Raw genomic sequence first — 280,059 nt, forward strand, 5'->3', positions numbered from 1 at the left:
TCCTATTCCCACCTTATGACAGGTTCTCACCTTCCTAAAACACTACTTTGGCTTATAACCACAAATTTTTAAAACTACCCCAAGATACTGTGGTATGAGAAGGTGTGTGTGTGTGTGTGATTGCATATTAACATTTCTTCATATTTTTACTCCACAACAACAAAAATTTTGAGCACCTACTAAATGCCACATATCATTCCAGATGCTTGGGATGTAAGAAGACAAAAAACCAACCAACAAAAAAAAATTAATAACAAAAGAACAAAGATCTCTGACTTCATGAAGCTTTACTCTGGTGGGGAGGAGTTGGGGAGATTAACAATTAAAAACAAAAATACAATAAATAAAACATAGAATGCATTAAAAGGCAATAAGGGGGGACCATGAGAAAAACACATGAAACAAGATAACAGGACGGAGGGGGTCAGCCAGCTTGTGGGGAGCAGGGAGGTCAGCAGGCAGCTTGCTCCATGGAGTAGTCAATGTAGAACTCTCTGAAAGGGTATAGTTTCAACAAAGACCTGAAAGAGGTGAAGGTTTTGCCTAAGCAGGTATCTAGGGAAAGAAACTTTTAGGCAGACAACTGCGTAGATCAAAGAGACCCTGACATGCTTGGCATGTTACAGAAAGACAAAGAGATCATTTCGATGGAAGAAGATAAAGTTAAGAGAAAAACTGGAGCAAGTGACCTTGACTTTCTACTTCCTGATCACAAGGGTGTTTTCCAAACTTCTTTGTTTTTGTTTTAGTTGTTGATAGACCTTTATTTATTTACAAGTGGTGCTGAGAATAGAACCCATTGCCTCACTCATGCCAGGCAAGTGTGCTACTGCTGAGCCCCAGCCCCAGCCCCATTTCCAAGCTTTTATAAAACTCCAGTTAAAGAAAATTTAGTCCCCCTCCTTTTTGGGGGGCTATTGAGGATTAAACCCAGGGGTGCTTTACCACTGAGCTACATCCCCAGTTCTTTTATTTTTCATCTTGAGATAGGGTCTTGCCAAGTTCCTGAGAATGGCCTAGAACTTAAGATCCTCCTGCCTCAGCCTCCCGAGTTGCTAAGATTAAAGGTGTATGATACCAACCTCGAAAGATAATATATACTCTTTAAAGAAATGTATGCTGGGCTGGGGATGTGGCTCAAGCAGTAGTGCGCTCGCCTGGCATGTGTGCGCCCCGGGTTCGATCCTCAGCACCACATACAAATAAAGATGTTGTGTCCACCGAAAACTAAAAAATAAATATTAAAATTCTCTCTCTCCCTCTCTCTCTCTTAAAAAAAAAAAGAAATGAATGTATTGATGTGTAAATATGGACAAAAAGCATAGTTCAGTAAGAGTAGGTAACAAAAGAGTACTTACATATAGGATTCTTTTTTTTTTTTCTTTTTCTTTTTTTCTCTTTTTTTTTTTTTAAAGAGAGAGTGAGAGAGGGGGGAGGGAGGGAGAGAGAGAGAGAGAGAGAGAGAGAGAGAGAGAGAGAGAACTTTTAATATTTATTTTTTAGTTCTCAGTGGACACAACATCTTTGTTGGTATGTGGTGCTGAGGATCAAACCCGGGTCGCACGCATGCCAGGCGAGCGCGCTACCGCTTGAGCCACATCCCCAGCCCCAGGATTCTTTTAAACTTAAAAAAAAAGATGTATTGTCATTGCTTTCACTTTCTATTTCATAAACTTAAAATTTTGGGCAAAAATTCTATTCTTTAAATATCAATTTTGTATTGTGTAGGCTTGTGGAACGCGGGGAGTATGTCCCTGTGGCCATTTAGAAAGCAGCAGAGCACCCCTGTTGGTGAGAATGCCAGGGAATAAGCACTCAATCAATAGGATTAAAATTAACGCATGTTTAATTATTCCTGTTTCTTGTTGAATATAGGTTTTTAAAAATCTATTACAACAATGCCTACAAACTGGTGCCATTCTTTGGAAATTCATTGTAGTGATGTTTTCAGTTTAGATTTTCCCATTTGCAATTCAAGTGTATGAACAGCATGAGATTTAACCAACCAACTTGGCTTCTTATATTCCTCTTCTCCTTCAGAAATACAGCCCATTCTCTGGGGCTTCTGTGGGAATCTTTCTTCTCATTGAATTCTTCCAACTCATTACCCAGTTGGTTACATTTTGAAATATTTTCCATCATTTTTAGATCATTTGGTATCAGATTCTCTACCTGCTTCAGTCCCGGTCAACAACCACCATGAAGTTACTTCTGGGATTCCGGTCCAGAATCATGCGTATGTCTTAGATTCTCATTTCTCAGAACAGATTCCCAGATGTCCTGCAGGTGGAAAGTTCAGTCCCTGCTTCACCCTGGCTTTGATGAATGACCACACCAGTCCCTGGATCATCACAGAGCACCCTAGTGAGAACATCTGCCAGGGTTTTCTGCTGTAGTGCCACCCCCACCCTCTGGAGACAGATTAATGCAGTTTCATTTGGCACTGTTCTGCTATTTTCATTCTTCAAATCCTAAAAAAGCACATACACTTTGACCGTTCAATAGTCCAGAGTGCTGGAGCTGGGGCCTCACTGTACTTCACCTTCTTGACTAGTGACGCCTCCAAAACAGCGTGGCTGCAAGCCATGTCCCTGTGTCTTGGGTTTGAACAGCCAAGTTCAAACTCAAGTTGGCCACTTCACAGTGGGGTGAAGCATCTGCAGGAGGAACTCTCCCAGCCTCTTGCTTAACATGTCACTGTGTTCAATCTCCCCATTCGCAAAATCCAGACACTGCATCTTTTCCCATTTTTGATTCAAAATCAACCTATCTTCTCAAAAAACCTATCCCTTTTGTCCTGCTATTCCATTTTAAAAATTATTTTGCCATATTTAATTTGTACTTATTAAACACAATGGACATCACCACCATCAGAAAAGCATTCAGGTTGCCTTATCAGTATCACCTTTATATATAATCAGAGTGTCAGTAGTAATACTGCTGTTATTGGATTACTGATGACACAAAAAATTCCATCTCACCCAACCAGTGTTCCCATTCCTCCCATGGGTGACACAGGACCAACTAGTATTGCTTTGTGCCCTGGAAGCATCAGACACCAGTTATAAATGAAACTGACAATCTTTCCTTCTCACTTGGCAGAGGTCTTTTTCTGTCTTGAATAAAAGATCTCTTTGTCACCAATGATTCCCAGCAGTACTATTCTTGACCCCTGAGCTAAGACTCACACCTGTAGGACTTCCCTACCAGCTTGAACCCATTTTATCATCCTCTATCTACCCTTCAAGGCCTTGGAAGAGAGGGAGAAGGCAGGATGGAGTGCCAGTCAAGGGGATCGCTCTTCCCCTACTCCATTCCTGTCTCCTGTCCTGATTTCTGACCAGCTGTCGATCCTATCAGGGGTCCATAAAGCTGGGAGGACTCTGGCCCTAGAGAGGGGGGTAGGGGTTAGGCAAACAGGCCAGGGAGGCAGTTGGTTGAAATTTAACTACAATATTCTTGGTCTCTATTGTTTTGAGTGAGGCCCAATATTTCCACAGCAGGATTATAGGATCTGATTAACCACGTTAGACAACAATGCCAAGCTGGGATGGGCTTCCCCTTCCAGCTGCCAATATGAAAAAGTAAATACAACACCCAGATTTCAGAAGGGACTCCCAGCAGCCCCCATGCCCTACTTCCCTATTCTAACCTTGCTACTATTTTGGACCCCAAAGTGAAGAGGAGAGAGTGTGGCATTGCATGTTCCTTTAACTGCTGGCCCTTGGCCCAGCAGGACAAGTAATCCTGGCACAATCTTCCCAGGTGAGTCAAAGGCTGTGTGCTCCCCACACCCTGGAGTTCTTTCAATGCCTCTTCCGGGTTCCCCTGGTAGGCTGGTCCAGATTCTTAGGAATCCATGAGAGTTGGGTGCTTAGGGACCAGCACTTATTCAAAGGGGTCCAAGGGTGTGAATAGTGGCAAAAGATCTGTTGAGTTCCAGATAAGAAAACTGAGTGGGGGTGGGAATCACCAGCTCAGAAGAGTGAGCATTTGCTAGAATACTTTGGTGCTATCTAATGACATCCCAGGTGCCAGAGTACGGAAAGGAGACCCTAAAACTGAGGGGATGCATAAAGGATGACCATTGAGAAATTCTCAGGAGATGGAAAGTATACATAAAAGGGTTCTGGGATAAAAGACTGAGAGATGTATGACTTTCCAGCTCCTCAAATACAGAACTAATCCCCAGGGTCCCTGTCCCTAACACACAGATAGGCTACCTGGTACCTTCCTTGCTGGTACACTCCCATAGGGTGGGATCATCTGTGACCCTGGTCACAGATAAGGATCACAGAGGAGACAAGAAAGGGACCTAAAGCAATAGGGAGCCCTGGACAGGAATATCCTCTAGAAGCTTCCTAAGGGTTACAGCAATAGGGAAACACCCCTTTAAAGTGTGAGCTTTCTCCCTTTCCCACATTTTTCTCTGTATGTAAGGGCCCAGTATCACCCAGTACAATTTTATCAGCTCATACATGTATGAATGTTGGTAACAGTAATTAGTGACCATGGTTCTTGAGCACTGAGTTTGGTGGCTTCCTTGCAGTATGTTATTTACTCCTTTTGAACACTTTCTTCTTCAGGACAATTAGAAGACAGAAACTACTCCAGGGCAAAGTGTAGAAAAACATGTCTGGCACAATCTTCCTAGGTGAGTCAAAGTGTTTGAAAACTCAGCTAACACTACGTTGTACTATACTGGAATACCATCACAGTATATTTTCTGAGTTAAGTTAAAAACTTACTCTCTTCTCATGGAGTATAAGCTAATTAAAGAAGAAAAACAAAAAAAAAATCAAAAATGTGCCTGCTAATACATATTACTTTAATAGCACAACAGAGAGAGGTAAGCAAGACAGATCAGAGTGAGCTCACCACATGGGGGTTACTATGAGGATTTAGGCTTCCCTAAACTCTTTGGAGCAAATCTTCCCAGTTAAAAAAGTAGGAGAAAGTGAGGGACAAAATAGGAGAAGAAACTATCCTGGTGACACTGTCAGGAATGAGAAAGTGTTGCCCTACTCCTGCCACCATCTTTGCACAGAGTACACAAGGGCTCCTGGATATCTCCCAACAGAGCTGGACTAGGGAGAAGGGAAGGACTTAGGAAAGGAAGGCTTAAATGAACAGGAAGGAAAGCAAAGGAGTCCAAATGTACCAAAGGATAAAAGCAAGAAGCAGTAGGGTTGAGTATCAGAAGAGGTGGCATCTTTCCTTCCCCCAGTGTCCTGCAGCCAATCATGGTAGGTGCCCCATAGCAGGCTGATGGAAGGATCCTGGTCTGACTGGGATAGACTCTGCCATCCAGAGCACAGGAGCACAGATTTTACTCCCTGTTACCTTATGCCCTAGGAATTCTGGTTCCTCAGGTCTCAGGGGAAGATGGTGACTAGAAGCTTCCTTCCTCCATCTCAGTAACTTTACCATACCCTGGAACCCTGATCTGGGAGAAGAGAAAAGCGCTGGCAGGATTATACAGAACCCAATCTGGACTGTGCTTTTAAGGGTTGATGAGAAAGAAGCCCCATGAGGTATGAAATAAGGTGGAGCTACCCAGCTGGGGCACAGAGATGAGGATTTCTCCCCCAGAAAGGAGAATGCCAGTCCTAGCTGACTGCCCTGGGACTAGCCAGCAAGGCCAAGTAGACCCTGCAACCTAGGTGGCGCTATTTCTCTACTTTTTAGATCAAGTTGCTGCAGGAACTTCCTCGAGGTCCCAAGTCCTGCTCCTGGTTTGCTGGCTTGCTCGTGTAAACCACCTTATATTATTTTTTTTTCTAAAAATACTCCAAAGCAATTGAAAGAGTCCCTTCTCCCACCAGCCAGCCCTGGCCCCAGCCCCGGCCCCGGGGAGCGGGCGGGTAGGCGGGGAGGTGGGCCACTGCTTTATTAAACACAGGGAAAACTAATATTTACGGAATAAAATTTATGGAGCAGCCACGAGAATTCGACCCTTTTATGTGCATTTGGAGTGGGGGTTGGGCCAGGCTGGGGGCCTCAGGGAGGGGCCCAAGCCAGGAGGCAGGGCTGGAATACAGCCTGGCTGGGCCAATTTGTCAAAGCAGTGATTTCCTTGGAAGAATAATTCTCAACCACTACCCCTAGCTTGGGTAAGGGCCCTAGGGCAAGGATACCCAAGGCAAGGCCTCTAGCAGGGATGTTTCCCTGAGGATGCATTTAAGAAATGCCCTCAAGGAGGGAGCAACCTTTGAGAATGCAGGAGTAGTGGACAGGAAGGTTCTCAGGCATAAACTTACTTAACTTTTTAAAAAAGTCATGACATCTTATAAGAAATGAAGAAAGTTATACTCTAAGGATTTTTCTTACAATTTTAGGAAAGTCATAGGCCCTTTGTCCCCGTGATTAAAAATGCCTGCTTGAGACTTTGCTCTTAGGCAGAGAGATTTATCCAGAGTGAAAGAACTCCTATTTTTTTCCAAGCTTGCTGGGAAAGCCTCCCTTTTTTATGTGGTCTTATATCATGAAAACTCCAAAATCTGGCTATCTGATTTATGCTAAAAGGAAAGTAGAGAACAAGGTGACCCAGCTGATACGCTGTTTTTCACACAGGTTCCAAATTGCTTTGATGATAGTCATTACTGGTGGGCACGCACTGGGGTGCTATGGTCTGGAGGTAAAGAGAAGTTATCACTAGCAACTGGGATGCTTGGTGGCCCTCTCAAAAGCTGTTGGCAGGAAAAGACAAGGGCATGAGTTCTGGAGTGCTCAAAGCTTCCTGCCTTGAAGAACCCACATGGAGGGGAGCGTCCCTTGGAAGGAGGCAGGGTCGTAGGATAAAGGTGGGTACTATACAAATTGGAAGAAGACCCAACAGCACTCCTGGAAAAAGTGTTTCCAGAGCTGGGTGTGATCCCAGCAACTACACCTGTGATCCCAGCAACTTGGGAGACTGAAGCAGGAGGATCACAAGTTCAAGGATAGCCTTGGCAACTTAAGACTGTCTCAAAAAAGACTGGGAATCTAGCTCAGTGGTAGAGCCTCCTTGGGCTCAATCCTAGTACTGCAAAAAAAAAAAAAAAAAGAAGAAGAAAAACAAAAAGTGTCTTCAGTGTATCTGTAATAATGCTGTTAAGAATTCAGTAGTCCTAGTTCAAATTCTTTTTTTTTTTTTTAAAGAGAGAGAGAGAGAGAGAGAGAGAGAGAGAGAGAGAATTTTAATATTTATTTTTTAGTTCTCAGCGGACACAACATCTTTGTTTGTATGTGGTGCTGAGGATCGAACCCGGGCTGCAAGCATGCCAGGCGAGCACGCTACTGCTTGAGCCACATCCCCAGCCCCTAGTTCAAATTCTTGCTGTCACTTATTAGCTGCATGACCTTCGCTAAGTCACTCAATCACCTAAAGACTAAATTTCCGACTGAGTGAACAGTATCTTCCCCAGATGTTGTGAGGCTTCAATGTCAGGCACTTATTAGACAGACTACTTGATATATTTTAATGGCTTAATAAATGATAGCTGATGTTCTTATTATAATAACTAGTACTTTATTATTCTTTGAATGGTCCTCCTTCCGTGGGCTACATCAATGCAGAAACATTAACCCAGCTAGAGAGGAAACACAGACAAGGAGGCCAGCAAAAGTAAACACACCAGAAAAGGCCTCTGCATTCTCCCACCTGCTACTGCAGGGTTCCCAGTGAACATCTGAGTTCTACTGTGTGTGTGTGTGTGTGTGTGTGTGTGTTTCACTGGGGGAGGCACTGGAGATTGAACCCAGGGCCTTGTGCTTTCTAGGCAAGTGCTCTCCCCTGAGCTACATCTTCAATCCTTTTTACGTCTTATTTTGAGGCAGGGTCTCACTCAGTTGCCCAGGCAGGCCATGAACTGATGGTCCTTGAACTTATGATTCTCTTGCTTCAGTCTCTCAAGAAGCTGGGATTCCCAGTCTAAGGCTGACTTTCATTCCTCTGCCTTCAAGGTGAAGTTTAAGATAATGTTACAATTGAGAAAGACCTGGCAGAGAAGGTCAAGGGACTGTGCCAGTCCTGGGGTGTTCAAGAGGTAACTGTCTCAGACTCTGCCTGTTTCCTATGCCTTCACACTCTTTCCTGGTAGGAAAGTTCTACAGGCCAATTCTGTTGTCCTTGGGAACTCTTGGGTCACTTCCTATTCTCTGTTATCCTAGTTCTCTACTTAGTATGTTATCTAAAGTGGAGTGAAGAATGAAGAAGTCAAATTCATTTTTCTCCCACCCATGAGAACCTACCTTGGCCCTAGTGTTCAAAGTTCTTTGTAATTTCAACATTGCACTGTGGTTTAACCTGTTGTTTAGATCTTGTAAGCAGGCAGAAAACACATCCAATTGGCAAAGGAGAGCAGCAGCGTTTTTTTTTTTTGGGGGGGGGGTGCTAGGGATTGAACCCAGGGCTTTGTGCATGCTAGGCAAGCACTCTACCAACTGAGCTATTTCCCCAGCCCAGCAGTGTATCTTATCTTGTGCTTATTGGAAAGAATTCTGGAGATCAAAACCTCTGAAATGGAGTCTTACCTCAGACTACAACAGAGAAGCTAAAGATAAATTTGAAGGATTGGACTGAGGACACAGACTTCACTCAGAGAGGACAACAGGTGAGGTGAGGTGAGGTGGGTTGAGTTCCACGGATACATATCTCAAACATAAGGGATTGTGCTTTTAATTCTATGCTAAAGAGAGAAGTGGGTCTCTGGGGAGTATCTGGGACTGGCTAGGGACTCAGAAGAGGAATACATAGGCTTCCTGGATACACCGTTCCTTTTTGAAGACTTGCTCTATATCCTAAAGTCTAAAGAACCTCCACCAAAAGAGACTGGATCCCAGAGACTGGCTTCCACTGTACCAGGGAAGGCCAATGCTCCATGGGATGGCAATAAGCTTTTCTTGTTTAACAGTAACCCATTCAGGAAACATGTCGCCATGAGCTTAGTTCTCTTGCTCTGAGAGTGGACCTTTGATTGTAACTCTGTTTGAGAGAAACTGCCATGTGAGCTCCTTTCCATGTGATGTTTGGGAGTTGTTCTTCTGGTGCATCCTCAGCAGCTGAGCTCATGACTGGTTAACTAAAGAGGCCCCGTGGCTTCTTCCTCTTGACCTTTGACAGCTGAGTTCTCTGCATAGGGCCTGCAGTATCCTAGATAAAAAGGAACCCAAGTTAATAGAGGCTTTGAGACAGACCCACTGACATTGGAAAAGGGACTTTCTTCCTCTCCTGGCTCCTGGTTAGGATGAGGCCTCCTTGAAATGTCTGACATGGGTATTTTGAAATCTGCATCAGGCACTAAATGTGATATAAGACATGTTCTTTCTCCTCCAGGAACAACCTCACAGACCATTACCTAAAGTGGGTTAAGGTGAAAAGGAGTCAAGGTTCATCACTCAGCACAAGAATGGCAGAGAGGAGACAGCAAGGGAAGATGTGAAAGACAAGAACTCTCCATTATTTGGAAGTCTGCTCACAAATATCCCTTAATAATATAGAAACAGCATCAATGAGGCAGCAATTGTAAGGACCACTGATTCGAGGGCTACAGGGGCCAATTCCTTCAGTGCATGGAATGCCATCCAAGAAGCTACTTGCCACTCACCAGGGGCTCTTTTTCAAGCACTGAGAGGGCTGGTGCTGAAGAGACTGGCTGTTCTGGCTGACTTGGAAGCTGGTTATCAGTAGCTTGAAGGGAGGTGCTGCTTGAGGTATGAGCATCTCCTGAAACTAGAAGGATCAAGAAAGGATAGTGAGAAATGCCATCTTACTAGAAGGACATTAGCATTTACCAAACATTCAGATAAAGGCCAGAGTTTGGTACTATTGGTACAATTAACAGAGAAGTCACAATCCAATCCAGCTGATTTTCAGAAGATTCTGTTCTGTTTCTACAAAGATTTCTCAGGCCCACTCTCAGCAGGCAGGATAAGAGTTCTCCTAACACGAAAGAGCCAACTGTTCCTCTCTCTGTTACCTGATGTCTCTTACTAGGGAAACTAACCTTTCCACTGATTCTCTTGCTCACTCCTAAGCATCTATGCCAGTGCCACCTAAGAGAACTTTCTGCAGTGAGGGAAGTGTTCTGTATCTGCACTATCCAACTTGGTAGCCACATGTGGCTACTGAGCACTTGAAATGTAGCTAGAGCATAGGAGGAAATAAAATTTAATTTATTTTTAATTTTTTAATCATATATGGGCACACTATCTTTATTTTGTTTACTTATTTGTATGTAGTGCTGAGGATCAAACCCAGTTACTTACATGTGGGAGGCAAGTGCTCTGCCACTGAACCACAACCTCAGCCCCTATTTTTATTAATTAAAATTTAAAAAGCCACATGTAACTAGAGCTATCATACTGGGCAACACAAACTTTCACCCCAGCTCTAACCCTAGGCAGACCAGGTATGTCTGGGGCTACTCACCAGTGTCTTGATGCTTCTGTCCCATTTGGACCTCCTGTTTGGTGACTGCAACATACAGACTCTGCAGATGCATGACAAAGGGCCTGCCATTACCAACTCTGCATGCCTCTGGTAGCTTCTACAAGAGAGGAGACACTGTCACTGTATGGCCAGAGAAAAGGAATCTGACATCCAGATGACAGAACTCACATCAACCCTCCCTGAATGAATTTATATAAAATTGTTAGATCCAATACAGCATATCCATATCAAGCCTATTGATAACAATTCTTGGGAGACCTTCTCCTCTGAAAGGCAACTCTAGGCATTTATTTCCTCCATTCATTAGGTTTATTATGTTTTTCCATGAATATTCCAAAGATCTTTAGAATCTTTCTTCCAAAGGAATGACCTCTTAGCTGTTTTAGGAAATCACCTTCCTTAAGTTGTCTCTGAATTCTACAAATCACTATCTTACCTAAATTTACAACAAAACTTTCTACTCTAGAAAGAGAAAAAGGATTAAATCCAGGAGAAGGGAGAGGGAGCAAAATGGATTGACGAACTGAGAAATTAAGAAAAAATTATGGAGCCATGATGCCAGGTAGAGGAGATGGGAAACGAAGCCGGCATAGCTTTGGAGGGCTGCTTGCCGTTTTATATAATCTATGCACCCTCAGTGGGGGGAAATATTATTTTCATGGTCTGAATTGAATCCAGGGCCTCATACATGCCAGGCAAATACTTTATCACTGAAGTATATCTTAAGCCTGAAGACGAAAAAATTGTTTTTGAGGGATGAAAAAAAGTTACTCTTTTAAGGTATCTTACATAGGTATATATACGGTAGAATTACAGAGTTTTGGTATAACTGACATTATAATTTCCTGAGAGGGGGTTATTAGGGAAAAAATGTCTTACAAGGGAGGTGATAAAGAGGAAAAAAAAGTGGAGTAACACTGATATAAATATATTATCTTTACTTCTCTATGTAATGAACTAGGGATGTACATCCACAGCAAAATGCTTTGCCTAGTTCTAGTTTCATATACTAAGGTGAACTGAGTTAAAGTAATGGCTGAAGACTGAACAAAGTACAATATAAATGAGATGAAAGAGAATGGTATCCAGTGGTTCCAAATCTGGCTGCACTTCAGAATCTTGGAATGGGCCCAGAACTACTTCATCTGTCCCTATGTATGCCAATTGTCATGTTTCCGAGCCAAGGGAGCAGGTCCCTAAGAGCAGCCATGCCAGCGACCCACATGGGAACCAACCCAAGAATCCTTGACCCATGAGATTGGCCCATATCTCATGTCAAGACACCTTTTCTGTGCTATAAAGGCATTCATTTCTGAAAATCCCCTGTGGGAAAAGAATGGAAGAAGGGAAGTATGAGAAGCAGTGAACAGGTGCTGACCCATGGTCAGGACTGTAGTGATCTTTCCCAGAGTGGGGTGTAGCTAAAGAAATAGTACGCTCATTTCCATTCCAACCCTACCTCCATAAAGACTATCTCAGACTTGGACTTTCTTTCTTTCTTTTTATTGCAATGTAACATCAGGTTTCAGTAAGGCTTGGACTTTCACTGGAAACCACAGACAATGAATCAGTAGCCTTGGGTCTAAACTTTGCCTCTAGCAATAATCACACTATGAGTTGTCACACTAGACATCTTCAGCAGCATTCCTTGAGGAATGACCTGAAATGGGAGGAAAACTATCAGGGCTTGCCACCTCTGTCCCACCTCACTCTCCTTCTCAGGTTCAGCTCTCTCTCTAACCCCCAAGTCACTTCCTCCTCCAAAACAAGGTCCTCTATTCTATAGGCAGAGAGCCCTGGGAGTGGAGAGGCAAACAGCTGCTCTCCTGCCTCCAGTCTCTAGGCTCTCCATCACATTGCTCAAGAAGCCTAGCCTCTCTCAGGGCTGTTCATACACCGCTGGGTGGGCATATGCTGTCCATACAAATGGACTAGGCAGAATCTAGGGGTCCAGGGCCATTTCCTCCTGCCCTTTCTATAGAACTAATCAGACTCATAAAATTTCCAGGAATATCTTTACCCAGTTCATGTATTTAACCTTAAAATGAAATGCCAGAAGAAATAAAAAATGGCCATTCAAGCCAGTGCTGCCCTGGACCTAAGTTCAAATCTAGAACCTAACTTAGCCCTTCCTGTATCTCTTCTCTTCTCAGAGAGATCTGGTCCTTCAGTTGCTGCCAAAGGTTATCCCAACCAAGCATCTGTTCTAAGAAAAGTACTAGGAACAGAATATTACTATATTTGCTGAGTACTTACAACATGTTAGGGACTGTTCTAAGTAATTTAAATGTATTAACTCATTTTCATCTTTTCACTACTATTTTCCTAGCATCCAGAGCAACCTTGGAGTGGGGGGTGTCAATAACTATTTATGAATGAATGGGTCAATAACTATTTATGAATGAATGAATGACCCCATTTGGCTAAGTTGTGATTACAACTAGTAAGTGGTAGAGCAGGATTAGAATCCAGGCAGACTGGCTTCAGGGCACATATACAATCACTCCCCTATTTACTTCTCTTAACAGAAGGATTTTAGTCAAAATGGCAATCCAAGTTCTCCCAGGATCACAACTGGCAACCCTTCACATCACAGTTTATACCATCCCTAAGTTGACAAGAAAAAAAGTGAGCAGATAAAAAGGAGAGAGCTGGTCCAAACTAGAACTCTTGGGGGCTGGCAGGCCATACCCTGAAACCCACTGCAGCTACTCCCCAGCCTAACTAATTTCTTGATGTCATCTTAGAATGTGTCATGGAAAAGATCTGGGGAGGCCTGAGCTTGGGAATGAGAAACATTAGTTCCCAGGGCAGGACAATGGTGGGGGGCAAGGTGGGGCAGGCGGCAGAGATCAAAGGGACAATGCTGAAGTCAAGACTAAGCCAAGCAAACAGTGTCCCCTGTGGTAAGTATGACTGAGCCAGGAGCACGGTGTACCAGCCACAAGCGGGTCACTGCCCAGAGTGGGAGGGGAAGAAGAGTCAGGTTAGTCTACTGTGTAACCCATTCATTTGATTAAACCAGAGTCAATTTTAGCCAGCAAAAAAAAAAAAAAAAAAAGTCACTGGATTCTATGTGTGAGGCACTATAGGAGCAGGGGGAGAGGGAATGAATGCATCAGCTGGTCGTTGCTCAGAAAGGTTTGGGTCAATACAAGGATAAATAAGAGTCTGGCCTCTAAGAGCTCATGTTCGCACTCAGGAGATAGGCAGATATATGCTGCTTGGTCCGGTTTTTCAAATAATTTGCTGTAACAAACAAAGGGCAAGAGAAACCCAGGGAACAAAGTGATAAATTCTGACTGAGAGGCCTGCGAAAAGCTTCAGAGGTGGTGACATCAAGGTAAGCCTTGCAAAGTTAGACTGTGAGTGATGATAGAGGTGTGAAAAGATAGGACATGGATTAGTCTCCTGGAAATGCGACTAGAAGGCTGAGATTGCAAAGGACTTTGTTTTCTAAATTAAGGTTACACCAGGGAATTTCCTTTTATTTTGCAAAGTGACTTTCTCTACCACACAACTGTTTTGCTTAAGATTTTTGGCTCCAAAATAAGTGAAACTATAATGAGGAATCAGGAACTTCCTCAAGGTTTCCCTTTTTAGATTCTTGGCTACATTTGCTTAAACTCAGTACTTCTTCAATACTGACTTGTGGTATCATGACTTCTCAAAAGCCATAAGGGCTATATTCTGTGCACATCTCTATGATCTATTTTACTCTCCTGTCTCCAGCTCACAAGGACTTTGGCCACTGCTGTTCAGGCATATCAGAAACTTTTTAGGAAAACCAGAGTTATAGAAATCCTGCAGGGCACTTTATTTCCTCTTCTTGTCCCTACTGTAATCCATCTTCAACAAGTCAGTACAGAGGAGTCCCAATGACCACTTTCAACTAATCTGGGGGGGGGGTGGGTTCTGTCTCTCACCCCATGTCTTATCTCTTCTTTCCTCTGAGAATGTTTCAGAAAAGAAACATTTAGAATCCTGGCTAAGGAAAAGTTCAACATGATATACTGCTCACCTTATAAATATGGGTCTCAATCTGGGAACAGATTTAAGAGACCAAGGGCAAGGGAAAGCAAGTGACCACTGAGTAGGTAATTGGTTCTGGCACAGATCAAGGCCCTGGCACTGACAGTCACAGTATCATGACTTCCAGGGCAGGGCCCCAGACACATCGCTTCCCTAAAGGTAAGAAGTCCTCTCTTCCCTCTTGCAAATATGCTGGTCTGGATTCAAACATCCCTCCTTAGAGAGTCCACATATTACGGTATCATGGTAATATTAATTATTAGCTTCTCTTAGGATAGAAAACTCTTCTATGGTCTCAATTGCCAAAGGATTTGCCAAAATAAATAGAAAGGAATAAGAAAAACAATTTAGGAAAAGACTGTTCAAGAAACATGTCCTCCCCTCTGACAACTATTCAAATTCAACATACATGCACTGATCAACATACATGCACATAATAAATAAACACTGATTTATTATGGTGTTCAGGACTATGTGGAGACCAGAGGTATCATGTAGAGAACCAAAGATAAAAATCCCTGCAGGGAATTGAGGTTTGCATTCTAGAGGGGAGGTCAGCAAAAAACATACAGCTGATCAAAACTCACTCTCTGTCAGACTGTGATAGTGCCATGAGGAAAAAATAAATCAGTGAGGGCATTGTAGATTAGGGACAGGAATGTGACTCATTCATTCAATCATTCATTCATTCTGCAGTACTGGGAACTGAACCTAGGACTTTGTGCATGCAAGGCAACTGCTCTACCACTGAGTCACACTCCCCACACCCTGTAATACAATTTTTAATGGAGGTCAAGCCCTCACCAAGAGAGTGGCATTTCATAAAGACCTAAATGAAAATGAGAGAATAATCCATGAGACTGAGTCAAGTGACCAGATTTCTAGTGTGCTTGAGAAAGTTCCTGTTTATGCTTATTGTCTCCCAATTTAATTATAAATAAAGCTTTTTTTTTAATCTCTTAGAAGTTCCTCAATCTGAACAATAAATTAGGTGGTTATCCTGTCAGAGGAAGAGCATGGCAGGCATATGAAGGTGCATCTGTGTGTTTATTTAACATTGTGAGGTAATGTAGCATATTATCTTTTACTCTATAACACAGACGGGAGGCCATTAGTGCTGATGAGCAGAAGGGTGAAATGATCTGATTTACATTTCAAAAGGATGGCTCAGTGTAAAAGGGCAAGAAAGGCAGCAGGCGAACCTGGCAGGAGGCTGCTACAACAAGAAGGCAGCTGGGACCACAGTGGTAGCAGAGGAGGCAGTGAGGATGGTGAGATTCTGAATGGATCTTAAGGGATTGACAACATACCTTCAAGCTGATGGATTGAGTATAGGACAGGAGAGGAGTCAGGCACAGGTAGATAGTAAAAAGGGATAATCTAAAAACCTAAAACAAAATCCTTAAATCAAAGATAGTCTCATGGCCCTTCCACAACACAGACCCAGCTTCCTAGTGAAAGGGTGAGAGTCAGAAGGAAACCGAACCAATACTGGGAGAGAGCAAAGAGAAAGGAGAAGCAATATCCAGGAACTGGGAGAGAAATTCTTTGCAAAGAACCAAACAGCCAGGTACAGTGGCGCATGCCTGTAATCCCAGTGGCTTGGCAGGCTGAGGCAGGAGGATAGCGAGTTCAAAGCGAGCCTCAGCAAAGGCGAGGCACTAAGCAACTCAATGAGACCCTGTCTCTAAATAAAATACAAAATAGGGCTTGGGACTGGCTCAGTGGTCAAGCGCCCTTGAGTTCAATATCTAGTTACCCCGCCCACGCCAAAAAAAGAACCAAACAAACTTTAAGTTCTGGCTTTAGAGTCTCAAAAAAATGTGGATTTATAACTAAGGTCTTCTATCTGCTAGCTATGACACTTTGGGCAAGTTATATACGTAATGTCTTATTTTTTGAGAGAGGAGAGGAAAGAAAAGAGGGAGTGGGGAAGGAGGAAGGAGAAGACTGAGACTAATAAGAGGTACATCCCAAAGAGTATGTGAAAAGATTAAATGAGAGAGTGGGCTATGTATCCAGGAAAGAGATCGTCCTTCCCTTTGCAAGGCACACTGATACTTTTCTTGCTGGGCCCTAGTCCTGCACCAAGTTGGATCAAGAAATGCCCTAATGACTACATACATAGAAAAACCAGGGGGAGGTCCCAGTGTCAACTTTTCTCCACTGGCATCCCAAAGAATATGATCTTGGAACAATTTATGGACTAATACAGGCCCAGATCAGATTGGCAGTAAGGAAAAACCTACCTAGTAACTATCACCACTCGAGCTTACCCTCCATCTCCAGCAGAAACCAGCAAGGCTGCTGTATCAGAAGGCCTGGGTTTAAGTCCTGGTTTTGTCAGTTACCAGCTGTGTTACTAACCTTTTCTGGAATTTGTATGTGTGTTGGTGGTGCTGGGGATTGAGCCCAGAGCCTTGTGCATGCATTCTACCAACAAAGCTATATCCCCAGCTGTTACTAACTTATTTTAGGCCCTGTTATATCATCAGAGAAATGAAAGGACCAATACCTACTTTCATGACACTGAAAGTTTCATGAGACATTTGTTAAGGGTGCTGTTCAGTATATGTTATATCTCCTTACCTCCCCACATCAGCTCCTGTTGCTGATCTCCAAGATCTCCTTATTCTCCCACTTCCTTTTTTTTTGACCAGGGATTGAACCCAGGGGTGCTTAAACACTGAGTAACATTTCCAGATCCTTTTTGTATTTTATTTTGAGACAAGGTCTCTCTAAATTGCTTAGGGCCTCGTTAAGTTGCTGAGGCTTTCTTTGAACTCACAATCCTCCTGCCTCAGCCTCCTGAGTTGCTGGGATAGCAGGTGTGTGCCACTGAGCTCAGCTTATTCTCCCACTTCTTAGGACCTGCCCAAGAGGTCAAGGTTTCTCCTTCATTCTCTTCACCCTCCTATGGGGAGAGGGTCAATAGTAAAGAGTAAAGCTACAACTCTTTCCAAAGCACACAAAGCACAGACAGCTTGCTTTCCACAAATTTTCAGCAGAAGTATTCTATGTAGCCCAACTTATCCAACAGTGCTCAACCAGGGTCCTTTCTCACCACCATTTCCAGCTTCCTGCTGTAGCCTGAGGAATGGCTCTGCTGTGTTAGTCCCACTTGTAAATCATATGCACTCTGTAAGAGATATTTGGAGTGTTTGTTTGTTTTTGATGTGTGTAGGGGGTTGTTTTTATGTGTGGTACTGGGTGTAAAACCCATGGCCTTCCACATGCTAGGCAAGCACTCTTCCACTGAGCTACATCCTCAGCCCTTGGCTCTTTGAAAAATAGAAAAAATATAACCAGCAGATATATTCTACAAAGAGTTAATAGTCAAATGGTGTTTGATGGGATTAATCTCACAGTGTCCTCGGAGTCTGAGAGAAAAACATAAATAGGACAAAGGACAGTGATATGGCAGTGACAACTAGATTTTTAGAAGATAACACGCTTACTCTCCTTTCTCCTTACTCCGGTTTCCATAGCAGCTCATTGGATGAGCAATTTCTGAGTCTCAGGCAAGGTCCAACTATGAGGGGTCCCTCTGTTTTGTCCCTCTCAGAGTACCCCACTATCAGCTCACTGATAGAAACCTTGGTGATCTGGACGAGAACACAGCATCCTAAGCACACAAGCCATATGCCCTTGAAGGTCTGCATGAAACCCTTGAGACAGCTGACACTGCTCTGTGTTGGGTCTGACTTAGCTTTGTTTGGGTCTGTGCTTGCAATAAGGCCTTCCTGACCACTCTGGCCTGCCACCACTGACCTCCACAATTAGCCAGAGTTCCTGAGCATTCACTCAGAGCTGAGACAGAACAAAAAGAACAAAGAGAAGCCTGAATGTAATCTGTGTTTAGAGAACTTGCAAATTAACGGCAATTTAGGGACCTTGCAAATTAATTAAATGATGGCCCACCTTGCTCCCCCCACTCTAGAATAAAGTAGGAGAATGGAGGAAAGCTGAATTGCCCATGCAAGTGGGTGTGTCAACAAATCTAAGAAAGTCAACAATTCACTTTCTTTGTGGCCTCCCTTCAGAGTGAGATAATTTTGCTGTCCTGCTCTCTCTCATAAGGCTGGAAATAGAAGGTTAACTCAGGCAAAGAGTTCAAAATGGTCTGAATGCAGCCCAGGTTATTCAGATTTTTCTGGTTCAGTTTGAGGCCTAGCTAGCTCCCAAGATGTACAGCCAGAAGAGCGGGGAAAAGGGAAGATACTATAAAAGGAGTGGACCCAAACAGAAGGCTTAAATAATATTAAAAAATTACAATTTTTAAAAAATGTGGTGCTAGGGATTGAATCCAGGGCCTCACACATGTTAAGCAGGATCTCTACCACTAAGTTCACCCCTAGTCCCATGATTAACTGATTTTTTTAATGCTTTCTATGTGCTGGGTACTAGGCTAAGCATTTTAGTTCATTATCACAATTAACCTCCATAGTTATTCTATCCCCTAGGCACTAAAATCATCCTCATTTAAACCTGAGAAGACAAAGCTCAAAGAGTTAAGTAACTCCACCAAGGTCACAGCAGAATGAAAAAGTTGAAGACCCAGGAAGATGAATTCCAGAACCTACACTTGAACCACTGATTAGACTGCCTCTCAGAACCACCCCATGACATGTCCATTTCTCCTTCCTGCCACTAGGCTCATAAAGAGGTCAGTCCCTGTTGTGAGGTCTAATAGTACTCCAAAATAGCTCTCACCTCCGTTTGTACATCTCCAAATGGCCTAAGAGGCTGAGAGAGGGAAAAGACAAAACTGCTTCTGGAGAAGGGAAGACTTTCTTAACTCCTGTGTAGCCTCCAAGGGTACCAGAAAATCCAAAATGAATCTCTGGTACAGAGAAGCTCTAGACTCTGAATCTCCTTTTAAAAGAAGCACAGCCCCTCAGAGTCATTGCAGGAAGGCCCCTCAGCTCTGCCCCCAAAGAAAAATAATGGTGAAGGGAGTGGAAGTGGAGGTGGGGGCAGGGGCAGCTGCTCTCATAAGAGCCCTTTGTGGTGGCTGCCTCTGAAAGGAGGTTTTGCTAGACAAGGTGGAACTTCTCAAGGTGACAAGCAAATGGTACAGACTGAGCTGTGACCCTCGGCTCGCTCCATAACCACCCCCCTCCCCTTTGGAGGGCCAGAGCCCAAACTGTCCCCAGAGCCCCACCCAGCCCCAGCACAAACCATGGCTTTCTAGTCTGGAGAGCAGCTAATGAGCGGCAAGGGGCTCGCGGGACGAAAGTGGTTTCCTGGGGGGGATGAGTCTTCAGAACCCCTCAGAATGAGTCTCATTTCTTCTTTTCTTTGCTCCCACTCCTTCCCTCAGAACAAGCAGCTCCTGTCCCTGTGGCTCAGGGAGTGAACTCTGGCCAACCTAGCAAGGGGATAGCCAGTCTGAACATTAGTTTAGCACCTCTCTCAAATCCTGCCACCTTAACAGCCTTTCCCCAAATGGAAACGAAACAATGTGGTAGAATCAAAAAGAAAAAAAGCATCAGGTTTTTTTTTTTTTTGTTATACTGTTTTGCTTTTTGGTGCTGAGGATTGAACCCAGGGGCACTTAACAAGTAAACTATATCCCCCTTTTTTTTTTTTTTTTTTTTTAAATTTTGAGATGGGTCTCACTAAGTTGTCAGGGCCTTGCTAAGTTGCTGAAGTTAGCTTTGAACTTATGATCCTCTTGCCTCAGCCTTCAGAGTCGCTTGGATTATAGGTGTGTATCGCTGCACCTGGCCATGCATCAGGTTTAATGACAAAAAGAAAACTGCAGCTATGAGGCAGGCATTGTGGCTCTGAAGGCTCTCGTGGTTCCTCCCTGTGCTATCAGCTCTGTGCAGATTTCAATTTTTTCCTGGTTTAATGGAGAAGAGAGGACAGTCAGCTGGGCCTATAGGCACAGAGGTGATTTAGAGGACCTCCACACCAAGGAGATTCCCTTTCACTCCAGATTACACGCTTGACAGCTGGGAACACAGCCAATGGCAGGGTTCAAGGGCTCCCTTCCCCCAAGGCTTGCTGCCTGCTTTCTGTAGGGTGACACAGTGTCCTCTAGGCCCTGAGAAATCTTGCTCCATAGGGTGACATATCACTTCCCCAAACACAGACACATATATGCATGCATGCACAATAAGGACCTGATCTTTATGACTGTGGGTCAATAAAGAATTCTGAAAAGGATACAAACCATAAAGGAAAAAACTGATAAATTGGACTATGTTAGAATTAGAAAACTCTATTCATCAAAATCACACAATTAAGAGAGCAAAAGGTAACCTACAGTGTAGGAAAATACAAATAACCAATGAAAGGACTTACTTCCAAAATATATTTTTAAAAACTCTAAAAATCAAGAAGAAAAAGTCAGACATTGTGGCATATACCTGTAATCCCAGTTACTCCAGGGACTGAGGCCAGCCTCAACAATTTAATGAGACCCTGGCTCAAAAACAACAACAAAAAAAAGAAAAGAAAAGAAAGAAAGAAAGAAAAAAAAAGGGCTGGGGTGCCCTTTCAATACCCATTTCTGAAAAAAAGACAAAGAACATAAATAACCTAATAAAACACTGGCAAAAGGCTTTGCTGTATCTATATTACATCAATTACTTGAAAATGAGTCATTAAGAAAATTAAAACCACAATAGAATATCACTATACAGTCACCATAATAACTAAACAGAAAAAGCAAATAATATCAAATGTTGGAAAAGATGTGGTACAACCCAAACACTTCTATATTGCTTGTGTGAGTATAAATTGACATGTCACTCTGGAAAGTGGTCTGACAGTCTCTACTAAATCCAGAGATCACATATCTGTGACCCTGTCATTCCATTCATTATGCCCATTCCTACACAAATGGACAAACCATGAGATAGTCTACAGAAATGAAAATTAATAAATACTGCTACACACAGTGACATGGATAAATTTCATAAACATTTTGTTGAGTGCAAGAAGTCACACACAAAAGAATGTATTTCATATGATTCCATTTATATAAAATTCAAAAATAAGCAAAACTAATGATCTTATTAGAAGTCAGGATAGTGTTTACCCTTGGGATGTAGTAGGTACTGGGAGGGAATAGTTTGCTTCTGAGCACTGGAAATTTTTTAGTTCTTGGTTTGGATTACAAAACTATAGTGATTTTGCAATAATTCTTCAAACAGGACACTTATAATATGAGTATTTTCCTATAGTGTCTTGTATTTTGATTTTATAAGTCTATTAATAAAAGGACTGAGGATGTGGCTTAGGGGTAGAGCACTTGTCTACTATGGACATGGCCCTGGGTTCAATTCTCCAGCACTGCCTAAAAAGAAAAAAAATATATTAACAAAAGATAGCAGGGTATGATGGCATACTCCTGTAATCCCAGAGACTCAGGAGGTTGAGGTAGGAGAATCACAAGTTTGAAGCCAGCCCCTGTCTCAAAAAATAAAAAATAAAATAAATCACTATAGAAAACAGGCAGTTCCTCAAAAAGTTAAACTCAAAAGTTACTACATGACTCAGAAATACGACTCTTAAGTACATACCCAAGAGAAGTAAAATCATATATTCACACAAAAATGTGTACACATGGGCTGGGGGTGCAGCTCAATGGCAGAGCACTTGCCTAGCATATGTTAGGCCCTGAGTTTAATCCCCAGTACAGGAAAAAAAAGTGTATGCAAATGTTCATAGCAGCATTTTTCATAAAAGCCAAAAAAGTGGAGAGAACCCAAATGTCCATCAACAGATAAATGAATAAACAAAAATGCTGAATATCAAAATGGCATATTGTTCTGCCATGAAAAGGAATGAAGTACTGATATTTGCTTTAATAGCTGGAAAGCACAGTGCTATGTAAAAGAAGCCAGACATAGAAGACCATGTAATGTAGGATTCCATTTGTATGAAATACACAAAAAAGGCAAATCTATAGCAACAGAAGGTAGATTAGTGATTTCCACAGGCTAGGGAAAGATGTGAATGGAGAATGACTGCAAATGGGCACAGGGCTTCCTGTTAGGGTGTTGAAATGTTTTGGAATTAGATAAGTGGTTATTGTTGCACAGCCTCATAAATATATTAAAACCCCAGAATTGTATACTCTTGATGTATAGTTTTAATTGTACTTTATGGCATGTGGATTATAGCTCAAATTTTAAAAGGATTTTTTAAAAGTCTCTACTCTCCCATTTTCCTTTGCCTATTCTCCTCGCTGTTTGCTCTTAGGAATAGACCCTCAGGCTCTCAAAAGGCCTGAAAAGCTTTTAAAGGATCCTCAGCACCACATAATAATAAAAAATGAAGATGTTGTATCTACCTATAACTAAAAAATAAATATTTTTTTTTAAAAAAGCACTGTTTTGTGCTCACCTTAATCTCAGATACTTGGGAGCCTGAGGCAAGAGAATCACAAGTTCAAGGCCAGTCTCTGCAACTTAGTGAGACCCTGTCTCAAAATTAAATAAACAAACCAAAAAACAAATAAACAAACAAATAAATAAATACATAAACAAAAAGGGCTAGTGATATACCTCAGTGGTAAAGGACCCTTGGATTCAATCCCCAGTATCAAAAAATAAAAATAAAAGGACTGTTTATCTTGTCCATTCAGTGGAGCCTGCCCAGTGACTGAACAGCTGGAGTTAGCATGGAGTGGTGAAAGACCACAGCACCTAGAATCAGACAGACCTAATTTTGAAAATAAATCCACCACCTAACATATTTACTTTATGATCTTGGGCAAGTAACTTAATTTCTTTGGGCCTCAATTTTCTCACTATAAAGTGAAATAATTTCTCACTATATAGTGAAATAATTTCTATGCATGAAGGCTGTCACAAGGGATCAAATGAGATAATATAAGTAACATATTAATTCTACTCCCTTGAGAATCCCAAGCAATCTCAAGTATTTAAAGGCAACTGAGCTCTGCAGTTAAATGGCTAATTCTCAAATCCCCAGGTCTATTACTTCACATCTATAAGCCTTAGTTTCCCCAACTGTATAATGGGAATAATAGTACTACCTGCATAATGGAGTTATTATCAGGATTAATGAAATAATGCACACACTATCATGCCTGGCATATAGGAAGTACTCAATAAATATGAACTATTATTATTCATTCAATCATTAAACAAAATTGTCAAGTATGTCAGATAACATGTTGTGTCCTAAGGATAAAACAGTGTTCACTGCCCTCGAGGAGCTCATAGTCAGGCTAGTGAGTCAGACACATAAACAATCAATTGTTCTTCATGGCCAGCCATACACTACGGTCTTTGACTCCCAGTCAACAGCACCAGGTCTGAGGTGTTATGAGACGAAGCTGGATATGTAAACAACAGAGTGGGGTTGGGATGGCAGAGAAAAGACTAACTCTGATTTGACAGTAGACCCTTCTTTTCCCACAAATCTCCTACAAAAGTCTAGATGAGGGGGGGGGGATAGTAGAGGATAGGAAAGGTAGCAGAATACAACAGTCACTAGTATGGCATTATGTAAAAATGTGAATGTGTAACATATGTGATTCTGCAATCTGTATTTGGGGTAAAAATGGGAGTTCATAACTCACTTGAAACTAATGTTTGAAATATGATATGTCAAGAGCTTTGTAATGTTGTGAACAACCAATAAAAAAAAAAAGTCTAGATGAAAAGGCATTCAGACTTCCTCCTTGGCATTACTACTAACAATCCAGGGACTGAAGGGCATCTCTTTTATCTTTCTCTCTCTACTCTCCAAGTGGTGGGCTTCCTCCCATCTTTCAGGTCTCCATTTAAATGTTACTTCCTCTAGCCCAGACCATATGATCTGTAGTATTTGCTCTTATAGTGTTCTACTCTTTCTTCTCAAAACAATTATAACATTTTCAATTAATTATTTTTTTACTCACTTCCTATCTCCCCACTAGGCTGAATGTTCCTGGAGCCCAGGAACCATTGATCCAGCAAATATGTGCTGAGTATCTGTCATGTGGTAGGCCTTGAAGTAGGTGCTGGAATTCAGAATGGAGAGACATGGTCATAGCCCTCACGAAGCTTATAGCCAATATTCATGAGATAGCTTTGGGATGGACATTTATCCAGATCCTGGCTGAGGACCCTATTCTGATCAACCCAGACAGATATGAGCCCTTGGCTGCCCATCTCTTCCCAAGTCCAAAAAAAAAAAAAAAAAGGCAAGAAGTTGGAACTCTGCGGACTTCTCAGTTCCTCCTCCTGTTGCCCTGGAGGCCCATATTCTCAGCTCAGTGGGGTTTAAGCTAGGGCAAACAATGCACTCACAGCCATTTCTTCAAGTTCTTGCCTTATAAATCCATTCATATCAGCATTCTAAGGACACGTATGGTGGGTATCAGGCAAGGAACATACAGGCTGGGGATGAAAGTGGGGTATCAAGAAAGAGCCCCTTTAGTTCTGTAGAGATGAAATATATGAACCCGGAAGGGCTGACCCCTCAGCACCTTTTAACTTCAATGCCCTGAGATTCCCAGATGGTCATTTCCCATAGTTTGAGCTTCTCCATCTTCAAGTCTGACTTCATCCTAAGGCTGCTTCCTGCTAAGCCAACCTGAAGTCTGGGGATGATGAATTAGAATCTAGTAAATATATTCTGCTACCAACTCTCTGGAGATAGGCTAAGGGAACACTTTTCCAGGGCTGGGAGATAATAAAATTCCAAGAGTTATTGAAAAAGGCTGTTTCAAATTCTTTATTAAGTGAACAAGGGTGTATGTATGTATGTGTGTGTGTAAAATTAGTGAATAAATCCTTGCTTGCAGGAAATAATGTCCTGAAAGCAGAATCAGAGACAAAGTCTCAAGCCACAGAAATAAACACATTTATTCATTCAAGAAGCACTGACTTGGCACCTTCTCTAAGCCAAATTGTTCTAGGCACAAAGAAATACATGAATGATTATGAGTTCAGCAAACTATGTTCAGTTCTATGATACAGGTCTATATGTAGCCTGCTTTAAGAGAAGAATAGAAAGCAGACAGAATTCTTCATTCATATCAGAAATTTTCTAGCCTTTGACTCCCTGCTTTTAACTTGCACCAAAGGGGAACAGAAGCAATGCCATCAAGTAGTTCTGCAGAGTGAGATGAGTTAAAGACTTGAGTATAAAATCAGAGCATACTGAGTTAAGATGGGAGGGAAATCCATAGGAACCAGTCAATCAATATCCCTGTCCATACCACTACTGCCAATGACCTACTAGAATTAATAAAGTGACTAAGAAAGCTGGTGAGGAGACAGAGCATCATGTGGCAAGTGATGTTTTATAGGTATGAACTTGCCCCAGGAAAATGACATTCTCTGGCAATCTCTTCACTTGAATTCCTAACTCATCTTCAGGTTAGAAGAATGCATGTCCTCAGCATTAATCTCCCTTGCTTCTCTTTGAACAGGTACTAAACATGCTTGAGTCTACCAGAAGTGATTTGGGTTTCAAATCTTTTTCCAGATTTCAGAGTATTTGAATATATGGGATGGAACCCAAGTCTAAGCACAAAGTTCATTTATGTTTCATATATACCTGATGTGCATTGCCTGAAGACAACTTCAGGCAATATTTTTAGTGTGCCTCTGTGTTGGCTAGAACATGTAATATGAGGTCAAGTGTGGAATTTTCTAGATGTATATTGTGTCAGTGCTCAAAAAGTTTCGAGATTTTGGAGAATTTTGAATTTTCACATTAGAGAAGTTCAACCTTACATTAATGTTCTACCAGATTATAAATTCTTTATTTCAGAGTATTTATCCTCTTAATTCTGTAAAGCCTTTGCTGCTGATTTCCATAAACCTGCTGTAGAAGATACTAAGAATGTCAAATACCTCAGGGGAGGAAGAAAAGCTGTCCTACCTCTGCCTATATGGCAACACATGACAGAGTAGTTTATAGGGAGATAAATTAATCTCATAGAAGCCAGACAAATGGTACAGGATGAACAATCAATTATGAAGCCACGGTAATATCTAAATCACTATAGATCTTTAGGTTTAGGTAAAGCAAGGACAAGAGGATAAGAATAGCAAGGGCCAGATGAAGAAACCAAAGCTGTCAGAAATTTTCCACTTAGAAAATTCATATTAAGTAGATTTAAAAAATTTCATTAATGATGGAAAAACTATGGAGGATAAACTGTGCCTGAATACTTTCTTGTCACAAAAATAACTCAGGATGGTTGATGCCTAAATTCTCACTGGATAGATATAAATCTGGAGCCACTTCCGAGGAGAAGGGAACAGAATAACTCTCAGGATTCTCCAGCTGCTCTCTCTACTATGTTTAATCCCCCTAGGGGCAAACAGGAAAGGGACTGAATATTTAAAGATGCATTGAGTGTTGGGCATACAGTGTTTATTATTCTTATACCTTATATATGCTATGTCTTGTCTTTTGTATGTATTAAATACTTTAAAGCCAGGTGCAGTGTATGTGCCTATAGTCCCAACTTGTCAAAAGGTTGAAGCAGATGGAGCTCTTGAGCCCAGTCATTTAAGACAAGCCTGAGCAAGATTGCAAGACCCTGTCTTTAAAAAGTGAAAGAGGAAAAAGAAAAATGTAGGTTAAAAATATTTTAAAAGACAGTAAAAACCAAATCAATTCAAACATTCAAATAAAAAAATGAAACTGTTTAATACATCAGCAATGACTCCCAAAGTCTAGGTATTAAAAAGTCTGGTGAGGAACATAGTCTCTAGATTCATACCACTGCCTGGGACCACTGGACTCCAAGTTTAAAGACAGGCAAGGTTTCTGAGGAGCCTAAGGTTCTAGGAAAAAATATTTGGATACAAAGTCACTTTCCTGAAGATCCAGAAGACTGGCAGGTTATGAGGTAGGAAGCTGAAGTGACAGAAGGTCTGAGTTATCTGCCACCAGTTTAACTCAAAATACTCATTCTCAGCAGGGCACGTGCCTAACCTATGGCTGGGTTAGGAAGATACAACCTAAAATTGTTCAATGATGACCCTAACTCCAATGACCCCAACTCCAGTGCCTAGGGAAAATTAAACAGGTCTAACTAAGCATTAAAGAGATCCCAGAAAAAGAGTATAGGGAGAAATAAAGTGGAGGTTAAAACATATAGACATGTGTTGCTTAACCATAAGGACAATTTCTGAGAAATGTATCATTAGGTGAGTTCATCTTCTGTGAACATCATAGAGTATACTCACAAACTAAGATGGCTGCAATGTCACTAGGTGATATGATTTTATGGGACCATTGTTTATGTGGACCAATGCTGACTGAAATGTTATGCAGAGCTTGACTATACTTCAGTTCAGACCTCAGTTCAGGACAGTAGTGTGGTGGTACTATGGGAGAATTGTGGGTGGGTGCTGGGAGAAGGAGGCTGAAGAAAGAATATGAATCTGCAGAGGAGTCAAGACAAACCTGATTAGGAGGAAATTCTCTGAAAGAGATGTGATCAGGCTTAAGGCTAAGAGCGACTTCCTGGGACTTCTAGTTCTTTGGTTCAGAATTTTTGCATCCCTGTCCACACACCTGGCTACAGTCCAGGTATTCTCGAATGCCTAGATCACCTCTGATCTGGACAGTACATCTCACACTCTTCTGGATCCAGGTTTCACTGAGGAGGAGAGAATGCCCTGGTTACTTAATTTAGCATTTCCTAACTGATAAACTCTCCACTTCCTTTCAGGAAGCCATAGGCCTGTGGGTGTAGAATTCCCACTGAGTTTGCTAAACCCCCATCCTCAGGGTCACTACAGAGGCAAGAACAGGCAGCTCTGACACCAGGCTGACCCTAGGCAACAGAGCTGCTCCCCGAGGGTTCATCCCCAGGTGAGGGGCTGAAGGAAGGACCAAGTCTAGGCTCTAGTTACAGGGCATCTAGAACACCTGCTGATAATAAAACACTATCTGTCAAGGCTTTGGCCCTCCCACCCACCAAAAGAGAGGGAGAGGGTGGGAAGGAAAAGTTATGCCCTCTGATTTCTAACCCAGGGAATCCAGACCCACTCTACCCCAAAGGCCACTAGCCAGAGTAGAAGAGCACCTAAGGAAGCATGCAAGAAAAAGCTGCCCATGAGGTGTGAGCAACTGTGCCACACACCCTTTCAGAAAGGCAGGATGAGCAGCAGACATGGGAGAAAGGCAAAGGAACCGCTGCCAAATCAGCCATCTTCCCACTTCCATTGAGCCTATCTACTGAGGTATCTTTTGTATGATCTATGGGAGAATAAGGCAGGGAAGAGAATGAAAATAAAAGCCCATCTTGATAAAGAGACTGATGCAGAGTGTGCAGAGCCAAGATGCCAGTTCTTGTATTGAGGTGTGTATCTTTTACTGGTGATTGGTTATGTGCTCACCAGTAGTCCTTACTGTTGAACGATCTCGCCACCAGTTCTTGACATGTGTTTCTGGACGATATAAGTGCAGTATTTTACACGTAATGGTCACTTAACAGCTGTTCCCTCCCCACCTTGTGTCCCCTACAATCTAAACCTTAAATAATTAAACCCCTTAAACTCTTGCCAACTCCTTGTGCCCAGACCTGATCTGGTTCAAGAACACCCTTACCACAGGGATGAGATCTAACGCCCCATGGGGATGGCACTGTCTACAGCAGGGATTAGTTAGTTCCTTGACCAAATTCTTAATAATCTGGAATCTGATTCAGAGAGAAGGAGTATGAGCTGTATGATAAATGCAATCAGAGAGCTAATGGGCAGGTTTCAAGGTAGACAGGAAGTAAGAACATTTTCAATGTGGTAATGGGGATTAAAAGCCACGGCTACACACACACACACACATTAGGCTATATAGAAAATTCTAGTAGAATTTTTTAAAAAATATTTTAATTTTATTTATTTATTTTTTAGTTATTGGCGGACACAACATCTTTGTATGTGGTGCTGGGGATGTAGCTCAAGCGGTAGCGCGCTCGCCTGGCATGCGTGTGGCCCAGGTTCGATCCTCAGCACCGCTTGAGCCACATCCCCAGCCCTCTAGTAGAATTTTATAAGATTAATCAGAAGCAGAATATCTAAAGTAACCAGGTGAAAAAGAGTTTGTAATGACTGGGGAAAGATCCCACAGGTATAAGGTGCTATGGAGATTTATGAAATGACCACTCTATGGACTCAAGTTTTCATCCATGCTCCATAACCATGCCTAAAACTAGATGAGTAGTAATTCAACACAAACTGCTGCAGTCTGAATGTTAGAGTCTGTAAACAAGTCAGGATGGCGCCTGGCATTTTGCCAGAGAAATGTTAGAGTTCATAAACAAGTCTGTATGGTGCCTGGCAAAATGCCAGAGGGAGTGGTTTGAGAAGTAACAAAAGCGAGCTATTAAGTGTGGAGATTCCTTATTGGTTGACTGCTGTATCTAGTTTATGCTAATTAAGATAAGCTGTGCAAAATGTATAAATACCTCTGTTGTCCTACAATAAAAGGCTCCTATTCCTGCTGTATCAATGTACACAAGTTGTTCCTCACCCCCGTTATTTTGCTGCAGCCAGACTGCGGCAACAAACTTATTGAGGGCCTACTATGTTCCGGATACTGTTCTTGGCTGCTGAAACACAAAGTGAACAAAACATACTTAAATATCTTAAAATGTGGAACTTACATTTTAGTGGTGAAAGACCATCAATATTAAATTGTATATCAGAGGATGTTAAATGTTATAAAAAGAAAGAGTAGAGTAAGGTAAGGAATTGGGAATGCATAGATGGAAGGGAAGGGTGATACCTTTCAACTGGGTAGCCAGGGCAGGCTTCTTGATGAAATGATATTTGAGCAAAGGTTTGAAGGAGGTGGGGAATTAGCCCATGGACATGTGGTGGGTAAGCGTTGGAAGCAGAGGATCTAGCTAGTTAGTACAAAGACCTGAGGCAGGAGTGTGCCCATTGTGTTCGAAGACTAAAATGGCCAATGTGAAGAAAGGGGGAGAAAAATTGAAGGAGAAGAAGAAAGAGAGGTTATGATAGTCTGAAGAACTGGACCTTGTAAACCATTGTAAGGACTGTTTTTATTTGGAATAAAATGGAATCCACCATAGGATTCTGAGCAAATAAGTGAACTGACTTAGAGCTTTAAAGGATCACTATAGCTTCCATGCTGAGAAAAGACTACAGGAGGGGCTGGGGATGTGGCTCTAGTGGTAGCGTGCTCGCCTGGCATGCATGCAGCCCGGGTTCAATCCTCAGTACCACATACAAACAAAAATGTTGTGTCTGCCGAAAACTGAAAAATAAATATTGAAATTCATTCTCTCTCTCTCTCTCTCTCTTTAAATAAAAAAAAGAGAAGAAGAAAAGACTATAGGAGAGCAAGAGCAGAAGCTCAGAGACCAGTGAGGAGGCCACTACAGGGCAAGCAAGGGCAGGCCCAGTCTCCAGTGAGAACACTGCAGTTGTCTAAACAAGAAACACTAGTGGCTCAAATCAAGGTGCTGGAAGCAAAAGCAAAGTTTGTTTGTTTCTGTTTTTGGTACCAGGAATTGAACCCAGGGGCACTTAACTACTGAGCCACATATCCAGCCCTTTTTAATTTTTAATTTTGAGACAGGGTCTCGCTAAGTTGCTTAGAGCCTTGCTTAGTTGCCCAGGCTGGCCTTAAACTTGTGGTTCTCTTGCCTCAGCCTCCTGAGCCACTGGGATTACAGGCATGCACCACCACACCCAGCCAGAGTTTGTATTTTGAAGGAAAAGCCAACAAGAATCTCTTCATGGATTGGATGTGGGGTATGAGAGGAAGAAAAGACAAACATGACTCCAAGATTTTCCACCTGAGCAAATGGAAGGATGGAGTTGCCGTCAACTGACGAGAAGGTGATGAGAAGAGCAGGCTTGGTTTAAGTGTGGGGGATCAGGAGCTCAATTTGAGTACACTGAGTTTGACACATCTTTTGGATTGCCAAGTGGAATACTGTTTAAGCAGTCGATACACAATTCTGGGATCTGGGAGAAACAAGTGGGCTAGTAATGAAGGCATACGGTCTTTAAAGTTCTGAGAATGAACGTGATCACTAACATGTCAAATGCAGTCAGAGAACAGAAAGTCCCAGGGCTGACCCCTTGGAAGGGGCACAGAAGAAAAGAAATCAGCAAAGAAGGGTGTGAGAAAGCAACTGATAGAATAGAAAATAAGGTCAGGAAAGTATACAGCTCAGGTAGCCAAATAAAAAGATCATGCCAAGGAATGGGTAACCAGCTATATCAAATGCTGCTAGTAGTTGGGTGCAGTGGTACATACCTGTAATCCCAGTGACTCAGGAGGCTGAGGCAGGAGGACTGCAAGTTCAAAGTCAGACTCAGCAACTTAGTGAGGCCCTAAGCAACTCAGCAAGACCCTGTCTCAAATACAAAAAAGAGACAGGGATGTGGCTCAGTAGTTAAGTGCCTCTGGGTTCAATTCCCAGCACCCCACCCCCCAAATGCTGCCAGTAGACCAAATAAGATGAGAAAGTGAATTATTTATTGCATTTTGCAATGACAAAGTTGGTATAGCCTTTTCAAGAACAATTTCAATGGAGTAATAGGTGCCAAAACCCTGCTGAAATGGTTTTAAAACTAGAAGATAACACAATGAAAAGAGAGAGCTCTTATCAGGAGTTTTATAGCACTGGGCAGGGGTGTGAAGAAGTGGGGTGAAAACTAGTGGGCAAAGTGGGGTATCACAAGGAGGACTTTAAAAATGGAAACTCATGGAACATTTATATATATGATAAATCTATAGAGAACAAAAAGTTAGAGGAGAATTACTGGAGCAATTCCTTGATAGATGAGACGGAATATAATGCACAAATGGAAGGCCAGCTTTTAGTTAGGCAGGGCTAACTTATTATGCAAATAGGAGGAAGAGCAATGTCTGGGGTACCCATGTTTGCAAGAAGTAGAAGTAGTGCCAGGCACGGTGGAGCATGCCTACAATTCCAGCCACTCCAGAGGCTGAGGCAGGAGGATCTCAAGTTCAAAGCCAGGAACTGAGCAAGGCCTTAAGAAACTTAGTGAGACCCTGTCTCTAAATAAAATACAAAATAGGGTTGGGGATGTGGCTCAGTGGCTGAGTGCCCCAAGTTCAATCCTTGGTACGAAGGAAGGAAGGAAGGAAAGAAGGAAAGAGAAGTAGTGGTTTAAATCTGCAAAAGTTCATTTCTGACGGATTCTCCCCCCACCTCCCACCACCACCAGGAAAAATAGGAAGCAAAGTCACGGTGATGTGAGCTTGAGGAAAGAGACATGGGTTTGAAATTGTGATCTAGAATGACAGCAGAGTAACTAGATTAGGAAAATATAGTTTGTCTTATAGTATTAAGGATGCATTTGGGAGGCCAGGTCAAGAATTTAAATCAAAACTAGTCAGCAAAGTTGTAAATTTTGTTTGATTTGTTCTGGTTATACTTGGCTGCATAAGCAGGTATGGAGGAGGTGGAAAAGTAGAGTTTAACTCTACACAGCACAAGAGATGGGCAACAGAACCAGGAATCTAAACAAGGAAGGGATTATCATGATTGACCATGGAAGCTGGGTAAGGGAGGGAGATAGAACATCAAAGGAGTTAGGACAATGAAAAGGATGCTGCCATTATGGAATGGAGTTCTCTGTGATTAAACAAATGTCAGTCAAGGCAGAATAAGAGAGGGAAAAGACAGGAGGAGGAGTGCTCAGAGGAGGGTACACAGAGATTGTAGAAGAACTGCAATCACTGGTGATGACAAGGTCTAGAGCAGACTCTGGAGCTGGATTGCTCAACAGAGGCACTGCTGACATGTGGGGCTGGACAATTCTTTGTACTCCAGGGTGGTGAGTGGTGTCCCTGGACTCTACCCACAGAGTACCTCTCAAACAATGACAACCAAAAATGTCTCCAGATATTACCAAAGATGCTCTGGGGGCAAATCTTCCCTTGTTGAGAACTACTGCTATGAATACATCCAGGGAAGAGAGGGGATGAAACAGAGCAAGAGTCAAGACAATATGATAAGTACCAGAGAAAGTGGTGGTGAGTCAGGAGCTAAAGTCCTGACAACAAATATGAATGACTCAGTCAGTGCAGGACAGCAGCAATGAAGAGGGCTGGGTAATACGACCTGAAAACAGGAGATCCAAAGCTAGGGGAAGTGGGTACAGAAAGCAGCAAACAGAAACAGCCCTAATATTCAGTGGTAAGAGGACAATGAGAATGAACAGCCACCATGTGTGAGGGCCACATCAGGGGAAAGATGAGTTTCTGACCAGGAAGGAGAAACTAATACTCAGAGAAGAGACTGAAGATAGAAAAAGAGTTTGATGATAATGAACTATTAATTCCAGAAGACAGATGGAAGGGCTCAGGAATTGGGGAAGGGCAGGAAAAGAGACAGAAGGGGAAACTGTCAGATGTATTTCTCAAACTGAAAGGTGGGATACAGTGGGAGGTCCCCTGAGGAAGGAGTAGTATGGTTGAGGTAGATCTTTAAAATAAGAGACTGAAGCTTTCTGTTATTTTGGCAAGAAGATGAACATAAGGTAAGAATCTGCTGGGGATGTGATCATGCCACTAGGAATGACACCATAATTACCAACCCTAGACTACAACTTGTTTGGAATAAGTTGGTCATTTTCTAAGCTTCACCAGCTTTACTATTAGGAAGTCAATCAAAAAGATGTAAATTTATGCAGAGGTGAGAACAGGTTTTCAATATCCAGGAGGCATGGAAACCTTCAATAAAGTGACGATTATGTGAAGTTAGTACAGGTAGGCATAAAGCCCTAGGTATACTTCTTGTGGCCACTTAGGAAAGTGCCTTATTCAGAGAGGATCAGAAATTAGACTAATCTACAAGAGGCAGAGTGGCTCCAATGAAGAATGGAATATGACCAAGACTCCAGAGAACTGAGCTAGTGTTTACCTTGGAATCACTCTGCAGATTCCCAGAGGGACCAAGAATCCCACCAAGCCAGATAAGTGTGAGGAAAGGGGCCTGGGTAAGGTAAGCCAATTGAGTTAAGAAATGGAAATGGACTCTGCCAAGATAAGGAATTGGTGCAGGGTAAAATTAGTCATTTATATTTCTTCCTTTATGGGCATTTTAGAAAACTACAAAAAAATTACCAATTCAAATGTAAACACAATGGAAATAATGTAAACAAAACTAAAAGACCTCTTTTTTTTTTAACCTCCAACCAAATCCTCAGAGAAACCCCTTTGAACAACTCTATGTATATCCCATCATTATTTTTGCACAAACACACACATGCACAAGTGGTTTTCCCCTCAAATGGAATCATATTACACATATTCTCCTCTCCCCAGGACTGAAGACTGAACCCAGGGTTAAAACTACCACTGAACTACATTCCCAGCCCTTTTTATTTTTTATTTTGAGACAGGGTCTTGCTAAGATGCTCAGGCTGGCCTCAAACTCATGAATCTCTTGCCTCAGCCTCCAAAATAGTTGAGACTGCAGATGTGCTCACTGTGCCCAGCACTTTACATCTACTCTTATGCATCTTGCTTTTTTGGCACAACAGCATATCACAGCCATCTTTTCAAGGTATATACAGGTTTATTTCATTTTTTTAATGGCTTCATTGTATTATGTTATATGGATAAACCATAATTTATTCATTTTTCCATGACAATGGACATTTCTGTTTCTAATTTTCCCTATTCTAAACAATAAAGCTTTGAACATGCTTGTGCAGATGTCTTCACACATGAATAGTTCTACAGATTACCTTTCTACCTGCTCAATAAAAGGATATATCTGATATCCTTAAACAAATGCCCTCTGAAAAATGTACCAATTTACTTTCCCACCAAAAATGATCTAGAATACTAAATTCCCCATCCTCTTGCTAATGCTATAACAATCTTAGTGTTTGCCAACTGATAGAAGAGGATATTGTTCTTGGAACTTTAAAAAAAATTTAAATGGATACAACACTTTTTATATCTTTATTTTATTTATTCATTTTTATATGGTGCTAAGGATTGAACCCAGTGCCCCCCACATGCTAGCAAGAGCTCTATCACTGAGCCACATCCACAGCCCCAGTTCTTGGAACTTTTATTTGTTTATTTTATTTAAGTGGAGAACGCATCAGTTTAAGAAAAAGCGAAAACAGTTTCAAATTCATTTATATGCATAAACATTTAACCAGGAAGATACCATTTTCATTAAATAGAATGATTTCTAAATAGAAAGAAACCTGAGAATAAACAACATTATGCACAACTATTATTTCTGGATGCTTTTAATACACCAGAAACCAAGTATAATACTTGTTGAGCTCACACAGCCCTACAGAAAGCATTATTCCTATTTTACACAAAAAGAAACAAGACAAATTAAATAACTTTCTCAAAGTTAACACAAGTAGAGCCAAGTTGTGAACCTAAGTCATCTGACTCTGGAGCCTGCAATTAAACAAGTTAATTAACCTGCTTAATAGAGTAGTAATTGGTATAGTCAGGATTCAAACCCACAGGTGCCTAACTCTAAAGCACACCCATGTGAGGTGTTTGTTTATTTTATAGAATTTATGTTATCTATATTAATAATGTAATGATAATATTTGGAAGAATTTATTACTTCCCAACACTTTTTTTGGTTCTGGTTTTGATATTTGGGGTTCTGTTTTGCCTAGGGTTTTTTTTTTTTTTTTTTTTTTAAATATTGACATTGCCTTGGTTGAACTAAAGTCAGGGCCACTGCACTGCACCACTCCCTCAGCACCTGGGGTATGTGAATGGATCCCCTAAAGTTGTGCAGTTCACAACCTGCACATCTCACATGGGTGATCCTAAGACAGATGCAAACTGCCTAAAGGAAAAGGGAGGTTTCTGCCCACAACTAGACTGAAAGTTAAGAGTGTCCCCCTAGTGGTGAAAATAGTATTGACAGAGATCAAAACTTTCAGAACCCCAATAGCTGTTAAGGTGATTTGGGGAGATAAGAAAACCTTCACTACTGTTTTCATTACCCAGGTTGGTCCCTTACAAGAAATTAAAATATATATCAATACTACTCTTTGAGAATCAATGGTTTCCTGGGAAACAAATGGGAACAGAGGATAATAACTATACTCACAACTCAGGTCTCAAGAATAAGATGCCTGCACAGTAAATGAAGAGAGAACAACAACAACAACAACAACAAAATGATTATCACTACATGGGAGAAGATGGTAGGGAAGGGGGATATACAGAAATAGACTGAAGACTAGATAATCAGTCCTGGAAACTTCTCAGTAACCTTCCAAAATTCATTCCCCCAAGGGGGGGAAAACACTAGAAAATTAGGAAAACCTTGAATATGTTCTCAAGGGAGAAAATGATGCTAAAAGAAACCCAGATGTGGTGAATATAAAATGAATGGAATTTTGGACTCATTCCTACTGTCAGCCTCTCTTAGAATTGAGGCAAAGGCAATTGCAGACTTGGGAAGAAAGGCTTAACTTGACCAAATTAAAATGGACTAAAGCCACAAAAAGACCATGCGTAAAACAGAAACACACATCAATGAGAGCACAAGATAGGCTCTGAGAATCAGCACAGTGACTGAAAGAAACAGAGGTGATTCAACCAAGGTAAATATGATCACGGCTGAGTACTGATCACAGCTTGATTGAGAGGGGGATATTCTGGTTAATCATAGTTCTATTTAATATTTACCATTTGCTTCTCATATAGATTACCAACTCTCAAAGAATTAGAAAGTATGTTATGAAATAAAAATAACACTAAAATACAAAACCTCCCATAATCTTTCAAAAACATAGGGTGTTCATTTAAAAGTATCAATTGTCATGACTATCTAAGGTTTGTGCAGAATCTGGTCTCAGTTATTGGCTAAGAAGAAATATCTAGAAAGACAGATGGCACCAAGAAAGGAGGTAACAGTGCCCAGATAGGAAAGAGACTTGTTGTTCAAAGGATTTAGTATAGTACAAAGCAATGATACATGATAACAGCAATGAGATGGGGCAGATGCCACACTGATTTTTTCAACTTTCCACACTGCAAGCTTTCTAACAGCAAGACTTTTTTGGTTGTTGCTCTATCGCTGCCTTCAGAACAGTGAGCAGCATACAGTAGGCACTCCAAAATAGTTCCTTGAAGAAGAGGTAAGTGCTATTCTATTTAATGTGTCCTTTCCCCATTCTTTGAAAACTATTTCTTAAAATAAAGAATAAATGCTGTTCACTCTAATATTTTTTCTCATTCTCGAATTGGGAACTTCTCATCTTTCAGGCTCCAGCTCAAATTCCTTCTCTTCCTCAGTCGTCCCTCATCCCTTCCTGCCTCCTTCAAAAGGCCAGAATTAAACCTTTTTTCTTTTCTCCCACAGCATATTGCTTGGGCCTCTCATCTCATTCTGTGTTGAACTATACTTTGGTATTTACATGTCCAACTCTTCCAGGGTTGGCCTATGAGCTTCTTGAGGACAAGGTTCTCATTTTGGTTAGGACAGTTACCCCCATCTTCTAACATAATAGTGAATACTTAAAAATCTCCTAGGTTTAATAAAATAGAATTATATCCTTGGTGTCTAATAAAATGTCAGCATATACTAAGTAAATGTTTATTATGTGAATGAGCTGGAAGAAAGAAAATACCAACACAACCAAGTTGTCTCGAATCCCGGGCAGGGAGGCATGATGCCTTGAAGATAGAGAACTGTCTCTTTCTCTTGGCTGTGAGGAGACCTTGCCTGGTTCCTGTCCCCACTGTCGGGTACTTTGGCATCAAAACTATACAGATAAGTTTGAAGGAGTTTCAGAAAGAGCAGCATAACTGACTTGGAGTGAGGGAGGAAAGGATGAAAGAAAAGCGATTAGGAGCTCCTCTGAGGCAGATGGCCTAAGTGACCTCTGCGACTAGACATGACAACCTTCTGCTTACATCCAGAGAGTAAACACTCAAGAAGGGAGGAATTGTTTAGCCTGGTCCACAAGCTCAAAGCTGAAGGAAGGATGAAACCAAGGAGGAACATCAAAGTACTGTGACAGGAGAGCCAACTAAGAGACACACTGCCCTCCTTGGACTCTGAGAAAACAAGGCCACAAACATTTTCACAGATATCAACAAGTGTCATTATCCTCCTAGTCAGGCATAAAGGAGACCTGCAAGCACACAAACTATTAAAACTAGAATAATTGAAACCTAATGCAAAGTGTCTATGCTGGTACAGTCCTTTCCCATATGTACAATGTAGCCCCATCCCCAGAGTCATGGAAGCAGGGTTAAAAAACCCATTGGGTCTGAGTACATTCATTAGGAAAAGCATCTTCAAGTGGAGATGAGGAAAGAAAAAGGTGAATGAAAGACCAGCAAAACAGTGGAACTGGAACCATGTGCTGGACAACTGGGGAAATCTCTCAGGTGTCCTCATTTGCTATTTCCCATTTTATTCAAACAAAGACATCTCTCAAAATGGGGTTTTCTGGAAACATACTCATTTCTTCCCATTTCCCATTCCACTTCCTGCCTTGCAGTAGGTTCTAGTAGGCTTCAGTGGTGCTGCCAACACTGACAGTGAGTGCTATGTGTGATAGGGACATGGAAGACATGGTGTCCTGCTTCAGAGAATGGTATTCAGTATTCTATAAATAGGTATACAAACAGGTACAAACAGTAAGAAAACAACTGCCAAAAAACAAATGATACATGCAAGAGAAAAATAGGATAGACTACACATAACCACCGTGAAGGACAGGGGAGAGAAGACCACTGTTGATTGAGGGAGGGCTTCCTGGCAGGGAGGAGTTTCCTTCCTCAGGAGGAAAAATAGAAACTGATTGACTGAAATCAATTTATAGTTTACAAAAGGTAGAAGGAAGTGTAGGGTGTCTTCTCTCAAAAATGCTTCTTTGAAAGATGAATTAAACAGAAACCAGAGAACTTAATATGTCCAAGTGACAGATGAAATAATCGTGAGAAGTAGAATTCAAATCAAAGTATTCCAACTTCATATCTGGACAGATGGTGGAACAAATGCTGAGACAATAGAAATAGCCTTGTGAGAGAAGGTAAGCAGAGGGGCTTGGCTGAGAGAGAGGGACCAATTCACAGAAGAATGAGAAATCAGCCACCCAGTCTACTCCCAAATCTTAGTGGTTCCCTCTCTTCAGAAACACCCACCATACTTTAAATTAGGGGCCCTGCAGGATTTCTATTTTCCCACCCCAAATACTCTGCTCTGGGACCTACTCTCCTTCCAACCAGATGCCTGGCAGGTCCTAAAGGCCCTGGAAGCCAAGATTCACATATGGCAAAACTAACAGAAGAAGATACTCCACATATGAACTTCTGATTCGGCTCACAGCCCCACCCTCCTCCTTTACCCCCACCAACCCTGAGGAAACCAGATGTACAAATGGTTAACAGGAGAAAAAAAATCCCACCCAGACCACTTGAAACGCGGCTAGTCTGGCTGGGCTTCCAGTCTGCTCAGAGACTGCTTCATGACTGCTATTTATAGCCTCTGGGTGCCCAGCCCAGCTTCCAGGTCACTAATTGTGGCCCAGCCCTGCGCCAATCACCACACCTCCTCCCCTGCCCTGCAAAAGGGAACAAGAAGCAAATCTAGTTTTGTCCAGCTCAGGAAGAACAGCCAGAAGTGAGATCTGAATCCAAGACCCTGTGTTATAGCCTCACAGAATGTATCAAGACTGTCCAGAAGGGACTGCCTGCACTGGATATCTTGAAGTGCGGAGCTGTGTGCTCCTTCTATAGCAGGCTCCTGTCTTGAATTCTTTAAGTGCATTCAAAGTTAAATTCTGAGTTCAGTCTCACCAGGAAAATATTAGAGAGGGGATGTGCAGGTATTGGTTAGCAAGGGTACCAGTCAACAGCTCCCTAAAGAGCTTATCCCTTTAGTGTCTAAGTATCCATGGATTTATTTGTTTGCCTCCTCTTAGGATCTATCTATTAGATTATCTATTCATTTTTATACCCCTATTCCAGTTGTCTAAAAAAAGAAAAGTACTCAGGAAAAAGGCATGCTCAGAATTAAATGTCTCAAAAAGTTTTCCTAGCATCCACAGAATATATTTTAAACTCTAAACCTTCTGAGTTTCAGATAGAGGTATTGAATATGAGTTTTATGAGGTGCTGAAAATAAGTACCCCCAATTCCAAGATGTTATTATTTGAGTTGTATTCTATAATACTACTTTACTCCTAGAGATACAGATTACTAAAATGGGCAATGACCTTTTTTTGGCACTTGAGGCTTTATGAAGTTATCCTGAATGAAAAAAAAAAGTTTGTTTGTTTGTTTTTTTTTTAAATAAGGCATAGGAGTAAATGGCAAAAATCCCTGGCACAAAGATTCTCTGAGGCTTTTTCTCTAGTTCTGTGTCCATGTTACATACAGGTAACTACTACCAGGCCACATTCTCCTCTGTGAATTCTATATCTGAACCCTAGGTCCCATCTCAATTAAACCTGACCATTGTCAATGATGTTCATATTCAGAACAAAGGACTGGAACAAGAGAGTTAGAATAAGAGATATCCCCTTCCTTTCCCAGGGTCTTAACACCTAAATTATGGTTACCATTCTCTCAGACAGTGCAAGAAGCTCTCAACCCACTGTAGCCTTAAGACTACCCATGCTGCTTAAGACTACACATCCCAACATCAGTTTGCTCCTTCTCATTTAGGGGTTCATTTGGACCACTGGATGATATGGCAGGGATTCTAGTTATTGGAGCCAAAACTAGAATGTTGCTGTGCTATCTCATCATCACCCACAAATACCAATTCTCAGTCCCAAATGGTCCCAAATCTTTCCTCCCAAGACCACAAGGGGAAAAAAGTTTCCAAATTAAAAAACTAAAACTGGCAACAAAGGTGCCCCATGGCAGTAACCTTTAAAACTGGCCATTAAAGTTTATAAGTCAGACGGGCACCAATGTGAACGATCAAGAAGAGAAAAACAGCCCCCTCCCTTGGGGACCTGGAGCCACAGCCTTCCCCCTAAAGCCACAGAGCTGATGTCACAAGAAGCACTTGCAGCCATCAACGGGTCTCTGTATCCCAATTATAATCAGTCACAATGTAGGCCACCCCTGTGTGTCTGTCTGGCTGAGAAGAAAGGAAAGGGGAGGGGCAAGGAGGCATGGGTTGGGGTATATATGAGGTAAGGAAAGGTGGGAAAGGAAGAAAACAAATCTCCTAGCGGGAGGGCTACCTTCAATTCACAGGCCAGGAGGGAACAGGCCCTCTCAGATTCCCTAGGATAGTGGTTCTCAATTTTTTCCTGCCCAACACACACAAGAATGCCACAGATTCCCATCAGTAACTATGTTCATTATGCAGAGGCTCTGAACTAGCCTGATGTGGAGGAAACACAAATCAGAATTTTTTTGGTAAAGGTGTGAATAGTTTGGAAAGGTCTCCAAATCATTCTGACCATCTCCCCTGAGGGGTATTACCCCCTAGGAAGAACCATGAGTTTAGAGAGCCTACTTCTCCTTCCCTCCCTTCCTTCCTTCCATGTATTCAACAAATACGTTTGGAGAGCTTATATGTGCCAGTCATTGTTCTGGGGGTACTGGGGAGACAGCAATGAACACACAGACAAAAATCCCTGTCCTCAATGAGAATCCAGACCTCACAAGGGAGAAAAAGAACAGAATGAAAAAGCAAGACCTTTGGAATATGGATTGTGATAAATGCTAAAGAGAAAAACATCAGGGAAGGGGATAGAAAGCACTTGTGGGGTGGGAAATGGAGCTGAAATTTTAGATAGGGTAGCCAGGAAATCCTCAATTAGAAGGTAGTGTTTAAAAAAAAAAACTAAAAGAAGAGAAAGAATGAGCAATCCAGATATGTGGGGAAAGAACACTCTCAACAGAGGGAAGGAACAGTAAGTGCGAAGGTCCAAAGGTGGGGCACACGTTTAATACCACCGAACACAGCAGTGTAAGGAGCTGTGCTGGAACCCATATGCCATTAGTTATCACAGAGCTCCTTCTCCACCTCAGATCCTACGGCCCTAGCAGTTTGGGCTGACTGCCTGTTGAACTAAATGTCAGGACAGGTTCATACTAACAAGTAGAAAGAACTTAAACAGCTGGTAGATGGGGATATTGGTAGATAAGGTGAACTCAGTATTAAAGTATTTCACTTAAGTAGTTCAAAGTTTTGTTAAACAGAATCTCATCCATTCTTACAAAATCCTTGTACAGCAAGGATAAGTCATATCCCTTAATTATTAGACCAGTTAGGCAGGAGGATCATTTTTAAAATGATTTTAAAACTAGAGCTGGAACAGGATTTGTTCTTTATTCCCAGTTCAGTGATCTATTATTCATAAAATCATAGAACAAAATCTACAGATTATCTTATTCAATCCTTTCATCTTACTGAAGAGCAACTCCCAAAATTAGAATTCAGGCTTCCTGGATAAGGGGTTAACTCTCCTTAGAAAGCAAAACAGGAGGATGGTACAGCTTTTGAAAAAGGGGACTAGTTTTATCAAATCCTGAATTCTAGAAACTGTCCTGGAAGGAGAAGATATGGTGATGACATCAGGATCACAAAAGATTAAGCAGAGTCTTCTGTCCCCTGACTGCTAGAAAGTCTAGTTATCCCCCTGTGCTAGGCTGCTGCCCTTTATCTAGCTCCCCTTCAGCCCCAAATGTCCTTTGGTACACAGAGACTGCCGGAGCCAGTGGACTGCATGTTGTAAAGACCAGAACTAAGTCTGTAGCATGAATATAGACACACACACACACACACACACACACACACACACACACACACATACAGTCGGTGGGAAGGAAGGGAAAAGGAAAGCACACACAACACAACACATCAGGGCAGCTGCAGAAAACAACTGCTTGTTAAGTTAAAATTAAACTCTGCACAAATATTGACCTTTGGAGGGGACCGAAACTGGTCCCATATTTACCAGCTTTATAAATGGGACTGACCACAGCTGCCCCACGCGCTTGGCCAGCATTATGGCAGGATGGGGTGAGGCCACGCTTTGGGGGTGGGAGATGAATGAGAGGGGCAGGAGACATTTTAAACACTCTCTAAAATGTACTTACTACTGGTAGGTCAAAGTTCCCAAAAGCCTTAAAAGTGGAATTTCTAGGAAAGCAAATAAGGTAGTCTCTGAAAGTGGGGGGCCAGAGAAATAGGAAAAAGAAGGAAAAAGGAAGTGTCCAAAATTTTTTAAAAATGCTACGAAGAATGAGAAGCATAACCGAGATTGAAACAAAAGAACACTGGGAAGCTTATCCTTTTGAACCCTGGCCCTTGGTCAAACCAAGAGTCATAAGGTAGAAGACCAGGTGACCAATTTAAGCAACCTAATGGAACAATCTAACTGACCTGGTTTGAGTCTTGGCTCTGCTTCTTACTTGCTATGTAACCTAGGGGAAACTCAAGGACTTCCAGTTTCTTCATCTGTAAAATAGGGATATAATACAAAAATATTGCCCTAATTCATAAAGATCAGAACCAAAAAGAAAACAATGTAAGTGAAAGCACTTTGCCAACCATAAAGACCACACATATATGAATTATTATTAATTCTATCCCAGATAATTGTGCATCTTTATGCTCCAAATTGTAATCTCCTTATAGGCAAAGTCAGGGACTAGTGGGGAGAGCATGAGCTTGCCCTGAACTTGTTAAAGAGCACACCCCAAGCTTCCACTTACTGTAGAAAAGGGGAAGGCCAGCCTACTGAAAAAGGAGCTAGACTCAGAGCTAGACTCAAGGCTGCCAAAGGACCAGATATGAAAGCGAAGAAGGGACTCAGATACCATTTCCCTTCAAGATGAACTCTGGCAAGCTAAGGTTTTCCTGGAACAAACACCATCTGGGAAATAGTTCTGTTCCAAACCTCTGCTGCCTTCACCCTCTTTTATGCCCTCCTTCATGTTCATGACTTTCATGATTAATAATGATAAGAATAAAAAGTCTGGCCCCACCTCCATATAGTAGAGTATGACACACACCCCATCCCCATTGTGCCACAGAGAATCACAATTATGATAACATTTCAAATAAAAGTACATGAAGAGACTTTGTTAAAATTAGTTGTCCAGTGTTACAGAATGTTCCTGTGCTTGTATGTGGTTTATTGTTTATACTATACATCTTAAAACCATGGTAAACAAGCAACTGTCATTTATGCATATGGAAAAGGTGGTGACTAAGTTAAAGTCCTTTATCTCCTCAGTGTTAAACAAACACATGCTGCTAGTCTCTTTTGACTCTGTTTCACTCGTTCAATGTTTTACTTAATATATTACAGTTTATATTGTTGAACGTGTGTCACAAAATATAAACAATGTACAGCAGAACCATGTCAGCAATTCAGGAAGAATTTCCAACGCTGCAGTCTCTGTGGTCACAGGGCAGGAAGATGTTTTGCATTTGCTGCACCAAATACCTGCTAAAGCAGAGAGGCAAAACAAGGAGGGAAGGAAAGGGACAGACAAGGGGGAGGAGATGGGAAATTATACTCAGGTAGAGGAGCAGTTTAGATCCTGATCCAGAAACTTATCTTAAAATGTAATCATTATAGTTTCTATCACCTTTTTTTCTATGGCTTTGTCCTTCTTCCTAGGCCCCAGATAAGTGATAAGCCTCCAGGTTCAGCCACTCAGAGACTCTGGAGCCTCTGTTATGGAAAAGAGCCCTTCCTCACGCCACTTCCACCCTTCTCATGAGCAACTGGCTCCCTCTCTACAGGTCTTCCTTCTCTCTTCTATAAACTATGAAGAAATGAACTTAGCTGATCTTCTCTATGAGCCTAATAAGATTCCTTGCCGAATCTATCAGGCTATATAGCAAGAACTGGCATTTCAAGATATTCCAAACTTCCAGAAAAAGTAATATAAAACTCACCATAAGTAAGACTGTCACCAATTTAATACTCCAAAATAAAGTTCACCCCTTTATTCTCAGCACCAAAGCTAGGAGCAGCCCTTAAGAGAGCTCAGTAGACCTCCTCCCACAGCATTCTCATCCCAATAAAGTCAATGGCTAGGGCAAGTGGTTCTAGGCTAGAAGAATGAGGTAGGGTCTGATAAAAGCATCTTCAAGAGCAAAATATTCTTAATGAAAAGCTCAGGGCTGGCTGGGGATGTGGCTCAAGTGGTAGCATGCTCGCCAGGCATGCGTGCTGCCTGGGTTCGATCCTCAGGACCACATAAAACAAAGATGTTGTGTCCGCCGAAAACAAATAAATAAATAAATATTAAAACTATCTCTCTCTCTCTCTCTCTCTCTCTCTCTCTCTCTCTCTCTCTCTCTCTCAAAGCTCAGGGCTTTGATTAAGCTAAGTAAATGTCTGAAAAGAATGAAAAAGCCCACAATAAGACAAGTGATCATCATCGGACAAATAGATGTCATATATCCAAGGATGCTTTGCCTGTAAGAGGTCTCTTTTTTTTCAATATTAATTTTATTTGTTTATTTTTATGTGGTGCTAAGGATCGAGCCCAGGGCCTCACATGTGCTAGGCAAGCACTCTACCGCTGAGCCACAACCCAGCCCTGTAAGAGGTCTCTTGTCTCTGCAGCTCCATCTGTAAGAGCTTGCTGATCCTCTCCCAGACTGAATATGGGCTGCCTGAGTTCAATATAATTCAGCAAACTACCACCACTATAGGATTTCTAATTGAACACTGTTTGTTTTAATGATCTCCTCTTCTCTCCTGGCCAAGCTGGTAGATGGGTGTTTCAGAAAAGTCCCTAAGCAGATCATGTGCCAGGGCTGATTCTTACTTAGAATTTCTTGGTCTAACCAAGCAAAATGTCATTCCTGGGGCTTCAAACACTTTAATATTGAAGATGACTATAACATAGGCCTACAAAGGACTGTGCTCATACAGGCTTGAGAAGTATAAAATGGAAACCAGAGTCTTAGAAAAATGTTTGGATGTAACTCAACAATAAGGATAAAAATCTACAGAAACTAGATAGGGCCAGAAGAGTGAAGGCACAAAAAGAGGCCCACAGACCTGGAGGACATGTCTACACACAAGCACCCATTTATTTTATATCTGAGGCCCAGATGTTGCATAAGTTTCTAATTGTGTAAGAACTATGTCTGTAATCCAGAAATAACTAAATTTCCAGCATATTAGGAAGCACCCCTCCACTGTAATCTTTGAAGCCCCTAAAGAAGCAAATAAGGAAACACTGCTACTGGGTACTAGTAAGCACTACCGACTCACCAGCTCTAGGAAACAGAGACCCAACAGAGTCTTATTCAAGCCAAGGGAAAACGCTGTTAAAACATACAAAACTCCTTTGACTAATGCGAGAGGGGAAAAGAGCCTCTATAATTAACAGAAACTGTCACAGGCATTGGGGGCCTCCGATGTGTTCAACACAAACCACTTAAAAAGACCCGGTCTTCTAGGAGAAGGCTGGAGTTTGTGAGTGGAGCTCCAAGAGCTGGGGACAGCATGTCCAAAAGAATCCCACCATATTAAAAAGAGAGAGGAGAAAAAGGGAGTGGGGTGGGGGGAACTCAAACCTCAGCTTAATGTTTTTCCACCACTGGCACTAAAAAGCAAAAAAGAAGTCCAAATGCAACCAGTTTTCAATTAGGGCCTAATTAGAAAGAAAAGTGGCACTGCTATGACAGATCTGTGGGGGAAGAAATGTAGTCAATGACTTTCGTTTGGGCTGAGCCATCCACTTGAAAGCTGTAATGATTAGAGGGATAATTTATGGTGAGAGATGGTGGAGGAGAAGGGAGGAGGAGAAGAAGAGAGCCTGGGGCTGGCTGATTATGCAAGTCAAGGGCCAAACAAGATGGTCAAAAGCATGTATTGATCAACCACCATTTGCAAAGCATTATGGAGAGGGCTGCAAAGAGAAATAAAGATCACAACAGATATCACCCTGACCCAGACAGGCTTATAAACACTATCCCTGCAATAAGATGCACCACATAACAATCAGCCATTGTATACATATACACAAGTCTTCTGAGAAAATTTAACCTCAACTTCTTTTTATATACAAAGTCCACTCTGACAACTCACATGGCCTCTCTGCATTTTTCCAAGTTCTCTACTAATTTCCACACATGACACACAGATGCCTCCCAAGAAAAAGATGCTATCATCAAATATAATTCCTGAATGAAGTGATCTGGATTGCCCCAGCCCTCAAAAGAAGCCAAGTCAGGCCTATGCCCTCAGGCAGGCTGAGACACTACATCGAGAGGAACCTCAAAATGGCTAGAAGGACATTTTCTACTCCCTTTATGATCCCAAAGGATTTGGATCCATTTTCTATGTTAAACGCCATAATACCAGAGAATAAGCAGAAAGGAGGTGAGGATGGGCACCCTAATATAGGACTATAAGAAGGAATCAGCTGGTTCCACACAGTACTTGCAATCAACAAAGCAGTTTGATTGGTAGAGGAATGGAATGCTTTCTTCCCCTTGCTCTGGGGTACCTTCTCCCTTGTTGATTTAGTTCAGGCAACTTGGAGGAGGGACAGGAAGGGCTAGGGCAAACATGTCACAGCCTGTAGTGAATAGGGCCAACAGAAAGAAGAGGCAAAGAACAGAGCTAAGGGGAAAGGAAAAGAGGAGAGGCCTCTCTTCCCATCCCACAACCTGGGCTCCATCCAACACAAAGTTAATTCCTAACCTCGGCTTCACCACCCTGCCCACTACTTACATGATTTATCCCCCTATCTGCCTCCATCGCCTTTACAAGCCTCCCAGCCCTGCACACCATTATAAAAGCTGTCTGTGCTGCTAGCTCGACCTGGCCTGGCCCAGGCTCCTGCCACAGTAACCCTTCCCCACCCCTTCGTTTTACAAGCCTTCCGCCATCATGGAAATCTGAAATCCCACGAAAGAACAGTAAACATCTCAGGAGAAAGAAAATATCTAGGCAGGTCACTCTGGACAGCAAATTCACAAATAGACTGATGTGTCTAAGCCAGGGATGAAGGCTTCTAGGCAACAATAGCAAGCTACCTTCTTGCCTGAGCTCAGATGGACAATAACAAAGAGATGCACACAGAGATGTGTCAGTCCTTTATGGGGCACAGCCAAGCATCCTTTGTGCCCAGGAAATTCCCAGGCTCAAGAATCAACCAGCATGTCAGGGAAAATCACAGATAAACATGGATATTGAGTTTAGAGAACCACGTGGAAATATAAAATGTTAAATAATGGAAAGAGACTAAATATTATTCAGACCACAGACTAAGAAGCAGCTCTTCTTATGGTCTCCATAGGGAGGCGGCATGGTTTAGCAGAAAGAACATGGGCTTCAGGTTTGGCTAACTGGGTCTGAAAGCTGGCTTCATCATTTATTTATTAGCTAAGTGACCTTGGGCATCTTATATTTTCTGAATCTCTTTTGTCTTTGTACTATGTGAAGATATAAAGATTAACAATAAGATTTACAGCCAGAGTGCCTAGCACTCAAAAGGTACACAAAATAGTAGCTATTTTGATAAGCTGGGGGTTAACCATCTGAAAATAGAGGTGGAGTGGCAGGTCCTATTCCTTCCTTACGCAAATTCAGCCTCTTTCACAGGTTTTTCCTTTACTCTATGCAAACTTTCCTTTTGCAAACCAGATTCCACTATTTGATCTGGCCAGAGAATGAGCCAAAGGGAGTTCCTTAGGGAAGTATTCTTTCTTACTCTTGAGTAATCTGGTCCCTTCATCACTCTGAAGTCTTAAATCTAGTTCTGCTCCTGACCTTCCTCACTAGGGCCTCAATAGCTCCTCTAACTTCAGTGTAAAAAGTATTTTCTTTCCCTTCATGTGCCTCCCAAAACCTGCTAGCACCCACTGGGCTCCGGTCTCCCCAAATGTCCTATCACAATAGTGCCCAAGCCAAAGGTCAAGGGCAGACATTCCCCCAATTAGCTCGGTGGAGAAGGGACATGAGGGAATTCCTAAGGGACTCTCAGAGTGCTCTGCCAGCGAGGCTGAGTGTTCCCCGGAGCTCTGCTACTCACTTGGGAGTAAGCAGCGGGAGATGGAGGTGGAGGGCGGGGAGGGCAGGGAGAGAAGAGAGCCTTGATTCAGGGACAGAGTCCGCTACAGGCCGGGCTCCGCTGAGGTTTCTCGGGTGAAATAGGCCTCTGTGGTGGCTATGTCTGTAAATCGGATGGAAATGCCCATAAAGCCATATCAAACCCTGTGCAGAGAAGGACAGGGATATATATAGAACCAGGAACCAAGGGGGCCACAGGGAATTCAGGCGGACAGCTCCGCCCAGCCCTTAAACCCGCCCCGGGAAGGGGGAGGCCCAAGGAACAAGCTCCAGGAATGAAGGTTGGAGACAGCCCGGCGGGTTTGGAAGGGAGTGGGGAAGTTAGGGGCGTCAGGGACAATGCTGGAAGAGAGCTAATGACTAGGCTGTGGGAATCAATCAGGGTCAGGTTTGGAGTGGAGGTGCTGCTCCAGCTCCAGAATGCTGGGGAGCTTTATCTGTCCTGAGGTGACTGACAGCCTGCCTGGGATCCCACGGTCTTGACAGGGCTCTGTTTCCTTCTCAGAACCAAACAGCCTCTGATAAAACTTATTTCCCTATCTTCCTCATCCTCCCAACCAGCACCTCCACTTTAAATTAGTCCAGGGGCTGGTTACACCACTCCTCACTCCCTTAACTCATTCCCAGCTTGCCAGAGCAATGAGTTGGGGGCAGGTGAGGAGGTGTCCCTAAATAAGGGAAGTATCCCAATAGGACAACCTCTCAAAAGACAGATACAAACTCACAGAAAGGAAAATGCAGCTCACAGAATGAGCCAGAGCCTCAGAAACCATGGCATCTGGTTGAACCAGGCCCTGAAGGAGACAGTCCTACCAGGACAGAAAGTGACTGAGCTCATCTTCTGCTCTGATTTGCTAGGATCCCCCTCTCCACCAATCTTCTTGCCAAATTAGCATACTGAAGTCCACAGCTTGGTGTTGGGGCTAGAAGACCCTAAATGCACCACAATTTCTTACCTGAGCAACAGCCAGGGTAGCCATTCCTCCCATCCCCAATGCAAAAGAGAATCTTTTTCTCAGTCCCAGTTCTTTTCCCCAGCCAGCACAAGTGTGTCAATGTTTTGGCGCCACCTGCTGTCCTTTCCTGACCATTGAGGAGGCCAGATCCTTGAACTGGATGGACCTCAAGTTTACCTTCCTTAATTCAGCATAAGCTCTAAGGGAATGGAACCCAAAAGAAAAGAAACCACAATTTCTACCAAAGGGAACTTTCCTAGGGAGTGCTCTGGAGAAAACCAGTGTTCTATTCTTCTCCTGTTTCCCAGCTCTGATGTCTTAGAAACCAATTAGCGGGAGGGGGGATAGTAGAGGATAGGAAGGGCAGCAGAATACAACATACACTAGTATGGCAGTATGTAAAAAAGTGGATGTGTAACCGATGTGAATCTGCAATATGTATATGGGGTAAAAATGGGAGTTCATAATCCTCTTGAACCAAATGTATGAAATATGATATGTCAAGAGCTTTGTAATGTTTTGAACAACTAATAATTAAAAAAATATGTATGGGCAAAAAAAAAAAAAAGAAACCAATTAGCTAGAACTTTCTCACTGGGTTATTTCTAGTATTAAAACCATTAGTTTGAGAGATTCCTTCTCCTTGTGGATTTGAGAATAGTGAATACCCAACAAGAATTTCTCTAGTTAATAGAGTCCAAACAAGTTAACTTATTTCTAAAGCACACTGTTTGGTTTTCTTGGTTTTAGGTAGAAATTCTAATTTGTACCTAGATGACAATGATCTAGTGTTTGTCATCACAACATTGTAATGGAAGCAGTGTCACCCAACAACTGATGACTCAGATATTTTATACTGTTCTATAATTCTGATGGCCCTCACTCTGGGTAAACATTCTAACAAACATGTGATAAGTTTTTTTTTTTGATAAATCACCTCACAGATACAAATGCTTAGTTCATTCATTTACTAAGTATTTCTGTAGCACCTTCCATGGACCAGGCACATACTGAAGTAGTGAATAAGACAAACAACATTTGCTCTCATGGAGGCTACATTCTATTCTAGCATCCTTCACCTGACTCATTTAGGTAATGCAGCAATTCCTCACTCATCTTAAGAGCCCCTGATGAAGCAAAGATGAAGACAAAAATATAAACAAATTTCACAAAGAGACAAAATGAAGAAATATAAGAAGAAATGTAGAATGGGGGCAATGAATGAGTGTAGTATATAAGAATTATTCCTTCAAGCTAAGTTTTTCCCCTAAAGCCCATTCCTGGACCTAAATCTAGGACCTGCATGCCAGTTTCCAAGGCCAGCTCTCCTCAGCTCTCCAGAGTTACAGGACTTTAGTAGAAAACATGGAGAAGTGGCATTTGTTCAATACCTGGGACCAAAGGCTTCAATTATTTGCAAATATTTTCTCGAATGTCACCAAAGAAAACAGATGGGACCTCTATCAAATGTATTTCCATATTGTAGAAGAAATAAATTTCCACAGGCTGTTCTATGAGCCAGGAAAACAAAGTCAGCCTTCGAATCTTAAGGTAGCCATGCCCTCTCCTGATCTTACTCTCCAACTGTTCCCAAGTGGGACCATGCTACATTGGTGACCACAAAATCTTAAAGAATTATAAAAAAGAAGGTTCCAAAGTTTCTCTGATAACAGAAACTTTTTTTTTAGGCAGGTTAAAAAAATCCTTCCCTTTACTTCAACCCCATTCTTATTGTTACAATTCAAATTTATCCCTTCTTGAGCTATTTTGAATGAAATGCCAAAAAACTATTGACCATATTACATGTGCTAATTTTTCATGAGCTACCATCCAATCTATTGTCTGAATGAAATAATTTTCTTGCTTTGGGGTTTTTCTTTTTTTATTGTATGTCCATTCTTTTTATTATTGTTCTTATTTTCCTTTGGGCACTAAGTCCCCCATGCATCTTTCAAACAGAATACCAAAATTCTAAAAGCCCAACTAATGCTAAATACAATTGGTCTGGGATCCATATGCTATTTCTTTAATTATATAGTATCCAGACTATACCAAAGACTATCACAGTTGGGTGCCCTTACTAGTGAAATCTTTCAGGAAAGAGAGAAAGAGAGAGCGAGAGAGCAAGAGAGCGAGAGAGCGAGAGAGAGAGAGAGAGAGAGAGAGAGAGAGAGAGAGAGAGAGGTGGGGGGGAGCAGAAAGGAAGGAAGAAAGGCAGGCAGACAATATTTCCCACCTAAGGAATAGAAGTGTACTTTATAGGAAAGAAGTTCTATTAAACAAGGTCTGAGAATAGCTAAAGTATCTGACAAAGGTAGCAGCAACCACAGCTGATAAGCAGGGAGCCCGAGATATGGGCTCAATGACTTGCTGAGGATCACAAAAGAAGTCACAGAAACTTTTACTTCCTTTCCTTAGATTCCCCGACCTCAAAAGAACTGCCTGGGACTCTTTCACTAATTTCCCCACAGAGAATGAGTTCCTCATTTGCCCCTATTAGGCCCTGTGTGTTTTCTTTATGCGGCATTCTTCTTTGGATAGACACCTGTCTGGCTTCCTTTCTGAGCCACATGGAGGGCAAGGGTCATGTCAGGCATCTTTGTATCTCCAGCACTCAACAAGTACTTAAAAATGCTAGCTTCCTATCCTCTACTACCTGTGCAAGAATCTAACCCAATAAATGCTGGATAAGGACGACACATAACAGCAGACATCCAGCATGACTGCACTAAGCTGTCAGACCAGTTTGGGATATTGGCAAGAAAACTTTCTCTTGGCCCAGACGTTTACTCTTAAGGTTTCCCTCCTCCTCAAGAGACTCCAGGAAATAGGGTTAGTTTTAAAGTTCAAGAAACTCCAATCATCCCTGTTTTCTCCAGGCTGAGGGACTAAAGGAAGACTGCAGATACCTCATGAATATTGATGAGTCCCTGTGGTCACATGAATATTAACAACACCCTGTGGCTTTCGGGAATAGCAGCCCAGCTAGAAGGTCTAATATTAACCTTGGCTGGGCCCAAAAGGTAGGAAGACCATATGCCCATACATCCCCATGGGGAGTAACGAGTGGACAGCAGAGGCCAGTGTAGGGATCTGCTATTTTTTGGCCCCTATGCAAACATGGGCACGTGGGCAGTTAAGCAAAGACTAAACATTGTGCCCCATGTCCCTGGCACTGGGGGCTCTCTGTTGGATGCTACCAGGGCAGGAATCCTCAATTCTCAAGCCTTGCAAAAGTTGGGATGTACAAACAAATTCATGTGCAATTCCAAAAAACACCAGTAGGGCTCTACTGACCTAGTTCAATTGCTGTATCAGAAGAGCAAGAAGTCCAACCAGAATCAAATCATAACAGTGAATCAGGCAAAAAAAAAAAAAAAAAATTATACATATATATATATATTTTTGAAGGTCACATGTTAATAATAGTGAAAGATCTATAAACGGTGTAGTTTCTAGCCATGAGACTAGCAGACACAGGGAGTAATGACAGGTTTAAAAAGAAAGATGTTCTAGGGTTAAAGCAGTAAGAGATAGAAAGTACCAATTTCTATTTGTACCTATGGCTGCAGGTGTAGTTCCGTGATAGAGCTCTTGCCTGGCATGTGGGAGGCATGAGGCTTTGGGTTTGATCCTTAGCATCAAAATAGATAGACAGACAGACAGACAGACAGATAGATAGATAGAATGTATAATATATAAATAATATATATACAGATATATCTTTTAACATCTACAGACTTTAAACCCAAGAGACATCAGAAAGAATGATCACTATTATTTAAAAAAATAAAAAAAGTAGTACTGTGAATCAGAATCAACCAAAGAAATCCATATACCACTAGCCTTGAGTATAAGTTTAAAACCTACTTCTGTGCTATATGACAGTGCTGATAAAAGGAAAGGCAGGGTAAGGTTCCCATGCAGTGGTCAGAATTAATGCTAATAACGAGATTACTGCTATACTCACACACCAGGACAAACTACTCTTAAAATTAGAAAAGTGCCTCTTCATTCCTCTAACCCCATCCTACTTCAAGGCCTTGACCTTTTAGCTCGGCCTGAAAAGCTGATCCAGCCCCCTTCTTGCACACTCTGGAAGAACAGAGACGCCTGTGGACCTCGCCCAAGCTGAGGTGGTAAGAGGCCACACCTAGGAAGAGGGTGGGGGCTACTCACGGGAGCTGTGTTCTGTCACACAATTACCATATTATGTGGCTCTAATAAAAAGAAATACTTGAAGTTTTACTAGTGCCATATAATAAAGTATTTATAGAATCTGAGGGGGTGGGCATAGAATGGGGGAGGGTAAGAGGAAGAATCAGAATTGTTAGCAATAGCCTGGCAACAACTCCTGTATTGACCTTACAGGTAGACTGCAGAGCTTTCAGCCTGGGACAGCCTGCTACTCTTATTAGCCTGGTCCAAGGTGGCTTAAGTTCACTCCTCTACAATAGTATGTCTCTAATTTCTTCCTGGCTAAGCAAGAGTGAGATGAGAAACTTGGAGGAATAGGCAGGAGAAACTAGGAATGCAAGCAAAACAGTGGGCCTGAGCCTCCAAAGGCTGGGAAGCAGAGTAAAGGGGCATCCACTGAATGAGCAGAATGTCTGCTTTCAAAGGTTCCATTCTGGAGTTAAACTTCTAGCTCACACCATCCAGCACAGCTGACCGTTTCTAAATCTGCCAGGGTTTTCCATCGTTGCACAGCCCCTTCCACACACCTCTTACACTCTCCACTCACCACCCCACACCTACTCCAACCCACAGCACATGCCCATGGCCCCTCCCCACACACAGTCCCAGCCACAATGCACACACACAACACACTCTCTACAACACACTCCTTCCAAAGAGCATGGGACGCCCGCCTTTCCTGGGCATCATCCCAACAGTAGACATATGAGATAAAAACATTTTCTGCATCTACAACCCTCTTTAACATTTCAAATTTTTCTAGTACCAAAAAAATCTCCCCAAAGAGAAAGAGAGAAGTGAGGGCTGTGGCATTATTACAGAGGAGACTATAAACAGAACAAATATAGAGCTGCTTTATTACAAGGCAGTGTGGGGTTGGTGGCTGGCTGATTACAGGGACACTCCCCAGAACTCTCTGCAGTCCCAGACCTCAATAAAGGCAAGACTATGACTGTGTTCAACTGAGGGGCAACTGGATCCAGGGCACCCTAGAATCCCTTCAGATTCCAGTCCAGGATGTGATACCTGCCTTAGTTGAAGATAAGGAAGAAAGCAAACACAATCTAAGAATGACCTGCTTGGCAAAGAGCACCAGGCCATCTTCTCAAAGGCAAACAATTAATGTGCCTTGGGTTTCTTAAAATCAAAGGTTTCCAAATTTCATTCAGAAGAGAAAAAAAGTCTAGATAAATCAAGAACACATTGATAGATTTAAAACCTGTCTACATCGGGGACAGTGTAGAGAAAGGGGAAAGAATGGATTAGAAGACAGAAAGGGAAGTAACACAGTTTGAGTGACTAAAGCAACCCTTGTTACGCATAAAATCATAGAAGGAAAGAATGGGAAATCCACAAGTCCTCTCTCTCTTCTGGGCTCTGGGCACACGGCGTCCCTTCCTGGGTGACTCACAGTGGGATCACCTTCACCCCCTGCTTCATGTGGTGAGGCCCTCTTTATAGGGAGACACACCACGAGCCTTCTCCTCCTCCACGCCTGCGAGCCAGGGCCATTGCGTCACTGACCTCTACACATGCTCACTCCCTCCTCTTTCCAGCAGCCACCACACAAGGGATCTTGTCTTGTGGTCCCCGCAATCCTTTCATCTGGGCTCCAAACCCACTGTCACCTTGGCCCTGAATCACTCCCCAAGAGACACAGGGAAAACAGAACTGGACAAGAGTGTCTGGGTCTCGTATGGCTAGAATTTACTGATCCTTGCTGGTGAGAGAACCAGGGCCATGCTCTCTCTCCTCAGCCCAAAGAAAGGGCACAGGAATAATTTTGAACCTGGCTCTGTGGCCAGCCCTGCCTACAGACTAGGCTTCTAAATTGGGCGATACCCATTCACCATGGCTCCCAAGAGCTGAGGGACAAAAAGGACCAAGAGGTAGCCCTACATGTTCTAGCTCCTCTACCTTGCTTGTTGGATGGCTGATGAATTGTGAGAGGTACAAGAGAGTCAGCAAGAGACTCCCACCCCTCACCCCCGGTTCTGTCCTCATCCCTCTTGGCTAGTCTGTTCTCAGGGCAGCCCCAAGGAAAACATCAGGCTGCTGAAAATGTCAGTCCCTCTCAGATCTTTCTCCAGGACGGAGGATTCCCTCCAACTCTGTCTCAGCTCATTTCCATGTTGCGTGGTTCTAACAGTTTTCTTTGACCTTCTATGTGGGGATAATCCACCTTGGTGTTTGGCCATTTTTCTCTAATTTTAGAACCTGCATTTTAATGGCAGATTTAAGATGAGTTACAGGACTGTTTTCTTACTCCCTACATTTTCTTCATTCTCAAACACATTTTATTAGAACAGAGTCTCAAACACCGTGTGGGAGAGCGGGGAAAGCTCTGTACTAGAAAGTCAAAGACGAGGTTCTGGTTTCCACTACAATTACTTTTGGAATTCGGGATCAGTCAATTTCTTTGAGCCAATCTATCACATCTCCTCAGTCTTAAGTGGCCCTAAGGGGCTTAAAAAAAAAACAAAAAACAATAACTTTGTTCTTTATTTTTTTATCACTGTTATTGTTGTTGTTGTTAGGTACAAGGGATTGAACCCAGGGGCACTTTATACCACTGAGTCATATCCCCAGCCCTTCTTATATTTTATTTAGAGAGTCTCACTAAGTTGCTTAGAGCATAGCTAAGTTGCTGAGGCTGGCTTTGAACTCACGACTCTCCTGCCTCAGCCTCCTGAGCTGCTGGGATTACAGGTATGGCCACCATGCCTGTGTATTTTTGGTATTTTTTTCTGGGTAGACGGTCAATATAATTGTGTTGCCTTTTGCTCAATGAAGCCTGCCTACCTCACCAGGTAGCTATACAGTCCAATCAAATCATAAAGGCTAAAGTCCTCTGCAGAACACATAGCAGCACAAAACTATACTAAGTGCTTCCCGTGCAGGAAAAAAGTTGAACAACATACAATGTTCCTACTCTTGGGGAACTTGACATCTAAGGGGGGGTGGTACAGAAAAGTCAGTAATTATAGTACAGCATTGAGATAGCCTACAACTGAGCTTAGTAACACATGAGAAGGACAACTAAACTGAACTCAGAGTGTGTGTGTGTATGGGAGGGGTGGCCAAGTAGAAGCATGGGAAATAAAGTTGGAGATCTGAGTAGAGGTCGGATCATAAAGGGCCTTGATGGTTTGATTAGGGAGTTTAGACTTTATCCTAAGGGCAATAGGAAGCCACCCAACAGTTTTAAGCAAGGACATATGACCAAATTTACTTTGATCAGTAGTTTCCATCTGGTTTCCTTTCCTGATTGCAGATCTCTGGGGTTAGTGGAGCATTAGAAAAAAAGCAGAGGTTCAGGTTGGGCCTAGTTATTTTCTTCCTATTCTTTAACATTTTGGTTTACTTCTCTCTCTCTTTCTGTCCCCCACCCTATGCTCTCTCTCTCTCTCTGTCTACCCCCACCCGCCTCTCTCTCTGTCACAAGCACACACAACAGAAAACCTTTGATTATATGGCTCATCTTTCCAACCAGTTGTCCTATTGACCTAGGCTTTTAGCCTTTCTTGACTATTTCCCCATTATCACCACCCTCCAAATAGGGCTGTCAAGTAACCCTGCCAATAATCCACATTTCTAATCCAAGGTTCATTTCTTATCTCCCTCTTGAATTCCACAACTCTGCCAGTATTTACTTTTCTCCACCATCCTAGATCTCTCAACCTCTAGAAACAATTTGGTGGCCTCCTAACAGAAGATTAAGATAAAGCTGACCAAACATAATCAATCTGCATAAGAAAGACCCCAGAGGCCTAAAGATGTAGATCAATGGTAGAGCTGCTTGTTCATCATGCAAGTGGCCCTGGGTTCAAGCCTTAGCACTGGGGAGAAAATGAAAAAAAGGAAGACCTCATATCTAGATGATAATACAAACAAGAAAGTGAACTATATGAAAGCATCCACTCCTTTTCTTTTTTCCATGCCTCACTAAGTCTTCTAGGATGTAGTTTACGGTCTAGAATCAATACCCCACCGGAAAATCAGCATAGTCATTAACTTTACCTCTTGACCTCACACCATACCTTCTAATCACACAACCTTGGCATTGGGAAAGAAATCATATTTATTTTATTTTTCTGGAACCGGGGACAGAACCCAGGGATGCTCTACCACTAAGCTATATTCCCAGTCCCTTTTTTTGGTTTCTATTTGTTTGTTTATTTTTGATACCAGTGATTGAACTCAGGGGCACTCGACCACTGAGCCACATTCCCAGCCCTATTTTGTATTTTATTTAGACATAGGGTCTCACTGAGTTGCTTAGCACCTTGCTTTTGCTGAGGCTGGCTTTAAACTCGCCATTCTCCTGCCTCAGCCTTCTGAGCTGCCGAGATTACAGGCATGAGCCACCATGCCCAGCTGTTTTTATTTTTGCCAAGACTGACCTTGAACTTGCAATCCTCTTGCCTCAGCTTCCCAAGTTGCTACAATAACAGGCATATGCCACCACATCATGCTAGGGGAAGAAACTTTAGTCCAATTTTCCACCTCACTGTCAGTGCTCTTTAGTATGAGAATCAATGTTTCTTGCTGCCTGAAATCCCCTTAAGAATTCCTTTTTCTATTCATCCCCACTGAAGAGATTTAGGGTAAAACCACTAGATCTACTAGGGACTAGCTCAACTAGTTAGTTTTAAAGTTCTAGAACAATTCTTTTCAAAGTGCATCAGAAACCGGGCACTGTGACACATGCCTGTAACATCATCTGCTCAGGAGACTGAGGCAGGAGGATAGTAAGTTCAAAGTTGGTTTTGGCAAAAATAGCAAGGCCCCATCTCAAAAAACAAAAACAAAAAAGCCCACAGGCAAAGTATGCTCAAAGAACTGGTGCTGGTCCATGAACTCTTTGCAATGAGCCCATGATGACACACTTATAGAAACTGAGTGTAAGCATTTGAAAACTTAGTAACCTCGTATTGTCAGGACACCCAAAGTTCAGAGGACTCACCCCAATGAACAAGGTACAAAAACGTTTTATTGCTAAATGTATACTGTAAATCACCATGGTACATGCTGCACATTGGTTATACATAGTAAGATCGTGTGTCAGATACTTTGAAAAATACTGTTTCAGAAGATTTCCATGTGAAAAGAAACCAGTGGGTCCTGGGGTAGGCTAGCTCTTCTCTTTTCCCACTTCTGGGTTCAATGAAGAGTGAATGTGCTGCCTAAGGATGAGGAACAGGAAGCTGCTCCCGCTACTTCACTGGCTATATGGGGTGAAGAGGAGGGCAGGAGTTAGCGGCCAGGTTATCAGGCAGTAACAAACTCAGCATCCAAGCACGCGACTTCCAGCAATGCAAGGAGCTTCCTTTGTTTTGGGAAAACAAGAGCTGCAAGAAGCTTCTCCTTGACACGTTCTTGCCTGGCCTCGGGAGGAGCCCAACCACCCCTGACACACAAACAGGACAGTCTCAGCCAATGACAGACAAACCAGTACCCTGACCACAGCCCCTGTTTGCTTTTCCTTTTCCACCACTTCCTCAGTTGGAGGGCCACTGTGGGGCCATAAGTAGCTGCCAGCCTAGGTCACATTCAAAAACTTCACCCCCAGTGACCTAGTACTATCCATATAACTCTTCTACTGCTCTTCGAGCCTATATTCTCTCCCCAATATGGATTTTTGGTCTGAGGCCAAGGACTTCTGGATCCTACTCTGAAGTTGTATGTAAGGCTAAGCCTTAGAGTAGCACTCTGACAAAGACCATGGTATACTCTAGCAAACTAAACCCAAGATTAGCATCTATTCCAACACCCAAGAAGGACAATATTTGAGGTTTCACCAGAATATTCTAAACTTACATTTTTCTGTTACCCAAAGAATCACTTGATTACATTAAATCCTTATCTTCCAAAATCTAGTTATCACCACAACTAAAATATATAAAACAATGAACCTCTTCATGATGCAGAATGTCAAAACAGAACTTCCAAAGAGTTATCTAGGGAGCTTGGGACAAAAGATTAAAAAAAAAAAATACTATGACACCAGAACACTTACTCCTGAGGTACACAGTAAGAGTCTCAACCTAGACCAATGATTGTAGAACATTTTCTCCAAAAGCTCTGAGAAGCAGGGTTAGCACATCAAGAGCCTTGGAGACCAGCAAACCTTCCTCCCTCTCTGATTTATCAAGGAAGCTTACTTTTTACCCTGAGGGCCCAGGAACCCAAGTTTCTATGAAGACTCATTTGTCCAGTAAGGGGCGGGGGCGGGACTCCCCCCCACTCTGGGCCTCCTTCATGCCAAAGAAGGAGGAAACAGAATAAGCAAAATAAAATTCATAAAGCGAAGCAGTAATTATGGTGTGGTCAACAAGAGGCTGCTCCTCAGGCCCATCATTATGTGGCTAAATTTAACGCCCTGCGCGGCCAGGGGAGCTGTGCACCCAGGGCACGGTGTGTCCACACAGACGCCAGCTCCACCACCTTCACCCGCTTGACAGCCACCAGGGCTGCCAGAAAGCAGGTCACAATTTTTTTTATAGTCTGTTTACCAAGATGCTGTTTTTACTGCCGAGGTTTCTCTCATTTTATCTCTTTTTCCCTTTTCCCCAAACAGACTGGCCTGTATTTTCTGTCCCTTTTTTTTTCTTTCTCCCTCTCTCAGTACTATTTTCAGAACTCTAATTTTATATGGTATGTCCCTTTTTTTTTTTTTTTTGGTAAATATTTGCCATAACTAAGCCAGGCACATCCAGTTTAAAAGGCTCCATCCCACAAAACATGAGGCCTTTAATGATATGCATCTCATTAGCTTGCCCCATGAAAGGGGGTATAGAAAAAAAAAGCAACTTACAGACTCTCCCACTTTTTATATCTAGAAAAACCTATATTTATATATAAGGACAAGCTAAAACCCGGCATTCTGAGCCCCAATACAAGGCTAGTACAATGGTCATTTGATTGAAGCGTCTAGGCCCTAGAAGTAGTTCAGGAAAGATGGGCTCTCAGTCTGTTTGTCATTACTGGTCCATACAGGTGATTCTGAACAGGTCAGTGCAGGAAGATCCTCAGACTCTGAGGTACTAGGGCTTTCTAGATGAGGCAAACAAACTCTGGGGAATCCTCTCTTCTAAATTTCCCAAAATGGCATGGAGAGTTCTCTCTTTCTCTGGCCAATAAAATTAAAGAAAGGAAACTGTGAGTTAAGAGAGTGCTCAGAGATCACCTCCAAGTTGGAACCTCTACACCTACATACAACCCAAAGGGCTTCTCCAGGCAGGCAAAGCCCCAACACTGAAGGCAGGATTTCCTACTATATGTGTTAAGTTCGATGAAAGGAGGTCTGGAGTCAAATCTGCTTAGTGCACTGAACAAAGGGCACAGCATCCAGTAAGCAAACTCCAAATACTTGCTGTGATGCTTTTAAGCCCATATTAATACTCTCAGATGTGTTAGGGGAGCTCTAGCACATAGTGCCTTCAATAAGAAATATAGGGAGAGGGGCTATGGTTGTGGCTCAGTGGTAGAGCGCGCGCCTAGCATATGCAAAGCCTTGGGTTCAATCCTCAGCACCACATAAAAATAAAATAAAGATATTGTGTCCAACTACAACTAAAAAAAATCTTTGAAAAAAAAAAAAAGAAAGAAAGAAATACAGGGAGAGCCATGCATGGCAGCACACACCTGTAGTCCCAACTACTCAGGAGGATGGGGCAGGGGGATTTTTTGAGCCCAGGATTTCAAAGGCCAGACCAGGGAACAGAGTAAGACCCCATCTCTTTGAAGGAAAATACATTTGGGAGAAAGGAAAGAGACACGAATTGAAAGACTCTGCCTGGCTGTTCAGGCAGCTTCTCTTGAGGAGTCTATGCTCTATAGGGGTCACCTAAGGCCTAGTGTGTCTAACTTGGTTTTCATTAGTTTATTTAAGGATGATCAGACTCTAGAGAAGTGAGTGATACCTACTAAAAATCATGAGAGGCAGGGTGCCTAAAATCCCAGCAACTCAGGAGGGCTGAGGCAGCAGGATCATAAGTTCAAGGCCAGCCTGAGCAATTTATTGAGATCCTGTCTCAAAATTTAAAAATAAATAAAAGGGCTGGGGATGTAGCTCAGTATTAGAGCATCTCTGGGTTCAATTCCCTTACAATGTGGGGGGTTATGCCCTTCCAGTGACTGAAATATCTTTTTTTTTTTTTTTCAGTAATAAGGATGGAACCCAGGGCCTTGTACATGCTAGGCAAACACTCTACCATTGATCCACACCCCCAGCCCTTTTTAGTTTATTTTGAGACAGGGTCTCACTAAGTCACCCAGGCTGGCCTCAAACTTGTAATCCTCCTGTCTCAGTTTACCCAGCAGCTGGGATTACAGGTGTGTGCCACCACATCCAGCCTGAAATATCTTTAGCTGCTTTTTCCAGGGAAGTTAAATAAACACATTAGCACTATTTGTTAAACACAGAAAAAGGGTGAAAAAAAAAAGACAAATGTTTGTATGGAGAGTTTGTGTACACTGTACAAGGTGGACAAGTATCTTAAGTATCTTGTTTTCCTACATCATTACTTTGGGATATTCTAGACACATTAAAAATTTGTTATTGTTCCTCTGTTAATGTATTCCTCAGAAATCATGAATTAATACACAATAATTTTTTTAAATTGCTTATAAGTGCAGAGAGGTACACAAGTGGATTAGGAGAGGAGGCAGTACTTAGGGCAGGTTCTCTAGCCTTGGATCACTTCCTCTTTTAATTATGTTAGGCCTTAACATTGCATACACCTTGGTCTCAGACCTGCCTACCTCCCACATAAAGTTCAAGCGTAGCCATGTAACATTCGGCAAGGCAGTAGGACATGACAGAAATATGCTGGATCCAAAGTTCAAAGCCCTGGGCCCTGCTGCTAACTTCTAAAACTGTTTGTCTACACTACAGTTCTCTTACCTTTGTAGACCTTCATTCCCTCATAAGTAAAACAAATTGGCTTGATAAATCTTTAAACTAAAAGTCTCATACAGCTCATAAAATTCTATGACTGTAAAGTTCTGTATGAGATATTTTAGATGTCACAATTTCCCTCATTGAGGTATTTGCCTAGACCCTTGAGATTTGTAAGACACACACACACACACACACACACACACACACAATGTGCCACTCAATGAGTTACTTCTGTACATAGCTAATTCCATCAATCTTAGATTTATTGTCACTTACTTCAGTATGAATGGTTAGCCTACACTGGAGGAATACTCTGCTTGAGGCTGACATTTCCTTATGACCTCACTAAATTCAGCAATTTCACTTTGCTCTGCCCCCAAAATCCTGCAGCTTCCACCAGCTGCTCCTTTTTCAAACCAAGCTATATTATCATGCTACCATCTCAAGGTATCATCACTTTCCTAGTTTTACCCACATCACTCTGAAGGGATTCTTCAGAATAAAATAGTCTAAGAGGACAATGTATAGCATCAGAATTGCTCAAACTTTATTTTTTAGACCAGATTTAATTTTTATTAGAATTGTTCAAGCTTTAAGCATAAGACTAACAGAAGCCAAAGAGCTTTTGAAGGATTCCCTCAAACCACTACACCTATGGAGAGTCCCAAAGCATAACTGTATAAAATACCTAGTTGTGACTTTTCCATTGACAGCCATTCACCACACAAAATCCTCCAAACTCTTAGCTCAAGACTCACCTCTTCCAGCAATACCTTATCCTAAGTATCCTGGTATGAATCCCAGATCCCATCCAATGAGTCTGTTTCTTCTTCCTCTCCCGGGACAGACAGACAGACAGACAGACAGACAGACACACACACACACACACACACACACACACACACACACAGTATTTAGGATATTCTTCTTATGCTTGCGTTGGCAGACATATACTAAAATTGGAATGATACAGAGAGAGTAGGATGGCTCCTGCACAAGGATGGCACATAAATTCATGAAGTGTTCCATATTAAAAAAAAAAAAAAAGAATATTCTTTAGATATCAGGGATTGAACCCAGGGGTACTTAACCACTGAGCTACATCCCCAGCCCTTTTTATGCTTTATTTTGAGACAGAGTCACGCTAAGTTGCTTAGGGCCTTGCTAAATTGCTGAGGCTGGCTTTGAACCTGCCATCCTTCTGCCTTAGCCTCCCCCATTGAAAGATTACGGCGAGTGCCACCATGCCCGGCAAGAATATTCTTATAGATATTTAAATTCTAGTGGTCTAATCTCCCTCAAAAGTCCATCTTTTAAGGGCAAAAAAAAATGTTTTAACTTTTCAATGGTGTCTAATAAGTTCTGTCCACATAGAGTTTAAACTTCTAAACAGAAACTATTTTTTATAATATTTTCAATGGTGTCTAATAAGTACTGTCCACATAGAGTTTAAACTTCTAAATAGAAAAGCAAATAGATCTTCCACACAGAATTAAAAATACTCTTTCTGGACCTTCTGGCAATTTCTCCCTTGAAAATTCCCTAAAAGGAGATGAGGATGCCCATGAATCCTGCAGTTTCATTCCCTAAACCCTGGACAGCTAAGCTGCCAACCTAAAGGACTCAGTCTCTATAGAACATTCTTTTCAATGTGGCGCACTAGTCAAAATAAACATCATCCATGAGTGAAGGATATGAGAGAGACTACTTTAGGTCTTGAGATATACAGGTAAACTTATAAAGCCAACAGACCATGTGACACTTAAAGGTACGTTGATACTTTCATTTTCTTTTTCCATTTCTATAATTAGAGACAATATGCACCAATGTGAGAGAATCCCTGAATGCCAGGCAAAATAAAATGTGAAGTTATTTTTAAGTTTAAGTTACTACGACTGATTGTGTACTTCTATCTATAAGGCACTGCAGTGGGTTCAGAAAAGAAAACCACCAGATGCAGTGGTGCAAAACTATGATCCCAGTTATTCAGGATTTGAAGCAGCAGGATTGCAAGTTCAAGGACAGCCTGGACAACTTAATAAGACTATATCTTAATATAAAATTTTAAAAGGAGGGTGGACTGGGGGGATGCAGTAGCTCAGTGATAGAGTCTCACTGAGTCCATGGAAAAAAAGAAAAAAAAGCAAGAAAAAGGAAACAAATGAGCAAATCCATCCTTCCCTGAGAACTATAAAAACTAATGGAAAATAAGTCTAGAAATTCTTACAAGGCAAAAGTGACATAGGAAAGATACAAAGCATTGTAGGAGTTCAGAAGAAGAAAGAAATATAGCTTGTGTTTTTACTCCTGTTCGTTTCATGATTTCTGTCATAACAGAAAAATCATGTATCATTTGTGCTCCCTCCCCATTTTTGGGGGTGGGGTGGGGATAAAACTCATGAACCTCTTGTGCATGTCTCTCTTTAAGTAAGGGAAATTGAATGCCCCTGGAAAGGACTTTAAAATCACTGGATAAAAATGTTACAATTCCTGGGCAGGGGGTTGAGGGTGCGGGGAAAGGCTGGAAGTATGCAGAAATCCAGTTATCCATCTTCAAACTATTGCCCATCCTTTCAAACCATCCATAAATCCCAGAGGAAGAATGAAATTCTTTCCCTTAGCTCAGCCCTATAGATCCTTGCTCTCCTACTGGCCCTTTTCCCGCCTTCTCATCCACTGGCTACTCTTTGGCCTTCAAATCCATATGTGCCTTAAAATTTTATTTTGCCTAAGCCACTGGCTTTCCAGTTGTCTCTCATTTCCTTTATGTTGTGCAACTTCTCTGAGGAGAGTTCTCCATTCATTGTCTCCATTGCCTTATCCATTGTTCTTCTTTAACTGCCTGCAATCACAGAGACTGCTCAAGATCACGAACTGCCTGGTGATCTTTCCTATCAACTGCCCATTCTCTTTGATCTTGCTTGTGCACATGGCACTTCAGATCACCATCCCTGATGATGTGAAGTGCACAGGATTTGAATCAAGACAAGTATGAATAAATCAGCTGACTGACCCTAAGCCAATTACTTCATCCCTGAGTCTCTGCTTGTTTATCTTTAAATTCTTTTTTGGTTGGGGGGAGTAGTGTACCAGGGATTGAACTCAGGCACTCGACCACTAACCCACATCCTCAGCCCTATTTTGTATTTTATTTAGGGTCTCACTGAGTTGCTTAGTACCTCGCTTTTGCTGAGGCTGGTTTTGAACTTGTGATCTTCCTGCCTCAGCTTCCCAAACTGCTGGGATTACAGGCATGCACCACTGTGCCCAGCTTGTTTATCTTTAAAATGAAGATAATCTTACCTGCTCCTAGGGTTATTGTAAGGATTAAAAAGTATAACTTATATACAACACCTAACATGGTGACTAGCACACACACACTATGAACTTAATGTTGGTTAGTTTCCCTTTCTTGGCTAATCACTACACACTCCTGATTGTTCTCACATTTCCCTTACTGACTCCTACTTATTATTTCTTCCAATCAGAATGGTTCCCCAAATCTCAACTTATGGGTCTTTGTTTTGTTTTGTTTTGGTTTTTTCCTTTTCTTTCTCCAAGCTCTTCCCAGAAAAACATGTATCTATTCTCATGGCTTCAGATATTGCTCTTTGGCCAGAAGATTCCCAAATCTGTTTCTATAGGGCCTTTTTTCTTTTCTTTTTTTTAATATTTATTTTTTAGTTTTAGGTGGACACAATATCTTTATTTTATTTTTATGTGATGCTGAGAATCGAACCCAGAGCCCGGTGCATGCCAGGCGAGCACACTACTGCTTGAGCCACATCCCTAGCCCTCTATAGGGCCTTTTTTCAACTTAAGCTTCAACCTTATTTTTTTCTACTCTTTCCTGAGCATTCTCAATTGTATGTCCTATAAACAATTTAAATTCAGCATAAATATGAAAAGTTCTTTTGTATTACTTTTATTTTTAAATTCTTTTTTAGTTGTAGTTGGGCACAATACCTTTACTTTATTTATTTATTTTTATGTGGTGCTGAGGATCGAACCCAGCTCTTTGCACGTGCTAGGTGAGTGCTCTATTAAGCCATAACCCCAGTCCCTGAAAGTTCTTTTGTTTTTTAATTATCTTTATAAAAAAGTCATTGTTTTTTTTTTTCCCCTAGTTATAGGCTAAGGCATTGTTAAATTGTCACATTGTAATGAATGGACTTTTAGGAAACTCATGTTAGGGTAAAATATAGAGAGACTCGACTATGTGAATCTTTAAAAAAAAATGCTATGGGGGGGGCTGGGGTTGTGGCTCAGTGGTAGAGCGCTGGTCTTGCATGTGTGAGGTACTGAGTTCGATCCTCAGCACCACGTAAAAATATATAAAGGTATTGTGTCCATCTGTAATTAAAAAATAAATTTTAAAAAAGGTTGACTTTGTTAAAAAAAAATGCTCTGGGGGTACATGAAGAAGCTTATAGGTTAGGCCTATAAACAAACCTTATAGATCAACAAGGCCATCTGATGAGAGTTTCTACAGATATTTGTCAAAAATAAGACATCAATCTTGATGGCCTAAACAGATATCTCAATCAGGAGATTAAAATTAAATGAGAGACTAACAGTGTATTTGGTGGAGGTAAACAGAAAAAAAGGGGCTGGGGATGTGGCTCAAGCGGTAGCGCGCTCGCCTGGCATGCGTGCAGCCCAGGTTTGATCCTTAGCACCACATACAAACAAAGATGTTGTGTCTGCCGAGAACTAAAAAAATAAATAAATATTTAAAAATTCTCTCTCTCTCTCTCTCTCTTAAAAAAAAAAAAAGTTTTAATTTTAGGAGAGTTGGTAACTTCCTCTGAATGCAGTAAGACACACAATCCCCCCATGAGTGTCTATTAAATTGTGCTAGCCTATCTGGATCAGACACAGAAGTACTTGAGATTTCACTTCTTACAGGTCCCTACAACTCCCTATTGTTTTATATCTGACCCAATATACATATTGTCATATATCCCTGGCTGCTGAAGCCATCTCAGTTTTAAATATCTAGTTTTGAGTGTCTTAGGATAAAAAGTTTGGCATATGAGATTGCCCTTCACTATTGGGATTCTTAAAATTAGAAATTTATCCTTTGGAAGTGAGTAATTTTGTCCCATTTTTATTTTTAATATTGATTTCCTTTTTATTTCCCCTCAAAATTGTAATATATTTTCTGTTAAAAGTATAGGCCCTGGGCTGAGGTTGTGGCTCAGTGTTGGAGCGCTTGCCTAGCACATGCAGGGCCCTGGGTTTGATCCTCATCCCCACATAAAAATAAATAAACAAAATAAAGGTATTTGTGCATCTACAACTAAAAAAAAAAATATATAGGCCCTTATAAAATCTTGTAAAAGGAAAATAAAGTGGACTTTTATCCATTTTGGGGGCCAAAAAGAAAAGATGATGGCCCCTGGTAACTAGGTTACTTTTACTATAGAAATCACAGCAAGAAAACCCCAAATAGAAGGCAAAAGTCAGAAGAAACATAGATGAGAAACATATGCAATCCCCACCCCCACCCCAGAAATGATTTTCATTCCAGAGTGCAAATACTGGTGGATTTGTGTTTGAAGCAAAGAAAACCATTCCTTTATATGCCCAAGATTAGATTTAATTGAGCCCCACCCATGATTTTCCCAGTCCCTCAATGGCACCACTATTCTTCAGATCTCTCAGGCATACCACTGACAGCCTGACCCTCCTAAAAGATCACCTTCATATGTCAGTTCTCAAGTCGAAAATTTCAATGGCTTCCCATTGTCTACCACAGTAATTAATAACTGCAAGTAGGAAATGCCCTAACTCCTTCCTAGATGTGCCCCAGTTTGAGAATTGCTGCACATAATGACTGATGTTAATACGAGGACTAAAATGGCAAATAAATGTTACAGGAAGAAAAACATTGAGGAACACCTTCAGAATAAAATACCACCTCTTCATCATAGCATTTAAGGCCCCCACAACTTAGCCTCATTATTATCTCACTGACTTCATTTTCTACTAATCCTCACCCATTTTTTTTATGCGAGATACCATGTAGTTTTAATTATGTCATCTAATTTTGACTGTTAAAGAATCTCACCCATTTTTATTCTTACTTTTGCATCTTTGCTGGTGGGCTTCCTACCTAAAATGCCATCCACATAGTTCCCTATCAAAACCTTAACCAGAGGCTGAAGTTATAGCTCAGCAGTATAGCACTTGCCTCATACGTGAGGCACTGGGTTTGATTCCCAGCACCACATATAAATAAAATAAAAGTCTATCAACAACTAAAAAACATTTTAAAAAAAACCTAAACTAACCATTAAAATTGAGTTCAAGTGCTGCTTTTTACGGGAAGCTTTTTAAAAATCATTCTACCATCATGGCCCTTATAATCACTCACTAAACACTGTGAGCCTATTGATGACAATAATATCATACCTAATGATCATAAAACCTTGTATAATTCATGTGTATACTACTGAACATGGAGAGAATAAATTAACTGCAGGTTTCCTCAGGTCATACACAATAATAGAGAGTATATTTTAATGCATTTAGACTTATCCTCTTCATGATGCTCATGAAGATTCTGAAAAAAACACACTCAGAATGCTTACCTTCCTCCATATATTGAACAGGAGATATATGGTAAAGGGGAGGCTCCTCTAACTGTGGATGTAGAGCCCTTGTGGTTCTAGGAATAATTTTCTTTCCAAGGTTTTGTGAGGTTCTTATTCCTCTAGTTTTTTTAGGTAGTCATCTTTTAGCTGGTTCTAAAAATAGATGTCAGTAATCTCTCAATAACAAAAGAGTCAATAATACTTCATCCCAAAGCTCAGAACACCTCCCAGAAAACAAAAATATTAAGGAAAGAAAGCAACACAGCAAAAAATGGCAAGCTAACTGGGCTACTTGCCTATTTACACATATGGGTAAGCTCAAGACTCCCAACAGGTGATCACTTGATGGCCTATAAGATGGGAAGACATGATTCCTTTATCCTCTCACCAAATATTTAATAAATGTCTACTCTGCATGAAGGCACCACTGTTCTAGGCACTTGAGATAGACCAGTACACAAAACAAATCCCTATCTTTGTTGAGCTTACATTCTAGCAGTGGGGTGACAAATCAAAAACAATAAGTATAATAAAATAAATAAATTTTTGGCAATATATTGGATGATAACTACTAAGAAAAAAAGAAAAAGTAGAACATGGTAAAGTGAAATGGGAGTGCCAGGAGCAGAGGAACAGGGATGTGGCTTACAATTTTAAATAGAATAGGCGGGGTAAAACGCTAGTGGGAATGTGAAATGTGAACACACATGCAATGTAATCCACATAGGTATGTCCCCAAATTCTTTGACACAGCTCCACTTAAAAGGTAGAGCTTAATGACCCTCTCCTAGTGTAATCTGGACCTGGTGACCTCACTTCTAATGAAGAGAATACAGCTAGACAATGATCAGATGTTACTTCTGAAATTAGGTTATAAAAAGACTGTGGCTCCACTTGGTCTCAATCTTGCTTTCTTGGTTTTTCTTTTGGATCACTCACTGCCTTTGGAGGAAGCCAGAATCAGGTCATCTGAGTAGCCCTATAGAGAGGCTATGTGGTAAAGAAATGGCACTTCCTGCCAAAAGCCCCATGAGAGAGCTTGGGAGTGAATTCCCCAGGCCTTACAATGACTGCATTCCCAGCTAACTTCATGACTGCAATTTCACAAGAAACCCTGAAATAGAATCTCCCTGCTAAGCTCCTACATTCCTGGAGTAGCAGCAAGGATACCAATGAGGAGGCTACAGCCGAAGCACAGGTAAGAGATGATGGTGGCTCAGACCAATGATAGCAGCAGAGGCAGGATTATGGGTATATTTTTTTAGGTAGGACTAACAGAATTTCCTGATGGACTGAATGTAAAATGTGAGAAAAGGATGAGAGTCAAAGATGACTCCCAAGTTTTTGGCCTAGGCCAGTGAAAAAATGGATAGGGGCTGGGCTGCTGAAAAATCAAATTTGGGAATAAGATTCAGAGTTCAGTTTTGGACATGTTGAGTTTAAGATGTCTAGTAGACATCCAAATGGAAATATTGTACAGACAGTCTGGAGTTTTAAAATAAGGTCTATAATAAAGATTAAATCACTAACAAGATGGTATTTAAAGCCATAAGACTGACAAAATTTAAAAAGTATGTAAATTTAAAAAATAAAATAAAGTCATAAGACTAGTTGAGACCAATAAGGGAGTGAGGGAAATAAGAACTGAGTCCTAAGGCACTCCAATAGTAAGAGGTAAGGGAAAAGAAGGAACAATTGTTGAGGCAGGAAGAAAGACAGAAGAGGGTATGCTGTGAAAGCCACGCTAAGAAAGAATAATGATGAGAAGGACTGATAAATGCTATAATGAAAAAGCCTAAATGGTCAGACTGGCAAACTTAATTGTCTCTCCATCCCTAGCCTTCCTGTTCTTGTGTCTTCTTGATGACAAATGCTCAGGCAGAGGTTTGTGCAGGAAGCTATAGGAATAACAGGATACCAATACCTGGAAGAAGAGAGCAGACTGAGGGAGAGGAAAATTGTCATGGAATACACACATGAGAGGCAATGTCCACATAGAGTTGGAAAGGTTAAACAGGTAAGAGGAAAGAGAACACCAGGCAAATGAATTGAAACAGAAAGACAAGCAGGAAGCTGCCAAGACTTTAGGATGAGGGAAGTTCAGGGTGCTATAATGCAGTGACAGACGATGAGGCTGAAGCGTCAGCAGGACTAAACACAAATGGTCTTTGTGGCATGCAAGTCTGAACTTTATCCTGTAGGCCACTGGGAACCATTAAGAGGCTTTAAGAAGGAGAGTGGCATAATCAGCTGGATGTGGTGGTGCACACCTGTAATTCAGCTACTGAGGAGGCTGATGTAAGTGGATCACAAGTTTGAGGCTCAGACCCTGTCTCAAAACAAAATAAAAGGGCTGGGGATATAGCTCAGTGGTACAGCACCCCTGGCTCAGTCCCCAGTAGTGAAAGAAAAAAAAAATAAGTTGCTAAGTTAGGCTTTCAAAGTAAGGACATGTGGTGACTCCTAAGTTACCAGCTTAGAAAACTGAATAGACAGTGGTAGTTTCTCAAGAGAAGGCATGTGAAAAGAGAAATAGAGTTGGGGGACTACATAATTCATTTCGGACATGGTTAGGGTGTGCTGTCTATGAAGCACCCCGCTGGAAATGTCAAGGATGCAAAAAGAAATACAGGCTGAAACACAGTGGAGATATGATATTGGTACTCAGTAGCATACTGATGACGTTGACATTGGGGTTTAGACGAGACAACCCAGAGAGAAGAGCAAAGGGTGAGAGGATCAAGGACTAAAACCTGGGAAAACTAACATTCAAGAGGCAGGTAAAGGCTGGAAAGCCAGCCAAAGAAACCAAGTAGAATCTTTTGTGAATAAACTTACAGGATAGCAATTGCCAGGTTAAAGATCTCCCAATCTCCCTCAGGTGATTCTGATATGAACTATAGATTCACCAGGGCAGCAATGAATATGTTCACAGCATGAAGTATCTGCTCTAGAATCTGCCTGGAACCAGACAGGGATGAAGATACTAACTAAAACTAGACAGGATACAAGGACCACGGCTACACTTAGGATGCTGAGTCAAATCAATGTTAACTGTAGCCTCCAAATTTCTTGGTTAATGTATTACACTGAACAGATTGTTTAAGCCTTATAAGACAATCAGAATACAGCAATGGGAATGACTGCTATTATGAGTATCATCATATAAAGACAGAGAAGGAGAAAATTGCAAAATATCTATCTCTACAATGGGCCTCCACCCAGAGGAAGCCAACTGCACATAGTTGTCCAGGTTTTGGTGTCAGGGGTTGATTCTTGGCCAGAGGTTGCCAGCTGCAGAAGGAGGGGCTCTATTTTAGGCTGCCTGCTGTCCCTGAGCCTGTCCGCATCTGGTTTGAGCAGCATGCAGCCCCAGTGACTCACACACCCATGCAAACCGCCTGTGGCTCAGTGGCATGGCCTCGGAATGCTAGCCTTAGGCCAGCTCCCTCCTCATCCCATTACACTGGGATAAATAAATAAAGAGCCCGCCAGCAGCCGCATAGCCTGATAGCAACCAGATGGAGGGAAAGAGGCACAGATGGGGCCAGGAGAAGAAACTCCCTCCAGTGGACTAGATGGAGAGAAGGCTACAGCAGCCACTCATCCTAAACTTCATCTTAAACTCATTTACAATTGCTGTGTCATAACAGTGCCCAATTCCTTGACTTTTCTTCCACTCCAAAAGATACCTCTTAAGCCTAATCCTGGGAAATGCTCCATATGGGGATCTTGCCCTACATGAGGATCATGCCAGCAGTCCTCTCTCCCCCAGCCTTGATTTGAATCAACATTGCCAGTATTCCTGCTTTAGTTAGGCTGCCATCAATTGGCTCCCTTAGGTTCCCTAGAAATGAAAAATCAGAGGTTCTTGAGGGGAGAAGAAAAACAAAAAGGATCAAATATGGGAAAGTGATCCCTGTTCAATCCTTCAATATTTTTCCTAATCTTATATCCAAGAAACTTCCCTATCCCACTGCCCCTGCACTCTGTCTACAATCTCTTCCCTAGCAATATTTCCAATGAGAATAGGAGTGACCCCAAGTACTGACCGCGTGGCCCTCTGACATCAGCCTGGCCTCTCCACGCCTTCATCCCAAGCTCTCTCTCTGGTTTGTTTATCTTCCTATCCCATGTTGCTTATTTTGATGGCACATCCTTTCATTTCAGTCTTGGGTGACCCCATGACCCTTCTGTGTCCTGTTTGCAGCACCCTAGGCAAGCACAGTAACTGAAAAGATGCAGTAGCCATATGAAGCTCTATAGTCTCAATAGTGCTCTAGAGTCCTTTCAGTCTAGCAGCTATGCAGAACATTCTGAGGACAGTGCAGTGAACCCACAGTCATAAGAATTCAAATTACCCTATCCTTATGTCTCCTCAGCTGGTGTGCACAACAAGTTAAAGTAGAGAAACAGAATAGGGATACATTTTAGACTCTGAGTCAAGAAATGTGGGAAGTCCTAAACATAGGTAAGTCATTTAACCTCTGAGACTCAATTTTTTCATCTATAAAATGGAAAGCTTCAGCTATGTATCTCTATATGATCCCATATATAAAACTTCTACAAGTCTATGAGGCTTGGCTGCAATCCACCCAGTGCCTAGAGGACCAGAACTCATGAAGTAATTAATTGCAACTACCAACACCATCCCTGAGTTAGCACCTGGATTATATGGCTTTCTCATTACATTCTACAGGGATGGAGCCCTCCCCCAGCAGCATGAAAGAGATGAGCCTCCGATTTTAAAAATGAGAAAATAGTGGCTCTGAGAGAAGTGATTTATCTAAAGCTGCAAAATAAACCATGATAATAACTGAAGTCCTCATATATAGCCCTTAAAAGCAACAATGTATTTACAGGCCACACTGCCACAAAATTCACACAATTCCCCCTGGCATAGATTTATCAAAATATGCATACACAAACTTATTGAGAACCTACTTCTTCTAGGCACTATAATCCATGCTGGGAAGACAGAAATGCATTCAACATGGTCCCTGCCCTCAAAGAAACCAAAGATCAACAACTCAGGAGGCTGAGGCAGGAGGACTGCAAGCTTGGCACAATTTAGTGAGACTCTGTCTCAAAATAAACAGGGATGGAGACTTAGCTTAGTGGTAAAGTGCCCCTGGGTTCTATCCCCAGTATGGGGTGGGAAGGGGAAAGAAATCAAAGATCAGCAGCAGAAAGCTACAGTTTTGCAGACATAAAAAAAAGTATAAACCAATGCACTCTAATAGCAGGAAAGGATTATTTTTATAATGAGAGTCCAGAAAGATCTTCCAAAGAAGCTGAAGCTGACACTTAAAAGATGAACAGTTTACAAGGTAGATAAGGCCAGCACATTGGTCATTCTAGATAAAGGAAACAATGTTATAAAATCATAAAGGCAAGATAAAACAAAACAGCATCTGGGAAAATCAAAAGTCATTTCTTATGGCTGAAACATAAAGCACATATAGTAAAACGTTATGGAGTCAAGTTGGAAAGCACATAGGCGCTAGACCAGCAGAGAAGGCTAAGAGTTAGCCCTGAACTCTAATGCAGGGCCTGAGGCAGGTAAATGGTACACCAGCTCCAGGCTGTGTTAACACTCCTTAATGCCATCTGAGAGAAAAGTGGCCTAAGAAATCTCTATCAAGGGCTGAGGTTGTGGCTCAGAGGTAGAGCGCTTGCCTAGCATGTGTGAGGCCCTGGGTTTGATCCTCAGCACCACATAAAATAAATAAATAAAATATATTGTATCCATCTATAACTAAAAAATAAATATTTAAAAAACAAACTTGAGTTTTTGAAAAAAGAAATCTCTGTCACATATTTAGGTGTAACAGTCTCTCTTTCCCCAAGAATTTGACATTAATTATGTTTTAGGACTTAGCAATGCAAGCTTTCCTTCTTCTCCAGAGTTAAAACTACTTCAGTACATGGGCTGAGTACTCAGCTCTCCCCACTTTTTTTTGCTCCTAGTGTTAAGACTTCAAGTATTAAATCTCAGTCAATGAATAGAAAGAACAGAAGGTTCCAGATCAAGAATACCTGCTTTACGTCTAGCCCCTGTGAAAAGAGTTTATTTCAGGTTCTAAAGAGATCTGAGACACAGAACTTATCCATAAGAAGCTTACAAGTAGCCTAAAGGGCAAGATAGAAATATGAATAATCTGTATATAACAATATTATAATAGCATTATTTACTTACATAGTAACTTGGATAATATGTATAATTAGAAAATGGGGCAATAATACTAAGGTACTAACTGTATAACCAACAAGTCCCAAAAGAATTAGAGAAGGAAAAGATCAATATTGACTGGTATTATCAAAGGTCACCATTATTAATACTCCCACTGTTTGGCCTTCAACAGATGTTTCTTTTGGCCAAGCTTAATCTTTAGAAGGGAAACCTAGGCAGTAGCTTCTGACAGGCCACAATTATCTACTCCCCATTCATTCCTTTGCCAATCCCCTTGTATAAACACTGTGATTTTCCACGGCCTGCAGCACCCACAAGACAGTCCCCAGATGGTAGCCCTGAGCTTTTAACTTTCCTCTACTGCTAGATGCTGAAGGGACTGGACAAGTAACGATGACTACACTTCTACTCCACAATTCAGATCTCAATAAGCACAAGTTAACAACTGGCCAATCAAGCTTCCCAAGGTTAGAGAATTCCAAATGAAATTCCCAGGTACTTTAACAGAGGTATTTTACAATTGTTAATTAGTCTGCTTTTGCCTTTTGTATTCATCCCCTTTCCTTCCCCCATCTTCCCTATGTACATCTCAAGCTTTATCAGATTTTCTATAGCCATTTTTTTTTCAGACAAAGGGCTTTCCAACCATACAAGCCACCTACCACCCAAAATGCAAGTCACCATCCAGGTACCTTTTTTGTGGGGAAAGAGGTGGCAGGAACTGAAACCAGGGACACTTAACGATTGAGCCACAACACCAGCTCTTTTTATGTTTTATTACTAGACAGGTCTCACTAAGTTGCTTATGGCCTCACTAAAGTGCTGAGGCTGGCTTTGAACTTGTAATCCTCCTGCTTCAGCCTCCTGAGCTGCTAGAATTACAGGCATGCACCATCATGCCCAGCACTATCCAGGCACTTTAAGTGCTCAAATTTGAAGAAGAAAGGAAATAACTACCCTACCTCTACCATAAACTGTTCCAAGAAAGCATTTTCTTCAAATGGCTCCGTCTTCAATCGACCTGTAATAAGAAGGGTCAAAGAAAAAGAAATATGATCCTGAGGATGAGCTTCCTACCTGTTGGATGAAAAGGAACAGAGTCCAGAACAGAAAGATGCCCTCCCAGAGATCCCCCCTAGCCAGGTGAGAGAAGGAGGATTGAGAGTATGTGGGCAAACACAAGGAGGAGAGGGCAACTGGCAACAAATGGCAGTTCAGGGGCAGCAGTTGCTCTATGAGATCCTCCTGCCATTTCCATTGACAAAATGGCATGTCAAACGGAATTTTTACTTTGAAGTTGGTGCTTTGCAACGTCCTAAACTCCCAAGTTCGCCTTGCCTAGTACAATTTTGTATAGTTGTTGGCTCCTTTCCAAAGCCTTCCCCTGTCATTTCCTAGGACATGTTTGTCCTTTATAGCTTCCACTGGCCACTTAGGCACCAGCCAGGTACTCAAGGTAGAAAAAAGTGTCATCTACTTACTATCAAGTCTCCAGTTCCTAGTCAGGACCCAACACTCACCCCAGGGGAAACAATTTCCCAATGCACATGAGCTTCTCCATTCTCTAAGACCTTTGGACTACCTGTCCCACTCCTTACCCAATTCCTCAAAGAATGTCCTCTCACCTCGGCTCAGCATAGCCCCACTCTCCTGGTAGTCCTGGATCTCTAGATCTTTCATCCGAAGCAATGTTGACAACTCCTTCACGTGGCACTGCAAGGCCAGACTCATGCCCATCAAAGGACGAATCAAATGTTGGGAGACCTTTGATGGAAAAGAGACATCAGTTAGCCAACAGATGTTTCCAGAGTACTCTCTGCATTAGGTACTAGAAGAAAACACCAAAGAATATTTTCACAAGAATTTATAGTTTCAAAGGCAAGCAATCCATTTAGATGAGCATAAATATAAACGTAATAATTAAATAAATTTATTAAAGAGGCTCAAGGACTACCTTTATGACCCAGATAGAATATGGATAGATTAACTTAAGAGTTGTGATTTAGAGACAATGATGTGATACAGTTGAGAAAGGGAAAGTATTTGCTCAACTCTCAGCAGAGGTTAAGAAATAAAAGCAGAATATTCAAGCAGTCCTCAAGAGAGTAAGTGTGGTAGACAGACATGATAGCACATGCCTATAATCCCAACAACTTGGAAGGCTGAGGCAGGAAGATCGAAAGTTCAAGGCCAGCTTCAGTAACTTAGCAAGGTCCTAAGCAACTTAGTAAGACTGTACTTCAAAATTAAAAAATAGCAAAAAGGGCCTGGAATATGGTTCAGTGGTTAAACACCTGTGGGTTCAACACCTGGAAGCAAAAAAAAAAAAAAAAACAAAGAAGGTATGGCTAGTGGCTAAAACAGAGTACACCAGCTGGAGTATAACAGAAAACAAAAATTCAACAGAAAGTAGAGAGCTCTGAAGTTCAAGTTAGATCATTTATCAAGTGCCATTTCAGGGCTGATGATAGCCCAGAATTTCAATCTGTTTCCACAAATGCAGCAGAGTTTCAGGTTGTTGTTATAATAAAAGCACGTCAATTTCTAAAAGACTAGCCAAGAAATAAATAAAATACCCACCCAAATATACCTTGCTTTTAACAAGAAGTAAGAAGGATGCTAGCACAGTATGGAAATTCCTTAGAAAACTTGGAATGGAACCACCATTTGACCCACCTATCCCACTCCTCAGTCTATACCCAAAGGACTTAAAATCATCATGCTACAGTGATGCAGCTACTTCAATGTTTATGGTAGCTCGATTCAAAATACATAAACTGTAGAAACAGATTATATACCCTTCAATAGATGAATGGATAAAGAAACTGTGGTATAAATACACCATGGAATATTACTCAGCCATAAAGAAAAATGTAATTATGGCATTTACGGGTAAATAGACGAAGTTGGAGAATATCATGCTAAGCAAGTAAGCCAATCCCAAGAAAACAAAGGCCAAATCTTTTCTCTGATAACTGAATACTAACATAATGAGGGAAGCAGGTGGCAAGGGAAGAATGGAGGAACTTTGGAATGAGCAGAGTGGGGAGAGGGAAGGGGAAGGTATGGCGGCGGGAGGTGGTGGAATGAGACAAACATTATCACCCTTATGTATGGGTATGATTGTATGAATGGTGTTACTCTGAATCATGTACAACCAGAGAAATGAAAAGTTGTGCTCCATTTGTGTAAAAATAAAATAAAATTAATAAAAAAAGAAGGATGCTAGCAGAGCCATACTACAGTGCAGCTATAATGATGCTCTCGTATGATAATGTAGAACTGTACAGAATAATCATTTAATTCACCCATGCAAGGTGTCCATTAGTCTCTCAAAGAAAATAACTAGGGGCCGGGATTGTGGCTCAGCAGTAGAGTGCTCGCCTAGCACGGGCGGGACCCGGGTTCGATCCTCAGCACCACATAAAAATGAAGGCATGGTCTGAAGCTTGGAGCACTACTAGGCATCTCCTTTCTTCCATGGAGCGTTCACCATTCAAACATGACAGATTTGGTCAAATGCTAGTTAGGTTGAGTCTTGCTTGCTTCCACTTGGTCACCTTTGTATGGATCCAATGGCTGTTTTGTTTTGCTTTTTGTTCCTTCCCCCCCTCCCCATTAACGGTTTTTAGCTGACGTTCTTGAAGAGAGTGAGTACTTGGAACTGTGCCGCCAGTGAAAGGAAATCCTAAGGAAGTACATTTCTTTACAGAGCTGTGTCATACCATCCTTTTGGCCCTCTGCTGTAAAAGTAGAATCAAGTCTCAAATAATTGCCTTTGTAATTGTACCCTCTAGTATTGCAGATGTAGGACAGTACTGTATCATATGCTGTGAATGTTAAACCTCTCGTACCTGCTTTATGATACGTGGTAGTGACCGTGCTTTATCAGAGCTGTTTTTAATGATATTACTCTAGAATGTTTTCTTTTCAGATGATGATTGAGAAGCTAATAAGAAAAAATGGTGCCAGGTATCACAACAGTAACAGAACTTTGCTGTTTTCTCGGGTTTTGTTTTGTTTTTGTTTTTTTTACTTTCCCCCCATTTTTAAATGGAGTGTGCTGGGTGTGTCTATGATTCTGTTCAGATGACTGCAGAACCTGGAAACGCTGTTGCTGCTGCTGATGCAGAACATACTGCTATTATTGGTCTTTTTATATAAATATAAATACATATATATATATATACATATATAGATAATTTGAATTTTTGGAAACTTTAGCTGTGCTGTCAACTTTGGAAAAGTATCCCAGTTTACCGTGTTGAGTTGGCATTGTACAGAAATTAACAGCCATATTGGTCTAGAAATGTTAAACTTAATTTTTTTTCCATTTGTACAGGGGTAATGCACTGTATTAAATATGTAAGGTCTTATCTACGTGGGTTTGATTACAGAAACTAATAAAGTATTCTCTAAATAATGAAAAAAAATGAAGGCATTTGTTGTGTCCATCTAAACCTAAAAAAATAAATATTAAAAAATAAATAAATAAAAATAAAGAAAATAACAAAGTCAATCACCTATTTGTGGCTTGGGGATGCTACCAGAGTTACTTTCTTTTTCCCCTGAAGGACACAAATTAAAGAAGGAACTAAGAAGTGGTGCTCTAGATCAGGGGTCAAGAAGATTTTTTTATGGAAAAAGCCAGATAGTCAATATTTTCCACTCTGTAGACCATACAGTCTCTGACACAACTACTCAACTTTGCTGTTGTGGCACACTAAAGCAACCCCAGACAATATGTAAACAAAGGAGATGGCTGTGTTCCAATATAACTTTCCAAAAAGAGGCAATAAGCTAGATTTGGCCTGCTGGCCACAGTATACCAACCCCTGTCTTAGTCCTAAAAGGGAGCAATTTAAGACTAGAGGTGCAGCTTGGTGGCAGAGCAATTGCCTAGCATACATGAGGTTCCAGGTTCAATCCTAAGCACTGAAAACAAAATACAATAAATAAACAGGAAGGAAGACTTTAGACAGGATACCCCAACACAGGCTTGAAATGAAGAAAAGGTACCAGAGATTCTCATAGGATGTGCAAGCCAGATTAATCTGAATCAGGACCAGAAGTCTGAGCTCTTCAGACTCTTGTGTTTTCATTTTCCATTAATTTTTCTAGGTAAAAGTTACCACTAAAACTTCTACTTGTGTTGTGACTCAAATTATATGGAAAATACTTTTTTTCCACATTTCTCTAATAATCAATTAGGAAAGACTGGATGTGGGGAAGTGGGCAAAGAGAGAGTGGTGCTGGCATAGGATGGAAGGTCAGAAGCCAAGTCAAACTCTAGATGTTCGTTATTTCTTTCTATCACACAGCACACCCCAACCTGACACTGCCTCGTAACTCAGGTCTTCAGGACACTTAGGTCTCCAAGAAGTACTGCTCAGAATGTGGCGGAAGTACAGTTTGGGGGAGATTTTTATGCTCTAGACCCAATTCTCTTTCCTAGAAATAGTTTTGTTAAGTTTGGTCCTGGTTAAAGTAGATCAGGAGGGATAAAAAGTTGAATATTTGTTAAATGCCAGGCTAGGTTTGGTGAGTTGGGTTGAAAATAATTATCACTGCTCAAGCAACCACACCATGCATTTGGTGGCACCACTCAAATAACAGGTACTCCTAAAGTTAATAATTAGCCTCTCTCAGGGAGTAAAGGGACACCTTAATAGCAATCTCTCTGAGTGGTACAGAATATATCATGAAATATGGTAAGTTTTAATCAATGTTATGTCTAATTAAATATGATAATAATATACCAGGCTACTCAAAAGATCTATCAGACCCTAATGTCTATATAGCAGCAACAGCAACAGTTTTATCAGTACATATTTCATCTTTTCATCTGCTCAAATAATTTCATAGGGTATACACCTATAATCCTAGCAACTCAGGAGGCTGAGACAGGAGGATTGTGAGTTTGAGGCCAGCCTAGGTAACTTAGTGACATCCTGTCTCAAAATAAAAAATTTAAAAAGGGTTGGGGATGTAACTCAGTGGTAGAGTGCTTTCCTAGCATGTGCAAGAACCAAGGTTCAACCCTCAGGAAATAAATAAATAGTAATAATTTCATAGGATTGTATTATACCTTCTGAATTACTGAGGTATAATTACTTTCAAAGTTAAATGAACACTAAAATGATTTCCCTTAAACCAGATAGCTTTGTTTTGTTCTGGATAGAAATCTTGAAAATATGTATCAATGGTCATAAGAAAGAATGGTGCAGAGGCTGGAGTTGTGGCTCAGTGGTTGAGTGCTCGCCTGGCATGCATGAGGCACTGGGTTCGATCCTCAGCACCACATAAATGTAAAATAAAGGTATTGTGTCCACCTAAAACTAAAAAGTAAAAAGAAAAAAAAAAGAAAGAATGGCACAAATGTGTAAACAGATCAAAGCAAATGCACAGACATTACAAGGAAAAATCCTGATGTGCTTTAGGAGGTCAGGATACTCCCCTTCACTTACAGACAGCAAAGGATGAAGAGATGCAGGTCACAAATCAATTCAACCAATACTTACCAGGAACCTAACATGTGCTCTAGGACCTCTGCTCTCCAAGAACGCCCAACAGTTAGAGAGGTTAGGAAGTGTGGTAGATACAGAGCAGAAGTTGCCAATCTTCAACCATTTAGAATTTCCCCCAACGTCCTCTGATTTCCCACAGAAATGCTCACAAGGCAGGAGACAGAATAGCAGTTTTCAACTCCAGATGAATCATATCAGGTGACACAGTGAAATGGGTAACAGACTAGAGAGCAGGAGACCTAGATTCCAGTCCTGACTCTCACATAACTTTAATATGAAAATGTCTTAACTTCAACTACTTTCATGGTCCTTGTCTTTTTCAAAAAGAAAAATTATGGAGTTAACTGTTTGCTTTCACAGATACAATATAATACTAAAGTCGAGCAATGTTACACATATTTTCATTTAATCCTCACAAGTCTGTAAAAAGATTGTAATTGGTATCTCCATTTTATAGCTAAAGAAAAAAAACATAAATGGTGAAATATGAAAGTGCTGGGGTTAATTACAAAATCAAATCAGCTGGTTCCAAAGCCTATGCTTTCTACCACTAAAAACCTTGAGAAATGACTCCTGGGATCATAAAATGGTCAAAGGGGTGACAAATTCGAAAGGAAAAATATAGAATATTAAGAATTATATTAGATAATACAAAGAGCAGACAGTAGGAAGGAGGAAAAGAGATGAGAAGTTCATCACAAGTGGAGACCAGCTCAAAGTTATAATGCAGAGACCCCAAACCTCATATGTTCCACAATATCCTGCAGCAACTTAAGAACCATTGAGTTGTTATTATGCATACATTATATGGTAGAGGCTGTAGGTAATTAGGTATTCTCCTACTCTTTCTATGGCTGGTAGGACTGAAGGTCTCTGGAGAATACTCTGGCATTGGTTTAGCAAAATTAAAGATGAAAATACTCCTTGCCCTGGCTGTTCCACATTCAGAAATTTACTTATACATTTAACACACAGAAAAAGTAAATATAGGGTTAGTGATACAAGTGCTTGCCTTGCATGCAAAAGGCCCTGGATTCAATCCCCACCACCACAAAAAATAAATGAATAAATAAATGTAAAGATAATCACAGTATATAACAAAACACTAGAAATAAAAAATGTCTACTAATAGTAGATCAATTAAATACATATTGATAAAACTATAAAATACTAAGTTGCCATTTAAAAATATTATACTGGTTTTCTAAACATATTGACATGAATGATCTCTATATAATTAAGTGAAAAAGTCAACATATTGAGCAGTGTACAGCATGATGCCATTTGTAGAACTATACATGTATTTGTAAATATGTATTTGACTGTGTATGTACATAAAACACACACTACATAGAGCTTTTTTAAAGAATTTACAAGAAGCTGATAAAGGAATATCAGCAGTTGCTTTAAAGAAGGTAAATGAGGGGTCTGGGGATGTGGCTCAAGCGGTAGCGCGCTTGCCTGGCATGCATGCGGCCCGGGTTCGATCCTCAGCACCACATACCAACAAAGATGTTGTGTCCGCCGAGAACTAAAAAATAAATATTAAAAATTCTCTCTCTCTCTCTCTCTCTCTCTCTCTCTCTCTCTCTCTCTCACACACACTCTCTCTTTAAAAAAAAAAAAAAAGAAGAAGAAGGTAAATGAAGCTGGGTGCGGTGGTGCAATCACGCCTGTAATCCCAGCGGCTGAGGATGCTGAGGCAGGAGAACCCAGATGCTAAGCAACTCAGTGAGACCCTGTCTCTAAATAAAATAAAATCATGGCATTTGCAGGTAAATGGATGGAGCTGGAGAATATTATACTAAGTGAAGTAAGCTAATCCCAAAAAACAAAGGCCAAATGTTTTCTCTGATATGTGGATGCTGATCCTTAATGGGGATGGGGGCGAGCATGGGAGGAATGGAGGAACTTTAGATAGGGCAAAGGGGAGGGAGGGGAAGGAAGGGGACATGGAGGTAGGAAAGATGGTGGAATGAGATGAACACCATTACCCTAAGTACACGTATGAAGACATGAATGATGTGACTCTACTTTATAGATAACACGACATGAAAAATTGCACTCTATATGCGTACTATAAATTAAAATGCACTCTGCTGTCATGAATAACAAATTAGAATAAATAAATAAAATACAAAATAGGGCTGGGGATGTGGCTCAGTAGTTGAATGCCCCTGAGTTCAATCCCTAGTAACCTCCCAACAAAAAAAGGAAGGAAAATGAGGGACTGAAGAGGGGCAGAAAGGAGACTGTTTTCTCACTGTAAACCTTTAAATGCTGTTTGAAATGTTTGACTTTGGATGAATTACCCATTCAAAAAAAAGTGAAAACTATCACAAGAATGAGTAACAAACAAAAATTATAACCGCATGACCTCACAGACACACACACAGAAGCCTGAAATAGCATCTGCCTACACCCCTGCCAGCGCCTGCGGCTATGACTCTTCCCTACAGTTCCCCAGGCTCCGGGGTTTCCCTGGAGTGACATTCCTCTTTTTTTAATGATGAGTATTTTATTTTCACTTAAAGTACAGTTGTTAATCAATTGTTCAAAGCTAATTTCTGCCCATAGCCAATCAAGGCTCACCCACCTAACACATTTTTTTTTTTTTTTGGCTTCTTCTCTTACTATAGTTCCTCAATTAGAATAGTGTGCTAGTTTTTCTCCACATATTTCTTTACTTATAATATTAAACAAGTGCTCTTTTATTGTATCCTTTTAAAAATTATTTATTTATTTTTGTGGTGCAGGGGATCAGACCCAGGGCCTGGCACATGCTAGGCAAATGCTTTACCATTGAGTTATATCCCAAGCCCACTATATTCTTTGGAAAGAAGAAACTGTTGGAGTCCATCAGCCTCCAAGAAGAGCTGCCTCCAAAGTCACACTATCCTGTGTATAGAACCATGTAAAGCAAAGTGAAATCAGATATCACTTAAGATTCCCAAAGGCTGAGGAAATATTTGGGTTCATTCTTGAGAGAACAGTGCCACCTAGTGTCACTTAGAAAAAGTCATGAGGGATTTAAATGATACAGGTAAATTCTATATCTCAAACAGGATGGAAACTTTCACAAGAAGTTCAATTAAAATCCACAAATTTGACTGACTACATGCTAGGCAATATATTGGCCTTAGAAATACAGAAATGAGTGAGAAGTAGTTCTCTTAGCACTCAAGTCAAGTTTTACTGGGTTCCAGTTCATGAATAAACATCAGTGAACAGTTTATAAAAATGTCTTTTGTTCCATTCACAGTCATATAGGGATGCTAGAGCATCATTCCACCTGTGGGAGACTAAACACATAGGCTGGGAAATGACGCTTACTTTCTGCAGATCCCTCTGTTGAGAAACTTGTCCCCTAGTCCTCCCACAGAGAACACCCTGACCTCTAGTGCTACTAAAATAAGCCCTGTTTGTTATTCATGAAAACTAGTTCTCAATGCTCAATGCTTAATTTCTAATAAAAGCTCTTAGAGCACGAAAATTACAAGTGAGAAGAAGATAATGACTCTCCTAGTCCCTAAAGTGGGCCTTCAGACTTGACTGATATGGAGTTCAATTTCTAACTCACTCATTTATAACCTGGATGACTTTGGACAAGTTACCTTCAATTTCAGTTTCCTGCTCTGGAAAATGAGGTCAGTAATACATATTTTGCAGGACAGTCATTAGGATTAAAAGATCAGACAATGCTCAGAAAAATAACTAACATCAGCACTTAGTCCACCGTTATGAGCAGTCCTGATAAAACACAAGTGGGACCATGTAAAACCCCTATTTTAAACTCACCCCATTTCTCATGCCTTCCTATCATACTACGGTTATAAAGTTCCTAAACTCAGTCCACACTTACACATCTCCATACCTGTTTGCTGAGAATGATTTTTCTCTTTGTTTTATCCCAAATCATCATCAAAACAACTCAGAAATTCACTATTCAAAGAGGTTTTCTCTGATCCTCAAGCCATTTGGGGCCTGTCTCAGTAACAGAACTTACCACACTTTATCATAATTTCCTTTCTGTCTCCTCATTAGTATAAACTCCAGGAGGAAGCCATATACATATGTATACACACACACACACACACACACACGTTTTGGGATACTCAGTAATTAGCAGTACATAGGTGGTTCAATAAATAAACTAATGAATAAAGTCCCTGAATAAAGTATGTAGGTCTGACCCCTGCTAATACCAGTCAAAAATCTTTCTTATTTGCCACTGTCTGGTCAAGGAAAGTTTTCTGATTGGAGAAGAATTTCAAACAGGGTTTACAAAAATATAAAGACTCCTAAAGCTGCATCTCAAGCAGCTGGCATCCCGACGTCCACCCCAAATCTGACTTGAACTTACCAGGGAAGGACTAGCTAGAATGCAGTGGAAGTTCCAATAGAAGGGGAGACCAGAAAGCTCACTCCGCACCCGTAGAATCAGTGCCTCTGCCACAAGATCACAAGAGAAGGTCGCTTCACTAGGGTGAGCAATATTCTTCAACAATGGGCGAAGCAGATTATCCAAGTGACAGAGAAAAGCTGCAGGGGGAGCAGTCAGTCGCTTGTTCAGCTCCTGAAAAGACAGTAGTTTTACACACTGAGGGTGCTAAAAGGAAATTAACTCCCTCTTGAGCAGTAGCAAAGGAAAGCCCTGATTAATGTGAAGACAATGGGCATGAGAGGAAGGGAAAGAAAGAGAAAAACATCACAATAGGAAAGAAGAAAACAAAAACAAAGGTAACAAGAGTCACAAAAATCAACTGGCCTACTTCAAAGTTCTATCTTCCCTTTTGCGGCCATCCTGAAATTCAATCCTTTTGTGACTTCTGACCGAAGCAAGAACCGCAAAAGGCATTTCAATGCACCATCACACATTCGCAGGAATATTATGTCTTCCCCTCTTTCCAAAGAGCTGAGACAAAAGTACAATGTTCGATCTATGCCAATCCGAAAGGATGATGAAGTTCAGGTAGTGCGAGGACATTATAAAGGTCAGCAGATTGGCAAAGTCGTCCAGGTTTACTAGAAGAAATATGTCATCTATATTGAACGGGTTCAGCGGGAAAAGGCTAATGGCACAACTGTCCATGTGGGCATTCACCCCAGCAAGGTGGTTATCACCAGGCTAAAACTGGACAAAGACGGCAAAAAGATCCTGGAACGGAAGGCCAAGTCTTGCCAAGTAGGAAAGGAAAAGGGCAAATATAAAGAAGAAACAATTGAGAAGATGCAGGAATAAAATAACCATATTTACAATTTGCATTAAAAACGCTAAAATGAAAAAAAAAAAAAAGTTCTGTCTTAGGCAAGATCAATTTACAGAAGACCTGTATGGATTAGACAACATAGGTCACATTATGCATTATCATGCTACAGAAACACATATACTATCCCTTCCTTCTCTCTCCCCGTCCTCCCTTCTCCCCTCATCCCAGAAAGATTCCACAGCTGCAGACAGAAGTGTAGGACATAACTGGTTGAACATTCCTTGGAACAAGAAGTGTTTCATATTTCAGAGTTTTGGATTTTGGAATGTATGTGTAAGAGTTTACCGGTTGAGCAACCCAAATTTCAAAATCTAAAATGCTCTGAAATGTGAAACTTTGTAAGTGCCCTATGCTCAGAAATTTCATATTTTAGATTATTTTGAATTTTGGATTTTTAGATGAGGGATGCTCAACCTGAAACTGGAATTGTATCAACTCATTTCAATCTTCCTTGCCAACATACAAGTGGTCAAGCTGGTTGACATTAACATCCCCTGACCTTCACTAGGAAAGAACATATCCTCACAGTGGTACTTCTCTTTACACTTACCTTGGCTCGCTGGCTGACCACACTAGTATCCACCTGTTCATGCCACACCTGTTGAAGATCCGAAACAAGCAAGGTATAGCCCTGCTTGGTGATATAAGCCTTGGCCAGGAGGGAGTTCTCAGCAAGCTGTAGCCAAGCCCATGGCTGCATCAACAGGCCTTGCTCCAATTCCTCCATCTGCAGAAAAGGCGTAATTTAGCAAAGTATCTCCAAAGTAATGTAGGCCTAGGAGGGTGCTCAGACAACTCTGCATCAACTACAATCCTGTGAAAATACTGACAAAATAGGAAACATGGATTTACATTCTTCTCCTTATTATTGAACTAGCTGAGCACCAACCTACTACCACTTAAAATCTAGTTAGAGGGGCTGTGGTTGTGGCTCAATGGCAGAGTGCTTGCCTAGCATGTGCGAGGCACTGGGTTCAATCCTCAGCACCACATAAAAATAAATAAACAGAATAAATGTATAAAAAAAAAGTGTTGTATCTGATTTTAAAATCTAGTTAGAATCTTTTTCCACATAAAGTTCCTAGAGGGTAGAGAATAGTACTTTCTTCCATAGTATTTAAGCCTCAGCCAATTGGTGTGTTTCCACTCTCTCATAATATAGTTTAATGTGAAACCCAAACCATTCTTGTTGCACCTTTACCACAATAGAAATCCTAATAAATGTCAATACTATTATTTCCCAGAACTTTTAGAAGAGAAAGATAGTTCTTGTATTGTAAAACATCATCAAGTCTTGTCAGGGGCAGGATATACAAATTATTTCATCATCATCTAAAAACAAAACTTTAGAAGCTCTCAGGAATTTTTTTTTAATCTCTAAAACAGAGCTTCCTAATGTAGAGTTTATACACCCAAACCTTCTAGAATTATATGAAAATGTTATGCATATATGTGCATACAGAAGCAGTCCATCTCTATAGTCAAATTCAAATTTTTGATTAAACCAAGGAACATTCACGCTCAGTTCTGTATGCACGATAATGCATAGTGTGATCCATCATCCTCGTGCACTTTTATTTTGAGATATGTCTTATTAAGTTGCTGAAGCTGGCCTTGAACTTTCGATCCTCCTGCCTCAGCCTCATGAGTCGATGGGACAACAAGCATATGCCACTGTGCCTAGCTGTGGTCGAATTCTTAGAGATTAACAGCACAAACATAGAAAGGAGCTAAAAAGCTCAGTGACCAGGAGCAACAGAAAAGACCCAAATCCACTTTTACAAATGACCAGGAGGTCATGAATATAAACCACAGCACACCACAGAAGAAGAGATAATTAACTTCCACTTAACTCATATCCCCACTCCAAGGCACAGCCACCAATGACATCATACTCTTTGCACAGCTTGGAACTCCTGGAAAAGTTTGGAAATCAACTTTTCTTTTTTTTTTTTTTTAATATTTTTTATTTTTTTAGTTTTTCGGCAGACACAACATCTTTCTTTGTATGTGGTGCTGAGGATCGAACCTGGGCCGCACGCATGCCAGGCGATGCTCTACCGCTTGAGCCACATCCCCAGCCCCGGAAATCAACTTTTCTATGTAGCCTTAACCTAGTAGATATTCAGCAAAAATGACTGCTTAACAGAGCTTATTTTTCCTGTGTGTGTGGGGAATAATATAGTTTCCTCCATTATTCCAGTCTATAAATACAAAATGAAGAGAAGTACCAGGAGGTGAAAACTTAGAATATAAAGAAAATAATAAAATTCCTGTTACATTTCATTAACACAGTCATTTCCAACTTAGTCTAAATCATCATTCTTCCAACCATAACCTAGTTTTCAAAGAGTGACCTTGTGACATTATTTAATTTGCACTGTAACTAAAGAGTCATGCCACATAATAACATTTCAGTCATTTACAGACCATATGTATATGACAGTAGTTCCATAACAGTATACTGCTAGTAACATTGCAGGCACTTTAGTTTGCATTTTCATACACTCTATGGTGTTTGCACCACGATGAAATCACCTAATACTGTATCTCAAAATGTATCAATCTTAATGACCCATGACTGCATGACTTACTATATGGTGACTTATCTGCAGCGGCCAAGGTGTTGTTGGGAGATGATGTGTCCAGTCACATCTCTCACTGCTGTTCCTACAGGGCAAAAATGACCTTGGAATGATTAAGCTAGTCCTCATTGGACAGAGTTCCAATGAGCTCCATACCACCTACCGCCAAAGATCACAAATGCAAATTAAGTTGCCAAACCCTTCAATTTCCCTTATAGAAATTCCCCAGTGTTCACTTTTTTTTAAAAAGAGTCACCAAAATGCGGCTAATCATTCTAGTCCGTCCTTCTGAAAGCCAAGAACCTCAGAACCCTCAAAATGATGATTTTTGTTTGATGAAAGGGTGTAGTTTAAAATGTGGCTAGGGTCACAGGCCCTGTAAAAAAGTCGGAATATTTCTGCAACAGACCCACGTTGGCTTCTCTCACTAGCCAGGCCCATTCGAGACTGAAGCCTCTAAATTTCATTCCTCTGTTTTCTTCAAGGCCGCCTTTAACATTCATGTTAACTATATTCATCCGTTTAGTACTCTTGTCTGAAGAAGGGGGGTGCGAGGGTTCCACCCCTCGGCCAGCAGACCCCTCAGGGCAGTTCCTCCACTACCCTGCAGGGGGCAGTAAGCCCTAGAGAGATTCAAGCCGGGGCCACTCCTCGTCCCCTGGGAGAGGGCGAACCTTGAGTCCCAAACCACAGCCCACCCCAGGAACCCCGCCTGGCGTCCAGTTTCCATCTGCCTCCCCTAGAAGAGACTCCGCGGTCCGCCTTTCCATTTCTATAGCACCAGCTGCACCAAGGCATAGTCAGAATCCCTCAGCGGGTAACACAGTGGACACCTCCGGTTCGTAGCCCGGCTACACCAAATAGCAGGCCTAGGAAAAGCCTCACTCACGCCCCCAAAACGCCGAAGCGGTCGGAGCGCGCTGCGCACGCGCAGCCCCGCCTACTCTTGGAGGCCTGCCCAAATCCCCGGCTGCGCGCTGTCCATTCTGGGAAAAAGCGTCCGTGCCGGGCCCAACCCGCAGAATCCGCGCAGCTCCACGGCGCCCGACCCGACCCGGTCCAGACCCTGGCCTAACTTGAGCTCGATACCACCTACCGTCAGTTCCTCTAGAACTCACACCTTCCTCACTGCAGGCCCGTCCGCCCGCGGAAACTGAAAGGCGTAGGGTAGAGACCGATACCCCCCCACGGAGGCGGGTCCTGGGCGCGGAGGCGGGGTCCAGGCCTGGCGGGGGCGGGGCTTCGGGTTCACTGAGCAACTTGTAGGAGCGCGGAAGGACCGGAAGGCCACCGCAGCCCTTACTAGGGAGGTTGAGGGGTAGTGGTCCTTCTAGGAGTCAGATCAGCAGCGGAGAAAGAATACCAGAAGAAATGTAGGCGAGTAGGATGTGGGTTTGAATTTGTCAAACCCAGATTACTTCTGTTCCCACCCATACTGTCCAGACTTTTCCTTTTTTAATAAAATGAAAGAATTGAATTTCACCATATCATCTCTGGAGACTTGGCCGCTAATAGAGTAGTCGAAGAGAGGAGGCTCCTGGGCATAAATTCTGTAGTCTGATTTCATCCTTTACCTCCTCTGCATCATCTCACCCTTTATGCACCCCTATACTCACAACCTGTCACCACTGAAGACTTGAAACCCCTCATCAGTACTTTGTACAACTCATGCTTTTGTTCACGCTGGATTCCTGAGCCTGAAAATTTCTCATCTATTTTCCAAAACCGGAATCCTTGCTTCTCAAGGTCATCCTCAGCACTGCTGCTTTCATAAAGCCTTATTCCCAGAATGAACTACTTCTTCCTCTGCTCCCATGGTGTTATTTTTATTTTTATTACAGATTGTCTTCTGCTTTGCATTTTTAATAAGAAATTACATATATCTTTTTAAACCTTAAATACCTGGAGAGGACAAGGATCCCATCATATTCATATTTTAGTTTCAGAACCTAGCACATGAGAAGCATTAATATTTGTTAAGTGAATGCTAGGGTTCAGATGACATTAATAGTTTATAGGAAAAATCTCATTCATTCATCATGATCCACTAAACCATGGCCCCTGCTCTATAATAGGCCTAATTAAGAGAAGAAAAGGCAACCCATCCTACTGGGAAATGAGACCTCTAAGTGGGCCCATGACACATACACAGTCCCTCTGAGCCTGGGAGCTGATCCTCAATGAAAGCAGAAAGAGTCTCAATAATTACTTTGACCTAAGTCCTTCTCTGCTAGATGCAGGGCATGACTCCCTACAGCCAGGCAACAAGTCTGCGGTCTCTCCTGGCTCAGATGGCCCTCCTTCCTCATCCCCAAGGTCTTCAGGCATTGGACAGAGGAAATGAAGGGGCTGGGGAATGCAGGGACACATGTCTTGAATGGGGAAAGGAAGCCCATACTCTTGAGCAGCCTTCTCCCTGGACTTCTGAGACATTTGAGCCTCTTGGGCAACAAAAGAAGATAGCAACCCTTGACTGAGGCCCCGCTCAAGCCTTGTACCTGCCAAAAAAAAAAAAAAAAAAGTTTGTCAGGTTGTGCTCAAACCAGGGAGTGATAACTTCCTGGCCATGCCCCAGGCAGCTAGGGCCTGATGTCAACTTACCAGAAATAGTGTTCTCTAGAAGAAAGCCCATGAGTCCAGCCAGAAAGATGGGCTCTGCCAGCAGAGAGCGCAGTAACACATCCAGGGAGCTCCAGCCTACAAAGGGTTAGGACCAGTCAGGAAGGGAACTCTAATACTTATTCAGAGCCAAGGAGTCTTATCCTTTCAGACTTAAACCTAAGTCTTGGACTAAAGACAGACCTTTCTAAATTGTCATTATACCTCCCTTATCTTTTATCCCTCTACTCTCCGTTTTCCTCACTGAGGCCCTTTCTCAAGGTTCCTTGCTCAACACCCTATCTCCTGAGCATCCATACAACCTTCACATGCTTAGATATGCTTTGATTATTCCAGGCTTCATTTCTCTGGGATTTTGGTATTAAAATCCCCAACCTTATCTCCTACTCCTTATACCTGCTATATTTTATCTTAAGTCTCCCAACCTCTGTACTATTGGCATTTTGAGCCAGATGAGGGACTGTCCTATGCATTGAAGGATTCTTTTTTTTGGGGGGGGGGGCGAGTACTGGGGATTGAACTCAGGTGCTCTACCACTGAACTACATTCCCAGGACCCTCTTTTTTCATTTTGTGAGACAGGGTCTCACAAGTTGCCCAGGAAATATAGCAACATCTCTCCCTGTACTAATTGCTAGTAACAATACTCCCTTCCCTCATTTGCAGTAGTCAAAAGTGTTTTCCCCAACATTGCTAAATGTTCCCCATAGGGGAAAAATCACCCCCAGTTGAAAACCATTGCTCTAGATAAGCTAAGCTATTGGCTGCTCTCCTACATCTTTGTTTATCATCAAAAATGATCTTTTTACCAAATATGTTTACCATCCTTCAAGACCAGCTTAATATTACTGGATCACCACTGAGCCACAGCTCTTTATCTAAATCTTTCTTGTTATTTTCCTGCACACCTCATGTCTTTTACTAGACTATAACATCTAGAATTCCTTTGTATCCCAAGTTGCTAGCATGGTGTCCAACAAATGGATAAATTATTTATTCCGAAGCCCAGAGAAGATTGTGGGGCCAGGAGTCCAAACAGTACTTTTCCACTACTGAACAACTCCTCTTTCCCTCTCCACCTACCTGTGTTAAGTGGGACTAGGGCTTCCCGAAGCCATCTTGGCAGCAGCAGGGCCATAAAGATGGAAAAGCCCACAATGAAGACATTCCGTCCAGAGTCAATGTCAGCTAGGTGGAAACTGGAGAATCCAGCAGACAGAACCACAGCCTGGGTCACCCCTAGTACTCCACCTGTCTCATATAGAAAAAAAATCAAGAGGGTTGAGAGAGGGAGAGGACACAGTGTATCATGGGCAGGCAGATTATAATGGGGGGACTACCAAAAGGCCTTTTTCAGATTTTTCAGGAGTCCCAAAAGTCCATTCAAGAAACCAAGATGTTGGGTCAAAACAATGAGGGCAGCTGACACATGTTCATATCCACCCATCCAGGAAGGCTATTTAGAGAGAAAGGATGCCTGTCAATACATCCACTCACCAAGCACAGGCAGCGGGATTGTAGTGAGGAACTGAGCCAGCCTAGGGGAGAGCCCAAGCCCCATGCAGAGCAGCCCCACTATGTGGGTCACTCTCTGAGATCCAGCCTGCAGGAAGAGATACTAGAAATAGCCACTTCCTTGGACTGTCCCAGATCCTTGCCTGGCTGACTCCTTCTCATCATTTAGATCCCAACTTTAATGTTACCATCCAAGTAGCATTGTAACCACTCTCTGTCTAAAGATGCCTTCTCTGCTCAGCCACTATTCCACAACTTTGTTTTCTTAATAGCACTTATCACTCTCTGAAATTACCTTATGTACTTTATTTTCTTCTCCTGAGGAAGTCCCCAAGAGAGTATGACTTTATCTGACTTGTTCTTCACTGGAACCCCAGCCTTGGTAGAGTGCCAGCTGTCTCTGATGTGCTAATTTGTTGTCTTGGCCTCATTGCTAGCCTCTTACTACTTCTAGGTACAGCCCTAAGTGAAGTCATTAATGTGAACTGCTTAAGTGCTGGGCACAGCTGGCAAACAGTCAATGTGTTCTCTACTTTCTACTGTACCTCCAGTTCCCCACCCCTGTCCCAGGTTCCCATACCTGGAAAAGACTCACTGTGCCCACATTAGGGAAGCTGGATGCTGTGCCCATGGGGCTCCCCAGCAGCCCAGCCAGCACACTGCCCAGCCCCTCCAGGCTCAGCCCTCGATTGCAAGCATGTGGAGGTGGAGGAGGCAAGTGCAGCAGCTGACCACACAGAGCATAGCAGCCCAGGGAACTGGTGGAGGCTGCCAGGGCCATAGAGATGCCTGCAGTCAGAGCCCTGGGTGTCAGCAAGGGCCATTCCCATTCTCCTGAGGAGGGAAAGGAGCCACCTTAAGGCCAGACTCAATTCTGGAACACCCCTCTACCTACAACAGCCTGTGCCATAAGAATGCTAGAAGCCATTGTCTTTGAAGATATCTTGGGACAAAACACCTGAACTCTAAGGAGAAAGACCCATCTCTTTACTGTGGTCTACAAGACTTTCTTTGGTTTGACCCTTAACACTCTCTCTCTAGCCTCATCTGCCAAACTTCACCTCAGTTTCCTCACCCTAGACACACTACCTTTGCTTTAGGCCCTGGACTTGCAGTGCTCCTTGCCACCACAGTGTCTTTGTACATGCTATTCTCTTCATCCACAATATTCTCTCCTGCCTCCTGACAGTTAGCTCCTACTCATTTCTCAGATCTCTGCTCAATGACCACTGGAAGAATACCTTTCCAGACTTCCCTGATGATGTCAAACTCCCATTATTAGCTCTCACCATGCAATGTAGCTCCTTTTTTCCCGCTCAATACTGGGATGGAATCCAATAGTAGAGATGGAATCTCTACTACTGAGCTACATATCCCCTCACCCCCTTTTAAAAAATATTTCTTTTTTTTAGTTGTAGATGGACACAATACCTTTACTTTATTTATTTTATGTGGTACTAAGGATCAAACCCAGAGCCTGACACATATGTGGCAAGCACTCCACCATTGAGCCACAACCCCAGTCACTAGCCCCTCTTTTTAATTTTTTATTTTGAGACAGGGCCTCCCTGAGCAGCTCAGGCTGGCCTCTAACTTGTGATCCTCCTACTGCAGCCTCCTGGGTCACTAGGATTATAGGCATTTGCCACCATGCCTGGCTAGTGTAATTCCTCTTGAGTATACTTACCACAATTACAATTCCACATTTACTTAGGTCCCTATTTAATTAGTATCTATATTCCCCAATTGACTACCAGTCTCATGAAGGCAGATACTATGTCTGTCATATTCATCACTATGTCCCCTGCCACATGCCTAGCACACAATCAGCACTCAAAAGAGCCTTATTAATTGATGGGCCAGGTTTGATCCCTAACAGTGCAATAGGTAAATAGATGAATGATAAATTTTGCATACTATGCCTCAAAAATAATCTTTCTACATAGATCACCAGCTGAAAAGCCCTTGGAGCTCAGTAATGTAAATGTATAAGTTGGGTAAGGAGTGAGCGGTGGAGCTATATATGTCTGTCTCAACACCAACCCCAATAAAATGCTGCAGGGAGGGGCTGAATTGCCCCTCAGGCTGGCAATTTCTCTTTCCTGTGTGTTTTAAGAAACACAAGAAGTGAAATCCACCAAATCTGAGTTCAAAGAAATAGATACCTTGATTTGAGTAAGAGGACAAGGGCCTAGGAAAGAACATACCTGGGTGAGGCAGCCAAAACCATGGTGCCTTGGTGGAGGCAGACAGCTGCAGGGGGATGATGCTGAGACCCAGGAGGGCAGAAACGACCCACACACAGGCCACAGGGATCAGCACCTGAGGGGCAAGACTGAGACAGGAAAGAGCTCCTCCCCCAGAACCTTGTGAACCAGCTTTGATTGGGTAGACAGAAGCCCAAAACTCGGGGGCCAGGGAGCATTCTGTACCAGCCCTTCTAGCCTCAACTACCAAGGCCCCCACATACCGAGAGGAACCGAAAGGCAGGGACATGAATATGAGTTGAAGAGGTTGAAGTTGGCCTCCAGGGACATGGGGGTACCTGGAAGGAGCCCAGGTGCTGAGAACAGACCACCATGAGCAGGATAAGCCTAGAAGAGAGAAGCAGCTTTAGGGACAAGAGGCAGCAGAATCCTGAGGGATGGCAATGAAGGTGGGAATGAGAAGAATATCATAAAAAGGGTCCTAGCACCACAAAAATAAAGAGGGTCCTAGCAAAGAAAATTCTATGAAAGGGGTAGAGAGGTACATGGGGGACATGAAGAGACAGTAAGACTCTCAAGGAGACTGGATGAATCAAGAAAAAACCTTGGATTTGAAGTCTAAAAGGTGGTGTGCCTTCCCAGACTGTTGCTGATTCTGATAGGGCCAACAGCTCTGTCCTCCCCCAGTTCCGCACACCCCACTAGGCACTATCCTGTGCCTCAGGACTCACGTACAGCAAGGCCAGGCCCCAGTGAGCAGAGCAGAATTGGGCCACCTCCCTGTGGGCAGAGAGCCCTGCCACAACCAGGCTGGGGGCCAGCACCAGGGGCCCACAGTGTAGGAACAGGCGTCCAGGGGCCCCTAGCAGCCCCAGCATGCCTTGCAGCAGCCCAGATACCACCACTGCCCCTGAAACCTGGTAGAAAAGAGAAGATGAAGAAAAAACTTTCTGCTCAGTAAAGTTAACCTCAGCCTGGATTTGCTAACTTCAGGGACAGGACCCTGCCCCAACTTCTTCCCCCAGAGTATCTCAGAGTATCTGCATAATGGAAATGAGAACCTCCCAGGCCTGGGCCACCTTAACCCTCCAGCTTCCCATCCCTAGGCACTCACCTCTCGAAGAGAAGTGTTCCAGAGCTCCAGGCTGTGGCAGCCAGGCCTCCTACACAGGTGCAACACAACGGAGCCTGGGAATAGTTTAGGGCATGAAAAGGAGAAAAGTAAATGGGATGGAAACCCATGGCTCTCCAGTCCTCACTGGTGCCTGGCACAACTCCAAGACCCTAAGTGCCCAGAAGTCCCACTACTGCCCAACCTCAATCCTGAGCCCAACTCTCCATGTATGCTCAGTTGAGCTCTCAAGTCCCCTGTACCATCACCCTTGCTCTGTACTCACTATTTCCAGGTGTCTGGATGGGCAGAGGTAGCTTTTGGCTGGTCAGCACCAGAGCAGGGATAAGGAACTCTAAGGATGGAGCCTGGACAAGAGGCAGCCTGTAGGAACAGCAGCCCTAGCAGCTCTGGAAACATGTGGCAGCCAATAGTACTCCCCCCTATGCCTCTCTTCCCCCTGGAGCCATCACCCTCTCTCCAAGGGGTTCCCTCACCTGCTGCCCATCCCAGTTTGTAGGACTGTAGACACACCACATGAAAAGAAACTGGAGGCCAGGAGCTGAGCAGCGGGGTAAGAGAGTCCTCCTGGGGGAAGACTACGAAGCAGGAGCAGGTGGGAGGCACAGAGCAGAGAAGCCAGGACCAGGAAATGCTGCAGGTGGAGGAATGGGGAGGGACAGTCTTCGAAATTCCTATTTCTAGAGGGCTTTCATGCCACATGATTCTCCCCAAGCACCCCCTTCAGCTAGCACCAACTTCTGTACCTCTACTTCCTACCTGCAGAGCCAGAAGACAGCTGAGGCCCCAGGTGGGAGGCCCACATGGAGAGGCCCAAGTGTGGGAAGAGGAATTCTGGGGAACAGCCAGTGGCCGTGGTAGGAGAACTGGGGCATCCTGGGAGCCCACAGACTGGAGTGGAATGGGATGAAGGTGTGATCGGCTCATGCTGCCCTGCCTTTGTGGTATCTTGGCTGCCCTGAGCCAGAGTTAAGTACAGAATAAGAGGTAGGAGTTTGGGTGAGGTTAGTTGCCAGGAATGGGGAGGGGGTGGGGGTTTCAATGAAGCGGAGCAAAGGGATGAGGGTTTTGGGGCTGGACGGGGCCCTTTCACCTTTGCCCAGTTCTTGTGCAAATTCCATCAGCCATTAACTGGGGAGCTGAGTTCTGGACCCCTCCCCCAAGAATCTTCATTCCCTGCTCCTAGACCAGGCTCTGGAAGGTAGGAGAACATGGACAACTATCAAAATAGCCTGGAAAGGTTTTGCAGACTATTTCCTCCCACAACCATTTACAACCATCCCATCTAATGATCCACACTTTTCAACCATATCAGGACAGGTCCCTGGATCATCTCAAAATGAAACTCATGAGCTGGATGCAGTGGAGCACAGCTGTAATTCCAACAACTTCAGAGGCTGAGGAAGGAGGATCACAAGTTAGAGGCCAGCCTGGGCAAGTTAGAGAGACCCTGTCTCAAAAAAAAAAAAAAAAAAAAAACTGGGGATGTAGCTCAGGGTTAAAAGGCCTCAGGGTCCAATTCCTAGTACTGCAGGGGGGTGGGGGGGACAAAAACCTCATGGATAATATGCCCCAAATCACACACAACAATGACCCAAACTCCGTGTTATATATTCTCTGTAAGAAATAAATTTATAACAACATGTATTTTAATGCCTAAAAGCTTGGACATGGATAAACCAGAAGACAACGGAGCATTCCAAGTCCCACACCCATATGTAGAATCTTTGAGGATGTGACAGCTACTGTGGCAGCTAATAATGGCAACTGAGCAACTCAGATGCTACCTTCAGTACCTGAACAAGTGGTAACTTGATGTCGCAAAATGGCAGACAAACTCTTGATAGAGCAATGAACATGACAAATCTGTTTTAATTTTCATAGAAGTTCATACCTGACAAATCAAGACTTCTTCAAAATGTACAAATTCATGTTTATACATAAAAAGATAGTTCCAGGCTCAGTAAGGACTTCAACATGCACAATAACCATCTAAGTCATCCAAAATTTGTCTTGGGAATTCTTCCTAGCAAGAGATGTCTTGAGTATCTGAGAATGTCTAGCATCTTGCCCAGACCTACTAAATGCCCCATACATCCCCCCTTAAATTCTTGACAACCAAAAAATGACAGATATTGCCAAAATGGCCCACAGAGGGCAGTGCCACCATGTTGTGGATGATCTTCAGCAGCCTAACCTGCTGGGCCACCACCCAATCTGTTCTTCCAATGACAACCTAGCTTCAGCATTCTTTTAGCAACGCCTTTCACCATGTCAGCCAAGTGAACAGGCCAGTCAGCACCAGCACAGAAAGGTATCCTTGGAGTTGCCCTCAAGGAGCTGAGGGGACTGCTAGATACTTGGTCTCACAAGGGTAGTGCTCACATGCCACAGACAAGGCCAACCCTGGACATGGGACAGCCATCATTTGTGTCGCACAGCACCCCAAGTAAAGCAGGGCTAGGGCCCTAGGGTGCTGGAAGCAGGGTCAAAGAGAAGTTTGAAATGGGAACCTATGACTCTCAAATGATACATTAAGTAAATTGGGGTTCAAGGAAAACAGCTGCAAGATGATGGAATCAGAAAATAGGGAGGCTTGGAAGGCAAACACAGGAGGAAAGATCTTCAAGGCTGCCGCAGAAGAAAAAGTCCAGGCCATGCAACTGAAACTGTTTATTGAAATCTCAGTTCTATAAAAGCATGAAAAACCCAGATACAAAGCAATAGCTGGAAAGGCCTGTGAAGAGAACACCTGGAGAGAAACTGGAAGAGAGGGAGCTACGGAGCAGGGTACTAAGAGGTTGGAGACAGAAGGTCAAAGTTGAAGGTCCCAGCAGTCTATAGGTGTAGAAAGGCTTTCCTGACTCACCCATATTTCCCTAAGCAGATTTCACCTTGGTCCCATCAGTCCCTGGCTCTTCTGTCTCTGGGACATCACACAAGCCCATGTGAACATTTCCTTTCTCCCCTCGCCCCAGTTCCTCCATCTCCCGACCTTTTCTTTTTTACCCAAGGAAACTCAAAAGCAAAAGCCTAGAAGAGCCCCAGGGACCCAAAATGGGGGCGTCTCCTCTGCCATTTGTGACATGCCCGTGGTCACCAAGCTGAAGTTTTCCCTGACACCATCACTGCCCTGGGCCAAGCAGCCAGCCATTAAGGTCTGGGAGAGTGAATGACCTTTTATAGCCTTTCTGCCCCTCAATCCCCTAAGCTTTTACCCAGGAGGACAGGGGATCAGCCAAAGACCCAGAGAGGTAGCGAGGATTTAAGTCAAACTTCCCTCTCCCAGGTTCTCAGGGACTCCCAAATCCTCTTAATGCACTCCTCAGAGCTCTACCTAGCCTGGGAAAATGAAAGACTTCAGACGAGCCAGCTCCATGACACTGAAAAGGGAACACTGCTGGGGATGGGGAAGCGGAGAAGCCACTGGGCTCCAGGGCCAAGGTGGAGCCAGGCCATGGGTGTGGTACCAGGGGCTGGGAGGCCCAGCGGACACCGTGCGATTGGGGTGGTGGCAGGCACGGCAGGTTGGAGGATCTCTCTGGACATTCTGGCAAAGGCGGCAGTTATGGAGAAGTGTGGGTGGGGCAGGGGGATCTGGGGGAGGTAGTGTTGGGGGGGTCAGTGAGGCCAAAAGACTGCCCCAGAGTGAACGTAGCCCTACGTCGCCTTCCATGCAGGTGGAGATGTTAACAGAAGATGGCAGGCACTGTGGCACAGAAGTTGGTAAACAAGGCTCCAAGAGGCCCTTGGAGGTCAGTCCAAGGTCAGGAGGGCCAGGTGGGGGACTGCAAGACAGCCCCAAGGACTGGTGTATTACAGCCACTGATGCCACAGCCAAGGCCACACTGCTCACATATGCCATGGCTAACAGACAGGAGAACTGCAGGAGAGAAGGCAAGAAAACACCAGGTTGCTTACTTTAACACACACACCCATCTTTTATAAAAATATTTTTTCAAATTAAAGCTCTCCAAAGCTCCTCTAACTTCCCCTCACTCATCTACTCCCAAGCCCCATTTCCTAAGGGTTTCAGTGTTTTGCTTTATAACACCTACACACCAGCCCATTCAAGATCCCTCTCCTTTCTAACCCCTCCTCACCTTAACCAGCCTCTGGCAGAGGGAGCCCAGAGCCAGCTGCCAGGTTGGTTGCTCCAGCAGCACACACAAATCTGTGTAGGTATACCAGCCCCGCCGTCGACCCTGCTGCTCAGCCACACTGGTGGGAGAGAAGAAGAGAAACAGAGTCTTCAACTCTGCTGCAGCTATACTAGGGACACCTTCTTACCCCTCAGGACCCTCCAGAACTCAAATTTAAGTACTCAGATTCCAGAAGCAAAGAAAAAGACCAAAATCTGTATTTTATTTTTATTTTTGCAGTGCTGGAAAGGTACATATTTCCAATAATCTACTCTCAGCCTCCTAAAAAAGGGCAGGCAGATTTAGGAATCACCACCTTGGGCAACTCTCTTATTTGTTTCCTTCCTACCCCAAGTCACACAGACCCTCATTTCTAGATTCTATGGCTTAGGCCTTAGCTTCTCAATCCCTCAAGCCTTTCTTCTTGATTCATAGAACATACCAACTTTCCAGCCAGCTCAGCACCTCAAAGATCTCCCTCGGGTCAGTGTACAGACTCCAGTCCTGTGGGCAAGAGGGAAGAGCATCAAACCTGACTTGGATGTGAGCCACAGTCATCTGAGAACATGAGCCATGGCAGAAACTACAACCTCTACATAGCTGACACTTACTCTGTATTTACGGTACTGTCTCAAGAGCTTTTACATAAGCTGATATAATACACAAAATACCTACATTCACATTATACCCTATATTAAGGGCAAAGACAGAAAATAACCCAGAGAATGGTCCATGTCCACAGAGCTTAGAGTGTAGGGTCAGAATAAGTTTGGAAGCAAACAGTCAGAGCCCAACATGACAGGTCTGACTCAGTGTGCCCTGTGGGGTCCTAGAGGAATAAAGGAGGGAAGGAAGTACTCTACTCCTGGCCTCACCACTCCAGGAACCTCCTAAAGGTTAATCCTGAAAGGATAGGAAGGTAAAACAATTAACAAAAAGGCACAAAGAGGACAGGCAAAAAGAGAAATGAAAAAAACGGCTGAAAACTGAGAGAGAACAAAGAATGAAAGGAAGGAACAGATGGACCAGGGGAAAAAAGTGAGAGACAGAATAGCTACTTGCCATGGCACGTAGGAAGCTCCTCTCCAAGGCGTTGAGAGTGGGCACAGCCACACCTCCAGCAGCTCCCCACTCATCATTGAAAACCTCCTCTTCCTCCCCTTCATCATAGAGGTACTTACTGGCAACCATCTGCATAGGAACCAGAAGTGGCATCAATAGAGCTTGCGCCAGGTTCCTGGCTCACCAGAGAGATGAAGGAGAGGGGCACCTCACCATGGAGATCAAGAACAAGTCCGAGGATGACACATGCTGCAGGTAGTCCGGGTTTCGGTGCCGGAGTCGCTCAATGTACACCAGAGCTAGCATCATGGCACATGGGGAAATGCACGCCTCCCTAGGAGGTGGAAAGAATCAGTAACTAAAGCCAAGGGTCATTCAGCTCTCACAATTCTTACAACACCCATCTCTACATCTTCTCTTTAGAGACAATATTCTCCCCTTTATAGGGACCAAAAACTCTCATCCTAGTTGATCCTCAGTTCCTGGCTCACCGTGACACATGAGCTACATATTTCTTCTGGAGTCGGCGAATAGGACTGGGGGCTGCTTTCTGGAGCAGTTCTACTGCAATGTCTGTAAAGGGAAGAAGGAAGACAAAGTGAACAAATGACTCCCACACCAGGCCCCATTGCTATCAGTAAAAACCCAGGTCTATGTTATCTGAGGCCTTGGGAACAAAATAGAGAGCAAATGGTCTCAAGTTGAGACAAAAAGCCCTAAGTTTGAATTTCAGATCTTTCCAGCAGGAAGGCTAATTCCCTGTCAATTCAAATGGATCATATCTGTCTTTCGCTGATGTTTGTCTAAGAAATAGACATACCCAAGAGAAATCCCTAGAAAACTAAGTTTCTGATATATGAATGCAGAGAAAAACCAGGGTGGTGTAGCTCAGTGGTAGAATATGTGCCTAGCATGTATAAGGCTCTGGATTCAATCCCCAATACTACACACACAAAAAGAGCAGGCCTGGGTGTCTGTTAAAAGTCCCAGATACTTGGGAGGCTGAGGCAGGAGGATGACTTGAGCTCATAAACTGGAGACCAGCCTGAAGAACAAAAAAAGGGCCCCATCTCAAAAACAAAAACAAAACACTGGCTGTGAAATGTTGTTTATTCTCAGGAGCTAGAAGAACATCAGCTATAACCTGCATTCTTGAACCAAGTACCAATGAGCAAGCTTTGATGAGACAGTATACAGCTCTGGGGGTAAACCTGTAGGTATCTGGGTGACTGCTGACAGCCCCACTCTTACCCTCATCATTTGCCCAGTCATTGCCTAACCTGCTACAGGGCTAGAGAGCTCCTCCAGGTTGCAGTCAGTCTCCCAGTCCCAGCCATAGTACAGTCTCCTTCGGATCCGAGCATTCAGCTTCTGGTGTCCTGGGAGGAACTAAAAACAGGGCAGGAGTGGGTGGAGAGTGAACTGTAGAGAAGAGTATAATGAAGATCCTGGCTCTCCTTAGGTGGTAAGGGTCCGCTTTGCTGCTAGGGGCCTTATGCCCCACTCAGTTCCTAGTACTTTGGACTGTTTGCAAATGGCAGCCTGTGCCATAGGGAAGGAAAACACAAAGCCCTATAGAGAGCTCCCCGGTGACAGTCTCCAAAACGGGCCCCCAGTCTAGCCACCCCCCCTCCCTTCTTGCCCCGCGGCTCTGCCTCAGGGCCCAAGAGGCCCTCGAGTAAACACTACTCCAGCGGCTGCCGCCCAGTCCCGGGCACCAAAAAAGACGGTGAGCTTTCGGTCCACTGGAGGCCAGAGGGGAACGCCCAGCATAAAAGGCGTTGCTGGAGAAGGGAGCTGGAGAAGAGGGCAGGCTACGCGCTCACCGTGAAATCTTGAAAGCCGGAGAGGGAGAAGGTGCCTTCTTCGTCCAGCAGGAGCCCGGCCAGGTCCATCGCACCGCCAGCCGCCGCCTTGCCAAGGTGGAGAAAGAAAGGAGTTGTAAAGGGCCGGCAGAGCCGTCCTCGCCCGCCGATTCACCTGCCCGCCTGTCTCCCCCGAGCGGGCCGCAGCCCTCGCCCGCCAGCCCCCTCCCCTCGCGGCGGCAGCGGCAGGCGGAGCCCGGGCAGACCGGCGCTTCTTCCTGTTCCGCCCCGAGCGCGGCGCGGCGGAGCTCCACGGCCGGGTGCCTGGCGCGGCGCTCACCTCGCAGTTAAGAGACGACCCCGCAGCCCAACGCCTACTCCGCGGTGCCGCGTCCGCCCCGCGTCTACAAGCCGCGCGCGCGTCGCCGGCGAGTCAGAGGCCGGCAGGAAATGCCGCCCCGCCTGCCGGGAAGACGAGCCCCGCAGAGCTCACGGAGCCGGGCCCAGGGGCAGAGCTGAGCCCCGAGGACCTTCGTCTCAGAAATGGGGACAGTTGGGAGACCACGCCACCGAGGGCGAACCAGCCAGGCGGACCTTTCCGTGTCCCTGTGTTAATGTGAATAAAGCAGGCAGCACCGAGCTGCCCCACTTGTTTAGAAGAGACGAACTCAGTCAATAATGCACACAAAAGGCGGCTGCGAAAGCACACAGAAACTTCCTGTGGGAGCAGTACGGCCAGGTGAAAGGGACATTTTAGCTTTTCACTGTATACCTTCCAGTATAGTTTGGCATTTTAAGCCTAAATGAATAAGTTTTGCTGGGTTACTGCAAACAGTGATGTTTGTAGTGTCTCCCCACCAACAGCTGCATCTCTGGTTTTATTTTTAAACTCACCTACCACCCTCACGCCAGGCGATGGGGGAGCAAGGAGCGCCAAAACGTGGAGCCGAGAAAGAAGTTTACGGAAAGGGGAAGAAGCAACTTGTTTTCAAATCTGTCGAGTCACGCGCTCGTGTTTGTTTACCCGCTGAGGGGAGGGACCTGGGAGGGCCACTAGTATGTAGGGAGTTGAGTACTGAGACGGCCGCCGCCCTTCCCGAGCAGTAGCAGCAGGTCCTACCCAGGATACTGGGCGCCCGGAAGCCCACTTTCTGCTCCTCCAATCGGGGTCACACCTGTGATACGATCAGCTCTAGGCGCCTCAGTCTCCCTGCGGACACTGAGAGAAGAACGCGAACTGTGCAGAACGGACCCCGACCTACGGTCACGGATACCACAGGAAGAACTACGCACCTGCGTAGGTGCCGGGTCCACGCAGCCGCCTGCGCGCACGCGCGGGTCGCCCATCCGGGCGGTTGAGCCGCATCACGTGACGACCTCGGCGCTCCGCCGTCACGTGACGCCCGTCCGCAGCCTTTGCTCTCCTCGGCTTGCGCCCCCTTCCGCCTGACGCGCCCCTGGCGGCGGCCGCGCAGCCCTGGCTCCTAGTGGGCTCGGGCGGCGGCTGCGGCTAGGTTATGGCGAGCGGCGGAGGCGGTGGTAACACCGGCGCAGGTGGGGGCCCGGGGCTGGGCCTGGGCCTAGGTCTGAGCCTCGGCATGGGTGAGGCCACCTGCGAGGCGGAGGAGGAGGCGGCCACGGCCGAGGCGGTGGGACGCCTGGCCACGACACTGTGGCTGCGGCTCCGCGGCTGGGAGGCAGTGCTGGCGGCGGCGCAGCGGCTGCTGGTGTGGGAAAAGCCGCTGCACAGCCTGGTCACGGCGGCCGCTCTCAACGGCCTCTTCTGGTAACGGCCGCGGAGGAGGGGGGCGGGGCCGGGCTGCGCGGGAGAGCGGGGGCGGAAGGGACCAGGAGCACCTTTCTCCTTTCTGGGTTGTCACTTGGCCTGGGGAAATGATCCATCCCCCAGGTTTTGAAGGCTGACGTCCGCCTGGGTTGCTGCATTCCTCTATCTCTGGGTGGCGAGTTAGGCCTGCAAGTGCTGTACCCGCATCTGTGGGCGCTTTTCCGCCTTTAGCGATGAACGCAGGAGCCACTCTCACCCACTCCCATGGGGTGCTTCTCTCTCTCAAAGGTTGCTGTCCTCATCGTCCCTCCGGCCTTTCTTCCTACTCAGCATCTCACTTTTGGCCTACTTTCTGCTGGATCTCTGGCAACCTCGCTTCCTCCCTGATGTTTCAGGTGAGTGGTTCTTCATTGGGCAAGCACTTGTTTATTTGCGTGCTTGCTTTGTGCTTGATCTCCTGAATGGGGATGAAGGTAGCATATAGCAGGCATTTCCCAAAATTGATGTGTCTGTGGATGTAGTGGTTAAGAGTGGATTTTGCAGGGCTGGGGATGTGGCTCAAGCGGTAGTGCGCTCGCCTGGCATGCGTGCGGCCCGGGTTCAATCCTCAACACCACATACAAAGATGTTGTGTCCGCCGATAACTAAAAAATAAATATTAAAATTCTCTCTCTCTCTCTCCCTCTCTCACTCTCTCTTTAAAAAAAAAAAGTGGATTTTGCAGCCAGCTTGCCTGGGTTTCATGCCCAACTCAGTAGCACTTACATGTGTATAACCTTGTAAATAGTCTCAATTTCTGTCTCAGTTTTCTTATCTCTGAAGTAGGGATGATAGAATTTAACATCATAACAAGATAAGGATTAAATGAGTCAACACATGATGCATGATTATGGTAGTGTTTAACTTACAGTATTTGTACTAGTTTGTTGGGGTTATTTTTTTATATATTTAATGTGCATTTTGGAGCAAGAGGTGTCAGGCTGTGTGAATTGTGTGGGATATGAACAACAATAAGATGTGGTGTCTGTGTTTAAAGGGTAAAGTTTAAAAAAGGATATAGAGCAATGTGTAATACCTACTGCAATTAGTATTTGAAGAAAGTTTTCTGGGATTGCAGAGGAGGATAACTATTTCTGCCTGGGGAGTGTCTGCCAGTGCCTCTACCACTTAATAATTTGTTACCTTTCTTTCTCCATAGCATCATCCCCTGAGGAACCACACTCTGACAGGTGAGTACAGACCGTCTCCTGAAGACAGTCTGCTTCTTGGTGCTGATGTCACCACAAAGAAGAGCAGTGCTGCAGCTTCTACAGGCACAGCCCCAGCCAAGTGAAGGGACTAACAATAGGCTGGAGTTTTCTTGGTCCTAGGCTCCTGTGTTGGTGTTTGTACAACTACTGCTTTTGACACAGAGGGTTGGGTACCCTGGGCTTTTCTTATACCCTTCGGGAGGTGGGTTTTGGTTTTTTGGTTTTTTTTTTTTTTTTTTTTTAACTTCCTTAGAGTAAAGATCTCATCAGCAGTCTTAGAGGGAATTGAATACCTAGGAAACTGGTGTCTGAGGCCTCTAGGGGTCATGTCATGTCTCTCCAGTGAGGGTGCGGGGTCAGGCGCCCGGCCGCACCTGCTGAGTGTGCCCGAGTTATGCAGATACCTGGCTGAGAGCTGGCTCACCTTCCAGATTCACCTGCAAGAGCTGCTGCAGTATAAGAGGCAGAATCCAGCTCAGGTAACTTTCCCCACACCCTGTAATGGTTTTTTGAAGGTGAGGGTAGGGTAGAGCAGAAGTGTTGTGAGCTATCTGCTGCAAACCTCCTTAATTGATTGTTATGGGCATCCTGTTGACTAGACTGGATCACTGAACTTCTAGTGGAAATACCCATTCTGTCACAGTTGAGCAGTAGTTTGTTAACCTACATGAGTTGGGCACAAAGCTCAGCAAACTCATCTTCACAGACCTTGTATTCTTCTCTGCAGTTCTGTGCGCGAGTCTGCTCTGGCTGTGCTGTGCTGGCTGTGCTGGGACACTATGTTCCAGGGATTATGATTTCCTACATTGTCTGTGAGTAAGGGCCAGCCCTGCCCTTCCCATAGCCTTCCTCTTTTCTTTTCACAGACCAACCTAGGGGGAGGAATATGTTTTCTTTGTTCAGTTCCCCATCTGTGGAGGTTTCCAGGGATGCTATAGAGCATTCCTATTTATAGTAGAAGAGTCGTTTAAGGAGGAAGACAGTAGATTTGGGGCAAAAAGGGTAGCACTACTTGGGAAAGGACCAGGATTCCTTCAGCTCTTCTTAGAGACTAGCTGAATGAAGGCTGTCTAGGAAATTGGCTTAGAGAACTCTGAGTGAACTTTCTAACCCATAGTGCTGAGTATCCTGCTGTGGCCCCTGGTGGTTTATCATGAGCTGATCCAGAGGATGTACACTCGCCTGGAGCCCTTGCTCATGCAGCTGGACTACAGCATGAAGGCGGAAGCTGATGCCCTGCATCACAAACATGACAAGAGGAGTAAGGGACTCTCTCAATCCAGGAGGGTGAAGGGGGGAGGACCTGGATTATGGCTTGAAATGCCCTGGAATTTAGATCATCTCCAGTTCCTTGGCCATGTTTTTCCCCCACTATTGTCCTTGCTTGGACACTGCCTTATTGCTCTTCTCTAGAGCGGCAAGGGAAGAACGCACCCCCAGGAGGTGATGAGCCACTGGCAGAAACAGAGAGTGAAAGCGAGGCAGAGCTGGCTGGCTTCTCCCCAGTGGTGAGGTCCAGGGGAGATGGGGATGTCAAATAGAAGGCTGGGGAAATCTGTATGCTTTAGAACTGCCACCTCTCAAGGAGGTGGGAACCCTACAGTTTGGGAGCACAGTGCTCTTATCCCATTGTTGTGTTCATCCTGGTTTTCCTGCAGGTGGATGTGAAGAAAACAGCACTGGCCTTGGCCATTACAGATTCAGAGCTGTCAGATGAGGAGGCCTCTATCTTGGAGAGTGGTGGCTTCTCTGTATCACGGGCCACAACTCCACAGTTGACAGATGTCTCTGAAGGTATGGGAAGCCTTTTGCCTCTCTCAATCTTCCTTTTTTCATTCCATGGGGTGCTGGTTGTGCTCTCTGGCTTCCCACAAATCATATTTCCTCTGGGGAACGGACCCTCTGATTTAAGGTCCCAAAAGATCATAACATAATCCCTGGCCTAGCATCCGTTTTTTAAGTTTGTGTCCTTGAACTTTTGACTGTTGTGGTCAGAGTTAACAGCCCCATTTCTAACTTTTTCTCTGCTCAGACTTGGACCAGCAGAGCCTGCCGAGTGAGCCAGAGGAGGCCCTGAGCCGGGAGCTGGGGGAAGGAGAGGAGGCAGAGCTGGCCCCTCCTGAAGATCTGCTAGGCACCCCATCAGCTCCCTTAAGGCAAGCCCTGGACTTGGAGGAAGGGGAGGAAGATGTAGCAGCCAAGGAAACCTTGCTTCGGCTGTCATCCCCTCTTCACTTTGTGAACACGCACTTCAATGGGGCAGGGTCCCCCCAGGATGAAATGAAGTGCTCCCCTGGAGGACCAGTGGAGACGCTGAGCCCAGAGGCAGTGAGTGGTGACCTCACAGCTCCGCCCAGCACCCTGTCACCCCCACTTTGCCTTGTTGAAAGTGACCCAGTCCCCTTCCCTTCCCCCTCCATGCTCCCTCCTCTTCCCCAGGACTCACCCCAACCCCTGTCTGCCCCTGAGGAAGAGGAGGCACTTGCCACTGAGGACTTTGAATTGCTGGATCAGGGGGAGTTGGAGCAACTGAATGCAGAGCTGGGCTTGGGGCCAGAGATACACCCAGAGCCCCCTGATGCTCCACCCCCTCCTCCCTTGGGGCCAGATACCCATTCTTTGGTACAGTCAGACCAAGAGGCACAGGCCATGGTAGAGCCATGAGCCATGGGGAAAGAGCTGCAGGCACAGTGGGCTTCCTGGCTTGAGGTGTTCCTCTTTTCTCCTTTCCCTACCACTCTAAGGTGGGGCAGTGTGTGGGGAAGCTGGCTATCAGTTGGTAGCCAGCCTACCTTCTGCCTGCCTGCCTGCTGTCCTAGGCTTGGTGCAGCACCTGTGTCTGGGACGGATTTTAAGTCTGTAAATAATTTTTCATTTGGGTTAGTGGATGTGAACAGGGCTAGGGAAGTCCTTCCCACAGCCTGCACTTGCCTCCCTGCCTCATTTCTATTTTCATTCCACTATGTCCCAAGCCCTGGTGGTCTAGCCCTTTTTTCCTCCTATCCTCAGGGACCTGTGCTGCTGTGCCCTCATGTCCCACTTGGTTGTTTAGTTCAGGCACTTTATGATTTTTCTCTCCTGTCCTGCATTCCCCTCAGCTTTGTTTCCTTGCTGTGTCCTGTCCTTAGCAGTGCAATCCTTTGACATCTCCTTCCCACAGGTACTGGCCAAGCTTTAGTGTGGCTCCTGGTCTGGGAGGTAAAGAGTAATCCTGGAGTGATAGGAAAGGCCAGTAGTTCTGCATTTAGGTTGCTGCAGTCTCTAAAAGCTCCACTGTACCCTTGCCCTAGTTCAGCCTTTTCATGATGCAGGAGAGCAGGGTCCCACAGCACGGGTGTCAGTGTTGGGTGGTAAGCATGTGCTCTTGTCTTATTGAGACAAGAGGCTTCCTTGCTGTCCTAGGGAGGAAGAAGGAAACCTACTCCTCTGGGCCATGGATGGGACCCCATTGGGGTCAGGAGGTAGATAGTAACATCTGTGCAGGTGTCATTTGGAAAAATAAAGTGTTGATTGGCTAGAACTGCTGCCTGCTTGCCTGCCTGCCTCACTGTGAGCTGCCTCCCACACTGTGTGTTTTCCCCTCCTCACCCTTACCCCCTTCACTCTAGTCTTGCTTCCTGCTGTTCATTTATCTTGGTGCAAAACAAGGCCAGAAATGAGGATTACCCTGACACCCTAACTGCCCGTCAGCCATTTTCCTGACTACCATGTGATATGTTTAGTGAGACTTAGCATGCGTGAATAAAGTGTATGCAGGAGGAAATTGCCTTGTCTTCCCAATTAGAAATTTGGAGCCATAAAACTTGTTTTTTTCCATGTTGCTTACATCCTTAACACTGTCCTCTTAAGAAGTCATCTACATGCTAACAGCTTGCTCAGTCCTGATATATGGGACTGGGCAGGCCAAACAATAGTGGACTTATACATACCATAGCAACTGACTGAAGGCCAAGGAATACTAAAGAAATAATATCTAACAATTTTTAATGATTTATATATGTTGACGTGTTTTTTTCCTCACAACTCTTGAAATATATCCTGTTATTAACTCCCATTTTACGGATAGGTTAACTTTGCTGAAAGTAACAAGGCCCAACAAATGGTGGAACCGATATCCAAACCCACATATTTTGGCTCCAGCAGGTACACTTGAATAGTCAGCCCCTCTCTATCAACAGGATACAAATAGGAAGATGCTCAAAGATGAGGGAACTATAGAGTAAATCTGATACTTGGCTTTACAAAGGTTAGACTCATGACAATCCCCCCTCCTTTGGGAAACAAACTGAGCAGCTGGTTTCTATATGAGTTCATGTCCTTAGCCTTCAGCTGCAGGCACCATATGGCAATGCTGTCTTTTTGAGGTTGACTTCTATGCCTCATCTCTTCTGTGAGAATTTTCCATTGGTTTGATATTTACCATCTTTCAGGATTGACTTGAGACCTTGTCCTATGTCACTGAAGAAATAAACTAATCATTATCCATAGATTTCAGAAGAGAATGGAAATCAGTTCTAATCAACAGGCAATTCCAGATTAGAATTAACCAAAGTCATTACCTAATGCTCCATTTTAATCTTTTTCCTTATTAATCTTGGAGTTTGAGACTGGAACCAGAAGCCTGTAGCTAGATCAAAACATCTCTGTAGGTCTGGAGTTCCTTAAGGGTCCATTATTGATGTTCACCCTGGCCTGATGGTTGCTACATATTATCTATTTTTTCCATTATCAGGTGTCCTGGCCATTTTGTGTACCATGATGAAAAGCACAAGAAGACAACTTTTCGTATGAATGAGAGTGTGAAACCTATCATTAGGCTAAACAAAAATCAACCATGGAAGTACAGGCTTGGAGAAGAAGGGTTGGCTTCGTGTTTATGTTGGGGTAGGAAGCAGTATTCCTAACTATGTATCCAAACAGCTAATGGTGTAACTTGGCTGCTCATAAATTAATTTAGCTTTAGTCTGCCTTAATACAATTGTAGTCTTCAGAACAAGGAAAGTAGTAACTTCTGTACAGCATACAAGTGAAAATACTGCCAGAGGAGGGTTTGCTGTGCAGTGTGACCAATTGAAAGAATTGGGAAATGTTTTGAGACTTGAGTTGGTCATGTTAGCTGCCTTCAGATTGTGATGATTTGTAGGGTTTCAGAAGGCAGAAATTAAATCTTTTGAGTAGATTGATAATAGAGTTTCGTTTTCTAGACAAGGGATACTACAAAACAGATTTATTTTTTTCTTTTTGTGGAACTGGGGATTGAACCCAGGGAAGCACTGTACACTGAGCTACAAGTACCCCTGCCAACAAATGATCTTTAAAACACAATGGTCAAGGACAGAGATTCTAACAATAATCTTGTGGAAGAACACTACATCGCCATGTCATTTTTCTTTTAGTATCTATCTAAAGTCTGCTCAAACTTCTCTCCCTCCACCTGTTTCCTTAAATGTCGGTATATTGTTGGGTGTCAATAGTTGGCATTGCACTCTGCTCATTCATCCTAGGCAATTTCACATATTTACCTATTGGTTCCCACTTATTTGCCGATAGTATCTAAAGCTTAGCTCCTTTCCCAGAATTTCCAACTAGACATCTCCACTTGAATGTCCCACGGGTGCCTTCTGCTCAACAGATCAAAAACAACTAATTCTCTTTCCATTCTGCACTCTACTCCCCACCTCCCTCAAACAGAACATTCTTCTGAACTTTTCATCTTGTTTGTTGGCACCATTAACTATGATAGCCTACTTCTCCCTCATCCCACACCCAGTGTATCTCCAGTTGCTGCCAATTTGGTGTTCTAATCACTTTTTGAAGGCTACCTCCATCACAGTTCCATTGCACATCCTCCTCATCTCTGGACAGTTTTCCTGCCCACAGTCTTGTCCCTGACCACAAACCCTTACTTAATAAAATGTCTGAATTATTATTAATTTTTGGTGTCAGGGACTCAACCTAGAGCCTCAAGCATAGTAAGCTTGTACTCTACTACTGAGCTACATTCCCAGTCAATAGAGTATTCAGAAATAATAGATTTGATGAGCTTTCTGTATTTAATATTTATTAACCAAAGGCTTATCTACAAGGTTATAAATTCAAGCTCCCTGAAGGGGTTAGGAAGTCTGAAGCTGGGTACAGTGGCTCTTGCCTCTATTCCAAGCAGGTCCAGAGGCTGAGGCAGGATGATCACAAACTCATGATTGCCTCTGTGATTTAGCAAAAACCCTCAGCAAATTAGACCCTATCTCAAAATGAAAAAAAGGACTGGGGACATAGCTCAGTGGTAAAGCGCCCCTTCCCCACTGCTCAGCTGTGCTGCTCACTTGCTCTACATGCATATACTTAATTTCATGCCTGCACAGTGCAGCATCTCAGCTATGGCATCCCCCACCCCACCCCTCCAGTGCTGAGGATCAAACCGAGGTCCTCATGAATGCTAGGCAAGTACTCTGCCACTGAGCTACATCCCCAGCCTCTCACTTTTTTTTTTTTTTTTTTATACTTGGGATTGAACCCAGGGGCACTCTACCACTGAGTTACATCCCCAGCCCTTTCTGTACTTTAAGACAGGGTCTTGATAATTTGCTGAGAATTTCACTAAGTTGCTGAGGTTGGCCTCAAACCTGTGATCCTCCTGCCTCAGTATCCTGAGTTGCTGAGATGATAGGCATGCAACACTGCACCTGGCCCTTTACTTTTTTTTTTTTTTTGGTGTGTGTGTGTGTGTGTGTGTGTATGTGATGCTGAGAATTGAACCCAGGGCCTTATGCATGCGAGGCAAGCACTGTACCAACTAAACTATGTTCCCAACCTGGCCTTTTACTTATTTTTTTTTTTTAAAGAGAGAGTGAGAGAGGAGAGAGAGAGAATTTTTAATATTTTTTAGTTCTCTGCGGACCCTGTTGGTATGTGGTGCTGAGGATAGAACCTGGGCCGCACGCATGCCAGGCGAGCACGCTACCGCTTGAGCCACATCCCCAGCCCCCTGGCCCTTTACTTTTAAGATATCTTCAGGTCACACTATATCAACAAACCTGCCCTGATATTCCATATCATACCCATTCCCATATCAGTCCTGCTCTTCTAGTGCTCCTATGGTATCTTAGGCATACTTCTTTCCACCTATTACATAGAATTTTCGTATGTTCTCTGTATGTATATGTATCCATAACTTTAAATGTTCATTCTTGAAGGCAGAGACTGTCAATTCACCTGAATATTCCCAAAATCTACCACAGTGCCTGACACATAATAAATGCTCAATAAATGTATACTGGACTAAACAAGTGCACTGTAATAACTAGTTCCAACTTTTGAAGCAGACAATATAAATAGAGTTTGGTGGTGGGTTTATCTGTTGAAGGTAAATATTTTGTTATTGTTCCAGAGTTGATAGTAGCTAAATTAAAATAATCCACAGATAGACTTGTGGGTTCTTTGTTTCTGCATTAGGTTAAAGGCAATGAAAATTATGTAGATTTGGAGAATTATAATTTCTGGTTTTGGAGCTAAAGATTTTCTGAGTTTAAAGTAAGATTGCCCAATTAGCTTGAACCATTATGACTGCATCAAAATATTATATTATTTGGAAAATAATTTTGGCTAAAATATTTAGACTCAGATATTTTAATCATTCAATCTAGTCATGTCTGGGCATTGTGGCGCAAGTCTGTAATCCCAGCAATTTGGGAGGCTGAAGCAGGAAGATCACAAGTTCACATCTAGCCTTAGCAACTTAAATGAGACCCTAAGCAATTCAGTGAGACCCTGTCTCTAAATAAAATTCAGAAAAGGACTGGGGATGTGGCTCCGTGGTTAAATGTCCCTTGGTTCACTCCCCACCACAAAAAAATAATAATAATCATATGTAGTAGGACTTACTTTAAAAAACTGAGCTGCAGGCTAGGATTGTGGCTTATTGGTAAAGTGCTTGCCTAGCATGCATGAGGTACTGGGTTCAATCCTCAACACCACACAGAAATAAAATAAAGATATTGTGTCTACCTAAAAATAAATATTAAAAAATTGAGCTGCTACTCAGTAGAAATAAGTAAGATTAAAGAAGTTGATTGTTTTGTTGTTGTTTGCAATGCTCAGTGGTACAGTGCTTTCCTAGTTCATGTGAGGTACTGGGTTTAATCTTCAGCACCATATAAAAAATAAATAAAATAAAGGTATTGTGTCCATCTACAACTAAAAAATATATATATAAGCTGGGTGCAGTGGCACACATCCAGCAACTCAGGAGGCTGAGGCAGGAGGATTTTAAGTTCAAGGCCAGGCTCAACAACTAAACAAAGCCCTAAATTACTTAGCAAGATCCTACCTCAAAATAAAAAGGTCTGGAATTGTAGCTCAGTGATAAAGTATCCCTGGGTTCAATCTCCAGTACCAAAAACAAGCAAACAAACAAAACCAAAAAGATTGACAAATACTAAATGTGATCTTGAATTGGATGCTAGGTGGAGGGAAAAGAGCTGCTACAAAGGACACTATTGAGACAGTTGGTAACATCTGAATATGTATATCATACAAAAGAGTATGTTGAGCTTTATAGCTCATTGCTAAAGCCCTTGCCTAGCATATATGAAGCCCTGGAATCAATCACCACAATACTTGCACACACACACACATACATACAGATTGTATCCAGGTCAAATTTCATTAATTTAATAATTGTGGTATAGTTATATGAGTGGATATCCTTATTTTTAGGATACTGAAGAATTTATATGTATAGTTCTCTGTAAATTTTATCAAATAGTTTAAATTAATAATATATGGTGTGTGTGTGTACATGTGTATATGTGTAGAAAGATAGAAAATGGTAAAGCAAATATAACTACTGGTTGTGAAGGAATACATAGATAAATATAACTAGAAGTTTCCTATTCAGTGAATAAATACATGTGATATATTTAGATAACTAAATAGAATGACAAACTAGAAGTAGACACAAAATAGGTGAATTTTGTAAACAAAATATTAAGCAAAAGAATAAAAACAAAATGATATATATGATTCCATTTATACAATAGAATTTATACTGGTAGAAGGCAAGTTAGTGGCCACCATTGGATGTGGAGGGAAATGAGTGAAGGGGTCTTCTGGAATTCAGTAATCTTTTTTTTTTTCTTTTTCTTTTTTTGTGCTGGGTATCCAGCAAATGCTGGGCAAGTGCTTTACCACTAGAAGAGCAGACACATAAATGAGAAATAGAAAAGGATCAATCATTATCAACACAGAAAACCCATCAAATCATAAAGATGAATAAGAGAGGAAGAACTGAACAAAGACTATTCAACTAGAAGCAAATCAACAAAATGATAGGCACAAGTCCACACCTTTCGTTAATAACTCTGAATATAAATGGCCTTAATTATTCATTTAAAAGACACAGACTGGCCAGACATGGTGGCACATGTCTCTAATCCCAGTTACTCAGGATGCTAAGGCAGGAGGATCACAAGTTCGAAGACAACCTGGACAATTTACAACTTGTCTAAAAATAAATGTTTTTAAGACTTAAACTGGCTGAATTAAAAACAAGACTCAACAATATGCTGCCTACATGAAACTCATCTCACCAATAAAGATGCACACAGAATATAAGTGAAAGGATGGGGTCTAAGCAAATGGAATCTTAAAAACAATCAGGAATAGCTATATTTATAGGTAAGACAAAAGCAGTATGAAGAGAAAAAGATGGTCACTATATAAGAGTCAAGGGATCCAGGCTGGGGTTGTGGCTCAGTGGTAGCATGCTTGCCTAACATGCATGACGCACCAGGTTTGATTCTCAACACCACATACAAATAAATAAAGGTCCATCAACAACTAAAAAAAAAAATCAGGGCTGGGGATATAGCTCAGTTGGTAGAGTGCTTGCCTTTCATGCACAGAGAGCCCTGGGTTCAATCCCCAGCACCACAAAAAAAAAAATAATAATAATAATTTTGGGGCTGGGTATGTGGCTCAAGAGGTAGCAAACTCGCCTTGCATGCATGCGACCCGGGTTCGATCCTCAGAACCACATACAAAAAAACAAAGATGTTTTGTCCGTGGAAAACTAAAAATAAATAAATAAATACTAAAATTCTCTCTCTCTCTCTCTCTCTCTCTCTCTCTCTCTCTCTCTCTCTCCCCCCCCCTTAAAAAATCAAGGGATCAATTCATCAAGAAAATATAATGATTATAAATCTATATGCACCAAATAACAGAGCACCCAATTTTATAAAACAAACATCATTTAGACCTAAGAGGAAAAGATAGGCTCCTATACAGTAATAGTGGGGATTCAGTACCCCACTATCACCAATGGATCATACAGACCCAAAAAGAAAAAAGAAAAATCAACAAACTCAAAGTACACTGTAGTTGTCTTTTTTTTTTTTTTTTTTTTTTTGTGATGCTGAGGATTGAACCCAGTGCCCCACGCATGCCAGGCGATTGCATTACCGCTTGAGCCACATCCCCAGCTATAGTTCAGTCTTAATAAACATCTCCAGAGCACTCCGTCCAACAGCTCCAGAATACAAATTCATCAGCAAATGGAACTTTCTCTGGTATAGACCATATATTAGGCCATGAAACAAGTCAACAAATTAAAAAATATTGAAATCATATCTTGTATCTTTTCTAATCACAGTGGAATGAAATTAGAAACAATTGCAAGAGAAACTTTAGAAATTATACAAATAAGTGGAGACTGAACAACATACTTTTGAATGAACATTAGGTTATTGATGAAATCAGAAGGAAATTTAAAAATCCCTTGAAGCATGTGAAAATGGAAACAACATATCAAAACCTGTGAGATACAGCAATAGCAATACTGAGAGGGAAGTTTGTAGTGATAAGTGCCTACATTTTAAAAAATTGAAAGATTTAAAATAACCTAATGATGCATTTCAATGTCTTAGAAAACAAACTATAACCAAAATTAGTAAAGAAAAAAGGTCAGAGCAGAAATAAGTAGAAGAGCTTAAAAGAACAATACAAAGGATCGATGAAATAAAGAGCTTGTTCTTTGAAAAAATACACAAAATTGACAAACCTTTAGTTAGACTAATGAGAGAGATAAAAAGCAGGTGGCTGGGGATGTGGCTCAGTGATCTAGTGCCCCTGAGTTAAATCCACAGTACCAAATATATATATATATACATATGTATATGTGTGTGTGTACACACTTTAAAATATATATTTTATACAATTGTATAAAAATATTTTTTAAGAAGCAGAGGTTACAAACATTACTACAGAAAGTCAAAGAATCATTAGGGAATATTTTGAAAAACTACATGATAAAAAATTGGATGATCTAGAAGAAACAGACAAATTCTGGACACATTTGACCTTCAAAAATTGAACCAAGAAGATATTAAAAATGGAATACACCAATAACAAACAGTAAGAATCAATCAGTAATAAGTGTCTCCCACCAAAGAAAAGCCAAAGAACAGATGGCTGTACTGCTGAATTTTACCAAACTTCTTATTTTGAGGGTGGTACTAAGGATTGAGCCCAGGGGTGTTCTACCAATGAGCTACATCTCCAAGCCTTTTGATTTTTTGAGACAGGACCCAATGAAATTTCCCAGGCTAGCCTCAAATCTGTGATCCTCCTGCCTCAGCCTCCTTTGTCACTTGGGATTACAGGCATGAGGCACTGCACCAACTTGAATTTTATCTAACTCTTAATGAAAAACTAACAACAATACTTCTCCACAGGGCTGAAAGGGAGGGAACGCTTCCAAACTCATTTTGTGAGGTAAGCATTACCCTGTTATCAAAATCCGAGAAGGACACAATGAAAAAAGAAAATAGACCAATATATTTCATTAAGATCAATGGAAAAGTTCTAAATGAAATACTTACAAATCAAATTCAACAGAACAGCAAAAGATCATGCTACCATGATCAAGTTGGTTTCATTTCAGGGATGAAAGAATTGCTCAACATATACAAATCAATAAACATAACACAGCACATAAAGAGGGTCAAGGAAAAATTATATAATCATTCTGTATAACAGATACAGAAAAGCATTTGATAAAATTCACCATTCCTTTTATGATAAAACACCTGAACAAATTAAGCATAAAGGATCATACCTCAACATATGACAAACCCATAGTCAACATCATGTTGGATGGGGAAAACTGAAAGTATTTCCTCTAAGATGAGGAACAAGACAAGCCCCTCCACTGTCACAGCTGATTCAATATAGTACTAGGGATTTTAGCCAGAACAATTAGGTAAGAGAGAGAAAAATAAGAGGCCGACAAACAGGAAAGGAAAATGTTTAATGTTCCCTGTTTGCAGATGATATGATTCTACACACACACAAAAAAAACAAAGAATCCAGTCAAAAGACTGTTAGAACTGATAAATATCTATGGTAAAGTAACAAGACACAAAACCAACATACAAAAATCAGAAACTTTCTATACAGCAAAATTTATTGGCTTATAAATCATGAAAACAATCCCTATAGCATAATCATAAATAAATAAAATACCCAGAATAAACTTAAATGAGGAAGTGAAAGAATTCTATGATGAAAATTACAAAATGCTAAAGAATCTGACTTCCCATGTTCACAGATTGAAAGAATTAATATTGTGAAAATGTCCATACTTCATGTTATGGTTTGGATATGAGGTCCCCCAAAACTCCTGTGTTAACATAGGGTGCAAAATGATTAGGTTATGAGAGCCATAAACTAATCCATGGATTAATCCATTTGATGGAATAATAATTTGATGGATTATTGAGTGGGAACTGTAGGCAGATGGGGTATGGCTGAAGGAAGTGGGTCATTGGGGATGTGGTTTGAGGATTATGTATTTTGTCCTTGGCTCTTGTTTTCTCTCTCTCTCTCTCTCTCTCTCTCTCTCTCTCTGTCTCTCTCTCTCTCTCTCTCTCTCTCTCTCTCTCTCTCTCTCTCTCTCTCTCTCTCTCCTTCCCAGCTACCATGATGTGAGGACTTTCCACTGCCCTTCTGCTACAATTCTCAACCTAACCTGGAGCCCAGAGCAATGGGGTCTGAGGACCATGGAATGAATCTCTGAAACCATGAGCCAAAATAAACTTTTTCTTCTCTAAGTTGTTCTAATCATATATTTTGGTTACAGTGATGGAAAATGGACTGTCACACTATCCAAAGTGATCTACAGATTCAGTGCAATCCCCATCAAAATAACAATATTATTCTTCACAGAATTAGAAAAACTCCTAAAATTAATTTGGTAGCACAAAAGACCCAGAATAGCCAAATAAATCTAGAGCAAAAAGAGCAAAACTGAGGGCATCACAATCCCTGATTTCAAGACATACTGAAGAGCCATAATAACACGAACAACATGGCACTTGCATGAAAACAGACACACAGACCAATGGTACAGAATAGAGAACCCAGAAACAAATTCAGATATCTACAGCCCACTGATTCTACATAAAGGTGCCAAAAACATACATTGGATAGAGAAAGGACAGCTTCTTTAGCAAATGTTGCTGGGAAAACTGGATATCTACATGCAGAAAATTAAAACTTAACCCCTATCTCTCACCCTATACAACTCAAAATGGATTAAAGACTAAATGTAAGATCTAAAACTATGAAACTACTAAAGGAAAACATTGGGGAAACACCTCAATATATTGGTATAGGTGATGGTTTTCTGGATAGGATCCAAAAGGAAACAAAGGCAAAATAATGACAAATGGTATTACATCAAATTAAAAAGCTTTGTACAGTAAAGGAAACAACAGAGTGAAGAGACAATCTACAGAATGGGAGGAAATATTTGTCAGCAATTCATTTGACAAAGGGTTAAGGTCCACAATATATAAAGAACTCAAAAAACTTAACAACAAGAACCAAGTATCCACTTAAAAAATGGGCAAATGATCTGAATAAACACTTCTCTCAAAAAAGAAATATAAGGGGCTGGGGATGAGGCTCAAGCGGTAGCGCGCTTGCCTGGCATGCGTGCGGCCCGGGTTCAATCCTCAGCACCACATACAAACAAAAATGTTATGTCCGCCGAAAACTACAAAATAAATATTTAAAAAAAAAAAAAAAGAAATATAAGGCCAGTGCACTGGTGCGCACCTATAATCTCAGCAGTGGGGGAGGCCGAGATAGGAGGATCTTGAATTCAAAGCCAGGCTCAGAAACTCAGTGAGACCTTGTCTCTAAATAAAATACAAAAAAGGGTTGAGGATGTGGCTTAGTATTTAAGCACCCCTGGTTTCAATTTCTGGTGCCAAATAAATAAATTAAATAAAAAACAAAAATCTGTCAATAAAACATGGAAAAAATGCTCAAGTTAGTGGTGCACACCTGTAATCCCAGTGCATGCCTATAATCCCAACCAGCCTCTGCAAATTCAAGGCCAACCTGGGCAATTTAGTGAGACCCTGTCTCAAAATCAAAAACAAAAAGAGCAGGGGATGTAGCTCAATGGTATAACACCCCTGGGTTCAATTCCTAGTACTAAGGTGGAAAATGTTCAATATCATTAGCCATCATGGAAATGCAAATCAAAACTACAATGAGATACCATCTCAAACCACTTAAAATGTCTGTTATCAAAACCAAGAAATAACAAAGGCTGGAAAGAATGTAGAGAAACAGGAACCTTTATATACTGTTGGTGGGAATGTAAATTAATTAACAGCCACTGTGGAAAATAGTATGGAGTTTCCTCACAAAAAAAGTAGCGCTGGGGACATAGCTCAGTGGTACAGCATTTGCCTAGTTTGCACAAGGCCCTGCATTCAATCCTCAGTACTGCAAAAACAAAAAAAACAAAAAAAATCAAAACAAAACTACTATAAGATCCAGCTATCCCATGCCTGGGTATACTTCCAAGAAAATAAAGTCAGTATACAAAAGAGATATCTACATGCTCACATTTATCGTGTCACTCTTCATAATAGCTAAGATATGGGAATCAGCCTAATTACTCATCAACAGATGAAGAGATAAAATATGAGATACACACACACACACACACATACACACACATTTATTCAGCCATAAAGAATGAAATCCTGGCTAGGCATGATGCCATATGCCTGTAATTCCAGTGGCTTGGGAGGCTGAGGCAGAAGGATTGCAAGTTCAAAGCCATCCTTAGCAACTTAGTGAGGCCCTAAGTAACTTAGCAAGACCCTGTCTTAAAAAATAAGAGGGGACAGGGGCTTGGGATGTGGCTCAGGGGTTAAGCACCCCTGGGTTCAATTCTTGGTTTAAAAAAAGAAAAAGAAATACTGTCATTTGCAGCAAAATGGATGGAACTTGTGGACATCATGTTAAGCAAAATAAGCCAGACACAGAAAGACAGTTATTGCATGTTCTCTCTCATTTGTAGAAACGAAAAAATGAAAGATGCCCTGTGGGAGACCAACATTGCACGTGACTGAGTCACACTCCCCGCTGGGTGCTGAGGCGCTCAGTCACAGAAATGTGGCAGAGCTTTCCCCACCCTTCTTGGGTTCCAGGGTCAGTGTCTCCTGCATGGGTGTGTCTTGCTACAGCCCCATGGGTGGAGCTATGCTCACCTGTTCCTCTGTAATATAACCCCTTGCCCTGTTTAGGATAAAATCTTCCATGAAAGTGCCTTGTGTGAGTCCCCTTCTCTTACTGTGTCCTTGGGTGTGGCCTATCCAGATGTCAGTCAACCTGCTGACAGTGGACAACATGAAGATAGACTCAGCCCCCTGAAACCTGACCCCTTGCCTCATTTGAATAGCTTCTCCTCAATAAAAGGGGTCAGCTAGTGCTCTCACACTCTCTCTCTTCCTGCCAACCCTTAAGGTCAGAAGAGTTGTCACAGCAACCCCAAAGAAAAAGGTATTTGTGTCTCTTGTGTGGTTATTTCGTGCAGCCCAGTCAGCCCAGTTCAACTGGAGTGACCCCTGAGAATAGAAACCCCGAAATGCCCTGAAAGTAGGAGAGAGATTACTAGGTACTGGGAAGAGTACTGGAGGAAAAAGGGGTCCAAGGGCAGAAGAGGAGTGAATGCACAGGATCAATGCACAATATATGCATGGATGGAAATATCACAGTGAATTCCATTATTCTGTGCAGTCAATTATGTGTGTTAATATCATAATAAAATAATATTACTTTTATATGCTAATAATTCATTTAAAAATAACATGGGGTTTTTGTTATTGGAGAGTAAACCCAGGAGCTCTCTACCACTGAGCCACATCCCCAGCAGTTTTTATTTTTTTTATTTTGAGACAGGGTATCCTTAAGTTGCTTAGGGCCTCAATAAATTTCTGAAGCTGGCCTTGAATTTGGGATTCTCTTGCCTCAATCTCCCAAGTCGTTGGGATTAACAGGTGTGTGCCACTGTACCCAACTAAAATATGTATATTTAATGTTTATATTTTTAAATCTACATTTTTAGGTTTGTTTTCAAAGGTATTACTATTATTTACCTTATTTATTTTTATGTACTTATTTATTCTATAATATTATACAGAAGAATAGTACACATATAGAGTACAATTTTTCATGTCTCTGGTTATACACAAAGTAGAGTCATACCAATTTTACTTTTCAAAGTGCAGAATATTTTGCTTTAAAATGAAATTACTGGGCTGGGGATGTAGCTCAGTAGTAGAACTTGCTTAGCATGCAATAAACCTTGGGTTCCTGATACCAAAAACATTTTTCAAAATAAATAAGAAGCTGTTTTATGTAAAATAAATACTGAGATGCCAGTAAAGCCATTGTGTTCTCATTTTTAATCTCAGGCAGCTAGGAATTATTGGCACTGGAATTTGAACTCAGATTAGCTTTAGTTTTTTTGTTTTGTTTTGTTTTAGAGGTCTCAGCTATGTGGCCCAGGCTGGTGTCCTACTTGGGAGCCCAAGGGATCCTACCTGCTCAGCCTCCCAAGTAGGTGGAACTACAGGTGCTACCACCTATAGAATACCAGCTAGAATAGTTCTAGATTTAAACTTCATCTAAATCAGGGCTTTAATGCATCAATTCTATTATGTTTTGAGACAGATAATTCTTTGGTGGTCATGGTGGCAGCTTTCCTCTTCATTATAGAATACTTATCCACATCTTTGACAGATTGCCACCCACTAGAAGCTGGTAGCACCCTCCAGCCCGTGCTCTCATTGTGACAGCCAAAATGTCTCCAGACGTTGCCAAATGTTCACTGGAGGCAAAATTGCCCTTGGTTAAGAACTACTGATCTAAATTAAACTATATAGAAAGACCACTAAACTTGGAATCAAGAGGTGCATCTGAAGCCTTGTTGTGCCACCTGTAAACAGATGTTTATAAACATACATTTCAAAATAATATGAAAATTACCTAGATGATCAGCTTCATGTCTGTTAGAACAATGAGACCAGGCTGGATGCAAACTTCACAGATCATTTCAGCCTTTATTCAGGAATGGGATGACACCTATGGGAATGGACCCACTTCCTGGTGGAAAATGAGCCATTGAACAAAGGAAGGGACTGGGCTTATATAGGTTATCCTGAGAAGTAGTCTAGTGGGCATATCAGTTTTCTTGGGCACTCAGGAATTTGGGCTTGTTCTATCAATCAGTGAAGGGGTCAGTTTGAGTGCTTAGTAATTTGAGTTCTTGGGTCAGGGGTCTGTGCTTTACATCTGGAGAGAATTTACTCCAAGTAAGGTCAATGCCCCTCAGAGACTATCACCTTAGTGTGATGAGACACCTCCTTCCTGCCTGAAATTAGCACCAGGGAAACATTTGTCTTGGGAGATGAAAGCTGTCAGTGCATGGCTTTCTTTTTTACTCCCCTTTTCTCAGCCACATTATTTTGGGGATTCTTCATTTTCCATATCTATTAATGTCTTTCCCTATTTCCTCCCCTAATTAGACATTTGAACCACAGAGCAAGTATAGTAATTCTTATTCTTCCTCTTTGGCATTTGCACTTTACTTTCCACCTGGCCAACTCTTGACTCACTCTTCAAGACCAAGGTCAGGGAAGCTAATAGCAGGCCCCCTGAAAAGTACAGGTGTCTAGCCCCAAGGCAGGGGAAGGAGTCCAGATGGATTGCATGTCCAGGGACCACCTCAACTTAATTAAGGATGAGGCTAATCCTGGATAAAGGAAAACAGAAGCAACCAATAAGTCTTTCAGGAGGTAAGACTGGGAAGTGGAGCATGCATTTGAATGTGAAAACAAGGTTTGGGGACCTGGGCAGAATGCAAGGAAGACTTGAACTCCTTGAAGACAGATTCCCAATGAACGATAGGGAGTATATTGGAAAGAGGGTCCAGGTAGCTTTGCTTCTCTTAATAGGAGACCTTTCAGACAGTGCAGGGTTTGAGTGAAAGACTGTACCCTGGCCTATTCATCCAGTGAAAACAAGGGAACCATCCAGGACAAGCCATGCCCCCATTTCCTGCAACCTACTTGAAGTTGCAAACAAGCTTCCTGGAAGCCAGGCTCAACATAGTCTTACAATCTAATAGTCCTGGAACGCTGAAAAGCACTGACAGACTTTAACAAAATCATGCAAAAAGCCCGAAACACTGAATTTCTCCCCATTCTTTCTCCCCATTTTTCTCCCACTGTCTCAAGCAACACAATACCATTCCTCCATTTTTTGTTTCCCAGAAAGTCTCCAAATTTCATCTGTTTGTCTCCCTTCTCCAAGTCAGCCCTTTCTTCTGCAATCTTCCAAAGTGTGTGTGTGCGTGCGCGCACTTACACCTGGTTGCTTTGCTGGGGTATGGAACTCATGGTCTTAAGCATCCTGGACAAGCAAAGTGCTCTACACTAAGCTGTATCCCAGTCTTCCAAATCCCTCCTTCACTTTCACATTTAAATCAGTCCTTTCCAATTTATATGATTCTAGCTCTACTTTCTCAGATTCCCAGATGAACCCATTGGGGGTTGTACTGATGAGAGCATCAGTACGAGGCCTGAAGCTGCCAGAAACACAATGCCTCATCTTCTTGGAGGGAGAAGGTTGTGAAAAGAAAGGCAAAGAACCGGGAGATGGGCGAGCAACAAATGAAAGATGGAAATCAGGCAGATATACACACTAGAGATTATTTGTCGGACAAATAAAGGCACATCTCTCCATAGACAGAGAGACCAAACAGGCTTGGGATTCAGGACTTTCAGGGGGCAGGCTCAGAGATTAGAGCTGGGCAGGTCCCAATGCCAGAGGTGAAGGGTTGGGTAAGCATGAGGGAGTAGTGAGCCTTTCTCAGAAATGCCCTTGGGTGGGAAAGCGAAAATTTTCTTAAAATGGTGGCTGTCACTTAAGATGGCAATCTAGATGCTAAGCAAGGACCATACAGGTGGGAATACTCAGATATTAAAGTTCCATGTCCCAGAACATAAAAAAAACCCAAGCCAGGTACAGTGGTGGCATACCTCCGTAATCCCATTGTTCCGGGAAGCTGAAAAGGAGAATCTCAAATTCAAGACCAGCCTGGGCAATTGAGCAAGACCCTGTTTCAAAATAAAATAAAATAAATTCTAATTAGAATAAGTTATATTCCATGCATTTATAATATAACATTCAAAATAATGCTATTGTTATATAGCATCTAAAAGATATATCTAAAAGAACAAATAAAAATAAATATTATAAAATATTTTTAAAAGGTTGGAAATATAGCTCAGAGGTAGAGTACCCTTGAATCCAATACCCAGTACTGGGAGGAAAAACTAAAGAAAAAAAATGTCTGGATGTCCCTCACTGCAGGACTTCTCTCTTCTGTTAGTAGCTCTCCTTATGGTTTTCTAGATTCTGTGTTTTTTTTTTTTTTTAAATATTTCTCTCTCATCCATTTTCTTTCTGCCATTACTATTGACAAAACTTTGAAATCCCTGGACCAATAATCTAGTTTTCTGATATATATTTTCCCATTCCTTTGTATTTTTGTTCTATTTTCTAAAATATTTTCTTAGATTTACATTGCAGGGACCGGGGTTGTGACTCAGTGGTAGAGCACTTGTCTAGCACCTGTGAAGCACTGGGTTTGATCCTCAGCACCATATAAAAATAAATAAATAAAATAAAGGTATTGTGTCCATCTACAACTAAAAAATAATTTAACATAAAATTTACATTGCAACCATTCTTCTGAATTTTTCATTGATAAGAGCTTTCCTTATCTTCTGAGTATCCCTTTTTATAGTTTCTTGATCCTGGGTGTTAGGTGAAAAATCTGCTCTCTGAAGACATTATGTTAATTATTAATGTTATATTTATCATCATTATTATAATAGTTATATTTTAGCATTTCCTGCATTTTGCTGGTCCCCTCCTCCATTTGTTTCTTGACTTTTTTAAAATATATTTTTTAGTTGGAATTGATTTTTTTGTTTTCTTTATTTATATGTGGTACTGAGGCTCAAACCCAGGCCTCACACATGCCAGACAAGAACTCTACCTATGAACCACAACTCCAGCCCCTGTTTCTTGACTTTGATCTCTTTCACAGTAGACTTACCTCAAACCCTGGTTTCCTCCTTTATACTTAAGCAGAGGCACTTCTTTAAAGGACAACTGAGGGCTGGGGATGTAGGTCAGTGACAGAATGCTTACTGCATTTGAACCCTGGGCTTGATCCCCAGCACCCCAAAGAGAAGAGAAGGAAGGAAGAAAGAAGGAAGAAAAAGGAAAAAAAAACAACAACAACAACAACTAAAGGCCAACTGAATGTTCTCTCCAACTTGTTTTTTTGGCATCTTCCCTGCAGGGAAATGTGATAGAGACGACCATTTTGTTGAGAACCCCCAATGCCAGTATCCATGAATCTTTTCTCTTTGTCTGGCAGCTCCCCAGAGAAGAATTCCCCAGTCTCCAGCTTGGGTGGCAGTGCTCTGAAGCCAGGTGAAAGGAGGCTGTGTTTTCTCTTCCTGTCCACCCTCACTCACCAAGGACCCCCATCTGGTTTACTCTCTGCAGAGAGTATGCCTCCTGCCTTCTTTGGGGGTAGGAGGGAGAAATAACCTGTTTTCTAAGCTAGAGGAGGGAATCTGAGAATCTAAGTGCTCATTAGACAGACTTTACTACAGTCTGAATATGGTTTGTCCCTTCTGAAACTTATGCTGAAATTAAATCCTTATTGGTGGTACAAGTGGTAAATCACCTGCCTAAATGGGCAAGGCCCTGGGCTTGGTTCCCAGCAAGAGAGAGAAAGGGGCGGGGGAAGAAATTTAATCCCTATTATGAGATACTATGAGTAGGGCCAAGTAGGATCCTTACCAGCTGATTAGGGCTCTCTCATGGTTGGATATAAGCTCCCAAAACTCCTGTGTTAATGCAGGAATACTCAGAGATGAAATGATCACATTCTGAAATCTGTAACCTAATCAGTCCATCCATTTGAATGGACTGATTGGGTGGTAACTCTTATAAGGTTGGGCATGGTTGGAGGAAGTGGGTCTCTGGGCAGATACCTTGAAAGGATGCCCTCTTTCTCTGTTTCCCTGAACCCAACATAAGTGGAACATCTTTACTCTCCTGGGCTCCTTCCCCATGATGTGCTACATCTTGGGTAGAGCAATGGAGTGGGTCATCTATGGACTGAGACCTCTGAAAATGTCAGCCTGATATGAATACCAGAAATATTAAAGGATTATTGACTGTTGATTCTATTAATTAGTGTGTGTGTGTGTGTGTGTGTGTGTGTATGTGTGTGTGTGTTGGTTAAAAGACTATAAGCAATGTGCCCATGATATAAGGTGAACTGCAAAACTTAGATAAACTGCAGAATTTAGACTTAAGTTAGTGATGTAAGAGTCTACACCCAGGGTGTACACCCCAGACCTCACCCAGTTATCAGCTGCAAGCACAAGTGAACTAGGACTTAAAAACCCAGACTTCTGGGAGGGCGACAGGACTAACAGGACCTGGACTGAGAAAGAAGGCCTGTACAGACCCCTTCAGTCCAGATTGAGTTCCAGAGACCCAGACCTAAGACACGTCACAGGTGAGCATCTGGGACCCTTGGGTGTAGACTCAGTTAGGACTTAGAATTAGCATGTGTCTTAAGTGTGATGAGCATCAATAAAATGGGTTTGATTAAATCTAACTGCATCTCAGACTGAATCGATAATAAGCGCTGGTGACACAGCTCCAAATAAACTTTTCCTCCTTTTAGTTGTTCTTGTTGGCTATTTTGGTCAAGGCACACAAAATTGACTAAAACAGGCTCTGTTCTCCTGAATAGATAAATCCATCCATTCATTAAATGGGTTATCTCAAGAGTGGGTCTGCTGGTACTCATGCTGGCTGCCAGAGTCGGAGGCCAGGGCGAGCGTCTCGCAGGCCCTTCAGCCTTCGGAAGATGGCGAATCACGCTTTACCCAGGAGGAAATTAAGAAATAGCCAGAGAAGTCAACTGACCCAGAGAAGACATGCCTGCTGCTACTTTGAGTCTTTACCACCAGTAACAAGGCGGCCACCACCGAATGGATGAATTCTCCCACAGAAACGTACCCTCCAGCGAGCTGCAGATTTATACTTGGACGGATGCAACTTTGAAAGAATTGACTTGATTAGTAAAAGAAGTCTACACAGAAGCTAAAAAGAAGGGAACACACTTCAATTTTGCAATTGTTTTTATGGATCTTAAAAGACCTGGCTATCAAGGAGAGTGGCAGCACCATGTCAGGCAGGAAGAGGACTGACAATTTCATGACGTTGCAGTTGCATAAATTCCAAATAGGAGATTATTTGGGCATAGTGATTACCCCTCCCAGTCGGGCACCACCTTCTTCAGGGCATATGAGACCATATTAAATTTTATTTACTATCTCTCAAATTTATTTTTCAGCCAGTTATGTAAAATAAATTTATATATTCTTTCCTCCTCTGAGTTTTGCCATTAAGCCTTTAAATTCTAAGCAAATTGTAATGCATCTATTTAGGAGTTAGATTTGGATGTACTGTGGGTATGAATATTAATAGAAAGTCTGTATTTTTCACGCCTCTGTGAGGTATGAAGAAAAATGCTCTTAGCATTCTGTGTGAACCTATTATTAAATATATGTGTACAAAAAAAAAAAATAAGAGGAGGCCTGTATAAAAGCCAGTTTGGTCTTTCCTGTGCTTTCTGTCTCTCACAGCCTCGGGACTCTGCCAGCAAGAAGGGCATTACCACACTGAGTTCATTCCTCAGCACCACATATTGTAAAATGAAGATATTGTGTCCACTTAAAACTAAAAATTAAATATTTTTTTAAAAAAGGGCATTATCAGATGTGGGTCCCTCAAATTTGAGCCAGAAATATAAACCAAAATAAACCTCTCCATAATTTACCCAGTGTATTGTGTTATTAGAACTCAAGACTAAGACAAACTTTAAACACCCTTCTGTTTTCAGCCCTTCCTCCCAGCCTACCTTCACAGGTGTTATATTCCCAGTTCCTTAGACTTCCCACCACTCCAATTCCTCAGTCTACACTGGCTTGATACTTAGGGTTCAGTGTCCTTAGATTCCCCAATCAGTTATCCCTCTTTGATTAGCTTTCCAGCTTCTAAAAATGGTCTTGTCATACTTCCCTGGATTGTTTCATTTCTGTTCTTCTTACTCCTTTCCTAACATTTTGGTGTGGACTGGGGAGGAAGCACACATAAAATATCTACATTCAATTGGCCATATTTATCAGAATATTTATCTGCCACCTTCGTGGACCAGGTTTCTCTCTGCTCTATATGTGAGGATGAGCTATAACATTTGGAAAGCTCTTGCATCCCCTTCCTCCTGCCAGAATACTTTTGTCATCTTGTCTTCATGCAGAACACTCACTGTGTTCTCCCATCCTCATTTCGGGGCATTACTTGCTCCCATTTATGTCCCATAACCTTCTGCATATCTATTAGAGTATAGTTTTCACACTGGGGGTCATGAAATTAATAAATTAATTCAGTAGACATTAAGGTAGGACATGTAAACTGTTTATCTTACTGTGGGTCAAGGTTGAAAACAGTTTTTTTTTTTTTTTTTTTTGCAGCACTGGGCATTAAACCTGGGAGCATTTTACTTCTGAGCTACCTCCCAGCCCTTTTTATTTTATTTCGAGATGTTATCACTAAATTGCCCAGGCTGGCCTTGAACCTGTGATTCTCTTGCCTCAGCTTCTCAAGTATCTGGGATTACAGGTGTGTCATCACTCCTAGCTAAGGTTGAAAACATTTGAAAACCACTGTATTATGCATGTCTCACTTTTTTCTCCCCAGTACTGGGAACTGAACCCAGGGCCCTGCACATCCTAAGCAAGTGCTACATCCCTAGCTCTTTTTAAAATTTTTAATTTTGAGACAGGGTCTTACTTAGTAGCAGAGGCTAACCTTGAACTTGTGATTCTCAGGCTTCAGCCTCCCTAATAATTAGGATGACAGACACAGGACCTCCTCACTTTGAATTAGTTGTTTCTGTGTCTTTATTAACAAAAGCTGAATGACTTGGAGCCAAGGATCATAAATTAACTGCTTTCCCTATGCCCAAGGCCTAATATAACATTTGGGTTGAATTGAACATTCAAAATCACTTTGTAGCCTGTAAAGTCAGATGAATTTGAACTATTTGCTTAAAGTAGGAGTCTAAATTAATTCCCTAGAGCGCTAGGGCACCTGAGGACAAATGACTGAATATTGTCACAAAGACTGTATACCACACTCCAGAAAGCAAGGCAGACCTAAGCAGAGGCACAGCCATGCTGCCCTACTAATCTCCTGGGACCTGAAGTCAGCTCCAATCAAAGAGCTTCCCCATCCTGGTTATCTCACTTAGATATTTAAGTACCTTCTGCTGGTAGGTGTTTGACTATTGATAACCCATGAAGTGATTTTCTACACTTTAGGAAAATCATAACTTATATGTCCTCTTCCAGTTGTTTAGAAAGTTAAAAGAATAGATTTTCGGGAGATGATGTTGTATAATGGAAAGGCATAGGGTTTATGTCAATACAAAAACCTGGGTTCAGATCCTAATTCCAGAAGCAAGTAACCTAATCTCAAGCTCAGTATGTGTAGGACTGGGGCCAAGACAACCTTGCTGGCCATCCTCATGTTGACCTTGTCTACTTTAAACCTGCTGAGGCTGAAATAAGAGATGTTTGGCCATGACTGCACCTGCTGATTTGTAGAGAAGCTGATGTCTGTTGTTCCAGAGAGAGACTGCAGCTCAGTTATCCAGAACTAGTGCACAAAGCTGCTTAGCAGGTCTGGGTATGCTTTGTTGATCTACAATAAAAGAGACTTAAGCACTGTTCAATTGTTAATTGATATCTTTTGGAACAGCTGCACAATTTGCAAAATGTTATTGGATTTCCCTCAGTGTCCTCCTTTATTCCTTTCTTCAGGAGGCAAGGAAATGAAATCTAAACTATGTATTGGGAAATGGAGACTTTGGTTTGTGCATCATTCTTCTTAAATCTGGGGAAGTCAGTAACATCCAGTGAGAAAGCCTTGGAGTTTTTGTTTGTTTTTTGGTACTAGGGATTGAACCTAGGGATGCTTTACCACTGAGCCACACCCCCACAAACACTTTTCCCTTTTTATTTTGAGACAAGCTCTTGTTAAGTTGCTTGGGTTCTTGCTAAGTTTCTGAGGCTGGCCTTGAACTTGAGATCCTGCTGCCTCAGCCTCCAGAGCCGCTGGGATTACAGGTGAGCACCCTGGGCTCTCAGTCAATGTAAATAGCTATCTGGACTACAACCCATTAGTCAGAAAAGGTTTTGCAGAGAAGAGATATGTGAGACCTTCACTCTCTTTGGTGGACATGGGGTCTCTGAGGTGAGGTAAATTATGGCAGATAAAATATTCTGGCTCCAGAGAAGGGAATGTAGCTCAGTAGCAGAGTGCTTAGAGTGCTTGCCTAGAATGTGTGAGGCCCTTAGTTGATACCCAGCACTGGGGAAAAAAAAATTCTGGCTTATACTCAAGAGAGAGCTACAAACAATTTTCTTTTCAAGTTCTCCAAGCCTTTGGTTATCTGTGCATTGGTAGCCTGGAGCAGGGAGAGGGGCAGTGTTTGACTTTATTATGTCTGCTCCATTCCAAGGTCCCCCAATGGGAAGCCTTCAGTTCTAAAGCTGCTGATGAATGTTTGCCGCAAACTGCCCGGCCCCGGGCCGGCTGAGTCCCGCTCCTGCTGCCGAGCACTGCCTGCGGCACCCCTGCTGAGCGATTCCCTGCTGAGCTGTCAGTGCACGCGGGCTTGCAATCTTGCAACCCGGTTGGGCACAAAAACACAAGCCAGTCAAACTGAGACAAAGTTTTATTTAGAGAGAGGCCGTGTGCGTCCCCTAACAGGTGGGTCCGCCACGTGTGTCTCCTACCTGAGGGGGGGGGGGGTGTTTCCCCTTCCCCCGGAACACCCTCCTACCATCCTTTCCCAACCAATGGGAACTCTCCCATTACAAGAGTGACATGAGTAACCTGAGTCCTGAAATGGGGCCAGCTAGACAGCATGAGTCCAATTACCATATGAATGTGAATTGCTGGCTGGCAGTCATTAAATCCAAAGGTGCCTATATCAATATTTTTGCTGTGGCTCCTAACAAATGTTAAGATAAACAAATGAAGAAGTGCAATTCTTGAATCCAGCTGATCACAGTTTGACTTGAAAATAAGTATTTAAAATCTAATATTTGTTTATTAAAACAAAGGACTGGGTGTATGGTTCAGTGGTACACCATGTGTTTGATTCCTAGCACCTGAGGGGGGGGGGGGAGAGAGAGAGAGAGAGAGAGAGAGAGAGAGAGAGAAAGTTTGCAGTATTTTTTTCTTTCGTACCCATATTGTTATATGCTTTACCATGGAGAATGAGGGCAGTTTTGGCTTAGAACATTTTTTTTTTCTTCAAACTACAGGTTGCAACTCATTAATGTGAAGGTGAGATGGGAAGTCAACAGTGTATAGCAACCAGCATTTTTATCAAATATAAGGTCAAGTACTAATTTCATGACCGTGCATGTGTGTGTGTGTGTGTGTGTGTGTGTGTGTGTGTGAAATAAAATGCAATTCCTAATATGGGTAATGGTTAAAAAAGCTTAAAAAACACTAACTTAAATCATTTAAAGACATCCCTGGGGCTGTAAAGAGAGTTGCAAAACATCACTGCTTGGTGTATGATGATTAAAATCAGTGTTTTGTCCTTAAGGGAGGGAGCTGGGAAGTGGTTGCTGGGTACACAGTGTGCCACAGCAGGATATTGACAAAGTGGCACTGAATCCTGTTGCTCTTATCCTCAAAAACCATGAGCTAACATAAATGCCTTTCACAATTTTGGCTGCTGTGTGACTTTACATGACCTAACACCTGTCTTATTATTTCAAATTTAGGATGGTCTACATAGCATAAAAGTCATTCTTTAGATGCCTTTATGACACTAGTTGTCTCCCAACTCTGTTTTCCTTCACTGACATAATCATTGAAATTTTACCTGGGCATGAGGCCACTTAGTTAAAGACTCTATTTCCTACTTCCCTGGAGCCAGGTAGATCATATCGACTAAACACTGGCCAGTGCAAGATGTGCAGAAGCGATTAATGCAGACTTGGGGTCAGGCCCTTAAATGGAAGAAGTGTGTCCTCCCTGCACCCGCCCCCCCCCTTCTGCTTCCTTATCTGGAACCACAGGTACAAAGACAATCATAGGGATGGAGCAGTAACAAAACAGGAGGCACCTGGGTTCCTGACAGGTATTGTCATACCAGCCCTGAATTATTACACAAGCAAGAAATTAAACTTGTTTGTTGTTAAGCTCTTGTTATTTTGAGTTTCTTTTATAGCAGTTTAACATATATCCTACCCTCTTCTTTTGCCCTATTAGTTAAATAACAGTGGATGTCTGAGGATAAAGTACATAGACATTTAGTATATCTGATTTTTATTTATTTATTTTACAGTACTGGGAATTGAACCCAGGGCTTTATGCATGCTAGGCAAGCGCTCTGACACTGAGCTACATCCCCAACCCCGTGGTGCACAGACTTTTTTTTTTCTTTCTAATATTTATTTTTTTAGGTGTAGATGGACACAACACAATGCCTTTATTTTTATGTGGTGCTGAGGATCGAACCTGGGCCCCACCCATGCTAGGCGAGTGCTCTATGGCTGAGCCACAATCCCAGCCCCATTGGACTTTAAATCACACTTCCACACAGAGAGTGTTTGCTTTTATGTCTGCACTCTGACACCCGCAGGCTGAAGATTAGATAGGTCAGAAAAAATAATTCTTGCCAGTAACATATGCTGCTTAGATTAGTTAAACCATATTGGGAAAACAATTTAAGTATAAAAATGGTCAAAGATTACCAATTTCATGTTTTAATCTAAAAGAATGGATGCTGAATTTCATATATGAAATATATTTTAAAATGCAGATTCTGGGGCCCAGAGCTTCTGAATCAGTAGGAAGCACGTGAAATAATTCATTTTAATTTTTGTACTGGAGATTGAACCTAGGGGCACTCAACCACTGAGCCACATCCTAAACCCTTTTTATTTTTTTATTTTGAGACAGGGTCTTGCTAAGTTGCTTAGGGCCTCACTAAATTGCTGAGGCTGGCTTGGTACTTGGGATCTTCCTGCTTCAACCTCTGGAGCCGCTGGGATTACTGGCTTTGGCCACCACGGCCAGCACCTGAAGGAGTTCTGACACAGATTACCCATGCACCACATCTGGAAAACACTAGCTAGAATATTCTTAATGTGTCTGAAATGTTTCTTGAATGAAGTGTGGGCATATTAGATTGGTTGCTGCTTTATTTTAGGAGCCTCAGTTTGAGTCTTTCCAACCTCAGCATACTTTGCTGTTTAACTGCCTCCGACTCCTCCTGTATGGGGTAGTTGTTTCTCTCCCTCTCTTTCTCTCTCCCTCTTAGTTATTATTATTATTATTTTGGTAGTGTGAGGAATTGAGCCCAGGGCCTCACACATGCTAAGCAAGCACGCTACTACTGAGAGCTATATCCTCTTCTTTTGAGTTGGTGACTCTATCCCCCCATAAATCTAGGCATGGGGATAAGTTAACAGAGGAAATAAGCTCAAGAGTTCAATTGCCCTCCAGAATGGAGAGATAAGCTGGGCTACAATTGAAAGTGAGGGCAAGGCCAGGTGGCGAATGCCTGTAATCCTGGTGGCTTGGGAGGCTGAGGCAGGAGGATCTCGAGTATAAAAACCAGCAAGGTACTAAGCAATTCATTGAGAGCCTGTCTCTAAAACAAAATACAAAATAGGGCTGGGGATGTGGCTCAATGGTCGAGTGCCTTTGGGTCTTAGCATAACACACTTGCCTGGCATGTGTGAGGCACTCGGTTTGATTCTCAGCACCACATATAAATAAATAAAATAAAGGTCCATCAGCAACTAAAAAAAGAAAGAAAAGAAAAAGAAAATGAGGAGCCAGTCTCTTAGTCTTTAGTCTTTCAGAAAAGCTGAGGCTGTGCTTTGAAGTGGACTCATGGCCCCTGTCCACTCTAGCAGCAACTGAAGTCAGAAATGGGTCTGGCAGATATGACTGCTGCATCTAGCCAATGAGATTCATAAAGATATGACAACTACAACTAAAAAATAAATACTTAAAAAAAAGATTGAACCTGTACCATACAAGCCATCTGCCATATAACCACACTGTCATAGGAACCAAGAACCAGGAAAAAAGACTTTTTTTGAGGTGGGTACCAGGGACTGAACTCAGGCACTTGACCCCTGTGCCACATTCCCTGCCCTACATTGTATTTTATTTAGAGACAGGGTCTCACTGAGTTGCTTAGTGCCTTGCTTTTGCTGAGGCTGGGTTTAACCTCAGATCCTCCTGTCTCAGCCTCCCATGCCGAAGGGATTACAGGCATTTGCCACTGTGCCCAGCTGGAAAAGAGACTCTTATCTACAATACCTCTGACTAATGGGACACTTGAGCTCCATTAAAAAAAAAAAAAAAAGTTGATATTGTAGCTTACACCCATGGATTTAAGTCATGTAATTATGTGACTCTTTTTTCTCCTCTCAAAGTCTATGAACAAAGCTATGGCTAATCGCCATCACTCACTGATTTCACTTGTCAAATCTTAAGATTGTTACAAGTCATTTCACTAGATTAATCCTATTGCTCAAGATTTGTCGGAATCTCTGGTCACAACTTGAAGTCAAAGCTAATGACATGCTGGAGACTCTATCCAGGTGTGCACTTAAGGGTCCTCTGCCATGGGGATTCAGCTTTCGCACAGGCCCCTTAAAGGGACAATTTCTGGGCTGGGGTTGTCACTCAGTGGTAAAATGCTTGCCTAGCATGTGTGAGGCACTGGGTTAGATCCTTAGCACCACATAAAAATAAATAAATAAAATAAAGGTATTGTGCTCATCTACAACTATAAAATATATTTTTTTAAAAAAGCGAACAATTACTGAAGAGCTCAGTGTTCATAAATTCTGAGATTTCACATACAAGTCTGAAATCTCTTACAGACACTGTTAGGTGTTGGGACCTGACACAGAATAGACATGGTCCCCAGCTCCCAAGTATATTTATGTGTGCAGGGCTTGCAGAGCTGATTACAGTGAGGTGCGATGGGTGCTGGAAGAGAGATGGCATAGAAGGTGTGCCTCGCTCAGAATGAGAAGAGTCAGAGAAGTCTCAGAGGAAGGCATCAAAGCTGAGACCTGGAGGAGGGATCTGTAGTTCTGGAGAGGGATCTGCACTGCAAAGAATTATGAGAGCTGTCAGCTCCTGAAGAGTAGGTAAACCTTGGACATGAATGAAATGGCCAGCGGGAGGGCGTGGAATGAGAATCTGGCCAGAGACCAAATTGTGAAAAGCCTGATTCCAGACTATCCCAGCCAGCCCTTGTCCCCAAAAGAGCATTTGTCCTCGCCGTCACCGTTCCTTCCGCTCATCCCTGAGGACTGAGAAAGACCCTTCCCGGAGTTACAGCAGAGCTCAGGATCCCAGACCGGTGCGCGGCAACCCACGGACCTCAGACTAGAACCCAACTCCTGGACCTGCAGGGCGAGAGGCGGGGCTCTGATGGATCTCTCCGGACTCGGCCCTGAGACTGCGCGGGCCGGACGCGGGCCGCCCTGCGTGATGACGTCATCGCGCCCGCGCGCGCCCAAGGAAGAGTGGGAGCGGTGGACCGGCAGCCCAGAGGCTCTGGTAACGCAGGCTGGGAGGGGGAGAGGAAGGGGCGGGACCGGGAGCCCCTTTCTGAGTGCAGGGTGGTGGTCCGGATCCGGAGTGAGGGTCCTAGGGAAGCTCAGCCCTCGCTTCTTACCCCGGCAGGCTCCGCCCGGCCCGGCAATGGAGTTCCCGGACCTTGGGGCTCACTGTTCCGAGCCGAGCTGTCAGCGCTTGGGTGAGAGGCGGAGCGCGCGGGGAGGCGGGCGGAGCAGAAAAGGGCTTGGGACTGCAGGTGGGGTGAGAAGGGAGGGGTACGGGGCTGGCAAAGTCAGAGAAGGGCGGAGCTTGAAGTTGGGGGCGGTGGCGAGGGGGCGTGGCAAAAGGTATTGGACTAGGGAAGGGGTGCAGTGTGTTGCCAATAGGGTGGCGTTTTTCTTCCCGAGTGGCAGCCTTGAGTGAGAAGAAAGGACAGCCAGGTCCTGCTAGACCTACAATCCGATCCACTTCCTGCAGATTTTCTGCCGCTCAAGTGCGATGCCTGCTCAGGCATCTTTTGTGCAGACCACGTGGCCTACGCCCAGCATCACTGTGGATCCGCTTACCAAAAGGTGAGGGGGGCGATCGTGAGGGTGAGAGGGGGCAGATGGTGACTGCATTCAGAATCTCCAGAATCTGCCCTACATTTTCCCTGTTATTGTCTTTTTGAGGCTCAATACTGGGGAACATTGGATTTTCTTGTGCACTAGTGTGGGGGGGTGTATATCAAAGTTCTTTCAGGATCAGAGATTTGTGGGAGTGGGCCACAGACTGACTCCTGCCCCTTGACTACAGGATATCCAGGTACCCGTGTGTCCCCTGTGTAATGTACCTGTGCCTGTGGCCAGAGGGGAGCCCCCTGACCGGGCTGTGGGAGAGCACATCGACAGAGACTGTCGCTCTGATCCAGCACAGCAAAAACGCAAGGTCAGTGATTGAAGGGTTAATCGTGATCCAGCTGGGATTACCAGTGCCTGCAAATCTAAACAGTAAACTCCAGTGATGGGGCTGGAGAAGGGGTAGAATCTCAGACTTAAAATTTTTCAACTCACCTCAGATCTTCACCAACAAGTGTGAACGCTCTGGCTGCCGGCAGCGGGAGATGATGAAACTGACCTGTGAGCGCTGTGGCCGAAACTTCTGCATCAAGCACCGACACCCACTGGACCATGATTGCTCTGGGGAGGGGCACCCAACCAGCAAGGCAGGGTAATTGTTCAACTGATTCTCGATCTCTATTACTACAAATTGGGAAGCTTCAACGCTGTCCTTATTGGCCAAGGGAATCTTAGCTTCTTTTTCAAACTAGAGTTACTCATTTTCTGATTTCCTGGGTAAGACATGTTCTTAGAGGCATGCCAAGACTGTCTTCCCTACAGACTTGCTGCCATTTCCAGATCACAAGGTCTGGCTTCTTCTGCAAGCACCATTCCTAGCCCAAGTCGGACGTTACCTTCCTCTACTTCTCCCAGCAGGTAGGCTTGCCCATTTCTCCCCTCCCCTTTTTCCCCTTCACATCTCTAATCTCAGCCTCTTATATGTCTGCCATAGAGCCACAACCCAATCTCCGTCCCGGACAGTCCCTCCAGTGATTACTTTGCAGAATGGCTTGGTGAGTTGGGCAAGGTTGGATGGACAGAAGCAAACCCAGGTAGAGAGTAATGTCCAAGGAAACTTGTCTTATATCTTCCTTTGTAGAGTGAGGATGAGGCTCTGCAACGTGCCCTGGAACTATCTCTGGCAGAGACCAAACCCCAAATCCCAAGGTATCTATCTACTCTGGTGAGAGAGAGAGAGAGTAGGACATAGGCAAGGGTTCAGTCTGGAGGGAGGGGAGACCACTCTGACCCAATACAAAATAATAAGAACTTGGGCTCAAGATAACTTTTGACCAGTTCTTTCATTGCCTTTATACAATGGGGACAATACTGGCATCCATCCTAGATTGCTATGAAGACTGCAGTAATACCTAGAGGTGCTCAGCACCATGATGCCTAGCAGACTGGATGACTGAATTTTAGATATTACTGTCATCCAACTCAAGTTGTTTCTCTTAGTTCTCAGGAGGAAGAAGACTTGGCTTTAGCTCAAGCACTATCTGCCAGTGAGGCAGAATACCAACGGCAGCAGGTATGATAGTGTGATAAATATGAGGCCCTGAGCTAGTAGGGAGTAAGAAGCTGTGTATAGGGGGTATTCCTCTACGTGCTGGAGAGTGCTGGGATGATGGTTATCCTTTTGCTTTCAGTGTGACCCTAGCCAGTGCTAAGTTCTGAAATGAGGCCTTTCCTCTTTTTTCCTTGACTTTTGTACCCTCTCTCCTCCTCCTCCTCCCCCTCCTTGCTCCAGGCGCAGAGCCGCAGCTTGAAGCCGTCCAACTGCAGCCTGTGCTAGGGTCCTGGGCTTGGGGAGGGAGGCTCAGCTGAGAAGGACTGTGGCCCTCACACCTCCAGGGTACACAGAGAGAGGAGGCACACAGCAACCTGGAGTGCAGAGAGAAGCAGAAGTGAGGCGGAGGCCGCTCCCAGGAGCACCAGAAGGCTTGCCGAGCTGAGCCTATGAAAGGTCCTGCTAGCTCTTCTGCTGCAGGAAGAAAGTAACTGAAAACCATTTTCTGGTTGGGCCCTTGGTGGGTGCTAGCCAAGCCCCACTCTCAGCCCCTTTCATCATGTCATCCCTTTGCCTGGGGGCTGCCCCACATAGGTAGTGGGCAGGGAGGGGCCTGGAAAGAATAAAGACCTTGGCAGTTAATAAGATATCCAAGTGATGTGTGTCTTTTCCTTCTCTAACCAAGACAGTAAATGTCAGAAATGCTCTGTTGACTTAGCCCTCACAATGCCCCACAGACAAAGCCACAGTGATCTCACACATTCCACACATTTATTTTCCCAAAAAGTACTTTTCTAAAAGGCCCCTTTCCCTCATAACAGCTAGCACCAAACCCCTGACCAGGATGAAATAAGCCAGGGAAAAGGGACACATCTTATTCCCCTGAGTTAGTGTGTGAGAGGGAAGAAACCACAACTTTTGTCACTGAGCCATGGTCTGGGGCTTAGTGTCTTCAGAGGCTTCTTCTTGTCCCTGTTGCTGCAGCTGCCACATATCAGCATATACCCCACCTCGGGACAATAGTGCCTCATGCCTGGGGTGAGGAAGGAAGTGTGAGCACCAACTGTAAGTTTCACTGTAGAGAAAGTGGGATGAGAGGACAAAGGGGACAGCAAGGGACCCCCCCTCTAGAAGCCCCTCCCCTGTTCATCCTGTGTGTCTCACCGTCCTCTCTCCACGATGCAGCCATCTTTAATGACAAGGATCTGATCAGCATTGACCACAGTGGAAAGCCTAAAAAGTCAGAGATCAGTTATCTGCCACTGTACCAGAAGTGGCCCACACTGCCACCCACCCAGGTCTGTTTAGTCCTGTACCTGTGTGCCACCACGATGGTGGTGCGGTTGGCGCACACTTTGGCCAGAGAAGCCTGGATGGCCCTCTCATTAGATGTATCCAGGGCTGAAGTTGCCTACAGAGAGGGTCTGGGTAAAATGTCCCTGCCACCCAAAGATCCCAATGGGAGGAGGATGCAGGCTGCTTGCTACCTGAGGCTCAGGAAATAAAGAGTTTGGGCTTGAGAACCATAAAGGGTTTTGGTGAAACAGATGGGTGATGCCAATGGCAGGTGGGAAAATGCCTAGCAAAAGTGGCTTGGGCACAGAGAGGGAGAACAGAGGGGAGAAGGGTGCTGGGGCCTCACCTCATCCAGCAGAATGATGTCTGGAGCTTTGAGAATGGTGCGAGCGATGGCAACTCGTTGCTTCTCCCCACCGCTTAGCTTCAGACCCCGCTCACCCACCTGGGTCTCGTACCCTGTGGATATGCCCACCTCCCTCAAGTCACATATAATAAACTTAGTATCTGTAACCAGAGATCAGAAGCATTAAGAGGACTACACTGGGCAGGGGAGGGGACTCTGCAGAGGTACCTCACCTTCAGGGAATGTCATGATAGCATCATGGATGCCTGCAGCCTGTGCAGCAGCCTCTACCTCGTTGTTCCCTGCTGTGACACGGCCATAACGGATGTTGTTGGCAACAGTGTCATTGAAGAGGACAGTATCCTGGGGCACAACTCCAATGTGGGATCGGAGAGAGGTCTGGGTCACCTGGGGCCAAAAGACTATATATCACACCCTGTGAGATCCCCTAGGCCTGGGAAGTAGAATGGGATGGCAGGAAGCACAAGGGCTAAGAGGTCCAGATTGGAATCCTGCCATCACCACTGCAAATGCTAGCTGGGTGGGCAAATCATTCACCCTCTCTCACCTCTCACCTCTCTCCATCCATAGAAATAAATATGCCGCCACTGCTTTGCTTTCCTGGACCACTACAGAAGATGTGTATCATGTATTCTATATACAGGCCTCTAAATTATAGTCTTGTCCCCAATAACCTTACCTGTGAAATGTCCTGCCCATCTATTCGGATACAGCCAGAACTAATGTCATAGAAACGAAACAGAAGGCGCAAAATTGTGCTCTTCCCTGCCCCAGATGGGCCCACCTGTTGCATTGGAAACACAGGGAAACACTCAGGTCCACTCAGGTCTTTTAAGGCTCCAACAGGCAACCAAAACCCATGAAGTCTAACACATTCATTCCTGTTGCATTATAACAAGGCTCTGACTCCTAGTCCAGGTCATGAGCCACAGGCACTGAATGAGAGAAGCTCAAGAAGTATGGGCCAAGTGGCTGGGTGTCTTCTCACCAGGGCCAGTGTCTGTCCAGGCATCACAGTGAAGGACACGTCCTGCAGGGTCTCCCGCCTGCAGAGAAGTATGGGAGGGGTCAGCAGGCTATTCCAATTACTAGAGCCACTACTGGGTGATGCCCTTCCCCACCTAGGCTCTCTTCCTTGGTAGTGGTAAGCTGCAAAGCCAAGGTTCAGAGCAGGACCAGGGGCAGGAAGGCAGTGTGCAAATGGATACGGGGAAAGGAAAGAAGGCAAAAGAGGAGGGCTCACCCATTAGCATAGCTGAAGTGCACATTCTCAAACTCAATCTGGCCCTTTTGAAAGTGAAGGGGCCCTGCTCCAGGAAGGTCCGTCACCTGGCAGAGTGCAGCCAATGAAAAAAACTCCAGACACAAGAAACAACCCAACCAAGCCCCACTCCTCTCTCCACTCACTTCTGCCTCCTCTTTCAGCAGGTCAAACATGTTCTCCATGTCAATGAAGTTGGTCTGGATCATCCTGCAAGAAGGGTGAGGGTTGGGGTTCCTCTGAGGAGCTGGGAAATAGCAACACACACATCAAACAGGTGAGAGCCAGCAATTACCTGTAATAGGTGCCAAACCAGTTGAGGGGCATGTATAGTTGGATGATGTAAGTGCCAAAGAGCACAAAGTCTCCAACCTGTGGAGACCCAGGGAAGCCGACAAGTTATAGGGGGTCTGCAGGCTGCTCTTCCTGTTGCCCTGCCCACTTCCCATTCATGGGCCTGGAGGCTCAGACACAGGCCCCAGGCCCCTTTCTTCCCTGACCCCACTCTCTTCTTCCAGATTCTGCCTCACCTGTAGCTTCTGCTCACTGACAAAGTATGCGCAAAGGAGGGAGCCAGCAAGGAGACCAAGTCCAATAACCAAGTTCTGGGTCTGATTCAGTAAAACCAGTGAAGCACTTGACTTCCACTCCAAACCCTGAAGGTAATGACACAGGAGGGAGGAATGTCAAATACACGCTGACCATCACCAAATCCCAAACTTTTGATCTCACCACCTGGACTATACTACTCTCAGCCCTGACAATACCCAGATGACCAGCCTGCTGCTCTTAGGAGGCCATACCTCACATCCTCACCTGATACTTTATGATGGCCTCTTGGTAGCGCTCCACTTCATAACCCTCAGCGTTGTAGTACTTCACCTGATGAAGTCAAAGAGCACACAGCACTCAGGTCACTCATCCAGATTCCTAATCCCCCTTCCTGATTCCAAATATCACTAACTCTAGGTCCTCATCACCCCAGTGGTCTTAGCCACCCTCCTCCACATTTCTGTGCCTCTCATCACTGCCCCTGAGGCCTCCCTTACTGTCTCGAAGTTTAGCAGAGAGTCCACTGCTCGTGCCCGCGTGGCATTTTCCTGTGTGTTCATGGCACGGCGAAACTTAGTTCTCCACTCAGTGACCACGATAGTCAGGACTGGAGGGTGACAGGGTAAGAGGCAGGGAGAATAAGTCATCATCCTCAACAACAAAGACTAAGCGTCGATGTCCACTACCTGCCATACATACTAAACCTATACTAGGGCCCTGGGACCCAGACTCAAGAGGAAGAGAGCCTTAAGCTTGCTGAGGAGAGGAGCTTCGTCTAAGATATCTTTGCAGCTTACTCAAAGGCCTATGAGTGGAAAACGTCTTGAGGTAAAGGCAAAATGCATCTAACTGCATAAATGAGTTTCTCCTTGACCTGAGGCCACTGGAGGGACCTAATGTGACAAGGATGTCCCTCCCTGGTCCTTTATCTAGGGTGAACTAAGGTTCAACGTGACAGAGCAGGAAACCTGCCCACCATGCCAGGAGGAGCCATATCCTAATCAAGTCCACCAATCTTCAGCCTCCCCAAAGTGGGTAGTGATGCTCATGCCAAGGAAGCCCTAGGTAGTTCAGAGAGATGGTTTCACCCAGCTGTACTCACTGAGGTAAAGACTCATGCACAGAAACACAATGAGGCCAAACCAGGCATTGAAGAACATGCTGAAGTAGATGATGCCAATGATGATGTCAGCCAGCGTGGGGATGATGTTGAACACCAGGTAGCTAAGAGGGCAAGTCAAGCGACAAAAGGTTGATGGCTGACACCCAGCAACCCCACCTCTAGGAGTTTTAGTGTAGTGTTTTGTTTTCAACAGCAACAGACTGGAATCAATCTAAATGTCTTTCCAGAGATACACAGCTAAATAAACCATGGCATGCCCAAATCACAGAATTCTCTATAAAGTTATCATTTATGGTGAGTAGCGGAGATCTTCATGCATGGATGAAAATATACCCCCATGAGGTTTTGTTAAAGGAACTCTAAGAACAACATCTATGTCCTAAAAACCTGATTTAGGAAAATTTTCCACAGTATATTAATTCTGTGAGTCTGCACAGATATAATTGAGATCTCTTGTTGTCTGCATTAAGTTATTATGACAGCAGTGTATATATCACTCTTATGATTTATAAAACAAAACATAAACCAAGTGAGAGGGGTAGCAGGTCAGGCAAGGTCTATTCTGATAGCTCCTCTACCCCTGCTCCAGGGTCCCACCCTCCCAATGCCCTTCCCACTCGTGTGGCACCTGAGCAACCCTGTGACACTGGATGTGCCCCGGTCAACAATCCTCAGCACCTCCCCAGTGCGGCGACTCAGGTGCCAACGCAGTGATAACTCGTGCAAGTGGGAGAAGAGGCGTAGCTCCACACGCCGTGATGTGAACTGCTGCACCCGGATCCACAGGAACGTGCGCAGGTTGCTCACAAAGCCTAGGGAGCAGGGAAGCCTCAATAGGGCTTGAGGCTGAGGGATGTCAGCCCAACACTAAGATATGAAAGGTCTAAAAGCACAGAGGGACCTGGGAAAGGAATCCTCAATGAGGCACAGGGGTAAGGGAATGCCTGTGGGAGGGATTGATGCCAACCAGGATGAGTGCAGGGTCCCACACACCTGTACTGCCAGTGCCACCACCCTGGAGGAACTTGAGGAAGACATAGGTGGTAACAGTCCAGGCCAGGGAACTCCAAGGGGCATTCTTAGTCAGCAAGTTCACTATGGAAAAAAAAAGGTCACTTGGGCACCCGGGATTTGCTTCAGGCAAAACTGCCCCAAGCTGTCTTTTTCTGACCACCTAGGTCCCACTGTCCCACCTCTCTCTGTCCCATCTCCCTAGGTAAGAGCCACCTCATCCACCAGGCCAAGGAAGAACCAGCAGGCTAAGCTGTATTCCTTCTCCCCCTCACCAATGTCTCTATAGAAGATGGGGACCAACACATTGAGTGCTCGGTCCAAGCCCATGAGCCCCAGACAGATGAGTACAACCAGCTGCAGAGCTGGACTCCCCTTAGGCCATAGGTAGCCACTCAACAGGCGAAGCTTCCTGCCAAAGTCTCGCCAAGTAGACTGTTGGTCTGTCGATCCAGCCTAGGATGATAACACACAGAGGAGAGAAGCTCAGAGATAAAGAAACTCACTAGCCAAAAATGTTCCATGGAAAAATGTATGGGGATATAGCTCCCAAGTGTCTGAGCAATCTCTTATGGGATTAGAAAGCTACTACTGGGTCAAAAATTGATGTTTGGGAAAAGAACTAACTCTTTTTGGGGAGAGGGAATGATGACAGGGAGTTAAATAAAGATAGACATCTGGATTCAGAGGACTTGGAGATGTAGGTCAGCGGTAGAGCACGTTTAGCATTCAGGAGACCCTGGGATGGAAACCCAGAGTGCATACACGCATGCACACAACACACACACATCTCAGGACTCAGAAAACAAGGTATACCTGGTTCCTTTCTACATCTTGGTCTTCTTCAATAACCTGCAAGGTGTAGGACTGGGGACGAAGTCCAGGGGCCCAGAGCCCCAGGACAAACAGCCCTCCAGAAACCACATATCTCAGGACCCACAGACCAAACTGAACCTAAAATGAAATGTGCACAGAATGTGAATGACACTAAAATCTCATTGACTACTTCTCATAACACTGAGCCCTCCTCAGGAGCCCAGCACCTAACAGGCTTAAAAAAAAAAAAAAAAAAAACCACAGTGACTCAGCACAGGCACGCCCCACCAGCTGGCTATCAGCACCCAGCAGGCACTGGTCACTCCTTTCTTTTTTTAAGAGCCATCCTAAAGTATGGAGCCAGTAAGTCCACACATGCAGTACTTCTTCCCAGGCCCTGCCATTAGTGCTTCCCATTCTCTCCACAAGGTCCCTCACCTGCTGACCCTGGTCTGCCCTTGCCCACCACCACTGCGGGTTGTTCCAAGACACAAGGGCCAAGTTCTCAGCTGCAAACGCCACCGTCCAGAGAAACAGGAGAGCAGGACTGTGCCTGAACTTGATCCAGACGCCCATTGCGAGACTCTGCCGTGCCTGGCTCCGTTCCTTCACAAGCAGCCACAGGCCAAAGGCACTGGCCACACTCTCCAGCACAGAAGCCAGCAGCAGGTAGCCTGGCAGCCGGGTCCCCCGGGCGGTGCCCACCCGGCCAACCAGGCCAGCCAGTGGCAGTGCCACCTGAAGTGTGGCCAGAAGCAGCTGCAGCCCGTAAGGAGCGATGTGGGGACCAGTCCCCCAAGACAAAGCGTCCGCGCTAACGAGTCGCTCCCGACGCTTGCAGGGAAGAGCCAGCACCAAGGCCAGAGTCCCAAGGGCCATCAGCGTTGAGGACACGAACGTGAAGAAGAAGCAGGGACTCAGGCCCCCCTGAGCCCAGGTCGGACCCACGGGCCCTTCGGCCTCACAGTAGTTGCCCACAATCACCATGACAATATGTGGCTGCTGGTCGAACCTGCAAGCACTGTGGGACCGGAGAACCGGACTGGCCGCTCAGGGAGAGGCTCGGACGCCGGGGTGTCTTGGGTCATGGAGTCTCCCGGAGCGAAACTGCGGGGGTCTTGGGAATGGACGCACATGGACCTGCCACACCGCCCACTCGCTTCGCGCACGCGCCGCCACCACGCACTCACGCAGGGCACGTACGCCGCCTCCGCCCGCAGCCCAGGACCCTCCGGCCAAGTGTTGGCGCACAGAAAACCCAATGTCAGACTCGCACCGCCCTCTACCGCAGCGGCCCCCACCCTGTCCCGCCCCATCCCCTATACAGAGTCTCTATTGGCCAAATGTCTCCGGAGGCAGGGGGCGGGGAAGAACGAGGCACGCGAGGTGGGCAAAATAGAGGGGCGGAGCCAACTTGATCCTGTGCTCAGGGCGGGAAATCTGACCGCACGTCCGACGCAGACCTTGACCTCCACCGAACTGTGGGTCAGAAGCAGCCCTTCAGCTTACTCGGCAAGCTCGGTGTATTCTAGCTGAGGCCTGGCCCACTTGCTACCAAATCCCGCCTGGTCTCCAGGGAGTAGGAGGAATCGCACGCACCCCACTCCTCGTTTCCAGGACCCTAGTTGCACGAGATAAGCCACGACCAGGTCAAAGTCCCTTCTTTATTGAGGGTCATCAAGCTGTACACGGTCCCCACCCCGTTCCTCTGCGAGCGCTGACAGCAGAGATCACCACTCTGCCGCTGCGGACCAGGGTTGGGTGAGGGTGGGACATAGAGTAGGAGCTGAGTCCCAGCATGCAATGCAGCAGCCCAAAGCCTAGGGCGAGGCCATCCCACCTCCATCCCCCTCTAGGGAACAGCGTGATGGGGGCCAGAGCTCTCTTGCTGGGATATAGACGGTTGAGGTCATACTCCAGCCCTGTCCGGTCCATGTGCAGGGGGTAGGGATACAATAAGCAGCAATGGGGGCCCAGGAAGGCCTCATCTCCCAGGGGCCCATCCTAAAAGTTGCAGAGGGCAGCAAAGAATTTCCATACTGCTCCTGCAAGTTAGTGTCAAAAGATAGAGTGAGGGGAGCTGGGAGCTAGGGCCTCCACTCCAACGCAAAGCAAAAGCCAAATGGAAGGGGAGCAAGCGAACAGAATGGGAGCAAGCAGCACACACATGCCAGTGATGTGCAGGAAGCAGAAGAGAGGTGAGCTGGCTGTAGCACTGGGTGAGAACTAGGGATGAGGTAAGGGCCACAGCCTGAACTGCTCATCTGGGGGTAGACTGCAAGGGTCAAGGGTCCAGGCCCAACCTCCCCACTCCACAGTTGGCACAGGTTCTTCCTGCTTGGCAGCTTCTGTGGTAGTCAGCGCTCTGGAGACTTGCAGGGGTGGGTGCAAAGGTGGCAGTACTGGGGCTGGGCTGGGGACAAGTTTCTAGCACCACACTCTGAGCCAAGGGGGTCCTGGGGTTGAGGCTAGAGTTCTGTGCGCCCCCAGTTCCTAGGCCACAAATTCTTCTCCTGGGGCTGTGGCAAGCCCAGTGTTGGCACCTCCCTTGGCCAGGCACAGACACACAAACACCACACATGTGGAGCCAGGCAACACGCAGAGGAGCCCTCCCATGGTGAGTGGATGGGATGGCAGGGCAGCGGTGGCCTCCATCCTGGGGCATAAGGACTTTCTCAGCCTTATCTATACCTGTGGAGAGAAAATGGTTGGCAATGGAGATAGTTTTAAATATCTGCACCAAGGGAGCCTAGATATAAAGGAAAAAGAAATTTGATTCCCTGGGAAGATAAGCAAAAGCAAGCCCTGGACTTCAGAACAGGTGAGTAAGGAAAGGGGAGTATATCTTGGAGGGGAGGGTGCACGGAGTGGGAACACATTCCTCCACATGGGAAGCTGCCACCTCAGCCTGTAGTGGTTCTCAAGCCCTAGAGCTCTTACCTTGTGCACCTGAGGGGGAAGCTCATCCTCTGAGCCCTCCTCGGGCACAGGCTCCGGGTGCCTTGATGCTGGCTGCCCATCTTCAGCCCATCCTCCAAGGGGCAGGCGGGAAAAGTGAGAGGGAGCCCGGGGCACTGTGCCAGGATCTGGACAGACAAATAACACAAACAGGAAAGAGGAGATGGGTTCAAGGACTGCTCGGAGGACTGGCCTCTTTGGGCCCCATCCTTCTGATCTCTTTCCTCCCCTAAAAAGTTACGCTTCCCTGCAACCTTACTCCTTCCATATCCCCAGATGGATACCTGTGATGCCTCCATAGCGCCTCTGGAAGCCCCCATGCAGGGCAGTGGTCTCGGGTGCTCCAGGCCTGGGTGTAGCACAGGGATAGCTGGCAGAGCGAGGGATAGGTTGAGGGGCCCGGGCGCCCTCTCCCCCCTCTTCAGGGGCACTCTCTCCACTCTCATCACTTTCCCGGCGGTGCCACACATGCCGCTCAGGTTCAGCTTGGGTCTGCTGCTTGTGGAGCTGCAGAAGTGAGGGGCTTATTAGTTGAGGGGACAGAGGGTACTGAAACAGCTGCCTCCATCATGGTATCATCCAGTTCCCACTTGTACCCCCTTCACCTAGAATCCTTCACCCAGGGCACATATGGTGTTAATAGTAGCATATGCCAGATGCCTGATACTCTACAGGTTTGTTCTCAGCAGACTCCTAGAAAAGTCTGTGCATAGGTGGTAAGGACTCCCATTTTACCCATTCATTTGATTCAAGAACAAACTGATCAAGGGTCTAAGTGTCAGGCACTCTTTTAAGTATTGGGACATAGTGGTAAACAAAATAGACAAAGCCAGCAGCCCCTGGTTATACACTGGTGATGGTAGTGGCTAGGCAGAGTATAGACAATAAACAAATAAGGAAAAAATACAGTATGTCAGATGGTACCAAAGGCCATGGTGAAATACAGAACAGGAAGGCAGTAAGGGAGGCTTTTACTGAGAGTGGTCAGAGAAAAGTCTCAGGAGGAGGTAATAACAGGAGGAGGAGAAGGGAGCATCTGGATATATCAGGGAATGAACTCTAGGCAGAGGTAACTGAAGGCACTGAAAGTATGCTTGGTTAACACGGTATTAAGATGGTATATGTGAGAATGGAGACTGTAGAACAGGTAAGTTGCAGAGAAGGGATGGGAACCCATGCCTGATTTCTCCTGTTCTGTTTTCCAGCTGCCCACTCACCTGGTGCATATAGAGGGCATGCAGGCTCATCTCCGTGGATGCGTATTCTGACAGCACCAGGCTCTGCAGCTGTCCTTCCCATACACTGCTTCCGGAGCTGGCTGTCCGGGCATCCACCCTGTCCCTCCCAGCACAGACAGACAGCAGTTGTCAGTATTTTTTTTTTTTTTTTTTTTTTTGTCCCCAGTACTAGGGATTGAACCCAGGTCCTCACACAGTGCTCTAGGGAAGTGCTCTACCACTGAGCTATATCCCCAGCCCTAGTTATCAACACTCTTTAGGCCCACACACGTTGCTGGGACTACTATCATACCCTCCCTTCTTGGTCCACTTCTACTCACCCAGAGCCTGTCATGGTGCTGGGAGCCCGGCCCGTGGGAGCCTGCCCAGGCTGCAGAGGGGAGAAGGAGCGCAGGGCAGAGGCAACTTCAGCTCTATGCCTGGAGCCCTGCAGGTCTCTGGGCAGTGGGGGGCCCCGGCAGGATGAGCCAGCTACCACATTTGCAATAAGGCTCAGGGGCTATGAAAAAAAAAAGGATGGGCAGAATTCTCAGAGCAGGGGAGAAGCTTCTAGGTTCCCTAGTATTCTATACCTTAGGGCCCAATGGCCTAGACTAAACAGACAGAAGGAAACCTTCCATTCCATGCCATAACCCCAATCCCCGACTCCAGGAGTCCACTCTGCCCATTTCCCAGTGCCCCAGGAACATACCTCAGACTCGGATTGTAAGGACTGGATGGATGTAAAAAGGGCATTCTCAGGGAGCAGACCCCCTTGTGCAAGGCCAGCAGCTGCTCCATCCCGCTGAACCTGTTCCTTGAGGAAGCCTAGGAAGGCTGTGCTCTCACGTGGTGGCTGCCAGCCAGGGTTGGTGATAGCAAAGTGCATGAGTGACAACTCTGTCTTTCCATCTTCAGCTTGCTGGTACACTGAGGCTTCTGTCTGCCCACCAGATAGCCACTGCACAGGGAAGACATAGTAAGTAAGCCTGTCCTCTTATAGGCACTCTACCTGTACCTCTTGCAAGGTAGGCCCTTTTGGAGGACAGAGACCATAAAGCATTGTCATATCTTGTTCAGGGACCCTAATGCCCACCCCAGGGTAGCAACATGCTGGGTCAGTTGCTTGTGTTGTGCCTTTCTCAAGGGAATTTGGTCAATAGTGCAAAACAGGGCTGAAATCCAGCCCAGGCTGCTGGTTACCAAGTGGTGTCCTAAATAGTACCAAATACTGATGCAGGGCTGGCCAGAGGCAGAGCTGCCTTTTTTGTTGGCTCAAAAAGGGTGACTTTTTGCAGTTTGTCCAAAGACACTATGTACTGGCATCATCCCTGTCCACCTGCCCCTCTTCTCTCCTGCTACCTGGGGGTGACCGTGCTGGCGAACATCCATCTGAGCAAAGGAGCAGGTATCTCCAACACCAACCACCTCCACGGTGAAGTTGCGGAAGAAGTCTATAATCTCCAGGGCCCGTGGGCGCAAGCAGAAGATGAGGATGAGGGGTGTAACAATGGGGCTCAGCAACTCCTCCAAGATGAAAACCTAAAAGGAAAGGGACCAAGGTCATAAGAGAGCAGGAAGGAGCTCGGCCTCACCACCAAGCTACCAGTCAGTCTCTAGCAGGCCCTAACTCCAACTCCACTCACTGCCTTGTACTGGAAGAGCTGGGCAAACTCGTCCCGGGTCTGCGAGCGGTGGGCATTACCCTGCCAGTGGTCAGGCATGTAGTGGATGTGAGCGAGGATCACACGGAGCAGCTGCTCAGGGCAGAACACCATATGCTGGTCTGGGATGAAGGACCTAGTGAGATCAAGCTCATGGTGAGATGCAAACCTTTCCTGGAAGGTTAGTCTGCTTGCTCCCACCTGCTGCCCTGACCCACCTGCACACGGTCACCGTGACTCCCAGGAGTGTGACGGTGGTGAGGACATGCTCCACAGCCAATACATCTTCATCATAGATGGTGAGGGCAATAAGCACAGCCAGGATGGAGCCAGCAAAGAAGGCACCATTCTTGGCCAGCAGTGTCAGCAGAGGTGACAAAAAGCAATTCATGTATTTGGAGGCAGGTTTGTAGCCACGATTGAGGCGGGATTGTAGCTCATGCTCCAGCTCGTTGAAGTGGCGGAGGTAGCAGCGGCCATACAGTGACCAACAGCGTGCTCCCAGGGCCCCTGGCTCGCGCTTCAACACCTCAGCATAGCTGAAGAAGGCGTAGAGGATCTGCCAGATGAGGATAAGGGGGCAGAGCAGGAAATTGGCAATGCCAATCCACAGGATGCGGTTGCTGAGGCGCTGAGCCAGCTCTAGCCGTTGTCCCCCACGTTTATACTCAGCCTTGAGGCTCCATTCATTGAGAAACAGAGAGCCAGGTCCCCAGAATAGGATCAGCTCAAAGTTGTACTTGAGGCCACGGGTAAAGAAGACAGCCTCTCCAAGGCCAGGCAGGCGGAAGCGCAGGGGGAGAAGGGATTTGTTCACCAGTGCCACCATGTAGTTCTGGAAACGGAGGATGCGGTGGTAGATGTCCAGCTCTGTCAACTCACGCTTGTGGATACAGATCTGATGCTCTTTCTGGGTCTGCACAATCCGGGCCTGCACTTCCTGCCATGTGCAATAGGGCAGGGCGGACTGCAGGGTGGGATGAGGAAGAAACAAGGTATGGAAGGGGGAGTTGTTAGCCCGACCCCTTACCCTGCATAGATGTGGCCCAAGTAGAGCCTTTAATCAGACACTTCCTGACCTATTGCTCTAGTTTGGATCTAGAATGTGTTCCCCAAAGACCCATGTGTTAATGGTTTGGTCTCCCATTAGCTGGTGGCACTATTGGCAAGTGGTGGAACCTTGTAGAAGTAGGGCCTAATAGGAATAAGTTAGGTCATCAGGGGCATTCCCTGGAAGGGGATATTGGGACTTGGGACCCCTGACTTTCTCTTTGCTTCCTGGCTGCCATGAGATGAAAAGGCATCTTCTACCACGTGTCCTATCATGATGTACTTCCCTCCTATAGGCCCCCAGACCACTGGATCAACCAACCATAGACTGAAACCTCTGAATTGTGGAATAAAATAAACCTTCTCTCTCTCTTTTGCATTCTAGGGATTGAACTCAGGAGTGCTTAACCATGGAGCCATATTCCCAGGCCTTTTTTTTTTTTTTTTTTTGAGACAGGGTCTTGCTAAGTTGCTTAGGGCCTTGCTATATTGCTGAGGTGGCTTTGAACTTGCAATCCTCTTGCCTAAGCCTTCCGAGTTGCTGGGATTACAGATGTGTACCACCATGCCCAGCTAATCTTTTCACTTTATAAGCTGATTATCTCAGGTATTTTGTAACTGTAATAGAAATCTGATTAGCACACCTGCCAATGATGAATCTGGACGGACATGTGATACTCAGAATACACCTCATCCCTCCCATGATGTCTTACATTGTGGTGCTAATGGTCCAAAGCCAATCTTACCATGGGAATGCGCAGAGCATGCAGGTAGAAGGAGTGGATCTCCCAATAGCAGCAAATGTTATAGATGAATTTGATAAGTCGGTGGATCCAGAAGACACCAGCAATGACCAGAATGGTAATAAGGGAGCCATTTTCCTGTATCCTAATGGGGACAGAGAAGGTGAAGTGGAGTGGTCCTTGAAGAATGAGTCTTAGAGACATTCTGCTATCCTAAAAAATTCTGCTAGGCCGAGCCTGAGTCTGCATCTGGGGTACAAGTTGCTGCCTCATACTCCACTCCATTCCCTACCTACTAGAAGAATTGCAGACCCCAGTGCCTTCTCACCTACAGCCTCACCTGGCACTGCAGACTTGGGCAGGCAAAAAGGCATCTGGCAGAGTGACCTTGACGGGCTCAGTAGGGTGAAGACTGTGGTTCACCATCTTGTTGGCAAATAGGATGTCATAGTCCACACAGCTAACCAGGAAGGTAGTGAAGGCAACCACAAAGAGAAACTGCCTAGGGAGTCGGGAAGAGGGATGCAGTCTGAGAATCAGAGAGGCACCAGTAAAATAAAGTGGAACAAGAGAGAGCTTGGAAGCAGCCAAAGAAGACAGGAAATCAAAGGCGATGAACTTCTAACAGGCTGCCTCTGTTCAACCTCATGGGACATTCTCAGGCCCAAATTGGCTCCTATTTTTTACTCTTAGCTTCAGGCACCACAGAATCATTCTGCTTTCTCACCTTATGATAATCTGTCACCACCACTAGACTTAACTTGCAGAGGTTTTATAACTATGGTTTCTCGAATCTAGCCCCTGATCCCTTTGGATGGTAGTTAGAAGCTCTTTGGGGATGTGAACTCTTTTCTCATTGAGAAACGGCTTCTCAGACCCTTCCCCTCTGGCAACACTGTATGGCTCCTCCCCATTAGAAGGCCCTGTGCCCAGCAACAGGTCTAAGGTACAACTAATGTAGAACAGAGGCTCTTAACTGTCTGCTACCTCTGAGACATCCTGACTGAACCTGGCATATTCACTGCAACTCTGATGAAATGATCAAGGTGTGAGTTCTTTTCATAGAAGAGACAGGACCTGGAAAGCTCTTCTTGCAAGAGGTGAAGCTATAAGTTTTGGCATCACACCTGGTCTTGTAGAGTTTGGGCCCCTTCCAGTCTAGGACTGTGAGATCTTGGCAAGCAGAGTCAGGGTTAGAGCAAGGAAAGATAGATGAATTCCTTCATGACATCATTCATTCCTTTGTATACTTACATGAGCTCAAAGATCTCCCCAATGAGCATACACGTGAAGCCATTCTTCTGATGAAGATTATAAACGTGTTAATTGTTAAGAAAAGGTGGTCAGTAAAGACAACATTTATACATTTAGACCTTGATGTCATGCACCTGAGCTTAAGTTCCTGGCTCTGAAGGTCTAGACTTTATACAAGTTATTTAACCTCTCTAAACTTTTGTCAACTGTGGAATGGCAACATGTCTCACAGAGTTATTAGGTATAAGAAAATGCATGCAAAGTATTTAACACAGAAATGACAAAGAATGAGTCAAAAGACAGTAATTATTATGATTATTAACATCCCATCAGAAAGGTGGATCATCTTAGAAAAGTTCCTTATAAATTAACACCACAAAGTGCACCTAGGCACGTAGCTCTTAGTAAATGTGGCATATCATTATTTTTAATAATCATTATTTTACTAGCCTCTTTCAGCCTTAGGATGGGCTTCATTTCTTCTTCCAGGGATCAGTTGAACCCACCCCTGCATCCCATCAGTGACCTGGCTCAGAGAAGGGTTAAGGGTCCCAGAGCTCTAACACAGAGACACAAAGGATATTCGAGAGAAAAAGAGATCAAGGTTTTCGATGTGGTGCCAAGGTGCTGTGGGCACAGGAGCAGAGATGTCAGAGCTCTGAAGGAACAAAAGTCCCTCACTCTCTCAATGTTCCTCCACCCACTCCCCCCTCAGCTCAGCTCTGGCTGTTGTACCCAAGAACTCACACTTGCTTCCCTCAGCAACATGCACCAACAGGTCCTCCTCCCCTGGAGGGGAATCGCTATAAGATGCCTCCAGGCGCTGGTATTCAGTGTCAAACTGCGCCATCACCGCAGCCCCCTGTCCACCTTGTCCACCTGCCAGTGATGAGGAAAAAGAGACACTGGTTCAGGCCCAGGTGCTGCCTGCCTGTTGCCCTGTCTACTAGGCCAGAAGGAGTGAGAAAGAATCCTTGGGTTTTGTCTTCACCACCAGTCTCCTTGGCTCAAAGGCAAAGCAAGAGTAATAACCCAAGGAGAGTAGTAAGCTTAGGGACTGGATGCCCTTAACCGTGGTCAGTCATTCCCAGAGACTTTCCCTGGTCTGAAGCCAGAATCTGCTCCTTTGGTGGGGAGCAGGCTATTTCATCTTCTATTCAATAGAGAGCAAGGTCCCTCCCCTACCCCTCCTGGAATCCCTGGTCTCCCCAGAGACTAGCAGTTTGGAAGCATGTTGTAAACAAAGATTTGAGATAAGCACATGGCCCTACCAGCTCCATGGACAGTGTCTGCTCCACTCCAGCCCTGGATGCCCTGGCTTGACAGCTGCTGGAGGAGAAGGCGTCAGGCCCCAGAGAGTGGGGAATGGGGACAGAAAAGAAACCAACCCTCCCATGCACCCAAGTTCCACTAAGAGGAGGACAGGGAGGCTGCAGTGGGGAAAAGGCCCCTTCCAGTCTAGGACTGTGAGATCTCCTTTGGCTGTACTCATCCACCTCTAGAATCCCCAGAAGCAACTTATTGACCCTGTGGAGACTGAGTCAGTACTGGCCAGAGGCTGGGGGCCCCTCTAGATTTTTCCTCCACTGCCCCATCTCAGTTTAAAAAATTAGATATGGCCCTCAGGGTCCACAAAACCCCAAATAAAAGTGTTATCTGAAAAAGACCTTTCTGGTCAACCCCTTCACCTGCTTCCTTCGCACACAGACATAGCTTCTGGCCAGGAAATTCCAAGTTAGTGTAAACCCCAGATCCCGGGTGAATACGTGGATTCCCTACGTCCCTGAAGCCAGGCATGGACAAGGTGGTGTTCACCAAGTCAGTGCAGACCCTGGGGACTGTAGATCTGGCCCCACCTTGCCCCAGTGGGATTCCCTGGATTAGTGGCAGCCCTGCCTCTCTGCGAACTCACCATTCATCAGGTCAATGTAGACCCAGGACCCATGGATCCCCAGCAGGCAGGGCCTGGGCTTAGGGGTTCCAGCGGATGTTGGAGGGGTAGAGCCCGACCTACAGCTGACGCCCGGGTGGACTGGGTTACCTCCCTACACCCAGCCACCCGGGCCTGAGCACAACGCGCCCCAGGGTCGCCCGGCCCCAGGCCAAGGGCTCGGTTCCCAACAGCGGACAACCTCACGCGCGTCCCCGCCGCCCGTGCGCGCCACCCCTCCGCGCGCCCGCTATCAAAACATTCTGACTGCGCGCCCCCGCCCCGCCCGCGGCGCCCCTTCCCCCGTTACCCGCTGCGAGCTCACTTGGAGCTCCGTGGGCACTCTTGGCCAGCTCCTGCCTGGGCCCGGGGATTCCAATAACCAGTCTCGCGTGTCACCTCGGGAACCGCGACCCGGGCGATTCCAGGGGCTCGGTCTGTTCGGCTCTGCTCGGTCCGACCCGGAGCTCTAGGCCCGGCGTCTGCCACTCACCGTCATCTGCAGCCTAATTGGCCAATGAAAATGGGGGGAGGAGACACATCGGCCAATTCTCGAGTCCAGGGGCGGGACGAAGGACACCAGGAGGGTCTTGGAAGTCAGAGGACCAATGGTGCGCTCTACGTAGGGAGGGACTCGGGGGCGGGCGGGGATGTTTGTCCTTTTCGCTGATCCGTAGTGACGGGACTCTTGTGGTGTTGCAGAAATCCGGCTTTCCAAAGGTGGCTGTGCTGTTGCGGGGCTCTTGAGACATTTGGTGCAGCTTCTGAAGGTGGGGACAAGTTTACGCGACTCAGTCGTGGCTGGAACTCGTCGTTCGAGTAACAAAAGAGCGGTCGGTTAGGCAATCTTAGTGATTTTAACTCTTAAATTCGATTTGGAGCTGGATGCTCCCCCATTTCACCCCTGCGGCCCGAGGCTAGGGGTTTGAGGAAACAGACCAGGGCCATGTATTTACCGCCGAGCTGTATCCTCTAGCAGGTTGAGAACCTATGGGCCTTGCGCCATAGAGAAGGCCAATTCAGGCATGAGATGTGGCAGTGGTTTCTGGGGAGTTCAGTTTCTTAATACAACCCCCCCCCCCATACTCCCTTTTCTGCTCCAGGAGCTGCTTCTAAGTAATTCCTGTTCAGCCATGTCGCCAGCTCCAGCTGCGACTTCGGTTCCAGCTCCGGCGTCTGTCTCCCTCTTTGACCTCAGCGCGGATGCTCCAGTTCTTCGGGGCCTGAGCCTGGTGAGCCACGCTCCCGGGGAAGCTCTGGCCGGGGCTCTGGCTACTTCCTGTCCAGGTATCCCGAAAAGTTTGGGGTAGACACATGTGGAACTTCACAGGGCTCTTCGGAGTGTTAGGAACTCTTTCTTTCTTAAGAGAGAGAGAGGAGAAAGAGAACTTTTTTATTTTCGGTGGACACAGTATCTTTATTTTTTTATGTGTTGCTGAACCCAGCGCCCCGTGCACGCCAGGCGAGTGCATTACCACTTGAGCCATATCCCCAGCCCAGAACACTTTCTTAATCGTATTTCTCAGTTTAGAAGTACACGGTGACTCTTTTTACTGGATACAGTTTTTCTTAAAATTCACTAGTCTCTGGGTAATTTCCATCACAGGCCCCTAAGTTTTCTCCAAACAAGACTTTAACTGTTGCATATGTTTGGTCACATTTAACACCACTGCCTTGAAAACACTTCAAAATACTTAGATGTATTCCAAATTGTACTGAACTCCAATCAAAGTGTTACCGCTCTTTACCAGTGACAAGTCCTTGCTTCCCCGAATGCTGAAGTATAACACCAGAGAAGCACTCCGAGGCAAGTTTATAAAGTAGAAGCTTTATTAAGGACAGCAGAAAAGACTAATACCCGGAGGAAGAAGGGGACCCAAGAGGTGGAATCCATGGAAGGGGGAGGTCTTCTCAGCTTTCTGGCATTCCAGGTCCTTAGTTCTGTTATCTTGCAGTAATGGAATGTAGGTGGGGAAGGCCCAAAGGGTGGGGGACAGGTGGGCCTTATTTCTTTTATCTTGCAGTGATGGAATGTAGGGGGGGAAGGCCCAAAGGGTGGGGGACAAGTGGGCGGAAGGAGTAATCTGGGCTGGAAGGACTTTTGGACTAGCATCTCCACATTTTGCTGGGAGTTGCTTCATTAACATTTCCTTGGGATAGGCTCTGGGCCTTGGGGACATTTTCAATTCCCCTTTTCCTGGACTCCATTCTCAATATGGCCTTCATTCTCCGTTTTACTCAATATTAGATATTAGACCCGATTTACCTAATTACACTAACTACCTATCTTTAAATCTGGCTTCAAAAGCATCCCTTTGTGCTAAATATTAAACAATTATTGTCGGTTTCATATAATTGTAGTTTGTCTTTGGCTATGTGTTTTATTACACTTCTCTTTAGAATAACTGCCCTTTTAATTGAACTGTAATCTTAAAAAGTGGCACTTAGGGAGTGACTGTTATTATTTTTTTTGTACCAGGGATTGAACTCGGGGTGCTCAACCAGTGAGCCACGTCCCTAGCCCTTTTTAATGTTTTGTTTAGAGAAAGGGTCTTGCTAAATTGCTTACAGTTTCAGTAAATTGCTGAGGCTGGCTTTGAACTTGCAATCCTCCCTCCCCAGCCTCCCAAGCTGCTGAGATTACAGGCATTGATCACAGGACCCAGCAGGGGAGTGGCTTTTGTACACTTAAAAATAAGTTTAAGTTATTAAAGCCTGGTTGTAGCTCAGTGACAGAGTGCCGGCCTAGCATGAATGCACACCCAGTACTACAAAATAACAACAACAACAGCGATAATTCTAGGATTTATGGGGATATGAGCTGAAGCCCAGTCACTTTTAAGGGACCTGGTAATAGTGTTTTGGTTTAGTTAACTTTGTGGAGATGTGGTTTGAGATTCTCCCTGGACTTGTCTTTATGGGTGCATATTTGTTCTTCCGGGGAGTGGCAACTGAGAGTGCATCCACAAGTTCACTAGCAGGAGCAAGAAAAAAAGGGGTTGCCTGTTAATCCATATCAGTGGAGTTTGATGAAAAAAGAGATAGGTGTGAATCAGAATTATCACTATGTGTCAAAAAGTTTGGAGAATATTGATTAAGGGAACATTTTTCTTAATAATAACTTGTGGTCATTTACCTTTTCTAGAACGTTCTCCAGTGTTATGTAACATGCAGTATGTAGCAGTTAATGAAATAAAATGAAAAAAAAAAAATTCAAGGGCTAGGAGTGTAGCTCAGCGATAGAGCATGAATTTAGCATGTACCAGGCCTGGGTTTAATTCCCAGCACCTAAAACAAAAAGAAAAAAGAGGAAATTTTAACATTACCACAAATTATTTTCTACAGAATTCCTGTAAATAATCCCTTTGGCTATTTTAAATACAACATTTGACATATTTATTTTATTGAATTTTTTAGAAGCCTATTGATTGTGTAAACTGATTTCATGATTATTAGATTGTAAATATTTTGAAGGCAAAGTCATACCATCTTTTTTTTTTTTTTGTACTAGGGATTGAAGGGGGGGGCGGGGGTGTGGTGTTACCACTGAGTCACATCCCTAGCCCTTTTTTACATTTTATTTTGAGACAGGGTCTTGCTGAGTTGTTCAGGGCCTTGTCAAGTTGCTGAGGCTGGCTATGAACCTGCAATCCTCCTGTTTCAGCCTCCCAAGCTGCTGGGATTACAGGCGTGTGGCCATCTCTTTCTTTTGTGTCTTACTGTTGGGATATCAGATATTGACTAAATCCAGGCATTGTGAATTTGAGCCCCTTAGAAGTTCAATTACCCTTCCCTTATTAGGTTCAGGGGAGAGAACAAGCCCAGAAAGAAAAGGACTCCATGGTCCTGTGGATATTTCAGAGAAATTATTTTGTTCATCCTGTGACCAGACCTTCCAGAACCACCAGGAACAGGTAAAAGCCAGGATATAGGGCTGGATGTTAGGAACAAAAGTAGAGGTGGGGGGGGTGTGCCTGTGGTGGTAGACATTTGATTTGCCTTAAGTTATTAAAGGTCTGTGCTTTACCACTAAAGCAGTTGGTGTTACCTGGTCCCACTTCTGGAGTTCCATGAGCGGTCTTGGCTAGTACATAGGGCCAGGCTGGGCCATGTTCTACCACCTGCCTCCCGTTTTGCCTTTGTACCAGAGAGAACATTATAAGCTTGACTGGCATCGCTTTAACCTAAAGCAACGTCTCAAGAACAAGCCTCTCCTGTCTGCCCTGGACTTCGAAAAGCAGAGCTCCACAGGTGATACCTGGTGGGAGCAGGGCATGGGGTGTAAGAAGGCCATAAGGAGTTTGTAGAAAGGTTAGAAATGGGGTACCAAACTTTTATGTCCCATGTTGTCTGTCTTTAGGAGATCTTTCCAGCATCTCAGGATCAGAAGATTCAGATAGCGAAGAGGACTTGCAGACACTGAGCAAGGAGAGGGCTGAATTTGAGAAGCCCAACCAATCCCCAGGCTTCCATGCCCATCGAGTTCTTTTCCAAAATGCCCATGGCCAATTTCTTTATGCCTACCGCTGTGTTCTAGGCCCTCACAAGGCAAGTGTCTGCACAAGTTGTGTGGTCAACCCCAACTTTTTGTATGCTCAGCTTAGTTTTCTCCTTAGCTGGTTAATGTATCACTTCTTCCCATCCTTCTTTTTGGGCTTGGGTATCACATGGACAACAGTCTTTAATTGAAACTGGCCTGAATTGTGCTAGGGTCAAGTATTATAGAATTCAGTTTAGAAACAGATCAGTCTGTTTGAATTGTGGATATACCACTTATCCAAGTGGTATATCTACTACTACCTCTCCAAACTTCAGATGTCCTTCTTTATAAAATGGAAACAAGGCTCAGGGTGGTTGTAATAAATGAGGTAGTAATTTATTGTGAAGCACTTAGCATTAGCATTTGGTTTCTTGTCCTTAATGAATAAAACTATGTTCTGCTTCATATATCATGCAGGTTCCCCCAGAAGAGGCAGAACTGCTGTTTCAGAACCTGCAAAATGGAGGTCCCAGGTGCTGCGTGGTGCTCCTGGCTGCAGCTGGGCACTTTGCTGGTGCCATTTTTCAAGGGTGAGGGTGCTGTATGGGGCAAGGCTGGAATGGATCCTGCTAACCTGGGAGCACCAGCTGTTCTCCAGTACTGAGTCTATGCTGTCTACAGAAAAGAAGTGATGATACACAAAACCTTTCACCGCTACACCGTGCGGGCCAAGCGGGGCACAGCCCAGGGTCTTCGAGATGCCCAGGGTGGGCCAACACGCTCTGCTGGAGCCAATCTGAGGCGCTACAATGAAGCCACACTGTATACAGTGAGTTTAGACCTCCCAGATTTGTTGGTCCACTAATCACTCTTTGCTTCTCGTTTCAACTTGCTAAATGTTACAGTAGAGAGGTTTGGGATTCTCATATCCTTCCAGTTTTCATTATTTCTGGGTAGACAAAATAGAATAAGGGTCTCCAGGAACCTTAGTTCTTCCTCCTTTTTAAATCTTTGGATGAAGATTTAAAAATAGTAAGTGAATATATGCCAAGTGGAGTTACTCTCTTCTCTAGGATGTTCGGGACCTGCTGGCAGGGCCAGCCTGGGCCAAGGCACTTGAGGAGGCTGAGACAATCCTGCTGCGTGTCCCCCGCTCTGGCCGTTCCTTCTTCTTTGGAGGCCATGGGGCACCTCTGCAGAGGGAGGATCCCCGACTTTGGGTTATCCCCCTCACCACCCGCAGACCCACATTCCATGAGGTCCAGCGTGTGTTTCTTAAGCTGACCACCTTGCATGTCTATGGTAAGCCTCCAGTTCCAATCTTTAGGCTTCTTAGACCTTTCAGTACTCTACAGCTCAAACCTTGATTCTCTTGTGGGCATCCAGAGGATTTTTCTAACCCTGGAACTATAGCCCAGGTATGTTTTCACTGAGAAACCTGGGCTGGCTTTTCCTCAACTAAGTTTGAGAAAGATTTTGTGTTTTATGGCAGAAGACAACCCTCAGGAGACAATCAGATTGTACTCACCTCAGACATACTGGAAGACTGTGAAAGAGGAGAGGAAGAAGGCTGCTGAGGAAGAAAGAAGAAAGGTCCCCAGTGATGAAAATGAGGCACTAGGGAAGATGGAGGAATTATCCAACCAGGGTATAGGCACCATCTGGCAGTTATCAAGTCTATTTGTGTGTCTGTCTTTGAAATACAGTGGCAAAATCACTTTTAATTGACCCATAGATGGGTTTTTACACCACATATACCTATCCACATACACCCCAGTATCTGTATAAAGTAAGGTGTGTCATAGCAATCACTGTGGCATGTTTACTTGACTTTTCCAGATCTCCTGTTATCTCTTTTGTTCATGGATATATATCCCTGGTACTTAGAAAATCTTATCATGGAGTTGATATTTCAGTGTGTTGCACAAGTCTCACATTATTTGTCTGCCTGGCTGAATGCTGTTGGTTTGGGGCAAGGATTGCTGCCATGTTTTCTTCTATGCACAATCCTAGGACTGCTCATAGGAATAGTTCCGGGACAAGATAGAAATTTCATTTTAGGACAGTCTGGATCATTTCTTTATAGACATAAATGCATCTGAACCAGCTCACTCTCTGTTTATTCCTTAGATGGATCTAACCTGTCATATTTCTCCCTAGGTTCAGGGTCAGAGGGAGAACATGGCTCCCAGGTAGAATTGGAGCTAGTGGAATTAACTCGGGAGACACTGGATCTTCGAGAGTTTGAAGTATTGCCTAAGCGGAGAAGAAGAAAACGGAATAAAGAGAGAAGTCGAGACCAGGAAACTGGGGCACATACAACTCTTCTCCAGAAACCTCAAGAAAATGAGCCCTTCTCTCTGTCAGACCAGACAGTTAAAGCCCCCTTGAGGCCTTTGGTGGATAAGGCCAAGACCCCTGATCAGCCAGAGCTATGGAATGTGCTTCTAGCTGCTTGCCGAGCTGGAGACATTGGAATGCTGAAGCTCCAGCTAGCTGCTGAGTCTACAGACCCTAGAGTTAGGTCCTTACTCAATGCCCCCTCGGGCTCTGGTGGCTTCACTCTCCTGCATGCAGCAGCTGCAGCTGGAAGAGGCTCAGTGGTTCGTCTGCTGCTGGAGGCAGGTTGCAACCCCACTGTGCAGTAAGTGTCTCCACTCTGAGCCATTTTGGATATAGAGAAGATAATTTGGTGGTGGCTCATGTTGCATTCTTTAGTTGACAATATAATCTTAGAGTCTGGTTGGGTGATATTGAGAAAGACAGAAGGCAAGTTGAACCCATTTTGTGGTTTTTTTGTATGTAGGGACTCCCAGGCCCGCCCACCTTATATGGTAGCAGCTGACAGATCAACACGTAATGAGTTCCGAAGGTTCATGGAGAAGAATCCGGATGCCTATGATTACAAGAAGGCTCAGGTCAGCTAGAAGAAGGAGATGCAGAGTGGGAAGGTGTCATAGGTCCTAGCCAGGTCCTTTCTACTCCTTTGCACTTTTAACCAAGGATAGCTTTTGTGGGTCTTACTTAATATCTTCTGGAAAATCCCCCAGGTACCAGGGCCACTGACACCAGAAATGGAGGCACGGCAGGCCACACGGAAAAGGGACCAGAAGGCAGCCCGGCGGCAACGGGAGGAACAGCAGCGGAAGCAGCGAGAGCAGGAAGAGCGAGAGCAAGAAGAGCAGTGGAGGTTTGCTGCCCTCAGTGACAGAGAGAAGGTGAGGCCAGGCTCTTCCACAGCAAGACTTCCCTAGAGCTCTCACCCACTCCCCATAGTGCAGCTCTTGTTTCTCAGGCATGCTGTTCACTGCTGGGTCTTGTTTGCAATGTGACTTTGTGTTTTTCAGAGAGCTCTGGCTGCAGAGCGCCGATTTGCTGCCCAATTGGGAGCCCCTGCTCCTCCAATCCCTAACTCTGGAGTTATCAATGCTCGGTATGGGGCTAGGGTTTGAGTCAGAGTGGACTCTAATGTTGTAGGGACTATTTGGGGCAAGTGGAATGATGGTCTACATGGTTTTCAGAGGGGTTGCTGAGGGGATCTGAGATACTCTGGGAACTTTTGAGAGTTGCAAAAAGCTTGGAGTGGAAAGTTTCTGGGGAACCTGTCCTGCCATTTTTCTTCCTCTTGTTCAGACGCTGCTGGAGTTGTGGGACTTCCCTCCAAGGCCTCATTCCCTTTCATTACCTTGACTTCACTTTCTGCTCCACACGTTGCCTCCAGGACCATCGCTGTCAGGCTGGGAAGCCCTCTTCCTGACCTCCTACAGCTTCACCTGGGCCAAATGTAGGCCCTGAGAGGGCATATTGACTCCAGCCCTAGGTTTCTTCTTCCCCATGAAGCCAGAGAGTATTTGGAAGAATAGGGTGAGGGATACTCAGGAACCAGGGCAAAGATAGGGTCACAGAAGTGTATGGAGCTGGTACTGTCTCTGGAATTTTAATAAAAAGTTTGGCAAGAAAACTGCACTTGTACTTACATTCAGAGGCCTTCTGGCCTTTGGTTACCATGGCCAGCACCAAAGGATTCTGCCCACTCCATGTCCCAGGTCCAAGGGTTATCTTTCTTTCAGTGCCCACTTAACTCCATTAGTTCAGAGTCATTTTGTACATCAGGTGAGAGGGAAAGTGTCCTATGTACAGTGCTGTTAAGGATAGGTCTATCCAAGAACTGGATTTGGGGCTGTAAAGGGACATTTTCTAGCTCCAGCAAGGTGATTGTGTTGACAGCTCCCCTAGGTAACAGCAGGGGTCTTGGCACGTAGAGGGTGTGTTGTGGCCCCAACTTTGTCCAGTACCGGCCCAAATTAAACCCATTGATCCAGACTTGGCCCTGTGGGGCAATAAGAGAGTGAGAAAAGCAAAGATCAGCTCTCCAAGGGATAGAATCATCCTCTTTGGGGTTTCTCATCAAAATAATAATTTCTGCTCCCCCCCCTTTCCATAATTTTTCTTTAGGGTCTGGTTGGGTGATATTGGGAAAGACATCCTCCACCAACCACCACCATTAGCAATACCTTTGTCCATCCAGGTAGATAGAGAAATGTGTCCCCAGCTGAGCCTAAAATTGGAAACATTGTGGAGTAGAAGGTGGGGCCAGAAGGATCTTTAGGCTGTGGTCTTTTGGGCAACTTGAATGTATACCACCACTTTACAAAATGATCTACTTTCAGAGGGAAAATCATCCACTGGGTAAGAATTGTTTGCCCCAGAATTGGTGGCTCTAACAGGCCCTGTGAGAGGCAAAGGAAAAGTCATTATTTACTAAGCCTGTAAATTTATTTACTGTCCCTAATCAAACTCTAGGATGTAATTGGTGGCCATTTTCAGGTCCCCACAAGCCACTATTTCTCTTGACTCTTAAAGACCTGGCTGTACCTTACCTTCCGTTAGACTCTGGTCATTCCAGAGGAGTTGGTCAATAAGTGTACTGGGATAGACAGGGACGCAAAACTAACTCACCTTGAAGTCACTGTGGTTAGACCCAAAACTGAGCCTTCCCATGTTCTCTAGCAAGATATCCAGTTTGGTCCCTACTTTCCCCATCAAATATAGTTTGTTATCCGTATTTCTTTCCAGAACACCCTGGAACACCTGTGGATAAGAGACAGGATCTATGAAAGGAAGGGCTCAGCATTTAGTTCTTGGCCACTGCATAGAGAACCACATTAGAACACTTATTTGAAGAGTAAGGAAAATGTAGCCAACTGTGAATTACCCACCACCATTCTGGAACTCTATCCTTAATCAAGTTCTTCCTCATCCCAGGTTATAATTCTGTACCCTCTATAGATGTGAGCAGGCAGTAGGAAAGGGTAAAGATGAAAACTTAAGGCTATAGGGTGCTGGGGAAAGGGGGAAATTGGATCTCACAAATTAACCTGGAATTAGTTTCTCACCCCATCCATCATCACATAGGCACGGTCATGGACTCCATTATTTGGTACCCATAATGGTGTTGGCTCAAAAATGGAATAAGAAAGATAGGTCCGGTACAGCATATAGCCATGGTCCTGGATATGGAAGAATGAGTTTAAGATAAATTGAGATAAGAAAGGACATTAAAGGGAAATTGTAGCTAGGAAGAACTTTTCACTATAGTTGGTGAGAGTTTGCGGTTCCCACCAGATGTAGATATATGTCTTACCTGCTTCACAGCCTCAAAGGTCAATGGCATGACTGAATGGATAGGCCCCTGGGGGCACAGAAAATCTAGGAAACCCAGCAAATCCCCATCCTGTTAAAATAAGAGGCAAGAATCAGAATAAGAGGGAGGTTTCTGGATCAAGGGCAGGATAAGGTAGATATTTAGAAAGTAAAGGTATAGAATCAGAAAAGATGGGGAGGAACTTACCAGGTGCATAGTTAAAGGTCCAAGCATCATCTTGTGGCTGGGGGGAGGTAAAGGTCCCAAGGGAACTTCCTGGAACTGAGCCCAAATTCTCTCAGGAGCCATAGGAAAACCACAGAAACAGCCCCTATTCCAAGACCCTAGAGCAAGGTTCTTAACCTGGGACCCAGGGAAGGGCTTTGGTCATAAAGACTCTAATTTAGACACTATAAAGTTCACTCATGTGTAACTCAAGTGGTACCATTTGAGTGATTGGGAAATGCTTCCATGGGACACTCAGCTCTGTGGCCCAGAAAACCACCAGGAGTTTATAGGAGGATCCCATTACAATTTGGGCAGGACCTTCTCCCCGATTAATAAAAGGGCACCTTGCCAATGACATTTCGAAGAGCAAAAAGCTTAGATGTGGTGTCCCCTGCTTCAGATATGGGTGCATCGTAGTCATAGCTGGTAGTTATTGGAAGGAAGCGTCCCTTCTCATCAGCACCTAGGGTTGAACCAATTTAATTAACATATCTTTCATTCAGAGGATAGGCACTAAGCAAAGAGCTTCATGCAGAGAATTTTGCCATCAGAGCGGGCAGTGGTGGCATATCCAATTTCTAGGCATCCTAGTCCATCCAGCCCTTAGATTTTAATTCCTTGTTACCTTCCTATTTCTGTCCCAGGGGACAATCTGTACTCACCATTCCAGTATCCAAAGTTGGTGCCTCCATGGAACATGTACCTGAATTGGGGGGAGGGGGTAAAAGCTGACCCACTGAATCTTAACTTTCATCCCCATCTCCCAGTAACAGGTTCATATTGTCTTCAGTTACATGTTCACACTGGCTCCCAACTTGAGCATGTTTTCTAGTCCTTTAGCTATAGGTTCAATGGACCGTGTGGAGTGATTCTGACCCCAGTAATCCAGCCAGCCTGTGTAATATTCAGAGTTCACCTAGAATATGAAGTGAAAAAGCCATGAAAGAGGTGAAAACCAAGCTGGACCTATTCCCATCCATGATTCTTGCTTTGATCCCCCTTCCCTCTGGTCCCTCACCAGTGGCCCATGGGGTTCATACTTCTGAAGCAGGGCAAAGATTCTGGTCATGTTGTCAGCTGCAGGAAGCAAGGGTAAAAGATGAACAGTACAGAAAAGGCACCCCTTCCCCAGACTCCACTGCAAACCCTTGTTCAGGAGACCTGGCCCAAAGTCTATAGTAGCAAACAGTCCCTTGAGGGTGCCACATTTGAGTCCGTCAGGCCCATCTGTGGTGAAGAGCAAGATCTTGTCTCCTAGTAGCGAACGGAAGAGCCCAGCCAAGTGTCTCATGTAGTTGAAGTCACAGGCCCAGTAGCTGCCATATTCATTCTCAACCTGCCAGGGGAAAGGGAAATGGGAACTATGTGGTTGAGAAGGTTAAAAACACCTCACACCTTCTTCCCCGAGCCCAGTCAACTTCCCACTTGTACCTGAATGCTAATGATGTTGCCCCCATTGTGGTAGAGAAATGGATATATCTTGGGCAGCAAGACCTTGAACCAGGAGTCCACTGCAGCAAGGAAGTCTAAAGGAAGGAGAGGCACTCTGCTCATTAGGGGCCACCACCATCTCCATGGCCCCCATCCCCAGCATCCCTGCTAACAACTTCAGTGCTGCCCTTACTCTAGGCTGCAGGTTCCATCCCACTTGCCCCCCAAAAAAAACTCTGGGAAGTAGTGACTCTTAGAACTCTCAACCCTAAGCACGTATATATTTGCATGTCAATGGAAGTAAAACATAGGAAACTTTAAAGTACATGTGTTTGTTTTCATGGTTCTGGGGATTGAATCCAGGACCTTGCACATGATGGGTATAAAGTATTGTTTCTTAAAAATACATGGATGAGGGGCTGAGGTTGTGGCTCAGCAGTAGAGTGCTCACCTAGCACATGTGAGGCACTCAGTTCGATCATCAGCACCACATAAAAATAAATAAATAAAATAAAGGTATTGTGTCCAACTACAACTAAAAATATATATATTAAAAAAAAAATACATGGATGAGCCAGGCATGGTGGCGCAGGCCTGTAATCCCAGTGGCTCGGGAGGCTGAGACAGGAGGATCCTGAGTTCAAAGCCAGCTTCAGCAACAATGAGGTGCTAAGCAACTCAATGAGACCCTGTCTCTAAATAAAATACAATGGGGCTAGGGATGTGGCTCAGTGGTTGAGTGCCCCTGAGATCAATCCCCAGTACCCCCAAACCAAAACAAAAAGGAAAAAAACACATGGATGAAAAAGGCTAAATACACAGTATGGAACTATTATCATTATTATTATTTTAGTTATTGGCGGACACAACATCTTTGTTTGTATGTGGAGGTGAGGATCGAACCCGGGCCGCACACGTGCCAGGCAAGTGTGCTATTGTTTGACCCACATCCCCAGCCCTTGGAACTATTATTAAGTAATCCACTTATGCCTGAGATTTCTGTGAAGTAGCATGGGAATTCACAATGTAGAGCATCTGACTTGCACCTTCCAGTCAAATGATTTTTTTAAGTTGGTAATTGGAAGATCATTATACTAGGCATTGTGCCTTAAAATTCTCAACTCCTGCTTGTTATTTTTGTGATTCACCCTGAAGATCTTCATGCACAGTGTTTCCTCTGCCTGACACTTTTTCCTCCACCTTCCTTTACCTAACCAACTCCAATTCATGCTTCAATATTTTTTCTTCTGGTACTGGGGACCGAACTCAGGTTCATTCTACCATGAACTATATTCCCAGCCTTTCTAAGTTTTTGAGACACGGTCTTCCTAGGTTGCCCAGGCTGGCCTTGAAATTTCTGATGCACTCACTCCACCCTCAAGTCGCTGGGATTACAGGTGTGTGCAATTAATGTCCTCAAGAAAGCCTCTGATATCCCAGATCAGGATAGATCTCCTGTTAAAACACTCTCACATTATCTCATACTTTTAAGTAACTTGACAAATATGTCTGTGATTGTTTCTTGCTAATTTCCCAACTAGTGAATAGGAACCTTATCTGGAGGGTTCCTTCAATGTTGCATCCCTATCATTGAGGACAAAGCAAAAGACAGGGACTCTCAAAGGTGGATTCAATGAAAGACATTTTGGAGGATATTGTTCCATTCTTAAACCATTTAATTACACTTTATGTGTCATATAAAGGAAGCCAAATTTGTACTGCATATTTTAATCCAAGCATATATTAAATCACATTCACATATTCAACAAGTATTTATGGGTGCTGAGTATGCACAAAGCACTGTTCCAGGGATACATAAAGGAACAAAACAGACAAAACATCTGCCCTTGTGGAATTTCTAGTGATGTAGGCAGACCATAAATTAAGGAAATAAATAAGGGAATATATAATGCCAAGAACAAGAACTAAAGCAGGAAAGAAGGTCTAAAATAATGGAGTAGGAGAACTTAAAATTTAAAGAGTGGCCAGGAAGCACCGCTGAGGTGATTTCAGCAGGGAGATCAAGGGAAGACCTCAGGCAGAGGCCTCACAACCCAAGGCTGGTGGGTCTGAAGAACAGCAATGAGAATAGGGAGGTTGAGGCAGCATGAACAAGGAGAAGAGGGTCAGATGAAGGACATGACTGGGGCCAATTACATAAGACCTAGTAAATCATTTTAAGAAATACATGATTTATATTCTGAATGAGATGAAATTTTATTGTAGAGGTTAAGCAGAGAAATCTCATGATGTGTATTTAAACATCTATTTTAATAGAATCACACTGGCCACTGGATTGAGAAATGACTATATGGGAGAGAGGGCGAACAAAGGAAGTCACTTGGGAAGCTATAAGATAAGTCAGCTAAGGAGAGATCCTCTGGACCAGGGAATGGCAGAGGTGGTGAGAAAGTAGTTAAATTCAATGTTGTTGAGGGTAAAATTGACAGGACTTTCTGATGGATTAAATGTGAGATGTGCAGGAAAGACTAGCATGAAGGATTTAACACAGTGTTTATGCTGCTCAGTTGGAAAGTAGAGTTGCCATTAACTGAAATAAAAAAGACTAAGAGAGCTGGTTTGGAAGACAATACCAAGAGATTGTATCATTATGCCTTTTATTTGCCTCAATGGAGATGTCACATAGGCAGTTGAATGTATGTGTCGAAATCATGGGAAAGGTCCTGGCTATGGAGATACATATTTCAGGATCATTAAGCTATCAGATGGATTTTAATCCCATCATACAAATGAATGCAATCACCTAGGGAATGATAATAGAGAAAAGAAAAGCATCCAAGGATAGCTGTGTACACTACAGCATTTGTAGTAAAGGAAAACAGAAAAGGACAAGCAAGAGATTAAGACTAAGTGGTCACTGCTTTGGGAAGCAGGGGCACAGACCAGATAAGTGGGTATCATGGGAGATACAGTAAGAATTCACCTGTAATCCCAGCAAGTTAGGAGGCCAAGGCAGGAGGATCACAAGTTTGAGGCAAGCCTCAGCAACCCTGTTTCAAAATATAAAAAGGACTGGGGATGTAGCTCAGTGGTAAAGTGCCCTGGGTTCAATCCTCAGTACCAAAAATAAGTGTATTTCAAAGGACAGAGCAACCCAGCTGTGCTGAGGGCCACTCATTGGTCAAGGGGATGAGGAAATCATGGATTTCACACTGTAGTGGTCACTGGATTTCTTTTCTTTTTATTTCTTGGATAAAAGATGTTTAATTATTTCAATATTTATCCTTTTTTTGTTTGAAGTATAATTCAAAACTCTATACAATCCTCTGAAGGTTAAGGCAGGTATGTATTTTAAAATGAAAAGGGAAAACAAATTTCCAGCCAGTTGCTGGTTTTCTTGAGCAAAATGGACTGCATGTTGGTGTTTCATTAATAATTTATCATTTTAAATATATTTATAGACAATTGGGTTTGGCATAAAGCTCTCTGGCATCTTAAGTTGTTCCCCTAGTCTCCTCTACCTTCCCTGTGTCAGGAAATAGCATCACCACTTTAATTGGCGAAATGCTTCATTCCTACTCACACTGCCCCACCCATCCCGTTCCAATCAAAATCTGTCAACAAGAGAGTAAGATTGAGTGGTCACTGCCTTGGGAACCAAGGGCAGAGACCAGATAAGTGGATATCATAGGATACAAAAGAAGTGGATTTCAACCAAGCATGGATTTCTATATCCACAGTGTATCTCAATTCTACTTTCTTTACATTTCCACCACAGTCATCTTAATCCAGGAACTCTCTTCTCTGTTCTAACTACAGTAATATCTCCATTGAGTTCTCCACCCTTGCTCCCCTCGATCTACTCTCCACATCCAGACTAAGTAATGTTAAAACAAATCAGATCTGCTGGGCTTGGTGGCACACATTTGTAATCTCAGTAACTCAGGAGGCTGAGGCAGGAGGATAGCAAGTTTGAATTCAGCCCCAGCAACTTAGTGAGGCCCTGTCTCAAAAATAAAAAGGATGTGGCTCAGTGGTAAAGCACCCCTGGGTTCAATCCCAGGTACAACAAACAAGCAAAAAAATCAAGTCATGTCATATCCCTTGCTAATTTTTTTTTTAACGTGACTGTATACTGAGAATAAACTAAGAACCCCACAGAAGTCCTATAAGGACTTACACCAATTATCTGTCTCATCTTCAATATCATGTCTTATAACTATCTCCCTCACTCCACTGTACTCCACCAAGCTGATCTACCTTCCTCAGACATGAATATTCTTGCCTCACTCTTCGTATGACCAGTGCTTTCCCTTCCCTAGAAGTCAACTAAAATGTTCCCTTCTCAGAAGAACCTTTTCTGACTACCCTGCAAATAAGAAAATCTCTGTTACCCACTGTCTTTAACTCCTTGTTTATAGCTAATAACCTTATTTACAAGTGGTGAATGTTTTTTTTGTTGTTGTTGTTTGTTTGTTTTTTGGTCTGTCTGTTCCACTGTTATAACCTCTACTGCACAGGGACTAGGTCTGTCTCGTGCCAGTTTCCAGTGTCCTGCTGGGCATGAAGGAAACAATATTTGAATGAATAATCTCCAAGTTAAAGATGGTCTCTTCTGTTTGAGGCACACAAATGATCCGCCTTTTTGTTTGATTTTTTTTCTGTGTTAAATCTTTTGTCTCAACTCACCTGGATCTGAGGTTCTCAGATTAATTTTAGGATTCCGAAGCAACCAAGATGGGAGACCCCCCTGAGACAAACAAAGACAAAAAAGCATGTAGGTTTTGCTGTCCTGGGGTGTAGTGGGAAGGTAAGAAAGGAGAGAGTTGAATATAATGCTGGACATGCCCCTACAGTGAGGGCAGAGGGGACTATCCTAGAAACACATGGAAAGCTTTTGTTCTGTCCCTCCTCCAACTAACTCACCATCTCCCACTCTGCACAGATGTAAGGTCCTGGTCTCAGTATGACCAACAGGTTTGCTATAGCTGCCTCGTTCAGAAAGGTAAAGAGGTCGCGGCTGCCATTAAAGTTATAGACTCCAGGCTCTGGCTCATGAAAGTTCCAGGGCACGTACCTGAGAAAGTAAGAGGTTAACAGGGCCCGAGATGGGGAGATGCCAGGGAGGACTAAGGGCTCAGGCGGGCAGGAATCTCCAGCAGCACTAGGAAGCAGGTCCTGGCCCGCCCCTTATCACCCTTAAGAGTCTGGGAGTTATAGCCTCTTTCCAGCCAGAGTCAGTCTTCAGGCCTGGACCCATCCGAAGGAACCGGTAGGAAAAGTAAATCCCGCCCCCTCCCCCAAGTAGCTCTCGCGAGCACTTCTTACAACTGTATGGCATTGAGGCCGCTCAATCGCATCTTGAAAAGCCGGTCCGCCCACAGTATCCGCGGTACCCGGAAGTAGTGCAAGCTGCCAGACACGTATCGGAACGGGGTCCCGTCCAAGAGGAACAGGCCACGTTCCCGATCCACTACGAACGACCGAGGGTCTGCCTGCAAAGGGGAAAAGCCTGTGTTCAGCAGACGTTTGGAGTGAGGGTCAGCGTCAGCCAAAAGCGGAGGAAAATGAAACTAGCCCTGCTGGCCGCTTGGTGGTTGACTTTCATCCGTCAGTCAACCCTCTTACCTGCTGCAGCAGCAGCGTCAGGAGCGGCAGCATCAGGAAGGGAAGGCAGGGCGGCTTCTCGGGAGCCATGACGCTCACGGGGCTCCTCTAGTCTGATCCGTCGGTCCGACCGTCACGTGTTGGACTCCTGGGAGGGAACCTCAGCAAGCAAGGGGCGGAGACCACCTCAAGTTTCTAGGAGGTTACCCGGGACTTTGTACCCCACCTGCAGCCAGCCACCCACACTACTCTATTAGTTTGTAAAAATCCTCTACATCTTACTACTCTAAGTGCAGTTCACGAACCAGCTTAATCAGCGTCACCTGAGAGCTTGTTAGAAATGCAGAATCTCAGGTCCTACCTTAGACCTATAGAATCAGAATTTGTATTTTAACAAGATTCCCAGGCTATCCTAAACATATTCAGTATTGAGAAGCACTGCTTTATTGGACCGAGTTCCCTGAGAGCAGGAGTGTCTTGTCGTTGGATCCTCGGTGTCTGGCACAGGGCTTGACATATAACAAGTTAAATCTAGATTAATGGATGTCAGAATCAAGGAACCTTGGTCACCATGGAGATTTGGACCAGGGATGTGGAAGCAGGGAACCGAAAGTTACAAGACGGACCTTTCCCGTAGAGAGCCCCGTTTCAGCAAAAGACCATATTGAGCAAATAGAGCCATTATAATTTCTTCGGAAGGGCACTCTCCAACTTACCCTGCTTGTCTAGACAAGAGATGTCACAAACAACTGCTTGGTGCCAAGGCTTGTACTTTGTGAATTTCTATTCCTTCTGCCTCACAGTTCCAAACCTGAGGTGTGAGAACCAGGGTAATAAGCAATGATTATTATTGCTCTTTATTGATACTTAAGGACTATGTGTCAGATATTGGGCTAAGCACTTTATATCTCAAACAACTCCGTGAAATAATTATTTTCATTTTACATATGAAGAAACTGGAGGATGGAAATAAGTAGCCCATCCAAGATCATACAACTAGTTTAGTAAAACTGGGATTGGATTATGCAGTTTGACCTCATAGTTCATACACTTAACCTTAGGTATCATTACATCTGTTTAACAGCTAGGGAAAAGAGGATCTGAGAAGTTGTCATTTGCCAGAGGTCATGCAGATAGGAGGCTATTAGGACTGGATTTAGAAACTGACTGTCTGCTTCCAGTCTGAGCTCTTAATCACTGACTCTAGGGTAGTAGGACAAATGCCACAGTCCTTAAGGTTGGACAGGACAAGAACTCCAGGGGGCCGGGCCACCAGCACCCGCCCCTCCCTGGATCCCTCTCTGGGCTGAACCATAGTAGGCCACATTCTCCCCCAGCGCGCGGAGGTGTGAGGCCCCCTACCTCCGACATTGGGAGATGGAGGTCCTGGGGGCCTCGGGCAGAGCCCAGCTTTGCCCCCCTTTGGCGCAAGTGCCTGTGTCTTGACCCCTACTGAAGGCCAAGTGGAGAACCCTCACCCGGGTCCTGGGACCCGTCGGCCTGTAGGTCTGTGCGGCCCGGGGCCTTTCAGCTCCGCGCCCTCACATCCTCCGGATGCTCAACAGTTGCTAAGATACGGTGGACCGTTACTCCGGCGCGGGCTGATGATGTAATCGTTACTTCCGGTCCCTGGTGCTTCGCTCCGGCCCGAGCCAGGTCAGTGGGGAGTCGCGGCTGGCAGATCCTGGGCTCCGCAGCCCGGGGTGGGCTCTGCCGGAGGTGGGCCCGAGCCTCGCACTTCCTCGGGAGCTACCCTGTGCCTTGCCTTTGCGGCCCCAAGAGCTTGGGAGCGGGATCCGTCCAAAGGTGGGCCGGGGTTGGAGGAAGCGACCTGGTAGTCGCTGCGTGGCCAGAGGCTTTAGGGCACCTGACTCAGCCTTCTGGAGCTGCTGTCTCCAGGGTCTGTTTTCTTTAGACGGGAATGTAAGTTCCGAGACCTGGGCCTGAGCTGTCCGCAATTGTACTTCAGGGCCATCTGGATTATGCCGGACCCGCGACCTGCGGTCGATTTCTTTCCAGCATGATCTGCTGGGCCCCCAGGCCATCACCTAGAAGAGCCCATTCACTCTGGACGAACCTTTTGGCAGCCAAAGTCTGTCCTTGAGAAGGATGACTGAGACATTATGGGACACGCCCTGTGTGTCTGTTCTCGTGGAACTGTCATCATTGACAATAAGCGTTACCTCTTCATCCAGAAACTGGGGGAGGGGTGAGTGTTTGGAAATCACTTAGCTTGCCCCCAGGGTTATGGTCACTGAGGGACTACATAGGGTCTGCACATGATAGGGGCACAAGGATTTTATCCCTATCTACCTCATCTGACCAAGCCTTAGCTGAATGGGTCAAGAAAGTGGATTCTGGACCCAGGCCTTCTAGATCCACCTTGTGTGACCCTGGTGAGCCATGGTTCCTTCATCTACCTAAAGGAGATGATTATCATACCTCACTGAGGTAATTGTGAGGATTAAATTAGATAATGTATATAGGTGTCCCACCCAGTTCATAAGAACTTGATATACATGTTGGCTATTATTTTATATTTATTGAGCTTCTATCATGTGCAGAACATTGTTAGGACCACAGGACCTTAACAATTTTTGTGTTCCTGCTCCTGAGGAACTCATTCACACTTCTCTTAGAGCCACATCTTGGGAGGGTTTCTACGCAATGAGAGAGGCACCCCTCCCCAAGGGAATTCCTCTGGGTCCAAGCTGTGTGGGAGATGATCATGGTCCTTCACTGACCCCTTTGGCCCACAGTGGGTTCAGCTATGTGGACCTAGTGGAGGGGTTACATGACGGACACTTCTACGCCCTGAAGCGAATCCTGTGTCACGAGCAGCAGGACCGGGAGGATGCTCAGCGGGAAGCAGACATGCATCGCCTCTTCCACCACCCCAACATTCTTCGCCTCGTGGCTTACTGTCTGAGAGAGCGGGGTGCTAAGCATGAGGCCTGGCTGCTGCTACCTTTCTTCAAGGTCAGAAAGTCTCTTGGTTATGGAGGGGGTTGCAGCAGATACCTACTGAAGACTGTGAGCAGTCAAGCATGTTGGGAAACAGGAGCCATGTCCAGGGTTTGACCACTTTGGATTTGGAGTTTAGAGGAGTCTAAGTGGGACTGTGGGTTTCAAGGTATGTGTGATGAAAGGATTGGTGGGCTTTGACACACAGGACAGGGATTAGGCCCAGGGAACAGAGACTTCAGAAAATCTCAACTGAGGAAACTTGTGTTGCAGAGAGGTACGCTGTGGAATGAGATAGAAAGGCTGAAAGACAAAGGCAACTTCCTGACTGAGGATCAAATCCTTCGGCTGCTGTTGGGTATCTGCAGAGGCCTTGAGGCCATTCATACCAAAGGTTATGCCCACAGGTCAGTGGGAGGGCCCCAGGTACATGCTGAGCTAAGAGGAAGAACCTCACTAAGACAACCAGGAGGTCTCCACTCTCCTTCCAAGGAAAGCCCCCTTGATATTTTTGCTCCCTGGGATTCCAAGTCTTCCTGTCCAGGAATGCTTATTGGTCTTTTTCACTTCACTCCAGGGACCTGAAGCCCACCAATATCTTGCTTGGAGATGAGGGACAGCCAGTTTTAATGGACTTGGGTTCCATGAATCAAGCATGTATCCAAGTGGAGGGTTCCCGCCAGGCTCTGACCCTGCAGGTAAGTCTCCAGGTTCCTTTGCCCACCTGTTTCCCATTCCCAATTCCTTGTGGTGCATGCCCAAATTCAGTCACATTACTGTGGCCTGCGCCCCACTTTTGAGCTTTGGGACCACTGTTCCAGGACTGGGCAGCCCAGCGGTGCACCATCTCCTACCGGGCCCCGGAGCTCTTCTCTGTGCAGAGCCACTGTGTCATCGATGAACGGACTGATGTCTGGGTGAGAAGCAACTGGGTGGGACTCTGGGTGGGAGGGGTGCAACTCTGTACCTGCTGTGGAGTGGGGAGGGGCAGTAGAAAGTGTTTGGTTTCTGTTGCATGAAGCCCCAGGAACCACAGTATGTCTCCATACCCCTCAACTTCCTTCCTGGTAACTGTCACTGATACTATACTCAGTTGCTCAGGAAGTGGTATAATCCCTCACACTGAGCTGGGTAGTTACTGCTCGTTATCGGTGCTGAAGGCAGTATCTGAGCAAGGACTGCAGAGGCCTCTGGCTAACTGGCAGTTTCTCTGGGCCCTGGGAGTGCCACTGGCTCAGGTTGGAATATTCTTTTTAGCTTTTGTAGTCTTTTTTCACCACAGAAGGGGAGAGATGTCACTTCCATCAGTTCTCTTCCAGGGACTAACCACATTGTGCTCAGTCCCTAGGTTGTGTGCTTTATGCCATGATGTTTGGGGAAGGCCCTTATGACATGGTGTTTCAGAAAGGTGACAGTGTGGCCCTTGCTGTGCAGAACCAACTCAGCATCCCACAAAGCCCCAGGTGAGCACTTAGAGGAACACCAAGCATTTCAGACTTCCCCAGGGTAAGCTGAGTTGGACCTTAGCAAGGGGGCTAGATGCCCTCCCTTCACCTTGCCCTCCTCCCTCCACAGGCATTCTTCAGCACTTCGACAGTTGCTGGCCTCCATGATGACTGTGGACCTGCAGCAACGCCCTCACATTCCTCTCCTCCTCAGTCAATTGGAGGCAATGCAACCCCCAGCTCCAGGCCAGCATACCACTCAAATCTGAACTAACCGGTGGCCACATTGAGATGGCTCCATGTGCCTTGGAAAGAGGCTCTTATCCCTCATTGGAAGTTCATCCTTTCTATCCAGGGCTGCCATTGACAGTTGGGTACCAGGGATGAGGATCTTTATCTCAGTCCTCTCTCTGCTCTTTTACCTCAGTACATAGGCAAGGGGCCTGACCGGTGGTGAGGCTGGGGGAGAAAGTGAAACAGAGAAAATATGGTACACAACTCTGAGCTGGACTGCTGCGCTCACATCATGTTCTGCTTTCAAATCTGGAAGCAGGAGAATGTATAAACAGGAGAATAAAGTGAAAGCAGGTTGGTGTGGATCTTATTCCCAGTGTGTCTAGAGGCAGAGAAGAGATGCAAGGGGCCCAGAGTCTGGTTGCCAGTTCCAAGGGATCAGCCTGGATAGAGGTACTGGTGTAGTCAGCAAAGTGTTTCTGTATTATTTAACAGGAGGCAAGTGTCCTTTTCTGATATGTGGGTAGTTTTTTTCCTAGCTTGTTTTAGTCGCAAAATTAAAGCTCTGACTTGAGCTAGTTTCTGCCTTTGCTAAGAACTGGGATCAGCACCCCTAAAAGCATACTCAACTATTTCTTTTCTTCTTTCACTCCCAGGGGTGGGTTACTTAGTTAAAGTAGCCCAGCCGGTTTGCCAGGCCAAGAGCCTCTGGGTGGAGACACCTGGGGAAGCTTTCAGACAGCTACCTAACTGGTCTCCCATCCTCAGCCTGGGGCAAGGGGAGTGGAGCTGGCAACCATTTTGGCCACATCTCCCTGATTTTCCTAGCTCACGCGTAGTTAATAATTAATGAGACTAGTGTGGTGTGGCAGTATTCAGCAGCCACTTCCTGTCTGCTCTGCTGAGTAAACAGGGGCCCTGCCCTTAGCTGGGCTTAAAACCTGTTCCCCAGGGAAGGGCACAGTGTCCCTGAATCACCAAGGAGAGGCGGCAAGAGCAGGTTGGCATCTCCTGCTCCTGAGATTGAAGCTTCCTCCCCCACCATGCCCACCGTCGCCACATACTGACATCAGTGTGGGTCCTGGGGTGCCTATTAGCAAAGTTTGAATTTTCCCCCAGGGCCCTGGCAGGAGGCTCCCACCAGCTAGTGTTAGGCTGAGGCTGAAAGAAAGCACAAACAGGGAGACGACCTGACTTTTAATGGCACAGCCCTAGCTCCAGCAAAGCAAGACAGACAGTAAGCTATGCAAAGCTGCTGAGAAGTGCAATGGCAAAAACAACTCCAGATTGCCCTTGTTCCCTCCCACCCTCCAAGCTTATGATGTGACTCCATGCCTGGGAACTTCGGGCCAGCTCAGCCCCATTCCCAAACTCTAATAATGCACAGCAAAGCCTTGCCCAAGTCTTGGTTCCAGAGTTGGTGGATGCAGAAGCAGCAGGAATAATAGGGTGGCAGTCCATTCTCCAACACAGAAACTACTGGACTTAAATTCCTACTTGTAAGGAAGTGAAGACACATATCCTTCAATAGTTTGTGACAGGATAGACAGGTCCAGGGGGATTTGGTCCTCATTTCCTCCCTATTTTTGGATCCTCCTAGGACCTAATACCAAGGTCCCTGGGGTCATGATTCCTGGGCCTGGAAAGAGCCCCTTGGCAAGTCTCACCTTCAGCCATGGAAGGGAAAAGTGTCATGAGCAGCAAATAGTGAGGGCAGCAGTGGTAGCAGTAGCAGTAGCAGCAGCAGCAGCAGCACAAAGGGGAAGGCAGCAGAAGCTCAAGTATTCACAGAGGGGACAAGAAACCGTGCAAGGAAACTTTATTTTGAAAGGATTTTGCAATAAACATAGTAAGGAGGCTCCAGGCAGCTGTTCTATTCTTCTCCTTCATCCTCATCCTCATAGGAGTCGATGCCCACCTCCTCGTAATCCTTCTCCAGGGCAGCCATATCCTCTCGAGCCTCAGAGAACTCACCCTCTTCCATGCCCTCACCCACATACCAGTGCACAAATGCCCTCTTGGCATACATCAGGTCGAACTTGTGGTCCAGGCGGGCCCAGGCCTCGGCGATGGCGGTCGTGTTGCTCAGCATGCACACAGCACGCTGCACCTTGGCCAGGTCACCCCCAGGCACCACAGTGGGAGGCTGATAGTTGATGCCAACCTTGAAGCCTGTGGGGCACCAGTCCACAAACTGGATGCTGCGCTTGGTCTTGATGGCAGCAATGGCGGCATTCACATCTTTGGGCACCACGTCTCCACGGTACAGCAGGCAGCAGGCCATGTACTTGCCATGCCGGGGGTCACACTTCACCATCTGGTTGGCAGGCTCAAAGCAGGCATTGGTGATTTCTGCCACCGACAGCTGCTCGTGGTAGGCCTTCTCTGCAGAGATGACTGGCGCATAGGTGGCCAGGGGGAAGTGGATGCGCGGGTAGGGCACCAGGTTGGTCTGGAACTCCGTCAGGTCCACGTTGAGGGCCCCATCAAAACGCAGGGAAGCTGTGATGGAGGACACGATTTGGCTGATGAGGCGGTTGAGGTTGGTGTAGGTTGGGCGCTCGATGTCCAGGTTGCGGCGGCAGATGTCATAGATGGCCTCGTTGTCCACCATGAAGGCACAGTCAGAGTGCTCCAGGGTGGTGTGGGTGGTCAGGATGGAGTTGTAGGGCTCCACCACAGCTGTGGACACCTGAGGGGCTGGGTAGATGGAGAACTCCAGCTTGGATTTCTTGCCATAGTCCACAGAGAGCCGCTCCATCAGGAGGGAGGTGAAGCCAGAGCCGGTGCCCCCTCCAAAGCTGTGGAATACCAGGAAGCCTTGAAGTCCTGTGCACTGGTCAGACTGAAAGAGAGCAGAAAGAGAAAGAGAGCAGTATAAGTAGGGGAAGGACCCAAGGAACTCTCTCTTGTAGCTATATGTAGCCTAAAGTATCTGAGAAGTCAAGGAAAAGACCAATCTGTATTCCATAGAAGCTCACATTCTGCAACACATATTTTCTGAAATGGATGAAAAAAACTCCCTCCCTTCCACGACAAATTCTTACCAGCTTACGGATCCGGTCGAGGACAGGGTCAATGATTTCCTTGCCAATGGTGTAGTGACCACGGGCATAGTTGTTAGCAGCATCCTCTTTCCCAGTGATGAGCTGCTCTGGGTGGAAGAGCTGTCGGTATGGGCCATTTCGGATCTCATCTGGAAAGGGATAAACCACATTGTTGGAACAAAACCACAAGGCTGCATTCTGCAGGGACCTTCCCCTTGGGTGGTAGTTGTGGCCAGATATAGAGAAGAGCTAGCTCATCCTTCTGCCAGCCTAAGATACCATAGTGTGAGAGAAACTCAGACCTGCTACAGCCCCGCCTGCTTGAGGTCAGCTTGCCTTCTTTAGCTTCAAATAGGGATAGGAGTTTTCAGGACCCGGAAAGTGAACTCTAGACACCCTCTCTCAGTCACTCTTCTCTTTCCTCAAATTTGCCCCCTCTACTCACCAATTACAGTCGGCTCCAGGTCCACAAAGACGGCCCTGGGCACATGTTTTCCAGCACCAGTTTCACAGAAGAAGGTGGTGAAGGAGTCGTCCCCTCCACCAATAGTCTTGTCACTGGGCATTTGGCCATCAGGCTGAATCCCATGTTCCAGGCAGTAGAGCTCCCAGCAGGCATTGCCCATCTGGACACCTGCTTGCCCCACATGGACTGAGATACATTCACGCTAGAGGGATAAAGAGAGGGGTAGGCACATCGTAAATGCCACATCCACGAGTCCTCACCTCATGTTCCTCTCTCCCATCCTATAACCAGCTGGGATGATTCAGTTGGCAAGAAGGGAGGCTTAGGCTGGCAGCCTCCCCAGGATCTCCTACACAGGACTCCCTAGTTGGAGGTACCAGGGAGGGCAGGCAACTCCTGAGTCTATTTCACAGTGGGAAATTTGTCAAGTGAGAGCTGTGGCTCAGCATGACCCTGTCACATTGACAGGACACTGAGGACAGAAAGGGCATGTGCATGAGACCAGCAGAGGCTGCAGCTTCTCCCAATCCCTGCTAACCACAACCCGCTTCTCCAGGTTTTCCAGACTTAGCCAGAGGCCTCCCCACTTAATATTTTGATTTCGGGAGGAACTTGAATTTCCTATAACCCTTTCCCCTTCTTTATGGTGGAAGCAGAGGTCTTTCAGCCTTTGGATCAGCTGACCACCCTAGTCATCAAAATGCCCTCTCTCCCCACCTTTAAATCCCATCTGGCCCTGGGGATCAATCCCATCTGGCTCCTCTCCCCACATCCACCCCCGCACTCTGCATGTCTTCACCACCTTCATCCACCGCGACAGCCCGCACGGAAATAGCAGCGATAATGCTGGTGAGCAGACAGTAAGGGCGGGCAATTAGGGTTGTGGGCACTGGGGCATTCACTGCCTTAGGTATTGCCACCAAGTGTCCGAAATTTAACCCTTGCAGCACCAAATTCCGCGCACCTCCCTTCCACAACGAAATGGCGGGGTGACAGTTTCCAGATACCCAGAAAAGGAAGCGGAACCTGTGGTGAGGCCCCAGAGGTAACCCGCCTTGCCCCACGCAGGGTGAGCGCCATCCTGTACCCAGGCCCTACATCCGCTTTCCCCCAGGAGTCTTTCCAGTTATTTCCTAGCCGAAAGTGAGGATTGAGTTTCGGCCCCCGCTCCTAGGCTATAAATACCACCCCCCCACACACACACAGCTTTCCCCTCCCCCCAACCTGGCCTCTGTCTGGGCTGTCGCTCAATGCCAGCTGTCTCTGCCAGTCCTCAGCGCACCCGCAGGAGAGAGGCTGGCTCGCCTCAAGAGGCCGAACCCCATTCCCGCCACCCCTCCCGGCTCAGAAGCGGGGTGCTGAGTCACCGGAGGGGGGTTGTGGGTGCGAGAGATGCACCCAGGTAGGAAAAGGGGATGCGGCACCAAGTAACTTGACCCCTTCCACCTTCTTGAGCCAAGCACGTGTTCTGTCAGTTGCAGCGACTGGGGATGGGGGGGGGATTGGGGGCAGGGGCAGCCAAGCGGGTCACGGTGGAAAGGACCTTTTGGCTCCCTTCAGGAGGATTGGGGCACAAACGATTGGGGAGACAGGAGGGCATTGCTAGGAGGGCTCCTCTCTGCTAGTGGAAAATCCCACCCGGCCGCCCCCCCATCTCCAGCCTCTGAAGGTGGTCAACTACCAGGCCAAAGTCACCCCCGGAGGGGGGCTGGGCATAGTGCAAAACCCCTGTACCTCCTTGAGACCCGGAACGCTGGGCGTAGGGTCCCAAGTATCCCTGGAGGGAAGTTGCCTAGAAGGAGAAAGACAATTAGGGGACAGGACGGGCGCAATCCCGGCGAGGCCCACTCACCATGGTGAGTCCGGGTGGTGCGTCTCACGTAGAGTCGGGGTGACGGGTCTCAGTGAGAACTGCGCTAGCTGCAGTGCCGCACCGCTCTTATAGGCAGGGGGCGGGGCCCGCGAGTTCCGCTCGCCCACTAGGGGCTGGGTGACCCAGAGGCCACGCCCTCATAGGGTAGGCGGTCCCGAAGGTGGGACTACGCCGGGTGCTCGCCCCTTGCCATTCCTGGGTACCTTACCTGTCAGATTTGGGTTAGGACTAGCGCCCAGACTTTAACCCTTCGATTCCCGTTCTAAGCTGACACCCCAGGCTCCAGAGAACCCGCGCAGGGATGCAGGGTGCGGTGACACTGCGCGTCTCGCTTGCACCTGCGTCATGAGGGCGCCGGTCGTTCAGCTGTTCTGACTTAAGTGTAAGGGTGAAATCTTCCTGGCTGCAAACGGCAATCAAAATCGCCGAAGGCCCTTTCCGCCCCGCCTCCCTGGAGGCTCCTTTCAGCTGTACCCCTTCTAGTCGCACGCCGCCTGCTGGTCCCGGTGGTGACGACGGGTCTTGGCCCACACCTATGGGAGGCCCAGGACCGGAGCTGCACAGCCTGAGTCCCAGGGTACCCAGTCCTTAGACTTTCCTGCAGCACCGAACCCGAATCCTGTCAGCGAGGATCGACCCTGGGGAATCTCCTGAAACTTTCCGGCGGCCAGCTGATCAGTGGCCCCTTCATTAGCGTGGTCACTATTGGTGAGCAATCACTGTGGCCTCCAGAATCCTGGAGCGCTGGACCTGAAGCCCTCTGGACCTGGAATCTTATTCAGATTGTGCTATGTGACCTTGGGCAAATGACTTAATCTCACTGATACCTTAGATTTTCAGCAGAAGCCATTCCTACTTTGTACACTTCATTTCCATTTTTACAAGGTCATGTCTTTTCAAGTGATTTCTGCTTTCCCTGACTTGCATTACATTTTTCTGTCTCTCGCCATTGGGGAATTTCCTCAAGCAGTACCCATGTGCTAGTTCTTAAGAATCCATCTCCCAGGACAAACGATTACTGCCTTTCTTCCTATCCTGTTTTCCCAGGGCCAGGACTGTCTGACAATGCAACACAATCCCATAAAATAACTAGTGACAGAAACTTTCTATCAACAAAATAGTTAATTGGCATTTGACTTAGGCAAGGTGTAGAAAAGAATACAATGAAATATGACAAAAGTCTCTCTTCCCAGTGGACTTGCCATCTAGTTGGGAAAAGAAGTCTTCATAAAAAGAAATCCAACAAGGGCTCATAGGAGGGCTCCTTGGGAAATGGGGTCATGACCTCTGCAGAGGATTGGTGATCACGGGACACAGATCTTACAAGCTCTCCTTTACCCTCTTTCCTCCTTCTGTACTCCATCCCAGCAGAATGAATACAGTGAGACCTGCATTATCTCAGGCAAAACTCTTAATATGTTTGACCCATGGTAGGGTTAAAATGAGGATAGAACTTAAGAAGACAGAAGTTGAAGCTTGGCAACTTAGAGACACAATTCCCTCTCAGAAAAGTTTTTTTCTGGCCTTTATGTTGTTAATCACCATAGCATTTAGAATAGGAGAAGATCAGGAATTACTGTGTTGAAGGACACCCTAAACCACCCTCATGTTAGGATATTCACTGGAAGAACTCACAGGACCCCATGTATAGTTGTGCTCACAGCAAAAGTTTATTACAGCAACGTAGTAAGGATGAACTGGATCATAAAGGAAAGATGCAGACAGAGTCAGGAATCTGTGTCCTCTCTCTCTCATCAGGCTCACACAAAGCATACTCTTCCTCCAAAATATAAATGCAGTAACATCTTCCTGAAGTGATTCTGCCTAAGGAAACCCAGTAGAGACTCAGTAGTCTAGATTTTTTTTAAAAAAGTTTTGTTACATAGACACCTCTGTCTAGCATATACCAAAATTCCAGACTCCTAGAAGAAAAGCACAATGAACCATCCTTCTTTCTAAGGACATCAGTCTCAGGCCAACTGTGTTAACTTTTTTCTGTATTCATATCAAATCCCTGATGTCCAGCCTATCTTGAAAAGAACTGGAGCCTCTGGTCCTACCAAACCTGCATTCCCATTTAGCAACTGCAATAGCAGAATGGTGCACCCCACTTCCAAGATACATACTAATTCCTGGAACCTGTTACTATGTTTTCTTATAGGAAGAGATATTTTGCAGATGAGATGAAGGTGAGAATCTTGAGATGGTGAGATTAGCTTAAAGCACCCTGGTGGACCCACTGTTATCACAAGTGTCCTTATTAGTTAAAGAGAGAAGCAGAACGGTCAGAATCAGAAGAGGTCAGATGCAGAGACTGGAATGACAAGATTGTTGGCTTTAAAGATGGGCCATGAGTTAGGAATGAGAGCAACTGGTAGAAGATGGAAGGCAAGGGACAGAGTCTTCCCTAGAATCTTCCCTTCTAACACCCTTATTTTAACTCCATAGACCCATTTTGGACTTTTGGTCTTCATCACTGTAACATAATAAATTTTTGTTGTTTTAGGCACTAAGTATGTAGTAATTCATTGCAGCAGCAATAGGAAACCAGTACAGTAACAAATGGAGTTGATAGTGATTATCTTCTTAGGGTAGGAGATAAACTCCTACCCTATCCAATTCACCAGTCCTTTTCACTTTTGATACCTTGCTGACACTGAAAATGATTAACACTCAACCCACGTTATACTGGGTTATATTATCCTGACTCCTGAGCTAGGAGTTTACAACCCCTAAGCAGTCCCCTCTAGCTGGGAAAATGGAGAAACAGGAGGCAGGAAGAAATGTTCAAGGCATGTGAGTAGAATTCTGACGCTGCTTCTGATTGTGTGTGTGTGTGTTTGTGTGTGTGTGTGTTTGTGTGTGTGTGGGGGGGCGTGTGGGTGTGGGTTTGTCCTCTCAGGATGTATACAGATCTCTTGAATTAGGGCCATAAGCTCTGTGACCATGAAGGTAATGGTCCAAACTATTTAGACATTCACATGCATGTACAGAATGTAGAGTGTTTCTTCACTCTTCCCATCAAATCACATCTCAGTCCATCTACTCCAGGTGGATATCCATTGGTTCTCTCCCCCTCTTTCCTAACCTGCTGTTACCTCCATCATTTCTAACCCCTTCCCATAGTCTCATTTTCACCTTGGATCAGAGCAGCAAGGTTCTTGAAGTTTAAACTGTCTTCACCACCTCCATCTTGGACAGGTGGAGCTGTAGTTTTGTGCAACGTTAAGTTTGTCGTGACTGGAACTTCTACCAGTTGTCCTCCTTCTTATATAATAACCACTGAGAGTGGATGTCCCTATTGTCACCATCTCCATATCTTCACTCCTCAACACTTGCCAGAAGCCTTGGCTCACATGCTCCACTCAGATGTTCTTTCCAGGGTCTTTAGTGATCTCAATCTTACCAAATCTCCAAAGAATGTGTCTACATCTTTATCTTAGCTTCTCACAACATTGTTTGACATGGTAGAACATCCTTTTTCCTTGAAATTCTTTTTTTAAAAAAATTTTTTTTAGTTGTAGATGGATACAAGTTTTATTTATTTTTTTATGTGGTGCTGAGTATCAAACCCAGTGCCTCATGTGTGTGAGGCAGGCATTCTACCACTGAGCTTCAGCCCCAGCCGCTGGACACTCTTTCTTGGTAATCTCTGGTAGCTTACCTTAAACAGATATTCCCACAGCCCAGTCCCAAGTATTCTTATTTTCTTTTAAAAATTTTCTCCCTGAAGGAGTACTTGTTGAATCTCAGCGATAAGTATATAGAATTTTATTGCATTACTTTCAGTTTGGGGTATGTGTTTAAATGTCCATAATAAAAAGTTATTGTAACACTTCTAGAATTATTCAAAAAGAAATAGAACTGCTGGGTGTGGTGGTGCATGCCTGTAATCCCAGCAATGTGGGAAGCTAAGGCAGAAGGATCAAAAGTTCAAAGCCAGCCTCAACAACCTAATGAGACCCTAAGCAAATTAGCGAGACCCTGTCTCAAAATAAAAAATAAAAGAAAGGCTGGGGATGTAACTCAGTGGTTAAGTGCCTCTGGGTTTAATCCCCAGTATAAAGGGGGGGGGGAGTAGAACCAAAGTGTATAAATTCTCATGCAACAGTGAAAGAAAAGGATAAAAAGAAATGGATATCTGGGGGTGTCTCAGTGACACAGCACTTGCCTAAGACATGAAAGGCCCTGGGTCCAATCCCAAGGACCACAAAAACAAAGAAAGATGGATATCACAGATATCCTAATGACTCTCAGATGCGTAACCCATTTTGGACTTCTCTCTGAACTTCAGACTCACATGTCTGTTTGCCTTATTGATATCCCCACTCGAGAGTCCATCAGACATATCAAACAGCATATTCACAGTGGAGCTCTCAATTTCCTACCCTCACCTGCTTCCTGCCAAACCCTCTTCTGTTCTGGACATCCCAGTCTGAGTGAACAATATTGCCTTGCACCCAAGTGCTAAGTTAAAATCTAGCATCATGGGGCTGGGGATGGGGCTCAAGCGGTAGCACGCTCAAATCTAGCATCATATTCTCTCCATTGCTACCCTCATCTTTATAAGAGGTTTTTTCTTTTTTTGGCTGCAAACAATGGAAAACATAAATAACCATGGCTTAAACAAGGAGGATATTCATTATCCCATTACAAATTGGAGTGTAGGGCAGTCCCAGGGTTGGTTCAGTGATGTCACCAATAACTCCGGTATTTCCAGCTGTCTGCTCTTGCATCCTCAAGGGCTGGTGGTATTTTCCTGTGTGATCATAAAGACGGCTGCAGCAGCTCTAAGTATCATGGTCTCATAGGATACTTTCTTAAGGGGGGTTTCTTCCCACATTTCTTCTTATCAGAAAGAAAAGCCTTTCTTTAAAGCACCCACTGAAGTAGAAAAGAAAAACAGAGGGAGAGAGGGAGACAGACAGACAGTGGTGAAATAGGGGTGGAAGGGGAAGGGATGAAAAAAGGAAAGGAAGACAGAAAACGCACCCTAGCAGACATCTCCTTGTGTCTCCAATCGCTGGAAGGAAGGAACAGAATAACCATGAATGGTTTCCACTGATCTCCACTTACCCATGCATTTGGAGGAAGCCATTTTTCTTGAACAGTGAATAGAAGGGTGAATATTAAAAAAAAAAAAAAAATCAAGCCCCTGTCAGCAAAGATGTGGGGATGTGGGGACAAGGGCAGGCCAGGTTGCTGGGGAGGTCTGCCATACCCTGCCTTAACAAGAATAGCTTTTTTTTTTTTTTTTTTTTTTTTTTTTAGCTGTAGGGTAGTGAGTGCTCTGCCATGTAGAAAGGAAAGCACAGCCGGAGTCTCAGATGAATCTTAATTTCACTGATAATGAACCCCCATGTGACCTTGCGCAGACACTAGAGACTTCAATTTCCTTTTCTTCATTATAGGAATAAGAGGACCACCTTGCCTACCTCACAAAGTTGTTGAGAGTCTCAAAGAAGGTAAGGTACAAAGCTGCCTTAAGAACTATAAAGTAGTAGGCACTGGCCTAGCAGGCACCAGTCCTGGGTTCAATCCGGAGCACAGGGTTGGGGGAGCAGTGTATAAAGCAGGAGGTACATGCTAGAGATTGACGTTTTTTATTTCAGAATTTTTCCCAAGGCAATACAGAGTCTCCTGAGGGGACATAAGGGCTAGGCTAGTGTAGCCATGACATGCAGTACACTTAGGAAAACATTTAAGAACAGCCTTGAGACTCATCTTGCTTTGCCTGTAGGGAGACTAAGCACCTGAGAGAGTTTATCTCCTTTGAGATAAACTCTCTCAGGTGCTTAGTCTGGGATTGCTGCTGTTTCCTAAACTCCTAAAGCTCACAGTCTTACAGATAAGAAAACTGAGGCCAAAAGAAGTTATGAGCTAGTAGGTATTCGGCACAGGGTTCCCTATTTGACCCTAGTTCTCTATGTTCTATGATATTCGGACTTTGCACCCAGAATGTTCCAGTCTTGATCTCCTGCCTAAGGACTCATTATTTCTGGATGACTGCAGCTATCTTCCTGGTCCCACCCACACTACTTCAGGTCTCACTAGTCCTGGGGGAAGGGAGGCAGTGGTGGTGTTTGAGTTCTGGGGGCTTAATTTCTAAATCCTCTCCAACCTGTGAGAGCTGGGCTGTAATCAGAAAAGGAATAAAGTGATTGGCAACGGACCCAGGTACCCAGGGACCTGGATACCTGTGCGGGGTTCCTAGTGCTGGCCCCTCCTCTGCTCACCCTAGCTGGCTCCTGTTTGGGCGCAGGCTCAGTGCCTGCCTACTGTGCTGTAACCAAGTCAACAGGCCAGCCCTCCTGGGGCCGTTTCTAACAACACTCCCCCATGAGAGCAACCAGAGAGTATAAGGAGGCCGCAGCCCTGGGTTTCTCACAGATCCTCCCCGCCTTCTACCAAGCAGCAGCCACACAGACAGAGGACCCCAGGCAGCCCCCAGCCAGGCAACATGGTGAGCAGGGCAGATGGCTGCTGTGAGGGAACTTTGGGAGTCCAGGTATCCCCTGGGCTATAGCTTGAGGTGAAGCGGGGAGACAGAATGAGACTTCTGGGTATGAGTGTGGCCCCTAAGTGTGCTGGTATGTACAAGGGTGAGGAAAGAAAGGACAACAGTTTCCAGGGTTGCATCTGAGCCTTGCTCAGGAGCAGGGTTGCTGAAGGGCTCTGAATTTAGGGGTGAGGAGCGTGGGGTAAGCAGGACTTGAGGAGAAAGCATAGGTACTTGCCATATTGGCTGAATCTCCAAACCCTGGGTCTTGCCCTAGATTCCCTTTTGGGCTCTGGTTCCCTTTCTTTGCTGTGGTGACATGTTCTCCTCAGAAGCTGCTGTTTTCAGGATTCTCTCTTAGTTCTGCCACCTGTGCCTTTGTTCAGCTCCATATTTCAGCTACAGATCAATGGTAGAGGGAGGGAGAAGAGGGAGGTGCTCCATCTATCTGGAGCTGCTGTGCTGTGCCTGGGGCACGTTTGATATCTGCAACAGTCTCCCTGCCACGCAGGGTAGAAGAGCAGTTAAGAGCCAGGATGTCTGTACTCTGAAGATGCTACTTTCACTCTTGACCTTAAACAGGTTGCTTAATTTTACTGAGGGTCAGTTCCTCATTTGTGAACCGAGAATAATAAAAGTACCCACCCAAGGCTATTGCTGTGGGGATTTAAAAAAAAAATTTTTTTTTAAGAAAGAGTGAGAGAGAGAGAATTTCTTAATATTTATTTTTTAGTATTTGGCGGACACAACATCTTTGTTTGTATGTGGTGTTGAGGATCGAACCTGGGCCGCAGGCATGCCACGCAAGCGCACTACCGCTTGAGCCACATCCCCAGCCCCTGCTGTGGGGATTAAAGGAGTTAATGTATGAGGAGGGAATAACGCAGTGCCTGACATCTAACTTGTGCTTATTAAACAGGCACTAAAAAACACACCAAAGCCTGCAAGGTGGGAGATGGTCCCATTTTTATTATCAAGAAAAAGGATGCTGGGGAGGGTGGCGCATGCCTGTAACCCCAGCTGCTCAGGAGGCTGAGGCAGGGGGATTGTGAGTTCAAAGCTGGCCTCTCAAAAGCAAGGCACTAAGCAACTCAGTGAGACCCTGTCTCTAAATAAAATTCAAAATAGGGCTGGGGATGTGGCTCAGTGGTCAAGTGCCCCTGGGTTCAATCCCCAGTACCAAAAAAAAGGAAAAGGAACTAGGAAGCTGAGATGAAGTAACTTGTCAGAGGCCATCAGAGAGGCCAGGTCTGTGTAACTCCAGAGACTGAGTTCTTTGTCCCAGACCTGCTGCCCCAGAGTATGAAGCCTTGTTCCCTAAGAGACACTCTGTGTATACTGGCAGTTTTGAGGGCCAGGGTGGTGTTTGGTTTTGTGGACAAAGTCTGGGCAGCCTCAGAGGTGCAGTAGCCATGCTAGTCTTACTAGTGACAGGAGACTGAGTCAGCCTTCTCTCTGGAACCTGGGACATTTCAGAGTCATTGAATCCCTACATCAACTTATTCCCTTCTTTTATCATGAAACCAGGAATTGGGGGTGGGAAATTAAAATATAATGGCATACCCTAGCATGTATCAGGCAATGGGCCAGGCAGTCTGCATGAGTCCTTCCATTCAAACCTCTTTCTTTCTAGGAGTCAGTTTTTGTTATCATCCCCATTTTAAAGGACAGCATGCCAACAAGGAGCTTAAGATTTTTGCTCAAGACACGTGGAGAATTCATAAGGCTGGGATCCAGATTACTTATGAATTCATTCCTGTCATCTGAAAATCCTAAGTCAAGGTCCTTATTTCATATTTTAAAAGTCAGTGATGTGTTAAATTTAAGGAGAAAGCATCCTCATTAAAATTATGAAATATTCCAGATATGCAAAAATATATAAAGAATAACATAATGTAATGAACACCAAGCTTGACCATAGATTCCCTATCCAATTGCACTCACTCCCCACTCTGCCAGAGAGTATCAAACTTAGTGTTCATGTTTTCCCTTGCTTTCCTCACCAGTGGCTTCTCATTTCTTTCTGAACATGAGTGGACTGACTATCATGCTCTGCCAGACTCATCTGATCCGGTCCATGTTCCTTATTGAGAAGCTTAGTCACTGAGCAAGGCTGTATAATCTTCAATCTGCCCACATCTGCTTCCTTTGAGAGTTTTAGCCCCACAACTAGTGCCTGGTGGTCTTAAATGCCACCAATAAATGCGTAGATATGGGAGGTGGGGCAAGGGTAGCAGAGTCCAGGAACTTGGCTCTCAGCCAGAGAACCATTCAAGGAAGATAGGGAAGAATGGTGTCCAGGCACCATACACTCCTAAGGTTGTTCTCTGCCCTTTGCCCACTCAGCGTGAGTGCATCTCAGTCCATGTGGGGCAGGCTGGTGTGCAGATTGGCAATGCCTGCTGGGAGCTCTACTGCTTAGAACATGGAATCCAACCAGATGGGCAGATGCCCAGTGACAAGACCATCGGGGGAGGAGATGACTCCTTCAACACCTTCTTCAGTGAAACTGGGGCTGGAAAACATGTGCCCCGGGCAGTCTTTGTGGACCTAGAGCCCACAGTGATTGGTGAGTGATGATCAGTCCCTACCATAGCCTATTCCACCACTGGAGAGGACTGGAGTTAATGGTTATAGCCTCCCAGCTGCTGTAGCCAATTAGAACTTCAGATCTACAGTTCCTGAGTTCCAAGGCTACCGCACATCCTTTTCCATGTCATGGGAAAGCATTTTCAGGGAGGGTAATCTCAGCAGCCTGGATCCAGCTCTTCTGGATTCTAGGGTAGAATCTGGGACCCCACCCCATTCCCTATGAGTACCCTGGGACTTGGGAGTTGGACTGTAAAGGAGGTGGAACCTAAAACTCTACCCCTTGCAGATGAAGTTCGCACAGGCACCTACCGCCAGCTCTTCCACCCAGAACAGCTCATCACAGGCAAGGAAGATGCTGCCAATAACTATGCCCGAGGCCACTACACCATTGGAAAGGAGCTCATTGACCTGGTGTTAGACCGGATTCGGAAGCTGGTAAGGAATGACTGAGGGCCAGGGCAGGCGAATCTGGATCCCTGTTGTGAAACGCTCTGGAGACCAGACTAGGGAAGGACAGCTTCATCCCCTGGGAGAGCCTCCTAAACAAAAGGACTAGGACTAATGAGGAAGGCCCCTGCTCTGATCAGTGGAGGCCAACTGTAGTTCCAGCCTGGAGCTGGGGTCTTCTTTATTTTCCATAGTGACTGGCCCAGTGCTAGGCAATGACCCCTAATGCAACATGTCGGTGGGTTGCCTGGCCAAGTTATGGAGACCCATAAGCATTCCCAGAATATCATCATGAAAATCATGGGTTAAAAGAATGTTATCCCAAGGCTCTGTGATTTGCTTTGGCTTCCACCAAGGATGGTCCTGAATTATTGATTCATTAGAAAAGTCCTCCAGAAACATCTGAAGTTAAGTCAGGGGGACATGGGTGTGAAGCTGGGTGTATTGGCAAGTTATGACAAAAATGACTATGTCACAAGATTCAAGAGAGCTGTGTGTGAAAGGCCTCAGGAGACTGTAGAAAGGAAGAGGGATAAAGAGGAGAAAGAGGGAGGCCTCTCCACATGGATCTCTCATGGTTTTAGAAAAGTCTTCCAAGGATTTCATGAAGCTTCTGGGGATTTTGAAACAGCACAGATGGGTCTTTCCCATTTGTCAATGGTGCATTATACCCCACATTTCTCTTCTTCTTCACTGGACAGGCTGACCAGTGCACAGGGCTGCAAGGCTTCCTCATCTTCCACAGCTTTGGAGGGGGCACCGGCTCTGGCTTCACCTCCCTCCTGATGGAGCGGCTCTCTGTGGACTATGGCAAGAAATCCAAGCTGGAGTTCTCCATCTACCCAGCCCCTCAGGTGTCCACAGCTGTGGTGGAGCCCTACAACTCCATCCTGACCACCCACACCACCCTGGAGCACTCTGACTGTGCCTTCATGGTGGACAACGAGGCCATCTATGACATCTGCCGCCGCAACCTGGACATCGAGCGCCCAACCTACACCAACCTCAACCGCCTCATCAGCCAAATCGTGTCCTCCATCACAGCTTCCCTGCGTTTTGATGGGGCCCTCAACGTGGACCTGACGGAGTTCCAGACCAACCTGGTGCCCTACCCGCGCATCCACTTCCCCCTGGCCACCTATGCGCCAGTCATCTCTGCAGAGAAGGCCTACCACGAGCAGCTGTCGGTGGCAGAAATCACCAATGCCTGCTTTGAGCCTGCCAACCAGATGGTGAAGTGTGACCCCCGGCATGGCAAGTACATGGCCTGCTGCCTGCTGTACCGTGGAGACGTGGTGCCCAAAGATGTGAATGCCGCCATTGCTGCCATCAAGACCAAGCGCAGCATCCAGTTTGTGGACTGGTGCCCCACAGGCTTCAAGGTTGGCATCAACTATCAGCCTCCCACTGTGGTGCCTGGGGGTGACCTGGCCAAGGTGCAGCGTGCTGTGTGCATGCTGAGCAACACGACCGCCATCGCCGAGGCCTGGGCCCGCCTGGACCACAAGTTCGACCTGATGTATGCCAAGAGGGCGTTTGTGCACTGGTATGTGGGTGAGGGCATGGAAGAGGGTGAGTTCTCTGAGGCTCGAGAGGATATGGCTGCCCTGGAGAAGGATTACGAGGAGGTGGGAATGGACAGCCTGGAGGGGGAGGGAGAGGAGGAGGAAGGAGACGAATATTAGAAGATCCTCTGTATCTGTCCTAAATAAAGTACTGTGGCCTTATTGTCTCATAAATGTCTTTTTCTCTTGGGAAAAACCACAAAGGGGGGGGGGTTTCTCCTTCAAGAGAGAAAGGAAGGCTGATGTTTTAGCCTGGGCTCCCCTGAAGGCAGATCTGATTTTAGATTTCACTAGACTATAATTCCAGTGAGCAGAATGGGGGCCGTGGGGAGTGTGGCAGGAAAGGAGGGCAAACCTGGCCTAGAGAAGATGCAGTGATGTAAATGACATCTCAGGCCATCCTTAGGGGAGCGGGCAGGTGAGGGTGGAGGAGGTTATGAATTGCTTTCTTTTTTCTGTGAGTTAAATCTTCACCCCATCAAATATCAAGTTCCCTGTACTTTTGGGCTGTACATATTTGGGCTGCAGAGTCAATAGGAAACCCTGGGGGAAGACATGGTGCTGTGGAGCATGCAATATGAAGTCCACCCAGGGCTTCAACAGAAGCTGGGCCACTGGAAGGCCCAGAGCGATGCAGAAGAGCAGTCAGACATGGCTGCAGCTCAGTCTGGAGGCCTTTGCCAGGAGGAGGTCAATGTATAGAGAGTCCAGAAGTTGGCAGTCAGGCAGTAACATAGTAGCACCAACAAAGAGGAAATGGCTAGCAGAAGGGCTAACCTCTGATAATCTCCATCAATACTCATCACTTTTCATAAGACATGTGACCAGCCAGGTGTGGTGGTGCACACCTGTAATCTCAGTACCTCAGGAGGCTAAGGTGAGAGGATCACAAGTTTGAGGCCAGTCTGGGCAATTTAGGGACACCCCATCTCAAAATGAAAAGGGCTAGGGATCTCAGTGCTAAAGCCTCCTGGGTTCAATCCGCAGTACTACAAATAAATAAATAAAATAAAACAAGTGACCTTTTCTTAATCCTATGCTATGTGTTATGCAAGTACAGCTTCAAGTCCCTACTTCCAGCCTGATGGTGGTCCTTTTATCTTCTCATATGGACTTTTTGGATCACCTTCTGGGTTGAGGGATGGTTTAACCATTGGTGATGTTGGAACTAGAGTCATCCACATGTCACCCTAACAAGTGGATATTCAATTCTCAGTGTCATCCTCAGCTTCCTTGTCCCAGGCTTGGTGCCACCTCCCAAAGATGGAAGGCTAGGAGGATGACTTCAAAATTAGTGACATCAGGAAGGTACTGTCATCTCTCAGGCTAGAGGAACCAACAGATGAGATATAATACCAGGGTCTTGAAGCTGGGACTGCCAGGTGGGAACTGGAACCACAGCAGGGATACTGGCTTCTTCCTTCTTCCCATCTTCAATTTCCAGCCAGTGGTTTCCATTGGCTAAAACTAGACGCCATTTGGCAAGGGGGACAAAGGTCATGCAGCCCTGTGAGGTACAGAGCAGGGTAGGGAAGGTGGGGAAATGGAGAAAGCAGGTGAACCACCAACACCGACTGCCATGAGGCCCGGCACCAGGATGCCATTCAAGGAATAGCTCCTTGCTCTCCTGTCCTTGTCATTTTTGTCCCAACAAGTACTTTCTAGTAATAGAAAATGGAGTGAAAGCAACAGGATGGTGGGGGATTTAGAGGAGAAAATGGGCATGTCCAGCCCAGTGGCTTCCTTTCCCTCTGGGAGTTACTCAGAGGCAGCAAGTGTCCTCAACTCATCTTCCATGATTTACACTTAAGGGGCTCTGTTCTCAGAACAGAGAGGCTGCAGTTGTGTATTGATTGAGGTGGGGGTAATTTAATTCAGAGAGCATATTTGGAAACCCATTTTGGCTGAATAACACAGCTATACCCTCAATCCATTTTTTTCTCTACTAAAAGAGCTGATTTTTAGTGGACTTGAGCTGTAGCTCAGTGGCAGAGCGCTTGTCTTACACGTGGGAGGCACTGAGCTCTATCGTCAGCACCACATAAAAAAAATACACAAATAAAATATAGACATGCTGTCCATCTACAAATCTACAACTACAAAAAAAAAATGCCGATTTTAAAATCTCCATCTGACTCCTGTGTCTTTCCCTCACCTAGCTTCAAATTTGGGATGGAAAGGAAGGTTACTTTGGGAGTCCTTCAAACCCCAAGAAATTGCTGCCATCTGTTGAGCACCCAGTATGCGTAAGGCCCTGAGTCCATACTGTCTTGTTGCATTCTGAAATAGGTACAGTTACTATGTTATCAAAAGGGGGACTCCATGGGAGCAAGGCCTTGTTCCTCATTGATAATATTAGACACTCAGTATTGTTGAAGGAACTTGTTACTTGAATAGAGGTGGGGACTAAAGCTCAAAGAAGTGATGTGACTTACCCAAGTTTACTCAGCTAGTAAATGCAAGGAGGAGGAATTCAAACTCAGATCAGACCAAGCTAAAGCTTGTGCTGCTGCCTACCTTCCCTCAGATGTTTTCCCTCCTGCCCACAGTGGTTCCTCTGGCCTGCCAGGTGCCTGATGCCCAGACAGTGACTCAGGCACCTCCAGGGCAGGGAGGGAATGATGCTTGACTCTGCCCTGCCCAGGATCTGGGGGTGGGGAGGGCATCAAGGGAGGGGGCATGAGCCAAGTTTCTGGGCCTAAATTAGGACAGATGCTTCTCTGGGGACAGGTAGCAGGGCTTTGGTATCCTTTGGAAAGGATCCTCTGACATCTCATAGGAGGTGGGGTAAGGGCCTGGGAGAGATCAGGAGGGATGGCTGAGAGAAAGATGGGACTGTCATCTGCCAATATGGCTTGGTATTCAGAGAGGCAGCCAATCTCCCCTCCTGTCTACTGTATCAGCCAACCCACCCCTGGCAGTTGTATGGCTATCTCTTCTTGTCAGACTCCGAAAGTCATCCCAGTGTATGCATGCTGGCAGGCACTGGCAAGCCTGGGTTAGATTGGGTGTGGTATGGGGAGGTGGCAGCTGGGAGGGCCACCCAGCCTGGCTCCTGGGGACTCTCTCAATGCAGGGGAATGCTTTCATCCCTGATACTTCTAAAGCCAGGATACAATTACCTCCTGCAGACAGACACAAGAGGCAGCTTCCCAGCATTGGATCCCACCCAACAGATTTATTTACTCACCTCTGCTGTGTCAGGAACATGTGTGCCTCTGGAGCTTCGTCCTCACCATTTCCTTCTGGACTGCCACCTTCCCCTCCCCACCTCACTGTTGCCATTCATTCCAGCTTAGGTCACAGCCATCTGGAACCCATGCAACCCCCAGGACCTCTCCCTCCTCTGGATTCTGCCAGCCCCTACCATCCATCTGTCTCCACCACTCATTTGGCCCTTGGCATGGGCTGCCTTGTACAGTAGCACGTGGCTTCTTATTAATGTCCTAGTTCCCAAACTAGGGTTTTAAATTTTATATGTATTTGAATAGACATTATATGCACATCCTTCAGGATTCAAAGGGTACCAAAGAAATCTATGAACTGCAAGGATAAATCTCCTTTGTCTTGTTCTCCTCTTGGAAGACACCACTGTTAACTTTTTTTTTTTTTTTTTTTTTTTTAAAGAGAGAGTGAGAGACAGTGAGAGAGAGGGAGAGAGAGAGAGAGAATTTTTAATATTTATTTTTTAGTATTTGGCGGACACAACATCTTTGTTTGTATGTGGTGCTGAGGATGGAACCCGGGCCGCACGCATGCCAGACGAGCGCGCTACCGCTTGAGCCACATCCCCAGCCTACTATTAACTTTTTTGATAGTGTTTTCTTTTAGAGACATATAAATACCTCTCATGTGTATATATAACATTTAATATACACTGTGTTCTACACCTTGTTTTTTCATTTAACAATCTAGAAGATGGTCTTTATCAGTACATGTAATGATGCCTCATGCTTTTGAAAATATTCCATCACACAGTTTACCATTGTCATTTTAAACAGTTTGCTAATAATAAGTGTTTAGGTTATTTCTAATCTTATCTTAATAAAAAGAATGCTGCAATCTTGAACATACTTCTTTGCACCTATATACAACCATAAATTCTTAGAATTGGAATTGCTGGATCAAAGACCACACACATTTAATTTTGTTGTACCCCATATTGCTCTTTAGAAAGCATACCAAAGCCTAGAGACATGGCTCAGTGGTAAAGCACCTGTGTAGCATGCACAAGGCCCCGAGTTCAATTCCCAGCACCACAAAGTGACCAGGAAAAAAAAGTTAACAGAAATTATACTAAATTACCTGCCCTCCCACTACCAACATACAAGAACATCTGAGCCTTGCTCATATGATGTATTTATTCTCTTTGATCCTTGTCAATCATTCAATAAGTAGCTGGATGTGGTGGTACTTGCCTGTAATCCTAGTGACTCTAAAGGCTGAGGCAGGAGGATTCAAATTGAAGGCCAGCCTCTGCAATTTAGCAAGACCCTATCTCAAAATTTAAAAAAAATGATACAAAGGCTGGGGATATAGCTTTGTGGTAGAGTGCCCCTGGGCTCAATCCCTGGTACCACAAAAAAAAGTAAAGTAAGGTATTTTGTTACACTGTTTGGTTTATTTTAGTACCACGGATTGGACCTAAGGTGTCTTGGCCACTAATCTGCATCCACAGCCCTTTTCTTGTATTTTATTTTGACACAGGGTCTGGCTGAGTTGCTTAGCGCCTAGCTAAATTGCTGAGATGACTTTAACTTGCAATCTTCCTGCCTCAGCCTCTAGAGCCCCTGGGATTACAGGCCTTTGTCACTGGCAGCAGTTTTTGCTTATAATTCTTTTGTTATGAATGAGATTGAGCATCTTTTCATGTATTTTGAAGCTAGTGCTTCCTCTTCTGTGAGTTGTCTATGCCCTTTGCCCATTTTCAAAATTACAGTGGAGACCTGAGGATGCAGCTCAGGGATACAGCACTTGCCCAGCATATGTGAGGCCCTGGGTTCCATCCCCAGCATTGAAAAAAATTGCAGTTTGTTTGTTTTCTTATTAATTTGTTGAATTTGTGGACAAAGGAAATTAACCCTTTGTTTGCTAGATGCATTCAATATAATTTCTCTTGGTTGTCATTTGTCTATGTCCTTTGACTATGTTCCAACTAGATTTTCATCTCCCTGAGCACAGGGACAGGAACTGAAACCTTTTGAATTTCTACCCTTGTATCATCTCACATATACGGGAGATGCTAGACAAATATCTGTTGAGGTGAGAGAAGTAAGAAGATAAAGACAATGGCTTGGAAGATTTTCAAGTGACCCAGCCTACAATTTGCTCTTATATAAAATCTGAGTCCTCAGTCTTTGGATCAGTCAAAACTCCTATTGTAAACAGCAGAAAGGAACTCTGGTAAATTTATAAAAGCAACAAAACAACACCCCTTCCCCACCTCCACAAATGTAGTAGCACACAGAATCAATGCAAGAGCTTGAAAACAAGGCTCAGCAAACAGGCAAGCACCAGGGCAAGCTTGGCCACCTGTGTAGGAGATACTTGCCCCTCCACCAACTTCAATGCCCTTGCCTCTCTTACAACAGATAATTGAGGCTGACAGTTTCTTCGGCCAGACACTAGAGGCCACTGCAGGCCCCATGGCAGTCACCACCAGGCAGAAATGGATAGTCATCTACTTACACCTGCTGTTTGGTGACTTGTTCCAGATTTAAAGTCCCAGTTACAGCACCTGCTTGGCAGATCTTATATCTTTTGCGTGCCCTTCCCACTGTTAGAGCTGGGAAGTCTGAGAGAGCAATCCCTGGTGCTTTTGTGGCAGATGGCCATGTGGCAGGGACTGTGCAATGGAAATTCCCCAAATGTAGATGGGAATTCCCCAAATGTAAGCAGGAGGTTCTGATGATGGACAGCCAGGAAAACTGGACAAATGCATACCACTTTCTTCCCTCATGTCCAGCTCAAGCCCTTATCTTTGATGAAGCATTCCTGGGTCACCCATCTGGAAACATTTTTCTGGACTCATTAACAGTTACTCTTTGAGCCAACTGTGATGCCAGAGATGGTTGTACTAATGATACAGAATAGGTACTGTGCCCCATTTGACTTTCAAACAACCCCAGGCAGGGGCTGGGGATGTGGCTCGAGTGGTAGCGCGCTTGCCTGGCACACGTGCGGCCCGGGTTCGATCCTCAGCACCACACACAAAGATGTTGTGTCTGCCGAAAACTAAAAATAAATAAATAATTAAAATATTAAAAAATTCTCTCTCTCCCCCTCTCTCACTCTCTCTTAAAAACAAACAAACAAAACAAAACAAAGAAAAACAACCCCAGGCATTACCTATATTTAAAAGAGAAAAAAGTGAGCCCACAGAGGTTTCCTTAAGTCACAGAGCAGTGTCAGGTTGCAAACCCAGGTCTGTTTCCAAAAGCCCTAGGGATAGGCTGTTATCATATCAAGTTTTAGTCTTCCTTCTCCTTTCCTCTCCCTCTTCCTCTATATCTTTTCTTTTTTCTTTCTTTCTTTTTTCAGTGCTGGGTATGGAACTCAGGGCATCATGCATGCTGCGCAAGTGCTCTACAACAAAGCTATGCTCCAATCTCTGTGTTCTTCTTTATACATGCTGGCAGCATCTAGTATGTAGAAGATCTGCAACTAATGCTTGTGGATTGGCTGTATAGTACCTTGTAAGAGCCATTTCTGGAAGGTTCTCTAGCTCTCTCATAAGGCCTGAACCTGGGAATCATTTTTGAGGTGGAACAGGGCTATTCCAACATCGGTTTGAGAAGAAAAACCTTGAATCTGGGGAGTTTCTTTTTAGTGTCTCCTATAACTTCACCTCTCCCAAATGTGTCAAACTGTCACCAAGGGATTTGCATCTGTTAGTTATTTAATTATCCAACGGATCTTTTGGAACACTGACTACTGCCCTATTTACTAGTGAAAAAAAGGACACAATCTCTGCCCTGTGGAATTTACATTCTAGTGGGGGAGGTGACTGTGAATCAAATAAGCAAACCAATAAATGCTAATTTGTGGCTCTGAAAAGAGTGCTGAGGGAAATGCCGCGAGACGCTCTAAAAGGCAGGTCTGACCTACTCAAGGAATGTTAGGGCAGGCTCTTTTGAAGGCCAGGACTTGGAACAGGGATCCGAAGAAGGGGAGGAGTTAGGCGAGTCGGTGGGTCTTGGAGGCAGCCGTGACCTCCGGGTGAGTTCCAATGGATTACAGAGTGTTACAGCCGAGAGACATCGGGACCAGGGCCAGCACCTTGCTGGTGGGCTGCTTCTGCCTCGGTTTGCGCGAGTGCATCACGCCTGGATGGACTGCGCTGGCCTCAGCTTCCCAGGTCGCACCTGGGGATGACGTAGCCGCTGTGCTTGCCCAAAATAGCAAGCTCCGCCCCCATCTCCCAGCAGCCCCTGCCGTCGCCCTCCCCTCGGTGTGACGGGTGGAGCCGGTCTTCTCCCAGTCTCTAGTAGTTTCCGTGCAGCTGACGCATGCTTGTCGCACAGCTGGGCCGGGTGCGTCCTACGCAGCAGCCGCGAGCCGTGCCGCCCGTGCCAGACGGTTCCCGGCGGGGGGCTGGGGCGGGATTCCGGCACCAAGGTGCTGCCGGGCCCGCGTAAGGCGGGGGCCCGACCCAGGGTGCTGAATTTAGGGGGCTCTGATAGGACTCCCCGGGCCTGCGCATCCAGACAGCCCTGGGCACCGGCTTGCGGGGGCAGATAAAGCTGCGGAAGGAGTCTCGCTGCCGGCTGCAAGCACCGCCCCGCGGGCTCTGCCACCACCTCCGAGAGCCTCCCTCCCCCGGGGGTCTCCGCCATAGGGAGGGGCTGCTGGTACCCTTTGCCTGACTCCTTCTTTCCTGCAGCCCGGAGAGGCCTGCCTGACGACTGACGGGTTGCCATGGCATCCTACTACGAGATTCTAGATGTGCCTCGAAGTGCATCCGCTGATGACATCAAGAAGGCGTAAGTGCCTCCGCTGTGCATCAGAAAACCTCCCACTCCCTGCCCCACCCCCCACCCCCAGTGCCATGGGGCCTTTCAGAGTGATACCTGCAGGAGTAGAATAAAAGGAGGAAGTTCAGAGAAAGACCAAGTCGTGCTGGAAGCTACACTGTGGGTCCTTCTCCAGTGCCTCTCTTCCGTCCCTTCCACTCCCCTCCTCTAGATGTGGGCTTTCTCCACATGCAGCTCAAAGATGCCCAGATTCTAGGAGGAGGGTCAGTGTTCTTTTATCCTCTGTGCTGGTCCAGTTAGGGTCAGGGCATTCTCACTCTGGCATTAATATCTGCTCATCATGTGGTTCCAGCCCTGGCACAGAAGGGAGAGAGAAGAGCTCCATGAAAAGATGGCAACAGAGCAGCCTCTGCAGCTGGGGTGGGCTGGGGTACAAGCTGTGAAAGGACAGTGGTGGGCTAAGGGAGAATGGATGGGTGCTTCAGTTCCCTGGTGGGAAGAGCCTGACCCTCCCCTTGCACCCACTTCTTGCAGGTATCGTCGGAAGGCTCTACAGTGGCACCCAGACAAGAACCCGGATAATAAAGAGTTTGCTGAAAAGAAATTTAAGGAGGTGGCTGAGGCCTATGAAGTGCTGTCTGACAGTAAGGCCCTGGGTCAGGACAGGGCCCAGCACATCCTCTCTCTCTACTCATGCCCATCAGATTCCTTCCCAAAGCCATCCCTCTGCCACCTGCCTCCATTTTTCAAACTTGGCATTTAAGTGCCCCCTTCCATAGGAAGAGCTTTGTCTCCTCCCTACTCTCTAGAGAGTGGCATGGGTCCTGACCAGGGAAGGGAGCAGGGCAGGTGACCAATGTATTTGAGCCTCCTCCGTGCCAGGCCTTGATAATTTCCATGGGTCCTCTCAGGCAACCTGTGAGGCAGGTTTTCTTACTCCCATTTCATAGGCAAGGAGGCTGAGAGAGGTGAAAAAACTTGCTCAGGGTCTCACAGAGCTGGAATGAGTCCAGGTGTGCCTTTTATGTTTTATTCTGTGGTGCTGGGGATAAAACATGCTAGGCAAGTGCTCAACAATTGAGCTACACTCCTGACCCTGAATCTGTCTTTTATTCATTCATTTGAAAACTATTGATTAGAATTTTACAGTGACAGGCACTAATTGGGTACTGGGGCGGACAAGCAGGCATTGCCCTTGTCCTGAGGTCAGCAAAGATAGATAATAATCACAGAGTTGTAGCTTGTGAAGAGCATTTTGAAGGAGAGTAGCAGGGTGCTGTGGTAGGGAATAATGGGCACCTGGTTTGTTATGGTGGTCTCAGAAGGTCTCTCTAAGGAATTGACATTCAGGCTAAGTTCTGACTAATAATTACATAGTGATAATTAGCTGATATTTATTTTTTGCATTGCTGAAGATTGAACCCAGGGTGCTAGGCAAGCGCTGTACCACTGAGCTAAACCCCCAGCTCCTACCCAACATTTATTGAGCGCTCATTATGTGTCAAACATGGTGCTAAGCAGTTTACATAAATTATTTCATTTAATCCTTGCAATAGCCCTAGGAGGTAGTTGCTATTGTCCATTTTACAGATGAGGTACCAGCTGTGCCAAGGGCTAAACCCATAGCCTGTGTGCCCTGAACACCCTCCTGCACTCTGCTCCCCAAAACTTCAGTCTCTGGGCAATCTTTTGAGGGCTATGCTAGCCTGGAAGGGTGGGCCATCATCCCAGAGGGAGGGAGAAGTAATCAGGTCTCTTTTTTCAGAGCATAAGCGGGAGATCTACGACCGCTATGGCCGGGAAGGGCTGACTGGGGCAGGTAGGCGGGACCTGGGGATGGAAGTGGGTCAGGGAGGAAGGGGGAGGGCAGACTCCTGCCATGAAAAGCTTTCTGTGAGGCTCCTGGCCATGCCATTGGTGGCATCTTTGTCTTGAGGTGAGACACACACCCTAAGCTTCCCTCTCATGCTGTGTCTCCTCCAGCATCTGGTCCCTCTCGGGCAGAAAGTGGTGGTGGTGGGCCTGGTTTCACCTTTACCTTCCGAAGTCCTGAAGAAGTCTTCCGTGAGTTCTTCGGGAGTGGAGACCCTTTTGCAGAACTTTTTGGTGAGTGGACCCAGATGTGCTCAGAATGACTCAGCTTCCCCTTTCAGGCCTGATCTCTGTCAGCTGGGAGGCCCTTAGGCAAGAGGCTGAGAGACAAGCTGAATTCCACAGGCAAAAGATCTTATGCAGTGGGTGTGTGTCCAGTGAGAGCTGGGACAGAACCTTACACATGCCAGAACTCACGTGACCCACTAGTGACACTTTACAGACTGGTCTTACTAAATGACAACAACAGTAACACATTGTTAGACTTCCACAATAACAGCCATGAGAGCAAGACTCAAAGCATCATGTGACAATAATAGTAGCATTACCCATAACAACATATACTAGGTTTTGAAAGATTAATGTCAAGTATTTTACATCCCCAGTTCTCTTCTGAACCACCTTAGAGGTAATTTTAATCCCCATTTAAAGATGTATAAACTAAAAATAAAGAAATAAAAATTTATAAACTGAGGCACAGATAGCTTGTTTAAAGAGTCACACAGCAAATGGCAAAAGCCAGGACTCCCTGCTGTTCCTGCCTATCATCACATCATCCTTAATTGCCTATGTGGAAGGAGCCATCTGCCCTTCCTTTTATGTTTCTCCCTTCCTTCTTTCCTTTCTTCCTTCATTCCTCCCAGAACTGGTTGTTCTGGAAGGAACAAAGGAAGAACAGAACTAACCACTGAGGATTTTCATATACTACCTTCAAAAGGAACTTATTTTGTGAAGAAGTTCAGCCAAAAACAACAAAAAATCAGAAAAGTACCCAGTTGCTTAGCAGTTTGTATTTCTAGAGTTATAAGCTAAGTTCACACATTTTGGGGGGAAATCTGCTCCCTAGTAACGGTTGATCTGCTTTCTTGTTGCAGATGACCTGGGCCCCTTCTCAGAGCTTCAGAGTCGAGGCACTCGACACTCGGGCCCCTTCTTTACCTTCTCTTCTTCCTTCCCTGGGCATTCTGGTAAGTGTTGTCTCTTCGCACTTTTAGAAGCTCTGAGTCTTGGAATCTCTACCTCATCTTGTCACTTTTTTAAGCCTGTGCCCTGTATGTAGGGTCCTGCTTCTGGGCAGCTGTATGAGAGGCCTGAGGTCCTTGGCCTTTGGTGTTTTTGTGGCAGTCAGGGCATAGCCTCCCCTAACAGCTTCTCCTCTGCCTCCTTCATCCCAATGCCAGATTTCTCCTCCTCGTCTTTCTCCTTCAGCCCTGGGGCTGGTGCTTTTCGCTCTGTTTCCACATCCACCACTTTTGTCCAAGGACGCCGCATCACAACACGCAGGTGAGAGCTCCTTCTAGGGCCATGTGGGTGAGAGGTCTGAGATTGAGGGGTGGAGGTGAGAGCTGTGTACACCATAGAAAATCTGCCCTGTCTACTGTGGTGGCCAGAGTCTCTACCAGAATTGTGCTGTCTCCCACAGAATCATGGAGAATGGGCAGGAACGGGTAGAAGTGGAGGAGGACGGGCAGCTGAAGTCAGTCTCCATCAATGGTGAGGAGTGGCTCCACCACCCAGAACTTGCAGGAAGATCAGCTCAGCCCCTACAGCCCCCTCCCCATATGGCTCTTCTCTGAACTCCTGTGTGGGCTGGGCCCTAATGTCAGCCACAGGCCAGATTTTCAGGATCAGAGATGGCCATGAGAGGGGGAAAGAGTAAACAGATCTCAGTGATACAGCTAATCACTATCACATTAGTGGAGTGCCTTACATTTACAGAGCACTTTATAGTTTTAAAACATTAGCACATATCCAGTATCTCCTGTATTTTTTTAAAAAATATTTTTAGTTGTAGATGAACACAATACTTTTATTTCATTTGTAGTGCTGAGGATCAAACCTAGTGCTTCACACGTGCTTAGACAAGCACTATACCACTGAGCTACAACCCCAGCCCTCTCCTGTATTCTTAAAGCATCCATGAGAACAAGCAGAGCAGGTGGTATTTGCCTAATTTTATTTGAGGAGACCAAGTCACAGCATGGTTAATGACCCTGACTTTCAAGTAGCTCCTTGTGCAAGATTTCTTCCTATCAAGCAAGGGATAAAAGGAACCAGTAACCAAACTCTGGGTGCAGGATTCCCAGAGCAGACGCCACCAACCCTGCTCCCCTCCTCCCCATTGTAACCCCATGCTTGTTGTCTTAATTAATCACTGGAATGATTTGCATATGTAGGCTTGATTGCATTCCCATTGCATAGGTGAGAAAAGGGAGGCCCAGGGAAGTTTCATAACTTGCTCAAGGTGAGCCCTAGGGGCTGATGCATGGTGCCCAGTCCTCACTGAAGGGATGGGCCCCGAGTCTGGAGCCTCATGTTGGTGGTGACTCTTGCAGGTGTCCCAGATGACCTGGCCTTGGGCTTGGAGCTGAGCCGTCGGGAGCAGCAACAGTCAGTCACCTCCAGGTCGGGGGGCATGCAGGTCCGGCCAACCCCTGTATCACGTCCCTCTGAGAGTGACCTCTCTGAGGATGATGAGGACCTGCAGCTTGCCATGGCCTACAGTCTGTCAGAGATGGAAGCAGCTGGGCAGAAGCCGGCAGGTGGGCGGGGGGTGCAGCAACAACGGCAGGGGCAACCCAAGGTCCAGCACCAAGATCTGGGTGTGGGGGGGACCCCTGAGGGTGCAAAGGGTGAGGCAACCAAACGTAGCCCATCTCCAGAGGAGAAGGCCTCTCGCTGCCACATCCTTTGAACACCAGGCCCAGCCTGACTTGACTCAGGTCTTGACTTGAGGTCCGGCTGTCAGAGCTGAGTGGAGCATGGCCTGAGTTAAAGCAGCCCATGTCCCTCCACGTTTCCCTCCCAGGCCTGCTGCACTCTGGTGTTGTGGATTTGGAATTTATTTGCTCAGCCTGGGGCTGATAGGTCCCTGGGTGAAGCCCAGGGTCGGGGCATCAGGGCTGTGGAAGGGGCTGAGGATGAGCCCAGATGCACTTGCTGAATGGGGAGTTTCTGAGTGGCATTAGTAGTTTGGGTTGGGCCTTTTGTGCCCAGGTTTTCTGCCACCTGTGTTGCCAACTGTGTCAAGGAAGGAGGACTTGGCCTGGGGTGCTTTGAGCCGAGTTGGCAGCTACCCTGGGGAGCAGTGCAGACTGAGCAGCGGCTCTGCTCTATGTCCAGCTGCAGCCCCCGCTGGTTTCTGTGCAGTGTTGAGCTCTGACTGTCTCTGTGCTTCCCTTCTGTGCTGCTCTCCTTTCTCCTACTCTGCTTTCTGCAACTCCCTGCGGGCCACATCGCTTGCTTTCACTGCCGTCTGGCTAGGACTCCCTTCTTCTTCCCTCCCCGAGAAGCCTCAGTGTGCCCAGGAAGATGCTGGGGCCAGTGGGGCCATGAGGTCTTCTGGGGAGGCTAGCGGGGTGGGGCGGGAGCCTCTCAGCCATCCAGATTTGGAACCGGAGTCCACTCCTCCTCCCTTCCTCTTGCTGCCTCAGCCTGCCCCGGCCCTGGGACTAGGCAGAGGTGAGGCTGGCTAACCCTGGAGAGGTGGGGTAGGGCCAGGTGACCCGGGGGAGGCCTAGGTGGGGACTGGATCCCATACTACTTTCCCACCATGCATCAGGGCTCAGGGAAAGGCCACAGGGCCAGCCCAGGTGTGCATGCTTGGCTCCATCCTCCACAGCTTGCTGCTGACCCTCTCTCCTGTTACCCGCCCCCGCTCTCTCCCCAGATGTGTTCTGAGCTGGATGTCCAGGATCCACAGTCGCTGCACAGTTCCAACAGGACAGCATCCTCCCCCAAGCATTGGGAGGGGACACTCCATTCCTCTCCCTCACCCATCCTGAGTGTAGAACTGGGGCCTGGGTAGTGGGTGGGGGTCGGGTGGGAGGCATCAGTAGTCTTAGCCTGGGAACTCTCTAACCTGAGTGTTTGCTGCTGTCTCTTGGGGACTACTAGTCCTAGAATGCAGTGCACCTGACCACCTTCCTGCTCAACATAGCCAGGGGAGGTGGTGCGTGGTTACAGATCTGTGCTTCTTGGAGTATGTAGTTCTGGCGCTGGCCAGCTTGTCACTCGCTCTAGACTGGGAGATCTTGTCTTTTGATTTGTTCCTGGCAGGCTAGAATGTGGATGAAGGGGGAATGACCTGAGCCTCAGTTCCCCTGACACCTTGCTGGCCCCCGGGGTCGGAGTGGGCAGGTCAAGGACCTGCAATGTCTGAAAGAGGTTCTTTTTCTGCAGGCAGACTGGGGTCTGAGGAACAAGACAGGGGGGCAGCAGACTGAGGAAGCAGGGCATGGCCATGGAAGGCTGATGGGCGTGGGCTGGCAGAGCTTGGAAGGGGAGGCCACCCTAGCGGCATGTGACAGGAACTCCAGGCATGCTGCTGCTTGAATGGCTTTCTTTGGCCTCTGACCCTGCTACCCATTCTTTCTCTCCAACATCACAGACGAGCTGCCTCTCCTCCTCCCTGCCTGGGGAGCCCAAGGCTAGGGAGGGGACTGCTGGAGTGGGGTGTCATCAGCCCTTGTAGCACTGAGCCTCAGAGACCTATCAAAGCCAGCTGGGCTGAGCTCAAGACAGGAGGGAAACTGGAAGTCAATAAAGCTGTTTTGAGAGCTTGGTAGTATGCTGTGTTCCTTCTTTCCTAGGTGGCTCATGAGGAACCCTGTAGGACGAATGGGTGACACCTCAGGCCTCACCTCCTTTTTGCCCAAACAGCTGCAGGTGCAAGCCTTGCCAGTTGGCAGCAGAAGTCTCCTCCAGGTTGACCAAATTGCCCTCCCCAGTTTGTGGTGGGGCCCTGAGAAATGCTTACGTTCTTGGCCCTTTCCTCTTGAGGTCCCACAATCAGTTTTCCCCATGGTGGATATTCCTCTTACAAGGGAGCCACCCACCAATACTGCACAACACAGGCACAGTTAGGACCAGATTAAGTTAAGACTGGAAGCATGAGAGCCTCAGGAAGCCGAGGACTTTGGTGAAAACTTTAAGCCAGACCTCCAGGTCCCTTTACTAAGCCCCTCAGCAGGGTCCTTGCCTCACAGCAGAGGTGTGAGCCAGGGCGTCTAGAAGAGTAAGAGTCCTCCCATGCAGAACTCAGGCCCCAAGCCATCTGGGTCCAGGGAGCAGAGAGCTGGCTACCTTCCCCGTTCTCCAGCCATGGCACAAGCACCTTTGCATTGTGGTGCAGGGCAGTGTGACCTGCCTCCATGCATTCTGGGAGAGGCTCTTAGTTTTAACTTAAATAGCCGAAGGGCCTATGATGTATTTTCTTTTTTTTTTTCTTTTTTTTTTTTAAAAAAGAGAGAGAGAGAGAGAGAGAGAATTTTTAACATTTTATTTCTTAGTGTTCTGCGGACACAACATCTTTGTTGGTATGTGGTGCTGAGGATCGAACCCGGGCCGCACGCATGCCAGGCGAGCGCGCTACCGCTTGAGCCACATCCCCAGCCCTGATGTATTTTCTTAAAGAAGTAGCCTCTATCCTGAAAGAGTCTGCCAGAAGTTTGTGAAAGTGGCTGTTTTCCCTGCTTCCGCCCTGAGATGTTGAGCACATTGGGCTGCACCTTGGTAGAGTGGACGGACAGCAGGGGCCTGTGTTGTTCTGGCTGGTCCCTTCACTTCCCACTCTGGCAGATGGTATTTGCTCTGGGAGACTGAGCCTCTACATGGGTAAGTGGTCCTAACTCCTATGTGGCCCAGGCCTCAGGCTCTGTGTCCACCACCAAGGGCACCTCTTGGCACACAGGTGAGGACTGCTGGGAGAAGGAATGCCAGGAAGGAATGCCTCATAAGGGAGGTACCTGGAAGCTGGGGTGGGACAGAAAGGGAGAAGAATCCCCCCTCACCCCACCCCCCAGGTAGAGAGGTCTTCCTGGCACCACTGTCAGAGTTTGCTATAGAGTGACCTCCACAGGGCCTAACCTCAGTCCTGCACCATATGAAAGTTATTCCCCAGGACAAAGTGCACAAAACAGCTGCCCAGACTTGAGAGGGAAGGCAGCAGGGAGATCAAGCTGCTGGGTCTGGTCCTAACTCTACCACTTACAAGGATGTACCACCTGGGCCAGGGCCATGCTGCAGCCTCTTCATCTTCGAAAGAGGCTAATCCTGGGTAGTGGCTTGTGAAGATCAAGTTAATAAACGTGAGACACCTTGGAGACTGCCAGCCACCTAGGGTAAACAAGGACTGCCTGGTGGTTATGTATGCCTAACCCACCACTGATCAGACGGAGGGAAGCGAGCCTCCAGGCTGCAGTGTCCCATCCTCTAAGGAGAGATGGAAAGGGCTCAGCTGGGACCAGGGCTGAGGCTGGTCTGGAAGCAGAGCAGACAAACACGAAGGAGTCAGGGTTGCAGATGCACAGACAACACTAACTTTATTCACATTGATACAAAAGTAGATTTTTCTAGAAATGCTCTCTTGTGCCAGAGGGAGAGAGGTTGATTGGCACATGGCGGGAGGGCAGAGAGAGGAGGCCTGGGGGCAGGGAGGAGAGTCCCCTTGTGGGGTTCAAGGTGGCAGGCCAACAGCAGCAGGGCTGGGAAAGCTGGTGCACCCCACCCCGCTCTGTCCACACAGCAGGCCAGGGAAATACACGGAGGTGTCAGGAGCATCCAGAACCACAAAGAGGGGCCAGGGAATTCAGGCAGGAGAAGGCTCTGGGTAGGCTTGCTGCCCACGGCCTCTCCTCTCCTTCTGGCCACTGCCAGCTCCCCCAGGAGCTACCCCAACTCCAGCATGTGTGAGGCTGGACAGGCCTGCCCTTCCCACTTCTCCTCCCTTACACGCTGCTCTTGGAAGGGCTGGGTGGGCCCAGAGGGACCAAGGTGGTGGGCTGGGGTGAGGAGTAGATATACAGATAGATGCTCACACAGGCAGAAGGAACGGAGGCTGGGCTGCCCACTAGGGGGCGTGGGTGTCTCACTGGGGTAGGGCCTTGAGGATGGCGTTCACCTCCTCTGCCACAGCTGTCAGGGCAAATTCAAACTGGTCCTGGGGAAGGGCAATGACAGGAGAGTCATGGGGAGACCTGGTCTATGTTTTTGCCCTGGGGTTTTCCACAGATGGGGGTACTGGGCAGGTTTCTTGGGAGGAGGAGAGCCTCCTAGGGAAGTCCAGAGGTAGAAGGGAGAAGCAGGCTGCTGCTGCTGTCCCCAGGGTGGCTGACATGGCTGCTAGGGAAGGGTGGCAGCTAGAGTCAGGGCAGGAAGGCACAGTCACCTTAGAGCGGACAAGGCCAGGTCGCTGGTCACGGACATGTTCCAGGGTGGCAGCAATGTCAATCTCCTTCACTCCTGGAAAAAGGGTAGAACACCGGGCTGCAGGGGTGTCCAGAGGAGGCTAGGGCAAAGAAATCCCGGGACATCCAGAGGTGGGGGGTGGCATGGAGGATGGGGCAAAGCCTGGAAGCCTGACAGACTGCTCCTCCATAAGCTCCCAGGCACCTGGTGCTGGGGAGCCTCAAGCCACCGCCCTAGAGCTTTGAGCACTGTGGGGATGGTCTTACCTTTTGCCATGCGGTTCAGTACCATGTCAATGAGGATGTAGGTGCCAGTCCTCCCTGCACCATCACTAAAACAGGAGGGATTGTTGACAGGCTTAGCAGAGGGGCCCAGCAGAATGGGGGAGAGGGGTGGAGGAGGCCTGGAAGTTTGGGTTGGAGACAACACTGGTTGATCCATTAGGGTGGGCCCGGGGAGGGCGCTAGTGAGCCACGGATAAGAGAAAGGTCATAGTGCCTGGGCCCTGGGCTTGGGTCAAGAGAGGGGAGCCTGTGAACTGTGGGGTATCCCTGGGCACTGGAACAACCCAAAAGGAGAGCCATGGGTCAGTCCTGTGGAGGAGACACCAGCGGGTGGGGGAAACAGCCCTCCCTAACCAGGGGCCAGGCTTTTGTTTGGCCAACTTTCTGTGGAAAGGGTCACAGAGAGTCTCTGTCACATTCTTTTTTTTTCCCCTTCAACCATGGCTCATGGGCCACTAAACAACAAGACTAAAAACAGGCTGTGCCAGATTTAGTCTGTGGACTAGAGTGTGCCAGTCTTAAGGGGACAGGCCGGCAATGTGCATGGGAGATGTACAGAGGGAGCAAGGCCAAAGAAGGATGGGAATCAGGAAGACTCCAGCCCGGGGACTCTCCAAGCCTGGGCTGCCCTGCACTTTTTGTCCCCACCAACCTGCAATGCACGATGATGGGGCAGGAGCGGCCCCGGTAGCACTTGTTCACCTTCCTGCAATGAGAAATGGCTGTGAGCACCACTGGACACCAGCAGTGAGGAAGGGAGCCCAGAACACACCTGTTGGCCTTATCATCTGCCTCCTCCCACCCCACCCCATGGCCAGGGCAGTGGGAAGAGGGTTGGAGAAAGAAGTCAGGGCTGGAGGCAAAGAATCAAGAATTTGTGTGGGCGGCACTGGGGTTGACTTGTCACTTAAGAGCTATGTGCCCAAGCTATGTTCCTGGATTTAACCTCTTTGAACCTCAAATTTCTTACCTGTAAAGTGGGGGATATAATAATAGTAATCTTTTCCTTAATGTTCTTATGACAATCACAAGAAATCTATGTAAAGGACTAAGTGCAAGATATGGCACACAGTGGGTGCTCAATAAATGATAGCTGCTAATCATGACAACACACAATAACATTAATAGCTGCCTCTGCCAGAATCCAAGGGGTGACTTCAAGGGCATTATTCTGCTCATCCTCTACAAACACCCAGACCATGCCCCTCCTCATTCAGACTCCTAATAGTCATCACCAGCAGTGACGTCAGGTCACACTGGGCACACACTTCCTCTGGCCAAGGGAGGAAAACCACTCATCTCTGAACACTGGGTTGCCGCCTGTCTCCCTGAATCAGCCTCACCTCTGCCCGGGCATTCTATGTCTGGGTTATATTCAGACTTAGGGTCCACTTGGACTTTGGATGCTTCTCTCTATCCTTGACCACAGTTCAGCAAAGAGCAGGGGTTTCTCCCTCCCTCAGTGGCCTTATCTAACCTTCCATCATCCCTTATAACCTTCCATCTTTGAGAGTCACTGGCAGACTCCTAATACCCCCAGGACAGGGAGGAACTTCTTAGGAGTCAGATTGTTTCAGGAGGAACTTGGGACTTAGTGATCCTCCAGCTAAGGGACCAGAGGACTTTGAATGGTTTTACAGGAGTCCACGTGGCTTTCTAGCATACTGGTGGGTGCATCAGAAGGATGGGGTTGAATGGGGGTCACAATGATGGTTTTCAGCTGGTTCATAATAATGATCATAAATAGTATCTGGAATTAACTGAGTCCTTGCTATGTACAACTAGATTTTACATGTTTGATCCTATTAAATCTTGTAACAGTCCCCTAAAGTATGTGTCATCAGCCTCATTTCACAGGTAAGAGAACAGAGGGAGGCCAAGAAACTTGCCCAGGGTCACTTTCTAGGACTTCCTTTATTAATTTGCCTTCCCTCTGGTGGGCCTTCACCAAAATGATTAATTTGTTCTGGATATCTCATTCCAACTGAATTTGCATAATTCTAGCCTAGCTTACAAATCTTTAGCTTATATATGCAGCCCTAAAACAGATCGATGTAAGGTCCTAACAGGATTTTTAACTTTTTTGGCAGTGCTGGGATGCAACCCAGAGCCTCACACATGCTATGCAAGCACTCCACAGCTGAGCTACACCCTCAGCCTGATCAGGATTTTTAAAGGTCAAAAATGGAAATAGCTCCAACACCCTGGCATTGCTTTTTAGATATGCTCCCATCCAGGGACTCTAGTTGTCCTCATGTTCAAAAAGTATACCCAGGTCCCCACCCTAACTCTGATTCTCTGCCCAGAGACCCAGGCCAGCCTGGCAAGAGACTGGCAACACACAATAACTGCAGGGCAGAGAGGCCCTGCTTCCCAGCCACCTGCCTGGCTGGGGAAGGGCAGGGGACACTGGAGTTCTGGCCTGGTCTTGGTTCCAGTGTCACAACAGGTTGAGTCCCTCAGCTTCTCTCCCTCTCCCCCATTCTGGGGATTGAACCCAGGACCTCACACATGCTAAGGCAAGTGCTCTACCACGGAACTACAACCTCAGCCCTCCTCAGTTAGCTTCTGCCCCTGCTCCAAGGAGTTCCCAAGACAGACACCCTACTGCCCTCCCTCTGACAGTCTCAGTCCTTTCTGTACTCTTGCCCTTGGCTTTCAGCTGCTTTTCGGCTCCCCTTGTAACTATGCATCTAGAGTGAGAATACTAGCTGCAGATCACAGAATCGATAGTGTCCACGAGGGAGGGATGGAAAGAAGGAAGGTGGGAGAAATTTGCAGGGTGGCAGGGCAGGAAGCAAAGCCCAGTGGAGGAGCGGAGACAGGGAGGGCAGCTACAAACAACGTTTGCCCTTTTGCAGGGAAGCTGGGAAATTAGGAGGCAGCCACAGAGAGGCAGGGAGAAAGAGAGGGTGGGAGAAGCACACAGCTGGCCAGACTGAGACCAGTCACGGGCTGGGGATGGCTTTGGGCGAGAGGGTGGTGGGCGGGAGGCAGGGATCAAGGGCCGAGGCTCCAAATTAGACCTGGGGCACCAGGAGGAGCTGGAGGGCCAAGGGGACACGAGGGAGTCTAGCCCCTCGTCGAGCTTTTCACCTGCGGAAGTCCAGCAGCGGCCGGGTGGAGGCCGGAGTGCCCTCTGCCGGCCAGCTGAGGAAGTGGAACTGCGTGAGCGTCCGCGTCTCCTGGGTCTGCACGTTCTTCAGGTAGAAGCTCCGCACCAGGAAGTCTTCGCACCAGATGTGCTCCGACACCAGGTTCACCTGCCCGGGACCGCGGGACCTGAGCACCGCAGGAACGCTCCCGCCTCCAGGCTGCGCACGCATCCCTCGCACCCCGGGCCTCGGGGGTCCCCACCTCGCTCCAGAAATTCTTCAGGCAATGTACCACTCCACACCGCCCCACCTGTCCCAGCTGTCCTCAAGAACCCTGGCAGCCTATGTCGTTTATCTACTGCTCAGGACAACTGGTGACTTTTCCACCCAGAACAACTATTACTATGAACTTCTAGAGGTTGGAGCCTCTCCTTGCTCCTTCTCACAGGTCTTCCAAAGTTTGCTAGTCGATCACAAACTTTGATGAAATTTCATAATATTTCTATTCAATTTTTTCCTTTACCCATGAGCAGGACAGACAAAAGGCTTATAAAGAACAAAGACTATAGAGTGCTCATTGATAATGAAAAAAGTACTATCCAGGATTATCTGGCCATGAGAAACTTCTATTGTGTTCTTAAGATCCCTTGTCTTATAGGGGATCACTGTCTCCCGTTTGTCTAGAATCTCTACTGCCTTCCCCTGCTTTGCCTCTGTCTCCTCCCCCCATACCTATCTATCTTCTCACCCAATGAGAACACTTTTTTTTTCTATTTTACGTAAGCAACATGTGTGACTGGTGATATTTCTTTCTTTGTTTTGGCCATTGGGAAACTCAGAGCTCAGTTAGGCTCAATTAAAGTAGGTCTTATTCTCTGATTTTGGGTATACTTATTTACTCTGTCTCACATAATCATGGCTCTTAGCTTCTTATCTCAGTTTCAGTGGTTTTATTTCTATACTTTTATTCTAAGTCCCTATAAACACTTTTTTGACCCTAGACAGGACATACAGGCAGATATATATGTATATGTAGGTATGTGTATGCACATATATATATGTACATATATGTGTCTATGCACATATATTCATATAAATACATGAATGACTAGGCAGGCCATCATTCATCTGCCCCACTCCACTCTTGTCTTCTCCTTGGTGTGGGGACCCTGCTGACCTCATATACGTGATACAGAGAGGAGCCCTCATCTGGCCAGTAGCGGTCACACTGCTTGACACCATCCTCCACCAGTGGAGTCAGCATGACGATGACAGTGCAGCCACTCTCCCATACCATCTGTGGACAGAGACCCAGATAAACTGTACTCTAACCTCCCACTGTAACCTGACTGGCCCTTACTGACCACAAAGTCCCCTGGTCCCTAGAGGTCATTCCAAGAGCCCACCTGCCAGAAGTCAGCGATGGTATGGGACAGCGGACCCTGTGTAGCTATGTAGGCTGGCATCCGCGGGTCATGTTCAATCTGAGGGCAGGAAGATACATCAAGAGCCAGAATGGGCACTGCTACTATGGAGAGGCTTGGTCAAAGAGACCAGGCCAGGGAAGACAGAGAAGCCCTTATTTCCATACTAGAATATCAGCCCCACAATTCCAGGGACTTGGGTGAGGTGGGAGGTGACCACAGAGAATGAAGTCAAGAAAGGCAGGACACAAATGGGGCAGAGGAGGAGGCTGGAGTCAGGGCCACTCACAATGGGGCTGGCGTTGATGTAATCACTTCGAGAAGGGCTGCTCTCCACCTTCAGCTTGATGCGGGCATGATCATCTGCACAGACCCGGACATCCCACCTCAGATGACCCTCTGGTCACTGGGGTCCTGGCACCTCTGCCACTCAGCCTAAGCCAGGAGCCCAGCGCTTTCCTCACAGCCCCCCAGAGGTCCCAGCAGAGAGCGGGGGCCAGGCTAGTCAGGGCTCACTCACAGGGCAGGAAGTCTGGATGGCGGTTCTTCTTGATGTTGCCCTCTCCCTGGGCAGTGGCGCAGGTGTTCGGCTCTGCTTGGTAGGCACACAGGGCTTGCCACTCCTTGGCCAGGCGGTCCCGGTTCCGCAGGTGGTCCTCCATGTACGCCTGCAGGGGCACCACAGCGAGGCTCTGGCCTACACCGCCAGTCCTGTTTCTCCCACCATCCTGTTCCCTCCCCTCTCAGGACCCAAGCCCTGTCCTGACCAGAATCATGTGTCCTGTGGAGATGTCCATGTTGGCCTGGGCAGGCTCCTCGCACCAGGATGGTGTGCTGCTGTGGGAGCTGGGGCTGGCCTGAGCCGCATCACTGAACTGGGAGGACACACTGCTCACCCTCGAAGGCTCTGGTGGACCCTCTGCCCGGTTGAACAGGGACTTTGTGGCCATGTGCTGGCGACATAGGTCCTGTAGAGGAAGAAGAATCAGGTGAGGCCTACGGGTCCTCTGAAGCCTTTCAACAGGGGCCTAGGTTCAAGTCTAGGTCTCTAGGCACGCCCTTGAACCCAACTCCTCTGAGGTAGAATCTTCTACCCTGGCCTTCATCCTTGTCAGAGTTTTCTGCTTGCGTGTGGCTTATAACAACCTCAGATATTACAGGGTGAAATCCTAGATCCTCAGAATCATAGCATTGGAATGAACTTCTGGAAATATCTGCTCCTTGTGGGAATTCCCATTCATTCAGAAATTCCCCCACAACACCTGCTGGACCCTCTTCAGTCTCTGCCTGGACATTCCTAGGGATGACAACTCGCTCGCCATTGCACTCCCACCTTCACTCCAAGCAAGACCCAGACTCCTCAGCCCCTTGCTCTTCTTCCCCTTGACAACCTTCTGGGATTGCACACCTGGTACTCAAAAGTAGTGTCACCATGGGCTCCCTCAGGCCCCAGGGCTGCCAGGCGCTCCTTGTCCCGCTGCCTCGAGTGCTGGCGCATACACAGAGCCACTGCCAAAGCCACTAGTAGCCCAGCAACACCTGCCAGGGCCACCAGAGTAAGCAGCACTGAGCGCATGGGAGAGGTGCTGTGGGCTGGTCGGGGAAGGACTGCGGCTGCCTCCTCCCTCTGTAGGAACAAAGCCAGAATCAGGAAGGCAGGAAGTGGTGTGTGTTGGGGGGTGGACTTAGGTGCTGCTTGTCACCCATGCCCCTGTCCTGATCCTTGCTAGGACATTTCCTGGGGCAAAGCTGTGAGGTCAGAATGGCTCAGGTGCTCCTTCTCAATCCCCATCAGACAACTCAAGTGCCAGAGACACTGGGGGTGACTTCCTTCAGAAAGATTTCCATATAAAGACAGACAGAAAGAAGTGGGGAAAGAACCAGCAGAATGGAATACTGGAGTGTGAGGCATAAGTGTTAGATGTTGACTACAAACATGTTTTGAGTATTGTGTTTCTTCTGTGCCAAGTTTCCCCTTAGAATTGAGAGACTTTGTTGCAGGAGACCAAAGGCATCTCAATTCTTCCAATCATAGGCCTTTCTTTAAAAGGCTGGTCCCACAGGGAGGAGGGGGCCACTGGGGCCATCTGCTGGCCATAAAAGGAAATGTTTGGGGAGGGGCTGGTTGGCAAAGGGGGGGTGGGGGGCTGGCCAGCCAGATAAATGAGGTTTCTGCTCAGTTGTACTGTCAAGTTTGCCTCCGTCTCTTGTGGACAACGTCAGCCCCTTGGGATAGTGCCTACCTGTCCCACTCCTGTCTGTAAGATCTGGAGCCCTGTCTGTGCTTCCAATTCAGACTTCACCAGCCCTGCAGAGAGGACACAGGTCAGGCTCTCTTCAGTCCTATATGGTCTCCATCCCATGTCATACCATGCCAGGTGGCAGGTAGGGCCTAGATGGCATGTGGGCTGGGGATATTTAAAGGGAGCATCAGCCCTGGGCCTGGATATTAGGACTGGGTCGAGGGTCAAGCCTGGGCTTGAGGTTGTGGGGTGGTATTTACCAGCTTGCTGGGTCACATCTGCCAAAGACAGGTTCTGTTCATTGTGCCGGATGCGGAAGGTGAGGGCCGGTCCCACCACACTGCCAAGTAGGTGCTATGTTACTGCCTCACCTACCCTAGACACCAGGTTCTAACAGAGAGGCCAACTCTGGCTCTCTCCCCATTAAAGGATGGGGCTGGAGCAGGTCAGGGATGCCCCCTCAGTGGTGTCTGATGACAGGCAGATAATGAATGGAACCAGCAGCAAGGATAGGTGAGGCTGTACCTTCAGTACAGCTGGGAGCATCTCTGACCCCAGAACTTGTCTTCCTTTCCTCCCCTGAGTCTGACCCCAGAACTTGTCTTCCTTTCCTCCAGCCACTGCAGGGCTCAAGCTGTCTTCTAGACCCCTGCCACTGCCCCATTAAGATAGCCGCCCCACCTGATGTTGATGAAGCTGCCTGAGGACATGTGCACATGCTCAGCCAGGATCTCCAGCAGCTTCACTCCTGCAGCCAGGCTCAGGGGTCTGGAGGCGGGTAGCAGGCAGAGGAAGGAAAGTGGGGATATTCTCAGTCACTTTCTTAAAACAAGCCACCTCCAGGGATGCAGAGCTGCTACCACCTCCCTGTCTTTCACATTTGGATTTCTGCTTTTGCTTCCCGCCAGATGGGCCAGCCCAACCCCAAGGGACTGAAAGGTTTCTCTGAGCTGGAGCCCTTACTTCTGGTCAGTGACGATGTAGCCATACTCTTCTGCTGATGGCCGAGCTAAAGGTTGTCCCACCACTGTGGGCTGGATTTGGCCCAATGAACTTTTCTTCTCCAGCAGGACAGGTGTAGCGGGGAGACTCACAGCTTTGGGGGACTCAGAGGAGGCAGGGCTCAGCAGCTGCTGGTCTTTATTGGAGATAGGGCTGGCAGTGGGGTACCCAGGCAGGGAGGGGGTGGGGGGTGGAGGTTCTGCTCTGTCTCCACCCTGCACCTGCTCCTCCATTGTCTGTTAGAAGAGAGAATGAAGGTGTGGACTACCTACTGTGGAGGGGTTTGTGGGAGGGGGGCCACACCCCAGACTCTTGAGCTTTCCACAGTGGAGCTTAAGCCAGGGCCTGGTGCAGCGCTGGGTATAGACAGTGCATCCAGAAATGTGAGCCAAGTGGATGAATGAATGAATAAAAGATTGAATGAGTAAACATGATCTGTAATTATCCATGGGATGGAGTTGGAGGAGTGGGAGGAACTTCTGGAGCCAGAAAAGCTGGGGTGAGGTTAGAAGATGAACAGCAGGCAATGTTTTTAAGACTTTTTGTTCAGCTACAATATCTTGGAAGTCTGACACCTAAAATGGAGAGAAACAGAGCTCCTCCAGCTACAGATGGTCAGGAGCCTGCTTTCTCTCAACTCTTCTCTTGCTGTAGGAATCTCCAGAGAATAGTCTGAAAGGATTTTAGTGAAAGAGGAATGAATCAAGAATTCTGGTTTCTAATTCCAGCTCTGCCAACAGCTTGATATAAAACTACAGACAATGACTTGAGCTCTCTGGGCCCAAGATGAGGATACAGATTCTAAGTCCTGATTCTGAGATTTAGGTTTCAGCAAGGGAGTGTACTGCCATGGGACATTTACAGGTCAGGGAGGTGCTGGGAACTTACTTTCTTGACATCAGCTCCAACATTTACAATCCCTCCTGTAGAGATAGGAAAAACAAGAGTCTGGGGAAAAGGGCCAAGAACAACATTTATACAACAACACAGGTGGGAGAAGGGGCTGGAGCCCCTGAGCCTGTTCTATCTGCCGTGGCCTTGATCTTGTTTTAGTGACCAAGACTCTATTGATGGCCTCATTCCTCTTTGGTTCGGCCTTATAAGGCACTGCTTTCTTAACTTCTCCTTTCATCATTGGCCATATCTAAGCTATTCTTTGTTCAGTTCTCCCTCTACCCATCAATTTTTGGCCTCTACTCACAGGCCACACACTCCTAGTGTCCTCAGAAGCATTGACCCACCCTTCTTCATGTCTCCCCCAGTCCCCCTGCCCATACCTTCTTTTCCATTACTTCCACCCTTTAGTCTTTTCTTGATCAAACTCCTCATTTCATCACCCTACCACTTGCTCCCTGCTGTTTGCTGGAAATTACTCTGTGTCTGAAAAAAATCTCTCTTCCCCTGACCTTGACTCTCTTTCCCTTTGGGCTTCTCCCTGTGGTCTTGACAGGTGGGGCTAGAAGCCTCCTTGGATTTGCTGGTCGCTGGTCTCTCTGCTTGGACACTCACCTGGATTTCTTCCTGTGGCCTTGGGAAGCAGCTGCAGCAGGGTCGAGAGTGTGGAAAGCTGCTCAGGGGTCAGTTGACGCAGCTCCACTCCATAGCCCGCCAGGACAGTGGCCAGTCTCTGCAGGGCTATATCCGCTGGGGGCCAGACACAGAGCTTAGGGCAGATGATGGAATGAACTGACTGGGAGGGTGGACTAGCACATTTAAGTGATTCTTCTTAAATAATAGGACACTGATACCATCCCCTTCCCAGCCCTTGTATACACTTTGGGGAAAAGACCTCTCTGGAGCCAATACCAAACTCCAGGCCCTCTATGGGCATTTCAGTTCTTCATCTGAAGAATAATAAACAGTTCGCACCCCACAGTACTCCCATCTATGCTAGTGCCTACATGGATCACCTTGTCAGTAGACACTAGTTAAATGTATGGATGACACTTCAACAGATGCATGGGTAGTCAGGAAGGCACCCCATGGTTCTCCCAAAGCAGCTTCCTTAGTCAGGGAGGTGGACACTGAGGTCTGTTACCTGGCTGCACTGCTGGGGAAGGAGGCTTCTCCCCACGATCCACTCGTCCTTCCTGCTCATACCCCTCTGAAGAGTCTTCTGCCCGACTGCTGCCCCCTTGCTCTGGTAGCCTTGGTGTCCTAGCCCTGTTGGGTACTGGCAAGTCCTGGGCCAAGTAAAGCAACGCTGAATCCTGGAAAAGCTGAGCAGGTGAGGGCCCAGGAAGGTCCCCATAGGAGTGACCAGAATGGGCCCCAAACATGCCCTTGGATGCAGTTCTGCTGAAGAGGGGAGGAGCTTCGGCCTTGGGCAGGGGGCCAACACTGACCATTCCTGATGAGCTCTCTGGGCTCCGGGAGCCATCACGGGAGCCAAACTGTGGAAATTCAGAGATACCAGTAAGGGAAAAAGTCAGAACCGAGGGATGGAAGGTGGGGAAAGGGCCAGAGTCAAGGGCTCACCTGGTGGAACAGGTAGGGCTGCAACAAGGTAGGTTCATAACTCAGGGCAGGGTGGGGAGCCTGCGGGGGCAGCAGAAGATGCTCCAAGAGAGGAGGCAGCAAGTCAGCCTGCAGAGGGGACAGTGGGGAGCCTGCCCCAGCTCCACCCCCACCCATGGGAGGTCGAGGAAGCCCCTGGGCAGCAGGGGAAGAACCAGTGGGGGTGCCCTGTGAAAGCAGCTCCCCAGCAGGACCAGGTCTCCTGGGCACCAAGCCAGATCTGGGGAGGAAAGCAAAGTGTGTGTGTGATGGTTTATGCAGCAAGGGGATAGAGAGCTTACGAGGAAGAGATGGGGGCAGGGGGTCAGACAGGTCCAGTAAGCCTGACCTCTTAAGAAATGAGGTGACCTCAGGGGACAGGAGATGCACCAGAAGGACTTGGGGAAGGTCAGAGAGACAAGCCTGGGTTGAGGTATCTGCCTCCTTGGTAAGCATGCCTAGGTCCCCAAACAGAGCTGCTGGGGCCAGGGAAGCATATGGCTAGGATTGGAGGAGGGCAGAATGGGAGCAGGAAAAGCAGCTTGGAGCCTCTAAAGATGAACTGTGGCTGCAGTGTGCCTAGTTGTCCTTGTGTGCTGGTTCTCCTCGTGTATGTTCAAACATTCAAGACTGCCCTGTCACCCCCAGCCCTGCCGCATGCTTTCTTCTGAGCTCAGTGAACCTCATTGCACTTCTTCCGTTTTGCTGGGTCTGGACACTGCCTTAGAGGTCCTAGCCATGGAAAATGGTGATATCTCCTGCCATAAACAATTCCACATAGTGATGAAACTGAATGTTAAGTGACTTCAACAAAATTCTAATCTGCCTAAGATGACTCTTTTATGATTCTTATAAAATATCATATAATGACTTTTTTGGTGGTACGAGGGATAGAAAGCAAGGGCACTCTATTGCTGAACTACAACCCCAGCCCTTCTAATTTTTGGGTTTTTTTTTTTGAGACAGGGTCTAAAACTTTCAAATAATGTTTTTGAGTGTATTTTTAATACTTTTTTTTGATCCCCAGGGTGCACCCAGCTCCTACTGGGCATGTGAGCATGTCAGAGAGTGACCATTCCTGAATCTCTTTTTATCTGTGTTTCAGTCTGATGACCTTGGTACCCTCTTCTTCCCTTCCCCTCCCTTCTCACCATCAAGAAGACCACACACCACCAGCCTCAATACACTAAGGTTGCTGAGAAAGGCTGCCTACCTGTCCCTTGGCCGGGGCTCTGGGGGGCGAAGCCTGGGAATGCGCTCCATTTCCTGGGAGATCACATACTGTGTGAGGTCATCATGCCAGGATAATCCTGTTGGGCAATGATAGGTGAGAGTGGGTGAGGAGTCTGGGTGCCCAGTCACAAAAAGCACAACCCCTACACTGCAGTGCATTGTTGGCAGAGCAGAGAGGCAGTGGAGGAGGCTGGAGACCCACAGGGTGATATGAGCTGCTTTTTCTCACCCTCCGGTCCAGCTTTTGCAGTCAGACTGCTTGGGTTTGAATCTGCCTCTGCCACTGAGAAATTCAGTGATTTGGGGAAGATTGCTGAGCCTCAATTATCTCAATTCTCTCCTCCATAAGATGGGCATTTATACCACCTAAGATATATATATATATAAAATTTTTAGTTGTTGATGGACCTTTATTTTATTTATTTGTATGTGGTGCTGAGAATTGAACCCAGTGCATGCTAGGCAAGCACGTTACCAGTTACCCCTGAGCCACCATCCTGGCCCTCTCCTAAGATTTTTGTATTAACTAAAATAACATATATTAAATAGAATAGTGCCTGTCACATAATGAACTTTCTTTTTTTTTTACATAATGAACTTTCAACAACGCTATTATTATAGCTATTATTATTATTTTCCTGAACCTCAGTTTCCATATGGGAATATCACATAGCTCACAATGTGATTGTGAAGATCAAGTGTGACCATGGAAATGAAAGTGCTTAGAAAACTCTAAATCAGTGGACACTTGCTTTAAACCTCTACATCCTCTCCTCATCAGGGTTGGCATCATTATCATTCTCATATTTGTTATAATCATCATCTTACCTTGAAGCAGATCTTCTGTTTGACCCTTTAACCCCATGAAACTCTGCTCTCAGGAAAGACCAGCCACCCATTCTTAAAGAAAAATCTCCCACTCTCTACCCTAATTTTTTCTTCCATGTTCTGGGTTTATAATCTATGGTGCTCTTGACAAATATTCTGGGATCTACCAACATCTCTATCTGCCTTCTTGCCTTTTAATATTTGATTAACTACCTGTGCTCCTATTTAAACTTAATTCCTCCACTTGAGCACTAGATTCTATTCCCTCTTACCTACTCCAGAACACCCTCCCCGAAATTCTCCCCTATTTCCTACATCACCCTTTTCTCCATTTTCTACTGAATTGTTGCCATCAGCATAAAAACATGATGCAATATTTTTCCATCTTAAAAAACTACTATTTGGCATCACATTTCCCTTCAGTTATGATCCCATTTCTTTGTACCAAGATTCCTTGAAAGACTTATCTACAACACTCTATCCAATTTCTTTCCTCCCATTCCCTCTCAATCTACTCTATTCAGGATTTTATTTTATTTTTAATTTTTTTTAGTTTTTTTTAGTTGTAGATGAACACAATACCTTTATTTCATATATTTATTTATTTATATGTGGTGCTGGGCCTCGAACCCAGTGCCTCACATGTGCAAGGCAAGCGCTCTACCACTAAGCCCCAGCCCCAGCCCCTCTATTCAGGATTTTACTACTACTTTGCCAAAGCTGCTCTCATCAAAGTCAGCAGTGAATTATGCTTATCTAAATCCAAAGGCCAGTTCCCAGATCTCATTTTTCTTAACCTGTCATCATCATTTGACAATGTTGATCTCTCCCTCTTTGGTAGATTTTCACTTGGCATCTGGGACATTGAACACTCCTCCTACCTCACTGGCTTCCGATTCTAAGTCTCTTCTTCTCCTTCTCCTCCTCCTCTTCCCCTTTCACCTTCTTCCTCCTCCTTCTTTCTTAACCTAAATAAGCTCAGCTTCAAAGTCTCTTTCCTTCTGTGGCTGAGTCTGGGTCACAGTACCCCCTAAACTTACATGTTGGACTCTAACAGTTAACAAAGTCTGCCTGGTAACTGGCCATCCACCTAGGTCCTAACAGATTCCAGATGATACAGCCCTCTGAGTCTGAGGACTGGACCTGCAGAGCCATACACACAGAGCAGTTGACTTGGAGAATGTATTTTTGGCCTTAAAGTCCTGGCAAACTCTTCCTTCTCCTTACAGTCTGTTCAAAATTTACATATATTCAAAAATGTACACTGCAGCTTTCTAATTTGCCATTTATATTTGCACTAGAATATCAAATGTTTTAAGTTTAATCAAAATGTGTCATACATTTAAACTATGAATGGGAACATTGAGACTACTCCCTCCTTCCATCTTCCCTCTCCCTTCAGAATTCGGGCCTTGTATTATGGGACACTTCATGATGTAATTCAGGGAAAAGGTTATTAGAATTCTCCAGGGCTTGCCAGGTGCAGTGCCTGCCTGTAATTCCAGTGGCTCCGGAGGCTGAGGCAGGAGGATCTTGAGTTCAAAGCCAGCCTCAGCAAAAGTGAGGCACTAAGCAACTCAGTGAGACCCTCTCTCTAAATAAAATACAAAATAGGGGGGCTGGGGCTGTAGCTCAGTGGTAGAGCACCTGCCTCACACCTGTGAGGCACTGGGTTCAATCCTCAGACCACATAAAAATAAATAAATAAAGATATTTAAAAAATACAAAACATGGCTGGGGATGTGGTTCAGTCACAGAGTACCCCTGAGTTCAATCCCTGTACACTCCACTCTCACACACACAAAAAGAATTCTCCAGGGCTTGATCCTTAGTCTTCTTCTTCATATATACTCAATCCTTTGGTTAAGCCATCTACCTTATAGATATATTTGCCATCTCTATGCCAAAGAATCCCAAATTTATAACTCTATTCTGGTCCTCTCTCTCAAAATCCTATCTCACAGGTTTGAATTCCATCCTACCTGCACAGACATGTTAAACTCAACATATCAAAAACTAAACATCCCCAACTTCACCCAAAGTTTTTTTTTTTTGTGTGTGTGTGTGTGTGTGCAATTTCCCCCATCATAGTTAATGACATCTCCACTGATTCAGTTGTCTGGGCAATACAATGTGGATGTCATTTCTGACTTCTCTTTTTACAGCCATATCTAGTATTTCATCATCGCCCTAGTCCAAACTACACTCATCTCTTACCCAAGTTATTATGGCAGCTTTCACTGGACTTCCTGCTTCAAACTTTGACTCTCTCTACATTCTGTGTATTCTCAACACAGCAGCAAGAATAATCCTTTTAAAATAGAAGTTAGATCATGCACAACTGTGCTAAAACCCTGCAATGGTTTCCTCTTGTACTCAGAGTGGAGCCAATGCCATACATTCCCTTGAGTCCCTACAATGACTACATTCCTTCCCCCATTACTTACCCAAATGTGACTTCTATTTTTCCTTTCTGTCACTTTTCTATCAGTTATAGTGGCATCCATGGTGTTCCTAAAATTTGCTCCTGCCTTAGGGCTTTTGACCGAGCTGTTTGGTCTGCCTGAAACACTCTTTCCTTGAATAACCTCCTGGCAAACTCTCCCTTCTCCTTACAGTCTGTTCAAAATTTACATATATTCAAAAATGTATAGTGCAGCTTTCTAATTCACCATTTCAGGTCCCTTTATTCTGCTGTAATGTTCTATGGCACTTTCTAGCCTACCCTAATATCCATTTATTACCTTCTAGCATACTATTTATTTTCTAACTAATATAGTGTTTCTTCCCCTTATCTTCCAAACATAAACCCCAATAGACAGAGATCTTTGTTTTATTCCCTGTTACATCCCCAACATCTAGAACTATGGCCCCATCCTGCCCCCCCCTCACATAGTAAATACTCAATAGATACGTGCTGAATGAATGAATTGAATGAGTGGGGTGTTCTCTTGCCTAAGGACCTTAGAATCTGTGGAGAACACTCAGACAGTCCCAGGGAGTGAAACTGGACCTAAAGAGACAGATGCTGGCTTCTTCCAGTGCTTTTAGAATCCAGAGTTCAGACGTGAACAGCCAGTCTTTAGGATTTTATCACATCCTTTTCTTGTCCCCTTCTCCAGCAAGATCTAGGAAGGTGAGTTTCCAGAAGTTGGCATGACAAGAATATTTCAGAAAGAGAAGTCTTTGGGTCAGGTGGTGACTTACATCCCCACTCATATCTAACCAAGCTTGAATCTCTCTCCTCCAGTGCATCCAGATTTTACCTTGAGACATGAGCTGTCGGAGCACACCTTGTAAGCGTTGGAGAACTGGGGAGGTGACTTGCAAAAGGGGCCGTGCCTGCCCCACTCCCACCTGGCACTGTCCAAACAAGCCATCTAAGAGGACAAAAGTGGTATCAGAAATCTTGAACAAGAGACCTATCAAAGTCCAGGTTGCCAATGAACAGCACTTTCTCCACCTTCTCTCTTGTTCCTTAAGGTCAGGGCTCCTTATCCCAAGACTGTCCCCTCTCCTCCCTTCTGGGACTCCCACTTGTTTTTTGTTATACCTCTCTGTCTTGTGAGTCCTATGCCTGGGTCTTACTCACCCTGAATGCATACTTCGAGGTGAGAGCAGAGTCTACGATCAAATAAACAGCCTGTAGAGGGACAGGTAAGCAGAAGCTCAGACACCCCCACACAGAATGGTAGGATGGATGGAAAGGCAGGGAAACAGGAAAACCAGACGGGGCCCATTCTTTCATTCTAAGAAAGCCTTTAATCTGGGAGGAGAGTAGGGAAGAGGCCTAGAATCCTGAACAGAAGAAAGCATGAGATCCGGCCCTGGATTTTAAAGTCCGAATCCTTAAGAGCCTCCAGTCACTTTACTGAGAGTTGAGAAGCAGCAGCCTTTCTGCTTTACGCTGCTTGAGCACAGACAGGAAAGCAACTTGCCCAAGGCAAGGGCGGGGGCGGGGACAGTCGTGTTAGAGGATCTTGTTGTTTTCATAAAATTACTATGGGAGAGTTTTTGGCCAAATCCAGAAGGAAAATTTACTTCCCCAAATCTTCGAAAGCCTCCTAAGTTTAATAGCCTGGAACTCAGACGAGGCGGAAAGTCTAATACACCTCCCCCGCGTGGGGGGAGAGGGTCAGGGTGTTCCTGGCAAGCGGTTCCAGACCCGTGCCGCTGCGCTGTCCGTGGTGCTGAAGCCTGGAGCCGCGAAGGGCTTGTCAGGAGGGAATTGCGGGAGAGGGAGGGGTTGAGGGGAGAGGAGTCTCCAGAGGACCTGACCCCTCCGCTCCATCCTGTTAACCCACAGCGTCACAGGAAGAACCCCTGCGTTGGTCTCCAAGCCCGGGTGGGGAAAGAGGGCGCCAGATGGCGAGGCTGCGCCCCTTCCCCCATGCGCCACCTTCCCACCCCCACCCCCGGCCCGTGAGTCAGCGCTGACAGCCTCTGTCCGCACAGATGTGAGTCAGCACCAGGCCTGGCTGTGGGGAGGGGTACAGAGAACGACCCTCCCCTCTTCATCCTCTTCTGCTCCCTCTCCCAGCTGGCCCCTCTTATAGGAGATTAGATCTCAGCAACCGGTCTCTCTAGACTTAAAGAGAAATCCTGACCTTTTCCCCAGCCCAATCCTCTAGGGGTTGCCTACGGGCCCCAGCTCTTATCGCCCAGAGATCACCGTTACCTCTCCCTCTTCCTACCTCCCTGCCCCCCCCCCCCCATTTTTCACCACGGGTCACCACCTCCCTGGTGCCTCGGCAAGACTTGCTCCCGAGGTCCTGTAGCCCGTCTTTAAGCCCCTCTACCCCCGTGCACGTCCATTTCTCCTCCTGAACCAGCAATTTTCTCCTAAGCCCACTTCTCTTAGGTCCCGCCCGCATATTCCCAGCCCCACCTCCAGGCCTACGCCCCTTTCGTCCCTCTCACCGTCCTCGTCGCGCTGTGCCTCCTCCACCCCATCCCATACACATATTCTACCTGGGCTTCTTACCTTCACGACACTTTCCCTCACCCCACCCCCGCACCGACTTTTGCTCCCAGCCCCATATTGCCCCCACCCCCCCAAGTTTCCTCCTGACCGTGGGCACTAATGGCGCTGCAGCCTCCCGGGTGGCTGCTCAGCAGCAGGAGGCAGACGAGCAGCCGGAGGCCACCGGATCCCCCGGGACCCCCAGGCCGCCGCGGGCGCCGCATCCTTCCAGGCTCCAAGCGCTCGATCCCCCGCCAGAGTCGCAGCGACGCTGGCGGGAGCCTTCCAGCGGAGCCAAGGCGGGGCCTGCCACTTCCCACCCACCTCCAAGGCGGGGTCTACTTGCCCCTCTCAAGGCAACTCGGCCAACCGCAGGCGGGTGGTGACGACATCTCCACCCCCGGCTCTTACGCTTATTTGCGTCATACGTGACGTAAGAGCCCTGTCTTAGCGGGGTACCTAAGCAACCTTCACCTCCTCCACCAAATAGTAGGAGCCACGCTAGAATTCCCACTTGGCTTATCCCCTTTTGACCTAACTATGCTCCTCTTCAAGGACCACATCCACCTCTCTCTTTTGCGCCCAAGATTGGCGAAATGGGTTACTTATAGTTCCTTGGGGGCCAGGGAAGCTACGTGGGTCTGGGAATATAAATCCTAAAACGAGGAGCATAAAAGTGAATAGAAAGGAACTCTTACGTGTGTCTTCATTAATAGTTCTGGCGTCATTCTTAAGGCCAGAGATGGTTAGGCGTTCGTGCTTGGATTCCAATTCCAATGGTGCCACCTACTAGGGGTATAACCTTGGGCAAGTTGTTTATCTGTGCTCAAGCAGCGTAAATCAGAGAGGCTAATACTAGTAAGTAATTCACAATGTGACGGTGAGAATTATATGAATTAAATTCATGTGGATCACTGGGAACAAGGACTGGACGAGCACGTACTGAACACAGCATAAAATATTATCTTTTTTTTTCTCTCCTTACAATGCTTACAATGTATTTATTGACTTTTGAACTTTTTCCTTTGTTTTAAAACATTTATTTACTTTTAATTGATAAATAGTAATTGAACATATTTATGGACTACAGTGTGACATTTCAATACATGTACACAGCGGTTAATGATCATATCTATCCCTTAAACATTTTTTATACCTTGATTTTATTTATTTAGTTTCATGTGGTGCTGGGGATCGAACCCAGTGCCCCCCACGTGCAAGCACTCTACCACTGAGCCACAACCCCAGCTCACCTTAAACATTTATTATTTCCTTGTATTAGGAACATTCAGAATCCTCTCTTAGTTTACTTTGAAATGGTTAATTAGTTTGTCAACCGTAGTCATCTTTCTGTGCTACAGAGCATCAGAAGTTATTCTCCTATCTATCTGCACCCTTGTAGGTAGTAATTTTTGTTATTAGTGTTGACTCTCTGACTCTTCCATCTGGAGCCTATCAACAATTTTATGGTTAGTATGGCAAAGTGTATCTCATATCAGCTCACCTCTCTTCCCCCTGACTACCCTACCTAGACCTCTGTGCTCACTCATGGTGGATTTTGCAGTAATCATCCCACTGGTCTTTTGCTTCCATTCTTATCTCCCAATAAGCTAGGGAGTGAGCTTTCTAGGGTTCAAATTTGATCATTTTACTGTCTTGCTTTCTAGTAAAATATGAGAGAGAGAGAGAGAGAGAGAGAGAGAGAGAGAGATGTGCATAGTGAATACTCATACCATCTCATCTAGACTTAACAGTTATTGGCATTTTGCTATATTTGCTTCTTCTTAGTATTTAAGCAAATTATAGACATCATAATTCCATTATAAATATTTCAATATGTATCTCTAGGAAACAAGGACATTTTTTTCACATAACCACAGTAACTCTCTTAATATTATTTAATACTCAATCACATTTAAATTTCTCAAACTATTTCTCCAAAATTCCTTTTTCAGCTATTTCTGCTCAAAATGGGAGTCAATCAAAGGCCATAATTGCATCTAGATTTCTTTCTTTTCTTTCCTCCTCCTCCTCCTCCTCCTCCTCCTCTTTCTTCTTTCTCTTTCCCTCTCTCTCACTTGGATACTGGGATTGAATACAGAAGGGCTTCATCACTGAGCTACATCTCTAGCCCTGCTCCCCAACTTTTAAATTTTGAGACAGATTCTCACTGAGTTTCTTATGGCCTTGCTAATTTACTGAGGCTAGTCTAGAACTTTCGATCCCCCCGTCTTAGCCTCATGAATCACTGGGATCACAGGCATGTGCCACCTCGCCTGGTTAGATACATTTCTTAATTCTCTTTAAATTAGCATTGATACTGATCCCCTCCCACATTTTTGACACTGTTTTATTGAAGAGACAGGTCACTTTTTCTTTAGAACTCCTCACCTTTGAATTTGTTTGATTGTTTCTTCATGGCTTATTTCCCTATATTCTCCATGTGTATAACATTCATATCCCCTGGATTTTCTGTAAACTAGAAGCTACATCTGAAACCTTGATTGGATCAGGTTAAACACTTTTTTTTTTTAAAGAAAAACACCTTCAGTTGCATCGCTTCCGAAGGTGCATGTTGTCTGCCTGTCCCACTATTAGTGATGCTGAAATTGATCACTGATTTGAGGTAGAACCAGCCAGATCTCTATTAAATTATGTTTTCCTAACGTAACAAGCATATATTCCATGGGATAATAGTTTCACATGAGAATATCTAGTTCCCCATCAACTTTTTCACCTAGTTGATCAATTTTGACTAAATTATTCCACCAGAGGTAGCAAAATAGTGATTTTTTTCTTACTCTTTCCTTCCTTTTACATTTATTAGCTGATATTTCATAAAGGGATTGGCATTATTAACTAGGCTTAACTTATCTGAAATGTAATCCCAACTGGAAATGTAGAACATATTCTTAGCTTTCACTTTCACCCATTTTCAGAGTAATAAGTTGCTATAATAGTTATAATAGTTACCCCTAAGAGTGGATAGTAATTTTTAAAAAATACTTTCATGATTTTTTATTGAATATTATTATTTATATATTTGATATGAATCAATCACAGCAATTATTTTCAATATTAAAATTATCCTAGAATAAGCCAGTGAAAGGTCTTTTAAGATGGCTCCATTTTTTTTTTTTTTTTTTTTGGTATAGGGAATTGAATCGAGGGATGCTCTCTGAGCTATTTCCCAAGCCCTTTTTTTCCCTTAAATCTTTTTTTAAAATTCTAATTTGTTATATATGACAGCAGAATGCATTACAATTCATATAACATATATAGGGCACAATTTTTCATATCTCTGCTTGTATACAAAGTATATTCACACATTTGTGTCTTCTTCATACATGTACTTAGGGTAGTAATGTCCACCTCACTTCACTATTTTTTTACCCTCTTACCCCCTCCTTCCCCCTCCCTCCCCTTTGCCCTGTCTAGAGTTGTTTAATCTTCCCATGCTCCCCCCTCCCAATCCCACTATAAATCAGCCTCCTTATATCAGATAAAACATTTGGCTTTTGGTTTTTTGGGATTAACTAACTTCACTTAGCATTATATTCTCCAACTCCATCCATTTACCTGCATTTTCTTTATCCATTCATCTACTGAAGGGCATCTAGGTTGGTTCCACAGTTTAGCTATTGTGAATTGTGCTGCAGTAAACTGATGTGTCTGTGTTCCTGTAGTATACTGTTTTTAAGTCCTTTTCTCCCCATCCCTTTTTTATTTTTTATTTTGAAACTGAGTTTCACTAAATTGCTGAGGCTAGCCTGGAACTTGTGATCCTCCTGCTTCAACCTCCCAAGTCACTGGACATACAGGTATGTGCCACCATGCCCTGCTCTGATGTCCTTTTGAAACTTCCCATTAATCATTAAAATCCACCTTGATTTTTGCCATTCCAAAATGCATCAGGTTCATATTTTTTTATTCCCTGTCCGGACATGAAAGCAGCCATTCCTCCAAAGAGACATTATAGATTTTATTAAGGGCTGATTTTAGAAACCATAATCTGGGTGGATGGGGTGAGGGACTGCTGCTTCTAGTCCCTTTCAAAGACCAGAGATGGAATATTAAGACATAGACACAGATAGACACACAGACACGCATGTGTGTGTGTGAGCGTGCACGTGCACACACACACACACATGTTTACAAAATTTCACCATGATTCTTAATGAACTCTGGATTTTTTATGAATTTTTTTTTAATCCTACACTGAAGATTTGGGTTCCTACTGACATTAACATAACTCTTGTATGTTTAATCCTACAATATGCAATGATTTACACCTAACCATACAAATGTTACTCTCCTAATCAGTGAATGCATAAGTTTTTTGGCAGTTTGTCTTTGTCATTAAATATAACCCCTAGGGATATAGTGTCAAAATACTGTGTTATAAAGTCATTTGAAATAACTCTTTTGTTTGACCAGTCACAACTACCAATTTGACATGTAATTGGGTCTGTTTCAGTTTGTTTGATATTTTAGGATGCTGTTTTTCATTTTTCATAAAATTTTACTTTTGAGTTTTATTTGGCATTATCTTGTTGAAGAGACAGGTCACTTTTCCTTTAGAAAAAAGGTTCTACAAGTTTTATTCAAAACTCAAAATTCTAAAAAAGAAACAACAAAAACCCTTTAAAACTCTCACATATACTCAGGGAAGTCTTCTTTTCACTCTTGAAAATTCCCCCTGCCATCTTTGTCACTTTACCCCATTTTTTCCACTTTTTGAAACTTTGTAAATTGTGAAAAATAAAAGATGAATGTGCAAAACAAACAAACAAAAGCTTAATACATTACCACTAAACCCCATGTGACTCAGGTCAAGCTCTAGAACTTTTCCAGCACCCTAAAAGCCTGATTGGTTCCCCAGACATGGCCTTTTTCCGAGGGTAACCATTATCCATTCTTTTGTGGACTGAGTTTCTTTGTTTTTCACTATGATGTTATAACCTAAGGGTGCATCACTAACTGTTGGTGAAATTTTGATTAAATTTTGATTAACCCTGGTCTTGGGTTATTATGGTCTTTTTACCCTGGTCAAAGGGACTGGATGGGATTTTTAAACTAGTGGGCTGAGAAATAAATCCTTATTTCTGCAAGATCTGATATTTGACATCTCTAACTTTATTTGGTTTCCACAATTTTCTATTGAGCCAGTAGTATGGGGAAAGAAAATATAAAGAGTCCAAGTGAATTCCTTTGGTTTCCGTAGTTATCATCTTTGCCTTCATTTTATAGCAGTAACACAGCTTCCCAACCTAATAATTAGAGTCAATTACTGTGGTTAATATAATGGCATCCCTATCAGCCTGTGGGTTTGGTGATATGAGGAACACCAAGTGGCCAGGTGTTAGTTAATCTCAGCTTCCAATTTAATATTACCATGAATGTGGTGAAAGCCTTTTTGCCTTGGGCAGTAGGACCTTGAAAAGTCATCATTCAAGAGATGGGACGCAAGCATTCCTTCAGAGGTTCTGAGGTGTTATAGTGAGAGGGGCCACTTTGACTTTCACTTCTTGCTTTTCTTAGGGATGATAAAAACATTCTGCAAATTCACTAATGATAAGTTAGTACTATGTACAGGAAAGACAAATCCATTTCTAGAATATAAATCCCCCATTCCTTTTCCTGGTGGAATGAATTCAGGATGAAAATATATTACCAAGTTGCTTAAATGCAATTTTGGGAAATCAACATTGTTCTCTGCTGTTGGTAAATTAGTATCCAGGGGTAGGTATAACCAGATAATTCTTGGGGAGGGAAGTCATGTTGTTAATCCCTGACACCCTATCCATTAGTACATGGGCTCATTAAGAAAGTACCAGAGTTGCTGGGGAAAGATGACTGGTATGTACAAACAGATAATTTTATACTTTTGACTATTGAAAGTCTTCTCCACACTCTGCACCTCTGATGGTCATTTACTCAGGAAATCATGACAGTAGTCATACAATGGGTCCATTCCCAGTGATCCATCCAAGACCTTGTTGTTGCAGATCTTCAAATGTGTTCTATTCAAATCCCTAATCAGTCAACCAACCTATTAGCCATAAGCTTTGTATCAGTATAGATCCATGCCTCAGAGATCTTCTCTTCTTCAGTTCTAAGTGGAAAGCCAGATATATAAACAAAAATTCCCACAAAGAAGATTTCTCTTCATCAATGTAATTCACAGACACTTCTGCACTGGGCCATAATATAGCAGTCTTCTACTTCTGGCTGATGCCTGCATTTTGTGCAGATGTCTCTAAATTAGGCCTGTGTTGTTTCTTCCCCTGTCATCTGGTCATAAGAAATTCTCCAGGAGGCCATAAATAAGATTGTGGGAGAGGTGATGAAGCAGTAGGAGTCTGAGTTACCTGCTCATGCAACTTGTTCCATCCATATCTTCTTGGGTCCCCTCTTATATGTACCATTTCCATTTAGTAAGGGAAGGCTGTGATGAACCTCCAATTCTATGACTTGTGGGTCAGATAATACCAAGTTCTTAATTACTCATTGTCCTATGACCAGGTGTGTAGTCTAAAACAAGAGCGTGGTAGAAAACTAGGAGCTGATTTTCAAATGGAGAACAGCTGGTAGAATAAAGAGGAATGGCCTCACTCCAAAATATTAGGAGAGTACACGAAAATAATCTGACTAGGTTTTGCCAGAGGATTCATATAACATCTTGGTCTGCTGTAGACACTTCCAATACCACTGGGATCACTGATTCATAATAATTAAATAAAATACTGGTTGCATTAAAACTTGGAATCACTGCAAAACATTTTCTTGCTTCAGGCCACATGAAAAGTGTGTTGGTTCACTGGTAAATCAGTCTGAGTAGCACAAATGTGCTGTATTGCTGAGAGCCATAGCTGAGTCCGAATGATGCATGGCATTTTTGCCAGAACGGAGTGATTGAGAGGTGACACCAGCAATCCATTGAGATGATAATGGTTATGTTAAACTGTGTATATTAGACCCCTGCTGTCCGCCTCAGCCTGCTACTTTGGAGTTCTCATGGGGATTCCCGGAGAGTTCCCATTGGTTGGGGAAGTGCCGGAGGAGGGATTTCCGGTTGGTGTGTGGTATGTCCGGAGAGAAGGCCGTGTGCGTGGCGTTTGCGGGAGTTCAGAGAGTAAAGGAGTTCCTGTTTTGAACCTACAAGGCTGTGTGGCGGCTCGATTATTTTGTGCCCAGCCAGACTGCGGCACTGTATATTTCCTCAAATACCACTGAGGACCATTCTTTTCCAAAGAGTATTGTTTATCTTTTTAATCATGATAATTGTCTAACATGAAGTAACTTATTTCACTTTATTGATTGATTATGATTCAGAGGATCAAACCCAAGGCCTGTGCATGCTAGGCAATCACTTTACCACTGAAGTACACCCCCATTCAATGTATCTCACTTTAGAGAGGGGATCTCAACATGTCACAGACAACTGGACCTCTAGAAACTTCATTAATGTGGCAGGACTCTGAAATTACCTGAAGTTTTTCCATGCATGTGTCTCATGGTATCTAAAATCCTTGCTACATCCTGCTTAGCATATCCAGTTAGCACAATATCATTAAAGTAATGAACCAGTGTCATTTTATGTGGGATATTGTCTTACTTCAGGCTGCTATAAAATTACTATAAATTAAAAGGCATCTAAGCAATAGAAATTTGTTTCTTACAGTTCCAGAGGCTGGAAGTCCAGGATCAAGGTACCAGCTGGTTGAGATTCTGGTGAGGGCTCCCTTCCAGGTTGCAGACAGACAACTTCTTGTTGTTATTCTCACAAGTAGAAAAAAAAGAAAGAGAGCCTTTTAGATCTTTTATAAAGGCACTAGTCCCTCAGGACCCATTTACCTCCCAAAGGCTCACTTCCTAATACATAGTTTGGATTTCAACATATGAATTTGTCAGGGGTGGGGTGACACAAACATTCAACCCATTTTAGATATCAAAGTAAAAGCAATCTTTCCAGATCACAATTTTAAGAGAACAGGAGGGTTGATATAGACTTCAAAAAAGACATTTTTGGGACATGGTGTTTTTCTCTGTCATATGAGTGCAAAGTGCTTCTGTTTTTCCTAATAAAAATGAGAAAGAAAGAAGGTTTTCTAAATCAGTGTTGTCTAATGTAACTGTAGTTGTAATTATACGTGTAATTTTTCTAATAACTCATTTAAAAAGTATGAAAAAATGGTTGAAATTAATTTAAATGTTATATTTAACCCAATGTATCAAAATATTAGTTCAGTGTATTCTCAGTATAAGAACTTCTTGAGATATTTTGAATTTGGTTTTTCATAATAAGTTTTTGAAATCAAAATCAGTGTATCTTTTACTTTTACAGCATATTTCCAGTTTGCACTAGCCAAGGTTATTATAATCTATAATTATTCTCCAAGATTCATCTGTCTGTTTCAAAGCATATATGGGCAAATTAAATGAGGATGTGACAAGAATAGTTATCTCTGTATCTTTCAAGTTCTTTTTTTTTAAGAATTTTTTTTGTACTTGTAGAGGACAGAATGCCTTTATTTTATTGGTTTATTTTATACGTGGTGCTAAGGATTGAACCCAGTGCTTTAAACATCCTAGGCAAGCGCTCTGCCACTAAGCTATAATCTCAGTCCTCAAGTCTTTGATAGTGGTATTAATTTCTGAAATTCCTCTAGGATGCAGAACTGCTTTTGGTGCATACTTTTGGAAGGGAGAATGTTATAGTACATTTTGTATTGCTATTACAAAATATCCAAGGCTGGGTACTTTATAAAGAAAACAGACCTATATAGTTCAAGAGGTTTAAGAACTTGGTACCAGCATCTGCTTGGCTCCAAGGAAAACCTCTGAGTGGATGGCAGCCCAAAGGTGGAAGGATACATGGAAGAGTTCACATGGGAAGAGAGAATGCAAGAGACAAGGCAGGGGTCAGGCTTGTTCTTTTTTTTAACAACTTGCTCTTGCAGGAACCAATCCACTCCTACTAAACCTGACTCCCAAGGAACAGCATTAACCATTCATGAGTGTTGAACCCCCATGACATAATTATCTGACACTAGTCTCCACTTCTTTAAAGTTACATCACCTTATCGCCACCAAAATGGGGACTAACTCTCTATCACAAGAACTTCTGGGGGAAAAGCCATATCCAAACCATATCAGGGAGGTAGTTCCAGGTACTTTCAGTGGGGATTTCTGCTAAAATAATCCTTAGTTCACAGGTAAGAAAATCAAAGACGAGATTCTGCCAACTATTAAGTATGTCTATTCCCACCATACATTCAGAGACAGGACATGACTACAGGATGGGTCCACAATTCAAGTAAACTATCATAAGGCAGACTGTGACCACAACTCCATTTATTACCTGACATCCATAGATTCTCACCTTGATGGTGTTCACAATGGTATCTTATATTTTTGTGGATGAATCTCCATTTAGAACTGGTTTCTAGTAGCCTGGAGCGTTTGCTGCTCCTGTATGATTAACTTTGTAAATGGCTGTGGGTCCTTTTGGGGAAGACTTGGAGGAAGATCCACTGTGTATACTTAAAGCCACATTGCCATCTAGTTAAGGAGCTCCATATCTGTGAATGCCTTAGCACTGGGACCTAGGGAAAAGGCTGAATTCCTACTGGGAAGAGGCAACTATGACACACCATCCAATTGATTGTTTTTTCTAAGATTTCCAGTGCCAACCTCCAAGGTTCTGGGGCTTTGATGGTTTTAAGATAACAGCATTTTTTTCATTGCTGTCAATTAAAGTTTAGTAGTTATTCATTTAATTTAGTTTGACTCATCCCACCCTGATACCAACTAGAACGTGTGGCCTATTTGCATCATATTTCTTCCAAGTCAAATGACTTGCCTAAATTAATGGAACAACAACCCCTTGTCAAAGACTAATTCATGTATTCAGCAGTGCTGTCTGGGTCATGCTGCACCTCAGGGTGTTGCCATGTTTATTCTCTGTGGCATCTCTTCTTGAATGGAAAAAACTGGATAAAGGCCAAAAAGAGATTTTTATTCAGTCCCCAAACTCCTGAATATGGTCCAGAAGAGGTAGTTTGCCTATTTTAAATCTGTATATAAATGGGATTATATACTATGTATTCTTTAAAAAATTTTTTTATCCAATTTTGTGAAGCCATCGAACCCCTGGTCTTGTACATGCTAAGCAAGTGCTGTATCACCTGGTCCTCTCTTTTACTGTTGATAGATATATAGGCTTCCAGTTTGGGACTATTGTGTATAACACAGTTTTGAACATCCTTATACATGCCTTCTGTGCACCTATGTGTGCATTTTTTCTAAGATGGTGGTTCTCAAAGTGTGGTCCTTGGACTAATAGCATCAGTATCATCTAAATTTTCTTTAAAATGCAAAGCCTCAGGTTCCAGACCTACCATGAATACAGTGGCACCATTATTCTCTCAGGTAGAATATATCTAAATTCTCTCCAACGAAATCCAGCCATTTGTATTAGTTTTCTAGGGCTGCCTTAACAAAATGCCATAGACTGAGTGGCTTAAGCCACAGAAATTTGTGATCTCACAGTTCTGGATGCTGGCAATATGAAATCAAGGGGTCAGCAGGGCAGACAGGGAGAATCTGTTCTAAGCCCCTCTCCATGCCTTGTAGATGGCAAACTGTCACTTTGCTCCAGTGATGGAGATGTGGGGAAGGCCAGTTAGAGGTCACAGAGGAGAACTTAGATTTTTAGGATAAGATTGACAAAGTTTGTTGGGGAGGGGGCACTTGTAATATAGAGAGAATGGCATATACTGGGACCCTGGAGCATACACCCTCTGGGCACATTTGGGAAACACAATTAGGATTGAATTGCTGGTACAAATAGTTGACAGAATGGGGTAAAGCACCATGGCACTGAGGAAATTGATAAGACAAGAACCTGAATGCTCCCTGTACCAGATAAATTGCTTGAATTTTTCCCTGATAACAGATGGTTAGAAAATGATTTATAAATAAACTCCATGGCGGTGAACATTTTGCCTTATTCCACAACTGTATCCCCAGTGTCTAGAAGAGTGTCTAGCATGTAATAGGTTTAGTTTGGGTTGAGCCAAAATAAATAAGAAGTTGGATTCAGGTAATTTGTGTGGGAGATGATCCCAGAAATCACTTTCCTTTGAGGCAAAGAAAGAAGAAAAGTCAATGAAATTAAGTGTGAGGTTGAACAGGTTACAGCAGTGGGCAATGGGGCTGAGTATCACTGTGGACCCTTGGAAGAATCATATTGAATACCCCTCAGAATTGTCTGTGGAGGGCTGGATAACAGTCCAGCGTGATTCAGTTGCACTAAGTTTTGTTCTTTGAGAGTTGCCTCTGGAGGTATTAAATCCCAGGGACTCCAGGGTTGTTTGGAGCATAGAGAGGCACACACCTGGCTTTCTAGAAAACTTGCAGGATGAGAAGCAGAGTGTTCCAGGGCATGAGATGGGGAGGTGGTAGCACTGTCCATCATCAGCTGTGGATGGAGAGATGTGAGCTGGGGGATATGAGGCAGGGAAACTCCACCCGAATGGAACTATGGTTAACTTCTATGATTATTCTTTGAGGTTTCTGTGTTGGGGGGATGGTACTTGGGGTTGAACTCAGGGCCTTGCACATGCAGGCAAGTGCACTACTGCTGAATCCCAACCCCAACCCTTTCTGACTATTCTTTTTCTTTAAAATAAAGGCATTAAATATACATATTTTAAAATAGATGATGTATGGTTCTCCTTGAAAGTAATTAAGATCATTAATTGGAAAGAAAAAAAAATCTATACAATGAAATTTGGAACTGCCAGGAAACAGGAGCTGCTTAATCCCGTACTGTCCCTGTTCCCCTCGATGGCACAACACAGAGATGGCTTTCCTTTCATGGTTACAAACACATGCTGTAGACAACAGAGAGTACCTGTAAGGATCTGGAATGTGGACAAAGGGCCCTCTTCAGAATGAGCACTGGAAATAGGTCAGTTCACTCTCTGGGGACGGTGTCTATACAGCCTCTAACAAAACCAGGGTGTCCCAAACCCCTGGTAATAGAATTGTTTACCTTTATACAAAGAAAGTTGGGAAAGCACCAAAATCTGCATGTGGTGTGTGCCCAGGCAGACTTCGAGGGGTTCATGCTGTGAGACGTAAAATCCTTATGGGATTGTCTAAAACAAACAAACAAACAAACAAAAAATATGTCAGCAGGGCCTATGATGGTTCCATGTGTGCTAAATGTGTCCGTGACAGGATCAAGAGTGCTTTCTTTATTGAGGAACAGAAAATTGTTGTGAAAGTGATGAAAGAACAAGCCCAGAGTCAGAATCTAAATAAAACAATGAAGCTTCTTTGAGCAATAAGAAAAAAGAAAGAAAGGAGTAGTTCAGCTCGTTGTGCTTGGCCTTGTTGGTCTTGTAGGTGAGCAGGGTCAAGGGGCTCTTCTCATGGGGGAGATTCCTGAACACCCACAAGTGCATGAAGTTTTTACCACCAGTGTTCACCTTGATGAAAAAGTTTGTGCCTGCCACCACCTGGCTCTTGAAGGACACAGCCTTAAAAACAGGGAACTTCTGGTTTTCTTTTTCTTCCAGCTGAGACTTCACCTGGTTGGTGATGTCCTGCGTCTTTGCTGTGGCCATCTATGTGGCTCTGGGAACCTGGCACATACTGGTGGAGCGTACAGCCAGGTGAGAGTATGGAACCAGGCTGATAGGACCAAATGGCCCTTCCTGACTATTCTTAACAATCTTTTTATGAGGACAGGAACCAAATACACTCATAGAATCAGGCACAGTGGAGCATAGGCTTACCAAAATGCAAGAATGAATGAGAAAGAAAGTTGTAAGGGGGAAACACGGATGAGTGGCTATGGTTAGTTGATTCGTTGAGAACTGGGAACAAAGGGATATAACTGGTCTAGTAGTTTTGGGTTTAGCTATGTCCTTGAAGTGAGGGTAGGCACAGCGGTATGACTGAGACTCTGTGTTACCAAGAACTAGTCAGCAAATTTCTCTGGGTTGTTTACCTGGGTGAGATGTGGTGTGGCCATGTCCCAATTCCTTAGAGCACTCCGATCTTGATACCTGACTGTTTGCTTACATCTATGAGTATCCAATGAATATGAAAGTGCTTTGAGGAAAATAAAGTTCTGTAAATAGGACCCTCTCGTGTTCGGTTGGGCTGAGCATGGGTCATCAGATTACCCACTCTCTTTTCCTGTTCTGTTTTGCTTTGGTACTAGGGATTCAACCCAGGGGTACTTTACCACTGAGCTATACCTCCAGCCTTTTCTCTTTTGAGACATGGTCCTTCTATGTTGCCTAGGCTGACCTCAAATTTATAATCCTCCTGCCTCAGCCTCCCAAGGAGCTGGAATTATAGGCATGAACTTCTATGTCTGGCTTCCACTCCCTTTTATTGAAAAAATTTATTTATTAATCGATTCTGAGGATTGAACCTAGGGCCTAGAACATGCTAGACAAATGCTCTACCACTGGACTACATCCCCAGTCCTCCCACTCCTTTTTAAGATGTTAAACTATCAGAAGCAAACCAGCAATTACCCTTAAATGTTAAATGTGTGCATACTTTGATCTCAGCACTGCTTGGTTAACCCTTGGGGGCACAATGGATGGGATAGCTCTGTCAGGGCTGGAGATCTTTTTTTTTTTTAATTTTTTTTAAGAGAGAGAGAGAATTTTTTTTAATATTTATTTTTTAGTTCTCGGCGGACACAACATCTTTGTTGGTATGTGGTGCTGAGGATCGAACCCGGGCCACACACATGCCAGGCGAGCACGCTACTGCTTGAGCCACATCCCCAGCCCAGGGCTGGAGATCTTCATAAGATCTTCATAAGACTGCAGGTCTAGGCCTGTGTGGCATGAGGGATGGAAGGATGACTGGTGGCAAATATGGAGCCCATTTCCCCATAACTTGAAGGAAGGACAACCGGACCACACAGCTTGGCTAGGATGTAAGTGGGGAAGGCTGTCATTCCAGCTGTGTCCCACCTTCCCTATTTCAGGAATAACCAATGGAAGGAAAACCAGACAGAAGCCAGCCTTCTACCAGCCTCAAGGACTTACCCCCACTTCTCTCTCTTGAGAGTCTTTGACCAGTTCCCGCCCCCCAATTCTGCTTCAAGACAAGCTCACAGAAAGAATCACATAAAGGTCCACTTTAATGATATTTGGGTCATCAAAGAACTGCCCCTCTGAAGGGCAATGGTGAGGGCACTGAGGAAGGTTCGCTTCATATGAGGTCTCAATCAGCAACAAGGCTGTGGCCTGCAGTAGGAAGTGGCCCAGAGTATTCCTGAAAGAGAAGAAACAGGGATTAACCTGGAGTGTTAGTCCCTCTCACATGTCCTCCTTTTCCAAATGCTTCAATAAAGTAGGATTTAAGTAATTCTTTTTTGCAATGACTCAGCCCAGCAAGTGACAGCTTGATCCTTGGCTCCCACATATAGTTCCTCTTCCTGCTGTGATTCTCCCTCAGGTTGGGGGCTGGAGAAGAATGGCAGCACTTTGTTTGCATTCTTGGAAGTACCACGGCAACCAATTCCCCACAGGTAGGTCCTTGTCACTTATCTCTGATTATGTTGCCCCGGCAACCAATCCAGGTTTAAGAAGCCCAGCTGCCACTTTATGGGAGTAGAAGCCGGTTTCCTGGGAGCACATGAAGGGCTGAAATGCAGGTGGCCTCTAGATGAAGGGTGTGGCCAGTGGAGGGATGGTGCCTGGATCCACTGCGACCACCCAAGTCCAAGCTACCTCCATCTCCCTGGACCAGGTCAGCTGGCCTCTCCATTTTCATTCTTACTCTTCTCAACACTGATTCTCCAACATCACTAGAGTGGCCTTTTAAAATCATACGTAATGTTACAATATTCCTCTCCTTAAAATACCCCAGTTAACCTCCTATTGTACTTAGAATAATATCCAAACCTTTCACTGTGATTCGTGAGACCTCAAGTGATCAGTCCTGGGCCTTCTTCTCCAACTTCATCTTATGCTAGTGATTTTTTTGTCTGTTCCTCTGATATACCTTAGTATTCTAGTCTTAGGGCACTTGTGGTTGCAATGATTTCTGCCTGGGATGTCTCTCCTTTATATCTTCTTCTGGATTTCACCTTCTGATAGTTTAAGTCTTAGTCCAAATAAAGCACTATGGAGGCATCTGATGTTTGGAACAGCCCCACCCCTGCTACAGTCCTTGAGAGGAAGAGCAGGACCTATGTAGGGGAAAGAACTGGAAATCATGAGACCTGGGTCCAGACCTGGCCCTGCCATGAACATTTTGCAATCTTTTTTTTCTATGCTTTTTTTTTTTTTTAAAGAGAGAGTGAGAGAGGGGGGAGAGAGAGAGAGAGAATTTTTAATATTTATTTTTTAGTTCTCGGCGGACACAACATCTTTGTTGGTATGTGGTGCTGAGGATCGAACCCGGGCCGCACGCATGCCAGGCGAGCGCGCTACCGCTGAGCCACATCTCCAGCCCAACATTTTGCAATCTTGAATAAGTCTCGTAACCATCCTGGGCCCCAATTTCTCATCTATAAATATAGGTGGGAATACTAGATGAGTGGTTTCCAGTATAGATTCTGAAGAGTTCAAAGATCCTAAGGATCTTTGACAAGGAGCTATCTCCGAACCTTACTCAGGTGACTTGCCCAGGCCACAGAGTAGAGCAAGGCAGGGACTAAATATGAAGCCTCAGGGCTGTGTTTCCCACTTATCTAAAGGAACTTTGCTATCACTTGATGAATACAAAGGAGTATATGGTAAAAGGAGGACCTTCTTATCTAATTTTGAGAACTCTGAAGATTTCAATGCCTATTGTAAATTCAATGGCCAAGTGAGTTATGGTGGCTTACACCTATAATTCCGGCTGAGGCAGGAGGATTGTTAAGTCAAGACCTCAACAACTTAGTAAGACTGTCAACAACTTAGCAAGACACTGTCTTGAAACTTAAAAAAAGTAAAAAAGGACTGGGGATGTTTCTCAGTGGTAAAACACCTCTGGGCTCAATCCCTAGTACCACCACCACCACCACCACCACCAACAACAACAACAACAACAACAAACTCAATGGTGATGCATGGTCTTGTAGTTCATCTCCTTAGAAGTTCTCAGCACCTGCACCATGTCCCATTCCTCACCTCTCATATGGATGCCTTATAGGTAGTCTTTGAGAGATACAGGAAAGCAGAATTACCCTTTGTCAGGGAAAGGAAAAAATTTTTTTTCTTCACTTAGTTGTTATCACCTCAATACCCATTGTCTCTTTCATACCTGCCACTCTCATTTAAACAAGTCCTTGATGATTCCAACTTCCTTAGAAAAAATGAGTCCCTCACCTTGATGGGATTGGTCACCTCTTGTTTTAGGGCCTTTGGAACCACTTTGGAGGTGACGCACTGATCTCTGTTCAACTTGGACACTGGGCTCTATAGGCAAGAAGGCAGGAGTCAGAAAGGAGGCAGAAAAGGATTAGAGGATCCCAGAGGGAAAGTGATGGGTTCAAAGTCAGGGATTCATAATTCCTGGGAAGATGCATGAATCTCACCTTGGGAAATAAGAGTTGAAGCTTTTCCTCTTGCTTGCCCCTAGAAGACACAAGAATGACAGTGGGCCGAGGCTTGCTAACCCACCAACCCCCTTTTTCAGGCATAGCTAAGTATCATGGGATTATTCCCTGATGGTCCCCAAAGGGACTTCTGAAGCAGCCACCCATAGTACTCCTGGTAGCTCCTACTCACCATTTTAGGACTGTTCCTTCCCTGCTCTGTGTCTGCCAGACAGCAAGGGCCAACCACAGGCCTCACATACCTCATCGCAGTGGTTTTAGTGGGGAAAACTGCCTTTCCATCCTTCATGCATGCATCTTGGGGGTGAAGTAGGCTGATGTGCTTCATCTTTTGGGTCATCACATCCTGGGTGGTGTCATCCTTCCAAAACAGACCTGCGGGGTGAAAGGATGGAGTGAGTTGCCACTTGGAACACTGACAGGGATCATGGAGAGGTTTCCCTCAAGTATACATGGGATCACATTGTGTGGAGAAAATTAAATAAGACGGTGTATAAAAGATGCTTAGCTTAATGCCTGGCATGTAATATTCAATTAAAATTCTGATTAGTTTCTTTGCTGACTCATTTGATGCTACCGTGAGGATTAAATGAAATTAGGAATGTAAAGAGTATTCAGAAAACTCAGAGGCAGTAATTCTCAAGCTTTAGGATGCATCAAAGTATCTTTCAAGGCTTATTAAAACTCAGATTCCTGTTCTCAAAATTCAGAGTTTCTGATTCAGTAGGTCTGGGATGGAAATCAAGAATTAGTATTTCTGACGAGTTCCCTATTGATGCTGGTGTTGCTGGTCTGGGATGCACTTTGAGAACCACTGCTCTGAGACATGATAAGCACAGTAGGCATTAGCAGTAGTGATATGAACTTAAGGCAGATTTTCTATCTGACTTTCCCCTCCCCCATTCACAAAATTCTGCTCTAAGGAAGGGTCAGCATCTATCTCCAGTGGACTCCCTTTTATCCTTCTCTTCTATTTGTCAGATACTTTTCCCTGCTTCCTACACAGAGGCTGAGGTATGTGCATGTGCTTCTGGCTGAGTTCTGGCTCAGGAAAAACTCAGATAGTGCCAGGGAGTTGAGTCCCCAGGAATTTGATTAAGGCCTCTCTCAGGAGTTTCTTCTAGAAGCATCTGCTAGGCTATTCCAGAGTGTTCAAGTGCAAGTAGCTCATCCATCTAGATCCATCCCCACTCCAGTTTCAAGTAGAGACATTTGACAAAGAGAAACTGTCCCCAGGTCCTCAGTGCTTGCCCCACAGGCCCCAACCTCGGCTCTTTGGCTTATACTTACCTTGAGGTACAATTTGGTGGAGTATGACTTGTAACTGCCGGAAGACTGAAGCAGTAAATCCTTGGACCGGCCAGGGCTGTCCTGCTCCTACTTGGCTCTTACAATCTAAGGGCAAAATAGTGGAATCAGCAAGCAGCTTGTCCCAAATCCCAGTGGAAGAGACACAGCTAGCTTCTCTTCACCGGCATTCCTGAACCAGGCCCTTTCCCCTCTTCAGGTCCTCTTTTTTCCAGTTCCCCTTCCCCCCATCACCACCTGCCCTGTTCTTCAGTCCCTGGGCCTCATTCACCCTTGGTGTAACTTCCAGATAGGAACCAAGCTTATAGGCAAAGAGCAGCCTGTGGATGTTCAGGTGAGGAGAGGCTCAGAAAGCTACCTCCTAGAATGGATAATTGATGGATGGTGTAGTACTGGAAGAAGGTGAGCTCCCTCTTAGAGAATCTTTAGAAGGGTTAAGGGGAAGACTTGGAATTTTTAGAGAAAGTATCATCACCTCAGTATCTTCAGGAAATTGGATCCAGGACCACCACCCCCACAACAAAATCCACAGATGTTCATGTCCCTTATAGAAAATGGCTTAGTATTTGCATATTACCTATGAACACTCTCCTGTATATTTTAAATCATCTCAATTACTTATAATATTAAGCAAAATGTAAATCATTGTTTATTGTATTGTTTAGGGAATAACAAGAAAAAAAAAACTTGTACATGTTCAGTACAGACACATTTTTTTCTAAATATTTTTGACTCACAATTGGTTGAATTAGAAGATGCAGCACTCCCTCATGTAGGACACGCAGACCCGGAGGGCCATCTATATGGGTATGTATAGGAATTGAGAGTATGGATACTTCTACTGAAAGCTAGAACTGTGCATAAGGGAAAGGGAGGTTTGAAGAAATACAGTCCCTAATGCCAAACACACCTTTCTTATTACAGATTGATGGGATAGGAAGTCCACTGAGGGCGGGTGTACTGGGGATTGAACCCAGGGGCGCTTTACCGTTGAGCTATACCCACAGCCTGTCTGTCTGACTGTCTGTCTATCTATCTATCTATTTATTTTAAGATAGGGTCTCGTTCAGTTGCAGAAGCTGGCCTGAGTTTCCGATCCTCTGCCTCAGTCTCCTGAGTCCCCGGTAATTTCAGGCCTGCCCTACTGCGTCCGAACTTTTTTTCTTTATTTTTAAAACAAATCTATCATGGAATTATCATGAATCTTTCTAGGCATGTCTTAGAAAAGGGAATTCTTCCTCTTCATATGGAGCCCTAATAACAATTTCCTGGCCTCAGGAAGGAGTGAAACCTCCAGAACTCCATGGTGAAGCAAAAGAGCTTCGGGAAACGGAGACGATTCTCTGAGATCCTAGAGCGGTGACAGGAAACGCCCCGCTGAGACCCTGCGAGCGCCTGGCGCTGCCCGTGGTGCTGGAGGGTCGGTGAAGCCTGGTGTGGAGGCGGAGCTGAGCTTGGCGGTCCTTCCCCAGCACCCTCCATCACCTCCGCCACCAGGCCTCCTCCCACAGCTCTTTGGGAGTCTTGTGCGTAGATCTCTAAACCCAAGATCGGGCAGGAAGAGTGGGCGCCCAACTAGGAGTTTGCCGCTCTCTCCCACGTGGCCTGGGCATTCTCGAGTCTCTGCAGTCCCTCTCCAACCGCGTGAGTCAGCGCTGCGGCTCCCGCGATGGCGCAGAGCAGAGTGGGAGGAAGAAGGATGTTCTCCTTCCCCTCCCTCCCCTCCTGATTTACCCGTCGTCACCCTTCCCTCTTTGGAAATCGGATCACAGTCACTAGACTGTGGGCCTGCGCTGAGCCTTGGTCCGTCTCTCGACTTAGCCTTCTCTCTGGAGCCAGGACCCCATACCCGAAGACCAGCCCTCCTGGTCCCTTGCCAGTACCTAACCCAGGCCATCTCTTCCCCGGCCCCTCATCAAGTCTGGCTTCTCCTGTAGCCGCCTTTTCACCCATTTGTCTTCCTGACCTCCTCCCGAATTCCCAGTCTTCCCTTGAGCCCGCTCCCCTTGGGTCCAAGACACCACAGACATCCCAAGTCCACCTCTTTCTGCGATGCTCTCTGTATACATTCCTCTCTCCTCATGAGCCCGAACACATTATTTTCCTCCTGATTTTCCTCGCCTTGAGGCCTCCTGACCCTCTTCTCAGAATTGCTCTGGCCCTGCCCGCACCCCCCCCCCCAGGTCTCCTCCTGACCGTGGCCACTAATGTCGCTGCAGCCCCCTGGACAGCTGTTCAACAGCAAGAAGCAGACGAGCAGGTGGAGCCCCCCGGGTCCCCCAGGCAACTGCCGGCGCTGCATCCTCTCGGGATCTACGCGCTCACTCCCCCGCTCTAAGTCCTAGAGAAAGTGGAGACAGCCGGCAGAGGGACTGTGCGGGGCTGTCTGTCGCTTTCCACCGGTTAGAGACGCGGGATCTGCGTAGCCCTCCTGTGCAACTGGGCCAATCGCTAGCGGGCCCTGCCCTGGAAGACGCCTACCCAATTTCTCCTTCCCCTTATCACCTCCCTCCACCGCGCACCTTCTGGAATTTCCAGTTCCGTTCCTTTTTATAATTTTTAAAAATTATTTTTAAAAGTTGTAGATGGACAAAAATACCTTTATTTGTTTATTTTTTATGCGGTGCTGAGGATGGAACCCCCTGCCTCACACTAGCTAGGCAAGCGCTCTACCATGGAGCTACAACCCAGCTCCCCTATCCACCCCACTCTCTCTCTTTTTTTTTTTAACAGAAACTGGGTCTCAAGGACCACCACCTTTATTTCCAGTGCACCAGTCCAAAGTTAGAGAAAACAATCGCATGTAAGATGTAGGTGGGAAATTGTGCCTACCTCATGCGTTTGTTGTGAGTCATAAATATGAACTGAGACGGAACAGTAGATTCTCAATGAATTCAGTATATTTTTGTTATCCTTGACCGTTATTTTATCCTCAACCATCTGAAAACCTTTAACAATCATATGGATCTGACCTGCAAAATATATTGCACATCCATCCACTTTTTTCCACATCTTTTGCCATCTCTCTAGTCCAAACCACTGTACTATTTTATAGAGGTCTTGCAATAACTAACTGGCTAACTGACCACTTGCTTCCAATGTGTATTTGTATGATAGGTGTGAGCTTTCTAAACCCTGGACTGGCATTTCAATATAATTTTTTTGTTGTACTCTGGACGTTTTAGGTTGACATTGTTAACGCTCTGAGTTACATTATCTATCTTTAAAAAGGGTTGTTTGTTCTGGCAGAAAAATAAATTTTTTTGTAGAAAGCCTTGATCCTACAGCCGGTCAGAACAGGAGTATTTCAGTTCTGCTTTTAATCCTCAGCCATATCCTTCAGTCTTGGGATATGGTAATTTCAACTTAGGTGTGGTCCTTTCAGAATTCTACAGGAAACTCCAAGGTGTTTACCAATGCCCTCTAATTTTATGGGTTCTGAACTCCAGACTTGGTCTCCCTAATACTGTGGCAGCTGACAAAAATCCCTGTTCAGCTATCTGGCTTTCGTATTAGATTCTTTGAAATCTCACCCTGTACATGTGCCATTTAGAAGATTGATAAGGATTTGAGCAGAATTTGTAAGTAAATTTTGGAATCCCTCTCTGTAGATCAGTCATTTTCCCAAATTTTGACCTCAATTTCCAGGTGCTGTGACATTTTTGTACACCCAACTCTACTTCTCAGCCAGTAAAATGTCACTTCTGTAGTACACTTTGTCTGTGTACTACAGTATGAACTGTGAAGTATCTTTAGAGGGAAATCCTGTCAAATATGAGCTTCACCTGGTGAGGCTTCCCTTTTTCAAGGATTATAGGCCCTCTCATTTTTCTTGCTTTTGGTTGGTCTCCATGCTTACATACAGTTATTTTTATTTTTATATTTGGTCTGGAGTATATATTCAATGTTAATAGGAGGATCTGACACAGCAGTTTTGCCCTGCCACAAGCTGGAAATTTATCTGGTTATCAGTGATTGTGTGCTAGACATATTATTTTTATTTTTTATTAGAGCATTATAGTTATACATAGTAGCAGGGTTCATTTTGGCAAAATCACACCTACATGGAATTTGATTTCTATCCCCATTCTCCCCACTTTCCTTCACCTCCTCCATCCCTATATATTTTTAAAATTTTTAAATTTCTTCTTTTTAGTTATACATGACAGTAGAAATATTTTAACATATTGTACGTGATGTGGCGTTGCATGGCCATGTATGCATATATGAATATAGGAAAGTTATGTCCAATTCATTTTACAGTTCCCTCTTCATATTCTCCTTCCTCTACAGATCCTCCTTTCACTTGTTTATTGATTGATTTTTTAAAAATAACTTTTTATTCTATTTATTTATTTTTTATGTGGTGCTGAGGATCTAACCCAGTGCCTCACACATGCTAGGCAAGTGTTCTACCACTGAGCCCTAGTCCCAGCCCTATTCATTGATTTTTGAGAGGTACTTTCTATATACATAAAGGGGAAATTCCCTTTAGCACATTTTTATATGTACAAAATGTGATTTGTTAAATTCATTCCATATTTCCTCCCCTTTCCAGTCCTTTCTTCCTCACTCTTGATCTATTTCTTCTACTCCACCTACCTTCCTTATATACTTATTATATTCAATTCCTCAACACCCTGTTTTCTTTCCCTTCTTTTGTTCTAGCTTCCACATATGAGAGAAAATAGTCAATCCTTGACTTTCTTTTTTCTTTTTCTTTTCTTTTTGGTACCAGGCATTGAACCCAGTGGCACTTAGCCACTAAGCCATATCCCCAGCCTATTTTATTTATTGAGACAGAGTCTCCCTAAATTGATTGCACAGGTCCTTGCTAAGTTGCTGAGGCTGGCTTTGCATTTGCAATCCTCCTGCCTCAGCTTCCTGAGTCACTGGGATTATAGGCTCAACTGCAACTCGATCAACCCTTGATTTTCTGAGTCTGGTTTCTTTCACTTACCATTATGGTCTCCATTTCCATCCATTTACCAGAAAATACCATTATTTCATTCTTCTTTATGGCTGAGTAAAACTCCATTGTGTATATATACCACATTTTTTTGATCCATTCATCTATTGATAGACAGCTGGGCTGATTCCATAATTTGGCTATTGTGAATTGTGCTACTATAAATATCAAAGTGGCTATATCACTAAGGTATGCTGATTTTATTTTTATTTTTATTTTTTTGATAACTACCAAGGAGTGGGGTAGCTGGGCCATATGGGGGTTCCATTTCTAGTTTTTTTGAGGCATCTCCATACCGACTTCCAGAGTGGCTTACTAATTGGCAGTCCCACTAACAATGGATGGCTGTTCATTTTACTCCACAGCCTTGCCAAAATTTATTATTATTTGTGTTCTTGATAATTGCCATTCTGACCAGAGTGAGATGAAATGTTAGTGTTTTGATCTGTATTTCCTGATTGCTAGAGATGGACACATTATTTCTAATTAGTTTATGGAAAAATTTGAGGCCGAGGAGCAAGTGAGTATGAACCTGCTTTGAAAAGTATAAAGCTCCTGTTGGCCTTCAGGTGGGATAAGCACAGTAGGTATGTTCCTCTCTCTCTTCTAAGCTTTCAATCTGCCAGAAGAATACCTATCAAAATATGTGCACAAGCATTGACACTGCACTTCACTTTTGCCATTTATTGCATGGGGACTCCAGTGCTGAGGGCAATACCCTCAAAAGACAAGGAGGTTCTATTGAACTTGGGGTCCACAGGGAGGAAATTTCTTCCCACAGGATGAAAGACCCCCATGGGAAGATATGTGGGATGACATCAGCCTGGCAATCATAAGATAGTTTATGGTGCTCTGCCTGTTCTCAGGATCCTTAGGTTGATAATGTCTCATTATCTTATCAATAGATAACATTTGGAATGGAACCTATATTATAGGTGTCTTAAAATTGTGCATCTCCCTTTGCTTAACTTACTAAAAAATACATGTATTAGTACATTGCACAAGGTTATTTTCATAAGTGAGCAAATTTACAGAATTTCAAGATTTTTGAGTGAAGATTTGCAGATTTCCTAGAAATTTAGGAATTACAATCTGGGGAAAAGCTAGCATAGCGCTTTACCACTGAGCTACAGCCCCAGCCGCCTAGATTCCATTTGTACCAAGGAAATGTGCTATTCCTTTTCCCCTCCTCAAATGTCCCCTCTGTATCTGCACTGGCCTTACACATTTTACTTCAGAGGCTCTGGCTGAGGCCCACTCTTTTTGCTTCCAGATAGGTTCAAAGAGTTTCCAGGAAAAATCCAATAGCAGTTTTTCCTAGAATGGTCCCCTGAGGGACAGTGCAAAGGCTCAGGCCTTGATCTGTTAGTTTTACTTAGAGGAAAGAGCTCAGAGAAGCTCTAACATGAAAGGAAAATGATGTTTGGAATTTGTGTGTTTATATGCCGGGTTTCCCCCTCCACAGTATAGAGCAGGCTGTAACTGTGGTCTTGGTTAGGGCAGATCTTGAGGCACAGGGACTCAGCAATTACCTGACAGCTGGCCTCCCCTTGGCTCCCAAGTCCTGATTCCCCTGCCCCACCCCCACACCAACAGCCCCAATTCCCAATTTTCCATTAGGTATAGAGCTAGTCAAGGACCCTGAGGCTGGAGAAGAATGGCAGATTCTTGTTTTCATGCTTCGTAGCACCATGGTAACCAGTTTTCATTGTGGGAATCAGTCATTTAATGCTAATGATGTCACCCCTACTGCCAATTCAGGCAGAAGAAGCACAGCTGCCATGGTGACAGGATTCAGAAGCAGGTGTTGGTTTTTTTTGTTGTTGTTGTTTAACATATGAGAATCTAGTGTCCCCTGAGGCTCAGACTGCTCTGGCACAGCACCTGGCCCACTGGAGGTGCTCAGCTGGACTGCTGTTGCCAAGTTCAAGCCACCTCAGTGTTCCTTACACCAATACAATTCTTCCTAACAGGTCTAGCCATTCCATTCTCTTCCATATCATATGTTCTCCAACATTGTTATGGTAGCTTTTAAAATTATATGAGATATTCTATTCCCTTCCGTAAAATCCCCAGTGATTTTCTTCCACACATTGCATAAGCTCTAGACCCTTTACTATTATCTGGAAAGCCCTGTATGGTCAATTTTGAGATTATTTCTCCAATCCTACTGCCTATCACTGGATATTCTTTTTGTTCCTTTAACGTGCCCATTTGAGAACTAAAAAAAATACAACAACTAAAATAAAAGGTCAATGGATGGGGACTGGGTTTATAGCTCAGCAGGAGAGCACTTGTCTCCCATATGTGAGGCACTGGGTTCCATCCTCAGCACCGCATAAAAATAAATAAAATAAAGGTATTTTTTTTTAAAGTCAGTGAATGAGCTCAAAAACAGAATAGGAACAATAGAAAAGTCAATTCACTTGGTGGCGATGGATCAATAGAAATGATTCCATCAGCCAGGTGTGGTGACACATGCCTGTAATCTCAGTGACTGGGGAGGCTAAGACAGGAAGATCACAAGTTTGAGGTCAACTTCAGCAACTTAGTGAAACCCTGTCTTAAAATGAAAATAAAAAGGGCTGGGGATGTACCTCAGTGGTGAAGCACTCCTAGGTTTGATCCCTAGAACCAAAATAAGATTTGATTATCATAATCAAAATCTCAAACAACACATTGCTTAGAGGAGAACAGTGATTTGTTTTGTTTTGTTTTTGATATCAGGGATTTAACCCAGGGGCACTTAACCACTAAGCCACATCCCCAGCCTTTTCTTATATTTTATTTAGAGACAGGATCCTGCTGAGCTGCTTAGGGCCTGGATAAGTTGCTGAAGCTGGCTTTGAACTAACAATCTTCCTGCCACAGCTGCAGGGATTACAGGTGTGAGCCACAGCACTCAGAGAGAACAGTGGTTTGAATGACTGGATTTTTCTTTTTAAGCCATTAGGACCAGAAGGAAGTGGGATGACATTTTTAAAGGGATAAAAGAAAGAAGCTGTCAACCCAGGATTCTATATACAGAAAAAACATATTTTAGGAATGAAGGTGAAACAAAAATGTTCTCAGGTAAATAAAAACTGAGGTAATTCATTGCTTGCAGAAACATTAGGAGTGAAGAAGACCAACAGAATTGGTCAGTATCTGAATAAATATTACAGATATTTTTCCCTTCCTGGGTTACTTGAAATATGGTTGGTTGAAAGCAAAAATTATAACACTATCTGACAGAGTTTTCAATGCATGTAGATGTAATTTATTCTAATTGACAACTGCAACATTAATGGAGGGTGTAGAAGAGAACTGTATGCTGGTAAGATTTCTGCATTTCACTTCAAATGATAAAACAGTGATTATAAATAGACTGTAAAAAGTTAGGTGTGGCTGGGTGTGGTGGCACACTCCTGTAATCCCAGAAACTCAAGTTCAAAGCCAGCTTTAGCAATTTAGCAAGGCCCTAGGCAATTTAGTGAGAACTTGGACTTGATTCCCTGTACAAAAAAAAAAAAAATTAATTGTGTATATTTATAATCCCTAGAGCAACCACTGAAAAAAAATCTACACAAAGATGTAGTAAAAAGCACAATAGAACTATTCTGGAGGTGGAGATGGATAAGCTTAAACTGATAATCCAGAAAGCTGATTTTGATTAGGATTACATTCAGAACAGGCTGGGATATGAAATCAAGACTAATAATCCTGATTCAGCAAGCCAGAAAAATCCAGTTATAGTCTTAAAGGAATTGTCAGCAATAAAGCCTCAATATCAAACTTTATATGCACGCTTAAACCAGTTGCTGTTGAGTGGAAAGAGACTAAGAGCTACATTTATGCTACTTAGAATAACACTATGACCATGACACAAAAAATACAAAGCAAACAGACCTGGAGCTGTCACCACTGACTGAAAAAGAGAAAACTGTGAAAGCTCAATTAAAATCTCACATACCAGACATACTTGTAAAAGGAAACTAATGCAGAGATCTGTTCCAGAGAAATGGAGGATGTTTTGTTAACACTTGATAATTAGAGGTGGGGGACTGATAAAGGAGAAGGAGCTTTGGTTTGAGTGACAGGGTATGGATGCCTTTAATATCAGTGAGAAATATAAGAGCAGATATTATCTGTTTAAAATTTAGCCAAAAGAATTGGGAGTGAAAGGATTTACACACACACACACACACACACACACACACACACACACTTAGTTCCTTAGTTTTAACTAAGGAAGTCCCTTAATGCTATTTTGGACCTTTTTTTTTTTTGTATAAGTTGAGATAATGTAGATATTCTTGTCTTTCATAAAAGAATGTTTATGTATATTTCAATCAATCAATGTTTGCAAAAGTGTGTTTTAGAAATTAAAGAACAGGCAACATATTTGTTTTATATATACATATGTACACACAAAGATGTGTGTGTGTGTGTGTGTGTGTGTGTATAAAACTTACAGTTTTTGAAATGTCAATTCCAAATGGGAATCATTATTGGTGAGGTCACTAATATATGATGTATAATCTCTCACAAAACCTAGCTGATATAATGTTGGCTTTTCTGTTTCACTTTTATATACTTTCCCCCTATTCCTTCTGCCTGCCTATGTTGAGCAACATGAACTTGTCTGCAAATGCTGTTTTAGAATATCCCTGTGGTATTTCAATAATCCCTTTGTTTTCTTTCAGCCTATATTTGTAATTGCTTTTATTTGTTTTTGCAGCACTAGGGATTGAACCCAGGGCCTCACGAATACTGGTCAAGTACTGTACCATTGAGCTACACCCCAGCCCTGAAATTGTTCATTCTATTTCAAAGAGAGCCAAGTGTAGTGGTGCATGCCTATAATTCCAGCTACCCAGGAGACTGAGGCAGGAGGATTTTGAGTTCAAGGCTAGCCTGTGCAATACAGAAAGACCCTGTCTCAATTAAAAGAAAGAAACAAAGAAAGAAAGAAAGAAAGAAAAAAAGAAAGAAAGAAAGAAAATGAATAATACAATAGATGTAAATCCAAACATATTGGTAATTGTACATGGCCTAAATACATCAATTAAAAGACAGGGATGTACAGAATGGCCAGGTGTGGTGGTGCACACCTGTAATCCCAGATACTCAGAAGACTGAGAGGCAGGAGCAGTGCAAGTTCAAGGCCAGGCTGTGCAACCTAGAGAGACCCTATCTCAAAATAAAATAAAAAAGGTTAGGGGTGTAGCTCAGTGGTAGAGTACTTCTGGGTTCAATCCCCAGTATAGCAAAATAATGAATAAATAATAACCCGACAATGTATTGTCTATAAAAGGTTCACTTCAAATATAATAATATAAATGGAGAAAGATGGGTCATGCTAACAGAAAGAAAACTGAAGTGGTTATATTAATACTAGATGAACTGACTTTTAGCAGAAAGAAAATTACCAAGGATAAAGAGGAATATTGCCTAATGATAAAAGGGTCAGTTCATCAAGAATGCATATGGCTTTCAATGTGTTTAATAACAGAGCTTCAAAATATAATGATGCAAAACAAACAAACACACAAAAAACAGTATTGAAAGGAGAAATAGGTCCACAACTATATTTGGATACCTCAACACTCTTCTCTCAGAAATCAAACGAACAAGTAGGTATAAAAGTAGCAATATGTACAAGAACTGAATCACACCATTGCACAATTGATTCTTATTGGTATTTGTAGAACACTCCACCCCCTAAACAGCAGAACACACATTTTCCTCAAGTATAAGATGGGACATTACCAGTAGCCTGGATGTTAAAAAAACCTTAGTAAAATTTAAAATAATTGAAATTATGCAGAGTGTTCTACAACCACAATACAACTAAACTAAAAATCAGTAACAATGAAGTCTCCAAACACTTGGCCACTAAAAAAATGTTCTAAATACTCATGGGTCAAAAGGGAAGTTTTAAGTGAAATTAGAAAATATTTTGAACTGAACAAAAATGAAAGTACAACATATCTAAACTTGTGCAATGCAGCTGAAGCAGCTGAAGGAATGCTTAGAGTGAAGTGTCGGACATGAAATACCTACATTGGAAAAGTCATCAGAGGAAAGAACTAAAGACCAAAATCATAATCAACATAATTGAAAACAGAAAAAGAGCCAGGTGTAGTGGTGTATGCCTGTAATCCCAGCAGCTTGGGAAGCTGATACAGGAGGATCACAAGTTCAAGGCCAGCCTCAGCAATTTAGTGAGGGCCTAAACACTTTGTCTCAAAATTAAAAAAAAAAAAAAAAAAAAAAAAAAAAAAAGGTGGAGATGAAGCTCAGGGGTAAAGCACCCTTGGATTGAATCCTCAGAACCAAAAATAAAACAAACAAAAACAGAAAAAGAGAAAAATTGATGAAGCAGAAAGCCATTTTTGTGTTTTTACACCCACACTCATAAGGGATGTTGGTTGGTCTTCAGTTTCCTTCCCTTGAGGTGTCTTCTCCTGATTTGGTATCCAGGCAATTATGGCTTCGTATAATGAGCTGGGAAGTGTTTTGTCAACTTTTTCATCACTGTGACGAAAACACAGCACAAATGTAGAGGAGGAAAAGTTTATTTGGGGGCTCACAGTTTCAGAGGTCTCAGTCCATAGACAGGAGGCTCCATTCCTTGGGGCTCAAGGTGAGGCAGGACATAGTGATGGGAGAGTGTGGTGGACGGTGGCAGCTCACATGATGATCAGAAAGCAGAGAGAGAGAGAGAGACCCCACTCACCAGATACAAAATATATACTGTTATACCAATACCGAGACCCTCAAATAACTCTCAGACCACACATTGCCATTCCAATTAAGCCTTTATTGCTGGCCAGTGGCAGACACTCTACTCTCGAAAAGCAAGATGGTCAGAGTGGCATGCACCCTTCAGTTTGGCCTCATATTTAAGTCAAAAACCACAAAAGGGACGTTTGGGGTTTTAGCCAATGCAAGCAAGCCAAGTCAAAGAAGTGGGAGATTGCAGTCAGGTGGCAGGAGGCTTAGCCAATCAGAATAAGCCCAGTTACTCCAGTTACAGAAAGAGAAGCCCAGATAGATAGTTCCAAGTTCTTGAGGGTTTCCACGACAAAAGGAAAAAACAACTTGCCCCAGTCATGACCTTTCTAGTTGGCATGGCTCTTTCACAAAATGGAGTTACTAAACAAAATGGAGTCACAACAGTCAGGACTTCTGTCTCATCACAATACAGAAAGACACCCTACCTGCCTTCAGTTACTACTCAGTTAATCCCTACCAGGGGATTGATTCACTGATTGGATTAAGGTTCTTACAACCTAATCATTTCTCCTCTAAGCCTTCATGCACTATCCCATATGTGAGCTTTTGGGGGATACCTCACATCCAAACCATAATAGTATAGAAAACCATTTGTTTTCATTTGGATTTATCTAAGAGGAAACTTGAGGCGAGGATTCAGTACAGGTGGTCTAGGTGTCAGATTGTCCTTGAAAGTACAAGTGGAGGGAGGGGACAGTGAGAGAAAAGCCAATAAGCAGAATGTTGGTGAGCAGGTCACTGCTGTGGGTCATTGGGAATCAATCTTGCTGGGACCTTTGAGGATCCATGTAAAACTTGCCTTATCTCACCAAGAGAAGGATATTTATCCACTAACTTAGTCCTTAACTGTCAGGAGTTGTCCATGGGTTGCATGTGGGTCACCGTGCATGGAAGCCTCATGGATAGAGACATCTGGTATCTGGGAATGACCAATGGACCTTTCCTCTGGTTATTTGCCCAGGGATAATGTGAATCTCTATCCCACTCTGCCACAGCCTACATAGCACCTAAGATGGGTGTCACCTGCCAAGATGTCAATCAACCTGCTGACTGTAAGACATCACCAAGCAAGACTCTGCCCTTGAAACTTTATCCCTGACTTTGAAGTACCCCTTCAAATAAACTACTGGAGCCATTTTGTCTTTGTCTAGTTCTAGAACCCATGTGGACTAGATCTATCAGGAGCTTTGCCTTTTGTAAATATATTTTTGAGTATTTGTGTTTTGTTATTCACTAATTATTTGAGATTTTAAATTTTAGGGTGGCTTAAACCCTCCTGGGCAGGAAGAAGAAACCTCAGTGAGACTCTGGCTGTCAATCTAACATGTTAGGTGTTGCCTCTGGTGCTGTGAAATACCAGATATTTGAGGACCATTTGATGCCCAGTTATATGGATTCTCCTGGCCTTCCCAGGGCTTGAGGTAGGAGGTGTTCAGCATGTACCAACTTTTTGTTGGGCTACAGGATATGAGGTAGGGCATCTGTGTGGCCTGCTGCACAGGTGTTCAATGTCTATTGCATGATGTGCTGGATGTGTGTCATTCTTCCCTAACTGGTCTTCACTTACCTTGAGGCAGGAACCATGTATTGTAATGTCCAAGTACAATGAAGTACAGATATGCTGAATAAAAGAGAATCTATATCATGGGAAAAGGGTACGCAGTCAGGGTCCAAATCGTTGATGAGAACAAGGTATGAATAAATATGACTCATTGAACATTATGTTTAGCTATGTCCTTACTAGTAAGAATGCAGGGGAGAGGACATGTATTGGCAGTATTTGTATACCAAAAGAGTGTCTCTTAATTTCCCCACATTCTATAAGTGGGTGGACTGGAAACACCCATGTGTTTCCTTTAGTTAGGATCAGATGAGCTGAGTACGACCATGCTTTGAGAAATTCAGAAGCAGGGAACATGCTGGAGTTTGGCTGGACTGAGCACTGGTCTCTCGTTCCTCAGTGTACTCTTCTTTCCCAGAGACAATTGATCAAGGTACCAAATATTAAATGTGCATAACTTGTGGTTGCAGAATTCTCTGTGGATTCTTGGATTGAGGCTGGTATGACCGCCCTGTAGGGGATCCTAGAGCTGAGTGGGTACCAAGGACGTTGGAAGGGGCAGAGCAGGGTCCTGGCCTGCCTGACTTGGGGTCTGGACGAAAGGATTTTCTTCCACAAGGGGAATGAAGAGCAGTTAAGATGCATTTGAAGAAGGTAGTGGTCTGGCTGTCATTCCAGATGTGAATCCATTGTACTATTCACCTGCATTAGAAATGACCAGAGGAAGGAGAAAGGCATCTGAAACCAGGGATTTAGGCAATCAGAGACTGTGCTCTTTGTACCTCATTCCCATCTTTCCTATGTTTTGCACCTGCCCCTCTTGCTTTGGAGGCTATGGTCACCCAAAGCCTACCCATCCTTCCTCCAGACAAATCTGTGAAAAGAGTTGGCTTGAAAACCAACTTCAATAATCCATACTCAGGTTGACCTGCGATTGCCTTCCTCAAGAACATCAGGGAAAGTATGAGGTATGGGAACCTTCCAATTCAGTTTTAAATAGCAATGAAGTTGTGACTCAGAGGTGTGGTAGCAAAGAAATCCTAAGATGGGAAGAAAAAAGGGGTTTTCAATTAATATACCGATGCAGGGGTTACTACTCCTTCTCTTTGGTCTCCCTCACCAAATACAGAACAAATTTCAATAGCAGTCTTGATCTGAATAACTCCAGAAACAAGTGACTCAGGCCCTTCCCTAATCCGCTGTCTCTAATTCCACCTCCTCCCCAGGATTTTTCCATTAGATGCCTTAGGGACTGATCAGGTCCCCTGAGCCTAGAGAAGAATGGCAGTTCCTAGTTTGCATATTTGACAAAACCATGGCAACCAGTTCCCATCATGGGTCAGTCACAGAGCTAATGATGTGGCTCAGCAACCAATCTAAGCTAAGAAGCCCTGCTGCCATGGTGACAGGGATGGGGACCAGTTTCTCTGAAATGGCTAAGAGGCTGAGCACCTCCAAGGAGCAGGTTGCACTAGGCAGAGTCCAGATAGGAGCTTTCCCTGTTATGCTGCCATCATCTCAGTCCAAGATCCAGGTCCCACCTGGACAACTTAATAGCCCAGATGTTTCTTATTTCCATCTTGTCCACTTCATAATCCATTTTCTGGCAGCATCAGTGTATCTTTATAAAATGTTTATTCTGTTGTTTGGCTCCCATCCTTAAAAATTTCCAAGGGATTTCCCTGTGTACTTTAAATAAAATCCAACCTCCTGTGCATGAGCCATAAGCCCTGAGTAGCCCTGGACCTTTTCCTCCAAGCCCATCTCCTACCATGGGCCTATGCTGTTTGTTCCTGGAATGTGCCTGGAATCTCACCTGATAGCAATTGTATTGAATTGTGCTTACCTGAAATGTAAGTGACGCAGGAGTCTCAGGCTGGACGATGACAAGGTCAAAGCCAACCTTGGCAATTGAGCGAGACCCTATCTCAAAATAAAACAAAAATTTTTTAAAAAGGGGTGGGGATATAGCTCGGTGCTAGAACACTTGACTCGCATGTGTGAGACCCTGGATTTGATTCCCAGTACTTGGAAAAAAAAAAAAAAAAACAGTCTCTTTGCCCTGGGACTCTTGCTCCAGGTCTTCCTTTGGCTGCCTTCTAGTCATATAAGTCTAAGTTCAAATGTTAACTCCTCAGACATTCCTTAGAGCAGAAGGGTCTACTGTGCAAACCAGTCTGGCCTCTCTTGGGGTCCTGAGAGGAGGGTAGGCTGTGGCGAGGAAAGTCTGAGAGTCAGGGGACCAGAGTCCATCCTGGCTCCACACTTAACCTCATTTTCCATCGATAAAGATGGCTGGGGGTACCAGGGAGGCAGTTTTTAATCTGGGCTCCAAAAGGCTCAGAGGTCCCAAGGAGATGCCTGAGAGCCTTGCCCAGGTGACTTACTCATGTCCATGGAGACAAGCAAAGTGCAGCTGACTGTGAGGGACTCTGAGCGTCATTTAAGGAGAGTGACTCTTTCTTTCTCCAAGTATAGATACAGATATGTATATGGATAGGAATAGATGATAGATAGATAGATAGATAGATAGATAGATAGATAGATAGATATAGATAGATTCAGTTCACCCCTCAAGACCCTCAAGGGACAGAGTGGAAGGGCCTGTCCACAGATACCAAAATCTAGGGAAGTTTAAGTTCTTTATCTAGCATAGCATAGATTTTATTTACTTTAAATCATCTCTAGAGTACATATAATATCTAATACAGTATAAGTACTATGTAAATAGATGTTATATTATACCATTTAGGGAATAATGGCAAGAAAAAAAAGTACATGTTCTGTATAAAAGAATCCATTGTAGGCCTATGTTCCATCTGCAGTTAGTGGAATCCACAGATACAGACCCTGCAGACATGGAGGACTGACTGTATATAAAAACACACATATGCATATATTATGTGTGTGCATCTATATGTAAGCATGAGTGAGGTGGAGATTAGGGTTGTGTTCTACTTAAGATTCTGTTAGCAAAACAGAACACGTTAGTATTTTCAGACACTGGAAATCTCTGAATTAGATTTCTTTCTGAGGGCTGTGCCTATGCTTGCTCTTAGAGAACAAGAGGCCACTGGGGGCCTCCAGTGCCTGCAAGCCGCCACAATTGCTGAAATCTATGAAAGGGTGACTGTGAGAGACAGAGAAAGTGGGGACGCCCTCCAGTGGGAAAATGAAGAAGTTACCTTCAGTCTGGAATTACGGACAGGCATTTTCCTACATTGTCTTTAATCCTCCTTGCAGCTGGGGAGAGTGGGCATTATTACCACGTCTATTTCACCCATACAGAGAAGAATTTGAAGAGCTTAAAAAATGTGTTTAAGGTTACACCTGGGTAGCAGCAAAGCTAGGCTGGGTCTGATCCCACTCTTCCAGAAGGTTCTTCACCAGGGTCTGCACTCAGTGGAACCCTGTCAATCCTCATTCAGCCAACACCAGCCCCCTCTCTTCAATGCCTCCTTCTTCAAACAGGCCTTAAACTCAAGTTTTCCTTGTCCTCTGAAGATGATTTGAGAGGGGGGCGGAAAGTCTCCTCTATCTTCCTTCAAACTTGGCTTTGAATAAACCTATTTTCCCGCCAATTTGACTCCTATATGTGGAACATGAACTAGCCTCTTGCTCCTGCATGGTAACAACAATTTGATATATGAATTATACCTCAATAATGTGTTATTTAAAAATCACTAATAACTTTATTTAAATAAACGCAAGCATTATAGCTTCACAGTTTTTCCCAAATTTCAGGCAGCCCACAGGATTTTTTGGCTTTTCCTGTGCCATTGTGCTGTTATTGATTTACTCTCTAAGTAATATAAAGTAAAATTATTTTTAGGGCTGAGGATGTAGCTCAGTGGTAGAACACTTGCCTAGCATGCACAAGGGCCTGGGTTCAATCCACAGTACCGCAATAAACTGCCACACATAAATGGAAAATCAGTGTCTCTTCACATGAATGAAAATTAATTGTAAAAAATAAAGACAATTAAAAACAAAAAGAGAAATGAGAGAGCACCACCCCAGCACCCTACTGTAGGAGACAGAGCTTTGGGAGTGAGTAGAATCTGAGACAATGGTCCCTGGACTGAACGCTCAAGGGCACCACCCCTGCTGTCACCAGTGCTGAGACCCAGGGCAGGATGGAGGGGGCTTGGTCTGGAGTTGACTTCAAAGCCAGGTGAGACAGAAGAAGGTGAAAGGGCCCAGACCTCTGAACCGGTGTGATGTCCCTGTGTCTTTCCTGGGATGGTGGGTATTGTGAGGTCTAGAACTCTGGCCTCATCCTGTACTGCTATTCCCCTGGCCCCTCTCTCAAGTAGGTGCAGCTCCCAGGCCGAAGAGGAAGCCCTGGGCCCAGTCAGGACTCATCCCGAGGTCAGAACTGGACATTGGCTGGCTTGGCTCTGTCTGCCTTGGTCGCGGCTTCCCAGCATGTCTGCTTCTCCCAAGGCCCCAGGGCTGGGCTCCAGGTCCCTTGGTCTCCTCTGAAGTTCCCCTCCATTCCTGCTGCCGAACCTCTAATCTTCACTTAAACTGGCTTCACTTGCCTCCCACCCCCTCTTCTGTTTTAACCTCTGCCTCCAAGACGCCCTCTAACTTTCTCTCCCTACCGCACACTTTTTCCAGAGTTTCCAAGCCTCGGGCACCCACTGCCCCACCACCACGCCTCTCAAGATGCCGTTGCTCCTTCTCCCAGGTCTCCTCCTCATCGTGGGAATTTGTCTCAGTGGAAAAACAAAGACTCAGACGCATCTCTGAGGCCCCCAACTCACTGTGGCCACTGCACCTGCCTGGCTGGAACTCAGAGAGGGGGTGATACAGTCTCTAGGTTGACGGTGACAAGGTCCCAACTTTGGTTCTTCCCTGTCTTGGGGTCAGAGTACTGCTTTTAAGAGTGGCCTGTCTCCTGAAAATAGTGGACTCCTCTCTAGAATCCCAAGCGGACAAGGCTCCACTACATCCACATGCCTTACCTCTACCACACCCTCTTCTTATCACAAGGATTAAAGAAGGGGAAGGGGGCTTGATACAGTCAAGAACTGCATATTGCCAAATGGCACCTGGGAGTCAGTCTTGAGTCCCTTACTTGTTAAGGTGTTGTGCTAAGCTGAGATTGCCCCGGGGTCATATCCACCAACCTGAAGGCAGCTTTTTAGCTTCTCTGTGCCCCAGTTTCCTCATCTGTAAGCTGGGGCTGATAGTATTAAGGAGTCTGGGTGTCTAATGCCAGGAGTTCTTAGGATTAATAAATTCAAAACTGTGAAGCATTTAAATATATGATTAAATGGCAGGTGATGGACCCTTGGTGTGTGTTATTAGCTTTTACAGTTCTTGTTAACTTACCTTTTCTGTCATTGGTACTTCCTGCAAGTTGTAATGATTTTTCCTGCTAAAATTTTCTCCTATCAGTCCATATTTTTCAGACCAAGTACCACCACCTTTGTACAAGCCACCATCTTCCACCTGTTACTATGATGGCATCTTTACAGTTATGGAATCACTAGAAGCTTGGGGGGATCATCTAGGAGCCTAGAATCATGTCTGGCATACTGTAGGTGCTCCACAAATACTTGTTGAATATTTGTTGTGTGACTCTTGCCTCACTATAATCTATCAAGCACCAGGCAATGCTTCCTGGAATATCAATTAAAGCGTGTTACTTCTTTGCTTTACACTCTGCTGTGGATTTTCTTAACACTTCTGAATTATCACTAAATCTTGGACCTCTACCTACAAATCCAAGCACAGTCTAGCCTTGCTTCCCTCTCCAAACTCATGTCCTCTCTGTCTTCTTCTCCATGTTCCAGCCTTCTTTCCATTCTTTGAACACCTGAGCTCTTCTGAAGATCTTTCCCCCTTCTTCTCTCCACCACTCTATATCAGTTTGTTATATTAAAATTCTACTTCCTCAGATAGTTTCTTGTCCCTATGAATCATTATCATGTCAATGCCTTCCTGACTCTTAGTGTTTACACTGACTTATTCCCTTGTTTACTTGTTTGTGTCTTCCCTCTCACGTGGAAGTTCCATGGGGACATGTGTTCACTTTATCATCACACCCTCATTATCTGGCTCAGTAAATATTTGTTGAATAAATGAATCAGACTTGGGTCCTGAGATGGCTTCCAGATATCTCTACCTCTGTTCTCTCATCCCTTAAGTGGGCACCTTATTAAGTGACTGGGCACATGAACTGAAATGATGGACGTGAAAATAGCCTTGTGTTGTTCAAACACCTTGTGAGTCAAATTCTGCTTCGCTTCAGCTTCAGTGTCCTAGGGATTCAAACACCTCCATCATGTCCCACGCATGTGTGAAACCCAGAGGGGCAAGAGCCCTGGTGGAGAATCAGGAGCAGAACCCAGGAGTCCTGCTCCACAGCTCAGCAAGGAGAAGGGGTGAGACAGCCCAGCTACCCCCAGAGAACAGAGGTGCTTACCCTGATGGGGAAGGGCACACCTTGAGTCTGACCCACCAAAGCCTTGGCCTCACAGGTTCCTGTAGAGCTTTCTTTCTGTCTGTGGGTCATCTTGGCTGGGAGACACTGAGGCCAGGGTGGACTGTCATTCTGGTGCTTCTTCTTGGATGCCCAGTGGGAGTTGGTTTCATGGTGTTGAGTCTACAAGACCCAGGCCACGGCCTTCTGTTCGGAAGCAAATCTTCCCTCAGGGACATAATCACCCTGGCAGGAATCTCCTGGAAAACATCTCCCCAGAGATGTATAAGACTCTGAGGGAAGCTCAAGGGGGTACCTGGATGTGGAAGAGTCTCGGGACTCTTTGGGGGTGGATTCTCAGGGCTCGTGCATGTGTGTGCACATGTATGCCTGCGTATCAATGTGTATTGCAAGCAAGTATATTTGTGTATGTTTATATGCATGTGTGTGTAGCTGTAGACTTGTGTGTATGTGGGGGATGTATTTGAGTATATGGATATGGTATGTGTGTCTGTGTGTCTGAGTATATGCAATATATTTGTATTCATTTTCTACTGCTCTATTGCTGTGTAACAAATTCCCCCAATTTAGCAGCTTAAGAATAACAAACATTTATCATCTTATAGTTTCTGAGGGTCAGGAATCTAGGATTAGCTTAGCTGGGTGCTTCTGGCTGAAGTTCTACTGGAATGCAGTCAAGATGTGGACAGAAGCCACAATGATCTGAAGGCTCAACTGGGGCTGTGGGATCTCCTTCCAAAATGGCTTACCTTACCCTCCTGATAAGTTGGTGCTAGCTTTTGGTAGGAGGTCTTGTAATGCCAGATTCGTGGGACCCCAATAGACCTCCAGGAGCTGAATCCAATGCAATCACACAACAGTCTTTATTGCAAGCTCGAGCCTGGACTCACAACCATTTCCTACACAGCGGTCCTGAGGAGTGAGTCCCTGTCCTTTGTTCAGTGAGATTTTATAGGTTTTGGGGGATACTCTATGCATCACAACATCACATAGCAAATCATTTTATACCGTGGGAAAATCAAATAACAACTCTTAACATTGATTAGCACATTCGTTGGCAGGAACAAGTCGGGTAGGGGTGATTGGTTAGTTCAAGTGGTGGATATGTTTGAACTGATTGGTTTAGGCTGCAAGGGGTTGCAAGAATGTATATGTTAAACTGCAGGGTTGCCTAATCCTGTTATCAATCACCAAAACTACTGGGAGGGTCACCTGGCATTTCAGGTATTTTCCCTGTCTCTGGTGGGGGTGACCTAGGAGCGCTCTGTGGGTTTTTCCAAGGACAAGGGTCACGCCCCCTCCTTTCAGACAGGACTTGAGGTAGAAGCTGGTTTCTCAAAAATGGAGTCACATCAGTTTCTCAATCTCAGTTCCTTGTTCCTTGTCACATCTTCCCATATGGCTGATCAAGTGTCCTCATGATAGCCGGTTTCCTCCAGAGTGAGTAACCCCAGAGAGAAAGAGAACAAGGCAGAAACCACATGGTTTTTTAAATAACCCAGTCATGGAAGTCACATGCCACCCTTTCTGCCATGTTCTATTAGTCAATTAGACCATGAATATGTGCATATGAATTTATATGTCTATATGCCTGTGTTTATATAGGTGTATTTGCAGTATGTACATGATAAGTTAATATGCATATGCAGCTGTATATGTGGGTATGTGTATGTGATTTTTTTTTTGTTTGCAAGCATTAAAAGTGTACGTGGGCATGTATGTATACATGCCTATGAGTATGTGTGGTATGAACATGCATGTTTATGGATGTGTGTGCATGAGCTTGTGCATGTTGCATTCATGTGTATGAAAGTGTGCTGGTACACAACAAGCTTAGAAATGTTACCTACTTATGTGGAGGAAAGCCTGAAGCCAGGAATGGAGAGACCCAGAGAATCCCTTGGTTCCTGGAGTAGCATGTGGATGGGTTGGACCCAGAGCCTGGGACAAACTCTCCTTTGCCTCCAGGGTAAATGGACCTGCATTTGGCTCTTCTTTATTAAGGCTTTTGTTGTTGTTAATTTTTATTTGAACTTTTCAATTCTTCTTGGGAGTGAGCAATGAGGGAGTAGAGGAGTCTCCACCTCTGTACAGGTTGAGAGTTCCTAGAGAGCAGCAGCCCCTGGAGGCAGGCCTGGGGGAGAGAAGGGGAGATAGGCCAGGGAAAGGGAAGAGCTAGAGAGCCCTATTGACCTCCTTTCTTCTCTGCCTAGGGCTGATCCCAGGCCTCTGGGCCTTATTGAGCAGGAAGAGGCCTTTTTTTTTTTTTTAAACTAATTCAATCATCTCAGAAGCTGCTCCCTGCCCTATCTTTCTGTTTAAAATGTTTTTGATGCCAGCTTTTGTTTAGAGGCCTATCTGATTTTCTCTTAACTTTTTTTTTAAAACTCTGTGAAAAGTAATGCAGATGAACAAAAGTGGATGAAATATAAAATTATAGCTCAACAGATTATTAGAGTGTGAGCACCCACATCATACTCTCCATGTCATACTCTTCAGGACACAATACCCCACACTCTGGCTCCCTGCATGCTTTAAGCTGAAGGAATCTGGGGAACAGCAGGTGGGGGTGGTCTCTCTGGTATCTCTCTTCTCTCAAGGAGGTGATTAGGCCCTCATGTGCAAGGTGTTCTCCCTGTGCCTGGAGGAAAGGAGCTTTCTTATCTCCAAAGACCCAGCAAGAAGAATCTGAATAAACAGGCTTTGCTAAATTCCCTCAGCTTATTACCCTTGGTTCCTGCTCTTTATGTCCCCAACATAGCTTTTCACAGCTCTCCCTGTTCATTGAAACTACTATTAAAACCCTCAAGTTTAACTGCTTCTTCAAGTTTTCATTTCATTTCCTGTGTCACATAAAACTCACATTAAATACATTAGTATACTTTTTCTTGTTAATCTGTCTTTTGTAACAGGAGTTCCAGGTAATGAACCTAAGATGAGAGTGAAGGAAAAGATATTTTTCCTCCCTTATACGAGGCAATCTAATCCCACTAATATTCTGGAAATGCCTCCTGTTCCTTCCAAGCTATTCCCTTCCATGCCTGTCTCCCAGAACTAATCACTGTCCTGATTTCATGGTCATAACATTCTTCCTTATCTTGTTTTGAAACATAAGTACACATTTCTAGAGTGCAGTATATAGAAGTGTAATTATAGTGTATTTGTTTTCTAGGGTTGTCACAATAAATTATTTCAAGCTTGGTGACTTAAGACAGTAGCATTTGTATTGCCATGATTCTGGAGGGCAGAAGTCTGAAGTCAGGGTGTCAGCAGAGCCAAGCCCCCTCTGAAGGCTCTAGGGAGGATCCTTTCTTGCCTCTCCCAGCTTCTGGTGCCTCTTGGCATTCCTTGGCTTGTGGCAGCTTCACCCCGCCCTCTGCCTCCATTCCCACATGTCCTTCTTCCCTGTCTCTGGGTGTTCAAATCTCCCTCTCTGTTCCTTTATAAAGATACTAGTCATCCCTAAATCCAGGATGGTTTCATCTCAAGATCCCTTACTAATTACATCAGCAAAGACACTGTTTCCAGAATAGGACACATTCTAATGTTTCAGGTGGACACTATTCAACCCAGTGCACACAGTTCTGCATTATTTTCTGCAGACATATTTCATTCTACATTATATTTTAAAGACTCACCCACAATGTCAAATATATTTCATTCATTTTAATTGTTGTATAGTCTTATATAATCAGATTGCAATTCAGAGTTGGGTGTACTGAGAAACTAATAAAACTTCAACTTTAGAGGTCCTTTTTTTCCCCTTAAACTTCAAAACATTTGCATTTGTGTGTGTGTGTGTGTGTGTGTGTGTGTGTGTGTTTTATCTGCTGGGGATTGAACCCAAGGCCTTGTGTGTGCTACACAAGTGCTCTACCACTCAGCTAAACCCCTAACCCCTAGGATATCTTTATTACCCCCACAAAGAAACCTTATATTTTTGGCCATCAAGCTCCCACACCTCCAATTCTCCTACCAGCCCTAGGCAACTACTAGTCTGCTCTCTGCAGACATAGACTCACCTGTTCTGGTAAGGGTCCTCATTTTCACAGATCCCTTCGAAGGCTCTGAGACAAACCCCAGCAATATATTTATGTGATTAAAAAAATTGTAGGATTTGCAAAAGTAACTTGTTAGGATATAGTTTTTCATTCGGTTATGCCTTTTTCTTGCCTGATTGCCCTGGATAGAACTTCCAGTATAATGTTGGAAGAAGTAGCAAGAGCAGGTACCATCCTTATCTTGTTTCTGATCTTAGAGGTAACACTTTCAATCTTTCACATTAAGTAGTATGTTAGTTGTATGTTTTTCATGGATGCCCTTTCTCGGGCTGAGGAAGTTCCCCTCTATTTCTGACTGTTGAATATTTTTATCATGAAAAGATATTGGATTGAGTCAAGTGTTTTTCTGTGTCTATTAGGATGATCATGTGGTTGTGTCCTTTATTCTATTCACATGGTATATTGTATATATGCTTATATCTATATATTGGTGCTGGGGATTGAACTCAGGGATCTTAACCACTGAGCTACACCCAGGACCTTTTTATTTCTTGTTTTGAGACAGGGTCTCTCTAAGTTGCTTAGGGCCTAAGTTGTTGAGGCTGGCCTTGGGCTTGTGGTCATCCTGCCTCAGCCTCCAGAGATGCTGGAATTATAGGTATATGCCACCACTCTTGGTTATTATACTGATGATATATTATACTGATTGATTTTTGTATGTTGAACCAACATTGCATTCCTGGGACAAATCCCACTTTGTCAGGGTGTATAATCCTTTTTACTGTGGCTGGATTCATTTTTGTTGAGAATTTTGGAGTTGATATTCATCAGTAATGAATTCCTTCATTTTTCTTTTCTTGAGATGTCTTTGTTCAGACAAAGACATCTTTGTGGTATTAAGATAATATTGGTTTCATGGAATAAGCTGGGAAGTGTTCCATCCTCTTTCGCTTTTTTGAAGGGTTTGTGAAGAATGGGTGTTACTCCTTCCTTAAATACTTCGTCTCATTTTAATCAAATATTTGCTTTCATACTAAATTTTGTATTTATTGTTTATTATTCTTCTACTTAAAGAGGGTTCCACCAAGTTGTGTGTCAGGCCCCACAAAACTGGTGTCTCTACTGGTGTCCACTGTGGTATTTATGGACATTTGGGTTGTTTCCAGTTTGGAACTGTTAAAAACAGTGATGTTATGAACATTTTTTTTGCACATATTTCTGGGTGCACATGCAAATGCATTTATAGAGGGTGTATACCTAGAGCAGAATGCCTGGGTAAATGGGTATAATGCCAAACTCATGTCCCCAGTTCTTGCCAACCTACACTTTCTCTCACGTATAAGAGTCCCTATTTTCTCACATCCTCACAACAGTTGGTATGATCAGATTTAAAATTGTTACCTATTATGATGAGTATTTAATGGTGTCTTATTATGGTTAATAATTTTTTTTTTTTTTTGGTGCTGGGGATTGAACCCAGGGCCTTGGGCAAGCACTGTACCGAGTGAATTATATCCCCAGCCCAATAAATTTTTTTTGAGGTGTTGGGGGACTGAACCTAAGGCCACACTCTACCACTGAGCTATATCTCTAGTCTTTTTATTTTTTATTTTGAGACAGATTCTTACTAAATTTCCTAGATTGGCCTAGAACTTGGGATTCTCCTGCCTCTGTCTCCTAATTCCCTGAGATTATAGGCATGAGCTACTACACTAAGTCAGTTTCATTTTCTATATAGATATCTGTGGGGAGCCATTCTCACACGTGATCGGGTGCCTCCCGTTGAGGGTCTGAGGCACTTTGGCACATGTCGAAGTTTTTCCCGTCCCTCTCCTGATGAGAGAGCCCATCCGTGTGGGGGTGTGCCTGACCACTGACCCCGGGGACCCAATCGCTGACCCTGACCTTGGAGTGCAGCCCCCCCTCAACCTTCATTGGATGGAATTCTCCCCTGAATCTCTGGTTCCCTAATAAAAGGCTACTCCCCGGCGTGCTCGCTCTCTCTCCTGCTAGCCCTGAGTAATCCTTGCTGCCCTGCTGGGCGGCTAGAGGAGCGAACCAGAGAGGGGAGCCGTCTCGGACCTAGCAATAGAATTAAGGTAATTGAGTCTTGTGTTTTTATTTCGATCTCGTCTAACTAACTTTATGCCTAGAACCTCATTAATGAAACCACTGCGCAGGCCGCGTGGTAGAGATATCCGATTTTCATAGCCATTTTATTAAAAAAACTATCTGAATTGCCACTTTCTCATAAATCAAGTGTCAGCTATTCATGTGTCTCTATTCTGTTCTATTGGTCAGGTTATATCTTTAAACCAATACTACACTGTCTTGATTACTATAGCTTAGCAATAAGCGTTGAGAGAAGACTGGACAGTTGACTTATTCAAAGCATCTTGAACATTTCTATATCGTATGTATATATGCATATATTAAACATTGACATTTTTATTAGGATTGAATTGAATCTATATATCAATTTGGAAGATAATTAATATTTTTATGAGTTTGACATCCATGAAGAAAACTTACCTTTTAAATTACTTGGACCTAATATTCTCTGTAGAGATCTTGCATATCTTTTATATTTATTCACAGATAATTAATTTTTATGCTTGGTAGAAGCAAACCTTTTTAAAATGTCATTTTCTAACCATTCATTGCTGGTAAATATAAATATAATTGATTTTTCAGCTAGCTGTCTTGATAAACTCTCTTATTAATTTGAATAATGTATCTTTGGGGTTTTCTACATAATAGTTCATATCAAAAGGAAGTTTTTCTCTTTTCTTTCCGACTCTTTATTCTTATGGTCCTTTTGTTGCCTTTGTATTGTAGATCCGTGGTTTTGAACTAAGGCAAAACCTGTTCCATCAGACATCTTTGTCTACCTCTCAGAAACAGACCTGGTCTGAGCAGGAGAATTTTACCTGGGTAGTAAGGGAAAACACTGGTAGGGAATTGGGAAAAGAAATTAGGAAGGAAAGGTGACCAATACTGTAGTGATAAATGAGGGTCAGGACACTAGATCTGGAAGCAACACTTTATTACTGGCACCGTCCCAGAAGGATAATTCCCAAAGTCTGAGCTCCAAGCACAGCAGGGCTTTAACTTTTATACATGAGCAAGTTTTGGGTACAACAAGGCAAGAAAGTTGGTAAAATTCTATTGGAGGGTGCAGTCTACGTTCCTTATATGGGTAAAAGCTTGTGACAACTTAGGAACTCTTAGTTCTTACAGCTTAGGGACTTGTACTGCATAAAGCCTAAAGGGGCATTGTTCTGTTCCCATTGCTTTGTTTCCTGCTTCTGCTGCTGCAGTTATCTTTAACAGTCACTGCAATGTCAGTATGCAGAGCTGCTGTGTGCAAAATCACAGCCTGTCAGCTCTGAAACTGCTAAGGTTCCCTTTTGCTGTATCACAATACAGGGAAGTGTTACTAGGCTGAACTCTGGAGCTTCTCTCCTGGAGAGACTCTGGGAGCCAGTGTGAACCACACACCTCAGAGTTGTCATACCCAGGATGTGAGGAAGCTGGGAGATTCAGACCAAGTCTAACCAGTCACTGGTTAGAGCTGGCTCATCCAAATGCCCCCAGAGTGGAAAACAACAAAAGGAAGCCCTTAGGCAAAGAACTACAGATAGGTGCAGTTGGCGGTGGGATTGAGGGCACTGAAGGGGTAAAAGTGAGGAGTACAGGAGGTTACCCACAATGTCTTCTACAAACACCTTCAACAGTTTACACTGTTGTAGGGGCAGAAAAGGCAAGGCACTGAAGATAACAGTTTTATTTGGCTGCAGCCAGGTTCAGAGGGCACAGCTTTTGCTGTCATCAATCAATCCCTTGAACCCTGAGTTCAGATAGTTTATACCCAGTTGTCAGAGGAGGGGCTCGGAAGTTCACAGTCTGTAGAAGTTCACATAAAGGCAGCTTTTTTTCTTTCACTGTTCTGGGCAAGTTAACCCTTGAGGACAGCTCCTAAGGAGAGCTTCTTCTCCCCTTTCTTTCCCCCCTCTGCCAGCCATGGAGCCTAATTGGTAATTTCTCTTATCTTAAAAATGTAGACATCTCTGTGAAGCCCAGATCACTGCCAGAGGCCTTGTTTACATATTTCTACAAACCTCTACACTGGATACATGTTTGTGAAAAACTAGTAAGGGGTGTCCAGCACCTGGCGTGCTGATTTCTTCCAGGCCAGTGGCCAAGTAAAACAGGGTAACACAAAAATAGGAAGTCAAGGGTTGAATGTTTTCTCAATTTATGTATAATGTTAATGCACCAATTAAAAACAAATAAACAGAGGCTGGGGTTATGGCTCAGTGGTAGAGCACTCACCTAGCACATGCGAGGCCCTGGGTTCGATTCTCAGCACCACATAAAAATAAATAAATAAAATAAAGGTATTGTGTCCAACTACAACTAATAAATAAATAAATAAATAAACAAACAAACAATTATAAGGAAACCAGTAGAAGAAGAGGATTGGGGGAGGGAAGGGAAAGGTGAAGTACTAGAGATTGAAAAGGAGTAAATTATGTTAGATGCATTTAGAAATACATCAAAATAAACCCCACTATTATGTATAACTATGATGCACTAATAAAAACATAAAAAGCAAACAAATAAAAGTTTTAAAACTCTATTAGCATAATTCTCCATGTTAGGCAGGCACTTTACCATTGAGCTACATCCCCAGTTCAACAGGCATTTTCTTTTTAAATATTTTTTAGTTGTCAATGGACCTTTATTTTGTTTATTAATATGTGGAGCTGAGAATCTAACCCAGTGTTTCACATATGCTAGGCAAGTGCTCTACCACTGAGCCACAACCCCAGTCCCCAATAGATATTTTCTGATGACTAATGTTGAGCCATTTGGATGTTCTTGTATGTGAAACTGCCATTCAAACATGTTGCCTATTTTTATTGGACTATTCATCCTGTGATTATCAACTTTTATGTTGAATACACACATAAAAAAGATTTGTATTCTGAAAGTATGTGCATGCATGAAATGGTATAGTCACTTTGTAAAACTGTGTAGTAGTTGGAAAGATAAGCATGCATTTACCTTATGATCCGGCAATTTCACTTCTAGATATATATCCAAGAGTAATAAATTTTTTTATTAGTTGCTCAAGAAAATACAATGATCTTAACATATCATACATTTGATTCAAATGGTGTATGAATTCTCATTTTTCCATGTGTACAGATTGCTGGATCACATTGGTTATACAGCCACGTATACACATACAGCAATACTAGTGTCTGTTGTATTCTGCTACCCTTCCTATCCCCCCTCCCCTCCCCTCCCCTCCCATCACTTCTCTCTACCCAATCTACTATGACACATTTCTCTCTCTTTTTTTTCTTCCCCCTCACACCATCATATATGTATTTTGAATAACGATGAGGGTCTCCTTCCATCTTCCGTGCAATTCCCCTTCTCCCTCCCATTCCCTCCCACCTCTCTTCCCTGTTTAGTGGTAATCTTCTTCTCATGCTCTTCCCCCCTACTCTGTTTTGAGTCACCACCTTGTATCAGAGAAGATATTCGGCATTTGTTTTTTAGGGATTGGCTAACTTCACTTAGCATAATCTGCTCTAATGCCATCCATTTCCCTACAAATGCCATGATCTTGCTATTTTTTAGTTCTGAGTAATATTCCATTGTGTATAAATGCCACATTTTTTTATCCATTCATCTATTGAAGGGCATCTAGGTTGGTTCCACAGTCCAGCTATTGTGAATTGTGCTGCTATGAACATTGATGTAGCTGTGTCCCTGTAGTATGCTCTTTTTAGGTCTTTTGGGTATAGCCCAAGAAGGGGAATAGCTGGGTCAAATGGTGGTTCCATTCCCAGCTTTCCAAGGAATCTCCAAATTGCTTTCTAAATTGGCTGCACCAATTTGCAGTCCCACCAGCAATGTACAAGTGTACCTTTTTCCCCACATCCTTGCCAGCACTTGTTATTGTTTGACTTCATAATGGCTGCCTTTCTTACTGAAGTGAGATGGTATCTTAGAGTGGTTTTAATTTGCATTTCTCTGATTGCTAGAGATGGTGAGCATTTTTTTGTGTACTTGTTGATTGATTGTATATCCTCCTCTGAGAAGTGTCTGTTCAGATCCTTGGCCCATTTGTTGATTAGGTTATTTGTTTTTTTGTTGTTTAACTTTTTGAGTTCTTTGTATACTCTGGAGATTAGAGCTCTATCTGTACTGTGAGGGGTAAAAATTTGTTCCCAGGATGTAGGCTCCCTGTTTACCTCACATATTATTTCTCTTGCTGAGAAAAAACTTTTTAGTTTGAATACATCACATTTGTTGATTCTTGATTTTAACTCTTGTGCTATAGGTGTCCTATTAAGGAATTTGGAGCCCTACCCCACGAGATGGA

The 280,059-nt window shown here is 44.7% G+C and overlaps 15 protein-coding genes, 1 non-coding gene and 3 pseudogenes across 46 annotated transcripts; 10 read left to right on the forward strand and 9 right to left on the reverse strand.

The window, feature by feature from the left end:
- Positions 1-2,761: 2,761 nt before the first annotated feature.
- On the reverse strand, positions 2,762-91,875 carry Nhej1 (non-homologous end joining factor 1). 4 transcript variants are annotated; one of them, XM_026390432.2, is made up of 9 exons: positions 91,772-91,875; positions 90,685-90,760; positions 88,641-88,817; positions 87,184-87,396; positions 77,919-78,057; positions 77,256-77,314; positions 10,412-10,472; positions 9,588-9,712; positions 2,762-9,133 (listed from the first exon to the last, which is right to left on the reverse strand). In XM_026390432.2, the coding sequence occupies exons 3-9, from the start codon at positions 88,815-88,817 to the stop codon at positions 9,059-9,061; spliced, it is 849 nt and encodes a 282-aa protein (XP_026246217.1). In that variant the 5' UTR covers positions 90,685-90,760; positions 91,772-91,875; the 3' UTR covers positions 2,762-9,058. The 4 variants fall into 4 exon arrangements, with proteins under 4 accessions (XP_026246217.1, XP_026246213.1, XP_026246214.1 ...); XM_026390428.2 differs by having other exon boundaries at positions 10,412-10,529; XM_026390429.2 differs by lacking the exon at positions 90,685-90,760 and having other exon boundaries at positions 10,412-10,529.
- LOC113183938 (U6 spliceosomal RNA) lies at positions 64,434-64,536 on the forward strand. Its single transcript, XR_003300932.1, has one exon. It is a non-coding gene; the product is annotated as a U6 spliceosomal RNA (small nuclear RNA).
- LOC113183909 (large ribosomal subunit protein uL24 pseudogene) lies at positions 87,613-88,092 on the forward strand (annotated as a pseudogene).
- Positions 91,876-92,880: 1,005 nt separating the features above from the next.
- Slc23a3 (solute carrier family 23 member 3) lies at positions 92,881-99,074 on the reverse strand. 3 transcript variants are annotated; one of them, XM_026390426.2, is made up of 13 exons: positions 98,907-99,074; positions 98,624-98,781; positions 98,390-98,510; position 98,350; positions 98,130-98,203; positions 97,751-97,932; positions 97,279-97,402; positions 97,016-97,130; positions 95,389-95,642; positions 94,791-94,896; positions 94,377-94,544; positions 93,277-93,372; positions 92,881-93,173 (listed from the first exon to the last, which is right to left on the reverse strand). In XM_026390426.2, exons 1-13 carry the CDS (start codon positions 99,072-99,074, stop codon positions 92,881-92,883), a joined length of 1,860 nt encoding a protein of 619 aa, XP_026246211.2. The 3 variants fall into 3 exon arrangements, with proteins under 3 accessions (XP_026246211.2, XP_026246210.2, XP_026246212.2); XM_026390425.2 differs by lacking the exon at position 98,350 and having other exon boundaries at positions 98,413-98,510; XM_026390427.2 differs by lacking the exons at positions 95,389-95,642; position 98,350 and having other exon boundaries at positions 97,016-97,061; positions 97,279-97,371; positions 98,413-98,510.
- Positions 99,075-100,805: 1,731 nt separating this feature from the next.
- Positions 100,806-106,601, reverse strand: Cnppd1 (cyclin Pas1/PHO80 domain containing 1). Of its 5 annotated transcripts, none has more exons than XM_026390349.2 (9): positions 106,450-106,601; positions 105,178-105,264; positions 104,632-104,740; positions 103,843-103,924; positions 103,565-103,685; positions 103,352-103,480; positions 102,732-102,793; positions 102,251-102,368; positions 100,806-102,030 (listed from the first exon to the last, which is right to left on the reverse strand). In XM_026390349.2, the coding sequence occupies exons 1-9, from the start codon at positions 106,501-106,503 to the stop codon at positions 101,485-101,487; spliced, it is 1,308 nt and encodes a 435-aa protein (XP_026246134.1). In that variant the 5' UTR covers positions 106,504-106,601; the 3' UTR covers positions 100,806-101,484. The 5 variants fall into 5 exon arrangements, with proteins under 5 accessions (XP_026246134.1, XP_026246137.1, XP_026246135.1 ...); XM_026390352.2 differs by having other exon boundaries at positions 106,332-106,456; XM_026390350.2 differs by lacking the exon at positions 106,450-106,601 and adding an exon at positions 106,277-106,448.
- On the forward strand, positions 106,394-120,077 carry Retreg2 (reticulophagy regulator family member 2). 5 transcript variants are annotated; one of them, XR_013344450.1, is made up of 11 exons: positions 106,577-106,942; positions 107,231-107,337; positions 108,141-108,171; positions 108,536-108,671; positions 108,920-109,004; positions 109,310-109,453; positions 109,606-109,700; positions 109,851-109,986; positions 110,225-110,520; positions 112,925-113,076; positions 119,922-120,077. XR_013344450.1 is itself a non-coding variant. In XM_077803641.1 (10 exons), the coding sequence occupies exons 1-10, from the start codon at positions 106,674-106,676 to the stop codon at positions 112,949-112,951; spliced, it is 1,326 nt and encodes a 441-aa protein (XP_077659767.1). In that variant the 5' UTR covers positions 106,577-106,673; the 3' UTR covers positions 112,952-115,037. The 5 variants fall into 5 exon arrangements, 3 of the variants coding, with proteins under 3 accessions (XP_077659771.1, XP_077659767.1, XP_077659763.1); XM_077803641.1 differs by lacking the exon at positions 119,922-120,077 and having other exon boundaries at positions 112,925-115,037; XR_013344449.1 differs by lacking the exons at positions 112,925-113,076; positions 119,922-120,077 and adding an exon at positions 115,079-115,585 and having other exon boundaries at positions 106,579-106,942; positions 110,225-111,653.
- A 10,383-nt stretch (positions 120,078-130,460) lies between these two features.
- Positions 130,461-130,977, forward strand: LOC113183845 (histone deacetylase complex subunit SAP18 pseudogene; annotated as a pseudogene).
- Positions 130,978-139,279: 8,302 nt separating this feature from the next.
- Positions 139,280-142,078, forward strand: Zfand2b (zinc finger AN1-type containing 2B). 2 transcript variants are annotated; one of them, XM_026390381.2, is made up of 10 exons: positions 139,280-139,338; positions 139,465-139,537; positions 139,816-139,910; positions 140,134-140,265; positions 140,396-140,547; positions 140,718-140,813; positions 140,890-140,950; positions 141,037-141,104; positions 141,396-141,468; positions 141,688-142,078. In XM_026390381.2, exons 2-10 carry the CDS (start codon positions 139,483-139,485, stop codon positions 141,730-141,732), a joined length of 777 nt encoding a protein of 258 aa, XP_026246166.1. In that variant the 5' UTR covers positions 139,280-139,338; positions 139,465-139,482; the 3' UTR covers positions 141,733-142,078. The 2 variants fall into 2 exon arrangements, with proteins under 2 accessions (XP_026246166.1, XP_026246165.1); XM_026390380.2 differs by having other exon boundaries at positions 141,792-142,078.
- Positions 142,079-142,201: 123 nt separating this feature from the next.
- Abcb6 (ATP binding cassette subfamily B member 6 (LAN blood group)) lies at positions 142,202-149,141 on the reverse strand. The gene is made up of 19 exons (XM_026390355.2): positions 148,312-149,141; positions 147,874-148,011; positions 147,333-147,513; positions 147,040-147,141; positions 146,675-146,858; positions 146,026-146,147; positions 145,421-145,530; positions 145,188-145,253; positions 144,902-145,027; positions 144,667-144,743; positions 144,518-144,581; positions 144,354-144,439; positions 144,099-144,156; positions 143,790-143,894; positions 143,323-143,497; positions 143,090-143,202; positions 142,764-142,858; positions 142,612-142,680; positions 142,202-142,480 (listed from the first exon to the last, which is right to left on the reverse strand). Exons 1-19 carry the CDS (start codon positions 148,858-148,860, stop codon positions 142,369-142,371), a joined length of 2,532 nt encoding a protein of 843 aa, XP_026246140.2. The 5' UTR covers positions 148,861-149,141; the 3' UTR covers positions 142,202-142,368.
- Positions 149,142-149,523: 382 nt separating this feature from the next.
- Atg9a (autophagy related 9A) lies at positions 149,524-159,176 on the reverse strand. 7 transcript variants are annotated; one of them, XM_026390315.2, is made up of 16 exons: positions 159,015-159,176; positions 158,031-158,085; positions 157,507-157,638; positions 157,343-157,386; positions 156,760-156,824; positions 155,846-156,007; positions 155,509-155,650; positions 153,931-154,679; positions 153,695-153,848; positions 153,411-153,590; positions 152,761-153,009; positions 152,390-152,568; positions 152,049-152,166; positions 151,116-151,338; positions 150,814-150,959; positions 149,524-150,564 (listed from the first exon to the last, which is right to left on the reverse strand). In XM_026390315.2, the coding sequence occupies exons 3-16, from the start codon at positions 157,607-157,609 to the stop codon at positions 150,559-150,561; spliced, it is 2,520 nt and encodes an 839-aa protein (XP_026246100.1). In that variant the 5' UTR covers positions 157,610-157,638; positions 158,031-158,085; positions 159,015-159,176; the 3' UTR covers positions 149,524-150,558. The 7 variants fall into 7 exon arrangements, with proteins under 7 accessions (XP_026246100.1, XP_026246101.1, XP_026246098.1 ...); XM_026390316.2 differs by having other exon boundaries at positions 158,031-158,088; XM_026390313.2 differs by having other exon boundaries at positions 159,000-159,176.
- A 196-nt stretch (positions 159,177-159,372) lies between these two features.
- Positions 159,373-167,106, forward strand: Ankzf1 (ankyrin repeat and zinc finger peptidyl tRNA hydrolase 1). 6 transcript variants are annotated; one of them, XM_026390370.2, is made up of 14 exons: positions 159,373-159,409; positions 159,793-159,976; positions 162,491-162,603; positions 162,838-162,940; positions 163,050-163,237; positions 163,647-163,759; positions 163,851-163,998; positions 164,243-164,471; positions 164,662-164,817; positions 165,330-165,813; positions 165,976-166,087; positions 166,220-166,387; positions 166,517-166,602; positions 166,803-167,106. In XM_026390370.2, the coding sequence occupies exons 2-14, from the start codon at positions 159,823-159,825 to the stop codon at positions 166,924-166,926; spliced, it is 2,178 nt and encodes a 725-aa protein (XP_026246155.1). In that variant the 5' UTR covers positions 159,373-159,409; positions 159,793-159,822; the 3' UTR covers positions 166,927-167,106. The 6 variants fall into 6 exon arrangements, with proteins under 6 accessions (XP_026246155.1, XP_026246154.1, XP_077659832.1 ...); XM_026390369.2 differs by having other exon boundaries at positions 159,386-159,459; XM_077803706.1 differs by lacking the exons at positions 159,373-159,409; positions 159,793-159,976 and adding exons at positions 159,439-159,459; positions 160,441-160,496 and having other exon boundaries at positions 166,803-167,105.
- Positions 167,107-167,234: 128 nt separating this feature from the next.
- Positions 167,235-177,563, reverse strand: Glb1l (galactosidase beta 1 like). 2 transcript variants are annotated; one of them, XM_026390374.2, is made up of 18 exons: positions 177,403-177,563; positions 176,757-176,851; positions 176,062-176,188; positions 175,762-175,928; positions 175,360-175,510; positions 175,123-175,183; positions 170,473-170,567; positions 170,203-170,377; positions 170,060-170,118; positions 169,836-169,957; positions 169,704-169,744; positions 169,386-169,504; positions 169,021-169,095; positions 168,814-168,903; positions 168,566-168,679; positions 168,129-168,260; positions 167,684-167,899; positions 167,235-167,499 (listed from the first exon to the last, which is right to left on the reverse strand). In XM_026390374.2, the coding sequence occupies exons 3-18, from the start codon at positions 176,128-176,130 to the stop codon at positions 167,236-167,238; spliced, it is 1,950 nt and encodes a 649-aa protein (XP_026246159.2). In that variant the 5' UTR covers positions 176,131-176,188; positions 176,757-176,851; positions 177,403-177,563; the 3' UTR covers position 167,235. The 2 variants fall into 2 exon arrangements, with proteins under 2 accessions (XP_026246159.2, XP_026246158.2); XM_026390373.2 differs by having other exon boundaries at positions 170,060-170,377; positions 176,062-176,200.
- A 104-nt stretch (positions 177,564-177,667) lies between these two features.
- Positions 177,668-182,399, forward strand: Stk16 (serine/threonine kinase 16). 3 transcript variants are annotated; one of them, XM_077803720.1, is made up of 8 exons: positions 177,668-177,696; positions 178,010-178,249; positions 178,800-179,019; positions 179,278-179,411; positions 179,582-179,702; positions 179,826-179,921; positions 180,346-180,467; positions 180,580-182,399. In XM_077803720.1, the coding sequence occupies exons 2-8, from the start codon at positions 178,164-178,166 to the stop codon at positions 180,716-180,718; spliced, it is 918 nt and encodes a 305-aa protein (XP_077659846.1). In that variant the 5' UTR covers positions 177,668-177,696; positions 178,010-178,163; the 3' UTR covers positions 180,719-182,399. The 3 variants fall into 3 exon arrangements, with proteins under 3 accessions (XP_077659846.1, XP_077659852.1, XP_026246087.2); XM_026390302.2 differs by lacking the exon at positions 177,668-177,696 and adding an exon at positions 177,703-177,846; XM_077803726.1 differs by lacking the exon at positions 179,826-179,921.
- An 86-nt stretch (positions 182,400-182,485) lies between these two features.
- Tuba4a (tubulin alpha 4a) lies at positions 182,486-186,158 on the reverse strand. Its single transcript, XM_026390301.2, has 4 exons — positions 186,049-186,158; positions 184,176-184,398; positions 183,731-183,879; positions 182,486-183,528 (listed from the first exon to the last, which is right to left on the reverse strand). The coding sequence occupies exons 1-4, from the start codon at positions 186,049-186,051 to the stop codon at positions 182,557-182,559; spliced, it is 1,347 nt and encodes a 448-aa protein (XP_026246086.1). The 5' UTR covers positions 186,052-186,158; the 3' UTR covers positions 182,486-182,556.
- LOC113183851 (tubulin alpha-1D chain) lies at positions 185,025-197,292 on the forward strand. The gene is made up of 4 exons (XM_026390300.1): positions 185,025-185,045; positions 194,915-195,137; positions 195,447-195,595; positions 196,309-197,292. Exons 1-4 carry the CDS (start codon positions 185,040-185,042, stop codon positions 197,290-197,292), a joined length of 1,362 nt encoding a protein of 453 aa, XP_026246085.1. The 5' UTR covers positions 185,025-185,039.
- A 7,318-nt stretch (positions 197,293-204,610) lies between these two features.
- Positions 204,611-211,803, forward strand: Dnajb2 (DnaJ heat shock protein family (Hsp40) member B2). Of its 2 annotated transcripts, XM_026390384.2 has the most exons (10): positions 204,611-204,704; positions 205,055-205,154; positions 205,680-205,789; positions 206,911-206,964; positions 207,129-207,251; positions 208,112-208,204; positions 208,418-208,520; positions 208,660-208,730; positions 209,573-209,779; positions 210,907-211,803. In XM_026390384.2, the coding sequence occupies exons 2-10, from the start codon at positions 205,090-205,092 to the stop codon at positions 210,915-210,917; spliced, it is 837 nt and encodes a 278-aa protein (XP_026246169.2). In that variant the 5' UTR covers positions 204,611-204,704; positions 205,055-205,089; the 3' UTR covers positions 210,918-211,803. The 2 variants fall into 2 exon arrangements, with proteins under 2 accessions (XP_026246169.2, XP_026246168.2); XM_026390383.2 differs by having other exon boundaries at positions 209,573-211,803.
- A 2,301-nt stretch (positions 211,804-214,104) lies between these two features.
- Ptprn (protein tyrosine phosphatase receptor type N) lies at positions 214,105-232,222 on the reverse strand. 2 transcript variants are annotated; one of them, XM_026390398.2, is made up of 23 exons: positions 232,102-232,222; positions 230,622-230,672; positions 230,296-230,409; positions 226,182-226,278; positions 224,951-225,209; positions 224,511-224,865; positions 223,982-224,116; positions 223,361-223,395; positions 222,434-222,708; positions 222,152-222,238; positions 221,731-221,810; positions 221,471-221,535; positions 220,636-220,854; positions 219,995-220,195; positions 219,748-219,895; positions 219,517-219,590; positions 219,210-219,287; positions 218,981-219,100; positions 217,805-217,971; positions 215,361-215,414; positions 214,691-214,755; positions 214,405-214,478; positions 214,105-214,176 (listed from the first exon to the last, which is right to left on the reverse strand). In XM_026390398.2, exons 1-23 carry the CDS (start codon positions 232,214-232,216, stop codon positions 214,105-214,107), a joined length of 2,940 nt encoding a protein of 979 aa, XP_026246183.2. In that variant the 5' UTR covers positions 232,217-232,222. The 2 variants fall into 2 exon arrangements, with proteins under 2 accessions (XP_026246183.2, XP_026246182.2); XM_026390397.2 differs by lacking the exon at positions 222,152-222,238 and having other exon boundaries at positions 232,102-232,216.
- Positions 232,223-246,257: 14,035 nt separating this feature from the next.
- Positions 246,258-252,193, reverse strand: Resp18 (regulated endocrine specific protein 18). Its single transcript, XM_026390310.2, has 6 exons — positions 252,088-252,193; positions 249,874-249,978; positions 248,826-248,958; positions 248,563-248,602; positions 248,354-248,443; positions 246,258-246,308 (listed from the first exon to the last, which is right to left on the reverse strand). Exons 1-6 carry the CDS (start codon positions 252,191-252,193, stop codon positions 246,258-246,260), a joined length of 525 nt encoding a protein of 174 aa, XP_026246095.1.
- Positions 252,194-258,146: 5,953 nt separating this feature from the next.
- LOC113183861 (SKA complex subunit 2 pseudogene) lies at positions 258,147-258,838 on the forward strand (annotated as a pseudogene).
- Positions 258,839-280,059: the final 21,221 nt, after the last annotated feature.

This window comes from Urocitellus parryii, chromosome 1 (genome assembly GCF_045843805.1).
Source record: "Urocitellus parryii isolate mUroPar1 chromosome 1, mUroPar1.hap1, whole genome shotgun sequence".
Lineage (NCBI taxonomy): Eukaryota > Metazoa > Chordata > Mammalia > Rodentia > Sciuridae > Urocitellus > Urocitellus parryii.

Excerpts from the sequence above, each read along its gene's own strand:
- Slc23a3 (XM_026390426.2), bottom strand. The coding sequence starts at position 99,074 with ATGAGCCGATCACACCTTCATCCCATTCCACTCCAGTCTGTGGGCTCC. Across the intron at positions 97,933-98,129 it reads GGAACACTTCTCTTCGAGAG|GTTTCAGGGGCAGTGGTGGT; the intron begins GTGAGTGCCTAG and ends CTTTTCTACCAG. Across the intron at positions 95,643-97,015 it reads GTTTTGGCTGCCTCACCCAG|GAGAATGGGAATGGCCCTTG; the intron begins GTATGTTCTTTC and ends TTCCCTCCTCAG.
- Ankzf1 (XM_026390370.2), top strand. The coding sequence starts at position 159,823 with ATGTCGCCAGCTCCAGCTGCGACTTCGGTTCCAGCTCCGGCGTCTGTC. Across the intron at positions 162,941-163,049 it reads CGAAAAGCAGAGCTCCACAG|GAGATCTTTCCAGCATCTCA; the intron begins GTGATACCTGGT and ends GTCTGTCTTTAG. Across the intron at positions 163,999-164,242 it reads ATGAAGCCACACTGTATACA|GATGTTCGGGACCTGCTGGC; the intron begins GTGAGTTTAGAC and ends TCTCTTCTCTAG.
- Nhej1 (XM_026390429.2), bottom strand. The coding sequence starts at position 88,817 with ATGGAGGAATTGGAGCAAGGCCTGTTGATGCAGCCATGGGCTTGGCTA. Across the intron at positions 10,530-77,255 it reads TGGAACAGTTTATGGTAGAG|AAGCTACCAGAGGCATGCAG; the intron begins GTAGGGTAGTTA and ends CCTCTCTTGTAG. Across the intron at positions 9,134-9,587 it reads TGCTTGAAAAAGAGCCCCTG|GATACTGCAGGCCCTATGCA; the intron begins GTGAGTGGCAAG and ends CTTTTTATCTAG.
- Glb1l (XM_026390373.2), bottom strand. The coding sequence starts at position 176,130 with ATGGCTCCCGAGAAGCCGCCCTGCCTTCCCTTCCTGATGCTGCCGCTC. Across the intron at positions 170,378-170,472 it reads GCAACATCATTAGCATTCAG|GTTGAGAATGAATATGGCAG; the intron begins GTACAAGTGGGA and ends TTCCCCTGGCAG. Across the intron at positions 168,261-168,565 it reads CCTATGTGATGATGGATGGG|GTGTTCCAGGGTGTTCTGGA; the intron begins GTGAGAAACTAA and ends TCTTATCCACAG.
- Atg9a (XM_026390312.2), bottom strand. Across the intron at positions 157,387-157,506 it reads TGTTGCTGAGGGAAGCAAGT|CACCTTGGCACCACATCGAA; the intron begins GTGAGTTCTTGG and ends CTGTGCCCACAG. Across the intron at positions 154,680-155,508 it reads ATGCTCTGCGCATTCCCATG|TCCGCCCTGCCCTATTGCAC; the intron begins GTAAGATTGGCT and ends CCCACCCTGCAG.
- Zfand2b (XM_026390380.2), top strand. The coding sequence starts at position 139,483 with ATGGAGTTCCCGGACCTTGGGGCTCACTGTTCCGAGCCGAGCTGTCAG. Across the intron at positions 140,266-140,395 it reads CAGCACAGCAAAAACGCAAG|ATCTTCACCAACAAGTGTGA; the intron begins GTCAGTGATTGA and ends AACTCACCTCAG. Across the intron at positions 140,951-141,036 it reads TTACTTTGCAGAATGGCTTG|AGTGAGGATGAGGCTCTGCA; the intron begins GTGAGTTGGGCA and ends CTTCCTTTGTAG.
- Dnajb2 (XM_026390383.2), top strand. The coding sequence starts at position 205,090 with ATGGCATCCTACTACGAGATTCTAGATGTGCCTCGAAGTGCATCCGCT. Across the intron at positions 205,790-206,910 it reads CTATGAAGTGCTGTCTGACA|AGCATAAGCGGGAGATCTAC; the intron begins GTAAGGCCCTGG and ends CTCTTTTTTCAG. Across the intron at positions 208,205-208,417 it reads TTCCTTCCCTGGGCATTCTG|ATTTCTCCTCCTCGTCTTTC; the intron begins GTAAGTGTTGTC and ends TCCCAATGCCAG.
- Resp18 (XM_026390310.2), bottom strand. The coding sequence starts at position 252,193 with ATGCAGCGCCGGCAGTTGCCTGGGGGACCCGGGGGGCTCCACCTGCTC. Across the intron at positions 248,444-248,562 it reads TTCAACTCTTATTTCCCAAG|AGCCCAGTGTCCAAGTTGAA; the intron begins GTGAGATTCATG and ends TCTTGCCTATAG. Across the intron at positions 246,309-248,353 it reads AGGTGACCAATCCCATCAAG|GAATACTCTGGGCCACTTCC; the intron begins GTGAGGGACTCA and ends CTTCTCTTTCAG.
- Retreg2 (XM_077803637.1), top strand. The coding sequence starts at position 106,674 with ATGGCGAGCGGCGGAGGCGGTGGTAACACCGGCGCAGGTGGGGGCCCG. Across the intron at positions 107,338-108,140 it reads CTTCCTCCCTGATGTTTCAG|CATCATCCCCTGAGGAACCA; the intron begins GTGAGTGGTTCT and ends CTTTCTCCATAG. Across the intron at positions 109,987-110,224 it reads GTTGACAGATGTCTCTGAAG|ACTTGGACCAGCAGAGCCTG; the intron begins GTATGGGAAGCC and ends TTCTCTGCTCAG.
- Ptprn (XM_026390398.2), bottom strand. The coding sequence starts at position 232,216 with ATGCGGCGCCCGCGGCGGCCTGGGGGTCCCGGGGGATCCGGTGGCCTC. Across the intron at positions 230,673-232,101 it reads CAGCGCCATTAGTGCCCACG|GCTGTTTATTTGATCGTAGA; the intron begins GTCAGGAGGAAA and ends GTCCCTCTACAG. Across the intron at positions 224,117-224,510 it reads TTCCCCAGCAGTGCAGCCAG|CGGATATAGCCCTGCAGAGA; the intron begins GTAACAGACCTC and ends TCTGGCCCCCAG.
- Cnppd1 (XM_026390349.2), bottom strand. The coding sequence starts at position 106,503 with ATGGGCGACCCGCGCGTGCGCGCAGGCGGCTGCGTGGACCCGGCACCT. Across the intron at positions 103,925-104,631 it reads GCTCTCTAGCCCTGTAGCAG|ACATTGCAGTAGAACTGCTC; the intron begins GTTAGGCAATGA and ends TTCCCTTTACAG. Across the intron at positions 103,481-103,564 it reads ACTTGTTCTTGATCTCCATG|ATGGTTGCCAGTAAGTACCT; the intron begins GTGAGGTGCCCC and ends GTTCCTATGCAG.
- Stk16 (XM_077803720.1), top strand. The coding sequence starts at position 178,164 with ATGGGACACGCCCTGTGTGTCTGTTCTCGTGGAACTGTCATCATTGAC. Across the intron at positions 179,020-179,277 it reads TGCTGCTACCTTTCTTCAAG|AGAGGTACGCTGTGGAATGA; the intron begins GTCAGAAAGTCT and ends CTTGTGTTGCAG. Across the intron at positions 179,412-179,581 it reads ACCAAAGGTTATGCCCACAG|GGACCTGAAGCCCACCAATA; the intron begins GTCAGTGGGAGG and ends ACTTCACTCCAG.
- LOC113183851 (XM_026390300.1), top strand. Across the intron at positions 195,138-195,446 it reads CCTAGAGCCCACAGTGATTG|ATGAAGTTCGCACAGGCACC; the intron begins GTGAGTGATGAT and ends TACCCCTTGCAG. Across the intron at positions 195,596-196,308 it reads TAGACCGGATTCGGAAGCTG|GCTGACCAGTGCACAGGGCT; the intron begins GTAAGGAATGAC and ends TTCACTGGACAG.
- Abcb6 (XM_026390355.2), bottom strand. The coding sequence starts at position 148,860 with ATGGTGATTGTGGGCAACTACTGTGAGGCCGAAGGGCCCGTGGGTCCG. Across the intron at positions 143,895-144,098 it reads CTGGACAGACACTGGCCCTG|GTGGGCCCATCTGGGGCAGG; the intron begins GTGAGAAGACAC and ends CCAATGCAACAG. Across the intron at positions 142,481-142,611 it reads TGCATCGTGGAGAGAGGACG|GCATGAGGCACTATTGTCCC; the intron begins GTGAGACACACA and ends TCCTCACCCCAG.
- Tuba4a (XM_026390301.2), bottom strand. Across the intron at positions 183,880-184,175 it reads CCTGGAGCCGACTGTAATTG|ATGAGATCCGAAATGGCCCA; the intron begins GTGAGTAGAGGG and ends ATCCCTTTCCAG. Across the intron at positions 183,529-183,730 it reads TCGACCGGATCCGTAAGCTG|TCTGACCAGTGCACAGGACT; the intron begins GTAAGAATTTGT and ends GCTCTCTTTCAG.